Raw genomic sequence first — 288,358 nt, 5'->3', positions numbered from 1 at the left:
TTCCTATATTCTTTTTTTTTTTTTTTTTGCGGTATGCGGGCCTCTCACTGTTGTGGCCTCTCCTGTTGCGGAGCACAGGCTCCGGACACGCGGGCCCAGCGGCCATGGCTCACGGGCCCAGCCGCTCCGCGGCACATGGGATCCTCCCAGACCGGGGCACGAACCCGTATCCCCTGCATCGGCAGGCGGACTCTCAACCACTGCGCCACCAGGGAGGCCCCCCTTCCTATATTCTTCATCCTATATCCCAGAGGCATCCTTTGTTTACATGTCAGTGTGTATGCCTCTAGAAATTTTTTATGCATATATATACAAAAATGAGTAACATTATTTGGAAACATCTAACAACTTTGATTTTAAAAACATTAATTTTTAAAATTGAGCTTTAATTTGTAAACAAACACTAATTTAGGCATAAGATTAAATCCTTAGGCAGTCTGGTCAATTGGGAATTTAATAAAATCACCGCTAAACTTTGAGATGTTTTCCTGACAAAATCCTATATTTAGTATCTGCCCTGAGATTCTTTCTTTTTTAATTTATTTCAATTTAAATTTTTTATATATATACATTCTTTTTAAAATTTATTTTTATTTTTATTGAAGTATAGTTGAATTACGTTGTGTTAATTACTGCTGTACAGCAAAGTGACTCAGTTATGCATCTATATACATTCTTTTTCATATTTTTTCCATATGGTTTATCACAGGATATTGAATATGGTTCCCTGTGCTATACAGTAGGAACTTGTTTATCCATTTTATATATAATAGTTTGCGTCTGCTAATCCCAAACTCCCAGTCCATCCCTCCCCCTCCCCCCTCCCCCTTGGCAACCACAAGTCTGTTCTCTACATCCGTGAGTCTGTTTCTGTTTCCTAGATAGGTTCCTTTCTGTCATATTTTAGATTCCACATATAAGTGATATCATGTGGTATTTGTCTTTCTCTTTCTGACTTATTTCACTTAGTATGATAATCTCTAGTTGCATCCATGTTGCTACAGATGACATTATTTCGTTCCTTTTTATGGCTGAGTACTACTCCATTGTATATATGTACCACATCTTCTTTATTCATTCATCTGTCGATGGGCATTTAGGTTGCTTCCATGACCTGGCTATTGTAAATAGTGCTGCAATGAACATAAGGGTGCACGTATCTTTTTAAATTATCTTTCTGCCTTTGAGAATCTTTTGCTCAGACTGGAATAAGAAACATTGTTATTCTTAAGCTCTGATAATCCTTGCTCCTTTATAGTTTTTAAATTTTTTCTTGAAAATTTTTTTGCCCTCTCTCTGTATCCTATCATTTACGACCACGTAAAAATACTTGGCCCTTTAAATATTTTGCCCAGATAACTCCTTAGGCAAATCCATCAGTTTATGAGATGTATTTTCTGTTTCCTATATCACCACAGGGTATAGGTGTGCCAAACTTCATATCATGAAGTTACATAAAAAGGGTTGCAGCGGGCTTCCCTGGTGGTGCAGTGATTGGGAGTCTGCCTGCCAATGCAGGGGACACAGGTTTATGCCCCAGTCCGGGAAGATCCCACGTGCCGCGGAGCGGCTGGGCCCGTGAGCCATGGCTGCTGAGCCTGCACGTCCAGAGCCTGTGCTCCACAACGGGAGAGGCCACAACAGTGAGAGGCCCGCGTACCACAAAAAAAAAAAAAAAAAAAGAAGGATTGCAGCATAGCAACATAAAAAGTGTTGCTTTTTTAATCCTCCACTAATAATGTCCTCCCTAGTCTCCCACCTACAGCAGTATCTCCTCAAGGGACTTCAACTTTATACTAATGGTCTCCTCATGGGCCTTTCCAGCTTCTGCCCAGTGCTGGTCCTAAGGCCCATGCTGGCTGTTTTAGGTTTTTTGTTATGGGTAGCACCCCAATTCCAGACCCTACATTTCTGTCCCAGTTACTATTGCTGCCTAACAAATGAGCCCAAAACTTAGCAGCTTAAAACAACACTCTTGTTATGCTAATAGATTTTGTGGGCCAGAAATTCAGATGGGGCACAGTAACCATGGCTGTGTCTTCCTCATGATGTCTGAGGCCTCTGCTGGTAAGATGTTAAGGCTAGAGGGATTCAGCGACTAAGAGCTGGAGTCATCTGAAGACCCACTCACTTATAAATCTGGTAAAGCTCAGAAGACTAGGACTCCTGACCAGAACATCTGCATGTTGTCTTTCCCCTTGGCTTGATGTCCCCATGGCACAGTGGCCTGGGACGCAGCCCTTCTTCAGTAGCAGCTCAGGGCTCTTAGCACGAGTGTGCCAGCAAACAAGTCAGAAACTGAACCACCACTTATGGCCTAGCCTTGGAAGTCATACAGTTAAATTTTTCCCATACTCTATTGCTGAAGTCATCCCAAACCCACTAGATTCAAAGGGAGTGATAGACCTCATCTCTGGATGGGAAGAGTAGCCAGGATATATTGTTGAATACCTTGTGGGATGGAAGATATTTTTGTAGCTATCTTTGGAAAATACAATGTGTGACATAAATAAGAAATTAGTAACAATATAAATGATATGAGCAAAGCAAATGATGCAAATATATATACAGTGATCTACATAAGTTAATTACATCAGTTTATTTGCATGATTTGTATATACATACATATTCATATACACGTGTGTGTGTGTGTGTGTGTGTGTGTATATATCTATATATATGTGTATATAACACTAAGTATAAAATATCCATTCTTCTGAAGTGTTCACAATATCTTTACCAAAAATGACAATATGCTGAGCATAAAGCAAAGCTCAACAAATTTCAAAGGATAGTAATTATAAAGAGAATGTGCCCTGGCCCTAGTGAAATTTACCTAGACATCAGTAACAAAAAGGTAAACAGAGCATCCCCATATGTTGGAAATTAAGCAACACATTTCTAAAAAATAGATCAAAAAAGAAATTCCAAGGGAAATTAGAAAATCTTATAAACAGAATGATTTTTAAAATTTTTATTTATTTATTTATTTTTGGCTGCGTGAGTCTTTGTTGCTGCACACGGGCTTTCTCTAGTTGCAGCAAACAGGGGCTACTCTTCGTTGCAGTGCACGGGCTTCTCATTGCAGTGGCTTCTTGTTGGGGAGCGCTGGCCCTAGGCGCACGGGCTTCAGTAGTTGTGGCATGCAGGCTCAGTAGTTGTGGCACATGGGCTTAGTTGCTCTGTGGCATGTGGGATCTTCCCAGACCAGGGCTCAAACCCACGTCCTCTGCATTGGCAGGTGGATTCTTAACCACTGCACCACAAGGGAAGTCCCTGAATGATTATTTAGATCATGCTTCTTATTTTATTATTATTATTATTTTTTAATTGAAGTATAGTTGATTTATAAAATATTATTTTCCAGTTTACAACATAGTGATTCAAAATTTTACAGATTATACTCTATTTAAAGTTATTGTAGGGAATTCCCTGGGGGTCTAGTGGTTAGGACTTGGCACGTTCACTGCTGAGGGCCCCAGGTTCAATCCCTGATCAGGGAACTAAGATCCCACAAGCTGGGTGGCGTAGCCAAAAAATAAAAATAAAATAAAAATTATTATAAAATATTGGATTTATCCCCTGTGCTGTATAAATTACGATTTTTTAAAATGGTATATCAAAATCTATAAGACTTCTGCTTTCTGCCATGATGGAGTAAATGGTGCCAGTTTAGCTTTCCCATTCCCCCATAAATGACTAGAAAACTTTAAAACATATATAAACCAAATGCCGTCAGATATCGCAGAACAGACAGTGCAGAATTGTGAGCCCTTGGAGAAAGAAGACAAACTTGTTCTGAGCTGTGGTGCAGAGAAGGGGGGAAGGCAAGTTAGGATAGCCTTGCTGAGTTGAAGGAAACAGATTATAGTCCAGGAAGGCTGAAGCCAGGAAAGAGTTCTGGAAAGGAAGGCACTGTGCAGAGAAAGAACTCCTGCAACCTGTGTGGAGGTGCCACTGAGTCTTTGCTGAGTACTCGACTGTGCGTGGGGAGAGTGAATCCCCATGAAGCTCCACAAAGAGTGACCAGAGAATTGTAATCTAAGTAACACCCAGAGCACACACAGAGCAGGAAGACATTTCCATCTGTCCAGCCAGAGTAGAAATATGGGCAACATTCAGTGGAGACCCAAGAGGAGTAACGGTCAGTGTAGGGTCTGAAGGAGTCCTGGAATGAGGCTACTCTTAGTGGGTCAAGCAAAATTTAAAGACAGGCCTTGAAGGTATCGAACTGATAGCCTCAAGTAAACTAACTGCCAGCTGAAACAGTCTTTAAAAGATGAAAACTCAATCCAGACACTCTGCTTTGTAACACACACAATGTCCACCATTCAACTGAAAAATGCTAGATATGCAAGGGAGGTGTGACTATAACCGGGAGAAAAATCAGGCAGTGGGAGGCACTCAGTAATGACGGATATGAAGGAACTAGTAGACAAGGACATTAAAACAAGTAATATAACTATATTTAAGAATTTAGGGCTTCCCTGGTGGCACAGTGGTTGAGAGTCTGCCTGACGATGCAGGGGACACAGGTTCGTGCCCCGGTCGGGGAAGATCCCTCATGCCACAGAGCGGCTGGGCCTGTGAGCCATGGCCGCTGAGCCTGTGCGTCCGGAGCCTGTGCTCTACAACGGGAGAGGCCACAACAGTGAGAGGCCCGCGTACTGCAAAAAAAAAAAAAAAAAAAAAAAAAAAAGAATTTAATGAATAAATGTGTATAATGAAGTGAGAAATAAAAAAGAAACAAATGAAACTTCTAGAGATGGAAATGGAATATATGAAATTAACTTTTCACTGGCTTGGACTAACACAAAATTAAACACTGCATAAGAAAATATCAGAGAACTTGAAGGCATAGAAATAGAATCCCTCTAAAATAAAATACATAGAGAGAAAGGTGGGGAAAATAAAGAGGTTTTATAATCTACAGGAAATATAGACTGATTTAACACACATTTAATTGGAGACCCAAAAAACAAGGAATGTGTAGGAAGCAGAAAATACATTTGAAAAGATAATGGCTGAAAATTTTTCCAAATTTGAAAACTATAAACACATAGACCCCAAAAGTTCAATGACCTCCAAACAGAATTCACTTACACACACACGCACACACCCACACACACACAAACCAATTCAAATGTATCAAAATCTAATCACTAAAAATAAATGATAGAGGGAATATCTTTTTTTTAAATTGAAGTATAGTTGATTTACAATGTTTTGTTAGTTTCAGGTGTACAGCAAAGTGATTCAGATATACATATATCTGAATATATATATTCTTTTGCAGATTCTTTTCCTATATAGGTTTTAAAAAATATTAAGTATAGTTCCCTGTGCTATACAGTAGGTCCTTGTTGTTTATCTATTTTATATATAGTAGTGTGTATATGTTACTCCCAACTTCCTAATTTATCCCTTCACCCCACCTTTCCTCTTTGATAACCATAAGTTTGTTTTCTGTGTCTGTGTGTCTGTTCTGTAAATAAGTTCATCTGTATCATTTTTTTTACATTCCACTTATAAGTGATATCATATGATATTTGTTTTTTTTCTGTCTGATTTACTTCAATTAATAATGATCATCTCTAGGTCCATCCATGTTGCTGCAAATGGCATTATTTCATACTTTTTTATGGCTGAGTAGTATTCCATTGTGTGTGTGTGTGTGTGTTTGTACATATCTTCTTTATTCATGTATCTGTTGATGGATACTTAGATTACTTCCATATCTTGGCTCATAGAGGGAATATCTTAAATGTAGCCAGAGGAAAAAAGAAAAAGTCAGAAGATAATACTACAGTAGACTTCTTGTCAGAAACTAGAAAAGCCAGAGGCAATTGGAAGACATCTTTAAATATAAAAAGAAACTGTCAACTTAGAATTTTACATCCAGCAAAAATGCACACACACCCCCATGAGGGTGAAATAAAACTTTTTCAGATAAATAAAAGCCGACCAAATTCGTCACCAGCAGACCTGCACTAAAATATCGAAGAAAGAAAGTTCTTCAGGCTGAAGGTAAATGATACCAGATGGAAACTTGGGTCCACACAAAAGAATAAAAAGCACTGGAAATGGTAAATATGAGTTTATGAGTTAAATATGATTTTCCTCTATAATTAAATTTTCATTAAAATATAATTGACTGCCGAGAGCAGTGATTCTCAAGGTTTTCATTATAACCCTCTTAAGTAACATTTTTACGCATTTTTATCTAATTACCCCACATGACAAGAATGTATGCTCTAGCACAATAATGATAACAATGTAGTGTGGAATTAAAAATATATGTAGGGACTTCCCTGGTGGCACAGTGGTTAAGAATCCGCCTGCCCGTGCAGGGGACACGGGTTCGAGCCCTGGTCCGGGAAGATCACACATGCCGTGGAGCAACTTAAGCCCATGCACCGCCAACTACTGAAGGCTTCGTGCCCTAGAGCCCACGCTCTGCAACAAGAGAAGCCACCACAGTGAGAAGCCCGTGCATCGCAGTGAAGAGTAGCCCCTGCTCACGGCAACTAGAGAAAGCCCTCTCACAGCAACGAAGACCCAGCGCAACCAAAAAATAAAAATTAAAAAAAAATTAAAAAAAAAAGAAACAAACTAGTCTGGACTTCGGATGAGAAATGTCCAGACATTAAAAAAATATATATATAGAGAGAGAGAGAAGGGTGGAGGAAGTGGCAGTTTACCATACTACATTCCTGAGGCAAAGTAGTCATTGTGGTCCTGAATTCTATTTGGTGGTAGTTTCAGATTTTTCATCTATATGTGTACATGATACATATCCACACTTTTTTTCTGACTGTTCATTAAGTTTTGAAATTAAATATAAGCAACAGATAAGTAACATCTAACATCACGATAAGAAATCCCATATAACCATGAGATATTAGACTAGCATTTTCCAAACTTTTCTGCTTTAGAGACCAGTAAAATACACACTGACCAAATTGTGTGGATTGGTATATGGCTATTGAGTTTTTACTTTGCCTATCACTTATGTATGCAATCTAAACTATGACACAAATGAACCTATCTAGGAAGCAGAAACAGACTCACGGACATAGAGAACAGACTTGCGATTGCCAAGGGGGAGGGGCTTGAGGGAAGGATGGAGTGGGAGGTTGGGATTAGCAGATGGAAGCTATTGTATGTGGAAGGGATAAACAACAAGGTCCTACTGTATAGCACAGAGAGCTATATTCAGTATCCTATGATAAACCATAAAGGAAAAGAATATTAAAAAAAGAATGTATATATGTATAACTGAATCACTTTGCTGTACAGCAGAATTTTTTTTTTTTTTTTTTTTTTGGCGGTACGCGGGCCTCTCACTGTTGTGGCCTCTCCCGCTGCGGAGCACAGGCTCTGGGAGCACAGGCTCTGGAAGCGCAGGCTCAGCGGCCATGGCTCACGGGCCCAGCCGCTCCGCAGCATGTGGGATCTTCGCGGACCGGGGCACGAACCCGTGTCCCCCGCATCAGCAGAAAGACTCTCAACCACTGCGCCACCATGGAAGCCCTGTACAGCAGAAATTTACACAACATTGTAAATCAACTATAGTTCAATAAAAAAATTTTTTTTGCTTTGCCAAGTATGACTTTAAAAGACAAAAAAAAAAAAAAAGACAAATAAAAATCAACGGCCCCGCCTCTTCCGGTGTCTGCCTGGACTCGGCGCAGGGGCGGTGCAAATTCCAAGCACAGAGGCAGGCAAACAGCAGGACCTTGGCGGTGGGGGAACTGAGCGTAAGGAAGGGTGGTCGCGTTGTCGCACCCAAGAAGGCCCACATCATGCAGCAGCAAACGCTCAAGAAGGTGAGTGTGGGCGTGCGAGGGGAAAGAGATGGAGCGTGGAGGCTGGCGAGGGGCTGGGGACGGAGAACTCAGCGCTGTGAGCCTGTTTTCCTCCTTCGCGCGGTGGGTACGGAAACATTTCCTACCAATCAACGGGCCTCCCAAAGTGAGGAATGGCGCGCACAAAGTGTTCAACCCAAGTGAGCTGCTTTCTCTATTACTGTCCTCCTTAATAGACCTCGAGAGGGAAGGCAGCCTGGGAGAGGAGTCACAAACCCCAGCTTTGCAAGAAGGCAGCACTGGGTGCAAAGCGCCGCTCCATCGACAGCTACTGTTTATTCGCCCTGAGGCTCTTACCTGTGAAATGGTCGTACTGATATAGCACTTTTCTCCTAGTGGTTCACAGGGCAGTGTGTGTTGCCTCTGGTTTTGATTGTCTTCTCTTCCCCCTAATAAGCTGGTTTATTAGCCAGAGGAGGCCCAAGTCTCATTGAAATGCAGACCACCCTTCATATACGTGGGTTCCACATTCACGAATTCAACCAACCCGAGGATCATAAGCTTAGTGCAGGGTCTCTGATTGGTTGAATCCTCAAATTTGGAAACTGAGGATATGGAGGGCCCACTAAAGGGATGTGAACATCCTTGGATTTTGGTATCTGCAGGGGAGTCCTGGAACCAATCTCCCGCAGATACCAAGATACAACTGTAGGCTATAGTGGGTTTGGAAATAGAGCATACATTTAAAGTCAATTGATTTTTGAGAAAAGTGCCAAGACAATTTCATGAGAAAAGAATAGTCTTTTCAACAAATAGTGCTGGGACTCTAGGTAGTCACGTGCAAAAGAATGAAGTTAGAGACCTACCTCACACCACAGACAAAAATTAACTCAAAATGGATCAAAGACCTGAATGTAAGAGCTAAATTATAAAACATTTAGAAGTAACCATAGGAGTAAATATTTATGATCTTAGATTTGACAATGGATTCTTAGATACCATACCAAAAGCATCAGCAGCAAAAGAAAAAATAGAGAAATTGGACTTCATCAAAATTAAAAACTTTTGTGCTTCCAAGAACATTATCAAGAAAGTCAAAAGACAGCCCACAGGATGGGAAGAAAATACCTGCAAATCATATATCCAATAAGGGACTTGTATATAGAACATGTAAAGAAATCTTACAACTCAATAATAAAAAATTAAATAATGCATTTTTTTAAATGAGAAAAGGACTTGAAAAGACATTCTCCAAAGAAGATATACAAATGGCCAGTAAACATATGAAAAGATGCATGACATCATTAATCACTAGGTAAATACAAATCAAAACCATAACCACAATGAAATACCACTTCACATCATTGGAATAGTTATTAAAAAAAAGGCAGGTAATGACAAGTGTTGGCAAGAGTCTGGAGAAATTGTAACCCTCATACTTTGCTCTTGGGAGTGTAAAATGCAGCAGTTGCTTTGTAAAACAGTCTGGCATTTCTTCAAAAAGTTAAACATAGAGTTGCCATATGACCTAGCAATTCCATTCCTAGGCAGGCAGCCAAGAGAAATGAAAACAATATGTCCACATAAAGACTTATACACAAATATTGATAGCAGCATTATGCATAATAGCTAAAAGTTGAAAACAATCCAAATGTCATCAACTGATGAGTAGATAAACAAAATGTGGTATATCCATACAGTGGAATATTAATTGGCCATAAAAAGGGATGAGTACTAATACAAGCTACAGCATGGATGAACCTTGAAAAAATTATGGTAAGTGAGAAAAGCTGGTCAGTCAAAAAGGCCATATTTGTATGATTCCATTTATATGAAATGTTCAGAATAGGCAAATCCACAGAAACAGAAAGCAACTTGTGGTTGCCAGGGGCTGGAAGGAGAACAGATTGGGGCTGACAGCTACTGGATGCAGAGTTTCCCTTTGGGGATGACAAAAATGTTCTGGAATTCGATAGTTGCAACATTTACACAACTTCATGAACATACACTAAATTTTATGTTATTTTGTTTTGTTTTATTTTTACTTTAAAGGGGTGCATTTTATGATATGTGAGTTATAAGTCAATACATTTTTTAAAAAAGAAAATATAGTCCTGGTAATTCTGTGTGCCTGACGGTGATCCTCACATATATGAGACAGGGGTTTGGAAAAGCAGGTGGTTTCTCTGACCTGTTTATGTAAATCAGATTCTACTTTGATAATTACATTCTTTTTTTTTTTAATGTTGAGCCTTCTTTTAATTTATTTATTTTTTTAATTTTTGGCTGTGTTGGGTCTTCATTTCTGTGCAAGTGCTTTCTCTAGTTATGGCAGGCAGGGGCCACTCTTCATCGCGGTGCGTGGGCCTCTCACTGTCATGGCCTCTCTTGTTGCGGAGCACAGGCTCCAGACGCACAGGCTCAGTAGTTGTGGCTCACGGGCCTAGTTGCTCCGCGGCATGTGGGATCTTCCCAGACCAGGGCTCGAACCCGTGTCCCCTGCATTAGCAGTCAGATTCTCAACCACTGTGCCACCAGGGAAGCCTGTGATAATTACATTCTTTTTTTTTTTTTTTTTTTTTTGCAGTACACGGGCCTCTCACTGTTGTGGCCTCTCCCATTGCGGGTGTGCTCCGGACACGCAGGCTCAGCGGCCATGGCTCACGGGCCCAGCCACTCCGCGGCATGTGGGATCTTCCTGGACCGGGGCACGAACCTGTGTCCCCTGAATCAGCAGGCGGACTCTCAACCACTGCACCACCAGGGAAGCCCGATAATTACATTCTTTTAATCAATGTCTCAAAAAGTTTTGGGAGGGTGGGAGGGACAAAAGGGCACAAGGATATTCATACAGTAGAATATAATAGCAGTTAAATGAACTAGAACACTACATCAGCATGGATAAAACCTAAAAACAATAATAGGAAAGAAAATAAGTTGCAGCATAATATAACATTTGTTTTAAATTCATGAACATGGAAATCAATGTTATATATTGCTATGGATCCATACATTTGTAGTAGTTACATGAAAACCTGCCATGGGGACAACAGTCACCAAATTCAGAATAGTTGTTGCTCCTGGGAAGGCAGAAGATGCACTGGACCTGAGAGGGGTACAAAGAGGTCTTTGATTCCAGCTACAGTATTTTAATTTAAAAAATAATCTAAAGTAGATACAGCAAAATGTTAGGATTTTTCAAATCCATGCAGTGACTACATGGATGTTTGTTATCACTAAATACTCTATGTCATTATTTGTTAATAAAGCGATGTTTTCCAAACTTCAGGTCACTTTGCATAAGTGGTTTGTGAAATCAGCTTTGTGGCTCATAACAACACCTTTTAAAAAAAAAGAGAGAGGGGCTTCCCTCGTGGCGCAGTGGTTGAGAGTCCGCCTGCTGATGCAGGGGACACGGGTTCGTGCCCCGGTCTGGAAAGATCCCACATGCCGCAGAGCGGCTAGGCCTGTGAGCCATGGCCACTGAGCCTGTGCGTCCGGAGCCTGTGCTCCGCAACGGGAGAGGCCACAACAGTGAGAGGCCCGCGTACTGCAAAAAAATAAAAATAAATAAAAATAAAAATTAAAAAGAGAGAGGACTTCCTTGGTGGTCTAGCCTGGTTGGGGAAGTTCCGCATGCCATGCGGTGCAGCCAAAACGAAACAAAACAGAGAGAGAACATAATAGAAAATATCAGAATATTTAGGGAAAAAGTTAAATATTGTTTTGGATAACTTTTAATTCAGGGTTTACTGTATTGCTAGGCAGGCAGCCAAGAGAAATGAAAACAATATGTCCACATAAAGACTTACACACAAATATTGATAGCAGCATTATGCATAATAGCTGAAAGGTGAAAACAATCCAAATGTATTTCTTTCTGAGGGTACTGGACAAAAATATTCAAAAGTCCTTTATATAATATACGAAGTTATAGTCCAAACATACTAAATAGGTTGAACAAAATTCTTCTTATGTCTGACCGTAAGCAATTTTACCGTGTTAGTCTTAAACAATTATATGATATGGTATGATACTTTATTTTATAGTGAGTCACATCTATAGAAGTACAATCCATAGAAGAAATTGCAGTGTGAAAGACCTTTGCATTTTTCTTTAAAATATTTTAAGTTAAATATTATTTTAAGGTCTGAAGTTTGGAACGTAATTAAAATTTAGCCTGGGTTGGGGATGTATTGATGTGAGGCCTCATCTATGTTTTTATTTCTTGTTAATAGCACCCTCACTGTGAAAGAATATGGCTCCATGGAAAACTGATGTCAACTATTAATTGGTTCATTGACTCAACCATATTATTAGCTTTATTTTTGTGGTATAAATATTTCATATTAACAAGGAGATTTTTAGGTGCTATCTTTGTGATTCTAAACCTTTAGTCTCATTCAATTCATGAACACCTGGAGATGCAATGAAGGCAGTCATCAAGCTCTTGAGTGTAGAAATGGGTTTCGTTGGGGGTTTTGTTTGTTTTCTTTCCTTTTTTTGATCCCAGTATGTTTTGATCAAACTGTCCTTGCAATGAACTTCTATTTCCATGAAGTAGAGTGGGTCTTCAGTGCTTGGAACCAAAGGAGCCATAACTAAGGCAGTAGGATGAATAGCTTTGAGTACATGTGTGTTACAAGAACAAAAGCCTACAGTAGAAAAACCAGTCAGGAGTGGAGTGTTGCAAAGTCCAATCAACGTAAACCTGAATGGATAGAAAGAGCAAATAAAGCTGATGGAGGAAAGGAGCAATGAAAAGAAATGGACATGGCAGTTGGGGCTCCTGGCCTCAGGCAGACACCCCAAAATGTGTCTACAGCATGAGAGCATCCATATAATCAGGACAGCAATGGGTCATACAAGGAACAGATGGTTCCCTTGGGTTTTCCTACAGAGAACTGACTTTGGCCACCTTGAAAATGGGTAGGGTTGGAGGTGAAATGGACAATCACAACTTAAACTTTAAATACTTCTCCGCAAATCCACACCCCTGGAAAAGACCACTCTTAACCATAGTGAATATGTAGAGAATGAAATCAGATGCTCTGGAATACTCAACAAGCATCCTCCACCTCCACCTCCTACTCACTGCTCTAAATAAGAAGGTATGCATAGATACAAGAAGCCTTTTGGAGCTATTGGAGAGCATCCAAGATGCTTTATTTTCTTGCACACATGCTTTCAACCTATTTGGAAAATATTCTACTTTGAGATAATGTTTCTTTTAAATCTACCAAATACTTTTTAATAAAATAGAAACCACTAAGTATATAGTGAAGTGTGTAGTTTTTTTAATATAAAAAAGCTATAGATCTTTGGATATTTTATCTTGGATTGCATCATCAGAGATGAATTGAACACAAACTCAAAGTTGCTATTTCCATTCAAGGGAAGGGTGGACACACACACCTGGTATGTTTTTATTCACACACTAGCTGAATAGTGCTTGAGACCCACTCCCATTAGGGGTGACTGCCTTTGGAGTGACACGTTTAGATCTCTAATTTAAAAAGCTTCTTCCTACTTTTGAATGTTGATAGTTTTGTGTTATTTCAGAGGTAATCCCCTGAAAAACTTCCCATTGGTGTTTTTAGAATTTCTTTTTATGGAAAATTTTAAACATATAGAAAAATAGACAGATTTGTACAATGAACCCCAGTCACCCAGATTCAACAATTATCAGCTCAAGGTCAACTTTGTTTCATCTATGCCCTCACCCACTTCCTGCCCTGTGGGATTGTTTAGAAGCAAATCCTGACATCATATCATTTCAAGCATCAATATTTCAATATATAACTCTAAAGACAAGGATGCTTTTTTAAATGAAACATATTCATAGTTCCATTTTTGCACCTAAAAATTAATTATTATTTCATAATTTCAAATACAGTCAGCATATTATATTATAGTCAGTAATTCAAACCAAATCAGTTTTTGAGGAAAGCTCTCACTTTGCACCATCAGGAAGACAATGTGGCCTGCCTTCCTGTCTGCAGAAGGAAGGGATGTGAGTTAAAACAAAGACAGGGATGGCCAAAGGGAAATATGATGGCACCTGGATTCGTGAGGACTCTGAATGCAGGGCAGAGCTGGATTAAAGAACCATAGAAGGACCCTTTATTCCAATAGTACTGGAGCATCTCCGGGGACTGAATGAAGCTCAGGAGGTCAGCTGGGCCCCAGAAGGGACTGAACTGGCAAATAAATGCAGTCACCCCAGGGGTGTCCTCTTCATCACACAACTCTCCTTTCTCCCTCCTAGATTTCTAGGCTGCTCCTTCCTCATGAGTAGAAAAAAGCAATGCTAAAGTTCTTGAGTTTCCCTCCTTCTCTGTATGAGAGACCAGCTCACACTGAGATGGGAATATCTTAGTTATAATTGCAAGTTTCCAGGAAAAGGGGCTCCGATTGGACCAGTTTGGGTAAAGTGTCCATTCTTGGTCCAACCACCAGTGACTGAGCCAGTGGGTCACATGTTACAAACATGGCTATCATGTTTGTAAACATGGCGTACCCATGTGGTCTGGTGGGTGGGCAGAATCTCCCAGAGATAGCCAAGGGCCACTATCCACAGGCTGGGTTGTTGCCAAGGAGAATGGAAAGCAGAAGCATCTCTAGAGCTAAGGAATCCACGTGGACCACTCTGTGCAGGCAGGAGGGCATTCCTCTCTCCCCACGTGGCAACAGGTGTCCCCACCAGGGAAAGGGTTCTGTTCCGGGCTGGGTCATCAAATCCAGCCGACTCTTGCTTCCTTCCCCCTCAGCAACATTTCAGAACAAAGAATCCCCTGCAGCTTCCTCTCCAGGGATCCCAAGGTGAAGACCACCCTACCGGTCAGTGAGCAAAGGCTTAATCTGCCTCTAGTTCAGTCTTGTCCCGTGGGGGTCGGTGGGGGACATGAAAGAGAAAATGCTTTAACTACTATTTGTCTCCAGTCCAACACAGGTGAGACTCCTTGACCTGAAAGCAGGGCTAAGAGACAGGTAAAGAGGGCACCGTGTAAGATGTGGAGATGAAACACAGCTGGTGGTTTAGAAGGACTTAAGACTAAACTCAGCGGAGGTACCTAGGCAGCAAGGCCTTTACCTTCTTCATCTTCATCTTCATCTTCACCTCCTTCATGGGGCACTCCTTATTCCCCTCCCTCCCTTCCTTCCTCCCTCCCTTTTCTCTTCCCTTCTCTTCTCCTTTCTTTTCTCTTCTCTTCTCTTCTTTTCTTTTTCTTTTCTTCTCTTTCTTCAGTGTCCCTTAACCTGTGTTTTGAGGACCATCAGCATAAAAATCACCTGGGGGCTCATTCAAGATTCAGACTCTGGCCTGCCTTCCCAGACACCCAGTTTGGCAGCCTTAGGCCCCAGCCCGGAAACCTGACTTTTTAACAAGTCAGGAGACTTTTGATGCACACCCAAGTATGAGAACCACTTGCGGTGGACAGAAACATCAGTCAAGTTGACCCCAGAATGTTCCATTCATCCTTTGCCCTTTGAACAGGATGAATTTTCCTGATATAATTGCCCCACATTTCTGTGGTGGTCGGGATGAGTGTAGCCAGCATACCACAGTTGTTAGTGAAGGCATTTAAGTCTACACCCTAAATACCTTTCCTCCTGCCCTGGGAGCTGCCCTAAACAGCTGCCTGGTTCAAGAAAAGCCCGTGAAGCTGGGCTCCCAGTCATACCACCGTTCCCCCCAATCAGGGAAGCTTTTTGTTTGTTTCCCTCAATTCAATGTACTAACATTCTTGAACATGGCATTGGTACTGTGAGTATACTAACATACTAAAAATTATGCTTAGAAATTGTACATTCTAATTTTGGAAACCTGATTTGATATAACAATATCTAGCTGTATATGTCAAAGCACCCCTTTTGGAGAGATCCTCTCACATTTGGAAAGTACAATGGCAGCCATGAATATTACAGGTGAGGCAACCTGTTTGTGCAACAGGCTGGCCCTGAAAGAATCATCTCTTAATTTCTCCTTTTTACAAAAACAGCTTTATTGAAGTATAATTTTAAACAGCACTCTTTTTTTGTTTGTTTGTTTTGTGTTTTTTTGTTTTTTCGGTACGCAGGCCTCTCACTGTTGTGGCCTCTCCCGTTGCAGAGCACAGGCTCCGGATGCGCAGGCTCAGCGGCCATGGCTCACGGGCCCAGCCGCTCTGCGGCATGTGGGATCTTCCCGGACCGGGGCACGAACCCGTGCCCCCTGCATCAGCAGGCGGACCCTCAACCACTGCGCCACCAGGGAAGCCCAAACATCACTCTTATAAGGGTATGGTTGGTGAGTTTTAGTGAATTTATACATTTATGAACCGTCACTGCAATCCAGTTTTTCTAACACTTCCATGCATCTGAAAAGCTACCTTTGCCTGTCTGCTCCCTGCGCCCACCCGTAGCCTCGGGCAACTGCCATTCTACACTGTCTCCATAATTTTGTGTTTGCTAGAAATTTCACATAAGTGGAATCTTTCAGTATGCAGTCTTTGTGTCTGACAACGTTCACTTAGTGAAAAGTTTCTGAGATCCATCCAGGCTGTTGTGTGGATCAGTAGTCTTTTTATTGCTGTTCCTTTTTATTGCTGAGTAGTATTCCACTGGGTCGATCCTTTCAATGTCTTGATTTGCTCTCAACTCTCTGAAACAGCATGTTTTCACATTGATATGGTGGGAATCTTCTCAGGACTAGAAACTCCAAACCTAGACAATTCCTACCTGTCTCTGTGTTGTCAGTTGAGGAAACGTGCACATCCTTTTGATTGTGTGAATTGGCAGAGAATATGAGAGGATGTTTTTCCTGGTGTGGGCCCAACACTTAGCTGTGTTCCCAGATTTCAACTAAAGATACCTAGTCTTCAGTGAAAAATCATTGTATGTCTTTTTTAAAAGATATAATTGTTTCTACAGGTTTTTTTCCTGAAACATGCTAGTGTCCTTTATCAGGTCTTATCACTTATAATATGCCTATGAGTTTGATCACAATTTTATACGTATTTTACTGTAAGAAGATCAAGGTAAAACTACATGCCTGAGTGCAAACACATGTTTTACAGTTACCTTAATTCTTGGGCTCACAGTAATGGGCTGTAGCTCCTAAACCTGGTAAAAACTTGGTATTCTGGGATTCCCTCGTGGCGCAGTGGTTGAGAGTCCACCTACAGATGCAGGGGACACGGGTTTGTGCCCCGGTCCGGGAAGATACCACATGCCGCAGAGCAGCTGGGCCCGTGAGCCATGGCCACTGAGCCTGCGCGTCCGGATCCTGTGCTCCGCAATGGGAGAGGCCGCAGCAGTGAGAGGCCCGTGTACCGCAAAAAAAAACCCCAAAAAAACCCACTTGGTATTCTATGGATGCGCTCCATGCATCTATTTTCGAGTGCATATTCTCTGGTTCAAATATCTTTGTGTGTATATCGCTTTGGAAATATTCTCTCAGCTTCCGAGGCATTCTCCAAACACTTTCTGACATAGCCAACATTCCGGGGTATTTGAGGAAGAGCTGCAGCTCCCTCACCACGATCCATTTCCGGCTGCACAGCTGAGCGGCCCAAAGAGGAAAGAGCATCTAGTGGTTTGGAGAATTTAGTTCAGTCGGCCCTGGAGGTCTTTATTTTTAACAGTATGATTAAACAATATTTCTGACAGCACAGGAAATTAGACACCTATTTACTAAGTGCTTCTTTTGAAAGGGGTACAATGCTAGGGCAACAAAGCAATGATTTATATACTTCATTCATTAAAAAGAAATTTCAGCACCAACCATGTGCTCAGTGGGGTAGGAGATACAAAGTTGAGTCATTCTCATCCACAAGGAATGAACAACTCACAAGAGGAGATATGACTTTAGTGTTATTCCTTAGCTGGCTTGTGTTGCTGATGCACTTTGGACATCAACACGTTCTTTCGTTGGTTTGGTTTGATTTGGTTTGGCAGGAAAATAGCTTTTGTATTATTCTGGAGACAGAAATCTTTTACTTCACCAGAATACAAGTTTCCTTCCAATCCAAAGAGCACAGGTTAAGTGGATCCAGTTGTTTGCTGAGGATACATCTAAACACATCTGCAGCTTAGGAGAAGGTCTTTCATCTTAACCTTGATGATATGAAACTTCTGTAACCATCACAGAGGACACATAGGATGTTGAGAACAACTTGGATGCTGATTCCAGCTTTGCTGCAAATTAGCAAGGTGACCTTTGGCATCTACTTTGATCTCGCTGGGGCCTTGGTTATTTCATCTGGAGGAAACTCATGTCATTAAGTCCTTAGGTTCCTTTCAGCCAGAAGATTCCATGAGGCCTTTTTCACTGAGGGCACAAATCCCTGTCAAGTCCTTGTCTAGTAATTATTATTAGACAACCTTCCTAAGGTTATTAGGTAACCTTCCTAAGGCTTTATGACTTTTCCATTCTTCAGGTGTTATACATCTTTTCTCTCCTTGAGTTTGTAATGGAGCAAAGTAAGAATCACATCATTGATACATATTGAAGTTTTAAATATTGATTTTGACTGGGCAGTAATGAGAAAATTAACTTTTATATTTCAGATATACACATATCGCTTTCTACCGTGAAAATGAGAAAGTCAGGTCATTAATGTAGGCAAATTAGAAGTGAGACTTTTGGGTTTGTGTCATTTCTTCCACCCTCTGCCCGCCTCCAGTTTCAAGACTGGTAGACCATGAAGAAGGTGACAGAGATTGCACAATGTCCCAGTGTCCTGCTGTTCTTAAATAAGGGAAGGATAAAATCCCTGTCTTCATAATCTAAGAAGTAGTATTTGTTCATCCTTTATTTTCTTTTATTTGGTTGGTTCTGTGGGTTTGTTTGTTTTTTGGCTGCACCGCACAGCTTGTGGGATCTCAGTTCCCCGATGAGAGACTGATCCGGGGCCACAGCAGTGAAAGCCTGGAATCCTAACCACTAGGCCACTAGGGAACTCCCATCCTTTATGTTTCAATGATTAACTTCTTAGATGCCTGCAAAAGCTGGGACGAAGTCTTTATGAAGAACAATGGATGACAAAACACCAAATCATAAAAATTAAAAACTTAGTATTTATCCTGCTGTATCCTTGCATATTCATATATCCTTCTGTGTACATGGTGCAAAGCAACTGGGCATAGGGAACACTGCTACATTTGATAAAATGTGGATAAAATTCAAATATTAGGTTTTAGAAAGGTTTATAAATCCTCAGTCTGATTAAGCAAATATCTGTTCTTCAATTTTTAAAAGGTGTATCAAGAAAATTGACCTGTAGGGCTTCCCTGGTGGCGCAGTGGTTGAGAGTCCGCCTGCCGATGCAGGGGACACGGGTTCGTGCCCCGATCCCGGAAGATCCCACATGCCGCGGAGCGGCTGGGCCCGCGAGCCATGGCCGCGGAGCCTGTGTGTCCGGAGCCTGTGCTCCGCAACGGGAGAGGCCACAGCAGTGAGAGGCCCGCGTACAGCAAAAAAAAAAAAAAAAAAAAAAAAAGAAAATTGACCTGTAAGTTTAAATATAAAGTTTAGGTGTTAGTCACCAATCAATTAGCCATGGAAAATATGAGTATATAATCAGAAAATATCCCTTTCCTGTCCTCATGCCTCAGCTGAAAATGGAAAGTGAAATGCCTGGATGTGATAAAGACTTGGGATAAAGGCCAGCGTCCTAGAGACGTAAGAGTTACCACAGAGAGGAAATGACTGGGGAGCATCTGACAGCCTGTGGGTGAATTGGATTAAAGATGGAATCCAGGGATTCCCTGGTGGCGCAGTGGTTGAGAATCTGCCTGCCAATGCAGGGGACACGGGTTTGAGCCCTGGTCTGGGAAGATCCCACATGCCGTGGAGCAACTGGGCCCATGAGCCACAATTACTGAGCTTGCGCGTCTGGAGCCTGTGCTCCGTGACAACAGAGGCCGCGATAGTGAGAGGCCTGCACACCGTGATGAAGAGTGGCCTCTGCTTGCCACAACTAGAGAAAGCCCATACACAGAAACGAAGACCCAACACAGCCATAAATAAATAAATAAATACATTAAAAAAAAAAAAAGAAAAATGGAATCCAGTGAGTGATGAGCAAAGAGTTTTGCAAACCTGGATGTAAGTGATATGAAAGTAAGTTTCAAGTAAATGTTGAAATTAGATCCTGCTGCAAATGACAGAAAATCTGAAGTAACACTGGCTTAAACATGATATAATGTTTTCTCTTAACAGCCGTATGAAGGGTGCCTCAGTCAACAGGAACCCAGGTTCCTTCCACCTTGTTGCTCACCATCCTCAACCTGAGGCTTTACCTTATGGGCTAAGACAGCTCCTGAAGCCCCATCTAGGCAGCAAGAAGAAAGAGAGGGGTGGAGAAATGGTCTCCATTTAAGGACACTTTTCAGAAGTGACAAATACCACCTCCACTTAGATCCCCTTGCCTAGAATTTAGTCACATCGTCACAACTAGACACACAGGAGGTTGGGATTCTGGTCGAGGTTGGGATTCTGGATTCTGGGTGCCTTGTGCTCAGTTAAGAATTGGGGTTCTGGGACTTCCCTGGCAGTCCAGTGTTGAAGGCTTCGCACTTCCACTGCAGGTACTAAGAACTCACGTGCCGCATGGCGCGGCTGAAAAAGAAAAGAAAGGAGAAGAATTGGGGTTCTATTATTGTAGAAGAGTGTATCTGTGTAGTAAAGAATTTAACCTTGCCCACAGAGAGGTCTGACCTTTGCCTTCCACTTCTGATAGGTCGCCATGCTCAATAGATGTGTCTTTGTTTAGGTTGGGGGCTGGCCATGGCAGAAAGTCTATGTAACTTAGGGTGATTTAGAGAGGGAGCTTTGGGTATTAGTTTAACTTCGAGAGGGGCTTGAGACTGAGATCAGCCATCTGATAAGTCAGCATTACTACATGATGGAGCCCCAATAAAAACCCTGGACTCAAAATTTGGGTGGGCTTTCCTGGGTGGTAGTGTTCCATATGTGTTGTCATACATTGATGCCCGGAGAGTAACACTATCCATGACTACACAGGGAGAGGACAGTGGAAACTCCATGTTGGGTGCTTTCCTGGACCCAGCCGTGTGCACTGCTTCCCTTGGCTGATCTTAAACTATATCCTTTTGCTGTAAAAAATGTAGCCATGGGTAGAACAGTTTTCAGCGAGTTCTGTGAGACTTTCCAATGAATTATTGAATCTGAGGGTACTTTTGAGACTCCCCCAAACTTGTAATTGGTCTCAGAAGTGAGAGTGGTTTTTTTTTGTTTTGTTTTGTTTTTACTTATTTATTTATTTATTTTTGGCTGCGTTGGGTCTCTGTTGCTGTGTGTGCGGGCTTTCTCTAGTTGCGGCGAGCGGGGGCCGCTCCTCGTTGCGGTGCACGGGCTTCTCATTGCAGTGGCTTCTGTTGTTGCGGAGCACAGGCTCTAGGCTCATGGGCTTCAGTAGTTGTGGCACACGGGCTCAGTAGCTGTGGCTCACCGGCTCTAGAGCGCAGGCTCAGTAGTTATGGTGCATGGGCTTAGCTGTTCCGCGGCATGTGGGATCTTCCCGGACCAGAGCTTGAACCCATGTCCCCCACATTGGCAGGCGGATTCTTAACCACTGCGCCACCAGGGAAGCCCGTGAGAGTGGTTTTATGTGGACTATGCTGTCTCTAATTTCATAGCATTCCAACCGTTTCCTGATGATGGCCCAGTGGAGCAAAAGGACAGGCTGTTTGTGGCCAGAGGCTGTATATGCTCCAGGACTTACTCATCTGCCCTGAAAGTGAGGGTACCAGTATCTGAATAAACTTGTAACTTAGTTGTGACATCCAGCATGCTGCAAAAAAAGATATTCTGCTCCAGAAGAAGGGGAAGATATTGGAAGAGGAAGGAAAGCTGCCACAAAAGCAAACTTGCCCTTGTGCCCATATATCTATACACTTCTTTCTTCCCACACGTATACAGATGTATACCTTTCCCAAGAGCAGCGATTCCAAAGTCCCTCCAGCTCAGAAACCTGCACTGTGGGCGGTCTACAGAGCTCTCCATTGATCCAAAGGGACTCTTTGTGGTCTGGAAACCCACAAACTAAAAGAAAACTTATCTGCTTCAAAATGAGCAACATAACAGTCGTGCAGTAGGAAAAGCTAGTTACAATAAAACCTTCCATTTGGAAAAGGGGTTCATGGGAAACACCTGGAAGTCCTTGGCCCATAGCAGTGATCAAATCCTGTGGGAACAGGAGTGGTGAGAACCCCTTCTCTGCCAGCAGAGTAGATTCCTTGGTCAGCCCATCTGAATACCCTCTGCTCTGGACCAAAGTCTCTTCTTGTTATCCTTCAGGCCCTGCCCGGCAGGAGGACTTCCCTGTCCCTTATCTTCAAAAACCACATCAGAAGTAAGCATTAGAGGGAATACGCTTCTCAGGAGCTGAACAGATATGGGGTCCTAGGAGTTGCTTTACGGATTGCTGAGTCACCTGCGTTTGCAAGACAGTTTCTGGTTTCCTTAACAATATAATGAATACCCTCACAAATTTAGTAGGCTTCTGATACGTTTGTTTCTGGTCTGTTCCATTTTAGGGTTGCCAGACTGAGCAAATTTAAAAAACAGAAAACACAGGATTCCCAGTTAAACCTAAATTTCAGATAAACAATGAAAAATACTCTAGGATTAAAATATTTGAGACATATTTTCCTTAAAAAATTATTCATGGTTTATCTGAAATTCAAATGTACCTGGGCACCCTGTGTTTTATTTGGCAACTCTATTCCGTGTTCAATTAACCAGAGCCCAAAAACTTGCCTGGACAGTTTTTGTCTGAAGACTTTGGTCTTTTAGCTACTGTGCACTATGCTTCTCTTCAGCTTAATACCTTGAGGACACATGAAATGATGGGCTCGGTTGGGAAAGTAAAACACCCTTACACTAAGGTTTACCTCTGGACTGGCTCTAACCCTCGGGCAGAAAAATTGAAATATGAAGCCATTTGTAAAACTTGGAAACCTCAGTAAAACCATCTTTCCGGGCTGCCTTTGCTTGGGGTATGGAAGCAGACCCCAGATTATCAGTTTATCAGTCAAATCAAATCGTAGACTCCAGGCAGAGAGGGCTTCCTTGGCACAATAGTATTCCTTGTTTACAGACTGGCTGACTTTCCCCCCAAGTTCACCTCTCTCTTGCACTTTGCAGAAAGTGGAAGGAAGCAGCCCAGTGTGCTCCAAATTCTGATTTTTTTCAATCATTTTTCCCAGTGAGCAGCCTTGGTCAGCAGGTAGTATGCTTTCTAAAGTAATACTGGGAACATGCCACCAAATGTCATTTTTCCTACTAATGGTTGTCATTTTTCCTCCCTGCAATATCTGAGCCCTCACCGTCCAATTGCTACCTCAGTGCTGCAGCTTAGGTTCTGCTGCGTGCATCTTCCCACTTCTGGATACCCAACTCTGCATTAGTTATGACCGGAGTCAGCTGCCAGTGTTAGAAAGCACAAAATAACAGGCACTTAAGCAAGTGTATTAGTTTCCTGTGGCTGCTATAACAAATTACCACATACTTAGTGGCTTAAAATAACACACGTTTATTCTGTTACAGTTTTAGAGCTCAGAAATCTGAGATGAGTCTTTTGCAACTAAAATCAAGGTTCATCAGAGCTAAGTTCCTTCTGGAGGCTCCAGGGAAGACTCGTGTTTCCTTGCCTTTTCCAGTTTCTAGAGGCATTCTAGAACCTGCATTCTTTGGCTTATGGCTTTTCTTTCCATTTTCAAGGTGCATCACTCCAACCTTTGCTGCTTCCATCACTGCATCCCCTTTTCCTGTCTCTGACATTCCTCTTCTAAGGACCCCTTTAATTAACTTGAGCCCAACTGGATAATCCAGGATAATTTCCCTCTTTCAAGATTCTTGAGTTAATCACAGCTGCAAAGTCTCTTTGTAAGGTAACGCATTCACAGTTTCCAGGGATTTGGATGTAGACATCTTTTTGGGGGGGGATGGAGATGGGGTATTATTCTGTCTACTACAGCAAGAAAGAAGTTTCCTTCTCTCACACATAAATGTAGGCAGTCAGGGCCAGGATGGAGGGTCCATGGTCATGAAGAGCTCAGACTCTTTCTAAACTGTCCCTCTTCCATTCTCAGCAAGAAGTCTCCACCTCAAGGTCCAAGAGGACTCCTCAAACTGTAACCAACACATCCCAAATTCTAACCAGCAGTGGGAGGAAGGGGGAAAAGAAGGATTTGCACCTTCTCTTTAAAGATACTTCCCAGGAGTAGCACACGTGGCTTCCACTAACATCCCTTTGGCCAGAACGTAGCCACGTGGCCACACCTAGTTACAAGGGTGTTGGAGACACCCTTGTACAAATTCTTCCGGGCAACCACATACACAGCTGAGAAAAAAAATGGAGTTTTTACTACTCCAGAGGAAGGGGAGGACATGTACTGGGGGCATCTAGCATTCCCTCCAGAGTTCCTGACTAAACCTCTAAGAATACATGGACATTTTCAGAGAGTGAATTTATTTCACATGCAGGTGTGCTCAGTTCCAGAAGGCAGACAGTTTTTGCCTTGTTGCTTCTAGTCTCATGCAGATATCTGGAGTAATGTAACAGGAATCCTTTGTGTAGCACCCAGACATCAATGTTCCCTTAAAAAAATAATCAGAGACAGTCATATAAATACCTTCTAGGGAAGAACATGAAATGGAAGTTTGATGGTTCCAGAAATAAACAGGAGTTTTCCCTTCAGCAACTTCCTGAATGATTTAATGATTATCAGTGAATGGATAATTTGAGCTCTTGCTGAATGGGGGCGTGGCTTCTCAGAGTGGAAGGGAAGCTCCAGGGCCTGGAGAACCAGGAAGTGGGCACTCTTCCCTGTGATGGCTACAAGTTTCACAAAGGCCACATGGTCATACCTGCTGGGAATGCGGGTGTGGGTGAGACATGGGACCCTGACCCCCTCATGCACAGGGAGAGCCCTTCTCACTCTCCCAGCTCATGTGTGAGCTTGCATTGGGACCAGCTCCTAACATGTCTCTCTTGGCCCACTTCTTTCCATCCTACATTATTACCATGATCGTTGTCCAGTTACTAATGTCTCTTGCTGAGATTACTACAAACATCTCCTGAGATGCTTTGTGTGATGTTCCTCCCCAGTGTATTCTGCATACATTGCGGTCAGAAGGATCTTTCTAAAATGCAAAGCTGATCACCTCATGTTATAGGTTGCATTGTGTCCGTCCGAAAAAGACATGTCCTAACCCTCAGTACTCAGAATGTGCCTTTATTTGGAAATAGGGTCTTGACAGAGCTAATTAGGTAAAACGAGGTCATTGGAGTGAGCCCTACAATAATTCTTCACATTCTACTGGAATTATTTGTTCAATCATCTCTCTTCCTTTCTAGGCTGTAAACTACATGAAGGGAAGACTATATCTGTCTTCAGGATTTAGCATAATTCATAACTGGCACCCAGTAAATACATGTGAGACAACTCACCAATAGGAAGAGTAATGTATGTTCCCTGTAAATTGTATCTCTACTTCCATTTTCATCCCAACTTTTATTTTAAAACTTTCAAACATAGAGAGGAACTGAAAAAATTGTACAGTGAACAGGTATTTACCACCTAGATTCTAGAATTAACACTTGGCTAGATTTGCTTTATCACATATCTACCTACCCATCAGTCTCTCTCATATGATTATGAATTCTGAATCATAAGTGCCTTCAGGGTGCCTGGCAAACATGCTTGTTCAGTTTAGTAGATAGCTCTAGGACAGCAGGCTACCAGTCTTCCTGAGAGTCATATCCTTGGCCCTTTGCACTAATGCTAGGATCATGTGGATTTATAATTTTAAAATTGGAATTTTAAAAGTGGAGCTCTGCAGAGTTATCTAGCATTTCTTTTATTCCAGATCCTTACCTATTTTCAGTTTTGGTGTGTATTTAGCACAGAGTATCTAACAAAACATTTTGTTCTCAGTTTAGGATTAGTATGGAAACTACCCAGGAAAACCAAGAAGAGCTCCATGATGATGGAGAAAATAAACCAATGGGGCAAGATATAACAATTGTAAATATATATGCACCCAACACAGGAGCACCTCAGTATACAAGGCAAATAATAACAGCCATAAAAGGGGAAGTCGACAGTAAGACAATAATAGTGGGGGACTTTAACACCCCACTTACACCAGTGGACAGATCATCCAGACAGAAAATTAATAAGGAAACACAAGCCTTAAATGACACATTAGACCAGATAGTAGACTTAATTGATATTTATAGGACATTCTATCCGAAAGCAACAGAATACACTTTCGTCTCAAGTGCACCCGGAACATTCTCCAGGATAGATCACATCTTGGGTCACAAATGAAGCCTAGGTAAACTTAAGAAAATTGAAATCATATTGAGCATCTTTTCTGATCACAATGCTATGAGATTAGAAATCAATTACAGGTAAAAAAAACTGTAAAAAATCATAAACAGATGGCACCATAACTGAGACAGAACAAAGGATACCTCATCTGGAGGATGAACCCCTTGGTGGGCAGCCATTGGCCTGCTCAGTTAGGGTCAGAGAGGGTGAACCAAAAGGTGGAACTTACCTACAGGGCTGTGGTAGCACCTGATATCTCCTTGCCACCTGGCCTGCCTGGATTTCCAGGAAAACCCAGTAGTCTGTGGAGGAGACCAGCACACCACACTCCTGTAGTGGATACAGGAGCTGGAGTGGGGACCTGGCCACTGCCATATTTAAACCTTGATAAGCTCCATCCCTGACAGGTCCTTAGGCATTCATGAGCAATGGCAGGAAATCAAGTTAACTTCAGTGATTTTCCTCATGAAAATCTTTTACAAGACATCATCTTGTTCTATTTTCTTCTTAGTGGGTCCACACTGTAGAATTTTGGATAACTCCAGTACACTAACTCTCAGGGCATGATGGTCCATTGTTGATACACTGTATGAAGTTTACAGTTGGTGCATCAGCAATATCTCCTTGGTAATTGACATGGTAAACAGACACTCTACTTCAGGTAGGTAAATGGAAAGAAAATAACAAACCAGGAAAGGAGAAGCTTGGCACCAAATGTTAACTTTACACAATTTGAATTATTGGAAGGCTGTGGGAATGAAATTAATGTAGGAGATAAAATATATGGTCTTAACAAGTTTTCCTTCCCTTACAGCTTTTTTAATACCAAAAGTGTTTATGGTGTAGTATTCATCAATTTGCCTATTTGAGAGATATTTTAGATGTCTCCCCCATAAATGGTAAGGATCTTCTCTAAGGAAGAATATCCAGAAATGAGTAAATTAATGTTGTGTATAACTCAACTCCATCTTGCATTTCAATTACAAAAGCCAACATACCTGTGTTTGGCTTAGGATCATTTAAGTCGGTTTCTGGCTCTTGCAGTAGAAAGAATGCTGACTCTGCCCTTATCAATTCCTTTTTCCGCTTCTCAAATTTAATGGTAACTATTTTTTTTAATTTAATAGTAAATACTTTAAATTTGATGGTAAATATTTTTTAAATAATGCATGTTTATGAAAAGAACTAAAGAAGAACAAAAGGTACTCATAGTCCTAATCACCCCAGTACAGACACTGTTAATATTTTGGGGGCATTTCTTTTTCTGCTAGGATTTCTGTGCTTTTTTTGTTTGTTTGTTTAACTTAGAGACTTATGTTGCATGTATTTTTTTGTTTGCCTGTTTTTCACAGCTGTAATCATATTATAGCTAAAACTCTGAATCCTTTTTTAATTTTTATTTTAGCACAACCATTTTCTATGTTAGAATATGATCTGCATAACTGTATGACTTTTGAAGTCAACTTATGCAAATATAATTTATATAAAATAAGCCACACCCACCGTACATATACACAGTTTGATGAGTTTTAACAAATGGATAACCTGTGTAACTAACTCGCACTCAAGATATAGATTATTTCCTTCATCTTAAGAAGTACCCTCCTGACTGTCTGTAGTCTGTCCCCCAACCTCCTCACAGGTATCCACTGGTCCATTTTATGTCACTATTGATTAGTTTTGCCTGCTTGGAACTTATATTATGTAGTCTTACGGCTGGCTTCTTCTGCTCAGCATGTCTTTAGATTCATCCATGCTGTTGTACGTATCAGTAGCTTGTTTTTTAGTTGTTGTTGTTATTTTGTCTTTTTCTTGTAATACTGTGTAGTGTTTTTCTGTTTTTTTGTTTTTTGTGTTTTAAATTTTTGGCTGCGTTGGGTCTTCGTTGCTGCACGGGCTTTCTCTAGTTGCAGCAAGTGGGGGCTGCTCTTCGTTGCAGTGCACAGGCTGCTTATTGTGGTGGCTTCTCTTGTTGTGGAGCATAGGCCCTAGAGCACACGGGCTTCAGTAGTTTTGGCATGTGGGCTCAGTAGTTGTGGCTCGCAGGCTCTAGAGCGCAGGCTCAGTAGTTGTGGTGCACAGGCTTGGTTGCTCCGCAGCCTGTGGGACCCTCCCAGGCCAGGGATCGAACCAATGTCCCTTGCATTGGCAGGTGGACTCCTAACGACTGCGCCACCAGGGAAGTCCCAATAGCTTGTTTTTTGTATTGATAAGTAGTGATCCACTGTGTGGGTATACTGCTATTTGTTTGTCCATTCACCACTTGATGAATATTCGGGTTGTTTCCAGTTTTTGTCTATTATCAGTAATGCTACAAGATGCAAACAAAATGAACATGCAACTACAAGTCTTTGGGTAGACATATGTTTTTATTTTCTGGGTAAACACCTAGGATTGATTGTGCTAAGCCATATCATAAGGGTATGTTTAACTTTATAAGAAACTGCCAAACTGTTTTACAAAATGATTGTTCCATTTTGCATTCCCATCAGCAAGTGAGGGTCCGAGTTCCTCCACAACCTCACCGATACCTGGTATAGTCAAACTCTTTCATTTTAGCCATGCTAGTGGTGTGTAATATATCTCAGCATAATTTTAATTTGCATTTCCATAATAGTTAATGATGCTGATCATCTTTAAGTGTGTTTATTGGCTATTCATATTTTTTTCTCTTGTGAAGTGCCTACTGAAGTCTCTTAACCATTTATTTATTTATTTTTTGCGGTACACGGGCCTCTCACTGTTGTGGCCTCTCCCGTTGTGGAGTACAGGCTCTGGACGCGCAGGCTCAGCGGCCATGGCTCACAAGCCCAGCCGCTCCGCAGCATGTGGGATCTTCCCGGACCGGGGCACGAACCCGTGTCCCCTAGCATCGGCAGGCGGACTCTCAACCACTGCGCCACCAGGGAAGCCCTCTTAACCATTTATTAATAAGGTTGTTTGTTAGACAATATAAATCCTCCAACTTTGTTCTTCTTTTTCAAAACTATGTTGGCTATTTTGAGTTCTTTGCATTATCGTGTAAATTTTTAAATTAGTTTGTCCCTTTTTACCAAAAAGGTTACTGAGGTTGCTAAATGGGATTGCACTGAGTGGAAGAATGGACATCTTAATAATATTGAGTCTTGTACTCAATAAACATAGAATATTTCTCCATCACTTTAGGTCTTCTTTTTTTTCTTTAAGCATAACCATGTTTTTAGTGGCTGATAATTTCTCACTGATTTGAAGGTATAGTTTACCAAACCATGACGGTTTTGTCAATTAGGTTTTTTCCAATTTTTCATTACTAATAATTTGCTGTGAATACTGTGATGTTTATGGTTTTTTTTTTTTCAAATTTAGGATTGTTTAGATAGATTTACAACAGTCAAATTACCGGGTCAAAGAATATTAACATTTAAGAAACTTTGGTATATATTGCCAAATCTTTTTCTACCTTTGTCATACCATTCACATTCCTATTATAAATGAATGAAGATGTTTGTTTCACCTCCTATCTGTCAATATTGAGTATTTTTTGCTAAATTAATCTCTGAAATGGAAGATTCTTACTAGCATTTCTTTGGGTTTTTTTTTTCTTTTAAGTTAAACATTTTTGCATATGTCTGCTTACTACTTACTTTTCTCTTTTGCAAGTGTTATTCATATCCTGTGTTTTAAAGTTCTTCCATAGATTTGACAGTCAAAATCTTTTTTTTTTTTTTTTTTTTTACGGTACGCGGGCCTCTCACTGTTGTGGCCTCTCCAGGCTCCGGACGTGCAGGCTCAGCAGCCATGGCTCACGGGCCCAGCCGCTCTGCGGCATGTGGGATCTTCCCGGACCGGGGCATGAACCCTTGTCCCCTGCATCAGCAGGCGGACTCTCAACCACTGCGCCACCAGGGAAGCCCAGCATTTTATTATTTGTCACAGTTCTGTGGGCTGACAGGCTCAGCTGAGTAGTTCTTCTGCTGGTCTTACTTTGTGTCATTCATGTGACTGTAGTCAGATGGCAGTGGGGGTGGAACATTGAAGATGGCTTCATCCACCTGCGGAGCCCTTGAGGGAATGGCAGGAAGACTGGTCTTAGAGCCTGGGGGCTCCTTGTAGCCCCTCAATGTGGTCTCTTCACCAGGGCCTTGGGACTCCTTATATGGTTCTCAGAGCTCCCAAAGTGCAAAAGCAGAGGTTGCCAGGCCTTTCAAGGCTCAGGCCTGGAATTCCCACCTCATGCTATTGGTTAAAGTGAGTCACATGTGCGAATATCTGTAAAATATAGCCTAGGCCTCTCCATCCCACTTGCTCATTCCTTATTGGGACTTTTTCTGGCTATTCTTGCTTATTTATTACTACAAATAAACTTTATAATCAATTAGCCTGGCTCCAGGAATAAAGAGAAGATGGTATTGTTATTGGCACGGCTAAAGTTATAAATTAAGTAGGGGAGAATTAACACTTTGATGACATTGAACCTTCCTATCCATGAACATGATATGCTCTTCCTTCCGTTCAAATCTGCTTTTAAGTCTTTTGCAAGACATTAATAGCTTTTCTCATACAGGTTTTTCACATTAAAAAAAAGTCCCTGGGACTTCCCTTGTGGTGTAGAGGTTGAGAATCCACCTGCTGATGCAGGGGACACAGGTTCAAGCCCTCGTCTGGGAAGATCCCACATGCCGTGGAGCAACTAAGCCCGTGCACCACAACTACTGAGCCTGTGCCCTAGAGCCTGTGAGCCACAACTACTGAGCCTGCTCGCCACAACTACTGAAGCCCGCACACCTAGATCCCGTGCTCCACAAGAGAAGCCACCACAATGAGAAGCCCGCACGCAGCAATGAAGACCCAACGCAGCCAAAAATAAAATAAAATAAACATTAAAAAAAACTGTATAAAAAAAGTCTATGCCTAACTTGTTTTATCATTTCCTTTTATTATTATTATTTTTTTTTGGCTGTACTGCATAGCTTGCAGGATCTTAGTTCCCTGACCAGGGATTGAACCTGGGCCCAGCAGTGAAAGGGCTGAGTCCTAACCACTGGACTGCCAGGGAATTCCCTGTTTTGTCATTTCCTGAACTCTTAATCCAACTAATTTTTGGTGGGAGGAGGGGATAGGAGAGCTTATGGTGAGATAGCAAAATCTAAATGAATTTTTCTTCTAACTATCAAGTCATTTAGTCTAATATCATTTGCCGAATAATCCTCTGTTTTCTACAGATTTGTGATAACTTGTTTATCATGTATTAAAATCTTATATACTAATATATTGGTGTCTGTTCTGAGCTATCCTGTCCAACTGATCTTATGCCAGAATGATGTGGTTTTAACTCTTATAGCTCTACTTTGTGCTAAGTAGGACTCTTTTCCCTGCAATTAACTTTTTAAAAAGATACATCATTTTTTAGCATTCATTATGTTTTCAGAAGAATTTTAACATAATTTCATTAAATTTCCTCATTAAAAATTATATTGAGGGGAATTAATGAATACTAAAAAATAATTTTATAAGGATGGGCCTTTTAAAGTATTTAGATATGCTATTCAGAAATACTATCCATAGGCTTCCCTGGTGGCGCAGTGGTTGAGAGTCCGCCTGCCGATGCAGGGGACACGGGTTCGTGCCCCGGTCCGGGAAGATCCCACGTGCCACGGAGCGGCTGAGCCCGTGAGCCATGGCTGCTGAGCCTGCACGTCTGGAGCCTGTGCTCTGCAACGGGAGAGGCCACAACAGTGAGAGGCCTGCGTACCACAAAAAAAAAAAAAAGAAATACTATCCATCTCTCCATTTTTCATAATTCATACATCTTAATTCAGCCTTATAGTTTTATTCATGTAACTCAAGCATATGTTACATTCAAATTACAAGTATTTTAGACTTTTATTGCTATTTAGGATACAATCCCCATTTTCATTTATTTTCTAACTGGTTATTGCTGTAAAATAGAAATGTGTATTGATTTTTGTATATGTAGCTGTTTTAAAATTTACAGACACAGCATATAAATGGCCAAAAAAGTAACAATCTTCATTTCTCTATAAATTAACCCAGTTTAGCTCTCCAGCAATCATTTCTGCTGAGGGTGGGGGAAAAAATCAATCTTACTGTTCAGTTGGAACTCAGCTGATAGCGTCTTACCTTCTCCTTTCATATCCCCATTCTCCTCCTTGGCTGGGATGGGAGAGTTGTGTGGTTCAAAAATGCCATGTACCACAAAAACAGAAATATAGATCAATGGAACAGGATAGAAAGTCAGAGATAAACCCCTGCACCTATGGTCACCTAATCTATGACAAAGGAGGCAAGAATATACAATGGAGAAAAGACAGTCTCTTCAATAAGTGGTGCTGGGAAAACTGGACAGCTACATGTAAAAGAATGAAATTAGAACACTCCCTAATGCCATATACAAAAATAAACTCAAAATGGACCTAAATGTAAGGCTGGATACTATAAAACTCTTAGAGGGAAACAGGGAGAACACTGTCTGACATAAATCACACCAAGATCTTTTTTGATCCACCTCCTAGAGTAATGAAAATAAAAACAAAAATAAACAAATGGGACCTGATTAACCTTAAAAGTTGTTGCACAGCAAAGAAAACCATAAACAAAATGAAAAGACAACCCTCAGAATGGGAGAAAATATTTACAAATGAAGCAGCTGACAAGGGATTAATCTCCAAAATATACAGAGAGCTCATGTAGCTCAGTATCAAAAACAACAAACAAACCAATCAAGAAATGGGTGGAATATCTAAATAGACATTTCTCCAAAGAAGATATACAGATGGCCAAAAAGCACATGAAAAGATGCTCAACATCACTAATTATTAGAGAAATGCAAATCAAAACTACAATTAGGTATCACCACACTGGTCAGAATGGCCATCATCAAAAAATCTACAAACAATAAATGCTGGAGAGGATGTGGAGAAAAGGGAACCCTCGCACTGGGAATGTAAACTGATACAGCCACTATGGAGAACAGTACAGAGGTTCTTTAAAAAACTAAAAATAGAACTACCATATGATCCAGCAATCCCACTCCTGGTTATATATACAGAGAAGACCATAATTTAAAAAGATAGATGCACCCCAATGTTCATTGCAGCACTATTTACAATAGCCAGGACATGGAAGCAACCTAAATATCCAACAACAGAGGAATGGATACAGAAGATGTGGTACATGTATACAATGGAATCTTACTCAGCCATAAAAATGAATAAAATAATGCCATTTGCAGCAACATGGTTGGACCTAGAGACTGTCATAGTGAGTGAAGTAAGTCAGAGAAAGACAAATATCATACGATATCACTTACATGTGGAATCTAAAAAAATGGTACAAATGGGAGACTGGACTTGACATGTACACACTACTGTATATAAAATAGATAACTAATAAGGACCTGCTGTATAGCACAGGAAACTCTTTTCATTACTGTTTAATGACCTATATGGGAAAAGAATCTTAAAAAGAGTGGATATATGTATACATATAGCTGATTCACTTTGCTGTACACCTGAAACTAACACAACATTGTAAATCAATTATATTCCAATAAAAATTTAAAAAACAAAAAAGAAAAGAAAATGCCATGTATCTTGGCCAGTGACCCAGCTGCAGTAATTTGCAGTCCATTTCAGCAAAGGCAACACCACGCTAGAGGGCTTCTAGAGAAGCTTGAGCTCTCTCCACCCAACTCACAACGCACTCTTATTTTTTTTATTTTTTTATTTTTTGCTGTACGCGGGCCTCTCACTGTTGTGGCCTCTCCCATTGCGGAGCACGGGCTCCGGATGCGCAGGCTCAGCGGCCATGGCTCACGGGCCCAGCCGCTCCGCGGCATGTGGGATCTTCCCGGACCGGGGCACGAACCCGTGTCCCCTGCATCAGCAGGCGGACTCCCAACCACTGCGCCACCAGGGAAGCCCTGACAACACACTCTTGCTGGATCTGCTCATCCTCTGCTCTGTCACGCTCACTCAGCCTGAGTTTCCCATCATTTTCTGCAGCCCTGTCCATCCCCATCTCCAGGTGGGCTGTTGACTTCAGAGGACAGATAGCCAGACCTCACCCCAGGATCTGTTTTGCTCCATTCTCTGTTCATACCCCTTCCTCTAGACCAGACACATTTCATATCTTTGGAAAAGTGCTCTTTATCACACATTTTTTGATTCAGGGTATAAATTTGATGTAAGGAATGTTGGGGGGCACCTACTAGGAATTACAGGGCATAAAAAATACTTCAGCTAATGGTTAAAAAATATTATCCTACTGCATATATTTATCTTGTCTTCTACTGTGGAATTCAAAGATACGTACAGAGAGATGGTATAATAAAGCTCCATGTTCCCATCAGCCAGCTTCAGTAATTATCAACATCTGTTTCAACAATCATCCTGCCCAGTCACAACTCCTCCCTTCTTCCTGCTGCTCCCCCTCGTCCTGGAGTTATTTTATAACAAATCCCTGATTTCATATCATTTTACTCTGGCCAAATTTTCAAACAATGTTTTTTTTGGGGGGGTGCTGCATTGGGTCTTCGTTGCTGCATCGAACAGTTGTTTTAATAAATTTTCAAATTCTTTTTCGAATAATTTTTCTTCCTTTGGCTGTATCCCATAAGTTTTGATAGGAAGCATTCTTACCTTGTTATTTTTAGCTGGTTATTGTATTTTTATTTACTCCTTGACCTAATGTATTTGGGAAAGAATGTCTTAATCTCCAAGTAGTCAAAGTTTTGGTGGTTAAAGTTTCTGTACTATACCTAGTTAATTGAATTTGAGAGGGTCTTTGTGGCCTAGTGTACAATCAATGCTTATAAATGCATCATGGACACTCAAAAAAGTGAATTCCCTGTAATTCCATCTTATTTTCTTATTTGCTAATTGCTCTTCTTAGTTATTTTGTTAAAGTCCTCTATGTCTTTGTTTTTTATCTGCTTGATCTCTGATACACTGTGTTGTGTTAAAATCTTTTACTTACTGTACCTATTTATCTTTATATGCCCGAATATTTTTGTTGTATATATTTTGTTACTATCTGTTACAGGTTGAATTGTGTCCCCACCAAATTCATATGTTGAAGATCTAACCCCCAGCACCTCAGAATGTGACAGAATTTGGAAATAGGGTCTTTACAGAGTTAATGGAGTTACAGTGAGGTCATTAATGTAGGCCCTAATACAATATGACTGGTGTCTCTACAAAAAGGAAGAATTTGGAGGCATATACACATACAAGGGAGAACGCCCTGTGAAAGTGAAGACACAGAAAAAGAAGACAATGTGAAGGGACACAGGGAGAAGACAGCGGTCTGCAAGCCAAGGAGAGAGGCCTGGAGCTGGTCCTTCCCTCGTGGCCCTAGGAAGGAGCTGATCCTGCCAACACCTTGTTTTAAGACTTCCAGCCTCCAGAACCTAACTTGAAAGCACAATTTCTGTTGTTTTAAGCCACCCAATTTGTAGTACTGTATTTCGTTACAGCTGCACTACTAAACTAATACACCATAAAATTCTGCCATAGTTTTTTTTGTGTGTGTGTGGTACACGGGCCTCTCACTGTTGTGGCCTCTCCCGTTGCGGAGCACAGGCTCCGGACGTGCAGGCCCAGCAGCCATGGCTCACGGGCCCAGCCGCTCCGTGGCATGTGGGATCTTCCCGGACCGGGGCACGAACCCGTGTCCCCTGCATCGGCAGGCGGACTCTCAACCACTGTGCCACCAGGGAAGCCCTGAGGGCAAGTTTTGAAGAGTGAGGTAACTGAGAACTGTTGAGAGCAATACTCTGAGTAGATCAGGGTACATGTCCTTCAGTCCTGAAAGAAGGTCTGAACAGAGAATCACAGCATCCACTAAAAGATGTTTAGTGGGGCCTCTCCTCTTGTCCCAGAACGAGCACTAAGCTCAAGGCTGAAAACAACATAGTACCCCATCTTCTAACAAAAGATGCCACAATTGGAGACAGACACTTTCCCCACGGATTAATAAAAGCTGCAGATCTAGCCCTGCTTCCACGGAATACTTTCTCAATCCTCTCCTTCTCGGTCTATTATCGGAAGGCAGGCGAAGGAATGAAAGGAGGTAGTTGGCCTTGGGGAGTGTTTCTGGTGGGAAGTGATGGAGTGGGGAGGCTGTACGATAATCTCTCCGCTATCAGTAGGGACTACTGGAAGGAGAGGCTGGTGTCCCATTTCCTACCTGCAAACCTGTCTAGTCAGCGTTCTTGCTGATTTACTTCTGTCTGTGTTTCAGGAGGGAGCAAGAAGATGGAAGAGAGGTGGCAGAGTGGAGAACAGAGGCCACGGGCAGCCTCCAGTCTGGCCCTTTTGTGTGGCAAGGGTGCATGTTTCTCAAGTCAGGTGGACTCTGTGGAAGATAAATCGTCTCCAGCTTTCTTGCTGGACCCTCACCCACAAGACTTGGTATACTGCTGGGTGCTGTCAGTGGGGTGATGGAAAAGATCGAGCTGAAGGTAGATCTTCCATGAAAACATACGGAGAGGACAAGGCCCATCAGGTCTTCCCATATGTACCCCCATGAAAGGGGTTTCAAACAAGAGCCAGTTATCCAGAGAAGCAGGGATCAACTAAGATAGAACTCTAGCAGTGGCCAGTTAAGAGAAACTTGCCTCAACACGGAAGCCAGGCCTTCAAGAGGATGTTGAGGAAGTGTCTGAGAGCCAGAACCATGACTTGTACCTTAGCACCCTAAGAATCTAGGATCCCACTCAAGCCACGAGATCAACACTCTGACAGGGTCTGATTTTTAGTAACTTAATTGACCAGAACAGTATCACCTAAGGTGTGGTTAAGGGATAGAAAATATTCAAAAGAGCAGCGATCGGAGAAAAAATGGACTGTTCTTCTGTTTGGAAGCCATCACACGGAGAGGGTCCAACAAACTGTTTACACTGATAACTGCCTGAACTGAAGCTCTCTGCAGTGCACCAGCATTCCAGAAAGACTGTGTACAACCTACATAGATGAGTGAAATACAGCACACTTGTCCTCAACGAACAAGAAATGTTCTGTTACAAAATAAGTATAAAGCAGGTTTGCTGAAGCAAACAAGTCTGGAATGTGGATCCTTTTAAGGTGTTTCTCTTCCTGTTTCCCTGCTTTGTCTACTGAGATTGACATTTTACCATTTGGAAATGATGGGTGAGTCTGGTGGAAAGGGATCCACGTCCTGAATTGCAAATAGACGTGACAGTGATTATTAAGTCCCTAATGAACTGTTTCAGAATTGCTGCGTCTGAGTTGTCAGAAAGGTATCCAAGACCGAGACGAAGCCCCGAGGGCACAGAGGAGCTGAAAACTGAATATTGGGAAACACCGATGTATCAACCTTCAAAAGCAATCGTAGCTACAGCACCATCACTGTTGTCCTGTAAAGCACCTTACATTCCCAAGAGAGAGGCACTCGTGATACTAATTCAGATACCGTTTTACGGAAAAATTCTCATGTAATCCTAAAAGTAACGCACTTAAAAAAACAAATAGCAGAATCAAAGAATTTTAAACAAACAAAAAGCACTGTATTAAGTCAGCTACCAAAACAATGAAAATTTACCTCTCTGCTTATTAGAAAAGTTGTTTAAAACATTGACAAGGGATTTTATTTCAATCAACGTAGTACTGTTGCCTAGCACCGTACTGCTGCCCTGTCTGGAGGCAATCCTCCCACAAAGCAATGTACTCCTTGTGTGTAGTCAGCTCTTGCTGGGAATAAAAAGATTAGGCAGGACCGTTTCTGCTTTGAGGTTTTCATTTCCATGCACTGCCGGGACCCATGGCCTGCGAGCCGCGCCTCCCCACATTCTGCGCACCAATATGAATATTCAACACCCCGTTCCAGGGCGCGCGCCGGGGGAGTACCCACAAGCCCCCGCGGCCCTGCGAGGCTGGGCGAGGTCACCCGCGCTCCCCGAGACCTGGCCGGGGGCGGGGCGGCCAAGCCGCCCGCCAATCCACGTTTTGCAGGCAGAGAGCGCGACGCCTCGGAACGGGCAGGGAGAACTGCCTAGCCGAGGGCGGACACAAGGCCTCCGTCTTCAGAGCCCCCGAAAGAAAGCGAGGGAGGACGATAGATGACGAGAGGAAGGGATTGGAAGGAAAAGCAGCCCCCAGTTATCACCGCCTTAAAGCCAACTCAACAGCGCAACGCCTCTTTGCACCGCACAGCCTGACGGGAGCCTCAGCCTGTACATACTGGCTGCGCCCGCAACGCATCCCTGGCACCGCCCCCTGCCGCGGGGCACGCCGGGAGAGCCGAGTTTCCCCCTTCCTCTAGTAAACGGGCGAGACGAAGGGTATTTCCGGTGTTAACGACTATCTTTACGGAAGAGGTGGGGTTAACCCTGTCCCGCCCCTCCTGGCCGGCGGGGCGAAGACTGACAGTCTTCGGCAAGCGCTAAGGCCCGCCCCTGCGCCGGAAGGAGGAAGGCGGGGGAGTCTAACAGGCGTCAGGCGCGGGGTCACGTGTCGCAACTGCTGGTGGAGAGAAGAAAAGGGCGGGACCCCGGACGGAGGGGTGGGGTGCCTTCTTTTCCCTTGGGTCACGCGCGGCAGGAAGTGGCTCCCGAAACGGAGTATTCGAGATGGGGACCGCCCTGGACATTAAGGTTAAAAGAGCGAACAAGGTTTATCACGCCGGGGTAAGTAGGAGTGGATGTGCCTGCAGGTTCTGTTGTCTCCCAGGTCCCGCATACTTTTGGGTTTTCCTGGGTGGGGCAAGGCGCACCTCCAGGTAAGTCCCGGTCAGGTGCGGACCAGCCAGGTGCATCCCTGCCAGGTACGTCTCGCTTGCGCGGCTGGCTGCTCTAAGAGCGGCCCCCGCCGGAGTCGCCGCCGTGGTTGGGGAGGCATGCAGGGCCGAGAGGCTGGCCCCAGGGCTGCAGCGCTAACCGTCGGGCCCCTTGAACATCCAGCTCGGCCTTGGGCCCCCCGGGCTTGAGCTGTCGCCGTGAGCACTGAGGGGGGAGGAGCTTGATGACCAAACGCCCCGTTCCTCACTTCTAAGTTGAGTGCAAAGGTCTAAGGACAGAAAGGCAGAATTAACCTTGGAAGCAGAAATACGCACTTTAGGCCGTGCTCAGCTTTAACACCATACAAAAGTTATTCATTTCTCTGGTTTTGTTGTTTTAATAACATACAAAACGAATAGCATATTAAAATGCAAGTCAGAAAAAATGTTAACTATGCCATTAACAAGTTTTGGGCCACTGGCTACTTAACCTCTTAGGGCGTCATTTTCCTTATTTACCAAATGAGGATGCAAGGTTCCTCTACCTCTAAGTCGCGGAATCTCAACCCTTGCTGTACATCAGAATCCATCACTCAGGGGAATTTAAAAATACGCTAACTGGGGTCTCACACCCAGAGACACCAGTGATTCTGATGTGCAGCCAGGGTTGAAATCACAGCCAGCTCTCACAGTCTGTGGAATAAAATTGAGAGTAGTGGTTGGTCACGTGAATGCAGGGAGGTCTCAAAAGGGACGCTAAAGCCTTTCGGTGCAAGATATTTGCGGAAACCTAATATTACAGATTCAATTGGTCATCTCCAGATTATTAATTACAGAGCGGAAGAGTTACCTTTATAGTGGAGGAATCTGCTAGTCACCATCCTAACCACGACCAACAATGAATACCACCTTTCCATCACTGTTACCACTAATGAGACTGACATGTTCTGGCATAACAATAGAGGGTTCTGGCATGGAAAACTGAGGATACAACTCACCTATGTAGCCTTCCTGCCATAAATGCTTAACTTCCCTCAGTTCATAAGGAAACAGGCATATTCATATTGAGAAACAGTCTGTACAGTAATTGGCCTGGATTCTTCAAATATGTTAGTGTCATTAAAAAGAATTTTTTTAGATTCAAGAGATGAAAGGGATTTGAAAACCAAATAGAGTACCTAATTTTTGATAAATTTGAATATGGGCTATATGTTAAATACAAGTTTTGTTTTGGTGTTAATTTTCCCCAGTATGATATTCATATTTTGGTTATGTGGGAGAATACTCCACGTGCTGAAGTGCTTAGGAGTGAAGTGTCACAATAACTAAATTTTAAATGGTCCAGCCATATTGTGTGTGTGCGCACATGTGAGGAGAAAGAAAGCAAATGTGCCAAAATGTTAACAACTGGTGACTCTAGTTGAAACTTATATGGGTCTACTTTGTATTCTTTATTGGGATCTAATACCATAAAATTCACCCTTTTCGAGTGTACAATTCAGTGGTTGTAATATATTCAGGGTTGTGCAACCATCACCACCATCTAATTTTAGAATATTTTTATCACCCCCAAAAGAAACCCTGTACCCATGAGTAGAGTAGTCATTCCTAATTCCCTCTCCTTCTTAGCCCCTGGCAGTCACAGATCTACTTTCTGTCTCAGTGGATTTGGCTAATTAGGACATTTCATGTATATGGGATCATACAGTGTGTGGCCTTTTGTGAGTGGCTTCTTCACTTAGCATAATGTGTTCAACGGTCATGCATGTTGGAGCATGTATCAGTTCCTCATTTGTTTTAATGGCTGAATAGTAATCTGTTGTATGGATATGTCACATTTTATGTATCCATTCATCTGTTGATGGACACTTGGGTTGTTTTCACTTTTTGACTATCATGAATAATGCTACTATGAACATTCTAGTACAAGTTTCTGTGTGAACATATGTTTGCGTTTCTCTTGGATATATACCTAGGAGTGGATTTGCTGGGTGATATGGTAAATTTATGTTTAGTTTTTTGAAGACCTACCAAACTGTTTTCCAAAGCACAACTTCACACTCCACTAGCAGTGTGTGAGAGTTCCAATTTTTCCTCTACTTTGTATTCTCATAACTTTTTTGTAGCTTGGAAAATATCAAAATAAGAATTGGGGGAGGCAGTGACAGGCGATATGTACACTTAACTTTAATACTTATTATTTTCATTCAGAAGTTAGCAGATTCCATTCAGAGATGTTATAGCAGCTGAGATGCTGAAACGTTTTCTGTGGTTTAAAATATGGTATCAGTAATGAAAAGTACATTTGAAAAAGTTGAAGAGATGGAATCATCCATTTGACCCAGCTGGAAGTCTTAACGCAGCCAGGACCACTCCTTGTGGGTGGCAGGGTGGAAGGGGGTATTAGCTCTGCTCATCCGATGCACATCCCTTCATGCCAGGATAAGGAACAGAATCTGCACCTGTTGGTTTATGACAGTATTTCCCAGTCTTCACTTTTACACTTAATGTATTTTACACTAAATGCATTTCAAAAGGAGACCTCATATGGCAACTGTGAAAGAAAACCCTGTGTAACTTCTCCTAAATAGAGGGTTGCTGTGTACAGTTGACCCTTGAACAATGCAAGGGTTTGAGGTGCCAACCCCACGTGCAGTCGAAAATCTGTGTTTCACTTTTGACTCCCCCCAAACTTGACTACCAATAGACTACTGCTGACCGGAAGCCTTACCAATAACACACACTGTTAACACATATTTTGTGTGTTGTATGTATCATATACTGTATGCTTACAATGAAGTAAGCTAGAGAAAAGGAAATGTTATTTAGAAAATTGTAAGGAAGAAAAAATACATTTATAGAGCATTGTACTGTATTTTTCAATGCCATAGCTTGTCTCTTTACAGGGTGACTCGTCTGTCAGTACCTACAAATCAATATTGTCTTATATGATACAAAACACTGTAGATACTATATGTATTACTAATACCAGACATCAAAAATCAAGAGATAATGTGAAAAATAAATTCACATTTATTTACAGATGTAACACTTCATGCCCTGATAATGAATAAGCAACAGTATGATTGCTTTGTGGTAGCCTAGCCTATACACCGATGTCACATTCGTGACATAACTAACTTTTTCTTAATTTTTTCCATGTTTCTAGGCTATATGGTTTTTCTTGTGAGTTTTTTCAAATCGTCACAAATCTCAAAAACTTTTTCCAATATATTTATTGAAAAAAATCCACCGTGGGCCCACACAGTTTAAACGCATGTTGTCCAAGGGTCCACTGTATATTTTTTAAAGCCAAAAAAAGTTGTTAAATGAATAAGTCTAATCACTGGACAAAAATATACACCTGGAAACGCGTGCTCTGACTCGTGTTGGATGGACTCCGTCATCTGTGGTTAAGGATGGGCAGAGGAGGCAACCAGCACTGTCAGGGCTGCTCTCAGAGCCCCAGGGAGAAGGACCCTCCGAGGTCTCAGTGCCCACAGACAGCGCGTGTCTCAAGCCCAGTTTGCACCATGGTTGTACAAGGGGGGTCCTGTCTGTCTCACCGTCTCGACTCTTAGCTGGCGGCAGGTGGGACTAATAAATACAAATTTTCAGTTTTCTCAGTACAGCTCAACAGTATTGGTAAAGGTTCGGTTGCTATAAATCGGACTCATCCATGCGCCTGCCAGAGCACAGCACCTGTAACTGTCCTGGTTTGCTCGAGGTGGCTGCCCCCTGTGTTCTCGGGTTTTAAGTGCTTGTCATTCAAGTGAAACGTGTTTGTCCATTTAACGACAGTCTTACGTTCCACCTGAGGGACTCGGGAAACCCTGGTGTAGGGTTTTGTGAGCCTGGCAGCATCGCTCCCATTTTACTAATGAGGAAACTGAGGCCTAGACAAGTTAAGGAATTTGCCCCACATCACCCAGCTAATGACAGCCTGGATTCCAGTGCAGGTCATCAGATTGCAGAGTGTGTCCAGCCAACACTCTTATTACACCTCCTCCCTAAGAGCGCCCATTTTTGTGCAAAATGGAGGAGCTTTTTACGTAGGAATAGTAGTTATTAGTTTCCTAGGAGTGCTGTGAATAACATTGTAATATTTCAGTTAAAAAGCTGCTGTGACGACTCCTCGGAGCACGTGCAGCCAAGTCTGTTCCTGTGATTTTCAGTATCTTAGTTGTTGTGGAAGCATTTGAAAATGGTTTTGATTCTGTGGACACCAGAGAACCTAAGTTATTCTTGGGTTTAAAATTGTCATTTGGGTTTTTCCTAGAAAAAGCCGCTCATTCAAAGTGGTGGTGTTTTTTAAAAAAATCACAGTTGACTAATTTTTAAAAATATAACAAAACATTTGACAGAAGGCTGGAAAGTGAAAAGTCAAGTTCTTCCTCTTTCAGACCACTTTTTCTGTCCCTGGACGTATCCGCTGACCGTTTATGTACTATTCCAGACATTTCCTATGAGTAATAGTTGCACATGTACGCAGACACGCACGCAGACATACACAAAACTTGTTCTTTTTGCTGAACGGTATATCCTTATCTTGGATAGCTTTCCGTATCACCACATCTTCATCAACTCATTCTTTTCAGACTGTTACTGAATCAAAACAGATTTATTTATTTATTTATTGGTCTTCGCTGGCGGCGCAGTGGTTGAGAGTCCGCCTGCCGACACAGGGGACGCGGGTTCGTGCCCTGGTCCGGGAGGATCCCACATGCCGCAGAGCGGCTGGGCCCGTGAGCCATGGCCGCTGAGCCTGCGCGTCCGGAGCCTGTGCTCCGCAACGGGAGAGGCCACAACAGTGCGAGGCCTGCGTACCGGTAAAAAAACAAAACAAAACGAAACAAAAACAACAGATTTATTCAACCAGTGTCTGAATCTCCTTACAGGTCTGGAGAGAAGCAGGTAAAGAGAAAACAAAAGGTGCTAACGTACTTGTGCTGGAATGGGTGCATCTCTGGTGTGTGAGGGAGCTCAGAGGAAGGTGTAGTCGTTTGGGGGTGGGGGGAGGGCCCTTCTGGAGCTTCACTGAGGCAGTGATGCTCCAGCCTACTTCTGAAAGCTGTGTGCGGGCCGGGGTCTCCCTCCCCACCTGGCACTGTGTGTGTGTTTCCATCAGAAGGAGCAGACAGTGTGAACACAGTGGGCAGGAGCTGGCAGACATTGGTGGGGCAGTGAGTCCAGTGAACGGCGTCGTTCACTCCATCTCCCCACCTTTCACTGCTGCTCATGCTCATCTCGTTTGACAGTCATCTGTTTTAATGGTTTTTTTTTTTACATCTTTATTGGAGTAGAATTGCTTTACAGTGTTGTGTTAGTTTCTGCTGTGTAACAAAGTGAATCAGCCATACGTATGCATATATCCCCATATCCCCTTCCTCTTGCGTCTCCTTCCCACCCTCCCTATCCCACCCCCCTCTAGGTGGTCACAAAGCACCGAGCTGATCTCCCTATGCTATGCAGCTGCTTCCCACTAGCTATCTATTTTACACTTGGTAGTATTTATAAGTCCATGCCACACTCTCACTTCGTCCCAGCTTACCCTTCCTGCTCCCCGTGTCCTCAAGTCCATTCTCTACGTCTGTGTCTTTATTCCTGTTCTGCCCCTATGTTCATCAGAACCATTTTCTTTTAGATTCCATATCTATGTGTTAGCATACGGTGTTTGTTTTTCTCTTTCTGACTTACTTTACTCTGTATGACAGTCTGTAGGTCCATCCACCTCACTACAAATAACTCAATTTCATTTCTTTTTATGGCTGAGGAGTATTCCATTGTATGTATGTGCCACATCTTCTTTGTCCATTCATCTGTCGATGGACACTTAGGTTGCTTCCATGTCCTGGCTATTGTAAATAGAGCTACAATGAACATTGTGGTATGACTCTTTTTTAATTATATATGTTTATTTATTTATTTATTTTCAGCTGCATTGGGTCGTCGTTGCTGCACGCGAGCTTTCTCTAGTTAAAGCGAGCGGAGGCTACTCTTCGTTGTGGTGCGCAGGCTTCTCATTGTGGTGGCTTCTCTTTTTACGGAGCACGGGCTCTAGGCGCGCAGGCTTCAGTAGTTGTGGCACACGGGCTCTAGAGCGCAGGCTTAGTAGTTGTGGCGCACGGGCTTAGTTGCTCCACGGCATGTGGGATCTTCCTGTACCTGGGCTCGAACCCGTCGCCCCTACATTAGCAGGCAGATTCTTAACCATTGTGCCACCAGGGAAGTCCTACATGACTCTTTTTGAATTATGGTTTTCTCAGGGTATATGCCCAGTAGTGGGATTGCTGGGTTGTGTGGTAGTTCTATTTTTAGTTTTTTTTTTTTTCCCATACGCGGGCCTCTCACTGTTGTGGCCTCTCCCGTTGTGGAGCACAGGCTCCGGACGCGCAGACTCAGCGGCCATGGCTCACGTCCCAGCCGCTCTGTGGCATGTGGGATCTTCCCAGACCAGGGCATGAACCCGTGTCGCCTGCATCGGCAGGCGGACTCTCAACCACTGCGCCACCTGGGAAGCCCCTATTTTTAGTTTTTTAAGAAACCTCCATACTGTTCTCCGTAGTGGCTGTATCAATTTACATTCCCACCAACAGTGCGAGAGGGTTCCCTTTTCTCCACACCCTCTCCAGCATTTATTGTTTGTAGATTTTTTGATGATGGCCATTCTGACTGTAGTGAGGTGATGATACCTCGTTGTAGTTTTGATTTGCATTTCTCTAATGGTTAGTGATGTTGAGCATCCTTTCATGTGTTTGTTGGCAATCTGTATATCTTCTTTGGAGAAATGTCTATTTACCTCTTCTGCCCATTTTTAGATTAGGTTGTTTGTTTTTTAGATATTAAGCTGCATGAGCTGCTTGTATATTTTGGAGCTTAATCCTTTGTCAGTTGCTTCATTTGCAAATATTTTCTCCTACTCTGAGGGTTGTTTTTTCATCTTTTTTATGGTTTCCTTTGCTATGCAAAAGCTTTTAAAGTTCATTAGGTCCCATTTGTTTATTTTTGTTTTTATTTGCATTTCTCTAGGAGGTGGGTCGAAAAGGATCTTGCTGTGATTTATGTCATAGAGTGTTCTGCCTATGTTTTTCTCTAAGTTTTAGAGTGTCTGGCTTTACCTTTAGGTCTTTAATCCATTTTCAGTTTATTTTTGTCTATGGTGTTAGGAAGTGTTCTAATTTCATTCTTTTACATGTAGCTGTCCAGTTTTCCCAGCACCGCTTATTGAAGAGGCTGTCTTTTCTCCATTGTATACTCTTGCCTCCTTTATCAAAGATAAGGTGACCATCTGTGCGTGGGTTTATCTCTGGGCTTTCTATCCTGTTCCATTGATCTATATTTCTGGTTTTGTGCCAGTACCATACTGTCTTTTTTGTTGCAGTGCTAAATGGGAGTGTTTCCTTAATTTCTTTTTCAGATTTTTCATCAGTATATAGGAATGCAGGAGATTTCTGTGCATTAATTTTGTATCCTGCTACTCTACCAGATTCATTGATTAGCTCTAGTAGTTTTCTGGTAGCATCTTTAGGATTCTCTATGTATAGTATCATGTCATCTGCAAATAGTGACAGTTTTACTTCTTCTTTTCTGATTTGGATTCCTTTTATTTCTTTTTCTTCTCTGATTGCTGTGGCTAAAACTTCCAAACCTGTGTTGAATAACAGTGGGGAGAGTGGGCAACCTTGTCTTGTTCCTGATCTTAGAGGGAGTGGTTTCAGTTTTTCACCATTGAGAATGATGTTAGCTGTGGGTTTGTCATATATGGCCTGTATTATGTTGAGATAGGTTCCCTCTATGCCTACTTTCTGGAGAGCTTTTATCATAAATGGGTGTTGAATTTTGTCAAAAGTCTTTCTGCATCTATTGAGATTATCCTGTGGTTTTTATGCTTCAACTTATTAATATGGTGTATCACATTGATTTGCATATATTGAAGAATCCTTGCATTCCTAGGATAAACTCCACTTGATCATGGTGTATGATCCTTTTAATGTGCTGTTGGATTCTGTTTGCTAGTATTTTGTTAAGGATTTTTGCATCTATTTTCATCAGAGATATTGGCCTGTAGTTTTCTTTTTTTGTGACATCTTTGTCTGGTTTTGGTATCAGGGTGATGGTCCCTCATAGAATGAGTTTGGGAGGGTTTCTCCCTCTGCTATATTTTGGAAGAGTTTGAGAAGGATAGGTGTTAGCTCTTCTCTAAATGTTTGATAGAATTCGCCTGTGAAGCCATCTGGTCCTGGGCTTTTGTTTGTTGGAAGATTTTTCATCACAGTTTCAATTTCATCGCTTGTGATTGGTCTGTTTATATTTTCTGTTTCTTCCTGGTTCAGTCTTGGAAGGTTCTGCTTTTCTAAGAATTTGTCCATTTCTTCCAGGTTGTCCATTTTATTGGTATATAGTTGCTTGTAGTAATCTCTCATGATCCTTTGTATTTCTGCAGCGTCAGTTGTTACTTCTCCTTTTTCATTTCTAAGTCTGTTGATTTGAGTCTTCTCCCTTTTTCTTGGTGAGTCTGGCTAATGGTTTATCAATTTTGTTTATCTTAAAGAACTAGCTGCAGTTTTATTGATCTTTGTTATTGTTTCTTTCATTTCTTTTTCATTTATTTCTGATCTTATCTTTATGGTTTCTTTCCTTCTGCTAACTTTGGGGGTTATTTATTCTTCTTTCTCTAATTGCTTTCGGTGTAAGGTTAGGTTGTTTATTTGAGATTTTTCTCGTTTCTTGAGGTAAGATTGTATTGCTATAAGCTTCCCTCTTAGAACTGCTTTTGCTGCGTCCCACAGGTTTTGGGTTGTAGTGTGTTCATTGTCATTTGTTTCTAGGTGTTTTTTGATTTCCTCTTTGATTTCTTCAGTGATCTCTTGGTTATTTAGTAGCATATTGTTTAGCCTCCATGTGTTCGTATTTTTTACAGACTTTTTCCTGTAATTGATATCTAGTCTCATTGTTGTGGTCGGAAAAGATACTTGATACAATTTCAATTTTCTTAAATTTACCAAGGCTTGATTTCTGACCCAAGATATGATCTATCTTGGAGAATGTTCCATGAGCACTTGAAAAGAAAGTGTATTCTGTTGTTTTTGAATGGAATGTCCTATAAATATCAATTAAGTCCATCTTGTTTATTGTATCATTTAAAGCTTGTGTTTCCTTAATTATTTTGATTTTGGATGATCTGTCCATTGTTGAAAGGGGGGTGTTAAAGTCTCCTACTATGATTGTGTTACTGTCGATTTACCCTTTTATGGCTGTTAGCATTTGCCTTATGTATTGAGGTGCTCCTATGTTGGGTGCATAAGTATTTACAATTGTTATATCTTCTTCTTGGATTGATCCCTTGATCATAATGTAGCGTCCTTCTTTGTCTCTTGTAATAGTCTTTATTTTAAAGTCTATTTTGTCTGATATAACAATTGCTACTCCAGCTTTCTTTTGATTTCCATTTGCATGGAATATCTTTTTCCATCCCCTCACATTCAGTCTGTACGTGTCACTAGGTCTGAAGTGGGTCTCTTGTAGACAGCATATGTACAGGTCTTGTTTTTGTATCCATTCAGCCAGTCTATGTCTTTTTGGTTGGAGCATTTAATCCATTTACATTTAAGGTAATTATCGATATGTATATTCCTATTCCCATTTTCTTAACTGTTTTGGGTTCGTTATTGTAGGCCTTTTCCTTCTCTTGTGTTTCTTGCCTAGAGAAGTTCCTTTAGCATTTGTTGTAAAGCTGGTTTGGTGGTGCTGAATTCTCTTAACTTTTGCTTATCTGTAAAGGTTTTAATTTCTCTATCGAATCTGAATGAGATCCTTGCTGGGTAGAGTAATCTTGGTTGTAGATTTTTCCCTTTCATCACTTTAAATATGTCCTGCCACTCCCGTCTTGCTTGCAGAGTTTCTGCTGAAAAATCAGCTGTTAACCTTATGGGGATTCCCTTGTATGTTATTTGTTGCTTTTCCCTGGCTGCTTTTAATATTTTTCTTTGTATTTAATTTTTGATAGTTTGATTAATTTGTGTCTCGGTGTGTTTCTCTTTGGGTTTATCCTGTATGGTACTCTCTTTGCCTTGGACTTGACTATTTCCTTTTCCATGTTAGGGAAGTTTTTGACTATAATCTCTTCAAATATTTTCTCAGACCCTTTTTTTTTCTTCTTCTTTTTCTGGGACCCCTATAATTCAAATGTTGGTTTGTTTAATTTTGTCCCAGAGGTTTCTGAGACTGTCGTCAATTCTTTTCATTCTTTTTTCTTTAGTCTGCTTCCTGGCAGTTATTTCCACCATTTTATCTTCCAGGTCACTTATCCATTCTTCTGCCTCAGTTATTCTGTTATTGATTCCTTCTAGAGTATTTTTAATTTCAATTGTTCATCACTGTTTGTTTGTGCTTTCTTTCTTCTAGATCCTTGTTAAATGTTTTTTGTATTTTCTCCATTCTGTTTCCAAGATTTTGGATCATCTTTACTATCATTACTCTGAGTTCTTTTTCAGGTAGGTTGCCTATTTTGTCTTCATTTATTTGGTCTTGAAGGTTTTTACCTTGCTCCTTCATCTTTAACGTACTTTTGTCTTTTTTTTTTTTTTTTTTTTTGATGGGTGGTGCTGTATTCTTGTCTTACTTGTTGTTTGGCCTGAGACGTCCAGCACTGGAGTTTGTGGGCAGTTAGATAGAGCTGGGTCTTGGTGCTGAGATGAGGACTTCCAGGAGGCCTTTTTCCAACTGATATTCTCTGGGGTCTAAGGTTCTCTGTTTGTCCAGTGGTTTGGACTCAGAGCTCCCACCACTGGACTCAGAGCTCAGGCCTGACCTCCGGCCTGGGAACCAAGATCTTGCAAGCTTCGTGGAGTGGTTAAAAAAAAAAAAAAAGGAAGAGAGAAAGGATGAAAGGAGCAGTATGATACCAAAGAATAAAGAACAAAATAAAATTAGAAAGATAAAAAGTGTATTAGGAAAAATAAAACTATAGTTGAATCAACTGCAACAAGGTAAAATAAAACCACAGCAGAAAAAAGAAAAAAAAGGGGGGGGGAGCAAGCTAAAAGGAGATAGATCACTAACAAAGTATAAAGAATAAAATAAAATTAGAAAAATAAAAGATCTATTAGAAAGAATAAAAATATAAAAGAATCAACAACAGTGAATTAACAAGGTAAAACAGAACCCTGATCTAAAAGAGGACAAAAGAAAAGAAAGGAAAAAAAAAAAGCCTTGGCTATGGGGGCAAAGTTTAGGCGCCGGGAGGTAGGGTGGTGTGGAGCTTAGGCAGGGGCAGGGTTCAAGTTGGGACGGGGCCTAGGCCGGGGTGGGGGGGTGCGTGACATTCCAGCGTGGGGCGGGGACTCTGCTTAGGGCCTGCTTAGGGAAGGGTAGAGGCAACCTGTGGGAAGCAAGGCCTCTGGGATGTGGGCTTCCAGAGTTTGAAGGTGGGGCCCTGGTGGGGGGGTGTGGGTGGGGTTTAGGCCCCGAGCATTGGAGGGGGTCTCAGAGGGGGTCTTCGCGTGTAGGGGTGCAGGGGCAGGGCTCAGGTTCTCCCCGACAGGAGGGAGGCTTCCAGGGCAGAGGCTTAGGCCGGGGAGCCCAAGAGGCTCCCTGGTGCCTAAGTGGACAGGGAAAGCACTGGCTGCGTTCCCTTCCGTTCCTTCATGCCCCTCCCCCACTTGACAGTGATTTTTTTTTTTTAAGTGACTTTGCTATATTCTCTTCCCAGAATATTTATTTTCTTTGCCTTGGGTTTATTCTGCTCTTCTCCTGTGTTTTTTGTTTGTTGTGTTTTTTTGTTTTGACCAAGCCTGGCAGCATGCAGGGTCTTAGTTCCCTGACTAGGGATCAAATGCATGCCCCTTGCAGTGGAAACACAGAGTCCTAACCACTGGACCACCAGGGAAGTCCCTGTTTTCGTTTTTTAATTTCATAAATTGGCTGTTTAGCTTACCAAATTGTAACCATCTTTTTAAAATGCAGACACTTTTCTCTAAGTACAACTTTAGTTGCATCCCATAAGTTTTTGTTTTTAATAGGTTGGTGAATTATTGTAAAGCAGACGCCCTTGAAACCCCACCCAGGTCCTACAGGAAAGGAGCAGGGGACCAGGAGAGAGGGAGAGATTGGAAGAAGTCGAATCACTGCCTAGATGCTGGCAGAAGGTGCTGTTCCAAAAGATGGTGTTGCGGCTTCATGGTTTAGCAGCCTGATGTTCTGTGGGGATGTGGGAAGACCCCCAAAAAAAGCTCCACTGCCCTGTCCCTCAAGATTTGATTGTCAACTTAAATTTCTTCTCATTTCCATTATGATCTTTTTCTTTGACATGTGAGTTGCTTAGAAGTGTGTGTTCTAATTTCTGTTATAAAAACTCTCACTAGAGGCTTATAGTAATTCCCAAATTTAATATTTAAATTTTAGAGAAGTCCTTATGAGAAGAGTAACTTTAACCAGAAAGTGAGGTTGTGATGAAAAAGAATGCCAGGAAATTCCAGTGGTCAGAGAAAAGAAAGACTAACACGGGATTGTTTTCTATAATTTAGTAGTAACCTGTAATGGGTTGCCAGCATACTTTATATATACCGCAGTCATCGCACTGATTAACTTCTGTTGTAATTAACTTGTTCTCTGAGTCGGCCTAACTAAAATAATTTGTTTATATTTGTATTCCTAGGCCTTTCAGTACCTGCCACTTGGTAAGTGCTCAGAAACTTTATTAAATGATAGTTGAAGCCTTAAAACATAGACTTTAAGCAAAATTCATAAGACTAATAGTTTTATGAATGCATTGATCAGAAAAGGAAAACTGTTGTCTTATAGGTATAGTACAGATTTTGCTTTGTAATTATAAATAATATTCTATACATAAATTTTAGACAGATGCTGTTAAGATTCTTATTTTGATGTATCCCCACAGCTACACATGACCCCCCCCATTACTTGTATTTGCTTTAGGGAGGTCATTCTTTTTTTTAAAATAAATTTATTTATTTATTTTTGGCTGTGTTGGGTCTTCATTGCTGCACGTGGCCTTTCCCTAGTTGCTGTGAGTGGTGGCTACTCTTCGTTGCAGTGCACGGGCGTCTCATTGCGGTGGCTTCTCTTGCTGTGGGGCATGGGCTTTAGGCGCGCAGGCTTCGGTAGTTGTGGCACACGGACTCAGTAGTTGTGGCACACGGGCTCAGTAGTTGTGCCTCATGGGCTCTAGAGCACAGGCTCAGCAGTTGTGGCACACGGGCTTAGTTGCTCCATGGCATGTGGGATCTTCCTGGGCCAGGGCTCGGACCCGTGTCCCCTGCATTGGCAGGCAGATTCTTAACCACTGTGCCACCAGGGAAGTCCCTAGGAAGGTCATTCATAAGAGAATGGTTCAAATAAATGTGGGAACAGGGACTTCAGAATTCCTGTATATATGGTTATGGTTATCTTCTAACTCAGAAATAGAAAATTGTCCAGAATTTGATTCCCCAGAGTCTTTGTCACAATTTGCACAGCTCAGAGACAGGAGACCTTCCTCAGAGCTTGAGCAATGCCAGCTTCTCCCTGAGATGACTCATTGAATCCAGAAAGTTAATTTGTGTTTTCAAAGCCCCATATATGATACAGAGCAATCAGGAATGTGAAAAAAATTCCCTACTTCTGTATTTCCAGGGAAAATTCCTGGAAATTTTGAGGAAGAGAACACTTAACTGAAACTGTTTTATGATAACATGGTACCAGTACAGCCCTTTCCAACACACAGACTGCTTTAATGCTCACAAATACTGAAGAGATGGCATTTCTCTCCCATTTTATGCGTGAGAAGACTGAGGCTCAGAGAATTCAGCGACACGTCAAGGGCATTGATGTAACAGTGAATGTTTGAAATCACGTCTTTTTATTACCAAGCCTGGAACTCTGTGTGCCTTCTCCAGGTCTTAATTCTCATCCGGAGGACGGGGCTGATACCTGGTCAGAGGCTTTGTTGTGAGAATTAAATGAGAGAAAGTTTTAAGACATTTACTATAGGTTTGACCTGAAGTAGGGGTCAAATGGTAGGTGGTGGTATCCTTATGCTTTTCCACGATCTCAGTTTGCACTTAGAATTGCTCTGTCTGCCTTGATGTTAATCATGTCGTTCATGCGCCTTACAAGTGGTGCACCTTACAAACAGTAAGGGCTTATCAGATGCCGTACAGATTGCTGGATGTCTCCCCATGGTGAACTTGGAGAATGGAGGCCAGGGACCCGGCAGAGCATATGGAGATTACAGCATTTTGGGCACTGCAAGCTGGGTGTGGCTTGGGCTTTGTTATGTACTTCTTTGCTTGGTGCAGTAGATGTGTTCTTGAACCAAAAGTTTGACTCAAATGCATTCTAAGTTGCATTATATTTTCAATGTACTAGAGCTTATTGGCTAAAAGAGACCTACAGTAAATCTTTTTGCAATGTAAATATAGTTCATTTGTTTTTATAAATTCAGAATGTTTTACCTTCTGAAATCCTGGCACATGTACTCATGAAAATGACACTGTTATATATTATGGTTGTGAAAAATATAAACGGGAGATCTACTGTCCAGCGTAGCCAGGTTACAGTGATAAAGGATTTATGTATGGTGGGCTGATTACTGTTACCACAAGAATTTCTAGGTTTGCGTTTTGTCTTGCTTGGCTTTCATGTAATTTCTTGTTTAAAAAAAGAAAAGTTTAAAGTGGAAAAATCCTTTATATGCCAGTTCATTATTATGAAGAAAAATTGCAAAGCTAGAATGGTATGAAAAAAAAAAGCCTAACTGTTCTGCTTTGTTCTGCTGGATTCTTGATACGTGAACGGTCAGTTATAGTTGAATGCTGGTGCAAATTCTTAGGGTAGATCTTTGAGCTAGGAGGGATCTCAAAATAACTTTGTGGGAGGTATGAACCCATTAAGGAACGCAGTCATCTGAACCTTAAGTGGGTGTTTTTTCTCACTAATTATCTAATACTCCTGAAAAGGCTTGTCCCCTCAGTCATAGCCCAACCCTTATATAATGCATGAGAAGTATTTTCAGAGTTGTCCAATGCCGTTTGAACCCTGGGATGCAGTCAGAGTGTTGGTTAGTTCTCCGTTTGGTGTTTGTTGCAACAGATTCTGTCCTGGCCTGAGCATTAGTGACGCCTGCCTGGCCCCTGTGGGCGTGTCCATGTCTAGACTCGGGACAAGTCTCAGCATGTCAGGGACACCCTTTACACTCCCCTCCCCCTGCCGGCTGCTCTGACTCTTGCAGGGTGGTTGGGTTTTCCTCCGCCTTCCTCTTGATGCCGAGACCACAGTCCAGACCTCCTGGCCTTGTGTGATCCTGGGTTCAGCCTGTGCAGCCAGCAGTGCCCTCTCCATGGCCCGAAACCTGCAGTCTTTGACACCAGCCACTCCTGCAGTGATTGGCCCCCAGTGCTGAACTCCTAGCTGTGCTGCTCGCAGGCTGGAGAGTCAGCAGCACCCGTCTTCTCCCATCATTCCCCCTCTCTGACCCCCTCCCCACTGCTGCCCCAGCCTGAGTTGGCAGAGCCCAGCTGCTCTCTTCTACAGGTGTCCAGTCTAGGTGACCCTCCTTAGAGAGGGTCCCCGCTCTCAGCCTGCCAGGAGCTTAATTGCTACTGTCCTGCTTACCTCCCCCTCCCTGGTCCTGCGACTCTAAAACCTGCGCCCTCTCCCTCCCCACCATCCTCCGGGCTCAGCCAACCAGACTCTCTGATATCCTCCCTGACGCCCATCCTTGGCCCCCTCTCACTCCCACCACTCTCCCTGCACCTCTGCCCCCGTGTGCTCTCCAGGCCTCTTGGCTTGTCATCTGCCCTCTTAGCACAGGCAGGTTCCAGAAAAGTTGCAAGTTGAAGCCAGTTTTCTATTTGCTTTCCTTTTTCATCTCAGCTCCACTTTGGGAATTTTTAACCCCCTAGCTCTGAATATGTCTTCATTTCATTCAAAGATTTTAATCGGCAGTTGTTATCTGTAAATGCACTTCATTTACCAGACAAATCTGTGACACCACCCCCTCCCCCAGGTAGGGTCCTAGGCTTCAACTTCTGTTGGGAGAACAGACTTACCCGTTAGCCATTGGCCAGGTGGGCTGACCTGCTTCCCCTCCCAGTGAGCACACGAAGCCCAGACTGTTGCAGAAGAGCATTATTAGCAAATCAACAACGGATGTTATTATGCCAACAAGAAAAGCACAACGTTCCAAAGCTCAGAAATAAACTTTGGCCTGTTTGGATGGAGGATTTAGGGAGAGGTCAGTTCATGCAGTGACTTGCTTCAGGCCTGTCTGAATCCCTGCGTGGGGCGGTAGACCCAGCTAGCTGTACACTGTTGCTCTCTGGCCTTGGGGTCCTGGCTCTTTTCAGATACTTTTCCATATAGGCAGAAGCAAGTAAAGGTATAATTTTTTTAAAATACTTTTGTGAAGTGAAGAATGCCTATCAATTTCAAGTATTGTCCTCTACTTGCACACAGGACTTTCTGAGCACATTTATATGGTGAACAGCTCTTTAAAAGATTGCTTTATTCATTACTTAGAAAGGTACAGTTTCCCAAGACTGAACCAGGAAGAAATAGAAAATATGAACAGACCAATTACAAGTACTGAAATTGAATCTGTGATTTAAAAACTCCCAAAACCAAAAGTCCAGGACCAGATGGCTTCACAGGAGAATTCTAGCAAACATGTAGAGAAGAGTTAACACTTATCCTTCTGAAACGATTCCAAAAAATTGCAGAGGAAGGAACACTTCCAAACTTATTCTGTGAGTCCACCATCACCCTGATACCAAAACCAGATAAAGGTACCATACAAAAAAGAAAATTACAGGCCAGTATCACTGATGAACATAGACGCAAAATCCTCAACAAAATACTAGCAAACCGAATCCAACAATGCATTAAAAGGATCAGACACCATGATCAATTGGGATTTATCCCAGGGATGCGAGGATTTTTCAGTATCCACAAACCAATCACTGTGATACACCACATTAACAAACTGAAGAATAAAAACCATATGATCATATCAATAGATGGAGAAAAAGCTTTTGATAAAATTCAAAAACTCCCCAGAAAACAGTCATAGAAGGAACCTACCTCAACGTAATAAAGGCCGTATATGATAAAGCACAGCAAACATCATACTTACTGGTGAAAAGCTGAAAATGTGTCCTCTAAGATCAGGAACAAGACAAGGATGTCCACTTTCTCCACTTTTATTCAAGATAGTTTTGGAAGTCCTAGCCACAGCAATCAGAAGGAAAAGAAATAAAAGGAATCCAAATAGGAAAAGAAGTAAAACTGTCACTGTTTGCAGATGACATGATACTATACACAGAAAATCATAAAGACACTACCAGAAAACTACTTGAGCTCATCAATGAATTCAGTAAAGTTGCAGGATGCAAAATTAACACACAGAAATCTGCTGTATTTCTATACATTAACAATGAAAGTTCAGAAAGAGAAATTAAGGAAACAATCCCATTTACCATTCCATCAAAAACAATAAAATACCTAGGAAAAAAACTACCTAAGGAAGCAAAAGACCTGTACTCCAAAAACTATAAGATGCTGAAGAAAGAAATTGAAGATGAAAGGAACAGATGGGAAGATATACCACGTTCTTGGATTGGAAGAATCAATATTGTCAAAATGACCATACTACCTAAAGCAATCTACAGATTCAGTGCAATTTCTGTCAAACTACCAATGGCATTTTTCACAGAAATAGAACAAAAATTTTTAAAGTTTGTATGGAAACGCAAAAGACCCTGAATAGCCAAAGCAATCTTGAGAAAGAAAAACAAGAGCTAGAGGAATCAGGCTCCCTGCCTTTGACTATGCTACAAAGCTACAGTAATCAAAACAGTATGGTACTGGCACAAAAACAGAAATATAGATCAATGGAACAGGATAGGAAGCCCAGAAATAAACCCACGCACCTATGGTCAATGAATCTACGACAGGGCTTCCCTGGTGGCGCAGTGGTTAAGAATCCACCTGCCAATGCAGGGGACATGGGTTTGAGCCCTGGACCAGGAAGATACCACATGCTACAGAGTAGCCAAGCCCATGCGCCACAACTACTGAGCCTGTGCTTTGGAGCCCACGAGCTACAACTACTGAGCCCATGTGCCACAGCTACTGAAGCCCGCGTGCCTAGAGCGCATGCTTCACAACAAGAGAAGCCACTGCATTGAGAAGCCCGCACACCACAACAAAGAGTAACCCCCACTCGCCGCAACTAGAGAAAGCCTGCATGCAGCAACGAAGACCCAACACAGCCAAAGATAAATAAAATAAATAAATTTATTTAAAAAATTACTCTATGACAAAGAAGGCAAGAACATACAATAGAGAAAGCACAGTCTCTTCATTAAGAGGTGTTGGGAAAACTGGAAAGCTACATGTAAGAGAATGAAACTAGAACATTCTCTAACACTATATACAAAAATAAACTCAAAATGGATTGAAGACCTAAATGTAAGACCGGCTACTATAAGACTCCTAGAGGAAAACATAGGCAGAACACTGACATAAATCGCAACAGTATCTTTTTGGATCCATCTCCTAGAGTAATGGAAATAAAAACAAAAATAAATGGGACCTAATTAAACTTAAAAGCTTTTGTACAGCAAAAGAAACCATAAATAAAAAGACAACCTACAGAATGGGAGAAAATATTTGCAAATGATGCAACTGACAAGGGATTAATCTCCAAAGTATACAAGCAGCTCATACAGCTCAATATCAGAAAAACAAACAACCCAATCAAAAAATGGGCAGGAGATCTAAAAAGACATTTCTCCAAAGAAGACCAGGTGGCCAAAAGGCACATGAAAAGATGCTCAACATCGCTAGTTATTAGAGAAATGCACATCAAAACTACAGTGAGGTACCACCTCACACCAGTCAGAATGGCCATCATGAAAAAGTCTACAAGTGCTGGAGGGAGTGTGGAGAAAAAGGAACCGTCCTACACTGTTGGTGGGAATGTAAACTGGTATAGCCACTATGGAGAACAGTACAGAGGTTCCTTAAAAAACTGAAAAAAGAGCTACCGTATGATCCTGCAATCCCAATCCTGGGTGTATATCCAGAGAAAAACATAATTCAGAAAGACACATGCACGCCATGTTCATTGTAGCATTATTTACAATTGCCAGGTCATGGAAGCAACCTAAGCATCCATCAACAGGTGAATGGATAAAGAAGATATGAGATACACACACACAATGGAATATTACTCAGCCATAAAAAAGAGTGAAGTAAGGCCATTTGCAGCAACATGGATGGACCTAGAGATTATCATACTAAGAAGTAAGCCAGACAAAGACAAATACCATATGATATTGCTTATATGTGGAATCTAAACATGATACAAAGGAACTTATTTCCAAAACAGAAATAGACTCATAGACATAGAAAACAAACTTATGGTTACCAAAGGGGAGGAGTGGAGGGATAAATTAGGAGTTTGGGATTAAAATATACACACTACTATATGTAAAATAGATAACCAACAAGGACCTATTGTGTAGCACAGGGAACCATACTCAATATCTTGTAATAACCTATAATGGAAGAGAATGTAAAAAAAAGAATATATATGTGTGTAAGTGAATCACTTTGCTGTACACCTGAAACTAACACGATATTGTAAATTAACTATATTTCAGTAAAAATTTTTTACAAGGATTTCCTTTGTCTTTTATTGTCTGTTTTGAAGCGACAGTCTACTCTCTCACTTGCAGGCAGGAGAAGATTCAGGCTCAGAGAAATGGAGCCTTTCTAAAGGTGATGGAAACTATATCTTACCCTTCATCTCACAAACTACAGTGAATGTTTCCTCATAAACAGCTCAAGAAAATGAACAACACTGTTTAGAATAACGATTGCACTCCTCCCTGCTGCAATTCTAAGCAATGAGACTCTTTTATTAAATGAAGTCTTATCAATTAGCATTCTGATATATTAATTTTAATAAATATAATATCCATTAAAATAGTTCATTTTATAAGCAGATAAAAGCAGAACTTTTTCATTTGAAGTGATCCCCCCACGCTGCCCTCCCTGACTCTTCCTCAAATCCCAAAGTGGCTGCTGAGGCATCTGCACACATCTGGAACTAACTGAAACTAACTACTAGTTGTAGGATGTAATGACTAGCCAGAGCCAACAAGGTTGAAGTTTTTTCATATCATCCCGTTTTATTTTGTTTTATGCCAAAACTTACAGGCTCTGTTAACTTTCTGATATAACAGTGCGTACAACCAGGCTTAAAACATTTTGCTTTTATTTACTGGAGGATTTAAGTCAAAAAAAGGTAGCCTTCTAACTCCATACAGGTCATAGACCCACCATCCACGAGTACCAAGGTTACCTGTGGACTGACCATCCTTGGTTAGGCTTCTGCCAGTTTCCTCCTTGAAACCTGCTCACCTGGGGTTCTTGGGCCAGTAGACCCAGCAGAAGCTGATGGAGTCTGTCCTGCACTGTTCATCCTGGTGTTTAAACTCATCCTGGGAAGGGTAGTGTGAGATTGTAGGTAGCCTTTAACTCTTGATGGGAGCCTGTACCTAATGAATCCATTCTGACCTTGGATTTCTGATGCCCAGACAGAGCTTGCCCCTGAGGAACTGGAAGGGTTCCACCAGCCGTCCTCCCAGCGGTTGGCAGGTTCTTGTGTTGTCTGACATTGGCACGCATGCTTTCCAATGACGACTGGCTTCCGTTAATCCTCACTACCCTGTCCCACCATGATGACAGTCTTACTTAGGCTTACAGTTTTCCTGTCACACACTAGGCATGACGTCAGCCAAAAACTGGCCCTTCCTTTGTTTCATCAGAAGAGGTTGTTTAAGACCATTACTGTAAAATGCAAATCATAACCTTTGGGAAAGGAGCACAAGTCCCGTCAGTGGAAAAGTAAGGGGCCGATGGGCCGAAATTCCCCTCTTCAGTAATAATCAGGAAAAAAACTTTTCTAAAATTAAAAAAAGGTATCATAGTGTCCATTTGTTTTGGGTATTTCAAAAGAGTTTATATTTGTTTTGTACATTTAAAAAGTTTTCTTTTAACTTGCTGAGAACATTCAGGTAATAGGAGGGAGTGTCGGATGAGGAGTAATATCCTCTGTCTCCCCTTCACTGCTCCGTGTGCGTTTCCCAGGACCAATGCTGCACATTCCCAGCCTTTGCTGTGGGCTGGAATGGTGGCCCCGGGCGGTGGCCCTGGGAGCTGCCGGGCCCGTCTGAAGCAGGGAGGCTGCACCTGTGCTGGGCAGCACGTGACTGCCCTGAGCTCTTCTGTGAGCTCCTGCTTTCAGCAGCCCTTGGCGTGGCCTAGTTTGCTGCAGGGCTCACCTCTCGCTCTCTGTTCCTGGAGTTTGCCTGTGCCTTGGATTTGGGTGATGCACTGTCGGTCTCACTCGTACTTGAGTTCCCTCTGACTGGTATTCAATTTGGTGGTGGTGGTTCGTTATGTAAGTGTTGGGCTGGCTACTCAGAGCATTTTCTTTGGCCATCTGCCTGTATTCCACGGTCATTACTTTGGCCTGTAATCAGGCCATCTCCCAGACGCCTCTGCGGTCAGAGCTCTCCTAAACTCTTGGGTTTATAGTCTGGAGTCTTTGCATTCACTTAGGCCAATAATGCCAAACGAGTATCAACACTATAAAGTTTCTGTGAGTTTTAATGTTATTGAAATCTGAAATCTAGTCATCTGTATTAACTCATAATTTTGCTAATGTGTAGTATCTAACCCCTGAAACCATGCAGCACGCCAAGATTCAATTTTAATATTCCTGCGCTAAAGACCTTATATTTACTTACTCTTATTAATTTTTACTTTCCTGACTAGTATTGGCAATCTCATTTTGCCCCTTTCATCTAAACTTTTATTCAGGGGCTCAGGTTTCCTTTCCAGACTCTCAAGAAAATTTCAGGACTAGAAATTTCAGAGATGGCTCCATCGGACAATAGCTGTGATTTTTGTCAGCCCATTTTACTGAGTATTTAGACCTGTACTTGTACTATACTGACCTAGAAGAAAGCTGCTTTGTTTTACCATATTAGTACACCATCAGAATGCAGTACTGAAATGTAAGCCCACTGAGAACAAGGGCTTTACCTCTTCTGTTCACTACCCTGTCCCTGGTGCCTGGAACAGTATCTGATGCATGGTGCGCATGCCAAAAATGTATGTTGACTGAATGATTATATTATTTCTACTGTTTTGGCAGGAAGTGTATATAAGCCACACAAATTAGTATCTCAGTATTTTGTTACAGTTTCATTGCTAATGAACTGCTTGATTTTTACTTAAATATTAATCACTTGAAGAATGTGACCCTGTTGTCAACAAGGTAGGATAACTGTGTTTCTTTCTATACTTGATTATCTTTGTGAGTTTCTTAATTGATGTATATCACATACAATAGATTGCTCTTTTCACTGCAAGTTTCTCTGAGACCTTAGCTGCCATCACAATCAAGATATGGAAGAGTTCCGGCACTCCCCCAAGTTCCCTCGTGTCCTCTGTACTCAGCCTCTTGCCCCACACGCGCCCCAGCCTCAGGCAATCACTGATGTGGTTTTAATCCCTATAGTTGGCCTTTTGCAGAAAGTCACATATGTGACATAAATACAGTTGTACAACAGGCAGCCTTTTGAATCTGGCCTTACCGCTTAGCATAATGCCTTTGAGGCTCATTCAAGTTGCCGTGTGTGTCAGTAGTTTGTTCCTTTTTATTGCTGAGTTGTCTTCTCTTTCATGGATGTACCACTGTTCCTCCATTGGCCCGCTGAAGGACACTTGGGTGATGATGAGTGAAGTTACAAGAAATATTTGCGTACAGGTTTTTGTGTGAACAAAATCTTCGATTTCATTTGAGTAAAATCTAGGAATGGGGTTGCTCAACAGCATTGTCTTGGTCTTAATGATAGATTGGAAATGATGCATCTCTTCAAAATTCTCCTTTCTAGAACCTTAGTAAACACCACACAGTATTGGCCCATTACTTAATATGTGGAGAAATATCTGGTGATTGTTTATTCTGTTTTAAAACACGATGGAAAACAGTTGTTTTACAGAAAAATGGAGATGGGGACACCTAAGAAGTTGAAATCTCTTCAATGGGTCTGATTTCCCTTTTGCAACCAAAACAGGTCTCTCAGTGCCACCAAGAAGGACGAGAGTCTTTCAACAAGCAAAAGTGCACTTGTGTTTTCCCACCCAGCGCAGTGATTCACCTTGTGATTTTTTTTATGTTAGTGAACTGCTTAACACATTTGGTTCACTGTCTGTAAGCGAAAGGGCAACTCACGCTTGGGGTACAGGATCTCTAGGCCGATGTGGTATAAGAGAATCCTAGGCGTTTCTAAGAGTATCGCTGAAATGTTAAGAAGGAAGGACTTGTTCAGAGACTCAGAGGACTCCTGGGGACAGCGATGGCTGTGGAGGCTCCTCATGCTGCTTGGGACCATCAGAAAGAAAATATTAGAGAGAGCGCGGCTGAGGCATTAACTCGGAGACTTTTACTTCCCTAGCAGTTTTGTTCAAGTCCAAAGTAAGAGGTGATCCGGAGAATGTGACTTTCTAGCGTACAGTCTTTAGACCTTTTCCTGAGGAAGACCACTGTGCCCTTGGGTCATCAGCATTTAAGGGGCTTAGAACTTTGTACATTTTTACACTTCGAGGTCACCCAGCCTGGGATTGATCTTACTTTAAACTTGATTTATTATGTTACCAGTTAACATCCGTGCAGGTGGTTTAAAATTCTTGAGTTCCAGAATGGATGCGCCTGCCCTCCTTTGTCCATCAAGGTCCTCTCCTATGGGGCAACTAAAAGCTCTCGATTTCTTGTCATTTCTGCCAAAGTTATTTCATGCATATACAAGTAAATATATATAAATGTTCTTTTTCTCCCCATTTTTCACAATGGTGCAACATGCAGCCTTTAAAAAAAGAACATATATGTACTAATATGAATATCTCCAAGATATTAAAGGGAAAACCACCATTTTCTTATCGTTGGAATTTAGGTTGTTTACATTCTTTTGTTATTACGAACAATGTTGCAGTGAGTAACTACTGTACATAATCATTTCAACGTGCAAATGTCTTTGAGGAAAATTCCTAAAAGTGGTATTGCTGGGCCCAGGTGTTTGTAAAATGTTTTCGGTTTTGCCAAATGGCCCGTACAAGACTGTGGTATTCTCAGCTACCCTCAGCAATGTATGAGAGTGCCTGTTGCCCCCTCCCCTACCATAATATGATCATATATTTTGGTCTTTGCTAATCTGATAGGTGGAAAATGGTACTTAGGATAGTTTTAATGATCATTTCTCATGTTATCACTGATATTGAGCATTTTTTCTTGGGCTTAGGAGCAATTTGCTTTTCCTTTTCTGTGACCTGTTTTCGTATCATTCAATTTTTCTATTAGGTTGTTAGGTGGTTTTTGTTTTGTTTATTTTTTAGGAGTTCTTAAAATATTAGTGAAATTAGCCTTTTACCTGTTTTATTAAGTTGCTTAAAATATTAGAGAAATTAGCCTTTTACCTGTTATATTAAGTTGCATTATTTCTCTAGTTTATCATTTATATAAGTGATGTTGCTTGTAATCACTTTTATGTAACAAACTATTTTTGGTTGTATTTGTAGTCATTTATTATTGAGTTTTGAGTCATTCTTAGAAAGGCCTTTGCCACTTTGATATGATAAAAATCATTCCCTGTGGTTCTAAAATTTTGGTTATTCAATTTTTACATTTAAGTCTTCGATGCATTTAGAACTTTTTACCTGCAAAGGTTTGCAGTATGGATCCAACTTAATTTTTTTTGCCAGTTTTCTGGACAGTTTTTCCCCCCAGATCTCTGGCTGGTTTTCCAGTATTCTTTAGTGAATATTCCAACTTTCCCTCTGGATTAAAATGCTTCCTTTATCATCTACTAAATTCCCGTATATCTGGGTTTATTTCTGGAGTTTCCGTCTTGTTCCATTGACCTTTCAGCCTGTACATGCCCTCCACCTCACTTTGTAAGTTTTTGAGGCGTTATAATATCTCGTAGGGCTAGTCCCCCTCATTTCTCCTCATAAATAAATAAAATTTATTTATTATTCCAGATGAGTTTTAAAATCAGCTTGTCTAGTCTGTCTCACCCCAGCCCACCTCTAAAAAAGAAAAAACAATTCTGATGTTGTTTTCTTTGGATTATGTTACCTTTATAGACTGAAAGTAGACATGTAAAGGGTGTAAAAACATGGTGTGGCTTTCCATTTGTTTCTTTTGTGCCCTTCAGCTGTGTTTTAAGTTTTCATCTTCTAAGGGTTTTAGACATTTCCTGTTAAATTGATTTATAATGTTTTAACTTTTTGTTGGTTTTAAAAAGAAAGTATTTTCTTCCAGTGTATCTTCTCATTGATAGTTGTTGTGTACATGTTGCCTTATTGATTTCTGTATATTAATTTTGTACCCAGCTATCTTCCTTCCTGAAATTCTCTTCATGTTGATAGTTTTCAGTAGATTCTCTTGGGTTCTTTCAGGCATGCAATCATGTCATCTACAAATAATGATAATTTTGCCTCCATTTCAGTTCATACTTCTTTCTCTAGTTTCATCGCATTAACTAGTACATATAGTACGTTAATAGTGATGATAGTGGTCATCCTTGTTTTATTCCTGACTTAAATGCAATGTATTTCATTTCCCATTAAGTCTGATGCTGGCTTCTGGGTAAGGAAATATCCTTCTATTCTTATTTTACTAATAAGAATTTTATCAAGAATGGATATTAATTTTAGCAAGTGACTTTTTAGCATCTGTGGAAATGACTATACGATTTTTCTCTAGAGAGCTATTACTTGTGAGTTGTATTAATAGTTTTCCTCAACAGTTGAGCTATCCATACATTCCTGGACTAAATCCCACATACTTATGGTGTAATATTCCTTTAAGTTGCTACTGGGTTGTATTGCTAATATCTTATATAGGGCTTTTGCACTGGTATTTATAAGTGAGAAAAATCTAGTTTTCTTTTTGTATGGGTGTGTTGTGTGTATAGATATTGTCTTACTGTGGTGTCACTGATATATTTGCTTTATTTTTTAAAAGAAATTCTTTACTTTTTTGTGTTTTGGAGTAGTTTAACATTGGAATTTTCTGTACTTTACACATTTGGAAATGATCTGTGAAAGTCTCTGGGCCTGGTGCTTTGGGGGGGCTTATATATAACTTTCTCTGATTTTTCTATGGTGATTTATTTGTTTAGCTTTCCTGTCTCTTTTGGAGTTAGTTTGGGTAAATTATATTTTCCTAGAAAAGTAATTCACTTTACCAACTTTTCAGATTTACTTATATGCAATTGAACAATGTGTTCTTTTATTCTTATTTTAATTACTGCTCTAGCTTTGATATTTTTTATTTCTCGATTAGATTAATAATTTGCTTTGCTATTTTTTTCCCTAAAGAAAGACCTGTTGGACTTACTGCATTCAGGGTGTGGAGGTCAGCATGTTGTGTATTGAGTTCAATTAGTTATACTTTACTGATGTGTAACTAAGGTGCTTATATCTTTTCTTCTTTTTGTCCTCTTTTCCATCCTGGCTAAGGGGGGTAAATTAACATTTCCCACAATGAATGTGTTTTACTCAGTTTTCTCCTGTATCCCCTGTGGTTTTTGCTCTGAGTGTTGATGCTGTGTTATTTGATCCACAGATAGTGATGCCGCATGTCTCTCCTGTGGGCTGTACCCTTTAAAAGCATACAGTGCCCTTCTTTGTTGGTTTAATCCTTCTTTCTCAGAACTCAGCCTTGTCTGATATTAAGATTACAGCCCGCGATTTATTTCTTCCATTTGCTTCATATACCTTTGCTTATCCTTTCTTCCTCAACCTTTCCAAATCCACCCTCACCCCTGCCGTTTTTAGGTGCTTCTTTGTCGTACAACATAAAATTGGGTTTTGCTTTGAGATAAAATCGGAACGTCTGTTTTTTAATAGGTATTAATTTAGCCTGTTTATTAATATGACATATGGGGCTTCCCTGGTGGCGCAGTGGTTGAGAGTCCGCCTGCCGAGGCAGGGGACACAGGTTCGTGCCCCAGTCCGGGAAGATCCCACATGCCGTGGAGCGGCTGGGCCTGTGCGCCATGGCCGCTGAGCCTGCGCGTCCGGAGCCTGTGCTCCGCAAAGGGAGAGGCCACAACAGTGAGAGGCCCGTGTACCGCAAAAAAAAAAAAAATATATATATATATATATATATATATGACATATGTTTGGCATTAATTCTGCCACTGGTACTATGTTATCATTTGAGGGATTGGGTTTTTTTTTAACATTTTTTAAAATATTTATTTTATTTATTTATTTGGCTGCACTGGGTCTTAATTGCGGCAGGCAGGCTCCTTAGTTGCAGCTCGCCAGCTCCTTAGTTGTGGCATGCGAACTCTTAGTTGCAGCATGCGTGTGGGATCTAGTTCCCTGACCAGGGATCGAACCTGGGCCCTCCGCATTGGGAGCGCGGAGTCTTAACCACTGTGCCACCAGGGAAGTCCTTGGGGGTATTGTTTTGTAAGTAGCTTTTAGAACATCTGCCTCTCTACAGTCTTATTTGCTTTATGTTGTTTGTATGATCTTCTAATAATTTGCAGTTTTATTATAACTCTTATCCTTACAGCTTTTTATTGTACCCCAGATCTTCTCTGTTTTAGATGTTATTTATTAATTCTCTACTATGAACAATGATGAAGTTAGTATGGCTCCTCTTCGTTCCTTCTCCCTTCTCTTCTACCAACTGATCTTAGTTATTTACAAACATTACCTTTATTGGTGTTTAACTTGTTGACTTTATTTGCACAACATTATTTGACTTATTAACTTTATTCTTTTGACGATAAATGGATAATTTGTTTTATTTATTTATTTATTTTTGATTTATTAACTTTAAATCAGCACTGTGCAGTAGGACTCTCTGTGACGATGTGAATGTGCTATTTATCTGCCCTGTCCGTTGTGATAGCCACTAGCCATAATGTGGCTTGCAAGCAGTTGAAATGTAGCTAGGGCAACGGAGGACCTGAACTTTAAATTTTCCTTAATATTAATTAATATAAATTTAAGTTTAAATAGCCACCTATGGCTAGTGGCTACCGTATTGGAGAGCATGGTTTCAGTGATACGTTTTTCAACCCCAGCTGTCAAGGACAAGGAAGCCGCGTACATTGTGCTGCCTCCCACTCTCTAGCCCCTTAGTTGCCCCGCTGGTGTTATTGAAGTAGTTTCTGTGCTGCCAGGACTTGCACTCTGCGCTCTCACCATAATCATCACATACCTCTTAGTCTTCTTCTTTCAGTTGAATGGATCCAGTCCTCACAATTGGTTCTTTTTTTTTTTTTTTTTTTTTTTTTTTTGTGGTACGCGGGCCTCTCACTGTTATGGCCTCTCCCGTTGCGGAGCACAGGCTCTGGACTCACAGGCTCAGCAGCCATGGCTCACGGGCCCAGCCGCTCCGCGGCATGCGGGATCCTCCCGGACCGGGGCACGAACCCGCGTCCCCTGCATCGGCAGGCGGACTCCCAACCACTGCGCCACCAGGGAAGCCCACAGTTGGTTTTTTTGATGCAGGGTTTCTCTTGAAGAGTTATAGTTCACTATCTAGTCAGTTCCTCAAGAAGGCTTTTTATGCAGTGCTCCTTGGGGTTTTGTTTGTTTGCTTTTGCACATTTAAAACTTCTTTTATATGTGAGCAACTGTTTAGGTAAATATAAAACCCTAGTATCATCACACTTTGTTTCCTTGAGCATTGCTGTACTTTCATTTTGGATTGTATTTTGCTGTAAAGAAGTCTGCTTTTCCCCCTCTTGTAAGGGACTTCTCTTTTGCCTGACTCCTAAAGGATTCTTCCTTTTTTTAAGTAGAATAGTTTTACTAGAGTCTGTCTTTTTCTTAACTGTTCCTAATCCATTTGCTTTTTCAGTATTTAAAAATTACATCAGTAAATATGTTGTGTTCCATTATTTCAGTTTTCTTATTTGGGAACTTCATTATGCATATGTTGGATGTTCCTCATGGTCTCTTGTATTTATCTTTTTCTCTGGTGATTCTTTTTAATTCTTTCTTAAATTTTCACACGATTTGTTTGAATTTTCCCATTTCTGTCCTGTATGTATTTTGAGCCCCTTTCAGTTTCACCTCCTTTTCTGTGATGGTTTTGTTTTATTTTTTCCTTCCACTTCTTTTCTGAGCTTTTCTTATATTTTTTATCTCTTTCTTTTGCCTCAACCATCTTATCCCTGAACTCTCATAGCTCTGTCTTGTGTTCATCCCTCATAGAAGCAATTGCATCATGTCATTTAAAAATTCACAGTGAAATGCATGTTCACAGTTTCCATGTGCTTGATGGTGCTGTCTTTTTCTGGTGGGTGGTCATTTATCCGTGCAGTAAACATCGAGTGCCTGCTCTTGCTGTCACCCTACCCTTGTGGAGTTTACATTCCAGGAGTACAGATGATAAGGAAAATAGATAAGCACCTATGGAGTATTTTAGAAGGCGACAAGTGCTGCAGAGCAAAGTTAGGGAGGGGGGATAAGTGAGTGTTGGAAGGGGGTAGTGCAGTTTTTTGTTTTTTTTTGTTTTTTTTTTTTGCGGTACATGGGCCTCTCACTGTTGTGGCCTCTCCCGTTGCGGAGCACAGGCTCCGGACGCGCAGGCTCAGCGGCCATGGCTCACGGGCCCAGCCGCTCCGCCGCATGTGGGATCTTCCTGGACCAGGGCACGAACTCGTGTCCCCTGCATCGGCAGGCGGACTCTCAACCACTGCACCACCAGGGAAGCCCATGGTGCAGTTTTAATAGTGGTCAGGGGAGTCCTCATGAGGATGCTGTTATTTGAGCACCAACTTGATGGAGAGGAGGGAGCGAGTGTGAGAGAAAAAATTATCCATGGCCCTTGTTGAAGATGGTAAAGCAGACTTTATTCAGAGGGGAACTGTGGCCATAGATGTAGGGACCACTAGTGGGGTCTTGCCGTGGGGAAAAGAGGCTCGACTCTGAGTGCAGTGTGGGCAGGTGGTAATTATCGCCAGGGAGCGGGGTGGGGGGTGGTCACTGGATGGAAAATAACTGAGAAGAAACATCAGGAGGGTAAAGGAATAAACCAGCTCACAGGGTTCTTGCTGAAGGCAGGCCAGGTCCATCAGACACCCCGCGGGGCCAGGAGAGGTGGAGAATGAGGAACCTGGTCAGGTGTTGAGGGTGATGGATATGGAGGATGGTTAAACTGACTTAGCAGAATTCTTGCGACAATCGGACGAGATGCAGAGAGGAACACGGAAATCAAAAGCCGAGGCCTGGCTGAAAAAGAGCTCAAGAGAGGCTGAGTGGAGTTTGGTCAAGGAGATAGTCTCTGTCACGAGCCACGTGGGTTCTGGAAGAAGAGCATCCAGGTGGGGGCAGGAGTGTGTGCGCACGTCCTGAGGCTGGATGAGGGGCCCGGACGGTGGAGAGGAGTGGCAGAGGGGGAGGGTTTAGAGATGGGGTCACACAGGTGGGGCGGGAGCCCCCCGTCTGTAGGGCCGTGGAAATGACTGGCCTTTATCCTGTGGAGTTCCTTTACGTAGAAGAGCCACGTGGTCTGTGCTTTGTGTGTCCAAGCACCTCTGCTGGCTCTCTCAATGTCTCCTCCTTGCAGGAGATGGTTTATTCCGGGACCGCGCGGGCTGAGGTTTGACCTGAGTCTCTCTAACCTTCACCCCCGCCCCCCGTATGTGAGAAGCAGCTGCGGGGCGGGTCACACAGCTCCTGCTTCCCGCGCGGGGCGTCGGGAGTCTCCGTCCCAGGTGCCCCTCACCTTCCAGAAGCGGCTTCCTGCAGCCGCGGGCCTCACTTCGGCTTTTGACTGCGCGACCCCTGCTCGTCTCTTGACCTATTTCACGGCACTTAGCCGTCTCCGTGCTTCACCGAGAAAGGCGTTTGTGGTTTTGGGTCTTGTTCTTCTGGGTGATTTCCAGGAGGCCGGGCGGGGGCGTTGCTGACTCGACGCTGCCCTCCTGCAGCCCAGAGCCCTAATTATGGGTTTGGCATTAGATTCCGGAGAACAAAGAAGAAAGGAGTCGTGGAGTCCGCTAGCGGCCTCTTCCGTTTAGAGAACACAGAGTTACAAGCCGCAGCCTCTCAGCCCCCTCGGGAAGCCTCGGCGGCGGCTTCTGCGGAGAAAGCCGGCGGCCGGTCTGCCGGGGAGACCCGGAGCCTTTGGGCGCCCCCGCTTCTGGTTTGGCTCTGGTGCCGGGGTTCCAGGTCTTCCTCTGGACTCGGCTCCTCCGGGCAGAGCCCGGAGCCCCCCCTGCTGCGGGCCGGCCGCGGGCGCCGCGCGGGACGCGCCCCCCAGCAGGGCCCGGCTTCTGCCGATGCTGGTGGGAGCGTGGCGGCTGCGGGTCCCCTCCGAGGGCCACACGGGCGGGCCAGAGCGCCGGGATCTGTCTCCTCGTGTCGGCTACACGCGCACGAGTGCGGGGCCTGCGTCTCTCTCCGTTTCTTAACCTTTCTCAGGGCAGGGGCCTCCTTGCTGATGTGACAGAAGCCTTGGCTCTTCTCACCCTGAAAATCACACACTGTACATTGTTTCCGGGGTTCATTTCATCCTTACGTCCAGAAGGGGCTCCTCTTTGAAATCATGGCCCTCAGTGAGGGACCCCCACTTATCACGTCACGGTACCAGCGAGGTACCCTCGCTGTCCACGGCCCTGATCTTCTTTTCTCCCTGTTGAGCCTTCTAGGTGGGAGTCTGAGCGGGAAGTTCTTGGTGAGGTCTTGGGTTCTCCTTAATTTCAGTTACACAACTTATTCTCTCCTCTCTCACCAGGGTTAACTAAGAATTGTGTGGTACACCTAAAACAAATACAGTGTTGTATGTCGATTATACCTCAATTTAAAAAGACAAAAAGAAGTGTCAGTCGTCTTCTTACCATGGGTCTTAACTCTTTGTTGAAATATATTTTAAAATTCTTGGCTCCATGGGCTGTACTTGGACTCATTCTTTATCCTTCTTATGTTGGTAGGAATTGAATGGACCTGTGTATTGTTAGAATGCCTAATTTATCTGCAAATTTTATATTAATTTTTTATACTCTCTACTGTATTTCTTAATTGAAATCAAGGAATGACAAAAGAATCATAAAATATTTACTCTGCTAATTTCCAGGGTACTTCACTGCTTTTTCCTTCTTATGCCATAGGGATTAAGGAAGGAAACAGTTCTATTGATGTCGTGATTATAATATGGTATTCAGTGGTCAACCCAGATCCTGTTCCCATGAGATTAACTGAATACGTTGCGATTAAATAGAAGCAGAACCAAGTACTATTGTGTTGTTTAATTGATAAAGTTCATGAAATTGTTTTCTCTGATTTTAATTCTGGGGCATGCTAGTAAAGCATATTTCTTAAAATATACTAGTGGATTTAAATTCTTAAAAATTACATTTTTAAATTTTATTTAGGTTGTACAAAAAATTAATAGAATTAATTTTAATTAAATTTAAAAGTAAAATTAGTATTTCAGAAGGGTTTTCACTTAAATTCTCTTACGAGCTTCTTATGTCAAGAACAAAATGAGTTCTGCCCCTTGAATTCTGCTTAAAAGGGAGCTGAGAGTGTTTGTTTAATTTAGACTTCAGCGCTTTGGGATGGGGAATGGGAAACAAAGCCAAAATACTTAGCATATTTAAGGGACGTTAGAATAGTCCCCGCTCCCAAAATTTCACATAATGTGAGAACTTGGTGAAAGTTTTTTCACCAGATGACTAGAGAAAATAAAAGGTAAGCAGATTTAAACGCCAGGAGGACAGATGTTTTTAATGCTTTGATCTGTGGGGCCATTTTTAGTTTTTGTTGTTTTTCTTTTTTTCGTCTTTTTGTCATCAGTTCTGCCATCACATTACCACTTGAGAACAGTTCACAAACCGTTTCTCGAGGTCATTTCAGAAACACGTTGTTTTGTGTCTATTGTGGATTTCCTTTGGTTGGTGCTAGTTAATCTTCTCAACTTCCTGTTCCACTCAAACCCCAGTGGCAACTTGAGACCATCAAGCCCACGGTGACAGGAAGGACTGTAGTTAATGTCCATAGTCTATGACTCAGTGATTATCGCCAGAGAAGTGAATGGATGCTCTGTTGTGAAGGCTTTCTTAAATGATTCATGAACCAGGGAAATCTGGGCTCAACTGTCCACCAGCGGGAAGCAGGACACAGAGGGGCTGGGGGCTTAGTGAAGGGCCGTGTGGCCGTCGGGTGGTATATCCACGACTGCCAGGCCCCCCACGAGGCTCTCTGGGCAGAGGAGACCCGACCAGCAGCCATGCTCAATTACTCATGCGTTTGACAGTGTGTAATCATCTTAGTCAGCATAATTGAGAAAGAACCTAAAGAAAAGGGTCTTATTGTGTCATATTCCTTCTGAGGAGATCGTCATACACGCTCCTGTGTAATGGTCTGTGAATCTGCCATTCCCCCAGGCCCTTCTCTTTGCCCTTTTGAAATCAGACATTTGTTTGGATTCTCCAGTGGGAACGAAGGTGTGTCTGGAAGGCGGTGATGGGATGAGATTCCTCGCCCCGCTCCCCCGGGACCCCCCAGGGCTGGCCCTTCCCCATCCTGCTATCCAGGCATCTGGTCTGAGATAAGCACTCAGTGAGTGTCTGCATCTTTGAACAAATTGATGGTTACGGAGGCTGACTTTGCCAGTAAACCAGGTGGATGAAAGAGCCGTGCTAACGTGTTGGGTGGCTGTCTTCCCTCCCCCAGGAAATGCTCTCCGGGGTGGTGGTCGTATCTGGGAAGGATTCAGTCCAGCACCAGGGAGTCTCCTTGACCGTGGAAGGAACCGTGAACCTCCAACTCAGTGCCAAGAGTGTGGGTGTGTTCGAAGCATTCTATAATTCTGTTAAGGTAAGAATGCTAGCGTTGCACGTGTTTAGTTCGTTTTTCAAACGTCTGTGGTGGTTTATACTTGCTGTCTGGCTTGTTATTTGTCGCTATTTTGCAAGGAATGGTGGTAGTTATGCTTTTACTATTTACTAATCAAACTGAAAAAACATTCAGATGTTTTGATTTTGAATATATTCTGTTATTGAAAGTCTGCTTGTTTTTATTCCCATTAGACAGGATTAGGGGAGCTTTAGGGGGACTGATTTCAGCCATTAAAGATCCTAGCGCTTGGAGAAGTCGCGCCTGGGACTCTGGCACTTACCTTCCTAAAACAGAGCTGTTATTTTAACTGTTACTTTAATCCAGCTGCTGTTGGATATGGCGTTCAGGTAAGATGCAGGTAGAGCCATTCTTTTCTGTCACTTAAAGTTCTGTGTTCTAGAAAGTGAAATCTTTTTTCTATACTTACAGTTTCCTTTTCCTGAAGGACATATTATTAACTCTTTAAGTTTTGAAGGGGAAAGAGTTGAGAGGAAAGAAAGGTTCATTAAGAGTATTCAGATTCAGGACCTTCCCGGGTTTTTCCACAGTTTTCTTATTTTCTTCCATCAACACTTAGAGACTCACTTCAGAAGCTGTGGATTTTCTCAAAGTGATTGTACATCAATGGCTTAGAGTACCTTAACTAAGGAAGGTGTAACACCTGCCTTTTAGGCAGGTTCCAAGTGTGAGTACTGTTTCCCTCCAAGGGCCCAGCCGAGGAGGCCTACACAGGTGCCCTGGGCTGCACGAGGGCCCCGCGCCTTGCCAAGTGCCGTGCACGCCTGAAGGGTGGAGGTGCCCGCTGGAAGGGTCGTTAGGACAGTCAACTGAGATACTTCGGGATAAGGGAAGGAAGTATATCAGTTCACTTCCTACTGTGCACCAAACACCTAGGCATCCAGTCCTGCAAATGAACCAGAGACCTTGGGCCGACTCACTGCTGACAGGGCACCAGGATGGTAGTGGCTGACGGCTGGGGTGTGGTGTCTCAGGAGATTATTTAATAGATGCAGTAACATGAAAGAAAGTGCATCAAGAAGTGCTTGTTGATGGACTGACTTGGGTTTTCTTTACAGCCCATCCAGATTATCAACAGTACCATCGAAATGGTGAAACCAGGAAAATTTCCCAGTGGCAAAACAGAAATTCCTTTTGAATTTCCTCTCCACGTGAAGGGTAACAGAGTTCTGTATGAGACTTACCACGGCGTGTTTGTCAACATTCAGGTGAGAGTTTCCTTATCCTGTGAAGCTGATTTCACAACTTTTCTTCTGCAAAACAGCTTGGTCTTTCTTTCACTGAAAGTTCATAGGTGGACCCAAGAATTTAATACTGTATTTATTGCTGAGCCCTCCCGTGTATATTCTGTATTTCTCATTTTGCCCTGCAGAACATATTTTATGTATGACCATTATCTTTGATGGGGATCTAGGAGGACCCAAGCTGTAGCTTCTTTGCAAAATTCCGTTGTTTCTTTGGGGCTCTGTTCAGGCCACACTGACACTGTAAGGGGGGTGCTTTTATTGTTGGTAGTAGACATGCCCTCACTTCTCTCTGGCACCCACACTAACTTTTCTATTTTATACGTATAAATATCTCTTTGTTTCATACCCAAAGGCTCCCGCTCTGACATAGGCTTGTATTCTTTATTGAACAAACCTTGTAAATGAGGGGGAAGTGGATTTATGACTTCCCGTCTACCTCCGCTGGTTCAGGGTTCTTTTCACAGTCCCTATTGTTGTCTCAGGCGCAGTTTGGAGTCATGACTCAGAGCGAGAGAAAGAGAGCCTTTCCTTTATTCAGCGGAAAGAAAGGTACTTTTGTGTTATCAGCCTTGCAGCGGTTCCCCTGCTGGATGAGACAAAAGTATTTTGTCTTACGTATGTGCAAGAGGGCTGGCAGTTAGGAAATTTTTTGATTTATTAATTTTTAGCTGATAATTTGGTCTTGGTAGAGACCATTCCCCTGCTTAAAATGTAGCACTTTTAAAATAGAAATCCTCCAAACAGTTGTGAGAGTTTAACCAAAGGTTTGTCTGTATGTGAGTTTTATGTATGGCCTAAGAGATCGGTCAAGAAGAAACTCATGTAGTATGATGTACTCTATCGCAATAAATACCTTTCTGTAAAGAAAAACTTTTCTAGTCCTTTGTTGTCAGTGCACCTGTTTCAGGCAATAAATATCCTGAAGGCTTTGGGCGGCTCATAAGAAGTGACAGTAAAGTGTCTAGGTTCAGAGGAGACTCCTTGTATAGACATACAGATCGCTGCTGTGGAGACCCGCATCCTCTGACCAGCTTTCTAGGTTGGGAATACTTTCACCATGAAAGAAAGTATTGCCTTTTTCCTTTTTAGCAAGACTGAAAATACCGCAAACGTTGCATTTTCAAAATTATTTTATTCTCTTGCCAGAATCAGCATCAACCTGCTTTACCCACACAGTAGTTCTTTGATGCTGCTTATTTAGCAATAGAAGCATATATTCATTAGAAACTGAATAGAATAACATCAGATTTTCTGTGGTCATACTTCTTACTTGTCACTTTCTTTTCCTGTGTTTATCATTCTTGTTAAAAGATAAATTTGTTTAAAATAAAATTGGAAATCTCACCCTTTTCCAAATATTGCCAAGAAACCAGACAGATATACATACAAAACTTGGGTTCCTGTGTAGCTGTGTGTAAGTTGGAAACTAGTTAAAATGCAGAAGAAGAGTTAACATGTGGTTAATTCTTTAGTAAGGTAAATAATCACCCCAACCCCCTTTATTTTGGTCAGCAGGTTTTACCACTTGGAGGGTTAACCTCAGAATGCTACAACTTGGAATTCTGCACCTCCCCAAATATCTCATAAATTTCTGAAAACGTAGAGATGTCTTCTCAACCTCAAATTTATAAGAGCTTGTCACCTTACACTTACCACTAGATTCAACGTTTATTAGAATTCTGCCACCTTTGTTTCATCTGTATTTTTCTTTTTCTGAATCATTTCAAAGTTAGTTACAGAATCTTGACAATTCATTTCAAAATACTTCAATATCTATCACCAAAAAATAGGGACATTCTTCTACATAATCCCAGTTAACTATTTTCACACCTGTCAGAATGAATAAATATTCCCCAATATCATCAAATTCTCAGCTCTTATTCAAATTGTCATTGCTTCTTTTGAGAAATATACTTCTTGAGAGAAGCTAGGATTATAGCTTCTTTTTTTTTTCTTTCTCCTGCGGTACGCGGGCCTCTCACTGTCGTGGCCTCTCCCGTTGCGGAGCACAGGCTCCGGACGCGCAGGCCCAGCGGCCATGGCTCACGGGCCCAGCCTCTCTGCGGCATGTGGGATCTTCCCGGACCAGGGCACGAACCTGCATCCCCCGCATTCGCAGGCAGACTCCCAACCACTGCGCTACCAGGGAAGCCCGGATTATAGCTTCTTGATCTCTTCTTCATTCATCCATTCACTCGGTCACTCTAGATGGGGCTTTTTCTACCCTCCTTGTTGGACAGTGGGGCAGGTGCCCCGCAGAGAGGTGCCCCACGGGGCGTCACCTTCTCAGTGCCATCGCTTATCGAGCTTCCCGTGAAGCGTCCCGGGTGCGTGACTTGGGATAGAAAGTGTTGTTGTTGAACCCTAGTAACATCTTTCTCAAATTATACGGGCGCAAAGACATCTTACATGTATCCTCTGAATTGTGTTGTAGTAACATAATGTAAAAACAGGAAAAATCATAAGAGAGAATAAAGGATTTAAAATGTAGCCAGTATTAAATTGCCAACTTGCAGGGGCTGGTTTCCCTGTAACTTCTTAGAGGGCTCGATCCTATTTGCTCTGGTTCTTCTTCTCAGCCACCTTGCATCCATTTCTCATCCTATTAGTAGATAGAGCGTACAGGAAGCTGTCCGTCTTTCTAGTCGTCCTCCGTGCAGCCACTTTTTCCTTTAAACGTTGTTTAAATCACAGGGAAGTCTTATTGTGGTGGTTTTACTCTTGCGGCCATACGAGCAAGGTTTTATACTGTAAGACACACAATACAGCAGCGCCAACAAGTCTGCTGCAACCGTGTATCAGAACTAAATGAGAGGTGCTAGTCCTCCTGTTCACAGACTCCTTTCTAGGAGTCTGCTTTAAATCTGTTGACACGCGTTTTCTTTGCTCGTTCCTGGCCTGTGTTTACTGACAGTCGAAAAAATCAAACCTTGAGAGTTCCCCGGCGGTCCAGTGGTTGAGACTCCGCGCTTCCACTGCAGGGGGCACGGGTTCCATCCCTGGTCGGGGGACTAAGATCCTGCATGCTGCGCATCCATAAAGAAGAAAAAAAAAAAAGATCGAATCTTGCACCTCCTCTTGGAGCCCTGCTCAAGTCTGACCCTCCTGACCCCCTCTGACCTCCTGTAGCTCACACCTGTAGATCACTCCTTAGTAACTGGGAAGGATCATGATAGAGCGAGAAGATCCAGGGCTTTGCAGCAGACAGATCAGACAGATCTGGGCTGGAGTTACAGTATTGCGTAAATATTCAGAGCCTGGGTTTCAGCAGCAGGCAGGCAGGTATAAATTCAGATCCCAACTCTGTGACCCCAGGCAGGCTTCATGACCCCTCTTCCTGGGGGGTTGATGAGCCCTTGGTGTGAAGTACTTAGCGTAGTGCCTGGTGCATAGAACATGCCAAGTAAATATTTTCTGAATGATTAAATAAATGAATTAATGGTGACTATCCTTATATTTTGTCAACAGTTCTTACATTTGTATTATCAGAATTAATTGAGAAAGTACATGTGAAAGAACTTAACGTGGGACTTCCCTGGCGGTCCAGTGGTCAGGACTCCACGCCTCCACTGCAGGGGCCACGGGTTCCATCCCTGGTCCGGGAGCTAAGATCCCACAAGCTGTGCTGTGTGGCCAAAAAAAAGAAAAAAATTTTAATAACTTAACACAATTCCTAAAACATAACCTCAGTGTTTTTCCTCTTTTCTCCATCTTTCTCCCCTTCCCCCCACTTACCACCAGCTGCCTTATATTTCTAATTATTGCTTTCACACTTAAAAACCTTCAGTGACCAAAAGTTGGTGCCCGTTACTCACACTCTCTCATCTGCAGGTTATAGAAATCCAGCTCAAACTGGCTTAGCCAAAAAAGGGATATTGGATCATGGAACTCTCAATTCCAGGGGACCGTCTAGGCCAGGGCGGACACCGTTCAGCCCCCAGCTCGGTGTTCTCGGGGGCGAAGCTGGTTGTTGGCCGGCGGCCGCAGGCTTACAATCTCCTGGCCTGGCAGCCCCAGCAGAAGGGACTGTTTCCCATAGCCCAGCAGCAGTCCTGCCTTTCTGGTCACTTCCACACCCCCGTGGGATGGGGGGAAATCAGCCCCGCTCAAAGCCCTGAGACTGAAAATGAGGAAGGGACGTTCCCATTGGGAAAACGATCAGGGAGACCAGGCAAAGCCCGAACAAAATGCTCCTATTGTCGGCAGCGTGTGGGCTGTACAGGAGAAAGACAATGGACACGCATACGTGCATGTATATATTGTATATTATACACACAAACATAGCATATACACATACGGTACAGCCCTCACTGAGCTTGTCTGGTTGGGGAGACCAGATTGAAATCTCGATAGAGAGTATCTATATGTATATCTATATCTCTGTTTATATATATATATATATATGAAGGCCCTTGCAGACAAAGGTTGATTCTTTTTTTCTTCAATGTTTTAATCTCCCAGGAGTACCTTAAGTACATAGCAGCTTCTTGTTTAACGTGGACAGATTGGTCATAATAGTTGTAGCTTCTTTTTTTTTTTTTTTTTTTTACGGTACGCGGGCCTCTCACTGTTGTGGCCTCTCCCGTTGCGGAGCACAGGCTCCGGACACGCAGGCTCAGCGGCCATGGCTCACGGGCCCAGCCGCTCCGCGGCATGTGGGATCTTCCCGGACCGGGGCACGAACCCGTGTCCCCTGCATCGGCAGGCGGACTCTCAACCGCTGCGCCACCAGGGAAGCCCTAGTTGTAGCTTCTTAACTCAACTGTGCATATAGTTCCAGTTCTACAAATTATTTGAATGTTTTTCTCGGATGATTAAAACAACAGCTCACTTTATCAAACATACATTCTGTGAGTTTTTGGTTAAGATTCACATTAAGACAGTGCTGGTGCTGTCGAGTGTTGTTACCGCGCAGTCTGTCGTGGACAGGGACGTGAAGGGACGGCCCCGGGTGGAGCCGAGCTTTCGGCTCGGGGCCCATTGCGGCAGGCGCACCGGCAGGGGCTAGTTCAGAAGGACAGCACAGGGACAGCACAGGAGTTGAATACGGCCACGTTCAAAGCAAGCGTGATGCTCCGTCCCTTTACTGTCCACGTTCTCTTGCTCGCAGGATACGTCTTTGCTGGCAGACGGGGGAGGGCCGAGGGGAAGAACAGGACCAGCCGCTGGGGAAGCTGGCTAACGGACTCTGGGGCTTCCGTATACGCTCCTCTTTTCGTGTGCATACGTTTGAATTTTCTAAAATAACAATTTTGCAAAGACTTTCCCCTCTTTTTTCCTCCTCACGTTAAGATATGAAGAGCTCATTTTGAGATGCCCTGGAGGCCTGAGCTCCAGGACTCTGAGCCCTGTCACTAGCATCGCTTCTCTTCCCCACGTGGGGCGCAGCTGTGCCCTTGCCCCGGCGCCCAGCGCGGTGCTGCCCGTGCAGAGGACCCAGCGAGCGAGAGCGAGTTGGGGGCCGACCCACATCTCCCAGGGTGGCCTGTGAAGTCTAGATGCCGTCCGGGGGCTTGCAGTCCTGCTGCCTGTGTTTTCTCATCCTCACTACAAAACAGCTGCCGTTTTACCCAGAGCTGCTGTGTGCCAGGCCTTGGCTTATCCCGCGTGACCTCGCTGGGTCCTCACTCAGGTCGTGTTAGCGAGCAGGAGGCTGAAGCCCAGAGCAGCTGTGCCCCTCGTCTGGGCCCGTCCAGTAAGGCAGGTGACCGGCTGGGAGCTGCTGCTGCTCCAGGCCTGCGTTCGCTGCTCTGCCGCTCCGGCCTCTCCTGTGTTCCAGGGGACACTCTGCACCTGTGTTCCAGGGGCTCCAGCTACAGAGTGGCCGTGGGAACGGGCTGAGCAATAACCTTCAAGTGTTGTTTTAATAGCACCGTTTTTGTTCTGAGCATTAACTCCCTCTACTATGTATATTAATTACATATAACACATTAATTGGACAAAGTTTCCCTAAAACATGTTGACTGACTTGCCTCTCTGTAAGTAATTCCAAGATGAAAGCAAACCATCTGAAAGGATGTATTCTCCTCTGCCTTTCCCTCCAGTACACCCTGCGCTGTGACATGCGGCGGTCCCTGCTGGCCAAGGACTTGACCAAGACCTGTGAATTCATCGTTCACTCTGCTGTAAGCTGCACGCGGGGGCTCTGGGTTCAGTAATAGGAATCTTCTGTGGGGTCTGGGACTGGACCCCACTTACAAGCAATATGTTAGCCTGGTAGTGTTTCGTGGATGCTGGGGAGAGACTCGGGACTCCTGGGTTAGAGACAGGGGACTAGATTTCTCCCGGTATGGCCGGTGTCAGCATGTGTGTCATTCCCCTGGACCAGAGCCCTGTGGGGTGATGCCACGGGCCCAAAGGGGCGCTGCACCTGAGGGGTTTTGTGCCTCAGCTGCGGAACCCCAAGCTGGGAAATCCGCCTTTGTTACAGCAGGCAGTGAGCAAGCCTGGTCTTTGTCCTGAAGGGAGACATCACCTCGTCCCTCAAGGCAGCTTCGGCGAACAGCTGGGAGAAATGGCCCAGCCCAGGGAAAGAAGGCCAGGGCCTTGCATTCTCGGCCTGTGCAGCAAGAACATGCAGGGGTGCTTGGGCCGGGGTGGGGAGCCTCTCCTGACACCTTCTGCTAGTACTTTGCAGTGACAAAGTGTCCTTAAAACACGTGCCAGTGCTGCAGGTGACACGTGGTGGTGAGTAGTCATGCCCACGGCCCTGGATTCCTTTGTGTCTCAGCCTCTCCAGATCCTTTGGGGCAGGGCCTTTTACACTACTATGAAATGTCCATGGGTATCTTTTAGTGATGATTAAGTGAAAATGTAAGACAGATTACTTGTGCATAAGATCGGCAAAATCACAGATGCCTTTGCATCATTTTTGTGACCTTTTAGGATTTCCAATATTTGTAGTTTCCCTGTTTATAAATTTTTAATAATCATAGTGTTAAGTATTTCTTTCAGCGATACAATATGTTATGTAAAATATAATGAAAATATTTTTCCTTTTTGGAAGTTAACTTGATTTAGATGGATATTTTCCCTTTCTCCATCAAGGGTTTTCAAAGTGAAGCAAAAAAACTTTTTCTCACATAGATTATCCCCTAAAAAAGTCACCTGCCATTTTATGTGCTAAATAAAAAGCGTCTCCAACTTCGTGAAGAAGAATGAGCCCAAGCCCAGGCCCCCGCCCAGAGCTGGGCCCGCAGACCCTGGCCCCCGGCCCGCGGGTGGCCGCAGAGCTCGGGCTTCCTCCCTGCTCCTGGGGTTCGCCCGCACTCGGCCTTCAAGGGTCTTCGTGACTGATTTCACTTGAAGCCAAACCATGCTGTGACCTGTAGTACATGAAGTTAAATATTCCTCTGTATATTGTGAGGAAGAATATATTATTCCCTAAAGAATATGTTCATGAAGCTATTAGTAAAAAGAATATATTCAAGAAGAATATTTCCTAGAATAAGCTTTTGGTGAGTGAGTGAACTTGGCACGTCGGTCGGTGCCCTTTTTCCTCCACGGCTCCCCGGCCATCTGGGCGTCAGTGGCCTTTTGGCGCCAGCCCACGAGTAAAAGACACTGGGCAGGCCCGGTGAAGCTTGGCTGTATTGATGGATTCTGCACCTGTATAATGCGGAGATGACCCTTGTTAACTCATCACGGCAACATCTAATGAATTACGTTAACATAGAACTACTTACATTATAGGTGTGATTCTTCCTGGTAGACAGTTGTGCAGCTGAGTGGCTAACAGCCGGCCTTGGAGCCAGGCTGCCTGGGTTTGGATCTCAGCTCTGCCCCGTGCTTGAGCCACTATTTGAGCCCTCTGTGCCTCACTGTCATCTGTGAAGTGGGACCAGGGCCAGTAACAGCACTGCACAGGGTCATGGTGCCGATTCAGTGGCTTTTATTCTCAGAGGTTCCACATAAATGTCTCCCAACGACACTGCTCTGTTTTTAAATTCTGGACCTGAAAGGGACCTTAGAGATGAAGAAGTCTGCCCCTCATCTTACAGATGAGGAAACTGAGTCACGGGGATGAGGACCTTGGACAGCACACAGCCTCCCTTGTTTCTTGGCAGAACCGTGTTGAGAATCCAGGCATCCTGCCTCTTAGCGCCAAGGTCTTCCTGGTTCACGACGCTACCTTGTGTGTCCTTAAGTGGGGAAAGGCAAGTCTGACCTGGGGACTCTCCGCTGATTTGGGTTCCTCCTCCTCTTGTAGCCTCAGAAGCGGAAACTGACTCCGAGTCCCGTGGCCTTCACTGTCACGCCTGAAACCTTACAGAACGTCAAAGAGGTAACGTGTTCCTTACACGCCAGTGCCAGGGATGCTTTCTTAGTAACCGGATCCCACTGACAGACTGTTGCCCACCTGTTCTTTACTTGGGTATCAAGTCATCAGCAAGAGGAAATTTTTGTCTCTACCCGAAATAGTCTGTATTTTCAATTTTACTTTCTTTTTAAATTCAGTAACTACTTAGCAGAAGGATGGTTTTTAAAAGAGAGGGTATATGTTTATAATTTTTTACTGTCTCCTCCCAGTTTTATTGCACTGTGGTCAGAGACCCCCTCCCCTGAGCCCCAGGGCCGCCACTGCCTGTCAGGGGGACCGCATACCCTGGTTTTTCAGCTGGGCCCCTGGTCACTTGTCTTTTGTGGACGTGGCTTTTCCTCCCTACCCTAACCCTGCATTCTGCTCCCTGGACCCTCCTGACTGGGGTCAGGTCAAAGGCCAATTTGAGGGGATTATTGGCTTCATCTCGGGGGAGGCACAGCTGAGGCGGGGGTGTGTCGTGGGGAGCCTTTCAGAAATCCATTGACAATCTCTCCCTTCTCTGGTCTCTGGAGCAGTGACCCCAGTAGGCCAGTGAGATTTTCTTCTCAGGAATTTGAACCTTGATTGGAAACATGCTGTTGCCTAAGAGAATTTCAATGGGAACTGCTACTGCTTTTCCTTTTTCTAAACAAATAGCCTCTTTTAGAATTCTGTCTTGAATCAAGACTCTTTTTAGAGTTCTTTGCCTTTGGGGGCTACCAGGTACAGAGCGCCCTCGCTCTTGACCTCCAGTACAGGGCACCAGCCACGCGTGACCACTGACCCTTGAGGTGGGGCTGGTTGGATCGAGATGAGCTTCAGGGTGAGATACTAACTGGATTTCAAAGACTCGGTATGAAAAAGAGAATGTAAAACATCATTCATAACTGTAAAATACTGATGATGTGTGGAATTGACAATATTTTGGATATATTGACTAATTTTACCTGTTTCCTTCTACTTTTTTAATGTGGCTACTAGAAAATTTTAAATTACACAGTTGCTTCACGTTTGTAGCTCCCGTTATGTTTCTGTTGGACAGTGGTGGTCTAAGCTCTGAATTATCTGCAGTAACTGGGACACAGCCGTAGGAAAGACTGCTAGGACAGATATCTCTAACTCTTTAGTTCTGTTTTTCCCGTGGCATCGTCACCCACCCATGACCATTTTCCTCTGTCTGCAGAGAAAAGGTCCATAGGTTTTTTAGTCAAGCACCAAAGAAAATTGTTCTCTTTAAATTTCCTTGAAATAAAGTTAATGTCTTGGTTTTTCAAAATTGCATAATTGGGAACATTTAAAAATTGATTATCTTTTTAAAACCTCTTTTTTTCCTTTTGGTGACTGGTTGTCCTTAAACACTGTCAGCAACTTCTTTAGACATTTTTATGTCGTGTCCTTGGTGAGAAGGAGTGTTCCAGACCTGATCTAGGCAATCAGGATGCTTCTGTGAGCGAGCTGGTCATTCTGTGCCAGCAACATCAGGTGCCTTACGTCTGTAGATAGAGCTGTTGACTAATTCAGCCTGTTACTTAAGTTGACAGAAAATGTAAGTACTGTTGTACCTTTTTTCCCATTTTGTAAACCAGGGCCCCAGTGGATTTTATAAAAATTACCTGACCCTGTTTTCAGTTTTTATTTGTACCAAAGCGACTTGAGTACCTTCTCCTGGCGCCTCCCACTCCTGACGTGTCTGTTTTTGTCTTGTTTCAGAGAGCCTTGCTCCCCAAATTTCTCATCAGAGGACATCTCAACTCGACCAACTGTGTTATCACGCAGCCGCTAACGGGAGAGCTGGTGGTGGAGAGCTCGGAGGCCGCCATCAAAAGCATCGAGCTGCAGCTGGTGCGCGTGGAGACGTGCGGTGAGGTCCCCACCCCGTCCCCATCGCCCGTTCTTCCCCTCCATCCTCCCCGCCCCCACTGCCGCCAGCCCTTAGCCACGAGCTCGCCTCTCGATTCCAAGAAACGTATGTTTGAGGAGCGTGGGATGTGGAGGGAGGGAGGACTGCAGAATCCTGCAGAGACGGGGAGAGCAGGTGAGTGGGCTGACGCAGGTTCTCCTAGACTCGCGCAGGGCCTGTGGCTCAGCCTGTTCGGATGTTTGCTGTGTTCTGACCACGTGATGCTTTCTCCCTGCTCCAGGCTGTGCAGAAGGATACGCCCGCGATGCCACAGAGATTCAGAACATTCAGATCGCCGACGGGGACGTGTGTCGGGGCCTCTCTGTCCCCATATACATGGTCTTCCCCCGGCTCTTCACCTGCCCGACACTGGAGACCACCAACTTCAAAGTGGGTACGTGTGCTGCCCTTGGGGTGCCCCCGGGAGGGACGCAGCCACCGGAGGGGACGGGCCTGCTGGTCTGCTGGGGTCAGATGCAGCCCAGAGCACCCAGTCCTTCGGTCACTCAGCAAAAACGCAGGCAGAGCAGCTGTGTGGCGCTGAGGGTCCCCGGTGAGCAGTCCTGGCTCCAAGGAACTTGTGTCACCCCCGCCCTGCACGCCAGGGAGACAGCGTGGGCCGGGTAGGTCACCACGAGCTCTGTGAAGGACACTAACTCAGCCAGGGACCAGCCGGCCGGGCGCATGAGGAGGTCAGGTCAGCTCCCTGATGGGCTGGCATTTGACCAAGACGCAAGACCTGAGACAGCCCGGTGTGAATGGTAATCTTCCCGAGGGCTTTAGCTCCAGCAGCTGAGGGTGTGTCGGTCGTTTTCCACGAATGCGTGGGTAGATATTTTGACCACAAGATCTGAATCATGTGACAGATGCAGTTTTCTATCCTGCTTTTCCCTTCACTTTATATTATGAGCCTTTTCATGGTTTTAAGTGTTCTTATAAAGTATTTTGATGGTGCATTCATCCTGATAAAATGTTCATGCTTACAAAGTTCAGTGGAGAGCTTACTCCCCACCACAGAGACACAGCAGGACGGACCCTCGGGCCTCTGCCCTGGCTGACACGACCTTCTGCAGACTGACCAAAAGACCACAGAAGTGTCCCCGGGCTCTGTGTCATGCACAGGCTCACTGGTGAATAGATAGAATAAGGAGCTTTTGGTAAATGATTGTTTTTATACCTGTTTCATTGAGAAATGGGGGCATAGTCCCTAAGGCCAATGTGTTTTCTTAATGTCATATTCCCCCTAAATCTTCTAACATACATTATTACTAGTCAAGAGACAATCTTTTTTTTTTTAATAAGACTTTGATTTTACTTTAAATAATTACAAATAATGTAATTTAAAATTGAAGAAAGTAGAGGGAATTCCCTGCCGGTCCAGTGGTTAGGACTTGGCGCTTTCACTGCCGTGGCCCAGGTTCAGTCCCTGGTCTGGGAACTAAGATGCTGCAAGCTGTATGGTACAGCCAAAAAACAAAAAAATTTGAAGTAAGTAGAGTTTTGTCACCGAAGTTGAGTGTATGCTCTTTGTTTTAAGAGAGGGAAAGGTGGTCGCACCTGGCATCACAGGGTGCTGCTTGGACCTTTCTGTGCCCTTGTGTGAGTGTGAGCCCCGGAACACTGCCAGCCCAGCAGGCTAGAAGCACAGTCTAATACCAGTGGAGCCCTCGAGTGCTTTATCTGAAACGTTATATTGTAGCGAGAACATAATGGGGGCAGGACACCCTTGTCAATAGAAATGAGGGCGACAGACCCAACTGTTCACCGAATACGGAAAAGCACAGCACGGTCAGCTGAAAGATGACATAGGGTCAAACTTGACCCGAGCTAACAAGGTACCGTGTTTTTTCTCAAAAACTCTGTATGGTTATTGAGTAGGTAGTATATGCCCACTGTGCACAATCCAGAGGCACCAGGGCCTCGAGTGCAGAGTCAGTGCCTGCAGCCACCAGGATCCTCCTGGCCACAGCCTCGTGCCAGCCCCGTGCGTCCCACCGGGAGTGCTCCCTGGCCGCCAGGGTGCTCCCTGCCACGCTGCACACCGTGTTCTGAAACGGGTGTTTTCTCGGGAGCATACACTGCAGTGCTACGCGAGCCGTGGTTGGTTGACTCTGCAGATGGAGAACCACAGCTGTGGAGGAACTGCTGAATAAGGGGCAGCCTGTAAACTCCATGCAGGTTGTCAGCTGTGGAGGGACGGCGTTGTTCAGAGGTCGGCTGTACTTTGATTTGAAGTTGACGAGGAGCTTGTCTGTTGATTTCTCAACTTGGTTTTCCTACACAAACGTCAAAAAGGATCCAAAAATTATCTTTTTCTGCTATGCTATATATTAGGCACCTCTATCTTCTGTGTGTTATATTTGTCAGACTTACTAAGTGTCCATATAAGATTTAATGAGGTGCCTGTGATTCTTCTGTAGAAATAACGCCCTCAGTCCATCAGCCAGGACATCACTGATGCTTTTGTCCTCGTGGCTCCTGTTTCATCTGTTCGGGGCTTGTGCAGTGGCCGCCCCGTCAGCTGGGGGGGGTCCCACAGGGAGGAGGTGGCCCATGGTCACTGAGCACCACAGCCTCTCGCAGCCCCTGGGTTGCTGTTGCGTGGCTGGTGAGGTCGGGCTCTGGGTCTCGGGTGCGGGCGGGGTGAGCCCCGCGTCCTGCGTTAGGCGCACATCTGGGTGTACCCCTTCACCTTGACCGCAGGGGGCTTCGTGTGCACGGCCAGGCCCGCGGCATACCCCAGCCCAGCTCATGGTGCCCCCCGCCAGGGAGGACTGCGAGGTGGTTAGAGGACCTGGGGAGGGATGGTGCCGGGCAGGGCCAGGGGCTGTTCCGGTGCGTGACCATCATCAGGGAACAGAAAGGAAAGGCATAGGGTGCATGCTGCTGGTGCACAACTCCTGTCCCGGCTGATGCTTGGCGAAGGTGACAGCCACACACGGGGATGTTGTCCTTGGGCCGCAGGCGGGGTCCTGGACGAGCTGACCCCCAGCCCCTTCCCCAGCTGAGCCCCGTGCTGCGGTGCTGCCCGCCTCGCTCTTCATGCTGGGGCGGGACCCAGGCTGGACTCTCTTTGGGGACTCCCTCGTCACACGCGCCCCTCTTTCTGTCAGTAAGCTTCCCCTTAGTGGCTGGAGAGCTGGGGAGAAGACTCCTGTTTGCTGAAAGGTAAAAGAGGAATGTTTGAACAGGTGTTGTAGGGAAACCAACCAGTATCCAAAGGAACTACAGTTAGACTGCTTGCTGTTTCTGAACATTGTTTCTTGCCTGGGCTGGGAGACGTGTTCCCAGACAGCGGTGGGCCAGTTTGGAGTCCACTCTTCCATTAAGAACTGTAGGAGGGGCTTCCCTGGTGGCGCAGTGGTTGAGAGTCCGCCTGCCGATGCCGAGGACACGGGTTCGTGCCCCGGTCTGGGAGGATCCCATATGCCGCGGAGCGGCTGGGCCCGTGAGCCATGGCCACTGAGCCTGCGTGTCCGGAGCCTGTGCTCCACAACGGGAGAGGCCACAACAGTGAGAACCCCACGTGCCGCAAAAAAAAAAAAAAAAAAAAGAACTGTAGGAAATGTAAAAATAAAGCCAAAGAGTACACGTGAATTGACAGGATTCTAGAAGATTCTCTGTAGTAAAGACGAAGGACCAGGAGAGTGTTTGGGGAAGCTGAGGCCTTACAGCACATTCCAAGGTGAGAAAACCAACTTACTTAGGCAGTCCCGCCAGTGTAGCCATCTACACTGATTCTCCTGGACGCTTGGGATGACGTACGTGCAAACCCACGCAGCGCCCGGCGCTCCCTCTCTGTCGAGAGCTCGCCGCGCCCGCGGCGGGGTTGGTGTCTGGTTCCCACTGCTCCGGGCCGGTGGGCATAAAGCCTGTCCTTTCTCTTCCCAGAGTTCGAGGTGAACATCGTTGTGCTGCTTCACCCTGAGCACCTCATCACGGAGAACTTCCCGCTGAAGCTCTGCAGGATGTAGGCGGGAACGGGGGGAGATGCGGCCGTGCCGACCTACGGGCGCCCAAGCCGGCAGCACCCACCTCGCTCTCCTGATGGTTCTGTATCAGAGATGAGTCTGACCCTTCTTCCTCATTCCCTCGAGGCCCCTCTAGTCAGCGCTTCCCTTTGAAGTTCATCAGGATTTCTTCATGGCGTTGGCAAGATTGTTTCCCGGAGAGTAGACTTCCTGTGACTCCTGACTAAGCTGCTCCTTCTTAGGTTCAGGGCACAGTTGTAGCAGAGTCTGAACTTTGCTGGAAAGTGAGGTCAGGGACAGAGGAAACCTCCTGTCTGGCCGACGGCTGTGGCCAGGCTCCCGACAGCTCCCCGACCCCACAGGGTGGCGACAGGCGTGCTGGTTGCTTGTGACATTGGTGGACACCCGCCAAGGAGGGTGCTGTGGCGCCCGCTGCAGATGCGCAGCGTGGTTCCCACTCTGTTCTCTTTTATAACGTTTGTCGTGATAACTTCAGAAGTTTTGGGGACCTGGGGAAACTGTGCTTTGCCCTCCCAGGAGTGAGGGGATCTGGTGACCACGGCTGGTGCTGGAGTATTTCTGACTCTCAGGACCTGGTGTGAAGTTGCCTGCTGCCGTCTTCTCAGAGTCCGTTTAAGTGCTAGGTTCTGTCGGGGATGAAAACATGTGTCCACGCCCGTCATTGTTGGCTGGGTTCTGAGTGGCAGGGGACCCGGGCCCAGGCCAGCAGTGAAGACCCCTCTGTGCTGGGTGGGACCTGGACCTGATGAACTTGGCCCACCTCCATCCCACCTGAGGGACCTGCGTTGGCAGGGTCGCGGGAGGTAGTTTGGCCTGAAGCCATTTTCTCCCTCGCCTCCTGTTGGGATTTGCAGTGTACGGAGGGTCCGTTACAACACATTTCTTCCTTCACATCCTGCTGTTGTTTCTCTGGGTCCACAGTTAACCTCAGAAGTAAGCCGCGCACTGTGCACGCTGCCTGGCCTTCCTCTCCTGAGGGAATAATTATCACCTGAAGAGCTGCCAGCAGCCCGGCCGCCTTTATCATTTTATTCAAACTCGAGGGGCCCAAGCGAGGGCCATTTCCTTGCGCTTCTTGGACGGGCACATCCACCATCAGTTATTAAGGAAAACTCGGACGTTTGGGTATCTTGGGCAACAGCAAGTCCCACTACTGCCCTGGCTGGAGCTGGGGGTGTCTGTTGTCAGGTTCTCCCATTACAGCAGGAGGAAGGGGAGGTGCAGGAAAGAGGCCGTGAACCTAAAACAGTACATTTTTTGGGAAATGCCCGGTTAGGCAGGAGCACCTTCTGGCTCTTGGAGCTCCAGCAGAAATGAGGCCTTGCTCTGGTTCTCAGCCACATCGTGAGCTCCACAGGAAAGGTGGAGACGTCAATCAGAAATAAAACGTTTAAAAAAGAAGCCAAAATACCGTGTCTGTCTTCACCCAGAGCTCATGTCCCGAGCCTACCTGCTCTGGTAGCTGGGGGGAGGTGGGTCCCTGGTGTCAGTTCTGCCTTCTTGAGGCTCATAATTCCTGAGCCTGAGTCTGAATTACCTTTAAGACCTTTGGGGTAAGATTACCCCCACATGCTGGTGGCACTTTGGGCCATGGCAGATCACCAGTGCTCTCCACAGCCCCCCTCTGATTCCCTTTCGAGTTCAGAAATAGCGTTGCATTTCCGTGAAGCCATGCCCACCTGACTGGGGACTGACTGCCAACTCCTTTGCAGCAGGGTGTGGTCATGTGACAGGGAGGACGTGGGCCCCTTCCCGTGGCTGGACGGGAACAGGCCTGCTCCCCACCTAGACCACGCCGAGCACAAGGAACGTGTGAGCAGAACAGCTAGCCTCCCACCTGTGACACGGTCACTGGAGAGAGAAAGGAATGGGTCATCTTCAGAGCACGGAGTTGCCGGGTGTCTGGGCTGCAGCAGCCCTGCCCTGTCCTGCCCTGGAGCTTGTGACGGAGGGTCCAGTCCCACCCATGCCTCTCGTACAGCCCGAGGTCCACGTGCATGTAGTATGAAGAAATACTCCTTTATCTTCGTGTCCACCCTCTGCATCAAGATTCTTAAGGGTCCAGAACCTTGCCCGGGCCCAGCTGGTCACACACCAGGGCGGGTGTAGACCAGCACTCCCCAGAGCTGTTGCTGATCTCATCCAGCCACCCCAGGACCCAGCTGACCCAGCCCTACCTGGTAAAACCTCCCTGACCAGAGTGGAAGGAAAACAGGCTGGTTTTCACTGTCACTAATGGTTCTAGAGATCTAAAAGATTTGGTTAGGTTTTCCTGGGAGAAGTGTCAATACCAAGGTAAATTCTGTGATGACAGCTGTGACGCAGCCCTTTCCTCCTGTGTTCTGGGAGGAGAGCTGCTGCAGGCTGGCGAGTATGGTGCTCCTCTTGTCTGGTGCTGGTTCCCACACATCCTTGAAACCTGCAGGAACTGCTTTCTCATGTGAGGGCGCCCTCCCCGAGGGCTGGGCCGCTCCCACTCAGGGGCCTCCACGCAGATGCTTTCAGATGCTGGAGTGTTGACAGATACCGGCTATGTCTGTGCATCTAATGAGAGCAGGAGCTCTGTGAGCATTCACTGTTATTCTGGATCAGACCCTGTGCTGAGTGCCATGCATGCGTTATCTTAGTTAATTGTGTAGCAGCACTGTGAGGAGGGAACTCTTATCCCCATTTGAAGTTGAGGGGATTGTGGCTGATGGAAAGACACAAGGACGTCATTGGTGCCTGCTGCTTCAGGACTCATCAGATTTGGGGGAGCATCTGCTTGTTGAAGACCAAGGGTTGAGATAACACTAGAATGTTTGGTTGCTTGTCATCTGGATCAGCTGTCCTTTCTCCAGGAGAGGCCTCTGTTTGGTTCCCTTGACAAAGTCCAGTAGTGGCAGGAGGCTCCGTGAAGGTCCGTGAAGAAGCAGCTCCAGAGAAAAGGATTTCTGAGAGATGGGGTTTGTTTAGCAAGGGTGCCACGACGGGATGTGATCACTGCCTCCCATCTCGATCAAGGATTAGAGTTTTAAGACCACAACCTCTGGGTCTTATGTGACAGAAGTGGGAGAAGCTTTTCTGCCTTCAGATGATCAGCCACCTGGGGGAGGCTGGGCCAGCAACCCAGACCTGCTGCTGCTGGATACACCAAGAAAGGGGTGTGCTCAGACTTAGCTGTGGAAAAGTGGTAGAAAAGAGCAGAAAAATAAAAATCTTAAATACTCATTTTTGTTTTCAAATAGCTTCAACATCAGTATATATTAAGAAAACTCAAACTCAAAACCCAGTACAGTAAAAGAGCAGACAAGTTTAAGAATTATTTACTTCCTAAAATGTTCACCACCATGTTCCTTTATATTTTACAGAAAACACATACTCTTCAATCCATGGAAAATTTGCAAAAATCAATGATATGTTCTTGCCACAAAGAAAAAAACTCAGTGAAATGTTAACATGTAGAAATTGCCCAAGCCACATACTCTACCATAATGCAATAAAATTAGAAATTGATACTAAAAGGAAAATCAAATTCAGTATAACCACTTGTAAATTTTATAACATTCTTCAAAGAGGAAACTAAAACTTCATTTATGGACCCTTTTAGATTTAATGAAAATGAGTATACTATTTAGCAAGAGCTTTGCACTATGGCCAGTGCTGCAGTCAGAGGAAAATTCATAGCCTTAAATGTTTTTATTATACCAGAGAGAATGAAAACTAATGAGTTAGGAATTCAAATTAAAACGCTAGATAAGCAAAATAAATAGGAAATAATCATGATAAAAGCAGGAACCAGTTGATACTGATATGAAATTTAAAACACTGGAAATTTATAAATAAGTCCACAAGTTTATACTTTGAAAAGCCTAATTCAACCGGCTCATGTTTAATAGAACAAAATGAAGTGAAGGGAGAAAAATATGTGACACTAGGAACAATTTCATATTAAAAGGAACCTGATTAGAATTATAATATTACAGTATGTGCATTTCCTGCTAATAAATTTGCAAATGTCGATAAAATGCGAAGTGACTCCAGAAAAGATGGGGTACCAGAATAAAATGATAGCCTATGGAAGAAATTGAAAAAACTGCCAAAGAAGTATCACTGAAAAGGTGCCAGGCCCCAGATGGTTTTACGGCAGGTTTCTAGATAGTTCCTCTGTTATTTAACCTTTTACAGGATATAGAGAAGGATGAAAAGCTTTCTAATTTATTTTATGAAACCAGCATAGCCCTAATATAAAAATATGACATTATCAGTTAGGATTAGGTTTAGCTGTGAGTAAGGGAGACCAAAGTGAAGAGTGGCTAAACAGGACTCGTATAAATGTCCACAGGTAGGTAGTCCAGAGCTGGCATAGCAGCTCAGAGCCAAGATGTTCTTAGAGATCCAGGCTACTTCCAGCTCACTGTGATGCCTTTTCTAGGGTGTGACCCTTGTCTTCATGTTCTAAGATAGTAGCAGCTAGCTCCAGCTGTCACATCTGCATTCCAGGCATCAGAATGGGAGAAAGGATGATGGTGGGAAAAGGTCAAAGGTCAAGTCCCAACTCTATTGAGGATCATCTTGATGGATGCCATAAGGTATATATTATTTTATTTTAACCTTTTATTTTGGAAATTTCAAATGTATAGAATAGCACAGAGTCATATAGATTATGTCATACCCAAAAGATGTCTATTTGTTAACATCTTTATTGAAATATAATTCATGGACCATAAAATTTACCCATGTAAAGTACGCAATTCGGTAGTTTTAGTATACTCACAGAGATGTGGAACCATCACCAAAATCTAAGTTTAGATTATTTTCTTCACTCTAAAAAGAAAGCCTGAAGCCACTAGCAGTCAGTCCCTTCCTCTTCAGCCCCAAGCAACCACTAATTTACTTTCTGTCTCCATAGGTTTGTGTATTCTGGGTATTTCATGTGAATGGAATCATACACGGTGTGGTCTTTTGTGACTGGCTTCTTTCACTTAGCATAATGTATTTAAGGTTCATTTGCATTGCAACGTTTGTCACTACCTCATAACTGCTTTATTTTTTTTGGGGGGGGTAGCATATTTTAAGATTTGTTCAGTCCCATAGTTACTTTCCGAAGTTGTCCAAGAAGACTAAAAAGAAGCAGTTGGGAAGGGAAATGATGAGACGTTTGAAGTGTGAGTCAGTCTAATCTCAGTCTATCCATCCCAGCTTAGTTCTAACTCATTTGAAGATAACTGTAGTTTTTCCCTGGATTAACATGGCAATTCACAAAGTAAGGATCAATCAAGCTGTTTCCCAGTGAATGACACTGAGCTTCACCAAAAAACTACCCTCAAGGAGCAAAAAGGCTACAAAGTAAGGAATCATTAAACTGACATTCCTGAAATGGGGAATTCCTTTTTAGGGTGAGCCGTCCATCACTCACTGCATTTGAGGCAGCTACTGACAAATCCTCAACAAACCTAGAAAGGAATTACTTCGTTCCCACAACCAACCAAAGGACAGGTGCACACTTTCTGCCTGTCTGTGCACCACATACAGATGCACTACCATGTGACAATGTGGGGTTTTACAGTTTTTTCCACAGCAGGACAGTAAGTCTTTCCACAAAGTCTAGAGCAGGGCTTTGGTTTGGGTTCTTTCTGGTACCCTAACATTGATACCTGTTGGGACATTGTGAATAAAAGGTTAGGATCAGTGCTTTGCCATGTCGCCAAGAACCTGGGTTCAGCCATAGTCGTTCTGGTTCTGAGCTGCGTGGAGCTGTCAGTCCAGGGTCTCCTAGAGTCCAGTCTCTTGCCCTCTTTGGCTCTCTGTCTCTCAGTCTCTCTCTCTCTCCCCCATCTACTTCTGCATCTTCTGACATCTCGGCACGCTGGTTGTCAAGTGCAGCGCCGCCTCTTAGCCTCCTCCTATCAGCCACCTTGTGCTCCTTCTGTCTTGGCCTTTCTTTCCCTCCCCCTCCCTCATAAGTTTTTTTGTTTTGTTTTTTTTTTACATTTTTAGATGTATTTTTAAAATTAATTTATTCTACCAGTCATTAATCCCACAATTATTTATTAAATAGATTTTTGTTTCTGTTTTGTTTTGTTTCGTACGCGGGCCTCTCACAGTTGTGGCCTCTCCTGTTGCGGAGCACAGGCTCCGGACGCGCAGGCCCAACGGCCGTGGCTCACAGGCCCAGCCACTCCGCGGCATGTGGGATCTTCCCAGACTGGGGCACAAACCCGTGTCCCCTGCATCAGCAGGCGGACTCTCAACCACTGCGCCACCAGGGAAGCCCCTATTAAATAGTTTTATATGTGGGGCATTGTACTAAGAACTAGGGCACTGGGATACTTATTTCTTGTGTAACCCTAATCAAGATAACTGAATTCCATAAGCCACAGTTTTCTCATTTGTAAAATGGGACCAGTGATACTTATTCGTAAGAACATCATGAGAATTAAATACAGTAATACATGTATATTACTGCATTTTATTTATATAGTGTTTGAATATATACATAGGAATACATAAAGTACTTGAATTAAAAAAACTGTAGAGTCTTAAGTTGTCACTCAATACGTTGTTAGTTTTAAAACAATTTTATTGAAGTATAGTTGATGTACCATATTATATAAGTTACAGATGTATAATGTAGTGATTCACAATTTTTAAAGATTATACTCCATTTATAATTATTATAAAATATTGGCTATATTCCCTGTGTTGTACAATATATCCTTGTAGCTTATTTTATACCTAATAGTTTAGATGTATTTTTAGTTAGTGGGTAAGGACCATCTTTTACGAGAGGATTCCAAATGGTTAGTTCACACATGCAGTTTCTGTATAGAGTAAAAAGCTGGAGATACGGGTTTGTGGTCTACAAATAGAACACTCTTAACTTAAAAAGAACTTCATGCAGTTTCTTTCAGATACCAGAGCCCGATGTTTTTGTTTGGACTATCAAATGGAAACGAACTGCCTGCACTCCTGGGTGTGCAGACCTAAATCCATTCTAGAATATGGATATAAATATGTTCCATGGCAGCTTTTATTTATATTGGAATAGACTACATGGAAGTTAGAAAAATCTTCTACCACAATACGTATAATAACTATATTGAGTACTTATTATGTGCCAGGTGTCTTATGCTATAAGCTTTACATAGCTTATTTCACGTTGTCATCAGAAGCTTGTAAAGTAGATATTATTTTTTCAGTAGTCATTTTATTTTTATATTATGTTGGCTGATTTTATTGAGGTATAGTTGATTTAAAATATTATATAGGTTTAAGGTATACAGACAACACATTGATTCACAATTTTTAAAGGTTATACTCCATTTATAGGTATTATAAAATATTGGCTATGTTCCCTGTGCCATATAATATATCAAGCTTTATATTGTAGCTTATTTATTTTATGTATAGTAGTTTGTACCTCTTAATCCCCTGCCCCTCTTTTGCCACTCCCCATTTCCCTCTCCTCACTGGAAACTTACTAGTTTGTTCTCTATATCTGTGAGTCTTTTTTCTTTTTTGTTATATTCACTAGTTTTACTTTTTAGATTGTACATATAAGTGATTAACATACAGTATTTGTATTTCTGAACTTATTTCACTAAGCATAATGCCCTCTAAGTCCATCCGTGTTGTTGCAGATGGTAACAATTCATTCTTTTTTATGGCTGAATAATATTCCATTGTTCGTATATATGTGTGTGTGTGTGTGTGTGTGTGTGTGTGTGTGTGTATACACACACACCACATCTTCTTTATCCATTCATGTATAGATGGGTACTTATTTGCTTCCATATCTTGGCTTTTGTAAATGCTGCAATGAATATAGGGGCATATATATCTTTTTGAATTCGTGTTTTTGTTTACTTCGGATAAACACCCAGGAGGGAAATTGCTGGATTGTATGGCAGTTCTATTTTTAATTTTTTGAGGAACCTCCATTCTGTTTTCCATAGTGGCTGCACCAATTTACATTCCCACCAACAGTGTACGAGGGTTACCTTTTCTCCACATCCCCTACAACTTTTGTTATTTGTAGACTTCTTGATGATAGCCATTCTGATGGGTATGAGGTGATACCTCATTGTTGTTTTCTCCACACCCTCACCAATACTTTACTGCTTATTTATTGTCTTTTTGATAACAACCATTCTGACAGGTGTGAGGTAATATCTCATTGTAGTTTTGATTTGCATTTCTCTGATGATTAATGACATTGAGCATCTTTTCATGTTCCTGTTGGCTGTCTGTATGTCTTATTTGGAAAAAATGTCTATTCAGGTCTTATGTCCATTTTTTTAATCAGGTCGTTTGTTTTTTTCATGTTGAGTTGTATGAGCCATTTATGTGTGTTGGATATTATCCCCTTATTAGTCATATCATTTGCAAATATATTCTCCCATTCAGGACATTGTATTTTCATTTTATTGGTTTTCTTGGCTGTGCAAAAGCTTTTAAGTTTAATTAGGCCCCATCGTTTATTTTTGCTGTTTTTTCTTTGCCTTAGGGGACAGATACAAAAAAATATTGCTATGACTTATGTCAAAGAGTGTTGGCCTATGTTTTCTGGGAGTTTTATGGTTTCAGATCTTACATTTAGGTCTTTAATCCATTTTGAGTTTATTTTTGTATGTAGTATTAGAAAATGTCCTCATTTTATTCTTTCACATGTAGCTGTCCAGTTTTCCCAGCACCACTTATTGAAGAGATTGTCTTTTCTCCATTGTATATTCTTGCCTCCTTTGTTGTAGATTAATTGACCATAAGTGGGTAGGTTTATTTCTGGGCTTTCTATTCCGTTCCATTGAGCTATGTGTCTGTTTTTGTGTCAGTACCATACTGTTTTTGAATACTGTAGCTTTGTAGTATAATCTTAAGTCAGGAAGCATGATTCTTCTGTTCTTCCTTCTCAAGATTGTTTTGGCTATTCAGGATCTTTTGTGTTTCCATAAAATTTTTAAATTTATTTGTTCTAGTTCAGTGAAACATGCCATTGGTATTTTGATAAGAGATTACATTGAATCTGTAGATTGCCTTGGGTAGTATGATCATTTTAACAATATTAATTCTTTGAATCCATGAGCATGGTGTATCTTTTTATCTGTGTCATCTTCAGTTTCTTTCATCAATGTCTTACAGTTTTCTGAGTACAGGTCTTTTACTTCCTTAGGTAGGCTCATTCCTAGGTATTTTATTCTTTTTAATATGATTGCAAATGGGATTGTTTCTTTAATTTCTCTTTCAGATAGTTTGTTAGTGTATAGAAATGCAACAGATTTCTTTATGTTAATTGTATATCCTGCAACTTTACTGAATTCATTGATGAGCTCTAGTAGTTTTTTGGAGGCATCTTTAGGATTTTTTAGGTATAATATCATGTTACCAGCAAAGAGTGACAGTTTTACTTCTTCCTTCACAATTTGGATTCCTTTTATTTCTTTTTCTTTTCTGACCACTGCTGTGGCCTATGTTGGGTGGGTGGGTGTGTGTTTGTGTGTATTTATTAACAATTGTTAATAAACAATTGTTAACAATTGTAGTGTCTACTTCTTGGATTGATCCCTTGATCATTATGTAATGTCCTTCTTTGTCTCTATCAGTCTGTTTTGACTGATATAAGTATTGGGACTTCCCTGGTGGCACAGTGGTTAAGAATCCGCCTGCTAATGCAGGGGACGTGGGTTTGATCCCTGGTCCAGGAAGATCCCACACGCCACGGAGCAACTAAGTCCATGCACCACAACTACTGAGCCCGTGTTCTAGAGCCCACGAGCCACAACTACTGAGCCCATGTGCCTAGAGCCCATGCTCCACAACAAGAGAAGCCAAAAATAAAATAAATAAATAAATAAATGTATTTTTTTAAAAAAAGTATTGCTACCCCAACTTTCTTTTGATTTCCATTTGCATGGAATACCTTTTTCCATCCCCTTACTTTCAGTCTGTGTGTGTCTTTAGATCTGAAATGAATCTCTTGTAGGCAGCATATATATGGGACTTATTTTTGTATCCATTCAGCCACTATATGTCTTTTGATTGAAGAATTTAGTCCATTTACATTTAATTATTGATATGTACTTATTGCAGTTTTTTAAAGTTGTCTTGGAGTTGTTTTGTAGGTCTTTTTTGTTCCTTCTTTTGTTTTCTTCTCTTGTGATTTGATGACTATCTCTAGTGTTATGCTTGGATTCTTTTTTTTTTTTTCTTTTGAGTTACGCGGGCCTCTCACTGTTGCGGCCTCTCCCGTTGCGGAGCACAGGCTCCAGACGCGCAGGCTCAGCGGCCATGGCTCACGGGCCTAGCCGCTCTGCGGCATGTGGGATCTTCCCGGACCGGGGCACGAACCTGTGTCCCCTGCATCGGCAGGCGGACTCTCAACCACTGCGCCACCAGGGAAGCCCCTCTTTTCTCTTGTGCATATCTATTATTTTTGGTTTGTGGTTACCATGATGTTTATATATAGCAATCTATATGTGTATGTGATTGTTCTAAGTTGCTGATCTCTGAATTGCAATGCATTTTAACCCTGTATTTATACTCTCCTCCCCTCACAATTACTGTTTTTGACATCATATTTTACATATAATTATTTTGTATATCCCTTAACTGCCTATTGTGGATATAGATGATTTTATTACATTTGTCTTTTAACCTTCCCTACTAGCTTTGTGCATGGATGATTTACTACCTTTACTGCATATTTGCCTTTACCAATGAGATTTTTCCTTTTGTAATGTTCACATTTCTAGTTGTGACCTTTTCTTTTTTGCTTAGAGAAGTCGCTCTAACATTTTTGTTAGGTGGTGGTGAACTCTTTTAGCTTTTGCTTGTCTGTAAAATTTTGATATCTCCATCAAATCTGAATGAAAGCCTTGCTGGGTAGAGTATTCTTGGTTGTAGGTTTTTCCCTTTTATCATTTTACATATATCATGCCACTCCACTCTGGTCTGCAGAGTTTCCTTTGAAAAGTCTGCTGATTGATAGCCTTATGGGAGTTCCCTTCTATGTAACTTGTTGCTTTTCCCTTGCTGCTTTTAACATTCTCTCTTTATCTTTAATTTTTGCCATTTTAATTACAGTATGTTACAGTGTGTTCCTCTTTGGATTAATCTTTTTGGGGCTGCTCTGCACTTGCTTGATTGGATGACTATTTCCTTTTCCAGATTAGGGAAGTTTTCAGCTATTATGTCTTTAAATATGTACTCAGTCCCTTTCTCTGTCTCTTCTTCTGGGAACCCTATAATGCAAGTAGTAGTATGCTGATGTTGTCCCAATGGTCTCTTAAACTGTCCTCATTTCTTTTCACTCTTTTATTTTTTTTCTGTTCAGCGCATTGATTTGCACTACTTTGTGTTCCAGTTCACTGATCTGTTCCTCTATAATTTAGTCTACTGTTGATGCCTTCTACTATATTATTGATTTACGTTATTGTATTCATCTCTGTTTGTTCGTTTTTTATATTTTCCAACTCTGTTAAAAACTTCTAACTTCTCACCTTGTGTATCCATTCTTCTCCAACGTTCTTTAATCATCTTTCTGATCATTACCCTGACCTCTTTCTTGGGTAGATTACCTGTTTCCGCTTCACTTAGTTCTTCTGGGATTTTATCTTGCTTCTTTGCTTGGAATATGTTCCTCTGTCTCCTAATTTTGCCTAGCTTGCTGTCTTTATTTTTATGTATCTGGTGAGTTGGTTATGTTTCCCAACCTGTAGAAGTGGCCTTTTGTAGGTGACGTCTTGTGTGTCCCAGCAGGGCACTCCCCTCTGGTCACCTGAGCTATATGCTCTAGGAGTGCCCCCTCTGTGGGCTGTGTGGGGCCTGTTGTGGCAGATTGATGACTGTGGGTCATCTGGTAGTCTTGCTTGGCCCTCGGTCTGGTTGGCTGCAGGCCCTGTCTTGTGCAGAGGCTGCTGACCACTGGTTGGCAGGGCAGTGTAATAAATCAGCTGGCTGCGGAACCCCGGGGGGCCTTGGGGCTAGTACTGGCTCACTGGTGGGCAAAGTTGGGGTCCAGGAGACCCCAGGGCTGGTGTTTGCCCACTGGTGGGTGAAGCCAGGTTCTGGGGCTAGTGCTAGTCCACTGGCAGGCAGAGCTGGTCCTAGAGTCTGGCTGCAGGGTCCAGGGGTTCCAGAGCTGATGTCGGACTGCTGGTATGTGGGGCCAGTCCCTGATACATCTGGCTGCAGGATCTGGAGTGTCCTGAAGCTCGTGTTAGCCTGCCAGTGGTGGGTCCAGGGCCCAGCCAGCCCCAGGGCTGGTGCCAGCCTGCTGGTGGGTGGGCTGGGTCTGCAGTCTGTGGGGCTGTGTTTGTCCTGGGCTGTTGTCCGCCTGCTGGTGGGTAAGGCTCATCCCAAGGCTAGAGCAGGATTGCTGGCGGACAGGCCAGAGATTACGGGGCTGGTGCCTTGGTAGGTGGAGCTGTGTCCTGGGGGTCCCAAGTCTAGTGCCTGCACACTGGATTATGGGGCCAGGTTCTGCACCCCCTGGTAAGCAGGGCTTTATGTCCAGGGGTGGCTGTGGGGTCAGGGGGACTTAGGGCAGCCTGTCTGCTGGTGGGTGGGGCTGTGTCCCCACCCAGTTAGTTGCTTGGCCTGAGGCCTCCCAGTACTGGTGCCTTCAGGCTATTGGGTGGGGGCGGGGCTGGGTCCTGAAACTAGAGGGAGGATTCCAAAATGATGCTTGCCAGCAGCAGTATCCATGTGGCAGAAAGAGCTCCCCAAAACTACTGCTGCCTGTGTCGGTGTCCACAGGGTGAGCTCCAGTTGCCTCCCGCCTCTCTGGGAGACTCTCTGAGATCAGCAGGTGGGTCTGACCCAGGCTTCTTTCAAATTACTGCTTCTTTCCTGGATCCTGGAGTGTGAGCTTTTGTGTGTGCCCTTTAAGAGAGGAGTCTCCATTTCCCCCAGCCCTCTGGGACTCCCGAAAGCAAGCCCCACTGGCCTTCAAAGCCAAACGTTCTGGGGGCTCATTTTCCCAGCATAGGCGCTGCAGAGCCCACTGTGGGGCTCAGACCCCTCCCTCCCTTAGGAGGACCTCTGCAATTGTAATTATTCTCACGTTTGTGGGTCACCCACCCCAGGGTATGGGACCTGACTGTATTGCAACTCTGCCCCTCCCACCCATCTTGTTGTGGTTCCTTCTTAATGTCTTTAGTTGCAGAAGATCTTTTCTGGTAGGTTCAGGTCTTTTTCGTCAATAACTGTTCTGTAAATAGTTGTAATTTTGGTGTGCCCATGAGAGGAGGTGAGCTCAGGGTGTTTCTACTGTACCATCTTGGCTGATCTCCTTAGTACCTTATTACTGTTTATTGCTAAATAACATTCCATTGTATAGACATAGCACATTGTGTTTATTCATTCATCAGTTAACAGACATTTGAACTGTTTTAACTTTTTGGCTATTAAGAAAAAATTCTGCTGTGAACATTCATGTACAAGGTTTTGTATGGACATACGTTTTTATTTCTCTTAGATATACATCTAGAAATAGAATTGCAGGATCATATGATGGCTCTGTGTTTAACCTTTAGGGGAACTGTAAAATGTTTTCTAAAGCATTTGCACCATTTTACATTCCCACCAGTAATGCACAAGGTTCCAACTTCTCCACATCCTTGTCACCACCTGTAATTGTCCACCTTTTTTATTATAGTCATCCTAGTGGGTGTGAAGTGGTATCTTGTGATTTTGATTCTAATTTTCCTAGTAACTAATGGTATTGAGCATCTTATTATGTGTTTATTGGCCATTTGTATTGATATATCATCTTTGGAGAAATATCTGTGCTGATCTTTTGCCAATTATTTAATTTGATTATTTGTCTTTTTACTGTTGAGCTGTGAGAGTTCTTTGTATATTTGGCATATAAGTCTCTTTTCAGATATATGATTTGCAAGTATTTTCCCCCATTCTGTGTGGGTTGTCTTTTCACCATCTTGATGGTATAATTTGCAGTACAAAAAGTTTTAAGTTTTGATGTAGACCAGTTTATTTTTTTCTTCTGTCGCTTGAGCTTTGTTTGCTTGTTTGTTTGTTTTTGGCCACACCATGCAGCATGCAGGATCTTAGTTCCCAGACCAGGGATCGAACCCGTGCCCCCTGCATTGGGAGCACAGAGTCTTAACCACTGGACAGCCAGGGAAGTCCCTGTTGCTTGAGCTTTTGGTGTCCTATCTAAGGGATCACTACCTAATCCAAAGGTCATGAATATTTACTCCTATGGTTTTTTTGGTTTGGTTTTTTTGGGGTTTTTTTTTTTTTTTGGTATGCAGGCCTCACTGTTTTGGCCTCTCCCGTTGCGGAGCACAGGCTCCAGACGTGCAGGCTCAGCGGCCATGGCTCACAGGCCCAGCCGCTCTGTGGCATGTGGGATTCTCCTGGACCAGGCCACGAACGTGCGTCCCTTGCATTGGCAGGCGGACTCTCAACCACTGCGCCACCAGGGAAGACCTATGGGTTTTTTTAAAAAAAGTTTTAGCTATTAGATTTATGTCTATAATCAATTTTGAGTTAATTTTTTATATGGTATGAAGTAGGGAATCTAACTTCATTCTGTTATATGTAGATATCCAGTTGTCCCAGCACCATTTGTCAAAAAATCTATTTTTTTCCCCACTGAATTGTCTTGGCACCCTTGTCACAAATTGACCATAGGGACTTCCCTGGTGGCTCAGTGGTTATGAATCCACCTGTCAGTGCAGGGGACTCAGGTTCGATCCCTGGTCCAGGAAGATCCCAAATGCTGCAAAGCAGCTAAGCCCGTGCACCACAACCTCTGAGCCTATGTGCCACAACTACTGAAGCCCGCGCACCTACAGCCCATGCTCCACAACGAGAAGCCATTGCAATGAGAAGCCTGTGCGCCTCAACAAAGAGTAGCCCCCACTCGCCGCAACTAGAGAAAGCCCACATGCAGCAGCAAAGACCCAACGTAGCCACCTCTTTCCTTTAAAAAAAAAAAAATTGACCATAGATGTGTGGGTTTCTGAACTCTCAAGTCTATTCTTATGTCAGTACCTCACTGTTTTGATTACTGTAGCTTTATAGTAAGTTTTGAAATTGTCAAGTGTGAGTCCTATAACTTTTATCTTCATTTTCAAAATTCTTTTGGCTACTCTAGGTCCTTTGCATTTCCATATGAATTTTAGGACCAGCTTGTCAATTTCTGCCAAAAAAGGTAGCTTGTATTTCGATAGGGATTACAAAGAATCAATTTTGGGAGTATTATCGTCTTTACAATATTATGTCTTCCAGTTCATGAACATGAGAAGTCTTTTGATTTATTTACACCCTGTTTAACTTCTTTCAACAATGTTTTATTGTTTTCAATGTACAATTCTAATAGTTCTTTTGTTAAATTTATAAGTATCTTATTCTTTTTGATGCTGTTGTAAATGGAATTGTTTTCTTAACCTAATTTCAGGTTCTTCTTTGCTAGTGTGTAGAAATACAATTGATTTTTACGTATTGTTTTGTATCTAGCAGTCTTGCTGATATTTATTACCTTTAAGAGGTTTTGGTGGTTTTGGGGTTTTTTTTGTTTTGGTAGATTCCTCAGGATTTTCTATATACAAGATCATGTTATCTGCAAATATAGTTTTATGTTTCCCTTTCCAATCTGGATGTCTCTTATTTCTTTTCTTACCCAAGTGCCCAGGTTAGATCCTCTGGTTTTGAGTAGAAGTGCCAAGGGCAGTCATCCTTATCTTGTTCCTGATCGTGGCGGAAACCTTTCAGTGCTTCACCGTTAAGTACGATGTTTGTTAGACGTGGGTTTTTCATAAATGCTCTTATCAGGTTGAGGAAGTTCCCTGCTATCCTCAGTTTGCTGAGTGTCTTTACCAGGAAAGGGTGTTGTATTTTGTGAGGTGCTTTCTCTGTATCTATTGAGATAATCATGTGGTTGTTTTGACCTTTATTCTGTTAATATGGTATGGTATATTACATTAATTGATTTTCAGATATTAACATTGCATTCCTGGGATAAACTGGCAATGTGTACACTTGGCCCTCTAAATCCACAGGTTCTACATCCCATGGATTCAGCCACCTGCAGGTCAAATTTGCCATTTTATATAAGGGATTTAAGCATCTGTGGATTTGGGTATCCACGGGGCTGGTGGGGTGGGGGCATTTTCCTGGAACCAGTGTCCTACAGATACTGAGAAACAACGGTATAATTCTTTCTTTTTATATGTTGCTGGTGTTGCTTCGCTAGAATTTGGTTCAGGAATGTTTGCATCTGTATTCACATATTCAAAGAAGCAGTTGATCATGGCATCTATTCTTGATTTTCAAAAACTCTTATTAGAGAAATACAGAATTTAAAATATATAAGAAAATGGATTTACAAAAATTAATAGCAAATAAGCTATATACCAAAGTGTTAGAGATATCTTGTTAATTTTGAGAGCAAGAGGGTATCTGCTGTCCTAGTAAGTATTCAAATTTGCTGTTTGGCCAATGCAGTAAGATCAGAAAAGAGAGGGATTTACTAGATGCACTAGGAAGCCTCGTAGTGATGGTTATGTGTGCTTATAAAGAAACAATGTTCACTGCAGCACTATTTACGATAGCAGGTCATGGACGCAACCTAAATGATCATCGACGGACGAATGGATAAAGAAGATGTGGTACATATATACAATGGAATATTACTCACCCATAAAAAGGAACGAAATTCAGTCATTTGTAGAGACGTGGATGAATCTAGAGACTGTCATAGTGAAGAAAGTCAGAAAGAGAAAAACAAATATCGTATATTAACACATATATGTGGAACCTAGAAAAATGGTACAGATGAACCAGTTTGCAGGACAGAAATTGAGACACAGATGTAGAGAACAAACGTATAGACACCAAGGGGGGAAAGCAGCGGGGCTGGTGGTGGTGGTAGTGTGATGAATTGGGAGATTGGGATTGACATGTATACACTAATACGTATAAAATGGATAACTAATAAGAACCTGCTGTCTAAAAAAATAAAATAAAATTCAAAAATAAAAGAAACCCTTCTAATCTGGATTTAACTGATTAGATCAGGTACTTCAACTATGATAACCCAGGAGGGTAGTTCCATCTGACATAGTGATAATCCAATCCAGGACCCTTCCATGGGTTCATGCTAAGGGAAAAGGATATAGACCCGTTTGCACGGCATGCAGAGATCATGGGGACTGTGAGTAGGTGAGGAAAATAAAAATCCCTAGACTTCCCTTGGATCCCAAACAGCTTTTGTCTTCTTGTCTAGATGCATCCTAACAAGTTTTCCACTGAAACTAATCTGAGTGAGTTTCTGTTCCCTATATTAGGTATAAACACTGCAAAAGGAGGCATAAAATTATCATTAGCAGATAATATGATTGAAAACTTTGAAACCCAAGAAAATCAACTGAATAAAAAAAACGATTGAAACCCAAGAAAATCAACTGAATAAGAAAACTATTATAACTATAAAGGCACTTCAATAAAATAGCCTGTTACATTTATAGATGTGTAAAAATAGCTTTCTAAACAATAGATTTAATTTTATCAATGTTTCCATTCACAATAGAAATAAAACTATAAACTACAATAAATAATTTTAATAAAACTTGTTAATAAAACATCTGTAAGACTTATTTAAGGAAATCTATAAAACATTTAGAAATACTTTTTAAAGTTGAGGAGAATGCCATGTTATTATATATAGACTCAAGTGTAACGATAGATACCAGTTCTCAGATTAATTTTTAAATTTTCACATTTACCTTTGTTCCATGCACAGCTTAACGTAATATTTTCTTTAGCTCTAAGGTTCATATGGAAGAATAAATAGGTTACGATATTCAATAACATTTTGAAAAACAAAAAGAGTAATGCAAACCAGATGTGAGATAGTAGTATATGAAAACTAAAAGTGTGGTAGTTGTGCCGGAAGAGACGGGTCAATTAAATAAACACAAAATCCATAATTGGACACGCGCATATGTAAGAACCAAGCAAGGGATACTAAGTAAAACTGGCATTTCAAATCAGTTGCAGGAGAATTGACATTATAAATTGTGTTAAAAATTATATTACCAGGGGCTTCCCTGGTGGTGCAGCGGTTAAGAATCCGCCTGCCGATGCAGGGGACACGGGTTCAAGCCCTGGTCCGGGAAGATCCTGCATGCCGCGGAGCAACTAAGCCCGCGCGCCACAACTACTGAAGCCCATGTGCCTAGAGCCTGTGCTCTGCAACAAGAGAAGCCACCGCGATGAGAAGCCCGCGCACCGCAACAAAGAGTAGCCCCCGCTCGCCACAGCTAGAGGAATCCTGCGTGCAGCAACGAAGACCCAACACAGCCAGAGATAAATTAATTAATTTTAAAAAATTATATTACCAATAAGCACCTCAAAAGGAAGTAAATACCAAAGGTCTAAAGATATGAAAGTAAATAATGACATCGTAATACCGCAAGAAGATATAGATAATATGTAACTCTTGGATGGTGAAACTTTTAAAACATGACACTGACAAAAATCATGAAGAAAAATATTGATGGAAAAATTAAGAACCTTCAATACCTTACATTTTTCTATAAGTTAAAAAGAGAAAAAAGACCAGTTAGGAAAAATATCACATAAAAATATCACATATATGTACACATGAAGTGTACATATAAGAGCACTCACACAGGTCAGTAAGAAAAATACCATTTCAGAAGAAAAATAGGTCAAAATATGAGTAGACAATTCAGAAAAGAAAAATCAGGGACTTCCCTGGTGACACAGTGGTTAAGAATCCGCCTGCCAATGCAGAGGACACAGGTTCAATCCCTGCTCCGGGAAAATCCCACATGCCGCGAAGCAACTAAGCCTGTGCACCACATCTACTGAGCCTGCGCTCTAGAGCCCACAAGCCACAACTGCTGAGCCCATGTGCCACAACTACTGAAGCCCACACAGCTAGGGCCTGTGCTCCACAACAAGAGAAGCCAATGCAATGAGAAGCCCACGCACCGCAACAAAGAGTAGCCGCCGCTCGCCGCACCTAGAGAAAGCCAGCGTGCAGCAACAAAGATCCAGTGCAGCCACAGATAAATGAATAAATTTACTAAAAGAAAGAAAGAAAAAATCATGTGGCCAATAAACTCAGGAAAAAAAGGTTAGCCTCATTAATTTCATCATGTATGCAAACATTTATTAAACAATACTATTTATCAGCCACTGTTCTGGAATACCTAGTGATAGGGGTAAAAAGCATGATTTCTGTGGGAATATAAAATTATGTAAGTTCTTTCCTTGATTCAGAAATGTATGAAATCAGAAATGTGGGAATCTTTTTTTTAAAAAAGAATAACTGTAATGCCAGTCACATGACCTATAATCCTTTTCCCATTTGAGCTCTATGTTACACATTTCTGTTCTTTCCTCCCAACAGAAACTAAGAATACAAAGTATTTATTACTCAGGGAGATAAACAAAGAACTTATTGCCAATGAATCAGATTGAAACAAGCAAGGAACACTAAGTAAAACTTAAAACATGGTTCTGCTCCATGATCAAATTCTCTGTGGTGTTACTCTTTGCTAATAACTATTACACATCAGTCAATTAATTTATAGATTAATTAATTAGACAAAAGATAAGTACTGTCTTCCTGCCAAACTTAATCTGAACAATCTTTAAACACCTTCCAACGTATTCTTTAACTTCTAGGTTTAAACAAATTGCTTGATAAAATGAGATATGCTGTCTTTTTCAAATTTTAAATTAAAAAAGTTAAATAAAAGTGTTCATTAACTATGTGCTTTTTATTTTTACCTAAATTATAAATAAAACCACATCTTTTCTCTTGCTTTCTTTGTTAAAATGGCAATACTACCCAAAGCAATCTACAGATAAAATACTATCCCTATGAAAATACTCATATTTTTCACAGAACTGGAACAAATAATCCAAAAATTTATATGGAACCATCAAAGACCCAGAATTGCCAAAGCAATTCTGAGGGGAAAAAAGCAGGAGGCATAACTCTCCCAGACTTCAGACAATACTGCAAAGCTACAGTAATCAAAACTGTGGTATTGGTTAAAAAAAAAAAAGGCATATGGATCAATGGAACAGAATAGATAGCCCAGAAATTAACCCACACGCCTATGGTCAATCTTCGACAAAGGAGGCAAGAATATAAAATGGGAAAAAGTCTCTTTAGCAAGTGGTGCTGGGAAGGTTGGACAGCTGCATGTAAATCAATGAAATTAGAACACACCCTCATACCATGCAAAAAAATAAACTCAAAATGGCTTAAAGACTTAAACATAAGACATGACACCATAAAACTCCTAGAAGAGAGCATAGGCAAAACATTCTCTGACATAAATCATGCCAGTGTTTTCTTAGGTCAATCTCCCAAGGCAATAGAAATAAAAATTTACAAGCTTTTGCACAGCAAAGGAAGCCATAAAAAAAATGAAAAGACAACCTATAGAATGGGAGAATATATTTGCAAATGATGCTGCAGACAAGGGCTTAATCTCCAAAATATACAAACAGCTTATACAACTAAACAACAAAAAACCAAACAACCTAATTGAAAAATGGACAGAAGACCTTAATAGACATTTCTCCAAAGAAGACATACAGATGGCCAGTAGGTACATGAAAAGATGCTCAACCTCACTAATTATTAGAGGAATGGAAATCAAACTACAATGAGATACCAACTCACACCAGTCAGAATGGCCATTATTAAAAAGTTTACAAACAAGTGCTGGAGAGGGTGTGGAGAAAAGGAAACCCTCCTACCCTGCTGGTGGGGATGTAAGTTGGTGCAGCCACTATGGAAAACAGTGTGGAGGTTCCTCAGAAAACTAAAAATATAGCTACCATATGATCCAGCAATCCCACTCCTGGATATATACCCAGACAAAACTATAATTCAAAAAGATACATGCACCCCTATGTTCATAGCAACAATATTCACAATAGCCAAAACATGGAAACAACCTAAATGTCCATTGACAGATAAATGGATAAAGAAGATGTGGTACATATATACAATGGAATACTACTCAGCTGTAGAAAAAGAACAAAATAATGCCATTTTCAGGAACATGGATGCAACTAGAGATTATCATACTAAGTGAAGCAAGTCAGAGAAAGACAAATACCATATGGTATCACTTACATGGCACTAATGAACCTACCTACAAAACAGAAACAGACTCACAGACATAGAGAACAGACTTGTGATTGCCAAGGAGGAGGGGGTCAGGGAAGGAAGGACTGGGAGTTTGGGATCAGCAGATGTAAACTATTATATATAGGGTGAATAAACAACAAGGTCCTACTGTATAGCACAGGGAACTGTATTCAATATCCTGTGATAAACCATAATGGAAAAGAATATTTTAAAAAATATATGTGTATAACTGAGTCACTTTGCTGTACAGGAGATTGGCATAACATTTTAAATCAATTATACTTCGATAAAAAATTAAATTAAAAAAAAGAAATGAGAGAAAATAACAGCTGATACCACAGAGATACAAAAATATCCTAAGAGAATACTATGAACAGTTATATGCCAAGTAATTTGACAACCTAGAAGAAATGGATACATTTCTAGAAACATACAGCCTGGCAAGATTGAGTCAAGAAGAAACAGACAATTTGAACAGATTGATAACTAGAAGTGAAATGGAATCTGTAATTTAAAAACTCCCAGCAAACAAAAATCCAGGACTGGATGGCTTCATGGGGGAATTCTACCAAACATATAAAGAAGACGGTATACTTCTCAAACTATTTTTAAAAATTGAAGAGGAGGGAATACTCCCATATTCATTCTACAAGCCACCATTACCTTGATACCAAAAACCAGACAAAGACACTACCAAAACAAAAAAAATTACAGGTCAATATGTTTAATGAATATAGATGGAAAAATCAACAAAATATTAGCAAGCTGAATCCAACAATACATAAAAAGGATCATACACCATGATCAAGTTGGATGTATTCCAGGATCACAAGGATGGTTCAACATACACAAGTCAATCAATGTGACACACCACATTAACAAAAGACAAAAGCCACATGATCATCTCAATAGATGTGGGAAAAGCATTTGACAAAATTCAATACCCATTCATTATAAAAACATCAAAGTGAGTATAGAGGGAACATGTCTCAACATAATAAAGAACATTTATGACAAACCCATTGAGCCAATGTAAGACACAATGGTGAAAAGCTGTAAGACTTCCTGCTAAATTCAGGAATAAGACAAGGATGCCCACTCTCACCACTTCTATTTAAGATAGTATTGGAAGTCCTAGCCACAGCAATCAGACAAGAAAAAGAAATAAAAGGTATCCAAATTGGAAGGGAAGAGGTAAAACTATCACTGCTTACAGATGACATGACACTTTACATAGAGAACCCTAAAGTCTCCACCCCAAAACTATTAGTACTAATAAATCAAGTTTGCAGGATACAAGATTAATATACAGAAATCTGTTTCATTTCTATACACTAATGTTGAAATATCAGAAAGAAAAAGTAAAAACAAAAATCCCATTTAAAATCACATAAAAAAATACCTAGGAATAAACTTAACCAAGGAGGTGAAATACCTATACTCTGAAAACTATAAAATACTGATGAAGAAAACTGAAGATGATTCAAAGAAATGGAAAGATATCCCAGGCTCTTGGATTGGAAGAATTAATATTATTAAAATGGCCATACTACCCAAAGCAATCTACAGATTTCATGCAATCCCTATCAAAATACCCAGGACATTTTTCACAGAACTAGAACAAATAATCCTAAAATTTATATGGAACCACAAAAGACCCCAAATTACCAAAGCAATCCTGAGGAAAAAGAACAAAGCTGGAGGTATAACCCTCCCAGACTTCAGACTATACTACAAAGGTATAGCAATGAAAACAGCATGGTATTGACACAAAAACAGACACGTGGATCAACGGAACAGAATAGAGAGCCCAGAAATAAACCCATTCACCTATGGTCAATTAATCTATGATAAAGGAGGCAAGAATATATTATGGAGAAAAGACAGTCTCTTTAACAAGGGGTGCTGGGAAAACTGCACAGTTACATGTAAAACAGATTAGAACATTCCCCCACACCATATACAAAAATCAAAATGGTTTAAAGATCTAAATGTAAGACATGAAACCATAAAATTCCTAGAAGAGAATATAGGTAAAACACTCTGACATAAATTGTAGTAACATTTTCTTGGATCAGTCTCCCAAGGCAAAAGAAATAAAAGCAGAAATAAACAAATGGGACCTAATTAAACTTAAAAGCTTTTGCACAGCAAAGGAAACCATCAAGAAAACAAAAAGGCAGCCTATGGAATGGGAGAAAATATTTGCAAATGGTGCTACTGACGAGTTAATATCCAAAATATACAAACAGCTCATACAATCCAATATCAAAACTAAACAATCCAATCAAAAAATGGGCAGCACCAACAAGGATCTACTGTATAGCACAGGGCGCACGGCTCAGTACTCTATAATAACCTAAATGGGAAAAGAATTTGAAAAAGAATAGATACGTGTTAAAAAAAAAAGGGGGCAAGGATTTCCCTGGTGGCACAGTGGTTAAGAATCCGCCTGCCAATGCAGAGGACACGGGTTCGAGCCCTGGTCCGGGAAGATCCCACGTGCCATGGAGCAACTAAGCCTGTGCGCCACAACTGCTGAGCCTGCGCTCTAGAGCCCATGAGCCACAACTCCTGAGCCTGCGTGCCACAACTATGGAAGCCCATGCACCTAGAGCCTGTGATCCGCAACGAGAAGCCACCACAATAAGAAGCCCACGCACCGCAACAAAGAGTACCCACCCCCCAGCCGCAACTAGAGAAAGCCTGCACGCAGCAACGAAGACCCAACGCAGCCAAAGATTAATTAATTAATATTTAAAGAATGGGCAGAAGACCTGGATTGACATTTTCCCAAAGAAGACGTACAGGTGGTTAACAGGCACATAAATGGTGCTTAACATTGCGAGTTATTAGAGAAATGCAAATGAAAAGTGCAATGAGGTATCACCTCACACCTATCAGAATGGCCATCATCATAAGGTCTACAAATAACCAATGCTGGAGAGGGTGTGGAGCAAAGGGGCTCCTTGTGCACTGTTGCTGGGAATGTAAATGGGTACAGCCACTATGGAGGTTCCTTAAAAAAGTAAAAATAGAGCAATGACCCAGCTCTCTTTGACCATATGACCCAGCAATCCCACTCCTGGATATATACCTGGAAAAAATGAAACCATTAATTCAAAAAGATACATGCACCCCAGTGTTCATAGGAGCACTATTTACAATAGCCAAATGCCCATCAACAGATGATTGGATTAAGAAGTGTAATACACACACACACACACACTCATACACACACAGTGGAATATTACTCAGCCATAAAAAAAGAATGAAATACTGCCATTTGCAACAACATGGATGGGCCTAGAGAATATTATGCTTAGTCAAATTTAAGTCAGACAGAGAAAGACAAATACTATATGATATCACTTATATGTGGAATCTAAAAAATAATACAAATGAAAGTATGTACAAAACAGAAACAGACTCACAGATACAGAAAATAACCTTGTGTTTACCAAATGGGAGAGAGAAGTGGGAGGGACAAATTGGGGGTATGGGATTAACAAACTACTATATGTAAAATAGATAAGCTACAAGGATATACCATAGGGCACAGGGAATTATACCCAGTATATTGTAATAACCTATAATGGAAAATAATCTGCAAAAATACTCATGGGAATTCCCTGGCAGTCCAGCAGTTAGGACTTAGTGCTTACACTACAAGGGCCTGGGCTTGATCCCTTGTTGGGGAACTAAGATCCCACAAGCTGCGTGGTGTAACCAAAAAAACAAAAAATACTGAATCACTCACTATGCTGTACACTTGAAACTAACACAATATTGTAAATCAACGATACTTCAAAAAAATTTTTTTTAAATTAAAAACCATTTTGGAAGTTCCCTGGTGGCCTAGTGGTTAGGATTCGGGGCTTTCACTGCCATGGCCTAGGTTCAATCCCTGGTTGGGGAACTGAGATCCTGCAAGTAACGTGGTGTGGCAAAATAAAAAATTTATGGGTTCTAATGCATTGCGGATGGGACTGTAAGTTGGCATATATCTGGATGTATGTACACACACATATACAAATATATTTATGGTTCAGATTAAGGGAAAAATAAAAAATATCTACAAAAATATTTTTTAAAGGTAAAGTATGCTATGATAATTTTCGTATTACGTGTGACGTTAAACCTTTGTCAACATATACAGTTCATCCTGGGATTTAGATAAACCTGAAACAAGCCAACAAAATGGAGTAAAGGCTTAGAGAGTGCTTAAAAAACAGAGAGCTAGAAAAAGGCATGAGACTGGGGAAGAAGAGATTGTGTAACTCAGAGCATCCTCAGGACTCAAGGATGGTCCTCACCTAGGTGTTGGCCAGCACACCTAAGTCCATGACCATGGGTCCCACCCACCCTGGGCAGTAATAATCTGTGTACAGACAAAGCCTCTCAGGCTAGAAGAGAGGAGTAAGGAAGGCTGCTGTTTCCGTCTTTGTTTTGCTTGAGTCTCTAAAGGTAGGAGAGACAGAGTCTCTCATGTCTGACATGTAGCTAGTAAGAACAGCTAACACTTATCTAGTGCTTACCATGCACCAGGCAGTGTTCTAGATGCCTTATGTGTATTAACTGTTAATTCTTACAGCAAGGCCGTAAAGAGAGTATTCTTATGTCCCCATCTTACAGATGAGGAAACTGAGGCATTGAGAGGTCAGTGTAACTTGCCCAAGGTCACCTAGTGGTGAGTGCTGGAGCTGGCACTCCCAGTCACTGCTAGTCCCAAATACGCCCCTGCCTATGGGGAGGGAGGTGACCAGGCCACTTCTCAAGAAAGCCCTTCCAGGCCTGATATGCATGTGATTGATTCACTTGTCCAAGTGGCCAACATCTGCAGGTACCCTGGTCCTCAACCTTGGTTGCATGTTGGAAGTATCTAGGGCAGGGCTTTTAAAAGCCTACAGGCCACAGTTGGACTGATAAAGCACTGAGGAGAGAGCCCAGGCTGGCAGCTGTTGATTCTCATTCGAAGCCAGAGGCCCACAGCCTGTGCTGGGGATTCGCTCATTGAAGACAGTGATTTCTGGCAGTTCTAAAACTTCTCCCTCGGATATGGAGCAGTAATATGGGGGCACAAGGTTTTCCAACCCCACCCCTGGGCCCAGCTCACATCACACAGCATGAGAGGCTTTGATAAGTCTCCCAGGCCCTGCATGGGGCGGGTGCTCAACAAAAGTTTGTTGAACAAGGGCCTGGAGAAGAGCTGATGAGATCACCCACCTGTGGTTAGTACTGCTGAATTGGCCATTGTTCTGAAGAACAGATGAGCTTAAAACCTAAATTAGCTCAACCATATTTAGTTAGTGACGGCATATAATCCCCAGAGCTGCCTCTGGAGCACGTAGAAAGATAAATCAGATCTTTCCTCATCTATGAAATAGGGACAATAACTTCCACCTTGAAGGATTCAAACAGCTGGCACAAGACCCGGCCCCTAAAAACTGCTGGGTAAATGTGGCCATTATCATTCCCTCAAAAGTGTGCAACAAAGACGCAGGGACAAACAGAGCAACTTAACAAGTATCTATTGGCCACTCACCGCGGGGCAGGCGTTATGCTGGGGACGGGCCCTGTGGTCAAACGGATGATCCCTGTTTTCACTGGCCTCTCACTTTAGGGTAAGACAGACTAGAAAATAGAGTTACAGGGTCTGAGAAATTCTGAATTTATATTTGTAATATCCTAAAAATAAAATTTCATTTTCTCCTATTAGTTACTACATCTATACTAAGGAGTCATGTTCTTTTCTTTTTATTGCCGTTGAGAAAAATGTAAAAGCATAAAACATATTTTCTTCTGCAGCATAATGAGACTAAGTGACTTCATAGTATGCTACTCTGGATCTTCAGATGAACCATTAATTCTCCACCCAGCTTTAAGAGGGAAATTCTCAGAGGAGGAAACTCATAAGATGCTGGTGGATGTAATCAGATTAAGACCAGGAAATTGGTTCCAAGATGAGAGGATGAAAGGTGGTCCTGATATTGTAAAGTAAATATTTGGCTTAGTAAGAAAAAATGGCATTTAAAAAAGTTATTTTACATGGTAGGAGATATTTTCTGGGAAGGCCTTTACCTTGGAAAACAATCTGAGGGCATCACCGAGTTTTCTACAGTTAGGGAACTTTTGGTGCGGCTTTCACATAAAAAAGTGAATAAAGCAAATTATCTGTCCCTTTTCTCTGTCCCAACATTCGAGACCAGCTCTGGTTTCTATCCTGCTTCCAGACAGAGAGGGACTTAAAACCTAAATCAGGGCCCTTCCTCTGCTGCACGGCCTCCAGGGCCTTTCCCTGCCTCCAGCACAGGGGAAAGGATATTCCTTTTAATAACTACTTACAACCAATATCTACATGATTTGCAATAGTTTAATATTAGCTGAATATACTTAAATATCTCCTACAGTAACCTGATAAGAAATGAACACATAAGCCACCTATGCACATAATTTTTAAAAATCAATATAATGTTCAACTATAATACAGAGAAGAAATAAAAGTAATGTGGTATAGAGACTTCCCTGGTGGCACAGTGGTTAAGAATCCACCTGCCAATGCAGGGGACACGGGTTCGAGCCCTGGTCCAGGAAGATCCCACATGCTGCAGAGCAACTAAGCCCATGCACCACAACTACTGAGCCTGCGCTCTAGAGCCTGCATGTCACAACTACTGAGCCCATGTGCCACAACTACTGAAGCCTGCATGTCTAGAGCCCATGCTCCACAACAAGAGAAGCCACCACAATGAGAAGCCCGCGCACCACAATGAAGAGTAGCCCCCACTCGCCACAACTAGAGAAAGCCCGCACGCAGCAATGAAGACCCAGTGCAGCCAAATTAATTAAATAGAAAAAAAGTGATGTTATAAAATAATATATATATTTCAATAAGTAGATGCTTAGACATAGATAAACTAGAAGACATCCAGACAGAATATTGAAGTAGTGCCTATATGCACAGGTAGGATCACCATGAATGCGACAGCTACAAATGTAGCTGATTCAGGTGTGCTGTGCTGATGGATGATACCACTTTCCAAAATGAACAACTCTTGGTAATGTTCAGAGAAAAAAGAGTCAAACCTCAAACCTCGGGAGTTCCTTGGTGGCCTAGTGGTTAGGATTCCAGGCTTTCACTGCTGTGGGCCCAGTTCAATCGCTGGTCAGGGAGCTGAGATCATGTAAGTTGTAAGGTACGGCCAAAAAAAAACCCCAAAACCAAAAACCCTCAAACCTCTATTTGCATGGTAACACGTTCCTGGAAAATTTAAGTACATTAAAATTCAAAAGGTACTTGATATTTATATACATAAAATGAAGTTTTAGGGTCTCAGCTCGTACTGTCCAATTCGTAAGCCACTAGCCACATGTGACTGTTGAGCATTTGAAGTGTGGCTACTCTGAATGTTGTAGGCTAGATTTAGAATTTTTAAAAAAAGGACGTGATATATCTCAATGGTAACATATATAATGTTTATATCGGTTGAAATATTATTTTGGATATACTGGGTTAAATAAAATATATTGCCAAAATTAATTTTAATAGTTTCTTTTTACTTTTTTTAATGTAGCTACTAGAAAATTTAAAATGTGGTATGTGACTTGCATTATCAGACAGCAGCACTGATGTGTGGACTGAGCTTGGTGGGACTTTGGAAAGTCGCTGGGCAATGGGCCAGTCCTCACTCTATGGGATTACCCAACTCATTGCACAATATCCCACATCCCTGGTCTTCCCCACCTGACTCCCAATCATTGTAACAACCATGAACATCCTCACATATCTCCAAAACACCCACCCTGGGGCAGGGGGCGGGGCACCACCCTGCCCTACAGGATGAAGCTCCCAGGGCCTGCCCACCGCCCAGCCCCCTCCCACTCTCAGCTGCACACTCCATGCTTCCACGTCCCTGAACTCCTCAGACACCACTCACACCCCAGTTTTGCCCCTGGATTCATCTTTGATGTTTCAAATCTCCCTCTGGCAGCACAGACTCAGGTCACTTAGTATATTTACCAACATGGTTCAAAAGCTGGGCCATAAAACAAATCTCAGTACATTTAAAAGGACTCAAATCATACAAAGTATGCTCTCCGATCACAACCGAATTATATTAGATCACAGTAGTTCAATATAATTGAATATCACAATAAGATATTCAGAAAAACTTTAAATATTGGAGACTAAATACACTTCTAAATAACCCATGGATCAAAGAAGATATAAGGGAATTTAGAACATATTTTGAACTGAATAAAAAGGAAAACACAACACATCAAAATTTGTAAGATGCAGCTAGAGCATGATTTAGAGGGAAATTTACCATTTAAATGCATGTGATAAGAAAGACAATAAGTTTAAAACGATCTAAGAAGCTAGAAAAAGAAGAGCTATAAACAATAGAAAAATTTAACAAAGCCAAAAGTTGGTTCTCTGAAAAGATGAGTAAAATTGATAAACTGGCAAAACTAATGAAAAAAAATACAAACAACCAATAGTAAGAATGAAGAAATATCTACTCGTCCTTTACATATTAAAACGATAGTAAGGAAATATTTAAACAACTTTATCCCAACAAGTTTCACAATTCAGATTAATGAAAAATTCCTTGAAAGACACAAATTACCATAACTGATTCAAAAAGAAATGGAAAATGGGAATGGCCTTGCATTTTAAAAATATAATCACTATATAAAACTTTTCCACAGAGAAAAATCCAAATTATCAAACATTTAACAAAGAATAATACCAACATTATGCAAACTCAGAAAAGGGAACACTACAATTCATTTTACGAGGTCAACAAAACCCTAATACCACATCCTGACAAAGACATTCCAACAAAGAAATTTACAGACTGAGCTCCGTCATGAACACAGATGCAAAAGTCTTCAACAGAATTTTATCAAATATAATCCAGCTATACATCTTGAACAAATAGGGTTTCTTGGAGGTTCAACACTTGAAAATCAATGTGATTTACCACATTAACAGAATAAAAGAAAAATCATACCACTAAAAAAAAAACTGACAAAATTCAACATCTATTAATGATTAAAAAAAAACAACAAAACCCTCTCACCAAACTAGGAATATGAAGGAAACTTCCTTAACTGGATAAAGGGCATCTAATGGAAAACCTACAGCTAACATCATACTAATGGTGAAAGACTAAATTATCTTCCCCTAAAACTGGGAACGAGGTGAGAACGTCTTGTACCAGAGGTCCTAGCCAGTGTATTAAGAAAAAAGTAAAAGGCATAAGATTAGAAGGGAAAAAGTAAAATTGTCTCTATTTGCAGACATGGTTGTCTACATAGAAGATTCTAAGGAATAAAAAATACTACTAGAATTAATAACATTTATCAAAGTTGCAGGATACAAAGTCAATATACAAAAATTATTTGTGTGCCAGCAAAAACTTATTTTTTTAGAAAATAAAGTTTAAAAATAGCATTTCCAGTAGTATCAACTACATAGAATACTTAGGGATACATTTAATGAAAGATAGGAAACACCAGACTGAAAACTGGTATCTCATCAATGAGAAAAATTTAAAATGATAAAAATTGATAAGAAAAATTAAAAATGATATAAATTAATGGAGAGATATATTGTGTTTAGAAATTGGAAGAATCCATATTGTTCAGGTGTTTAGTCTTTCAAAATTGATTCACAGATTCAATGCAATCCCAAAACCCCCAGCAGGCTTTAGACAGTCTGCTTCTAAATTGTATTTGGCAATGCAAAAAACCTAGAAGAGCCAAAGTTATTTTGAAAAACGAAAAATGCTGAGGCTGGATTGTGTTCATCTGCAAGGGCCGCCATAGCGAAGTATCACAAATGGGCTGAGTTAAACGAGAAATCTAATCTCTCACTCACAGTGCGGGAGATGGAAGTCCCAGATCCTGGATCAAGACGGCTGTGGGTTGGTTACTCCTGAGGCCTCTTCTTTGGCTTGCAAACAGCCTTCTCACTGTGCCCTCACAGGATCCCTTCTCTGGGCACGTGCATCTCTGGTGTCTCTTCCTTTTCTTACAAGGACACCATCCTATTGGACTACGGTTCTGACCTGATGGTCTCTTCTAACCTTATTTACCCCCTTAAACACTGCTCCCAAAGACGGTCACACGGGGGGTCATGGCTTCAGAACTTAGGGGGACACAAAATCAGTCTATAACATGGCTATCACCCCTAAAGAGTCAGATTTAGCTGGTGTGGGAACCCTGGTCACGGGATGCTTCAAGGCTTCCAGGGATTCTAATGAGTAGAACACAGTGGAGAACCACTGGGTGAAGACTAAGGTCTCAACCTGTGGATGAGCCAAGTCCGCAGCCTCTCCCGGGCCCTGCAAACTCCAACGGAGTGACGAGAGCAGCTGGACACCCTGAAGGATACTCAGTGAACAAGTCCGTGACGGGAAAGGGTTCTATTTCAGGCACTTCCTCCGCCTTGCATGGTCCTGGGATCAGCTGTGTAATATACTCACGGCCCAGAGCGAGGCTCACTAAATAGGAGCCGTTAGCCAGGCATTAAATGCCCATCCGCTCCACTCCAAGATTCTCTTTCCACTAAACCCCAGTGAGCCTCAGGCTGTGAGGGAAGCACGGCAGTAAAAGAGGAGGAGGGAGCCGCCTGTATTATTTAGCCCCACGGTTTGGATGTTGGTGGGGTTTATTCATTGTGGGGGGGCACCGGCCTCGCCACCTCTTGCTTCCCCTCCTCCACAAGCACACCCCCTGGTCGGGGGCTTTGACAGCCAGTCCATCTAACAGACACGGAAGGGTTAAAAACCAACCAGCCAATTTCTCCTCTAGTTGCTTCCTCAGGATTAAAGAGACTATTTTTAGGATTGATGTGGTGACAACTGGCAAGACTTTTCCAGTATTCGCATCTCCTTTGTCTGAGCTCCGGGCTCATCTCACCCCTTGGACTGCCCCCCCCCTTTTTTTCAACATCTTTATTGGAGTATAATTGCTTCACAATGGTGTGTTAGTTTCTGCTTTATAACAAAGTGAATCAGTTGTACATATACATATGTTCCCATATCTCCTCCCTCTTGCGTCTCCCTCCCACCCTCCCTATCCCACCCCTCTAGGGGGTCACAAAGCGCCGAGCTGGTCTCCCTGTGCTATGCGGCTGCTTCCCACTAGCCGTCCAGTTTACATTTGGTAGCGCACACACATCCAGGCCACTCTTTATATTTCCTCTCGGTGGCGACAGGGGTCTGCAGGGTCCTCCCGCCCCTCCCCCGAGTCCCGTCCCAGCAGAAAGCGCCTCTGCCTCCTCAGACTGACAATCTAGGGCGGCTCCGCAGGCCCTACTGCTGCCCACAGAACAGCTCCCAGCCTGATGGGCCAGCGAGGGAGGCAGAAGTTGCTGAGAAAGCAGTGGAGGGTCAGCGAGAAGACAGGAAACCAGGGCCGCCACAAAGCCCCAAAGCCAGCGCCCCAGGCCCCCCCTGAGATGGGAAGGCCATATGAGGGCTCTTTGGGCTCCACAGTCACAGGCTTGGTCCCCAGGCTGGCAGAGCCTCAGGGCTTTGGTCAGAGCAGCAGGCATGTGGAGACAAGCTGTAGAGTCCATTCTGCACAGTCACTTTCCTTTCTTCTCCTCGCTGTCCCCCGAGGCCCTTTTCCACCAGCTGCCGTGTCAAGGGAGCGCAGGCCCTGCCAGGGGCGCCGCTCCAGACGCCTAACGACCTGTCTCTGGGGCGGTCGGGCTGCCCTGACATGCAGAAGCTTTTTTAGAAATAAATTTATTTATTTATTTTTGGCCGTGTTGGGTCTTCGTTGCTGCGTGCGGGCTTTTCTCTAGCTGTGGCGAGTGGGGGCTACTCTTGGTTGCAGTGCGCGGGCTTCTCATTGTGGTGGCTTCTCTTGTTGCGGGGCACGGGCTCTGGTGCACGGGCTTCAGTACTTGTGGTGTGAGGGCTCAGTAGTTGCAGCACGCGGGCTCAGTAGTTATGGCTCACGGGCTCTAGAGCACAGGCTCAGTAGTTGTGGCGCACGGGCTTAGTTGCTCTGTGGCATGCGGGATCTTCCCAGACCAGGGATCAAACCCGTGTCCCCTGCATTGTCAGGTGGATTCTTAACCACTGCGCCACCAGGGAAGCCCACGCAGAAGCTTCTTGAGACAGAAAAAGCCAACCTCTTTTAAAGTGTGGCACAGGGGAAAAGCATTAGGATATAAGAGAGTTTGCTATTGGAACTTAAATCTAAAATCCTTTGACCACTCGAGAAAACAAATTACAGAAATATATAGGAAAGAATTCTCTTTTGCCTTTGAAGTGAGACCATAAACTCATCCGTTTATTTATTGTGTTTCTATGATAACTTCTTTCCATTTTCTAAGCGGAAGCCCCTGTTAGGTGCTATGGGGAATATAAAGGTAACTAAGGTGTCAGCAGGATTTCTTGGATTTCTGAGTCAGGCAAGGTTAAGTTGAATCCATTCCGTTTTTTGCCCGGCCTCGTCAAAATCCAAATTTCCCCTCAATATACTGGCAAGTTCCATGGGGGTTTCTGTCCTCAGAGTGGCTCTTGCTCCGGGTTTCTGCTGCTCTGACACCTCAACTGAGTCATGAAACTCTTCCTCAATCTGTTCCTTCCACAAAACCATGCCCTACACAGATATATAATTGCGATATATGTCATGAAGAAGTGGGAGGGTTGGGAAGTAGGAGTCTGTATTACAGAAATGCAAACAACTTCAAATGATGAGTGAGACATGCTGTTTTTTAAATGCCCTCCAGGACTTTCAGGTCTCGTCAGAACTGAAGAACAGGTACAGGACCTGTTCCCTCACAATAAAAGAATATAAAGCTGGACAAATAGGAAGCAATTGCTTTTGGACTTCGGATAAAAACCATCATAGGACCATGATGAAACTGGAGGAGAGTGAAACCTGAGGTGAGTGCAGACTCACCATGGCTTTCTGCCTGGGGACACTTCCCAACCCGGGGCACAGGGAAGGGGCCCGACAACAGCTGGGCTCTCCACTGGGGACAAGCAAGAGAGACTGGAGTTCAGGCCGCTGAGGTGGCTGGAATCCGCAGGGCAGGGTACAAGAGAGGAGAAAACCTGCACAGAGAAGGAGCTTCAGAAACTGCCATTGAAGCTCCCTTGAACCTCAGCCAAATGCTAAGCTGTGTGTGTGCGGGACAAGACTCCACAGGCCTTGCAGAGAATAGCTACTGGGGGGCTGTGCGACGAGGGGAGCTTTGGGAAATCACACAGTGCTGGAGTTCTGACCAGCCAGAGCGGAGACACCTAGCCTAACAACCCGGTCGTTTAGTTGCGACTCCTCCAGCCCCAGGGCAAGGGCCATCTGTCCCTCACAAAGCCTACTAACAAGACTGGGAAGGTTAAGCTCTATCAGCAAATTAACTGCCTTTCAGCATAAAACTACACATTATTTAAGGGAAGACAATGAACTAAGACAATGAACTAGAGACTCTCACCAGTGGAGCATCCACAGTATCAAGTATATAATCCAAGGGCGTTAGTGGTTAATGGAGACATGGGGACAGAGTTCCAGTTTGAGAAGATGAAAAGTTCTAGAAATGGACGGTGGTGATGGTTGTACAAAAATATGAATGTACAGTTGGCCCCTGAACAAAATGGGTTTGAACTGCATGAGTCCAGGAAGATGTGGATTGTTTTTCAATAAGTACTAGAGCACTATACAATCCACGATTGGCTGAATCCATGGATGTGGACCCTCACATACAGAGGGCAACTGTAAAATCACACATGGATTTTCAGCTGAGGGGGATGATGCTAATCAGTTATTCACGGGTCAATCGTACTCAATGCCACTGAACTGTACACTTAAAAATAGTTAAGGGACTTCCCTGGTGGCGCAGTGGTTAAGAATCCACCTGCCAACACAGGGGACATGGGTTTGATCCCTGGTCAGGGAAGATCCCACATGCCGCGGATCAACTAAGCCCGTGCACCACAACTATGGAGGCTGTGCTCTAGAGCCCGTGAGCCACAACTACTGAAGGCCACACACTCTACAGCCCGCGTGCCACAACTACTGAGACCACGTGCTGCAACTACTGAAGCCTGTGCGCCTAGAGCCCTGCAACAAGAGAAGCCACTGCAATGAGGAGCCAGCGCACTGCAACAAAGAGTAGCCCCCACTCGCCGCAAGTAGAGAAAGCCTGCGTGCAGCAACAAAGACCCAATGCAGCCAAAAAAAAAAAAAAAAAAAAACAGTTAAAATGGTTTATGTTACGTACATTTTACCACAATTTTTAAAAATGCCTTCGAAGACTACTGCTTCCAGGAATAACAAGGATAAGAGGTGCTCTCCTGCTCAAAACACTGAAACACCAGAAAAAAAAAAAAAAAAGAAACCATGATACGCAGACACTGGGCATCAGGCAGCACAAGACTAATCCTCCAGAAAGGGGAAAAAATGAGGTGAGCCATATAATGTCCCCAACTTACCATATGGACAGAGTTTCCAGACTACAGCATAGGGAGGGGAAACCCCAATGGAGGCCCGTGGGCTCCCTGAATTGAGGAAATGGAGCTGAGAGTCGAAAGAGGCCAAGGCGGCCAGAGTTGAGAAGGCAGAGTACCCAGAGAAAAGGAGATCATACAGAGAGTCCCAGAGATTTGCAGAGGGTCCCCCTTGAGTCTTCAGCTGAGTACTGACCAACACATGGAAATAAAGAAACTAACAGACTGGAGAAAGAATCACTCAAAAGGACTGGAGGGAATAACCCCTATGCTTCGCTCAGGACCAGGAATTGTTCCAAACAGCTAGAAGACAAAGGTTTGTAATTTACAAGGCATCAGATAGAATACTCAGAAGGTATTGCTACAGCAGTAAAGAAACAATTAGCCCCAGATTAAGATCTAGTCTGAACCAACAAAGTTTACAGCAAATGAGAAACGTATCCAACTACTGCCAAGTAACTGAACTACACTGCAGAACAAAGCTCAAGAATAGTTATAGGTATAGAAAACTATCCGCCATACAATAAGATAAAAGCTATACTGTCAAGCATTCAATAAAAAATTACCAGACATGCAAAGGAGCAGGGAAACATGACCCATGATGAGAAAATTAATCAATAGAAACAGACCAAAAAAGGGTATAGATGATAGAATTAGACAAGGACATTAAAACAGTTATTATAACCATATTCAAGAAGGTAGAGGAAATGCTAAGCATGTTAAGCAGAGACACAGAAATACTGAAAAGACCTAAAGTGAACTTCTAGACTTGAAAATTACAATGAGATGAAAAATACATTTGGTGGGATTACAAACAGATCAAACACTGTAGTAAAAAAAATATTAGTAAGCTTAAAGACATACGAATACTACCCAAAATGAAACAGAAAAAAAAAAGACTGAAAAAAATGAACATAATATCATTGAGCTGTAAGATAACTTCAAGTAGCCTAATATTCCTGTAACTGGACACCACAGGAAAAAAGGGAGAAGAACAAGAAAAAGATTTGACTAAATAATGGCTGAGAGGGACTTCCCTTGTGGTCCAGGGGATAAGACTCCACACTCCCAATGCAGGGGGCCCGGGTTTGATCCCTGCTTGGGGAACTAGATCCCACATGCATGCCACAACTAAGAAGTCTGCATGCTGCAACAAAGACCCAGCGCAGCCAAAATAAATAAATAAATATTTCCAAATTAAAAAAATAATAATGGCTGAGAATTTTCTAAATTTGATGAAAATCATAAACCCACAAATCCAAGAAATTCAATGAACCATAAACATAGGAATCATGAAGAAAACTAAATCAAAGGCACATCATAATTAAAATGCTTAATACCATTGATAAAGAGAAATCTTAGAAAGCAGCCAGAGAAAAAACGTACGTTACATACGGAGAACCAAAGATAAGAATGACATGAGACGTCACATTGGGAACAAAGTGAGCCCAAAGACAATGAAGCAAATATATTTAGAGAACTGAAAATGAAAAGCTATCAACACAGACCTGTATATTCACCAAAGATATACTTCACAAAAACGTGAAATAAAGGGTTTTTCAGATATTTAAAAGCTGAATGAATTCATCACTAGAGGACCTGATTCACAAAAAATGTTAAAGGAAGTCCTCCAGGCAGAAGTAATACCAGAATGAAATCTGTATCTACATAAAGGAAGAAAAAATACTAGAAATACTACATACATAAATATAAAAGAGGGTTTTCCCCCTATTTAAAAAATCTCCTTCTTAAGAGACCGTTGCTAGAACTTTGAAGTTCTTACCCCCTCCCAACACACACATGTAACTATGTGAGGTGATGGATGTACTGACTAACCTTATTATGGTAATCACTTTGCAGTATAAAGCTGGGAGGGGGAAAGAAGTCATTGAGATGCATAGCCTTAGCTATTAGAAAAGTACAAATCGAAACTACATGAGATGGCATTTCAAACCCATTAGGATGGCTATAATCAAAAAGATGAGAAATAGCAAGTGCCAATGAGAATGTGAAGAAGTTGGAACACTCATATATTGCTGGTGGGGATGTAAAATGGTGCAGCCAGCCACTCTGGAAAACAGTCTGGCGGTTTCTCAAAAAGTTAAATGTAGAGTTCCCATGTGACCCAGCATTTCCACTGCCAGGTACATACCCAAGAGAAATAAAAACATATGTCCATATAAAACCTTGAATGTGAATGTTCATTCCAGCATTATTCATAAAAGTCAAAAAGTGGAAGCAGACAAAATGTCCATCAACTGAAGAATGGATAATAAAATGTGGCGTATTCATACAATGGAATAGTATTCAGCAATTAAAAAGAAACGAAGTACTGATACATGCTATAAAACAGATGAACTCTGAAAACATTATGCTAAGTGAAAGAAGGCAATCACAAAAGGCCATATATTCTATGATTCCATTTATATCAAATGTCCAGAATAGACAAATCTATAGAGACAAAAGTAAATTAGCAGTCATCTAGAATTTAGGAGGATGGAGGAAATGCGAGCGACTGTTAAAAGATATAAAGTTTCACTTTGGGGTGATGAAGATATTCTAAAATTGATTGTGGCGACTGTTGCACAACTCTGCATATACTGAAAACGATGTAATTATACACTTTAAATGCGTGAACTGTATAGTATGTGAATTATATCTTAATAAAGTTGTTAGAAAAGGAGCAGTTGACTGTTTATAACAAAAGCAATTGCAATGTATTATAGAGTTTATAATTTAACTTAAAGGGTTTAAAATGTACAGCAACAATAACACAAAGGCCAGGAGGGGGAAATGGAAGAATACCGTAGTAAGGTATTCATAAGAAAACTGGCACGATGTTACCAGTATTTGAGGAAAGTTAAAAATGCATATTGTAAATCATAAAACAACTAAAATCAAATAGATAATAAACCAAAAAATTTAATACACAATTACTCAAAAATACGGCAAAAAGAGGGAAGTGGGAATGAAAAGATACCACAAATAGGAAAATAGCAAGATGGTGGATTTAAACCCAACAATACCAACAATTACATCAAATGTAAATGTCCAGACACCCTAATTAAAAGGCATAAATTATCAGGTTGGCTAAAAATGTAACACCTAACTATATGCTGCTTACAAAATACCTAGTTTAAACATAAAGACAATGAGGTTAAAAGTAAAGGAATGGGAAAAGATACACTGTTCCAACACTAACCAAAAGAAAACTGGAGTAACTATGTTAATATCAGACAAAGTAGATCTCAGACCAAAGAATATTACTGGAAATAAAAAAAAAACAGCCATTTCATAATGATAAGGAGTCAATTCATCAAGAGGACATATACTAAATATTTACGTACCTAATAGCACAGCTTCAAAACACACAAAGTAAAATCTGTTAGAACTCCAAGAAGAAATCCACAATTATAGTCAGAAGTTTCACACTCTAATGGGGAGAACAAATTGACAGAAAATCAGAAAGTATACAGAAGGCTTGAACAACACTATCAACTAATGTCACTGGTTGGTTGACATTTAGAGAACACTTGACCTACCAGAATACACATTCTTTTTAAGTGCACATGGAATGTTTGCCAAGTTGTGGCCCTACATCGTGGGCCATAAACCAACTCAATAATTTTAAAAGGATTCAAATCATATGAAGTATGCTCTCTGACTCGTGGAAATAACAAAATTAATAAATTAGAAATAACAAAAAGATATATGAAAAACCCAAAATATTTGGAAACTAAATAACATACTTTTAAAACAACCCAATGGGTCAAAGAGAAAATCAAAATTAAAAAGTATTTTGAAGTGAATCAAAATGAAAACACAACAATCCAGGTCCAGATGGGTTTAATGACAAATTCTACCAAACATTTATGAAAGACACCACCAATTCTACCCAAACTCTTTTAGAAAATCAGAAAGGAGGAATACTTCTAAACTCACCATATGAGGCCAAAAATAACGCTGTTATCAAAACCAGAGGAAAGATATTACAAGAAAAGATAATATAGACTAATATTCCTCACGCACATAGATGCAAAAATTCTAAAACAAATTAGAAAATCAAATTCAACAATACGAAAAAGGATGGTTAAATGGGATTTATCCCAGGAAAGTAAGATTGCCTTAATATTTGAAAGTCAATCAGTATAATTTACCATATGAACAAACTGAAAAAGGAAAACTGCATGACCACCCAAATGGACACAGAAGAGGCATTTGACAAATCCAACATTAATTTCTGACTTAAAAAAACTCTCAGCCGATTAGGAATATAAAAGAACTTGCTCGATCTGATCAAGGGCATCTATGGAAAACCTACATTTTGAGTGGTAAAACATTGAAGGCTTTCAGAATATGTGGTTGGAGAAGTTTCTGTTGCGGCCTGGGAACCTGAGCTCTTTTGGCTGCAGGGGAAGTGGCCAGCAGATAAATAGCTAGAGATGCAAGTCAGCCCAGCAGGGGCAAATCCTGACTCGACACTTTCCAGCTACGTGAACTTGGGGAAGTTATGTAAACTTTTGGGTTTGTTTTCTCACCTGTAAAACGGGTAAGAGTTAGCTCTGCTCTGCAGGGTACTTGGGAGAAAGTAAGTGCTGCGATGTGCATAATCACTCCGTGCAGTAGCCACAACATTCTACTACGCTTGAGGAAGTCATTCATGAAAAGCATGTTGGGAGACCGTGAGGGTAAGAGGCTGTGTCTCGGGGATGTGAGGAAGGTTGGATGGGGGCTGGAGGTACCAGATTCGGAGGCCGCCAAGGCCAGTTTGCAGTGGTGGCTCTGACCCTGAACTGGGGTGTTTTTCTAAGTGTGTATTGAGCAGCTAACTCTGTACGAGTACACTCATTAATCCTCATTATACGCATGTGGAAACTGAAGCTCCAAGAGGTGAAATAATTTGCCAGCCACACCACTGAAGGGATGCAGGCAGTGTGGCAGGAAGAGAGGGGAGGTTCTGGTGCCAGCCCGCGGTGGGAGCACTGGAAGGGGGCCAGCTGCTGCAGGCCAGGGACTACGTTAGGTCCCGATGTGCGAAGTCAAGCGGGGAAGAGGCTGATGACCGGGTGGTGGAGGGTGGCAGTGAATGAAGGGGCTCAGGCCTGGATACGTGGACCCACCGGTGTCCCCAGAGCCCTATGAGGCAGATCCGCTGAAGGCAGCTCCTAGGGGCCTGACTGGGGCCAGAATTTCCAGTGACTGGAGGGGGATGGGAAAGGGGCTGGGGCGCCCAGGTTGGAAGCAAAGGTTCAGTTAGGAGGCTGACGGAATGCAGCTGAAGAGGTATCAGAAATGCCCCCTGCCTGGCCTGGAGCCGGTCCTCTGTGACGCTACGTCCACATGTAGAACTAAACAAGGGGTCACCTGCAGGCCGCACTGCCCGCCAGATGCTGAAATGCCTCCACATCGGCTGGTCTAAGGCCCAAGACCCAACCCCTGCCCAGGGAACCTCCCACCTCTGCACAGTCCACCAGAGCCAGGGGGACACTGGCCTGCGGCACTCCTTAGACGCCAGCAGGTCGCCCCCTGCAGGCCCTGCTCCCGCCTTCTGTCTGCCTGGACGCCCTCCCTTCTCCGTCCTCCGAGCTCCTTGCCAACTCCTTCAGGGCTGATGTTACCCCCGGCCACTGTTTAGAATCGTGACCCTCCCCCTCCCATACACACTGCTTTCTGGCTGCATTTTCCTCCAGATTACCAGAGACATAACCAAACACCTACCTACCAGCGCACAGCACACACAGTTGACGCCGGCCTCCCCTACGGGAACGTCAAGGGCCTGAGGCTGGGCCTCTCATCGCTTCTGCTCCCTGTCGCATCTCCAGCACCTAGAACGGTGCCTGCACGAGCTAGACAGAGATTTGACGCGTGAATGAACGGACAGCGCACCGAAATGTCAGGGCCACGTGACTCACCCCCAGAGAGCACAGCGGGGATGAACGGAGGCTCCCCGGGAGAAGGGAAGGGGCGACAAGGCCCCTGTCCCCCAGGAGAGGTCCACAGTGGGGACAAGCAGACGCAGGCTCAGTCGTCTCATACGGGCCCAGGAAACGTTTGATGGCCACGTCCCTACAGGGAAGGGGTGTAGCAAGTGCTAAGCCTCAGCTGTCAAAGGTCTGGCCAACTTAGAGGCTGTGGTAGTTTTGAAACTGGAAGCAAAAGCAATGTGGCCTCCAATGAGGCCCCAGTAAAAGCCCAAGCCCCGCTGGCACCGGGGCAGCAGAGAGCGTCAGGAAGCGTAACGTCGATCTGTTCAATTGCTTTCTTTTTCAGGAGGCTGTTGGCCCACCCCGCTAGAACGGGGTGGCACTTCAGGACACGAAGCTTGGAGCTGGTGGCAGGTTTCTTGGAACTGACAGCAGGGAGATCTAAATTAAGACCTTTCTATCACACCGAATCAATAGTAGCTGAAATAGAGCGCTCAAGGAATTAGGCAAAGTGCCTTTATACATAACTTCTGAAAAGTGGAGAGAAAAAAGTTACGAAAACAGAATGGTATTTATTCACTCGAATCCCAAGGTATTTGCTGAAAACAATGACACCTCTGTTGGACACAAAAATACATGTTAGAAAGAGCAAGGCTTTCTCTTTGAAGTGTCCTGCCACAGAGGCCCGGGTACTAAATACTAACTGCTGTGTTGTGAAGGCTCCTGTGGCATGCCGAGGGCTGGCCCAATTTCAAGGGGGGGGGGGCAGATGAGTCGGTTGCCTCTGGCTTGGAGGTGTCCTCGTGGTTGTTTCTTGTTTGACCCTCCTGAAGCACACCTGCTCTGGATTTACCTGCAAGCTCTCAAGGCAGGGCGTCGCCAGAGGCAAGAAGAGGGCCTGCCTTGGTTTTCAGCACAGGAGGACCTGCAGCAGGGCCAGGCGAGGTGGGGGAGCAAAGCTGCTGTGGGAGAGGCTGACTCGGCAATGGACTTTGGGCCTCTGACTCTGGTCCAGCACGTCCTGGGCACTGCAGTGAGCAGCGTCTTCTTCCCAGGATGACAGACCCAGGATGGGGCCAGGGCCGGGGGAGGCAGGAAGCAGCCATGGCAGTGAGAGTGGAGACCCCCACCAAATGGAGCCGTGGGGAGGGACTCATTCAGCCTGAATCGCCTCAGAGGGCTTACGTGTTAAAGTCCCCTAATCACCAGGTCAAGTGTGAAATGAGAAAGACACAAAGGGCATCTTCAGTGCCATCAGACAGGCTTTTTCTCGTACAGACAAGACTCCTGCTTTCACAAATTCTTTGCGGTGGGCGGGGGCCTTATATGTAGCATTTGCCAATTTCTGTGGTGTAAATACTCCCACCATAGCCAATTTCAAGCCATCTATGTGACACCTATGTAATTTCTAAGGTAGCTATGTGACACCATTGAACAGAGTTGGGAAGAGATGCATAGAATCCCATTACGTAGTATTTTCACCCTACAGACACTATATACGTCAGTAACCAGCAAAAGCATGAATGATAAACTGTAGTAATTAGGAAGTAATTGCTTTTGTTTTCTATATAATTAATTATAAGTTTATGTAATTCAACTCTTAAGAGTAGTTTGTGTTTAACAGCCAGATCACAAAAGTTCTGAAAACCTAACAACTCGCTCTTGTTACTGGGGCCAGTTCGAGCAGACTCCAGCACCCCAGACCTCACCCACGCCAAGGATGCCAGCACCGGTTCTTGCAAAGGGGACGGTCCTCCATGCTAGTACCAGGCAACTGCAAGATGACTGGCACCACCTTCCTAGCAAGGTGTGGTCTGGCTTTTTTCCTCTCAACTCGGCAGCAATAACGAATTTGGCATCGGGCTCACTTCCTCACCACCCTACGGAGCAACTTCCCGAAGGCCCGCTGGCGGGCTGAGGTCCCTGCTGGGAGGCTGCAGGAGCCGGCAACCCAAGGAGGGGGCACCTGTTCCACGGCGGGGCGTTCAGGTCACTCCGGGCCTCTGGTGGGAATGTAATCTAACAGCTGTGAGGGCCGTGCACACAGGCGCAGGACCAACTTCCCAAGAGCTTCGCCAGGGACCACATACTCACTATGCCTCTGGGGCCCAGGTGTATCAGCTTTGTCTTGTTTTTTACACTTGCTGTTCAGTTTTACTGAAAACAAAAGTGCACACATTTTTAATGTACAGCTCCATGAATTTTCTGAATGACTCCGGTCAGCACTGCTCAGCTGAAGACTGCAGACCATTTCCAATGCCCTTTCCCCGTTAGCAGCATCACCTCACAGGTAAGGATGCTGACCTCTCTGACCAGTTTCCAGTTCTCGAAACTCACATCAAGGGAATTCTATTTTGTTTCACTACTTTGGCTCAGTACTGTTTGTGAGAATCGTCTGTGTGGTTTTGTGTAGTAGTCGTTCCTTCATTTCATTGCCGAGTATCCCATCACGTGAATAGGCCATGATTTGTCCATTCTATGTTGAGGGACATCTGGATGGTTTCTAGTTTGAGGCTATTATGAATGAAGCGAGTATTAAAATACTTGTACTACGGCATGCGATTCTGCTAAGTGCATGCCTTGGGATGGCACTCTGTCATAGGGTACTACAGTATTAGCTGTCAAGTCTTTTTTTATTTTAGTCATCCTGGTGGGCATCTATGTCACTGGTTTTAATTTGTATTTCTCTGATGATGGATATTGAAGAAATCTGGCTATCAAGATGCCTATTAACCATCTGGATATCTGTGAAGAGCCTATTCAAGTCTCTAGCTCATTTCTAAATATATCACCTTTTTCTTAACATCATTTTCTTTTCTTCTTCTTAACATTTTTAAATATATTCCGAAGCCTTTGTTGGAAATATTAAAAATTTCCTCCACTTCATAGCTTGACTTGATAGAGTTCTTAATTGTAATGATACAATTTATCAGATTTTTATCTTCATGGTGCTTTTCATGTCCTAATAAATCTTTGCCAAGGCCAAGAAGACTGTGTTTTCTGCAGAAGCCTTATTATTTTACTTTTCATATTTAGGGCCACTGGAATCCATCCATTTGGAATTGATGTTTATATATGGTTTGAGGTCAAGCTTCATTATTTCCCATATGTATGCCCCAAATTAGTGTTCTTAATGTGGCTAAAAACTTTTTTCTGATTATTGATGGTTGTCGCATTAGGATTTTGTTGTTTACTAATGCTGTTTAATTTCTGGATTTTGGCTGAATATTTTGTCTTTTTTTCTTTCACCTTTAAAGGGTAGATAGGAAGAGACAATATAAACTGGAGGTGATGGTAACAGCAGTTCTCCCCCCAAACCGGGGAGCTGGGATCACATGCCTCCTCTACTGGGATGAGCCTCCCCAGGCCTCTCCCATGCTCCAGTACAAACCCCCAGCCGAGCCAGGCATAGAACTCTGGTCCTAAAACCAAACTGAACGGAAAACCTACCTCAAAACTGCTCATCCAGGTGATTTGGGAAAGCCACAGGTGAAATTATCCTTTGCTACAGAATCACAATGTCACCAAAGTCAACTCAGGGAGAGTTCAGGAACAAAGCTGTTATTTTTCAAAACGACTTTGAGGTGATTTGATCTCTTCTCTCTCTGTTCTCTACTTGACTACGTTCCACAGTCTAGGCTACACTGAGGAAATCTCCTTATCTAACAAAGCTTTTCTTACACAGGACCACCAAGCTCTCTCCCTGTGCAATTTCCAGGCCCTGACCTTGGTGACAATCACTGGCTCCCCTTTATCACAGGCTTATGTGCTAGGCACTATGCTAAGCACTTTACAGGAATTTTATTATTAATCTACACACCTTCCTTGATACTTTTTTAAAGCCCTTCTCAGCACCTGAAATTACATTCTAAATTTGTTTACTGTCTGTAACTGGAAGATAAATTTCACAGTCCTTGTCTCTCCTTCACTGCCGTATCAGGATGTCGAGCCCAGGGCCTAGCGCACAGTAGATACTCAGTACACATTTGTTTTCATTGTTGTCCAGGGTTGCCCACCCTTCTCAGCAAAGCACTGAAGGTATATGGCTACTTGAAGGTGGACGTGTCCTCTAAGTAGATCATATCAGGGTGAAGAGGAGAAAAAGGGATCAGATACAACCGATGATCCATTCTTCTTACAATTATTTTTTTAATAAAGTTTGATGATTAACGTTTATTAATCAAGTTTGAGTAAAGTTAAATGTATTTCCTATTTCTTTCACGAAGGGTCATACTGGAGATGGTTTTGGTCCTCATTCAGACAAGCCTTCCCATCTACTTCACTGTCTTCCCTTTTTATCAGCCTCATCAGCAAGTACCTCATATGTTGACGAAAGAAATTTCCACTTTGCTATTATCTCTTTTACTTGTTTCCTTTAATCCATTTTTCCAGAGAGTGACATCTGATTGAAAAACTACCTAAAATAATTTCGTTGCTTCAGTTTTGTGGTGTGATCACTTTTCCCACCTGTTTCCACTCTACGGTCTTTGAAATTACCTTAAAAGTGTTGTAACATTTTGCAATGCTGGGGTACCATTTCAATTTTATATTGGATTATGCATTATTTATAGCATAGATTAAACTTTTCAGCAGGGAAAATAATCCAAACTCTTAGGAACAGTCATTGTTTTAAGTTATACACTATTTTCAATTAAATGCTACCGGATTAAAGACACAGACTGATTAATATTGGCTTTTTTTCAATCATCTCTTAGTGCTCAGCATACCAGAAGGTCCTCTAAAACGGAAACCCTTCTAATGAATCCACAAGGACCAAAAGGTCCTTGAAATCTGGCTCAATCTAAAACATCCATAAGCATATTTGGTCCGTGCCAAATGGTTTTGGACAGGACCAAGTATCAAGGACATTTTGGTGTGGACCAAAAGTCTGCTAACCATCCACAAGTACCTCAAAAAAGTCAATACTGAGAAATGCAATTTGATTAACTCTAACATTTTCACGTGTATTCACATGAAAAACCTCTTATTCTAGCCTAAACAGTAAACTCTACCATCTCTGTATAATCTTTCCATTCACAAATTTCAACAGCCCATCTTGTGAACCTGAGTGTAGCAACCTCTATCTAGGCAGAGAGGATGATTTTGATCCAGGCTCTAAGATGTCCTAAGACCTCTTGGTTAGACTCCTCGGACGTACCATGGCTCCTTTCCAAATGAAGTCACCTTTCAAAATGTCAGCGTAATATACGTCTTGAATTTTCAAGGAGAATACTTTAAATTACTTGACGAAGAACAGGTAACACGACAGTAAACTGATGTTATTTTAGAATGCTTTTTATTTCGACACTTACAGGACACGTGTAAGGCGTGTTCACAAGTATTTGCTTGAAGTTATGTACAAACCACGTTCTCTTTCTCTCCAGGTGCTCTTCTTTCCCTTTGTTCCTGCTGCTACAAACTGGGCCCTGTGTACCTTCATACCTACAAGTCCTCAGTTACTCTGAACATGCAGACAATGCTTTAGGGACCTGCTTCAAAATACAGAGGAAGCTTCTATGCACTAAGTCACTAAGACATCAAAACTCACAGGGAACCAAGGCAGAGGGAAGCGACCAAATCAGCTCCTGAACTTGGGGCTGTGAGCTTCTAGGGGGTAACAAAGAACACACGGAAAAACATTTTTGGACCCTTCCTGTTTGAGAGAAATGGAATGTGTCCAGAATTCATGTTTCTGTATTTACTACCACTGCCTATGAAGTCACTAAAGAGAACTAATTTTTTAACAGTTTCTAATGCAGTTACAGTTTTGTTCTCAGGCCACAGTACAAGACAGCATGCATTACTTTACACAAATGTCAAACACCGAACAATTGTAACAGGGACACCTCAGGACTGTCTAATTACACAAGTGTCTCTTTTTGGTGGTAGAATAAGGAAAGTGCCCACTGTGTGCTAGAGAGAGACACCCAAACACTTGTTGTCTAACTCATAGAGAGGGACAACATCACTAATGAGAATAGAAAAGTGTTCAGAGTAAGTTCCCAATGTGGGGCTGGGATAATGGATAAGGAGCCTCAATTTTAGGGGTTAAAAAAAGTCTTGGCTGATGTTAATACGTTTTTTGTGTGATTTTCAAAAATCATTATGTCTTTAACATATGAAAAACAAGCACTTATAAATCTACTGGGGAGAAATAAAATAATGAAATGAAAAATCAAAATCACATGAAGAGGAGATCTGAATGAACGAATCTTTTGGTCTGAATCAGCCAATATTTTAACATCAACTACAACCTATTCAAATGTGGTTTGCTTAAGCCCATTTTTTAAAATGCAGAATCTTTAAGGAAAAATGTAGGCATTTGTTTAGGAATACTGATCTCAGAAAACTTTAACGTGGGGCACTTTAAAAGGTCAAGGATACTTATAATTTAAGTCCTGCTTTGAGGCACTCACCATATTTTCCTTCCATCTCAGAGAGCACCTCTGCAGCAGCCCCAGCAATATAAGGATGTGGTTACACGTAACTTTTATCAGCCACCATTTGGCGATTATTAAGTGGCTAGTCAGAGTTGGGAGATGACTTCCTGTCAACTGTATTAAAGATTTCTATTTATTAGACACACGGTGCAAAGAATCTTCACGTGTTGCTTTTTATATCAAAGGTAGTATATTGTTATTCTTCCAAGTCAACAAACAGTATCTACCCTTTAGTGAACTGTAACTACCTAGAATAGTGGGGGGGCCTCTTCCGGAAGGGCAGGCTACTCCTCGGACAGGAGATCACGAGCCAGGCAGGCTGGGCAAGCGTTCTGCTCCTTAAGCCATTGCTTGAAGCACTGAAATGAGAAAAGACAATTAGCCAGTGCCTTTAGGAGCACCTGGAACCTCAGCCCTCCTGTACCACTTGCCTCAGCACACACGGCTAACCTCACTGTGACATTTGGTAGGGCCTGGAGCCACCCAACACGCAGGGACGCCAGAGCCTGCTCAGGGGAGGTGTCTGGACCAAGCTCCAGGAACAAAGAAACCCACCTCAGAATCTGACCTTGAGCACTCGGGGGCCTGACCTTGGGGCATGGCCTTGCCCTCCCATCCCCCCACACCCTGCTCCAGTCTCGTGCTTCAGCCGCCCTGACTTCTAGAGGCTGGCCCTTGGACTCACCCTGTCTGCCTGGTCTTGTTCCTTGCCCATCCCACACACCTGCACGCCACACAGCCTCACTGGAGCCTGTCTACCCAGCGTGCTCCCGGCTGGCCCGCTGCTGCTACACAGCCGAGTGTGTGTGTAAGTTCGAGAGCCCAGGCAGGACGCCCCTACCCGGGAAGGAGGAAGGCGGCAGGCCACGCGGGAGACTGCAAGCTGTCTGGACTCTTCCTAGTGAGTGTACTGTGTGTACCCCTTTTCTCAGGGATTCCTACACTGACAGGGCAGAGACCTGATCTGCTCTAACCCAGCAGCAGGGGTGCAGGACAAATGCTCACAGCACCCAAAACACCAAAACAGTTACCACAAATCCTGGAAGGGCACAGGCCAGAATCTCCCAGGATCAGGCACACTGGACCCAGTTAGGTTTAGTTTTTCTCCTCCAAAATGTCAAACTTCCTTCACCTACTGCAGTAAACTGACAACCTGCTGCACTGTGTACCTGTTTGACCATGCATATAAGAAACTGATGCGTACAGAAAACTGACTTCTAAGGAACTAGTGTTGCTTTGACTTTCAGCAACTATGGAGGCAACTGCTCTTCGGCACTCGTGACACAGAGGAGAGGACAGTGTGCACGGTGCCCGCTGCAGGCCCAGGAACCCGCCCCCCTTCCTGCAGCATCAACCTCTGGGAGGGAGACGATCATCGCAGACATGAGGAGGTTTAGAAAGTGCTTTGAAAACGCAAGTAGTGAAGCCTAGAAAACAAAGTCCCTTCTTATTTTCAAAATACTCCACAGTCAAAATGCATGACATGAGGATGGCCAAGGAGAATTCTTACCCCTTTGTGAAACTTGTGCCCACATTTCAGCACACGTACATTTTTGGATTTGAACACTTCTAGGCATATTTCACAGGAATTTGCACCGGACACCTGTGGAAACAAATGCATCTCAATAGTAAAGAATAACTCAATTTCTTCTGACTACATGAGCTCTTCTTATAAGTGGCCTTCCAGAACTTTCACAGCTAAGGTGGCAAATTATTCTCAATTATAGTTAAGGAGACTGAGGGAACAACTTATTTTCTAATAACATTTCTTAGGAAAAAATAAAGTGTTAATTTTCTCAGAGAAAAAAATGTTGTATGTGGTTAACTCATTCCCAGCTAAAATACTACAAATACCTACTTACCCCAACCCATACCTAAAGTGTGGTACTAGCTGAATATTACAAATTAATTGTTCCTCTAATTGTCTAACAGTTGGAGACAGTAATAAATTATGACATCTCTACACTATGGATTATCATGGGGCTGATTAAAATCATGACGGAATTCCATAATACCTGACGTGGAAAGTTAGTCACAAAAACTCTCTGAATAAAAGTAGGCTACAGAACAGTATGTATCATATGATTATATAATTCAATATTTTAAAAATAGAGAGAATGTGTATATATAGAGATGCCTAGAAAAGAGTCTAGAAAGATATAAAATGTTAACAGTGGTTACTGGCTACTTGTGGTTGAGAGATTTAACTTTTTTCTTTGCTATTTTTCTAAAGTTTCCATGAATGTGGATTACTTGTATAAATCAAAACAAAACGAACTGATGGCTCATTCAGCAAACATCCACGGTCAGGGACTGTGCGGGGCACAGCGGCACAGAGGTGAATGGAAGGGCTTCCGGCCCTCACCGCTCCCAGTCTGCTGAGCACAGACAGCGTGCTCTGTGTGAAAGCAGAGCGCCAGCCTAGAACGCCAGGCGTGAAGCTCTCCCTACGGCTCACAGCACTCACCTCACACCGCATCATTAACTTCGACTCTCACTCCCCATCTTAACTCTGAGCACCCTGAACGCAGGAAACGGCCTTGCTTATCTGTGTTCTTAGCAGCTGGCAAGGAACCTGGCCCCAAACTGAGACTCCATAAACTGTCAAGAAAGGGAATGAACGCAGCCCTGGCAGTGGCTTAAGGTCAGGGAGTACAGCTGGGGGCAGTGCCTGAAGGCTATGAAACCCTGCACTGCTGCACGGGGTTTTCTGTCTTTCCCACGGCACTGTTGCCGCTGCAGCAATGGGACAGATGTGCTCTCACTCCTCTCTGCGGCCCCCCAGGGAAGGGTCTGGGAGGAAATGGAGGTGTCAGCCCTGGGGAAAGGGCAGGTTAAGGCCTCTGCAAAGTTCAGAAAAATCCACGGTTAACTTGACTATTTCCTAGTATGGAAAAGTGGGCACAACATATTTCTCATTGAAAACAAAAACACAAATATATGCACAGCTGACTCAATTCAGTATACACACAGATACAAAAGAGTTTAGAAAAATATATACTGATGTGATGGTACTGGTTACCCTTAGAGGGTGGGTTTTGGGGTTCTTTATATGCTCTTTGTGTGTGTGTGTGGTATGCAGGCCCCTCACTGTTGTGGCCTCTCCTGTTGCAGAGCACAGGCTCTGGACGCACAGGCTCAGCGGCCATGGCTCACAGGCCCAGCCGCTCCACGGCATGTGGGATCTTCCCGGACCAGGACACGAACCCGCGTCCCCTGCGTCAGCAGGCGGACTTTCAACCACTGCGCCACCAGGGAAGCCCCTTTATATGCTCTTTTTATTTGGATTTTCTATTATGAACCACAAAACTTTTGTAATTTAAAAATACAAAGCAGGGACTTCCCTGATGGCTCGGTGGTTAAGTATCTGCCTGCCAATGCAGGAGGCATGGGTTCAAGCCCTGGTCCAGGAAGATCCCACATGCCGTGGAGCAACTAAGTCTGTGCACCACAACTACTAAGCCTGTGCTCTAGAGCCCGTGAGCCACAACTACTGAAGCCCACACACTCTAGGGCCCGCGAGCCACAACTACTGACCCCACGTGCCACAACTACTGAAGCCCACATGCCTAGAGCCCATGCTCCGCAACAAGAGAAGCCACCGCAATGAGAAGTCCGTGCACCACAAGAAAGAGTAGCCCCTGCTCGCCGCAACTAGAGAAAGCCCGCACACAGCAAAGAAGACCCAACACAGCCAAAAGTAAAATTTTACATTAATTAAAAAAAAAAAAAACCAAAGCAAATTACTTTTAATTTTTAAAAAACGACCTATGATTAGCAAATTAAGTCCCAGTTTCAATACATATTATTCTTATAAGTCAGCTTTTACACCTTTATTACTATCAACATCAACCATGAAGTAGAAAGCAATCTCTTCCCAAAAGGTGATTATGGTCTATCTTGGGATGGCCAACAAGCACACAGACACACGCGTGCACACACACACACACACGCACACAAAGGAGTTCACACGCACACTAACACATCAGTGAGAATGCCAAGAAGTTGACCTGGTTGTTCGACCACAGAGCACGTGACCAGCAGGAACACCCCTGAGAGAGGGAGGGGACTCCAGCCAGGCCTTGCAGGAATGCTCTGCATGATCATAAGCTTTCCCTTTGGGGTGGGACCCTCTGGGACCTGAGTGTATGTGATGTAGAAAGTCTCCAGAGGGTAGTAGAAAGTGCAAATGTATGGGAGGCATAAAAACGAGTTCACGGGCCTCCCTGGTGGCGCAGTGGTTGAGAGTCCGCCTGCCGATGCAGGGGATGCGGGTTCGTGCCCCGGTCTGGGAGGATCCCATGTGCCGCGGAGCGGCTGGGCCCGTGAGCCATGGCCGCTGGGCCTGTGCGTCCGGAGCCTGTGCTCCGCAACGGGAGAGGCCACAACAGTGAGAGGCCCGCGTACAGCAAAAAAAAAAAAAAAAAAAAAAAAAACGAGTTCACAAAAAAGATTCACCGCTTAGCTCAAGTCAGCAAACCAGTGCTCTCTGTGCAGTCTTGCACTGCTGACTACGCTTTGGGGCCTGCAACTCTTCTAATTTCAATTCCACCTGAACGGTGATACTGTAGCTGGACAAAAAAGGGAAATGTGGGGGCTTCCCTGGTGGTGCACTGGTTAAGAATCTGCCTGCCAATGTAGGGGACACGGGTTCGAGCCCTGGTCTGGGAGGATCCCACATGCCACGGAGCAACTAGGCCTGTGAGCCACAACGACTGAGCCTGCGCGTCCGGAGCCTGTGCTCCGCAACAAGAGAGGCCGCGACAGCGAGAGGCCCGCGCACCGCGACAAAGAGTGGCCCCCGCTCGCCGCAACTGGAGAAAGCCCACACACAGAAATGAAGACCTGACACAGCCAAAAATAAATAAATAAATAAATATATAAAAAAGGGAAATGTGCTCTGAACCAGAGTTCAATCTGGAGCCCACGGCTGTGAGCCGCCAGGCGGCCATCTCTCTTCCAGCCACACGTTCAGCCGGTCCCTAACGCACAGTCCCCAGCACGAGCTGGTCAGTGTGCTGAGGACGCTGTGCTCAAATCGAAGGAAGGAACACTGGCGAGATGCGCGAGCCACCGGTGCCTCGGATTCCTCGTTCGTCAAGACAGTCATACTGCCCTGTCAACTGACACCACAGACGTAACAGTATTTGATAAAAAGTTCTGTGTAACCGTAACGTTCTCATTGTCTGAAAGGACAACAAACACTCTAAATCAGTGTATCGCATTAAAGGCAAGTTAACTTAATGGGCTCCTTCCTGTGTGCCCCCCGCGCCCCCTGAGGGGAGAGAGCAGGGAAGCAACCAGCCTTTCCTGAGCGCAGCACTTGACTCCACCTCTTCTACTGCAGCACTTCATCCCCACAACGACCCGAACAAGCAGGTATGATTCGAGCTCACAGTGTTTATTAAGTGACGGAACCAAGTCTGTGTTATTCAAAAGCCCATGGTCACACGTAGAAGAAAATTATCCAAAAATCCATTTTTCCAACCATTCACACTTGATACAAAAAGTGAATTTATCTGACCATCCACAGGCCCAGCTCCCACAATGTGGTCACAGCTCTTCTTGTCACTACATGCAGGGGCCCCGAGCTACCCGTGAAAGTGGAGAGACAACCTTGCCATTCACTGGCTCTCCTAAGGAAACACTCAAGTACATCTAAACTTGGTTTCCAATTTCAAGACCAAATAAATTCAATCTAGAAAAATGGGGCTAAATCATGGATTAATAGTTGTTTCCTTCTTGTTCTTCATCAGAAGAACACAACTGACTCTGTGGTCATACATGCAGCACTCACAGAGACGTCGTCTGTCTTCTGCTCCTTGCTTGTGGGTGATGATCCAACCACCATGGAGGGCGGGCCCTGGGTGGCCCTGGTCACAGAAGCAGTAGAGCTGGGCTCAGACGGCCTCCTGTCCTTTCCTGGATTTGGCTGCAGCAAGAACATGGGAGCAGGGAAGCAAGTTCAGTTACCCAAAAACTTGACCCTCTTCTGTCTACTAAACGGCTCTCCAGTTTTGGGTTGGAAGCATTTTTTCCCACAATTCTCTTATTTTATAAATAAAGTGGAACATTTTATTGCATCTAAATGAAATACTTACCTTTTTCTTTTTCTCTTCATCTAGAATGTGTTCTGTCACTCTTTGGACAATTTCGTCAATACTCAATCCAGAGAGTGAGTTCTTGTTTTTGTTTCTCACTTTTTTAATAAAACCAGCAAGCTCGGTGCTGAAAGGGAAAGTGGGAATAATGTCAAGAGAAAGTTAAAGTTTTCTGCTGCAAAGAAATATTATGGGCCAATGTTAACCCAACAGCAAAAAGAAACAAAATCAAATACACACAAATAATTCATCTGTAAACAACAACAGTAACTGTATATAGAGAGCAGCAAAATCACTCTTTCAAACCACTATGAGAGTTCCAATATTATTTCTAAATATTTGTTTTAATAGACTTTCAAAGTAACAGTGTATCTGATAGATCCATCTGAGATCTCCATCTCTACTTAGAAACCTGACTTCTTACAGCCTGGACATACTGTAGCTTTAAGCAAAATCAATGAATGATCAGACGCCACTGGATCTGACTTGAAATCAATAAAATCTCTTTCTATCTAAGAACAAACTAGTTTTGTTGACTTCTTCCATTTAAAACTCTAACCAACAACAAAGTTTGCAAAGCCTGAATTTTTCATAGGTAGCAGTGGATGTGATTTATATTGTTGATCAGTAGGAACTCGGTATCTGCAGCACTAATACCTCAAATGCTTTAACATGCAGAAAATTAGGATGCATATCTATTTGGTGGTTTATATTCTGCCAGATTTAGTCAGGACTGCAAACAATTTTATTTGTAATGTACTTTTGGTAATTACAACTTGACTATTTTTACTAATTTGCATGGTAATTGCTATTGAGAGAACTTACAATGTTTATCAAACTTGGGCAGGGCTAAACATGCCCATGTGCAGACAAGATACACTTATTTCCAAATGGGCAGGGCTCCACTGACAAACGCAAAACATCAAATTTGGCCAATCATAATTAACTACTGGGTTTCAAAAGTCTAATCTCAAAGACTGTGACTAATAGTGTGTCAAAGACAGACATAACATGGGAGGTACAGAGGGTCATTCCTGGATGTGGATCCCTCTCTTCTGAGCTGCATCCCAGAGACGTTCCCTCCACTTCACCTTCTCTCCAGGCTGAGACCAGGAGTACTTCTGTCCCCTTGCACCCATCTGGAGTGAGGTCAGAGGTTGATGCAGAAGCACCGCTGAAGTGCCTGAATGACAACTCTGGCTGACTTAGTTAAAAGCAGCTCCCCCCATGTGCAGCAACATGGATGGACCTAGAGACTGTCATACTGAGTGCAGGAAGTCAGACAGAGAAAGACAAATACATGATATTGCTTATACGTGGAATCTAAAAAAATGGTACAAATGAGCTTATTTACCAAACAGAAATAGTCACAGACATAAAAAACAACTATGGTTTCTGGAGGGGGGGCGGGGGATGAATGGGGAGACTGGGAGTGACACATACACACTACTATATATAAAATAGGTAACTAGGGACTTCCCTGGTGGTGCAGTGGTTAAGACTTTGTGCTCCCAACGCAGGGGGCCCGGGTTTGCTCCCTGGTCAGGGAACTAGACCCCACATGCATGCCGCAACTAAGAATTTGCATGCCACAACTAAGGACCCTGCCTGCCGCAACCAACACCTGGTGCAACCAAATAAATATTAAAAAGAAAAATAGATAACTAATAAGGACCTACTGTATAGCACAGGGAACTCTACTCGATACTCTGTAATGACCTACATGGGAAAAGAATCTAAAAAAGAGTGGATATACATAAATGTACAACTGATTCACTTTGCTGTACACCTGAAACTAATACAACACTGTAAATCAACTATACTCCCCGCACCCCGCCCGCCAAAAAAGCAGCTCTCCTCACCCTCATAAGGATCCCTTTGTCACATGCTCACACACCTGACTCACTTGCAGATTACAACTAGCCTCGTCAGCCTCACACCTCTAACAAATCGGAGGTGCTGTCCAACGAGGTGTAAGTTGCTGTTGCCTTCTTTGCTACATGTGGGATTTTTTTCCCTGAAATAATGTAAAACGAATGTTTTGCAGTTCATTTAGTGATTCCATAACTAGTGTTGGAGAGTTACTGAGTTCATCAAAATCTTAGCAAACTGCCATGGGTTCTGATGAGGACTGATTCACCAGTGTTCAATGTTTTCAATCTACTGGCTGGAAACTGCTCACTTCTGTGTTTACAAAAGGAAAAAGTGCAGTGCTTGTCTTTCTGAGTAAAACAATTCTGCAGTCCTTTCCACTTCAGCCCCTAATTGGCTGTAATGTTATCTAATCAGGAAACCTCAGTTCAATAAAGCGCTTAACAGAGTCGCAGACGTTTTAGATTCGTACCTGCTGTAACAGGGGAACACCACTGACAGGTGCTCAATAATACTATTGAACGGCTTCTTTGGAGACGGGCTTGAACGGGTGGCACGTCCTGGAGCACCAGGTAACTTCTGATCCGCTGCCGGGCTTGGCTCTGACCGAGCTGCCCGGCCGGCGCTCTCACGCTCTGGCAGCCGGCCGGCTTCTGGCTCACAGGAGGGCGACTCCACTGGGCCATCAGTAGCAGAGACCAGACTAGATTCCTCGGGAACTGCTGTTCGGTCTCCAGTCCTGTGACTTGTAGAAGTGGAGGGGCCTTGATCATCATGGTCTGAAGACTCAGGAAGTAACTTGGGATGAATCTACAAGGAACACACCACAGGGGCTGGATCACTAAGAGTTACCTCTGTGAACAAAGACTAACAATTAAGCACAACTATAATAAAACCTGGCCGCTCAAGTGCACAGTATTTGAATTACAACAAATTAAGTGTTTTGTTCTTAAAAATTGCTGGCCACCTTCTCTTTCTCAAAATGATCTCTTCATGGCTCCACGCTGCCGGCTTCCGTCCCATCCGCTGGGCCCCGGCTCAGCTCTCCCCGCGGCCCGGCCGCCGTCACGCCTGCAGTGCTGCTGACCCTCACGCTGTCAGAGGTGCGGCCTCCACCCCACCCGTGCTACGCCCTCTCGTGCCTCCGTGCTTTTTTTTTTTTTTTTTTTGCCGCGCAGTGCAGCGCGTAGTATCTCAGTTCCCCGACCAGGGATCGAACCCATGCCCCCTGCAGTGGAAGCGCAGAGTCCTAACCACTGGACCGCCAGGGAAATCCATAAGGCCCACTTTGAAGAAGATTCCAGTCTAGAGTATCTTCCTGAGATCCAAATCTGCACATCCAAACTTCCTAATGGGCAGATCCACGTGGGTGACTGAGTCCAAGGCCACTCAAGCCCTGCGTCTTCAACACCGGCATCAGGGCGGCCTCCTCACCCCGCTCTTCCTCCGATGCCACTGCACTGACAGAAACCCAGAGTCATCCTCGAGACTGTCGTCCTTGCAGTCTCACAAGCAGCACCGCTCTTTCGTCTGACCTCCTGCGCACCCCTCACACCGGTTCTCTTCCCTGCAGTCCCGCTGCCTCTCTGAGCCGGGACACGGCTGGGGACAGTGAGCTGCAGCTGGCTGACTGGAAATCGCACACTCAGCTCCCTCTCCCACCACATCTCCACACCGCAGTCAAGCTGGTCGTCAGGTACACTGCTGATGTCGTCCCCTAACTGGAAACTTATACTGGCTTCTCAGTGACCCGAGGAAAAGTCCACACCGCTGAACACACCTTACACCTTAATAAGGCTCCCTTTGTTCCGGCCCGTGGGCACGAGATTATAATCTTTCTCCCTATAGGCCCCTTTGTCACCGTGGACTCCTTTTATAGCTATGAAAGGAGTGTATTCTCTTTTTTTCTAGCCTCCAAATATGCTGCTTCTTCCACTGGGAACACTTCGACCCTGCAAACACCCCACCACACACCCCTCCTCACACACACACCCCCTTACTCCTTTTGCCTGGTTAATTCCTATTCCAGATCTCTGACTCACTGAGACTTCCAACAGCGGAGCTTCTGCCGAGGCCTAGGCCTCTGGGTTACATTCGTTCCTCCTAATTTATGCTGCCATAGCATTCTATGTTCCTGTGAAAAATCTTGGCACACTTGGCTTATAATTATAGGTTTAAAGTCTCTCTTTCCCAAACCCATATGCACTTTGAGGGCACAGACCACATCTAATCTTGATCACCACTAAATACCCAATGAATGAACAGCAGAGAAATGACACAGTAGGTAAATCGTTTTTAGGGGTACTTATTACTCAAACTCCTGGCACACTGAGAGTTCCCAAGGAATTTTAAATTTTAAAATTACATAAACTAGAGTTAAAAATTAATAGTAAAATAGTCTATTGATATCTAATGCTTTTCCCCCTTCCATATCTGCTATAAGAACTTGGAAACACTATAAATAAGTGATCTTTAATTCTAAATAAAACTCTGTTTCTTACTCAGTTCAATGGAGAGAAAAAACTTTTTCTATGGAGAGAAAAAAACTGGTGCTCAATAGAAAATTTAATCAGTCCAAGGTGGCTAACCTTTTTAACGTTTTAAACCATTTTTTTTTGCAGATGAATCCACAATAAGTATGAATGCTTAGGGAGGATATTGGGGAGAAAAAGACACTCAAGATGAGGCCTCTGACTGCAGCTCCAGAGCCTACAATCCAAGACGCTGAATGCATTAACGGAAGGGTCACAGGGTGAGGGGTAAATACGGGCAGCCCTCACAGGGCTTAACCTAGCACTTAATGAAAACATTAAGGCAACTGTTAATCCATCTCATGCCCACTCCCAAAACAATAACAACAAACTACTTTTGGCCAGTTAAGAAATTGTGTTTCACTCCTTTTCTGTTCTCTTTCTTTCAAAAAAAAAAAAAAAAAAAGATGTAATAGACTTACTGTGTTACAGGCAGGAAACGAAAGCTCAGAAATCTGCACTTTAGAAAGTTCACTGAGCCGAGAACCATTTTTAATTGCTTGAATTTGTTCTTCAAACTGAGACTGTAGGTAGAAGGAAAAATGTTAAGTTTTTCTAACAAATTCCAACAGAAAACCACAACTGTCAATTAATACTTTTTTTCCCCTTACTATACATACATAACAAACGCTCAACCGTTTTCCAAGAAATATAACTGAGTTGCAAGGAAAGAAGTTCAAAATAAGTCCTTATTAATCGGAATGCTCTACAGCCTTATCAAACATAACTTTTCTAATCTTAACAATCAAGGGCTGAGTTTAAAGAGAGTTAAGAAGATAGCATTTCTTTCATGAAAATTTCTTAATTACAACAAAAAATAAATATTGTCTTTAACAGCTCAAAAAAGAAATAGTTTCAATATGACATGACCTCCTTAGAATTATAACCATCACATAGATTTTGACAGAATTATAAAATACTTTATAACTTACCTTTGCTTTCTCAATTTCTTCTCTAACATTAGAAAGAAATGATTCCCATGAATGTATGTCAGATTCCATGACAGGATATGCTGCAGAATCACTGAGAAAGTAGAAAAATTTATAAAACTGCTAATGTCCACTTAAAAATTTTTTTAAATTGAAAGCACTGAAGTACAAATGAAAATAAACATTTAAACACAAGAGAAACATGATCACACACACAAAAACAACTATTTTTAAAGAACTGTATATCTTACAGTCACTACACTTTAGGAAACTTTAACTGTTGATCTAATCCAAATCCCAAAACTGGTAGGCATAGAGCAAATATTCTCCTGAATTTGAAGATCAGACACTCTTCAGTTGACATCTTCATATTTAACATCAAAGGCTATCTTTGTATTGAAAAACAAACAAAAAACAAAGGCAGCCTGGAAACATCCCAATAAAACCCTCAACCCCATCTTATTGTAAAATAAAGGGTGGGTGTCTAACAGGCTATGTTAAACTTCTCAGCGCCTCATGAATCTGCTCCACTGAAAGTGACAGATAAGTTTTCTACTCCTGATTGAGAAGATCAGGAACACTACCAATCCGCAATGGTGTCAGTTCTCAGTATACGTCTTAAAGAAAAACCACAACACTGCTTTTATGGCTTTCCTCTTTTGCTATCCTTGGTGGAATGAGCAGAATTAGCACAGAATCCCTAAGAAAAAACGCCGTGTACTGTGAGGCTTAATAAGGAGTCAATACCATTAGATAAAATGAGGCCTGAGATATCTTTGTTTCCCAGATGCACCACAACGCATAGCCTACAGCTGTGCTGCATACTGGCAACTGAACACCACGTGGTCTCAACCTCAGCTGTACTAGTCCTGTAATCTGAATCAGCATATTAATTTACCTTTTTTTTTTTTTTTTTTGCGGTATGCGGGCCTCTCACTGTTGTGGCCTCTCCATTGCGGAGCACAGGCTCCAGACGTGCAGGCTCAGTGGCCATGGCTCACGGGCCTAGCGGCTCCACGGCATGTGGGATCTTCCCGGACCGGGGCACGAACCCGTGTCCCCTGCATCGGCAGGTGGACTCTCAACCACTGCGCCACCAGGGAAGCCCCCTCAATTTACCTTTAATCAGAAAGGTTTTCTCACCTTTCTGAAAAAAAACTTAATCTTGAAACATGAAGAAATAAAGAACTATACAATAAAACTGTTTTTCCATAACCCACAGAATCTCTGGTTCAACACTGAGGGTTTGAAATTTAAATCAAAAAGCACTAGGAGTTAAGAATTCAAAATCTGTGTGTGGTACCATTTGTTTATTTTTGTCTTATTTCCATTTCTCTAGGAGGTGTGCCTAAAAGGATCTTGCTGTGATTTATGTCACAGAGTGTTCTGCCTATGTTTTCCTCTAAGAGTTTTATAGTGTCTGGCCTTACATTTAGGTCTTTAATCCATTTTGAACTTATTTTCGTGTATGGTGTTAGGAAGTGTTTTGCACAGCAAAGGAAACCATAAACACTATGAAAAGACAACCCTCAGAATGGGAGAAAATATTCGCAAAGGAAGCAATGACAACGGATTAATCTGCAAAATACACAAGCAGCTCATGCAGCTCAATATCAGAAAAACAAACAAACCGGGCTTTCCCTGGTGGTGCAGCGGTTAAGAATCTGCCGGCCAATGAAGTGGACACAGGTTCGATCCCTGGTCCGGGAAGATCCCACATGCCACAGAGCAACAAAGCCCGTGCACCACAACTTCTGAGCCTGCGCTCTAGAGCCCACGAGCCACAACTACTGAGCCCGCATGCCACAATGCCCACATGCCTAGAGCCCGTGCTCCACAACAAGAGAAGCCACGACAATGAGAAGCCCGTGCACCACAACGAAGAGTAGCCCCCGCTCACCGCAACTAGAGAGAGCCCGCACAGCAACAAAGACCTAACACAGCCAAAAATAAAAACAAATAAATTTATAAAAACAAAATAAAAACCAAACCCAATCCAAAAGTGGGCGGAAGACCTAAATAGATATTTCTCCAAAGAAGATATACAAATTGCCAACAAACACATGAAAGGACGCTCAACATCACTAATCATTAGAGAAATGCAAAACAAAACTTTAGTGAGGTATCACCTCACACTGGTCAGAATGGCCATCATCAAAAAATCTACAAACAATAAATGCTGGAGAGGGTGTGGAGAAAAGGGAACCGTTGGTGGGAATGTAAATTGATACAGCCACTATGGAGAACAGTATGGATGTGCCTTAAAAAACTAAAAATAGAACTACCATATGACCCAGCAATCCCACTACTGGGCATATACCCTGAGAAAACCATAATTCAAAAAGAGACATGTACCAAAATGTTCATTGCAGCTCTATTTACAACAGCTAGGACATGGAAGCAACCTAAGTGTCCATCAACAGATGAATGGATAAAGAAGATGTGGCACGTATACACAATGGAATATTAGCCATAAAAAGGAACAAAATTGAGTTATTTGTAGTGAGGTGGATGTACCTAGAGTCTGTCATACAGAGTGAAGTAAGTCAGAAAGAGAAAAACAAATACCGTATGCTAACACATATACACGGAATCTTAAAAAAATGGTTCTATTGAACCTAGGGGCAGGACAGGAATAAAGATGCAGACATAGAGAATGGATTTGAGGACATGGGGATGGGGAGGGTAAGCTGGGACGAAGTGAGAGAGTGGCATGGACTTATATACACTACCAAATGTAAAATAGATAGCTAGGGGGAAGCAGCCGCATAGCACAGGGAGATCAGCTCGGTGCTTTGTGACCACCTAGAGGGGTGCGATAGGGAGGTGGGAGGGAGGGAGATGCAAGAAGGAGGGGATATGGGGATATATGTATATGTATAGCTGATTCACTTTGTTATACAGCAGAAACTAACACAACATTGTAAAACAATTATACTCCAATAAAGATGTTTAAAAAAAAAAAACCTGTGTGTGGAATATGATAAAAGGACCAGATGAAAAGTAATCCCATGTGCAAAAATCTATACAGAAAAGTGCTAAATGCTAGACTGAAGGAGACCCTCTAGGATTCCCAGGTAAACCTTACTCCAAAAACAAAGCAAAAGAAAGAAAAACAGGTAAAGATTACAGAGGGTTGAAAAAAAATGACCAGATATAAATATCTTTTGAAGTGACATGCCCATACTCTCCCATTAAGACTGTTAAGTAACTATTCTTACGGAAGGCAAATGTTTAAAAAGCCTTAAAAATGTGATCTTCATTCCAGAAATTTATTTCTTGCATGGAAATGACTAATAATTTAGCTATAAGGATAAAACTTTAGCTATAAGGATACTTGCTACAGTGCAGCTTTTATTAACAAAATGTGCAAACAACCCAACTCTCCCACTATAGTGGTGTTTAATAAATCATGACATGTTTGTACACTGGAATACTATTTAACCTTTTAAAATTAGGTTGGAGAAACATAATTATTGATATGAAAGGAAGCTTCCTGTATACTACTTAGTGAAGACTATAAATTTTTTTTCAAATACTTAATGGATGTGCTGCAAAATATTAATTAGTTATAGCTTAATTAAGAATTAGGATAATTTTTATTATTTTTGTTTACATGTTTTGATTTTTCTATAATTGAATATGTATTAACTATATTAACTATTAAAAATAAAGTAGTCCTGGGCTTCCCTGGTGGCGCAGTGGTTGAGAGTCCGCCTGCCGATGCAGGGGACACGGGTTCATGCCCCGGTCCGGGAAGATCCCACATACTGTGGAGCGGCTGGGCCCATGAGCCATGGCCACTGAGCCTGCCTGTCCAGAGCCTGTGCTCCACAACGGGAGAGGCCACAACAGTGAGAGGCCCGCGTACGGCAAAAAATAAAAATAAAAAAATAAAGTAGTCCTAATGTAATTTTTTTCTTAAATCAGCCCTAACCTTTTTTTACTCAATGACACTTCTGGAAAGACACCTGTGACATCACAATACCTGCTCATTAGCTTCAGGTTCTTAAGAAACCCTTCGGCTTGTGACTCCATGGTCTGTAACTTATATACTTCTGTCTCCTTCCAGTTTTCGAGCACAGATACCTACCATTAGATTAAAGAATGTAAGTATTTTAAAACTAAAACTATTTTAAAGTTGTTAAAACAAACATCCTAAACCACTTTCAAGTTTCTCCTTAAATGACATATGATCAGAATCACCAGAACTTAATTACGTTATAATTTCTCTAAGGTGAACATGAATTAAAACTTTTGGATTTGAAAATAGAATAACAAGATGACAGTAAAATTATATACCTCAAATTATACTTTTCTCAGATATGAAACTTTCCACATGGCTTACTGCTTAAGCCATATACAAGCACAGAGCTAGGTTACCTACATGTATATACCTGGTGTGCATAATCTATGGCCCTGTTCATGGTGAGCAGAGGGCCAGGACCCTGCAGAACAACCCCAAGGTTGAACCCTACCGAATTTAAAGGCCTCGGAAACAGACTTGTGGTTGCCAAGAGAGAGGGGGGTGGGGGATGTGGTGGGAGTTTGGGATTAGCAGATGCAAACTATTATATATAGAATGGATAAACAACAAGGTCTTACTGTATAGCACAGGGAACTATATTCAATATCCTGTGATAAACCATAATGGAAAAGAATATAAAGAAAAGAATGTGTGTGTGTGTGTGTGTGTATATATATATATATATATATATACACACACACACACATATGTATAACTGAATCACTTTGTTGTACAGCAGAAATTAACACAACATGGTAAATCAACTATACTTCAATAATAAATAAATAAGTAAATAATTACAGAATAGCTGCATTAAAATAAAATAAAAGCCTCAGAGAAGTTGTTATCAGCAAGGGCATCAAAAGGCTCTAGGGCATGTTTTTAAAACTTTAGACTCTCTGGCTCCCCGCACAAGCCAACTGGCCATTTTTGTAAAAGTCACTGCAGGAAATATAGACCTGCCTTGTTTTAATCCAGGTGTCAGTAACCTTGACAGGGCCCACCAGGCAAACCTGCTTGCCAAATGGTGGTAAATGGGAACTGAATGACTTGGGAACAGAGATGCAGGCATAGTATCCGCAAAGTAGAAGTATTTGGACTTTTTTTCCTTCCTTTCTTTACAAAAGCAGCTGCATAGCTGATATTTCACTGGAAGACTCATGTTTACAGACTCCATAAACTAAGCTTTTCCTTACTTTCCTAGAATAATCATAGACACATACACAAATAAATAACATTTACTTCTCAATTAGAAAAACAAAGACAACCATATTTCAGGAACTAAATAAAATAGAGCCAGAAGTCATTATTATTATTTTTGTCTCAGTAGTTTCTCAAATAGTATACTGACATTGGTATATATTCTTCTGCAGGGAGGAGAGTATATTCTTAATAAATGGATTATTTTCAAGTTCCTTTTCTAGCTTGGCAAATAGATTTTATGGTTGGCTACTTCATGGTGCATCACTTGATTAAATATGATGAAGTCATTAACAGGGTAGAGCATGGAAAATGATCGAATTATGTTAAATAAGCAGGTTATAAAATGTGGTGTACACTATGAGTACAGCTATGTAATAAATAAGCACAAAGGTAAAAAATTTTAAAGCTACAGGCAAGGAGAGAGTGCTTGTTCCAGGGAGGTAGGATTATGGGTGAAAGGATATCCCTCAGCCTCCACACTTCCCAGCAATGCTGTCGTGCCTCATGTGTAATTAAACCCAAAGTAAACAAATGATATCCTGCCATATCTGTCAGTCACCAAGTGTCCTGGACTCACCTCTGCATCCACAGCCCTTTGAAGACTCTCTTCATAATGCTCTTTCTCTTTCTTTATACACTCTTCTATTTTCATTTTCTCATTCATAAACGTATTACTGCAAATATTAAAGAAAAAAAACTTATTGAAAAAAACTTCATCAGTGAGATCACAAAGGCTGAAGCCAGGTTAGCTTTTAAGTCATGCCACGAAAAGACTTACACATCTTCCAGAGAAACTTCTTGCCTAATATTTGACTATATAATGCAAGACTCACATGTGCTCTTTGCACTTTACAAATGATCGAAGGAAGATGTGAAATTAAAAGTGAGTATTGGTGGGACTGCTGAGAAACTGGTTCACCATTTTTATGAGGCTAGGTTAAGTCTAAACTGGCTACTGAGTCAGAAATTCTATTTTGACCCATATTACAAGGTAATAACCCAAAGGAAAAAAGTGATATGCACAAAGCTGTTCATGGCATTACGTTTATAACAGCTTAAAAACAAAAACAAAAACCCGGCATGGACTATGATCTAAATGGAAATATGTGTATGAAACAATATTAAATAAGAAAAGCAGAATCCAACTGCTTACTACTGAATACACTGGTTACCAGTATGTACAAACATTTCTATTAATAAAGGTTAAAAGGAAACTTTTTATAGGTTCATAACAAAAATTCTTAAATAAATCTTTAATTGTAGAGCAAGAAACTACCATAATACAGTCGAGACTGTTATTTCAAGTAACATAAAAGTTTTTAAAACACATTTTTAGTTTCAGGTTAATTCAAGGGAAAAGAAGAGTAATCAACAATGATAACTTCAGGACATTTTTTACACCGACAATGTGAAACAAAAGGAGAAACATCATAAAATAAAAATATTTAAAGAATAAATTTATTTAAATATTAATTTAAATAATAAAATAGAGAAAAATTTAAAGAGAGAAACATAATTAATTAAAAGAAACAGACAAGTAAAAATATATTTGGGGGCTTCCCTGGTGGCGCAGTGGTTGAGAGTCTGCCTGCCGATGCAGGGGACATGGGTTCGTGCCCCGGTCCGGGAAGATCCCACATGCCGCGGAGCGGCTGGGCCCGTGAGCCATGGCCGCTGAGCCTGCGCGTCCGGAGCCTGTGCTCCGCAATGGGAGAGGCCACAACAGTGAGAGGCCTGCGTACCGCCAAAAAAAAAAAAAAACACATATATATATATATATATTTGGATGTCTAAATATGTGCAGACTGTGCCTCTGGTGTTAAAAGTATAGTAAGATGTTAAAATAAATTTAAGCTTAATTTGCCTGATTTCAAACGACTGGTCCAGAAGTAATTCACGTTCCTTTTCCTTTCCTGCATTTTCCTGGGTATACCTACAAGTAAGTATAAATCACCAAATTTTAATTAATTTTCAAAGGTTTTTAAAAACACGATCTGACACAGTAAATTCCTATATCCATGCAAACATTTCTTGAATTCTTTACATTTATTTTTGTTTCATTTCTAATATCTTCTAAATAGGCAAAGAATTTGGACGATTTTCCTTTTGGGAAAATTTCCTTCTACACCTGCAGGGCAGATCACCTTTTCCTTCACTCTAAGTCGCGTGTCTGCAGCAAAGATCCCCTGTCTCAGTCCTCTGTCAGGAGCACCTCCAGGGGCTTCAACACGAGACAGAGGAGTAAGGGGTCAGATCATCATCAGTTTAACGGTGGTTCTCACTCAAAATGAAAACAGCCTTCTATTCTTTAAAACAGAACCTCAAGTCCAATTGAACACACACACACACGCACTCGCATGCACACAGTGGGACAATTCTTCTAAACAAAGTGTGTAAATCTTTGATACTTAAGCAATGTCCTGTAGCAGGTGGGTTTTGCCTCTTTCACGCTCACCTATACACCTGTTTAATCATCTCTACTTGCTAAAAAACCCACGTTTCCACTGAGAACCAGGCTAAATGCCATTTCACTTCTTTTACAAAATAGTTCCTCTAAGTTCTCAATGCTAGGTGGCTTTTCATGGAATTTCTGCCTTCTTTCATAATTATCTCTGGCTTCTGCCACTGCACCTGCAACTTGCTCAGAACAAGAAAATGTGGCAGAAGTGATGCTCTGGGCTCCCCTGCTGGCGCAGCGGTTGAGAGTCCGCCTGCCGATGCAGGGGACACGGGTTCGTGCCCCAGTCCGGGAAGATCCCACATGCCGTGGAGCGGCTGGGCCCGTAAGCCATGGCTGCTGAGCCTGCGCATCCGGAGCCTGTGCTCCACCATGGGAGAGGCCACAACAGTGAGAGGCCCGTGTACCGCAAAAAAAAAAAAAAAAAAAAAAAAAAAAGAAGTGATGCTCTGACAGTTCTGGGTCTGAACCTTCAGAAGGTGGGCAGCTTCCACTTCTGCACTCTTGGAAGCTCTTAGCCACCACATAAGAGGTCTGGCTACCATGATGGAGACCACATGGAGAGATCAAATAGATAGAAGAAGCCACATGGAGAGAGAGAAGGCCTGAAACTGCATAGGAAGAAAGAGGCCAAGTCACCCCAGCATCGCAGCTGAGCCCAGCCACAAGAGGAACCACTGACAAGACCAGCAGAAGAATGGTCCAGCCAAACAGCCCAGACTGCAAGAGCAGGATCAAATAAAAATTAATTTAAGCCACTGAGTTTCTGGTGTTTTGTTCAACAGTAGATAACAATTAAGCTGAGGAATCATATGACATATCACTGTTTAGGGAAAGAGGGGTTAGGAATGGATCACAGAGAATCTTGAAACAAACCTGGCCCATCTAACAATTGCCTGAATGTATTACCAAATCCTTCATATTACAGAACCAAATTTTAATAATTTAAAGATTCAGGATGGAAGTAATAAATAAAATGATCATCACAGAATCTTAGTGCTGGAAAGAACCTTAGATCTAGACAAGCCCCCTCATTTTACAATAAGGAAAAGGGGTTTAAGGTAATGTTCACAGTAAGAGGTGGTGTTCAGACTGGAAGTCGGTTCTTTGTTGATTTGCAGTCTTACCTTTATGTAATTTATCTGCAAACATGGTAGGTTTATAAAAAGTTTTCGGTGCAATAATTCCCCAACGGATGTTCTTTAAGAAGAAATGAAAATACCTAAAATTTTCACTTTACTTGACATAGCTTGAAATTGAATATCAAAAACGAAAAATAACCCAAAATATACCCAAATAATAAATAAATAAATAAAAATCATTGACTTTCAAGTGTTACTTACATTTCACTGGCATTTAAAACCTTTTTCATCTTCTTCTTCAGTGCCTTTAGTCTCTCTTGGATTTCTTTTTTCTCCTGTTCCCATTTTTTAATTTCCTTTTCCAAATCTTCGAGGAACCAATCTAATTCTGTCTTTGAGATCTAAAAACATTTTAGAAAGTACCTAAATAAATGGGAAGATATACTTAAAAAAAAAAAAAAGAGCCTGAAAGACTAGAATTGTGGTGGTGTGCTAGCTTGACCAATGACTCCAGTTCCACAGAACACACACTCAGGAGCTGGCTGTATGTGCTACCCTGGCCGAGGCTGGGACATAAAGTCGCACAACACACAGCCTCAGCCCTTAAACAAGGACGGAGAGAGACATGACAGACTATCTGGTACTTGGGAAGGGCTTCTCAAAATCAGTGATATCTGATCTCTGTCTTCAAAAATGGGTCTGTCACATGGAGAATGGATTCCAAGTAGTGGCAACTGGTGAGGCAGAAGGTTAAAAGAGTAAGGCCGGGGCTTCCCTGGTGGCGCAGTGGTTGAGAGTCGGCCTGCCGATGCAGGGGACAGGGGTTCGTGCCCCGGTCCGGGAAGATCCCACGTGCCGTGGAGTGGCTGGGCCCGTAAGCCATGGCTGCTGAGCCTGCGCGTCCGGAGCCTGTGCTCCGCAACGAGAGAGGCCATAACAGTGAGAGGCCCGCAAACGGCCAAAAAAAAAAAAAAAAAAAAAGGGTAAGGCCTGTCTGTGCAAAAAAGCAAGAGGTGCTACATGGTTGGAGGATGAGGTGGGTGTTCAGAAGTCAGGGCACGGAGAATGGCATCTGAGGCACCTTGGGTTAAAATGATCAAGGGCCTTGTAAGCCATGCTAAGGAGTGTGGACTTTATCCTGCAGAAAACAGGAAGCCAGTGAAGGCTCTTAAGCAGGGTTGTGAGATGATCAGATTCTTATTTTAGAAAAATAACTGAAAGACAAAGAGGTAGACTAGGGGTAAGAGGGTACATGAAAGATGAGAACAGTGGCTTTCACATTTTCTTGACTTTCTCTGACACTTTCTTATTGTGACCCACAATAGCAAATACATTTTAATAATGATCTACAGCATATGTATATACATATGTATGTATGCATGTATATACACATAAAACTGAAAAAAAAATTGCCCTCCCTTTCTGAGATGTTTTCCGATATTTCTATTCTATTCTACTATTAAAAACAATTCTAGTCACCATCATTAAACTGACTTCATAGCCCATTATGAATTATAACCTTTATTGTTAACGACTATATTAGAAGAAGGTAAAAAAAAAAAAAAAAAACAAACTCACTGCAGGGACTTCCCCGGTGGCGCAGTGGTTAAGAATCCATCTGCCAATGCAGGGGACACGGGTTCGATCCCTGGTCCGGGAAGATCCCACATGCCCGGGAGCAACTAAGCCCACGTGCCACAACTGCTGAAGCCCGCGCGCCTAGAGCCCATGCTCCACAACAAGAGAAGCCACCGCAATGAGAAGCCCACGCACTGCAATGAAGAGTAGCCCCTGCTCGCCACAACTAGAGAAAGCCTGTGCACAGCAATGAAGACCCAACGCAGCCAAAAAATAAAAATTAAGTTAAATTAAAAAAAAAATCTCACTGCAATAGCCCAGGTGAGAGACAAAAAATAAAAATTAAGTTAAATTAAAAAAAAAAATCTCACTGCAATAGCCCAGGTGAGAGACAATGAGGATGACAGTGGTAGCTGTAGGGACGATAAAAAAAAATAAAGGAAACTTTAGAAGACTAGAATGGATAAGACCACGTGTCCGACTGGATATATGGTAAAGCAGAAGGTGACAGAGTTAAAGATAAGTTTCTACCTTGGATGAATAACTAAACAAAATTCCATTAACAAAAAAGGAGAATATGGAAGATGTACAGGAAAGAGGGAAATTAACCTAGATATGTATGTTTAAATAAATTTATGAGTAAACAATAAAATATATATAAGAACTTAATAATTTTGACCCCGCAATCATTTTCATGGGACAGAGTAGACATTTGTAAGTGTTTGACGAAGACTACAAATCAAAGGAATAAAATTCTGAATTCAAACAGTCTTCCAACATAGCCACACAGAAAGGAATGACGTATTTCCAAGTTTTGCTGATTTACACGTCTTCTAACAGGCTCTTCTGGAGTGGGTCAGCACCCCATCAAGTCAGGCACGTTCTGCTCCCCAAAGAACCTTTCCCAATATGGCAAACTCCAACCCCATTAATATACTACCGTCCAAAAGTCCATTCACCAATTAATTAGTTGTAAGTTGGAATGCATTTCCCCATAAAAAGCCATGTTAGAAACATCAGTTAAATAGCCAACACTTCTCTTCCAAGAAGCTCACAGTTACGGTGGTAAGTTGAATAAAACGAGGTCTACAGTGTTAAAGAAGGCAAGTTTCCAGACCATGAAGAGTCTATTTGACTGGAGAAGTAGTAGCCTCAACCGGGGTTCTGGGAGCAGAGACCTGCGGTGCTGGAAAGACGAGGAGGAAAGCTAAGACTCCCCTCTGAGACGGTTTTGAAAAAGACTGTCGTCTGTCTTCAGCAGCCTCCCGTCTTCCTTCTGGCAGCGGGTTCCGCCCTCTGGGGGCCCTTCCTCCCTCAACACCCTCGAGTTTCCCTGGACCCCTGACGTAAGCCCACCCCCAGCTGAGGGCCTGCCAACTCCCAGGCATCCTTCCAGAACGGCCTTCCTCCCCTCCCCTTGCCACCCCTCACCCCGAGGGCGCCTGACCGCAGCACAGTGCTCAGACGAACCACTTCAACCGGCCTGGAAGTATCCACACTTCATCCTTCAGCCTAAATGATCCTCTAAGCTACAGGGAGTCTGCACACATGTTTTATTTGGCAAGCCCAGTACTTTTCGTTTGCTTTTCAAAATATAAATGTGTTCTCTCTGTCTGGTCACAAAGGCCTTTGGTTTGCAATACCTGCCAGAATTTCAGGCAATATGACAAAGAGAAATGAAAAGCTGTTATCTTGATGCTCTGGACGGTTAGGTACAACACCCGTTGAGACAGCCTTCTTGGTCAGCTTTCTTACGCAGGTGTTGCCTTTTGAAACTTCTTCTGAACCTACGAATTCTCTAAAAGTGTTATGTCATTTTTCGAGGTGTCATCTCTTCAATGCCAGCAGATATACAGGTGGTGCATATGCTTGTAAGATGCCAGCCACTTATAAGTAAACACGCTCTAGACTAATATTTCTAACAATTACTATGTGAATCAGAATGGAGCAACATTTACAAGAGACTAAAAGAAGCACGTTTCAACTTTACTCTTTTCCAGTTTGAAATTCTACTAGTAACGACGGCTGCTTAATGAAGTCCCAGCTTCATTTCTGCTTAGGGAGCCTTTCATTTTCCACCTCTGACCAGGTTCCCTGTAGCCTGAACTTCCCGCTTAGGCTTAGAATGTGACCAGGTCACTGAGACATGGGTTCAGCTACAGAAACTTGGAGCCTCCTCCTTCAGAAAAGACGGTGTACCCTGAAGCCAAGTTACACAGACTCCCTGTGAAATACGGCTCTCTAGTCAAAGAGGCATCAACTTACAAAGACATTTCTCCCTCAACAGCTTTCGACACCAAGGTTTCGGATGTTCCTGGGAAGCAGATTTGCTAACCAGTCCAGATTCTTAATGACTTTAAAGTCCTGCCGCAGGAGTAGGGTTGGCCTCAGTGGCCTTGAGATGTGCAGGCCAACTGTTCTAAGGCAGCAGAGGCTCAACAGCTCAGTGACATTCCCTCCATCTTGGGGACGGTTCAACTCACATTTTCCTTGCTTCAATCCTGCTGATGCTGAATGTGCTGAGTCATTACTGCGACAGAGGTGACCACCATGCCTACTAGGCTTACAAGATCCTGTATTCTACTACCATGACCAATGTCCATACGCACGCCTTGCTGCTGACGGCCAAGCCAAACTTGTTTCTTGCCTCTATTCTAAGCCAATGATTTCACCTAGGATTCAGCCCTTTGGCTGGGAGATGATGTACAACCTCAAGGTTATACTGGGACATAAAAACCTACTTGGCAACAAGTACCTAAAGCAGTTCAGGTATCAAAAGGCACAAAGTATTACACACACACACACACACACACACACACACACACACACACACACACACACACACACACACACACACACACACACACACACACACACACACACACACACACACACACACACACACACACACACACACACACACACACACACACACACACACACCCCTACCTACAGCCCAGCCATGAAAAATGCTACATGAGCTCATCTGCCATTTGTACTCACCACGCTTTAATGACATGGCTGGCCTAAGGCAGCTATCATGAGCTTGTCTCTGACTACACGAAAAAGAATAATCTGAATGCCTTTCTTTGAAACATTAGAATAGGAGAAACAACAGGCTATATACAACTGCATCCTGTATTTGCACAGTTCACTGACATAATTATAAACACCTCTGAAAGTCTTTTTCTCAATTAGAGAACATTTGGTTTTTATACCTCTTTTTTTAAACCTCAACTATGTTTTAAAATAAATATTTGAAGTGCCTTCAATAATATATATAATTTAAAAAATACAAAATAAAAAAGAATGCTAAGTAAAGAAAACAGAATAAAAAGACAAGAATGATAATATAAAAACAGAGCCAGAGTAATATAAAAACAAATGGCATGAGGTCCTAACCATTCTTCAGAAACAGTATTAAAACTTTCTGGCAGTTGAAGTCAAATAAAAACAAGCCCACTGCACAAAGAAACACAGATAGTAAAAGCAGAGAGGAATGACTTCTCAGGGCCTCATAAAGAGGATGCTACATAAAAGTCCTGGAAGATCAGCACAGAGCCTGGCACTTAAGAAGCATCCAATAAATATTTGTCAAATGAAAGAATGGGTAATATCCTCAACTACATACTAGCAGTAAATAAAGCAACAATCTTCACAGAACATCCAGGCCTGATGGCCTTTCACGTAGGCTGACAGAATATGAAGACACAATTCACTAAACCCAGTTCTTCAAGGGCCCAAGTACAACTGTTTGATAACATCGGCAGAGCTCCTAGTCTGTACGCTGAGATCCAAAGATGGCTAAGAAACAGTCCTCACTTTCAGGGAGATCACAGTTTGGTGGGGGAAATATGCATAAAAGATAATTACTACACCATACACAAAAATTAACTCAAAATGGATCATAGGCCTAAGTGGAGAGAGCTAAAACTTAAAACTCTAGAATACAGGAGTAAATCTTGGTGCTTGGTGATCTTGGATTTGACAGTGGTTTCTCAGCTATGACATCAAAAGCATAAGCAACAAAAGAAAAAATAGAGAAAGCGGACTACACTGAAATTTAAAACTTGTGTGCTGCAAATGATACCATCAAGAAAGTGAAAAGACAACCCACGGAACAGGAGATAGAAGAAATAAAGTTGTAAATATGGAAGATGGGAGAAAATATTTCTAAATCATATATTTGATAAGCAACTTGTACCTAGAATACATATATATGAAAACTCTTAATTCAATAATTAAAAAACAAATAATGAAATTAATAAATGGGCAAAGGATTAAAACAGACACTTCTCCAAATTTTCCAAAGATATAAAAATGGACATTAAGCACATATAAGATGCTCGACACCATTAACCTTTAGGGAAATGCAAATCAAAACCACAATGAGAAACCACTTTACACCCATCAGAATAGCTAAAATCAAAAAGAGAGATGATAATAAGCATTAGTGAGACCATGGAGAGACTGGATCCCTCATACACTGCTGGTGGGAATGTAAGATGGTGCAGCTGTTCTGGAACAGTATGGAACTTTCTCAGACTCTTAAATATGGAGTTAGCATATGACCCAGCAATTCCACTCCTAGGTATATACCCAAAAGAAACAAAAACATATGTCCACAGAAAAACTTGTACTCAGATGTTCATAGCAGTATTATTCATAACAGCCAAAAGCTGGAAAGAATCCAAATGTCCATCAACTGATGAATGGGTAAATAAAATGTGATACAGCATACAAAGGAATATTATTCAGTAGTAAAAAGGAATGAAGTGCTGATACATGTTACTTGGACGAATGTACACGGATGGACCTTGAAAACATTAAGCTAGGTGAAAGAAGGCACTCACAAAAGACCACATATAATATGACTCCATTTATATCAAATGCCCAGAACAGGCAAATCCATAGAGTAAATTAGTGCTTGCCTACAGCCGGGGGAGGGAGGGAGGAAAACAGGAAGTGACCGGTAGTGGTTACGAGATTTCGTTTTGGGGCGATAAAAATGTTCTAAACTTAAGATTGTGGTGATGGCTACAACAGCGTGCACATACTAAAAACACTGACTATATACTTTAAATGGGTGAATTTTATGCTATGTGAATTATATCTCAATAATGATGTTAACAAAATGATAATTACTGGATAATATAGTGTGAGGCACTCATTATCACCACTGCATTAATAAGGGCGTTTAACCAAGCCTGAGCTGTCGTCAGTGACTGCTTCCTCAACAAAGTGATGCCTGAGTTGGACCCAAACAGCGAGGAAGAGTGAGCCAGGCTTGGGGAGGAAGAAGGCTACTTGAAGCAGAAGGAACAGTGCTGGGAAAACGTCCAGAAGTGAGCAAATCCCATGACAAGCACTATCCATTACGTAAGGAAGAAGGCAGAAGATGGAGTTAGATACCAATCACAGAAGGTCTCTTAAGCTCTTGGTAATTACTGAGCATTAGTGAATTACTGGTGCTAACCTACTGTGGCAGAGGGATGGCATTCACAGCCCCATCCTTCACCCCTCCCCATATCTACACCCTTTCTCATGGGACCTTGGCGTTCCCTTCACTAAAGAGGCAGTCTCTTTTCCCCACCCCTTGAATATGGGCTGGCTATGTGCCTTGCTTTGCCTGATGTGATATTAGCAGTGACTGTCCTCGCTTGCCCTTGTGCTTATTGGAAGATAAAAGACACATGGAGCAGATCTAGTTGCCCGTTGTCCCTGCTGAGGCCATTCTAGCACAGCCAAAAACAGCAGAGCCCTAGCTGACCCAAAGGTGAAACAGTCTAGCCAAGCCCAGTCGGGATCAGCTAACCCACAGACTCACACATTTAATATTTATTGTTATACATCACTGAGGGTTTTTGTGGGTGGTTGTTACTCGGCATTATTATGGCGTCGATTAATTGACAGGCTGCTCATGAAATGCTGAGAAATGTTTTTCATCTGGTTGCGGAACTGACATTCTCTTAAGGGAGGACAAAAGCAAGGTATTTGGAGCCTGACACTCACCACCTGCTCTCCTGCTTAGTACTGGTGTGACTTGGAGCAAGAAGCATTAGCAAGTCCGGCCTCCTTTTTCCTTATCAGTAAAATGGAGAGAATATTATATACTATACTGTAACACTAGTACACTAGGATTGTTCTGAGATTAAATAAAATAATACATGTAAAATATTTACAACTCAGTATGGCACATAACATGAGCTCCATAAATGTTAGATTAAAAAAAATGCTGGTGCAACTAAGGAGCCCGCCTGCCACAACTAAGACCCAGCACAACCGAATAAACAAATAACTAAATAAATAAATGTTAAAAAAAAAAAAAAAAGGCTGGGGACGTCCCTGGTGGTCCAGTGGTTAAGACTTCGCCTTCCAATGCAGGGGTTGCAGGTTTGATCCCTGGTTGGGGAGCTAAGATCCCACATGCCTCGTGGCCAAAAAAACATAAAACAGAAGCAATATTGTAACAAATTCAGTGAAGACTTTAAAAATGGCCCACATTAAAAAAAATATCTTAAGAAAAAAATTTAAAAAGGCTGAACTTGGCAAAGGCAATAACTGAACAGGAGAACCCCACCTCTATGCAGACGTGAGCTGAGGAAGTTTTGGCAGGCAGGGGCCCAAGATTCTGTTGAAACAGGACAAAGTTCCAAATTCTACTCCATAAATTATTCTGGGCCAAAATTATTTTGACTGTGTTTTAAGAGTCAATGTCAACTAAATCCCCATCTTAGCTATAAGCAAATCTCATTAAAGCACCTTAAGAACATATGACCTAGGAGAGATGGGGAGTGACTGCTTAATGGGTACAGAGCTTCTTTTTGGAGTGTTGAAAACGGTTCTGGATTAGACGGTGGTAATGATTATACAACATGATGAATATACTGAAAACCACTGAACTGTATACTTTATAGTGGTTAAAGGTGAATTTTACCTTAATAAAACAAGAAAGAACATATACCCTTGAGCAATATGGCAACCAGTTATAACCTGCTGGTTGCAGGTGAGATGTACATTAAAAACAATAGGAGACTCTGGCTTTAGAATTGCTATTTTCCTCTGGCAGGGAATAGAGAATTGGCCCATCCCTATCTCATGATAATCAAACTCCATCAGCTATATGCAATAGCTGGCCCAGATTTTTACTGATGCTTTGTAAACGCTCAGCACTTTTCAAGTGCTTTGTAAATAAGTGATTTTTCTCAAAGAGGGCGTGACAGCATTCTGGGTGGGACAATTCTTCCTCCTTCTATACGTACCTCTGGCCATTCCCCACCCCTTTCCAACCACCTCTGTGAGTCCTCACAAAACTATGAAGTAGAGATTACATTATTAATGAGGAAACTGAGGGTCGAAGAGATTGAGTAAATTATTTTAGGTCACAAAGCTATTAAGTGGTGGTGCTGGGGTCACGAGTCAGGCAGTCTGACTCTTACTGCCCAAGTGTTTTTTGGGTTTTTTTTGCACTGGGTCTTCGTTGCTGTGCATGGGCTTTCTCTAATTGTAGCGAGCAGGGGCTACTCTTAGCTGCCGTGCACGGGCTTCTCATTGCGGGGGCTTCTCGTTGCGGAGCACGGGCTCTAGGCATGTGGGCTTCAGTAGTTGTGGCACGTGGGCTCAGTAGCTGTGGCTCGTGGGCTCTAGAGTGCAGGCTCAGCAGTTGTGGCTCGTGGGCTCTCGAGCACAGGCTCAGTAGTTGTGGCGCACGGCTTAGTTGCTCTGCTTGCCTGAGTTCTTAAACGTGATTTGCTACTGCTTGCTTTTCTATTCTCTATAAGGGGGAAGGGCTGTTGTATCTAATATATCCAAATGTGGGATCGAGAAACTTTAAGTAAGTATTAGCTCATAACCTCAGTGATCTAAGAGAGTCAAAGGCCAAGGGAAAGATCAACAAAAGTGGAAATTTCTTTTTACGTTTGTAAAAGATTTTCTACAAGTGAATTCTGAGTATAGTCATGATTAGTAAAGTGGCCACAACTAAACCTCATTTGCTCTTGTGCAGACAACAACCTAAGGATCTCAGACAAGCAATTTATCCTGCTAGGAAACGGGTATACATTTTACATGGAAAGTCTAATAACCCAACTGGCCTGTAATTTGAGGGACTAAATAATGGCTCTTTTTAAAAAATGGACTGACTACTCTTAAGTACAACCACATGGAACCAGACCCAGAGCCTTAGCAAAGTTAAAAAGCAGGTCAAGAGCCCAAGCCCACCAGCCCAAGCTGCTGCCCTCTCACAGCCCTCCTCCCTGGGTGCTAATTTACTGGACATTTCTTGGTCAAGTGTACAAAGAAGCCTTGATGAGCTGTACAAATACAGGACCCAGTCAGACCAGCAGTTTATAAAGCTGGACAAGCCTCTGCCAGAAAGAAAGAAACCTCACTCACCAGATGCCCACCTAAAATTAAGTGGCTGAGTCTGCAAATCTGCCCTCAGCACTTAATCGGGTGAACACAGGCATTCCCGCACGGATTTATTAAAACTGAAAACTGAATTTTCCTGAGGCAATACAAAGTTTACAAAACTATTTTATTTTGTAAAGCCCCCCAAGTAGCTTATCCAAATTAGCGTTCTGTGAGCCACTGTGCAGGGCTTTACTTTTGCTCATGTTTCCCTCTTCACGATCAAGAAGACTTCATTCAACTGGGCAACTGAGCAGAAAGGCTGGTTCCTTCCAATTCTTCTCATTCTTCAAATCTCCCCAGTCTCATCCCAAGTAAAAACATGTCCTAAGGAATGTTATAACAGTAACCTTTACATACCAACCCTTTTCTTCTGGGCATACTTAAATCTCAATAAATGAGTTTATTGATTAAGGTCCCACAGCTCATTTTCTTCTACTTAATATGTGACGTCAGCTATTGACTCAGACATCTGGAACAAATTCTTCCTTTCTTAAATGGACAAACAGCCCTTTGTTACCTCTGTACAAAAGACCTCAGTTTTTATGAGATGATTATAAAATGGGCAGAAGACCTGAAAAGATATTTTTCCAAAGAAAACATTAAGATGGCCAACAGGTACATGAAAAGATGCTCAACATCACTCATCATGAGAGAAATACAAATCAAAACTACAATGAGATATCACCTCACACCTGTCAGAATGGCTGTCATCAAAAAGAACACAATAGGACTTCCCTGGTGGCACAGTGATTAAGAATCCGCCTGCCAATTCAGGGGACACAGGTTTGATCCCTGGTCTGGGAAGATCTCACATGCCGTGGAGCAACTAAGCCTGTGCACCACAACTACTGAAGCCCGCGCACCCCAGAGCCTGCACGCTGCAACTACTGAAGCCCGCACTCTCTAGGACCTGCGTGCCAAAACTACTGAAGCCCGCGCGCCTAGAGCCCATGGTCTGCAACAAGAGAAGCCACCGCAATGAGAAGCCCACGCACCGCAACAGAGTAGCCCCCGCTCGGCACAACTAGAGAAAGCCCACTTGCAGCAACCAAGACCCAATGCAGCCCAAAAAAATTTTTAAAGAGCACAATAAATGCTGGCAAGGATGTGGAGAAAAGGGAACCCTTGTACACTATTGGTGGGAATGTAAATTGGTGCAGCCACTATCGAAAACAGAATGGAGGTTCTTCAGAAAACTAAAAATAGAGCTACCACATGATCCAGCAATTCTACTCCTGGGTATATATTCAAAGAACATAAAAACACTAATTCAAAAAGATATATGCACCCCAATATTCACAGCAGCACCATTTACAATAGCTAAGATACGGAAGCAACCTAAGTGTCCATCAACAGATGAATGGATAAAGAGATGTGGTATATATACACAATGGAATATTACTCAGCCATAAAAAAGAATGAAGTTCTGTCATTTGGAAGAACATGGATGGACCCAGAGGGTATTCTGCTAAGTGAAACAGAGAAAGACAAGTCTCTATTTTATTGCTTATTTGTAGAATCTAAAGTATAAAACAAACGAATGAATATAACAAACCAGACTCACAGATAGAGAGGACAAGTGAGTGGCTACCAGTGGGGAGAGGGAAGGGGGGAAGGGCCTGATAGGGGTAGGGGGTTAGGAGACACAAACTACTATGTATAAAATAAATAAGCAGCAAGCATATATTGTACAGCACAGGGAAATATAGGCATTATTTTGTAATAACTTTAAATGGCGTATAATCTTAAATGGCATATAATTTTTTTAAAAAATTGAAATATAGCTGATTTACAATATTAGTTTCAGGTATACAAAATAGTGACTTGATATTTTTATTAGATTATATGCCATTTTTAAAATGTCATGAAGAACTTAGGGGTAAAACAGGAATAGAGACACAGACCTACTGGGGGTGGGCTTGGGGATATGGGGGGGGTGGGCTGTGACGGGGCGGGGGAGAGGCATGGACGTGTATACACTGCCGGGCGTGGGGTGGATGGATGGTGGGGGGTGGCCGCGTGGTGCGGGGGGATCGGCTCGGTGCTTTGTGGCCGCCTGGAGGGGTGGGATGGGGAGGGTGGGAGGGAGGGAGATGCAGGAGGGAGGGGATGTGGGAACAGATGTATATGTTTGACTGATTCACTTTGTTGTAAAGCAGAGACTAAAAAAAAAAAAAAAAAAAAAGACCTTAGTTTAAAAAACAAACGTACCATGATTTCCTCACACCTATAATTCCATTTTCCCACTAATTCAACTGGGCCTTGCCATGAATCAGTATTACTCCAAGAACCAGTCACACGTAACTGAAGGTCAATCTTAACGAATGGAATTCAAGATCAGTAGACTCAACCAAGATACTCTGGGTGACTTTAGGGTGACTTTACAGTTCTAGCATGCCAGCGCTCCATGCGTTTTTATATTTCCTGGGTAGTAAGATGAGGATGATGACGATAGTAGTAGTAGTAATGACATGGCAGGCCACACTCAGAGAGCTCTTGCTATGCACCAGGCAACGTTAAGGCCAGTTGGCCCTCTGCGTCCTCAGACGTGGAACTCTCAGATACAGAGGGCCAACCATATTACACCATCGTATACAAGGGACCTGAGAATCTGTGGATTTGGGTATTTCTGAAGGGGTCCTGGAACCAATCCCCTGCAGATACTGAGGGATAACTGCACTTTACAAGTATTCATCTAACCCGGCAAATGGGAGCTACTGGTACCCATTTTTTCCAGATAAGAAACTAAAGCACAGAGATGTTAAATAACTTGACCAAGATCAGAACTAGTATACAACTAAGCCTGGATCTGAATCCAGTCAGTCTGACTCCAGGCCTCACACTCTGAACCACTACTGCTACACAACCTCTCTCACTATAAACAAGAATTTAGGGACTTGCCTGGTGGCACAGTGGTTAAGAATCCGCCGCCCAATGCTGGGGACGCAGGTTCGATCCCTGGTCTGGGAAGATCCCACATGCTGCAGAGCAACTAAGCCTGTGTGCCACAACTACTGAGCCTGCGCTCTAGAGACTGCAAGTCATAGCTACTGAAGTCCGCGCGCCTATAGCCCACGCTCCGCAGCAAGAGAAGCCACCACAATGAGAAGCCTGTGCACCTCAATGAAGAGTAGCCTCCACTCGCTGCAACTAGAGAAAGCCCAAGTGCAGCAACGAAGACCCAACGCAGCCAAAAAAAAAAAAAAAAAAAGCCATGAATTCAGAACACAATGATTAAAAAATTTAAACAATAATAATAATAATAATTTAACCTGGAGCTTAGTCTCCAGAAAATAGTTTTGGGTTTCTTTTGGTATTTATTTATTTATTTTAACATCTTTATTGGAGTATAATTGCTTTACAATAGTGTGTTAGTTTCTGCTTTATAACAAAGTGAATCAGCTATATGTATACATATATCCCCATACCTCCTCCCTCTTGAGTCTCCCTCCCACCCTCCCTCTCCCACCCGTCTAGGTGGTCACAAAGCACTGAGCTGATCTCCCTGTGCTATGCGGCTGCTTCCCACTAGCTATCTGTTTTACATTTGGTAGTGTATATATGTCCATGCCACTCTCTCACTTCGTCCCAGCTTACCCTTCCCCCTCCCCATGTCCTCAAGTCCATTCTCTATTCCTGTCCTGCCCCTACGTTCTTCAGAACCATTTTTTTTATTCCATATATATGTGTTAGCATACGATATTTGTTTTTCTCTTTCTGACTTACTTCACTCTGTATGACAGACTCTAGGTCCATCCACCTCACTACAAATAACTCAATTTCATTTCCTTCTATGGCTGAGTAACATTCCACTGTATATATGTGACACATCTTCTTTGTCCATTCATCTGTCTATGGACACTTAGGTTGCTTCCATGTCCTGCCTATTGTAAATAGAGCTGCAATGAACATTGTGGTACATGACTCTTTTTGAATTACGGTTTTCTCAGGGTATATGCCCAATAGTGGGATTGCTGGGTCACATGGTAGTTCTATTTTTAGCTTTTTAAGGCACCTCCATACCATTCTCCATAGTGGCTGTATCAATTTACATTCCCACCAACAGTGCAAGAGGGTTCCCTCAGAAAATAGTTTTAGTTAAGCAAGCAAACTGAATTACGATATATGAAAATTCAGATTCACAGCCCTTTTCTTAGACTGCAACTTGTAGAGCTTCTAAAACACTGCAAAATAAACACTGTTACTTTAATATGTCATAAGGAAATTTGAAAGAGGCAACGAGAAAGAATCCTTTTGTTTAGCCAACAATGCAGTAGCTCAGCTAATTGAGGCTACACAAGCACAATTCTCCTAATGATACCACATGCTATTAAAGAGGGTTTCAGATAGGATTACCTTGTTTTCTTCTAGGTGCCTTTTCAACTTTTCTTCCAAATCCTTGGTTTCTTCTGAGCCCTTGATATTTCTCTGCTCATAACTTTCACATGCTTCCTTAAGCTGCTCTTGTAAAACTTGGTACTCCTTTTCAATCTGTGAAATACTCCCCTAAAAGTATAATACAAAATTATCTATTAAAAGTAGTTTTAAAAGCCTATTTCTGATCTTGTTCTGAACTGTCTCTTAAAATAAACAAAGGAGAATATATGGCAGGTGAAAATTTACAAGGGAAATGTCACAATAATTCAAGAATTAAAAACCCGTTACACTGTTTATCAAAGCCAGCTCTTTCTTTCTTTCTTTCTTTGGCTGCACTGGGTCTTAGTTGTGACACGTGGGATCTTTGTTGCGGCATGTGGTATCTTTTTTTGTTGTGGCGCACGGGCTCAGTAGTTGCAGCGTGTGGGCCTAGCTGCCCCGTGGCCATGTGGGACCCCAGTTCCCCAACCAGGGATCAAACCTGTGTTCCCCCACAATGGAAGACAGACTCCCAACCACTGGACCATCAGAGAAGTACCAAGCCAGCTCTTTTTTAAAAAAAAAAATTATTCATATTACTGGAACTCATAAGGAAACTTCTCACTATGTACCGTAATTAGCTCTGAATACTTGTTTTAGAAGAGTCCGATATTAAATTAACAGTTTGATGTGAATGTCATTCTCCACAATGAATATCAAGAACTACTTACCGGCTTTAAAAACTGCAAATATTGTGCATATTTTAGATATGAACAGGACATATTAATTTTGGCCCTACTTTTATAGTGTTTCAAATGGATAGTTGCTGATATTTTTAAAAGACGAGTTAAAATATTATCAATAAATTATTTACAGTTATGTAACTGCCTCCCAGACAGCTTAAAACAAAAAGCAAACAGAAGTCATACTGCAGTGTGAAATGTTGGCAAACAAAAAGCAGCATTTATGTATTTTTTTAAAGCCTTTCATACTGCTAAGACTGGCAGCAATCACACATTTGTGTCTGAAAGAAGCACCTGTTTGATGCTGGCAACTCCTCCCAGCTGCAGGTAACTGCTCTACCAAGATACGAGGGGCCTTGGCAGCCAGGCTTTGGAAATCTAACCCAGTGGCACAAACTTGGTCCATCTTCCCCATCTCCCGTACCTCTCCCAGCATCTTAGCATCTTCCAAGTGTAAAAAGGCAGGGAATCAAGGTTTTGAAATTCTGTAAATTATCTGAGAACCGTGAACTATGGCCAGGGTGACCATACGTGCCAATTTGCTGTGGAGAGTCTCAGTTTTTGTCATCCAGACTGAAAGTTCAGCTCTACGAATACAGCCCATATTTAAATAATCAACTAAATGGTGAACCTTACTATGACCCACAAGCAAGCCTTTACGGTTTCAGATCTTAGTTATTTCTGTTTTCAGTCTCAATTCAGCAAAAGGATCACAATGCAACTCAGTATTATGAATTAATTCATATGCCCCAAATTGCTAACAGAGACAGGCAGCAAGTTATATGCCATTTCTATGTTATTATACTTAAATTTCACCACAATTGTGTAAGAGGTATGTTATTTTCAGTTTTTACAGATCAGGAAACCAAGGTTTAGAGAAGGCAGGCAACTTCTCAAAGTCCCAGAAGAAAAGCAGCCGTGCTAGGGATAATTTTAAGTCTCACTGGTTGAGAAACCAGCAATCAACTATGCTAATGTCAAGGTCTTGAAACTAAGAGCTAATTTAAGAAAGTATTCGTGAATTATCCCAACACTGATGAGAATATTTATATGAGGGTAAAAACACTGGCTCAAACACAGCCTACCTGGTTAAAGCTAAGTAGTGTATAAGAACTCAATACCACTCATTCTACTTGGTATACACTCATATTCAGCCAACAATGTTCACCACAGCACTGTAAGCATGAAAAGCTAACATAATCTAAATGTTCAACAAAAGAATCTAGTCAAATAAACTATGAATTCATATAATGGAATACCAAGCATGCATTAAAAATGTTGGTGAAAATTGGTATTTACTGACATGGAAAAAAGTCCACAATATATTAAGACTGAAAATTTCAAGTGTAACATATATGGTATGATCCCATCTTTTAAAAAGCATTGCTTAAATAAACAAACAAACAAATAAATAAATAAATAAAATAAAAAGCATTGCTAACTTGAATGCCAATGTTGAAGTAAAACCTGAAGGCTGCATGCACATCAAATTCTAACATGGGTGATGGGAATGTAGATAATTTTCAATTTCTCTTTCATAATTTTCAGTATTGTTCATTAAAAAAATTTAAGGGCTCTATATTATATTTTATAATTGGCTAAAACTGTAAAGCTATTTGTAAAAATAGTAGCAGGCAACACAAAGTTCTAACCTTACTTATTCCTAATTAATTACACATCTGATATTATAAATCACTCTTAATCAGTGATCATAGAATCGCTTCATTTTTAAATGACAGAGTAATATTCATTATATGGATGTACCATAATTCACTTAACTAGTGAATATAGATGCATATTCACATTGTATTCAATTTTCTGTTGACATAAATACAGATAATATACAAATATCCTGTTCACTGGTCTCTGTACACATATATGAACGCAGATAAATTCCAAACTGCCTTCCCCCAAAATTTGCATTTTTATATTCTTTCAATAATGTATAAATGATTGTTTTTCTTACTTCCATTGGGGTTGGGCATCATTTTCTATGTTTAAAAATTATCCTTATTTCTTTTATTGCAGATTGTCTATTCCCATCCATTCCCATTTTTGTGTCAGATTATTAATTTTTTCCTTATTGATTTACAGCAACTTCATATGCTAAGCAAGGAAATTAGTTCTCTGTCCTATGCTGCAAATAATTTTCCTAGTTGGTCATTTGTGTTTTGATGCTGTATATATTTGTTCATACATATATATATGTTATGTGCATGTATAGACACATTACATATGTGTGTGTAAACACATATACGCAAATACTTTTCTGTCCTGCTGTTCATTAATCTTATTTAAAAAATTTTCCTTTTCTTCTAGGTACTCTTCTAGGTCCATCTTTAATTTTTTTATTTATTTTTTATTTATTTTTTATTTATTTATTTTTTTGCGGTACACAGGCCTCTCACTGTTGTGGCCTCTCCCGTTGCGGAGCACAGGCTCCAGATGCCCAGGCTCAGCGGCCGTGGCTCACAGGCCCAGCCGCTCCGCGGCATGTGGGATCCTCCTGGACCGGGGCACAAACCCGTGTCCCCTGCATCGGCAGGCAGACTCTCAACCACTGCGCCACCAGGGAAGCCCTAGGTCCATTTTTTAATATTTAAATATTTTATCTGCCTGGAATTTATTCTGGTATATGGAATGAGGTAGGGATCCAAACTTATTTTTTCTAGATGGCAACCCACTTCTACGAACACCACGTATTTAACAATCTACTTTTTGCTCACCAACAGCTAGCATTTTTATTAGACCTTAAATTTCTATATTTTGTTCTATTGGATTCTTCGTCTAATGATCTATTTATGTGCTAATATAGATTTATATTATGTTTTGATACCTACCTGCACAACTCCCCTTCCTATAGTTTCTTTTCCATGGGCATTCTTGATGTTTGTTTTTCCATATGAAGTTTAGAATCAATTTGTCCAGTTTCAAATAAATTCTGTGCAGTAGCCAGCCACCAAGGTGGCCCCCAAGATCCTTGCCTCTTGGTATTCATGCCATTGTATAATCCTCGCCTACAATGTATCAGGGTTGGTGGGTTGGTCTATGTGACCAAGACAAATACAGGAGAAGCGATACACTGTGACTTCCTAAAGTAGGTCATGAAAGCCACTGCTACTTCTGTCTTGGATCACCCACTCTGGGGAAAGCCAGGCCTCAGGAAGACACTCAAGCAGCCCTAGGTGGAGGTCCACAGGCAAGGAACTCATGCTTCCTGCCAACAGCCAGCACCAACTTGCTAGGCATGTGAATGAGCCATCCTGGAGGTAGCACCTCCGGTCCCAGTTACTCCTGCAGATGCTTGAGCCAAGGTCAACACTTTGACTGCAACTCATAAGAAATATCTGGAATGACCCAGCTAAATTGCTCCTCCATTCCTGACTCATAGAAATTGTGAGGTAGCTTGTTATGAAGCAATAGATAACTAATACACTCTGTTCATGTTTGTTTTGAGACTGTGTTAAATTAAAATCTTTAGAGAGAAACAATCTCTTTAATAATAGGTCTTCCTATTCAAGTACACTTAACATTTTCCCATTAAGTCTTCTGTGTGTCTCAGTAGCATTTTAAAGTCTTCTTTCACAGGTTTACATATTTTATCTTTTTGATGCTATTGAAAACATAATCTTTAATATAATTTGCAATGGGTTGTTTATAACTGGAAAGGAATTTTATCCAATCAACCTTCTGAATTATCTTACATTTTGGTATTGGGTTTTCGGTTGATCACTTTGGATGTTCCAGGGACAGAGTCTTAGCCTCTGTAAATAATGATACTCATACCTCCACCTTTAAAATCTTATTTTTTTCTCGTATCTGATTTTGTCAGCTAATATCTCCAGGATAATAATAAATATTAATGACGATATATAACCTTTAAGCAAGATGACGCATTTGGCTTAAGAAAGATACAAGCATGTTGAAAAGTATTCACCTATTCCCATTTGATTATGAGTTGTAGTCAAGAAAAAAACTTGAATTTTTTCCAATACCCTATCAGCAACTATGGAGTTGATCAAATGACTTTTCTCTTAAGATATGTTAACACAGTAATTATATTAATAGATTTTCTAATTGAATCATTCTTAAAGCGGTGAAGGTTTTTATAATAATTTCTGTGTTACTCATGTGAATAAGCTTTTATTTATAAATTAACACAGGCTCATTATACCAGTTAAAACAATAAAGCCGTTAGACTTCACAATCAGTAAAGCTGGAAAAAACTTACCTTTTCCTCTGCCTCTCCTTCCCAAATTCGAACAATAACAACCAAACAATAATTTTTTGTTATGTTCTAAAGCTTATTCTATAATGTTTTGTATGGAATAACTGGCTTCAAAATAGTTCTAAGTTCGTCATTCCCATCTAGTTAAAAGTAAAGAAAATTAAACCTTTAAACAGTTTAATAGGATTTTGACTCACCTGTTGTGCCTCAAAAGGATCATACGGCTCAGTATTGACTTCTTGATGCATTATATTCCAAGACACCTTTGGGGCAAAACAAACACATTCAGTCTATCTCAATCGTTCTAGTAAAATAAATCCATCATGTTATAACATTTTGAAACATGCCCATAACTTTTTCAAGGTTTTTTTTTTGGCCAATTTAGATAATGTTCTATGCTTTCTACAAATATTTGTTAACAGGAAAAAGTGATCACTTATAATTAGTAAAAGTGAAAATGATTTTGGTTCATTACTGTTAACATAATTCTTCAAAGTTTTCTAGAAAGCAAAAAACTTAATGAGTAGGAGGATAACCAATAAGGATTTAATGAATTCATGCCTTATGAAGTTAACTACAGAGAAACCTTAGCTTATTCTCGTGCTTGTTAGGAAGGAACTTTTATTCACATCTCTCTTGTTTCTCTCCATCTGGTTGTGTCTTTTAACTCCCTCACTCCTCCCCTGGTTTGGTAGGAGAATTGGGCATGTGCAGCCCAGACTCTTCCTTTTTTCTTTTTCTTGGGAGCTGCCCATGCAGAAAGCACGTTTTCCCCTTCCTTCTCCATGCAGTAAGTCTTAGCGGCAGGCACCCAAGTTAGGAGGCCTTCTAGTCCAGCACTGCTTTAACTAGGTGGGGAAGCTGGTATGTCATGGGCTTCACTCTTAGGACATGCACTCTACAGAAACAGCCACATCTTCCTGCCATACTTTTATTAATTATCAAGGTGATGTTTTGGCTCCATCTGCTGGCTCCACTATCTTATTTCTCAACTGGTGCAAAACTTGGATAGGAAGAAGGATGTTATTTACTAAACCCAAAAATTCCTTCTGGCATTACCTGTCACGCCCTACAAAAGGGTTCATAAAGTCCATCATTTTAAAGAATTTTAGTAAATATGATGGCAATGAAAAATGAAGAGGAAAATTTAACTTTAGTATGAAGAAGACTTTCTATTTTCAGTCTTACCTGTACAGCAACCATTTGTGTATGTGGAATATCTGTTACTTCATTGGTGCTTTCTGGTTTTACTTCCTGCTTGGCAGAATTTCCACAGTGGTCATCAGTTCTGTTAGACTCACTTTGGGCTGTATCAGCACCATCCGTGATGCACTGTGACTTTACTGGTATTTCCAAAGATTCCTGAAGGATCTGTGTTTCAGAGGCAATCTGGTTACCAGGGGCATTCTCAGTCCTGAAATCATGGCCCTCAAAATGCACTTCTGTTATGTCACTGGCTACAAAAGACGGCACCACTGGTATTGATCTTTGCAGCTGATATTCAGAAGAAATTCTGGCCAGAGGTGCGTAAATGCTATACTGGGGCAAAGTCGGTAACACATTTATAAACGCTGGTGGTGTCTGGGTAATGTCAAATCCCCGAAAGGGAAGATATGTACAGTATCCTGTGACCAATTGGGGTTGAGTCCAATAGGTTGGTTTCACATCCTCCGTAACTGGTTTGGGAGAATTAGAGGAGACATGCTTGTGACTTGTCCCCTCGGAGACTGGTTTGGGAGAATCAGAAGACACCCCTTTGGGCTTCTCATCCTCAGAAACTGATTTGGAAGAACTATCGGAAATTAGTTTCGGCTTCACAGCTTCACAAGGTGACTGGGGAGAATTAGCAGATGTAAGGTGGGGCTTCACATCCTCAGAAGCTGGTGCTGAAGATAAGTCAGACACTGGTTTGGATTTCACATCTGGTTTAAATTCCCTAGCAGTTGGATTCAGCGGTAGTTTAACTCGTAAATACTCTCCTGTTTTCGAAATTTCTTCTACTTTTGTCTTAATGTTTTTCTTCTTTCTCTTTTTCTTAAGCCGTAACGCAACTTTCTTCAATGCAATACAGTTGTCAATCACAACAAAACGAGGACATCCCAGGAGAAAAGATTTCAAACCTCCTGCTTTTTCTAGTATCTGTCGAGTTTCTTCTGGGAAAAACTCATATTCTTCAGAAAACATCTTGTTACTCATGTCCAAGGGACCATGTTCCTCTAACAACTGAGAGAAATAACTAGGAAAAAATTTACGTAAGTTATTATAAGGAAGTACTTGTACATGTTTATCTGAAAAAAATATTTCCCAAAATTTCTCCCAAAGCAAAATACTACTTCACTTCTAACTGATCTTGACACCTCCCCAACAAATATATTATACTCATATTAAATCTGAGAAAGGCTAACTGTAATCAATGATACTATAAATAAAATTTTGTTTACCCCTCAGAAAATAATCCTTTAAAAAATCTTGGGGAAAAAAACAAAAGGAGATTAAAAAGTTATTTTTATAAGTTTCAGTTAAATAATTATTCAATATATTTTTAAAAACAATGAAAAGCAAAGAAACTTATTCCGGAAAAATAACAAGGCTATCAATAACAAGAACATCAAATGAAAAAAGGAAATCAAATTTCAAAAAAAATCCTATTAGAATTTACATATAGTGAATCTATTAACATTTCTCTGTTTAGGAATACACAATGATTCGGAATTATTGAAATCAATCAGGTCTGATCAATAAACCACCACAGTGCAGGATCAGATCCACAGTAATGGGGCCAATCCCTTAACCTGCCTCCATCTGGGGACTGGGTTTGTTCACTCCAGTTCTGGGGCCATGCTCTTTTGCCATTCTTGTGCCAGGCTCAAAGAGGCTTCCTCTCCCATTTGAATTTGGTATTCAGTCTGTAACAGTGGCACAACTCGCAGGAAAGACACATACCATGTACACGAAGAAGGCTTTTTCAAGAGCAAAAACCTCCAAAGGAATATTCTTAGTAAATTAAAGCCAACCAGGAAGATAACTTAATCGGGAAGAAGGTAAAAACAATACTTCTTTGAAGCAAAAGAAAACCACTTTATGTGCAGATGCTGCTGCACATAAATGCATAGGACAATTCCAAGTGATTAACCCCTATTCAAAGCAACTGCTATACTGAAACATAAAGACCAAAAGCCACTTCTCTTTGTCTGCACTGCTGATCTAAATACTTAAAAGCCGTCAGTCTCTTTTAAAGTGTTTTTTGACACATTTTCCCCTTAGAATAAGCTCTGCAGTAGAAACTCCCCTACATACATGTTGTTTTGCAAGGTAACAGGTTAAATATGCGTTTGCCTTAAGATTCTAATCAAACTTCATTTTTAATGAGAAATCTCTAAAAGCAGAAACTGCTGAGGGAGGGTAATAAGGTAAAAAGAAGCAAATCACTGTAGCCTCAGGAACAATAACCCTTTCTGAGGGTTCTGGCCGATTGGTATAAATAACACCGACCCCACAATCTGTCCCAAGAGAGACCTTTCCAGTTGGTGTTTAGCTGCCACAAGCAACAGCAGATAATTCATCAGTGGTGTATGTGTATTTACTTTTTGCTCTCCGTGATGAATACTAAAGAGAATCATTAAAAAATAAAGCTTTTCTACCGTCATTAAAATACTTAAATCCAAAATGGGATCACTAAAGAACAGAGACCACAGGAAAGAAATCCATTACCAGTAATTTAGCAAAGAGCTTTTCAAGAGTTTGCAACATGAATGATGATATAGATATGGTGATGATTATTGAGTAACTAATAAGAGTCAGATTCCTGAAGAATACTTAAGGATACAAAAAAATGCTCACCATGCATTTTTAGGTGAAAAGGGCAAATGACAAAGCTGAGTGTATAGTTAAATAACAGCTTATAAAGTCCAAAACATATATTTCATACATATAAACATTTTAAAAGTCTGAGGACTTCCCTGGTCCAGTGGTTGAGACTCCACACTTCCACTGCAAGGGGCATGGGTTTGAGCCCTGGTCGGGGAACTAAGATCCTGCATGCCGCACGGCGCGGCCAAAAAAATAAAATAAAAAGTCTGAAAGGATACGCACCTTTCTTTCGAAGAAATAGAGCCTCCATGTTTTTTCCACTGGCTAAAGAGCAATGAATTTTTCATACATTCAAACAGAACAAAATTTAATTCAACAAGGGTCCCTAGCCCAAAGAAAAACAGTATTATAACCACATTGTGAATAAAATTTTTATAGTGATTGTTATTTGAAATGCAACACAAAATGAACTTTAACTCTATTTATATGCTTTTCTAGCCTTGAAAAATAGTCTCTGTAGATAAACATGGGGCCCAAGATAGCACAAATATGATTTCTTCATAATCCAGACTCTAATAGGGACAGTGTTCTTGCACTTCAGAACCTGAGGCAAAGACTGGCCATGCTGTGCTTGACGGAAGTGATAAAAATAATAATAAAGTTAATTTTACCACAGATAACAATAGTTGCTATATTATATACATGTACATGTTTTCATTTTTTAAGGAACCTCCATACTGTTTTCCATAGTGACTATACCAATTTACCTTCCCACCAACAGTGAACAAGGGTTCCCTTTTCTCCACATCCTTGCCAACACTTGTTATTTCTAGTCTTTTTTATAAAAGCTATTCTAACAGGTATGAGATGGAGACGATAGCTTATTGTGTGTTTATTTTTAAACTGAAGAATAGTTGATTTATAATATTGTGTTAGTTTCAGGTTTTACAGCAAAGTGATTCAGTTATATATATATTTTTTCAGGTTACTTTCCATTGTAGGTTATTACATTATTGTGTTTTTGATTTGCATTTCCCTAATGATTAATGATGCAGAACACCTTTTCATGTACCTGTTGGCCATCTGTATGTCTTCTTTGGGAAAATGGCTATTCAGGTCTTCTGCCCATTTTTTAATTGGACTGTTTGGTTTTCTTGGTATCGAGTTGTATCAGTTCTTCATACATTTTGGATATTAGCCCCTTATCAGATATGTGATTTGCAAATATTTTCCCTTTTGCAAATATGTGTATGTATATTTTCATAACTCAGTGATGATCATTAGTGTCTTAAATGGTCCTTAATGGACTGTCACAGTGCTAGTGCATGTCACTGTCAGAACAGGGGCAAGGGATAGGAATGGGAAAAATATTTCCAAAAGCATTCCCATCCTACTATTCTGGTTGTGCCCCTTTGAAAAATCACTGTTTTCTACATGCTCATGATTCCTTTTTTTTTTTTTTTTTTTAAGAAATAGACTAAAGATGAGGACCCAGTTCCCTCTTTCTTGGAAGAGAGCATGACAAGTAAGCAAGAACCACATTTTCTTTTTGGTAGGCAGGGAGAAAAAAAACGATTCTTATTGCACAAAGTCATTTTTATTTGCAATACACTGTGATTCAACCAATGATCAATTTTGCACTCCTGCTTCTTGTAAGCTGCGTGATAGAACTACATTTTCTACTTTTTCTGAAATCTTCCCCAGTGCTTAAGTGGTTATTAATAAATCTGGACTAATTAACACTACTAAAGAGGTGTTAGGAAAAACTGAATGCAGAATGCCACCTATTTAAATTTATTTTGCTTCAACTATGTGTATCGTAAAATGTTAGAACAAGGTGGAGGTCACTGAAAACAAAAATCAGTCCAACCCCTTACTTTAAACTGAAATACTTACATCAAGAAAAAGTTAACAGCAGTTACCGTAGTATTCTTTTTTTTTTTTTTTTTTTTTTTTGCGGTACGCGGGCCTCTCATTGTTGTGGCCTCTCCCGTTGCGGAGCACAGGCTCCGGATACGCAGGCTCAGCGGCCATGGCTCACAGGCCCAGCTGCTCCGTGGCACGTGGGATTCTCCCGGACCGGGGCACGAACCCATGTCCCCTGCATCGGCAGGTGGACTCTCAACCACTGCGCCACCAGGGAAGCCCAATCGTAGTATTCTTGACTTCTTGTCTAACATGTTTCTATTCTACACTCTTTTCATATGCAATAATTTTATTTTTCTTTCTCTTACCCATTGGCCACTAAAAAAATCATTCTTAAGCCAATCATTACATGTTTACTTTTGAAAATTCAAGGAAAGAATTGTTTTGAGGTATGACTTCCTGTAACTTCTTGACTTTCTCCTATTATAAGATATAAATTCTATCTCAAAATACACAAACAAATCAGGCTATTGGTTTCTCATAAACTTATTAAATTTCTTCCCACTTATAGTGGTAATAAATTCTTTAAGAAGCAAGCTCCTGAAAACTACAGTTTAGCTTCAGTTTTGGATGCCTGAAGCAAAGTCCAGCATGTTTTAAGAAATACTAGTATAGTTTTATAGCTGATTCCAGGTTGTCATGCAGTTCTCTGAGAATATGATTTGCACACCACTTCAACTCTGAAGAACCATGAAAAGGGATCCAAGAGGATATAACAAGACTGAATAGGAACAATGCAACTGAGAAAAATAGAAGAAGTAACAATAACCAAATTATAGATGAGTGACGGGTTTTCCAGGAGTTCACTTTTTTAAATTAATTTTTATTGGAGTATAGCTGCTTTACAATGTTGTGTTAGTTTCTACTGTACAACAAAGTGAATCAGCTATACGTATACATATATCCCCTCTTTTCTGAGACAGGAGTTTGCTTTCAAATTAATTTTCTGTTGCAGATCTTTGCCCCTCACCTTCTTTTCCTAAGGAAGGCATCATGCACAACTTATTAATGCCAAGCTAAAACAAAAAACAAAAAAAAGGCAAACGTTTCCTAGATTTTCCTGAACTCTTTACTCCACTACTGTATCCACCCCACAAAGACTTGACTTTAGTGTTAATTTCTCTTTTCTTTTTTTTTGGCCATGCCATGTGGCATACAGGATCTTAGTTCCCTGACCAGGGATCGAACCCGTGCCCCCTGCAGTAGAAGTGCTGAATCATGGACCACCAGGGAAGTCCCCTAGTGTTAATTTCACATTCATATTTTCAATCCAAAAGTAATTCAGCCCAAAGTTTCTTTAAAGGAAAAGTCTGTTTCTCTTTTCTTAGATAAATGTTGGGAAGTCCAGTTTTCAATACAATAAAGAGATACAGGGTTCTATATGTGTTCTATACCATCACAGCTGGACAACTATCTCATCAGAAGTAATAACGAGATCCTGGTATCCCTTCCCCAATAAAAGGGTAGTACTTCACCAAGCTACATTAATTGTCACTGGACTTAGGAGATGCCAAACAACTGCATCATCAACATTAAGGACAATGAGATCAAATAGTTATACTATTCCTTGTCAAATGTATATACTTTGGAATTCATGATAAAAGATTATGGCTGGAAACTGTTTATCAGTCCTATCAGGACATAACCAGGACAGTTTTGGAAATAGACAGAATCTACATTAGCAGCTCAAACTGACAAAACTAATAATCATTAGGATTCTAAATGTAATAGTTAAAAATCCTCAATTAACTTTGTGTAATACATGACAAAAGCCATAAAAACACTTTTCTTCCCCAGAGTCTGTGAGCCAATCAGTGATTCCTTTAATAAACATAAAGGGACAAAAATAAACAACTTAAGATCTTTAACTGGCAGCCTCAGTATACTAGTTCTAGGAATATTAAACTACTTACTCATATAGAGTTGAACATTTTTGTTTTGGGTTAATGTCCCACAGCTTCTTATTACGGACAACATATTCATTACTGTGCTGTTCATACAGAGCTTCAAATTCTTCTACATCGTGACGAAGATGGTCAGGCACTACAAATGGGCCCACAGAATTTGAATTGCGTTTGCTGATAAAAAAAAACACACACACAATTTTGTGAATAATTAACTTTCAGGTGGCCCAGAGTAACATTTAAATTGAAATAAAGATAGTGATATATTACTCAACTTCAGGATGCAAAAAAACACTACCAGAGAATTTAATGCAGAACAGTTACCTTTCCACAATTACAGTCAAGAGATACCTGACTACTGAGTAAGGTATGAGATACGTGACTACTGAATAAGGTACAAGATACCTGACTACTAAGTAAGGTACAAGATACCTAAGTACTTTTAACTACTTACTCTTGCTACCAAGAGCAAATTTTTTTTTAAATTCTGGTTTTAAAAAAAATCAATGTTGCATTAATTGTAACCTGTTAAAGAGAAAAATGAAATAGTTTATTATAACTGCTATCAATTTAAGTTAAGATGAGACTGAGACTGGTAAAAGGTACTTAAATAAAAAGATTTTTAAAAAAACAGTATAAGATTCTAGCACTCTAAAAAGATGTAATAGTTTGAGTGTGGGCTCTAAACCAGACTGCTGATTTAAATTCTGGCTCCGCTATGTACAAGCTTTGTGTCCTTGGACACTCAACTACACTGTGCCTGAGTTTCCTTATCTGTAAAATGAATATAATAATACTACTTATCTCCTAGAAAGAGGAGTGGATTAAATGAGTTATACATAAAAAGCTCTTAAAATAGTGCCTGGTACATAAGTGCTATCAAAATATAGGCTACTATTATTTTAACTTAAAACAATTCCTCCATTCAAAGAATCCATGGAAATGTGCAAAGCCAACTGTCATTACAACTCATTTAAGAAACGTGGGGGAAGAGAGAGATTGGTTCAAGATGGTGGAGTAGAAGGATGTGCGCTCACTCCCTCCTGCAAGAGCACCGGAATCACAACTAACTGCTGAACAATCATTGACAGGAAGACACTGGAGATCTCCAAAAAAGGTACCCCACATCCAAAGACAAAGGAGAAGCCACAGTGAGGTGGTAGGAGGGGTGCAATCACAATACAATCAAATCCCGTAACTGCTGGGTGGGTGACTCACAAACTGGAGAACACTTACACCACAGAAATCCACCCACTGGAGTGAAGGTTCTGAGCCCCATGTCAGGCTTCCCAACCTGGGGGTCTGGCAACAGGAGGAGGAATTCCTAGAGAATCAGACTTTGAGGCTGGCAGGATGTGATTACAGGACTTTGACAGGACTCGGGGAAACAGAAACTCCACTCTTGGAGGGCACACACAAAGTAGTGTGTGCATAGGAACCCAGAGGAAGGAGCAGTGACCCCATGGGAGACTGAACTAGACCTACCTGCTAGTGTTAGAGGGTCTCCTGCAGAGGTGGGGGGTGGCTGTGGCTCACCAAGAGGACAAGGACAGTGGCAGCAGAAGTTCTGGGAAGTACTCCCTGGCGTGAGCCCTCCCAGAGTCCACCATTAGCCCCACCAAAGAGCCCAGGTAGGCTCCAGTGTTGGGTTGCCTCTGGCCATACAACCAAAAAGAAGGGAAGCCAGCCCCACCCATCACCAGACAAGCAGATTAAAGTTTTGCCGAGCTCTGCCCACCAGAGCAACAGTCAGCTCTACCCATCACCAGTCCCTCCCATTAGGAAGCTTGCACAAGCCTCTGAGACAGCCTCATCCACCAGAGACCAGAGGGCAGAGAGCAGAAGCAAGAAGAACTACAGTCCTGCAGCCTGTGGAACAAAAACCACATTCACAGAAAGATAGACAAGATGAAAAGGCAGAGGGCTATATGCCAGATGAAGGAACAAGATAAAATCCCAGAAAACAGCTAAATGAAGTGGAGACAGGCAACCTTCCAGAAAAAGAATTCAGAATAACGATAGTGAAGATGATCCAGGACCTCGGAAAAAGAATGGAGGCAAGGATCGAGGAGATGCAAGAAATGTTTACAAAGACCTAGAAGAATGAAAGAACAAACAAACAGAGATGAACAATACAATAACTGAAATGAAAAATACACTAGAAGGAATCAACAGCAGAATAACTGAGGCAGAAGAACGGATAAGTGACCTGGAAGACAGAATGGTGGAATCACTGCTGTAGAACAGAATAAAGAAAAATGAATGAAAAGACATGAAGACAGCCTAAGAGGCCTCTGGGACAACATTAAACACAACAACATTCACATTATAGGGGTCCCAGAAGAAGAAGAGAGAGAGAAAGGACACAAGAAAGTATTTGAAGAGATTATAGTTGAAAACATCCCTAATGTGGGAAAGGAAATAGCCACCCAAGTCCAGGAAGTGCAGAGAGTCCCAGGCAGGATAAACCCAAGAAGAAACACGCCAAGACACATAGTAATCAAATTGACAAAAATTAAAGACAACGAAAAATTCTTGAGAGCAGCAAGGGAAAAACAACAAATAACATACAAGGGAACTCCCAATAAGGTTAACAGCTGATTTCTCAGCAGAAACTCTACAAGCCAGAAGGGAGTGGCATGATATATTTAAAAGGATGAAAGGGAAGATCCTACAACCAAGATTACTCTACCCGGCAAGGATCTCATTCAGATTCGATGGAGAAATCAAAAGCTTTACGGAGAAGCAAAATCCAAGAGAATCCACAAAACCAGCTCTACAACAAATGCTAAAGGAACTTCTCTAAGTGGGAAACACAAGAGAATAAAAGGACCTACAAAAACAAACCCATAACAATTAAGAAAATGGTAATAGGAACATATATATCGAGAACTACCTTAAACGTGAATGGATTAAATGCTCCAACCAAAAGACACAGGATGGCTGAATGGATACAAAAACAAGACCCATATTACATGCTGTCTATAAGAGACCCACTTCAGACCTAGGGACACATACAGACTGAAAGTGGGGATGGAAAAAGATATTCCATGCAAATGGAAATCAAAAGAAAGATGGAGTAACAATACTCATCAGATAAAATAGACTTTAAAATAAAGAATGTTACAAGAGACAAGGAAGGACACTACATAATGATCAAGGGATCAATCCAAGAAGAAGATATAACAATTATAAATACATACGCACCCAACATAGGAGCACCTCAATACATGAGGCAACTGCTAACAACTATAAAAGAGAAAATCGACTGTAACACAATAATAGTGGGGGTCTTTAACACCTCACTTACACCAATGGACAGATCATCCAAACAGAAAATTAAAAAGGAAACACAAGCTTTAAATGACACAACAGACCAGATAGATTTAACTGATAATTGATATTTACAGGACATTTCATCCAAAAACAGATCACACTTTCTACTCAAGTGCACACGGAACATTCTCCAGGATAGATCACATCTTGGGTCACAAGTCAAGCCTCAGTAAATTTAAAACTGAAATCACATCAAGCATCTTTTCTGACCACAATGCTATGAGATTAGAAATCAATTACATGGAAAAAATGTAAAAAACACAAACACATGGAGGCTAAACAATATGTTACTAAGTAACCAAGAGATCACTGGAGAAATCAAAGAGGAAATCAAAAAATACCTAGAGACAAATGACAACAAAACCACGATGATCCAAAACCAATGGGATTGCAGCAAAAGCAGTTCTAAGAGGGAAGTCTATAGCAATACAATCCTAACTCAAGAAACAACAAATATCTGAAATAAACAATCTAACCTTACACCTAAAAGAACGAGAGACCGAAGAACAAACAAAACCCAGAGTTAGTAGAAGGAAAGAAATCATAAAGATCAGAGCAGAAATAAATGAAAGAAACAAAGAAAACAATAGCAAAGATCAGTAAAACTAAAAGCTAGTTCTTTGAGAAGATAAACAGAATTGATAAACCATTAGCCAGACTCATCAAGAAAAAGAGGGAGAGGACTCAAATCAATAAAATTAGAAATGAAAAAGGAGAAGTTACAAGAGACACTTCAGAAATACAAAGCATCCTAAGAGACTACTACAAGCAACTCTATGCCAATAAAATGGACAACCTGAAAGAAATGGACAACTTCTTAGAAAGGCATAACCTTCCAAGACTGAACCAGGAAGAAATAGAAAATATGGATGGACCAATCGCAAGTAATGAAATTGAAACTGTGATTAAAAATCTTCCAACAAACAAAAGTCCAGGACCAGATGGCTTCACAGGTGAATTCTATCAAACATTTAGAGAAGAGCTAACACCCATCCTTCTCAAACTCTTGCAAAAAATTGCAGAGGAAGGAACACTCCCAAACTCATTTCATGAGGCCACCATCACCCTGATACAAAAACCAGACAAAGATACTACAAAAAAGGACAATTACAAACCAATATCACTCATGAATATAAATGCAAAAATCCTCAACAAAATACTAGCAAACAGAATCCAACAACATATTCAAAGGATCATACACACCATGATCAAGTGGGATTATCCCAGGGATGCAAGGATTCTTCAATATATGCAAATCAATCAATGTGATACACCATATTAACAAACTGAAGAAGAAACACCATATGATCAACTCAATAGACGCATAAAAAACTTCTGACAAAATTCAACACCCATTTATGATAAAAACTCTCCAGAAAGCAGGCATAGAGGGAACCTACCTCAACATAATAAAGGCCATATACAACAAACCCACAGCAAACACCATTCTCCATGGTGAAAAACTGAAAGCATTTCTTCTAAGATCAGGAACAAGACAAGGATGTCCACTCTCGCCACTATTATTCAACATAGTTTTGGAAGTCCTAGCCACGGCAATCAGAGAAGGAAAAGAAATAAAAGGAATACAAATTGGAAAAGAAGAAGTAAAACTATCACTGTTTACAGATGGCATGATACTATACATAGAGAATCCTAAAGATGCCACCAGAAAACTACTAGAGCTAATCAATGAATCTGGTAAAGGTGCAGGATACAAAATTAATGCACAGAAATCTCTTGCATTCCTATACACTAATGATGAAAAATCTGAAAGAGAAATTAAGGAAACACTCCGATTTACCATTGCAACAAAAAGAATAAAATACCTAGGAATAAACCTACCTAGGGAGACAAAAGACCTGTATGCAGAAAACTATAAGGCACTGATGAAAGAAATTAAAGATGATACAAACAGATGGAGAGATATACCATGTTCTTGGACTGGAAGAATCAATACTGTGAAAATGACTATACTACCCAAAGAAATCTACAGATTCAATGCAATCCCTATCAAATTACCAATGGCATTTTCTACAGAACTAGAACAAAAAATCTTAAAATCTGTATGGAGACACAAAAGACCCCGAATAGCCAAAGCAGTCTTGAGGGAAAAAAATGGAACTGGAGGAATCAGACTCCCTGAATTCAGACTACACTACAAAGCTACACCAATCAAGACAATATGGTACTGGCACAAAAACAGAAATATAGATCAATGGAACAGGATAGAAAGCCCAGAGATAAACCCATGCACCTATGGTCAACTAATCTATGACAAAGGAGGCAAGGATATACAATGCAGAAAAGACAGTCTCTTCAATAAGTGGTGCTGGGAAAACTGGCCAGCTACATGTAAAAGAATGAAATTAGAACACCCCCTAATACCATACACAAAAATAAACTCAAAATGGATTTGAGACCTAAATATAAGACTGGACACTATAAAACTCTTAGAGGAAAACATAGGAAGAACACTCTGATGTAAATCACAGCAAGATCTTTTTTGACCCACCTCCTAGAGTAATGGAAATAAACAAATGGGACCCAATGAAACTTAAAAGCCTTTGCAAAGCAAAGGAAACTACAAATAAGATGAAAAGAGAATCCTCAGAATGGAAGAAAGTACTGGCAAACGAATCAATGGACAAAGGATTAATCTCCAAAGTACATAAACAGCTCATACAGCTCAATATTAAAAAAACAAACAACCCAATCCAAAAATTGGTAGAAGACCTAAAAAGCCATTTCTCCAAAGAAAACATACAGACGGCCAAGAAGCAAATGAAAAGCTGCTCAACATCACTAATTACTAGAGAAATGCAAATCAAAAGTACAATGAGGTTATCACCTCACACCAGTTAGAATGGGCATCATCAGAAAATCTACAAACAACAAATGCTGGAGAGGGTGTGGAGAAAAGGGAACCCTCTTGCACTGTTGGTGGGAATGTAAATTGATACAGCCACTATGGAGAACAGTATGGAGGTTCCTTAAAAAACTAAAAATAGAACTACCATACAACCCAGCAATCCCACTACTGAAGCATATGCCCAGAGAAAGCCATAATTCAAAAAGACACATGCACCCCAATGTTCACTGCAGCACTATTTACAACAGCCAGGTCATGGAAGCAACCTAAATGCCCATCGACAGATAAATGGATTAAGAAGATGTTGCACATATATACAATGGAATATTACTCAGCCATAAAAACGAGCAAACTTGGGTCATTTGTAGAGACGTGGATGGATCGAGAGACTGTCATACAGAGTGAAGTAAGTCGGAAAGAGAAAAACAAATATCATATATTAATGCATATATGTGGAACCGAGAAAAATGGTACAGATGAACCGGTTTGCAGGGCAGAAACTGAGACACAGATGTAGAGAACAAACGTATGGACACCAAGGGGGTAAAGTGGCAGGGGGGTTGTGGTGTGATGAATTGGGAGATTGGGATTGACATGTATACACTAATATGTATAAAATGGGTAACTAAAAAGAAACTGCTGTATAAAAAAATAAGTAAAATAAAATTCAAAAAAAGTGGATAGTAATAACTTAAAAAATAAATTAATTTAATTTAAAAAAAAGAAATGGGGGAAAAATTTTTGTTGGTTTTTGATCCATATCGGAATATGATATAAGAAGGTCACTGCTTCTCACTAGTTTTATTTCTTATGTCTATTTGTCTCTTGAAAACTCTGTTTCAACAACCAGCTACCACTGGAAATCACTAACATCTAAGGTTAAACCACAACATCATTTATAGCCTCCAAAACATCTTCCCAGTAATTATCAACAGGACATTCTCTTCACTGAACATTTTAAAGAATATTTTCTAGGATCTTCCCACAGTATCTTGCACCTAGTAGGTTCTCAAACTTATGAAATGAAGGTCATCAGCCCTGTGATTTTAATGCAGTTTATATGAATTCTTAACACTGACAGGCCACACTGTAAATTCAACCAGAGGGGTCACATCAGGTTGTCATTAATAGATGCACATCTTTAGAGAAGTTAGGAAAATAAAACACAAGTTTAAAGTACATTAAATTAATACCACTTTTAAGTTCAAATAAAGCAAAAAATTTCAGACTGTACTTACTTATGGTCTTCACCTGAAGTGACAGTCTCATTATTTGGTGTGACTGACGTGGTTCCAGACCCAACTAACATAGGCTGGTTTAAAAGACAGAAAAATAACAAGGATTTTCCACCTGAAAATTACCACTAAAACTGATGAATGCTTACATAAATAAATATGCATACAAACTGCCAATATATATGACTGATCTAAATCTTCTTGTGAACAGGAACATACAGTAATAAAACTTTCAACAGCCAAAAATAGGCACAAATTAACATTTAGGTAGCTTCTAATACTCTAAAAATTTTTTAATTATCACTGTTTAAACTCTCATTTTAGATAAACTAAAGACATATAGTCAAAGATAAAAAGTTTTATTGGAACTTATAAGCTGCTCTCATCCTCCCCTAATATTTGTTCACTTTTTCAACCCCTGCCCCTATTTGATCCCCCAAATACATGAGAGCCATGAAGAACCCACCATAAGACTTAAAAATAATGCCCTAGTTACCTCATGTGCCTGAAGCAGAGCTTTAGGTGAGAGGAAGGAAGGGAGCCTTTCAGTTCTGAGACTGTCATGATGATTAGTATTCAGTATCTTTATTTTGGATATTTTAGATAATACTTCTACTAGTTATTAATAATAGGTATCACGTCTTGTCATACAGATAATGACACTAAGGCACACGGAAGTCAAATAACTTGCCCAAGGTCGCACAGATAATAAAAATAATAACAACTGGTAGAACCAAGATAAGAACCCAGGTCTGCCTGATCCCAAAGCAGCCTTGGTCACATTGCTCTATGACCAGCCATACAAAGTCCTACATTATGACAATGATTTCATTAGGAAATATCTAGAAAATAAAAAGAACAATAAAGATAAAGAGTGTCTTTCAAGAATTACTTATATATGACACGAACCTTAAACTTCTTCAAAATGTAGAAGACTACCAAAACATCTTTAGACGAAAGCCTAGAAATTCTTTCTCTACAAAATGCTTCAAAATATCCCAAGAATTGGTTAATTCTTATTTATTTTTATTTATATATTCAATTAATTATTTTGGACAAGAATCAATACAGAAAATACTCCATACCTTTGAATCTTTTGGCTTCTTTTTCTTGCCTTTGTTTTTTATCTTGGTAGAATTAAACTGAAACATAAAAAAAAATTATTGAACACTCATATAACAGCATTATGAAGCTGCCATATATTATAAAGACACCATACTGATTTTCATAGACTAGTCCTAAGCTGAAGTACATGAAATGTTTAACAAAAATTAACACTATAGTGTGTTAAGCCCTAGTGTTTTGATTTATAATAGAAAATAAGAAAAACTTAAATGATGCCTAATGCTATAACTAAAATTAAATTGTTCCAACCTAACATGTTGTACTCATTTTCAACAAGGTTTATGTCATTTCAAGTAATTAATCAGACTTATTAAGTAATTCCAGTTATATGCTGATCATTTTTACTAAACCAAACTCAACATTCTACAGCTGGCCAGACACCAGGGCACAAACAGTGAATTCAGAAGAAGCATTTAACTTCCCATGGGGTATGTCAGCTGTGTTTCTATAGTTAGCCAGACAGTGTCTAATAGAGTGGACTAAGACAAAATTTCAAGTATAGATGATCTGATCCTAAAAATCAGTAAACAAGTATCTTTCTGATTGAAAACTGCCACGAACTACTAAGGAAGACAACTCTGGAATTATTTTAACTTAAGCTCAATTGTAAGCCACTCAAAACAAAGTCCATTTGTTTTCCTTACAGAACAAAACATTGCCATTTTAATCATTACAGATAACCTTTCATTTTTATGCCAGCAGATGACTGAAGAACTCCTTTCCTATATCTATGATTAACATTTATTAGTTGTGAAAACTTATGGACATTGTCTAATTTAAACTTCAGAGTGTGCTGACTTGTTGTTCCAATTCCAAGAAGAAGATTGGGATTAACTTTCTAAGTAAGGAAATCGTACACGCTATCCAGAAGTCCTCAAGATTTGGTTCTGGAGCGCCTCTTGTGATGTAAACAAACACTGGCCTGGGTCCCCCTCTCTTCCTTTGGCTGACACGAGTTAGAACATAACATTGAAAGTGATCGAATAACTTACTGGCACATCACCACTGTCCTGTTTCCTTAATACAGTGCAGCGGCTGTCTGTAGGAAGATACAGATGGTTTTGTGAGGAAACAAAATGTTTATATTGCCATAGGATACACTAAAGCCTTAAAGAAAACCACCCCAGATACTACTAACAACCACTATGTTCTACTCCTTATTTGGCTTTGACATAAGTTTAGCTTAGAAACCAAGAGCAAAATGGCTAACTCATCGGAAAACCAACTACAAAGAACCACAAAATTTCAATCCAATTCAGCATAATTTGACTGCTTTCTAGGCACCGAACTCTATGCTAGGTGCAGGGAATACAGACATGTATAGAGAAGTCCCTGTCATCGATAACCTCATGTCCTGCAAGCTACACAAAGAGGCAAACACCCATAGCTCAGTGTGCTAAATGCCACAGCAAATACAGTGGAAACAAAGCTGATAGAACAATAAAGTCTTCAAGGGGAGTGGCCTGAGTCAGGGGTCAGGGAGGGATGTGGGGAGGAGGAGACTTGAACAAGTTAGACTTGAAATGAACAAGCAAAGGGGTGGGATGTGAGCAAGGAAAGCACAATGCAGGTTTGGACACAGTAGGAAGTGGGGTGTATATTCAGAGGGCAGATGGGGAGAGTGCTGATGAACCCAGACAGACAATGTGAATCCAATCTGTAGGCAAAATGAAGCAAGTGCTTCCCAAACAAAATACTTATAGGATCAGAGAGATGTTCTAGAAGAGTCACTAACAGCAACATAAGAGAAAGATTTGGAGTAGGAGGGTCAGAAGCATGGAGAACAGTTTGGAGGCTACTGCAATCATGGAAAGATTATTAAGATCCTGGCCTAGGGAAGCGGAGGTAGACAGGGAAGGGCAGATCAAAAATAAAGCTTATTTGAATTGGCAACAAACGAGACATGGGGTAACAGGCAAGAGGAAGGGTGGAGACCAATTTCAGAGTTTCCTGCTTAAAAACAATATTAAAACGTTATTATCTGAGATAACCAGGAAAAACAGATCTCTAGAGATACAAGTGGCTTAAGCCATATTGCTCTTAATGGGTCTCTTGGCCATCTACACAGAAATTCCAACAGGGAAATACGCATGCAGGATCCAGGAGAGTTTGGGTCTCCCAATTATCACGGCATTGGTGATATTATTGACTACCCTTATTTACAGGATCAGTGGATTTTGAAGTTTTAAGAAATACAGTCATTCCTTTAAATGAAAGGAGACAAAACTGAAAGTGTCTGGGATGAGGGTGAGAGGCACAAGAAGTGAACTTGAAAATCTGTTGGCTGGTGGCTTCCAACCCTATGACTAAAAGCAGAGAAACAGTCACAACTGGATGGACTGTATATTTTAGGTATAGAACATAAGAATCAGGGAAAACACATAATGAGAGGGTTGTGTCCTTTTTAGTTATCTTGTGTGATCCAAACATGCACTGAGTTTTGCAAGCTCAGTCCCAGAACATCATTTTATTACCAGCAGCAGCAAACTGATGGCAATAAATTCAGGCTATCAAGAAGCATGTCACCTCCAGTCATGAAGCCGTGTCCTAGGAAAATAAAGCCACCTGTATTTGAGAACCACAACAAAAGTAAGCCTTTCAGTTCCTTATACTGCATTTGAACTTCATAATGCATAACATTTTTGTACAAGGCCAGACCTCTTCATGTACCCTTTAAACCAAATGGCACAAAATTTGAAAGTCTAACTCCTGACAATATATAAGCAGACTTCTGATGCTAAGGGAAAAGGTGGGGGGCAGGGGTGAGGCATTATCCTAAGAGATACATGCAGTACCAAAGACAAGAAATTTAAATTAATCTAGAATCTAAGAATATTAAAATTTTGAACAAAACAGAATCACACGGATCACTGGCTCCAATTCCTCATTTTAATGATGAAGAAACTAACATTCAAGAGAAGCTAAAGAATTAACTACTAGTTAACCTATTATAAAGAATTATGAAGAATTAACTACTATAATTCTATAAAGAATTAACTACTAGTTAACCTATTCTACCTGGACTCCATGCCATTATCCAAGCAGCCCCCTCAAGTCCCCTCCACCCTGTCTCTAACTCTGGATGTCAACCTGTCAAATTCCACCTCCATGTTCAAAGCTGGACTTGGACTCCACGCCTGCACCAAGGCTTTCCTGCTCCCCGAGGAGGACCCCTCAGCACTTTTTCTGGTCCTCTCTTCTCCCATATTACAGTTATCTGTATATTCATTTTACTGTCTTTCCTGAAACATAAGGTCCTTGAGGGCAGAGACTGGCGTAAGCATTTCTGAATTCCTTGTTAACACCTAGCACAGGGCCTTGAAGCCGTAGTAAAAGAAAGTTTCTAATTAACTGAGTTAGGGAAGTAGCTGGGCCACAGCCTACTTTTCTTGACTCCCAGCTCTAGGCTCTTCCCACTACAATACATATTCTATCTGTTCTAGATTCTGCAAGCATCGCCTACTTCTGCAGGCCAATGTTTTCTTGAATGCTACAAATCAAGCCATTTCCTAAGAAATTCCATCCCTCTGATATACAATCTCTGCCATGACACCGTCAAAATACCTACGATGAGAATAGTATGGTGTATAGTCCATGTAATGTATCCATCTGAATATCTCTACAACACTTAACTCCACAGAGTAAGAAGGTTTTATGACATTTAAAAAAAAAATCACTATTCTTAACACTCATTTCCCCGAATAAGCCAGTTGTACCATAATAATTTTCATTATTTTCTTTGTTAAGTATTTAAGTAAGCTAGATCCTTTGGAGATTTTTTCTAAGATTAGATATAAACTGAAACTCAGTCCACATACCCATTATATCAAAGAATTCATCCAAAGCATTATGCAGTGCTGGGAACTTGTCTCTGTGTTCTTCCAGCAGCCATATTAAACATCGTGCTTCCTTCAATGACGCTGGCTCACAGAAATAATCAAGCTGCTTTCCTTCTATAGAGCCTAGTTTATGACCATATTTCTCATTCCAGAGAAAAGTCATGATGCTAAAATCAAGCTCCTTAAGAGCGGCCCCATAACGAGAAAAAAAAGGTCCTGTGGCATCTAAGCCTATAATAAAAGCAAAACCCAAGTCAGAAGAAGGGGGAAATTATTTGCTGTAAAATCACACTCAGTTTCACATCTCTGAAAGCAGTTCTACTATAGTTTGCTTACATTTTCAGTGAAAACGTTCAAATAACTGAGAACAAACTTGTTCAAGCTATTATGCATTTTAGAAACACAATTTCACATTAATGTTAACTATAATAATTCTTATCTATTAGTTGAACAAGGTAGGCCCAAGGTTTCTATTAATATAGTTATTTTTATCAGACTTAGGAGATAAAATGAATTAAATGCCTTTAAAAGGCATTTTTAAAGGCATTAAATTCCTTTAAAAATATTACAATAACTTTTTCACTACTTCGTAATGATTTGCAATCCAATTAGTATAAGCTGGCAAGATTTTACAATGCTTTTCTACATATACTCCATAATAACAAAATATCAATAATATACAGAACTTCCCAAGTGCCTATAAAACAGAAAATGGGCGAACTCTTCACCCCAACACCTCCAAGAACTACACCTTATCCCCCAAAATATCATGGCTCCTTACCCTCCTCACAAGATGCGAGGTGGTCACTATTCCCGCTTTATCCCTCCCTTCTCCAACTCAGAGAAAGGGGTGGCTGCAAGCTCACACGCCACTACTGAAAGGTGAACACCTGCTACCTACTAAGACAGCCGACAAAAAGCAAGGATTGGCTCTGTTCTCTCCCCCGACACGCCTCTAACACAGGACGGACCACAGGTTCTCAGTCCGCAAATGAAGCAGAGATTGCCAAGTTAAAATTACCCTGGACAGCTGTTTCTTCCAGATGAAATAGTTAGCTTTGCAGGAGCCATGTTACATGAAAAATTAGTGTATTTAAACACCAGAATCAGGGATCACATAAAATACTCATACAAGGTTCAAGGGAATCAGCAATGAGGAAATACCACATTCACATCTCCATCTATGGCTCACATCAAAGCATGTGCTCGTTAAGGAGAAGGGAGCATATCACACCTAGTACTGAAACGTTAACCCCCGCTCCCACTGCATTTAAACTCAGCTCTTTGTTAAATATAGCAGGTTAAAGTAAGATATAACTTCATAATTTACTCGTCTGATTGTCAGTAGACACTAATAGCAATCACCACTTAGGTGAAATTGTCCGGGGCCAGAAACCCATGGAGGTGTACGCTCAACGCAGCACCATTTAGTTACCAACTACACCGAGTGTGCTGCCATCTTACCTTGTCTCTACTGACAGAAACGTATCAATATATTCTCTGAAACCCTGGAATGCTATCAGCTCCATGCCTCTAAGGCAGGTCAGGCAGGCTCTCTCTATAGACCGCTGCTGAAAGGGCCTGCCCTGCTGTGGCTCCCACTAGCCTTTTTACCCAGCAGGTGCCAAGTGAATCACCCACGGCACTAGGCAGCAACCAATCTGGTCACCAGGACAAACAAGGCCCTGGTACCAGAAGAGATCACCATCTAGTTTAGTCAACAACTCTCTCTGCAGCTGCCTTCTGCAGTCCTTAGCTGGCTTTGGTCAAAGAGCCTGCTTGGGGGGTTCTTCCTCAACCGAATTAGGAAAATCAGGGCAGAGTACCAGAATTTTATGACCCTGTGATTCACAATACTGAAGGTCAACCCCAGGGTATTTCTCTCTTAATCCTTAGATACAGATTTGCCTCAGGTGATCCTAAGCAATTAGTTCCATCCACTCTTTCCTGGAAATTCTTCACTAAGGAATGTGATTACTAAACTACACAATCCCAGAGGGCACTCCCCAGCAGCTGACTCCAGGGGGTGCTATTTACCCATGGTTGTACCCAGTATTCACGTACTTTACACAAGGACAAATCGTTCTGCATAACATAGGACTGGATTTTCTTACTGACTGAACTTTCCTGTGTTTATACCTTATACAAAAGGATATTGTAACCCATCCATAAAGTAACCTAAAAATTGTGAGTTGGGGGAAAAAGCATTTTTAACCATACAAATTTGTGGTTCTACATTTTAAAAAATCATAAATGATGATAGGAAAATGAAAAAGGATTCAGAGACCTACGTTTATCCTTCCTATGAAACTGCATCTCTAGAATTAAGTGACGTACCAAAGCTATTGAGTTTTTGGATCCAGGTGGCTAATTTTGGTTCCACTTCTTTAAGTTCACTCAAAACATGCAGAAACACCCTTGTCTTTACTCTATTCTTTTCTTGAACCAAATGACAAATGACATAGTCCACTGCTTCATTCAGAAAATTTCTACTAGAAAAACAGGTTGTGTAGTCTTCTGTGGTTAAAACCTTCCAAGAAAGCAACTCTTTGAGAAGCTTGGAAGTATTCAGTATCCCGGACTTAATCTTGTCAGCATACTGCTTTATGCACTGCAGAATTCTGTCATCAAGGAACTGGCAACTCTGAACACTGTCTACAGTTTCTACGGATAAATAACAGTGGTCAGTAAAAAGGAGAAAGAGGACCAATTTGCAAAAATATAAACTCAGAAAAAATTAACATAACATTACATAGCAATATAAAACATGACTCAGATGTATTCTTTATGTTGTTTTAAATAGCCTAAGAAATTTTAAATTAGGAATATAAATAAAATATTTAACATCTTTAAAAAGTATGAAAGTTCACATTAAATCGAACATATCAAGTACCTTATTTCCTTCACTTGTACCACTCATCTAAAAATCCTAACTGAGCCTCATCAACTACCCAAACTTTATATTCAGTAAATATGTTTCATGCATGAATGCAAAGGGTTTTTTCCTAGAGTTGAAGGGATCATTTCTTCAGGTATAAATACAATTAGCATTTGGTAGTTACTGTATGTTATTCATCTTATTGTTGAATCCTACATCATAGACCTGTGGAGTCACTGATTCCAAGCTGGAAAATATCTCAGAAGTTCATCTTCACACCCAGGCATTACCCCCTAAAAATGGCCATTTAGCCTCTTGAAGCTAAGACAATAAATTAAATACAAATATATATATATATAAAATAAGTAGGGCCTCCCTGGTGGCGCAGTGGTTGAGAGTCCGCCTGCCGATGCAGGGGATACGGGTTCGTGCCCCGGTCTGGGAGGATCCCATGTGCCGCGGAGCGGCTGGGCCCGTGAGCCATGGCCGCTGGGCCTGCGCATCCGGAGCCTGTGCTCCGCAACGGGAGAGGCCACAACAGTGAGAGGCCCGCATACCGCAAAAAAAAAAAAAAAAAAAAAAAAAAAAAAAAAAAGTAAATAATGTTCACTAAAAATTTTTTCGGTAGGAAAGATAATTGTGATTGATTTGTGAAACATTAATGGAATACTAGATGAAAAATAAAGACAGCAAGAGGAAATATTTCATTTTGGGAACAGCCATCATAGTAGAAAATGAGAACAACGTACTTCAACTCAAAACTGAAAGCATACCTGGGGCTGTAACGTACAGTACGGTGACTATAGTTAATAATACTGTTTTGCGTATTTGCATGTAGATCTTGAAAGTTCTCATGAAAAAAAAAATTCTGTAACTATGTATGGTGATGGATGTTAACTGGACTTACTGTGGTAATCATTTTGCAATATATACAAATTTCAAATCATTATGTTGTACACCTGAAACTATACCTCAATTAAAATAAAAAAAAACCTCAACCCCCCCCCGCAAAACCTGAAAGTAAATATGTCCACAGAAACAGTAAATTACTGAGACCGCTCCCATGTTGATCAGGGAATGCCGACAAGACGGGTGTAAAACAGAAGGCTGGACTAGGTAATCTCTCTGGCACCTAGTATGAACTGCTTCTGTATTTGAACTCAGTATATTTCAGATAATCAGTGGCTAATTTACAGTTCAACGTTTCAGAACTTAAATCTGTGTAGCAGGGTTTACAAAGCACTGTTAAACATACGATAGGAATTTCAGGTATTATTCTCACATGCACTTTGGAGATAAGCAAACGGACAGAGGGTCCGTTTGCCCTGAGTTAGTGGCAGGTAGCATTTTCGGTCCCTTTATGTTGCTTCTAAATTCAATGTTCCTCACACCAACGCCCTCCCCACCTCAGTGTCAATCAGAAGATGGTGATGAAATCAAAATGCCAACGGAAATCTAAATTTCAATTCAATAACAATTAACACAAGGCCCAACAAGATGAATATTTATATTTATACTTTTCAGCAAGAATATATCCTTCTTATCATGGCGTGGACTCCCAGCATACCTCTCTGCTCTTCAGGTTTCGGTGGATTACTTTCCCTTAAGTCCTCTTCCAATCTTTCTTGCGCTAATTTTTTTGCTTCCTTTTTTTGCATCTTCCGCTTCACTTTTTTGTCTTCTTTCAGCCTTAACTTCTCTAGGCTGATAAGTATTTACAATTAGTCATAACTCACCTTTGTTATAAACTCAATTAACTATTTTCCTTTGCCTAGTGTAAGTTAGAAGTTTCCTTTTTTAGTTAAAACTTGGCCTATATCTTCTGTTCAATATCAAAAACTTCTGAGACGTGGTCAGTTCAGTCAAAACAAGTGTACTTGTTTCATGAAAACAAGAACCTCAATGACTGAGTGACTTCTAATTAAGGATGCCATGTACAGATCATGCAGATGTTATTTCCATGTATATGAGTTACTGCTTAGGGTAAACAGGACTAGTAAAAATGACTCTGCAAGGTAATACATGTAAATACTCATTTCCACAGTAAAATATTATTTTCACAACCCAATAATGGCCCACAGCGCCAGAATTTGGTCAATATGGTTACAACAAGTTCTCCTCAACAAATAATTCTGTTCATCTTTTCTTCTGCTCTTTCCTGGTCACCAATGATGAAAAAAATCACTTCTTAAAATGGAAAGCAAGAAGCAGGACCAAAGAAAAGAAAAAAGGATTGGAATTATTTGATCTGAACAAGAAGAGAGAGAAGTGAATAATTTGGACAGTTCACTGAGTATTTCAGGGTGAGAAACAGTCACTGGTTCAAAATGTTTGCTGAAGAGAGTAAAAGGAAAGATGCTTTTGGAATTGAAGTTTCAACAACTGAGAGCTAAGTATATAATTTTTATCCAAATGCCAAATCTATTGAACATGTCATTTCATAGTTCAATTTCATAATTTTACTCATAAATTCAACCATTAAATAATGCGTCTTATTCAAGTTTTTAGCATTTAACCATTCTAGGCTAGTTCCCTTGAAAGTTATAAATATCCATAAAATTCACTTAAGAACCACTTATCTGGATATATGTGCAGAGCCAATTTTAAAAACAGCATAATTTAGAAATCTGCATTTAACAGAATTATATTCTAATAGACATTATTAAGCTACTGATTATTAAAAATCTTACCTAGAACATTTCTGTTTCAGAATAGGTCTTGAAGGAACCTTTTCTTTAATGACTTTGTGTTCAAACTTTAAATAAAACAGACACATCCAACATTTGTCTCATGCTCCCATGACATAAAGCACAAAACCACAAGTAACAAGCATTTCAGAAGCACACACAGTCAATGTTCAATTTGATAGGGAACAGTGATGATGTTCTGACCCAAACAAAAGCCCAGAAAACTTTAGCAAAACAATTTGCTGAAAAGAGGAACAAGAGAGTAGACACAATTTAGGAAGCTTAAAAAAAAAATTAAGAGTAAGCAGAAGATCAAATAAACTACAGGCGTCATTACAACAACCCACTCCTGCCAACTCCCATACAGTGAGGCTAAAGGTAATCCCTCAAGACCCTCTCCTCCCTCCCTAAGATCCCCCACATCGCCAACACCCAAACGTTTACTGGGAATTAACAAAATAAGGTTATCAAAAGGAGTAAAAACAGTAAAACTAAAATGTAAAAGACCTCCTCCTCCTTTTAGGAGATAAAAGAATATGAGAATCCTTCAATGCACAGAAGCATTCTCACATCCTGTTACTTCCTATGATTTCTTATATTAAGTAACTGCTTCTTTCCTGGAAAACACAAGATCCAAATAGTACAATTTCCACAAATTTAAATCATATTTTAAAAGGTATCAGCATTTTTTTAAATTAATTTAAGGAGACTTCCCCTTTATTAAATACTTACCTCACATTTAACTTGACCACCACTGCTGAAGATGATAATCTTTGAAATGATTCCTTCACAGTCAGGAGTAAGACAAATTCCTTGCAGAAAATCCTATTTGATTAGAAAAAAAAAAAAGTGCTCCATCTCAGCATAAATCTATACATGTATACCATTTTAACCATCAGGAACAGTCAAAATGTGATCTAAAACCTCCTTCAGGGACATGCCATAAAGTCCCTGCTCGCTGCCATCTGACTTCCGGAGCCCCCAGCTGTAGGGGTGACCACGGGACTTGCTTTGTTTGCGTAAGGTGAGCTGACATGATGTACACTACATCCAGGCAAAAGCTTTAAGAAACACTGAATGGACTGGCCATTGCTCTTTTCCCTCGGCCATAAGAACAGGTTCCAGTCACTCCTCAGCCTCATTTCAGAAACAAAGAACACAGCCCCACAGACTGGAGCTGCCACAGCCCAACCCTGGACAACGAATGCAAAACTTCAGGACAAGTGATGCAAGCAAGGAACGAGCCTGTCTTACTGTAAGTCATAAGATATTTGAGTTACTTCAATACATCCTAGTGAAAGCGAATTTACAGAGGGTATTTCAACCCATGGGAATGGTAAGACCACGAAGGGCGAGGGCACAGCTAGAGAAGCTCAATTAAGGTAAGGCAAAGACACAGCAGAGGGCTTCCCTGGTGGCGCAGTGGTTGAGAGTCCGCCTGCCGATGCAGGGGACACGGGTTCGTGCCCCGGTCCGGGAAGATCCCACATAATGTGGAGAGGCTGGGCCCATGAGCCATGGCCGCTGAGCCTGCGCGTCCGGAGCCTGTGCCCCGCAACGGGAGAGGCCACAACAGTGAGAGGCCCGCGTACCAAAAAAAAAAAAAGATTAAAAAAAAAAAAAAGACACAGCAGAAGTGACTCAATGGCAGCAGTTATTTGGTCACATCATTACACCCCTAGTTAACTACATGAAAATGTGTAAAATGTGAGAATTTATTTCTACTAAACTTCAATAATTCTATTGCTAACATTCACCTAGCACAACCACCTTATTTTTTTTCCTCAGTAAGGACAGGGGTTTACATGAGGCTAAGCAGCAGTAGAAAAAGGTTTTCTTTTTTTAAGTCCATCGCTTATATGGATCAGAAACAAAGTCTATCAATGCAAACAAGATTATTAAACTGTGACTGCTCTCAAAGTATATCTGGCTAATGGTAATTAACACCATTATCTTGTTAATTAAGAGAAAACCCCAATTAGATGGGGCAGTACAAAATTTAAGTTGATTTTTTTTTTTTTTTTTTTTGCAGTACGCGGGCCTCTCACTCCTGTGGCCTCTCCCGTTGCAGAGCACAGGCTCCGGACGCACAGGCTCAGCGGCCATGGCTCACGGGCCCAGCCACTCCGCAGCACGTGGGATCCTCCCGGACCGGGGCACGAACTCGTGTCCCCTGCATCGGCAGGCAGACTCCCAACCACTGCGCCACCAGGGAAGCCCCAAAATTTTTTAGAAAATATAAAATTTGAAGCCCCAATTCTACATCATAACATTAAAATCAGACATTTAAACTTTTATTTTTGATCATAATATTTCCAATGTAAAAGGGGTTCAACAATTTATTACAAGCCTCTATGGTTACTGCCTTTACACTTGTATAAAATAAAAACAAAAACTGGGCTTCCCTGGTGGCGCAGTGGTTAAGAATCCACCTGCCAATGCAGGGGACATGGGTTTGAGCCCTGGTCTGGGAAGATCCCATATGCTGCAGAGCAACTAAGCCCGTGCGCCACAACTACTGAGCTTGCGCTCTAGAGCCCAAGAGCCACAACTACTGAAGCCCGCACGCCTAGAGCCTGTGCTCTGCAACAAGAGAAGCCACCACAATGAGAAGCCTGCACACCACAACGAAGAGTAGCCTCCACTCGCCGCAACTAGAGAAAAGCCCGTGTGCAGCAACGAAGACCCGATGCAGCCAAAAATAAAATAAATAAAAAATAAATACGTTAAAAAACAAAAACTGATTTTCTAACTTTATCATTAAATTTTTAATTTAATACTTTCTAATTATATCTCATGCACAGGGAGGAATTCATATCCTCTTAAGACTTTTCCTAAAGACTCTTAGGGGAAAAAAATCAACATACAATAAGCATACTGAAAAATCCAGACAATCTTGTTAGCCTTACCTTGTCAATTTTATCATTAAAGGTTGTTGTTTTTAACTTCTTCCAACAGTTTATGTGGAATTCTATTTTACAGTACTGGCAACAGCTGATTCGTATAAAACCCTAGGGTTTAAAACAATTTTTAACTCACTTTTGAAAGATGTCTACACACACTCTCTCTCTCTCACTCACAGCACATATTAAGATAGAGAGCTGTCTGCACTTACCTGGCAGACATAACTAGATGTCACATTTCCTCCTGGGGGAGTATACGACTTCCGTACCCCAGACTGCCTAGTGCTGGAAACACTGAGCTTAACTGACATGTTCAGTTCCACAATTTACAGCTGCGTTATCCTTTACAATATCAAATATTTTATAAACTTTATTTCATCTGATCTACGAACCAGGGACAGTGAGCAGCTTCTATCTTCTTGAATAACCTAAAGCCCAGGGTCTTACTCACTCAACTCATTGCCAGACTTGGTCTCAGACTTAGGTCTCTAGGAGTTAATTCAATGATCAGAATGGCCTTCAGATTCTTGGACTCAAATTTTACAAGAAATTGGAATTGCAACAAATCAGGGGTACTAACCTCCCTTTGTTCCCTGGGCTCCTAAAAATAGGCTAGAAAGGGGAAATGGAATCAGCAACCTGCCTTCTCAGGTCACCATCCCTGCTCTCGGTGTTTATTTCAGTGGCTCTGGGCCCCCATGTGAGATGATGTAGACTTAAGTCCAGGGGATGGAGAGGACAAGAGGGCATAAAACTGCTGACAAGTCACAGCACTCAAGTGTCTCCAATTACAGAATTTGTTCTGAATCCATTTTAAGGCACAATTCAGCAAGTTAATGACCTAGTACACACCCATTAGTACCTTAAAGTCTGGATCAGTTATGTATATCTGGATTTTGGAATATCCACGGCACTTCTGATAGCAACAGATGGCATCCGGCACTGGAGGAAACCTGCATTCTTCAATAAATTTCTCTAACAGCATCTAAAACAAAAATAAACAAAAATGATACTGCTACAACACTTCTTCAACAATAACATGTTTGTGATTTCAATAACCTCTTGCCATCAAAATATTTTCAGCACAGAAAGGACCAAACGCCTTTTAGCCAAGAACTACATACAACTTTTAAAGTTTTTCCTTCTAGAGAGAGGTTGATACAGAGACATGCCAAGAGACAAAGATGGGGAAAAAGGGCTAAGCAAAAAATTTCCAGAATTTCAGACTCTGAATCAAAATCTTATCCTGTGTTATAATCATCCGACCTCATTTTACACTACACACCTTTTAGAAATCTCCTTTAAGCATTCACAGGGAGTCAAATGAGGCAGAATAACCCTTAGGGCTCTACTGTTCTCCTCCTTCCCAGTGTCATTTCACCTAGGACCCCACCACTGCCATCCATCTACCTCCCTGAACCCCCGCCACCTGTGCCTGTTCATCACCTGGAGAATTACACCACCGCCACTGAAGCCCCCAAGACTCATGCCACGCTTCCATTGCTGGCTGTTTGTTATCAGTAGTTCCTGTGCCTCCACTCCAATCCAGTATAAGAGAGGAAAATCCAACAATCCCTATGTTTAGTTTTATTTTTTATACCAGCTTTGTTGAGATATAATTCATATACCATACAATTTACACATTTAAAGTATATAGTTCAGTGGTTTTTTAGTATATTTGGAGTTGTATAACCATCACGATAACTTAAAATTAGAACATTTCACCATGCAACAAGAAACCCCATACCCACTGGCAATCCCTCCCCGACCTTCCTCAATCCCCTAGCCCACTAATCTACTATCTGTCTTCACATATAGATTTTCCTGTTCTGGAGATTTCAGATAAACAGAATCATACAGTATGTGGCCTTTTGTGTCTGGTTTCTGTCACTGATATTCAATTATATGGATTTACCACATTTTATTTAACCATTCATCAGTTGACGGACACTTTGAGCTGTTTCCACTTTCTGACTATTGTGAATAATACTGCTATGAACATTCATGTACAAGTTTTTGTGAGAACATATGTTTTCCTGTCTCTGTACATACCTAGAAGTGAAACTGCTAGGTCATATGGTAACTCTATCTTTAACCTATGAGGAACTGCCAGACTGTTTTCCAAAGCAGCTTCATCATTTTACACTTTACGGCAATGTATGGATGTTCTGGTTTCTCCAGATCCTTGCTAACACTTGTTATTGTCTGCCTTCTTGATTACAGCCACCCTAGTAAGTATGAAGCAGTATCTCATTTTAATTTGCATTTCTCTGATGGCTAACTGTTGAACACATTTTACATGCTTCTTGTCTATTTATACAACTTGTTAGCAGACACACCTATCCAGATCTTTTGGCTACTTCTAATTAGAGTGTCTTTTTATTACTGAGTTGTAAGAGCTGATTCCTCTGCTTTCAAAAGCTTCAGCCAAAAGCAAGTTCTGAGTAAATACCCGGGTTCATCACAAGTAAAGGCCTATCCTAGTCAATTCACATACTTTAGTCTTTCTCGAACTGGCAAAGATTCCTATGCTTCTGGATATGAGACTAAATTTATATTTTCAGAGTCTTCAAGTACCATTAATAACCATGATGAAAAAACAATGCTATACCTTTCTCTAAGTACAACCAGTAGGCCATGCTGATTAACAGTGCACATTCTGGTCAGAATGCCTGGATTCAAGTCCCAGCTCTACCACTTCCTAGCTGTTTAACCTTGAGCTCAACACTTAGCCTCTCTAAATGTAATCTTCCTCATCTGTAACATGGGAATAATCATAGTGCTCATCACATAGGGTTGCTGTAAGGGTTAAAGGTAATGATAAATGGAAGGTGTATGACTGGCACACAGGAAACATTCAATAAACGTTGGTGATTCTCACCAGTCTTTCAAGGGGAAACGTATGTGGAGGAGCTGAGGAGAGAGTACTCCTACCTGTCTTCTGATACCTGAGTCAGAGCACAGAAGCACAGATGAGCTTTTATGGTTAGTAAGATGCTCTCTAGAGAACTAAACGGTTACCTTTATTTTCCCGGGCTGAGTCTCTTCAATAACCACATTACTTGTGGGCCAAGTTAACACTCCAGGAAGACGACAGATCAAGGTTCTTGCTTTCTCGAAATGATTAAGAGCTTCTAGAAATCTAAAGTCATAATTATGAAGAAGGTATTAAAGATGTGACATGAATTTTCATTCCCCACAGGCACAGAGATTTCAAGCTTACTAGGTAAGAGTACATTTGACAAATCACTACACAGAAATATTCAATGTAACCCATATGTTCTTTAAAAAACCAAGACATTATCACTGTTTGCTACAAAGATAATATAAATTAAACACTAATCTACCTGGACACTGGCTTTATTATGGTAGGTGCACACTAGTCCTTTTAACGGTGTAATTTTTTTTAAGTTTTCAACAATTAAAACAGAAAACTGAATAAATTATGGTTGTTCCATTTTTATTTCATTTACTAATCTAATTAAAGTAGATTCTTGTAGAGCAACAGCAAAGCTCCACTTCAACTAATTAATCATAAATAGGGAAATTTTTTTTTTTTTTTTTTTTTGGCGGTACGCAGGCCTCTCACTGTTGTGGCCTCTCCCGTTGCGGAGCACAGGCTCTGGACACGCAGGCTCAGTGGCCGTGGCTCACGGGCCCAGCCGCTCCGCGGCATGTGGGATCTTCCTGGACTGGGGCACGAACCCGTGTCCCCTGCATCGGCAGGCGGACTCTCAACCACTGCGCCACCAGGGAAGCCCAGGGAAATTTTTTTAACTCGACTCATTTAAGAACATCTATAGTAAAACCGCTTTGCTGAAAAATTTTTAAAGAAATCGTATATTCTGGACATCTTCAACTATAAAGCAGTGAATTATTTTAACAGAACAAATGTGTATGTAAACTATTTTAACTATAAATATGAAATCTTTCAGCTCCAATTTATGGTTTAAAAATTAATCTCGGGCTTCCCTGGTGGCGCAGTGGTTGAGAGTCCGCCTGCCGATGCAGGGGACACGGGTTCGTGCCCCGATCCCGGAAGATCCCACATGCCGCGGAGCGGCTGGGCCCGCGAGCCATGGCCGCGGAGCCTGTGTGTCCGGAGCCTGTGCTCCGCAACGGGAGAGGCCACAGCAGTGAGAGGCCCGCGTACAGCAAAAAAAAAAAAAAAAAAAAAAAAATTAATCTCAATAGATTCCCACAGTCCATTCAACAAAAGAATACTAGAATACTGGATCATAAGGTTATCCCAGTCTTTATTCTTCTCTTCAGACTACAGAATAGAGGGTTCTCTGATTTCCCAATTGAAGAAGTCATTTTTGCCTTTGGGTACAGAAAACTTCACCTGCAGAAAAGCTAGACCAGCATCCACCATAAGACAGTTATAAACAGCAGGACTTTTAACCAGACACTGCATATGGCAACAGCAAAAAACCAGCTCACGGGACACTGAACCGCAAACCGTATTATTGTGAAATTAAAATTTAAATGGCTTTCCACAACATTGTAAATCAACTATACTTCAATAAAATAAATTTTTAAAAAATTTAAATGCCTTTCAAAATGGCAAACACATCTTCATGTACTACAACCTCCATGATGCTCCACATGTTTGTTACATTCCCAGATCTTGTGAATATCTGCATATGGCCACTGCGTTAAACAGGTATGTCCCAAACAACTTATGCTAAGTTGGAATTAATTTCATTTATTACCATAGAGGTGACTGCTAAATCCTCACTACCCCTGATTCTTAAAGAGTTGAACTGGTCAGACAGTAGCTTCAGCAAGTAAAAGAACTTTCTTTAATCTTTAAAGATCTTTAAAGAAGGTTCTAGGCACCCCCTAAGATTGGGTTCCCAAGAATACCAATGGTCTGATAAAACTTCCTCTAAACAGTTAGATGAAAATTTAAGGATAATTAAAAGTTATGAACGATATTCAATCAGTCAACAATTATTTCTTTATAAAAGTAATCTAACATCCCTACCACTATATTGGCTGTACTTCAACTATAGGTTCAGAGGAGAGATTTTTGTTTCTAACTCATAATGTCCTTGAACATACATATATTTCATATTAGGGACTTCCCTGGTGGTGCAGTGGTTAAGAACCCGCCTGCCAACGCAGGGGACACAGGTTTGAGCCCTGGTCCCTGAGGATCCCACATGCCGCGGAGCAACTAAGCCCGTGCGCCACAACTACTGAGACTGTGTTCTGAGAAGCCCGCGCACCGAACTACTGAGACTGCGCTCTGAGAAGCCCGCGCACCGCAACTACTGAGACTGTGCTCTGAGAAGCCCATGCACCACAACGAAGAGTAGCACCTGCTCCCCACAACTAGAGAAAGCCCACACGCAGCAGTGAAGACTCGACACAGCCAATAAATAAATAAATATTTTTTTAAAAAAAATCCTCATACAAGTTTTTTGGGGGAAATGGGTATTTAACCAAAAAATTATATAATCACACTTGTAAAGCATTAATTTATAGCAATTCAGTCGCCATTTATAAATGACATATACTAAAAGATAAAACATAAAATCTTTTGTGTCAAATTACTCTATCATTTTTTTAAATTTATTTTTTACTTATTTATTTTTGGCTGTGTTGTGTCTTTGTTGCTATGAGCGGGCTTTCTCTAGCTGCGGTGAGCAGGGGCTACTCCTCGTTGCAGCGCGCGGGCTTCTCACTGCGGTGGTTTCTCTTGTTGCAGAGCACGGGCTCTAGGTGCACAGGCTTCAGTAGTTGTTGCACACGTGCTTAGCTGCTCCACAGCATGTGGGATCTTCCTGGACCAGGGATCAAACCCATGTCCCCTGCACTGGCAGGTGGATTCTTAACCACTGTGCCACCAGGGAAGTCCAAATTACTCTATTATTGATTTTCCTATTACATTCAAAATTAGAAAGCACTGGGCACTGAAGTGATTGACCTTACTTTAATAATTAATATTCAAATGCCAGTCCTCAAAGTAAACACAATTATCATAGTGTGCCACAGAGAAGATACTAAAATAACTCCAGAAAAAGGATCATCATCACATTAGATTTGAAATGAGTAACCAGCCCAGAGCATAAAGTAGTGTGGTTTCTACTAACCTGTTTTTTTTCAAATACACTTTTCCAATTCCACAGTAGGCCAAGCAATCAAGTCCCTCATTGGGGTAGTGTTCAATCATCCTCTTAAACTGGTTTTCAGCTTCAGATAATTCCTTCAGTAGCAATGAGAACAGTGATACTTACACAAAAAGAGAAAGACTGGAACCGATTTTACCTGAAAGTTGATTCCTTTTGTGTAATATTAAAAACAACCTATACCCTAAAATTTCTATGGCAAAATTATACATTCTGCACTTCATTTTCTTAACAATTACATAAATTTTGACCATGTGGATACTCAAGAGACACAACCAAAATGATCCAGCTCCAGAATGAAAAGTTGGCACTGAAATCAGACAACCAACCAAATGAGCATTTACTAACACACAGAGGTCCCAGTGTGTGCTGGCTAACCCTAAAAGGTGTGAATTCAGGGTAAAAGAGACTGATTTGGATGCAAACACGCCATAACATATATCCTAGTAAGTGCTGCCCCCTTGGGATCACAAGAATGCCAATGATGTTGTCGCAATGTTTTGTGACAAAAGACAAATGCTCTGTCTTAAAAACAGCTTCTCAGTAAACTTTACAGAGCTTAGAGTACATCCTTTTGAATATTCTCAACAGTGGAAGCCTCTGGGCTTTGAATGAATATTGTTTTGGAAAAAATCCAAAAGACACTTAGCTCAAAGCAATACTGGCCACTCCACTGTGGGTGAAAAAGGAAATGTCACTACAAAATGGAGTTTATAAGAAGCTTTGAGGCCAGCTCCAAAGGAGGCATGCCAAAAATGTTTCAGCAAGGGCTGTTCTGGAGTGAATATAACTTCCTTCTGGGGACACTCTGAATGATGAAATTCTCTTAAATGTCCAAGTCCTATCGTACCTATTTAGTTTTTTTTTAAATCAAAAGTAAATCAAAGTAAATAAAAAATGTAATAAACTATTTCTTCAGTTCTGGTAAGGCAAAACATGATAAGAAGCTTATTGTTACTCTGCCAAGAATAGAAGAATGGAGATCATACAGTCCTGTCTCCAACAATCTACTAGAAAATAGAGTTAGAGATTCCCTAATGAAAGACACTCATCTGTCACATCAAGAACAAGAAAGGGGCTTCCCTGGTGGTCAGTGGTTAAGAATCCGCCTGCCAACGCAGGGGACACGGGTTCGAACCCTGGTCCGGGAAGATCCCACATGCCACAGAGCAACTAAGCCCATACACCACAACTACTGAGCCCACGTGCCACAACTACGGAAGCCCGTGCGCCTAGAGCCCGTGCTCCGCAACAAGAGAAGCCACGACAATGAGAAGCCCGCGCACCACAACGAAGAGTAGCCCCTGCTCGCCACAGCTAGAGAAAGCCCACGCACGGCAACGAAGACCCAATACAGCCAAAAATAAGAACAAATAAAAAAAAAAAAAAAAAAAAAAGACCAACAGCATGTCACAAGGAAAATGAACCTCAGGCTCTGTGGACCACTCAGAGGGCTGAACATAAAGCAACCTGATCCTTATTAGGGAGCAATTAGGGTTAAGCCTCATCTAGCCTAGGAAGCTTGGGGCCCAAGTTGGTAGAAAGGATATATTATTCCTGAGGTAATTCTAGAGCCATTTCAACCTTTATCAAAAACTCGAAGCCATGGAAAGCAAAGTATAATGCTGAGCAGTGCAGGTAAGTGAGCTTTCCAGGAGAGCACTGAAGGACCATGAGTAATGGAAACCATGTGTGCTGACACCCATACACTGATTGCATGTGGTTATGGGAAGCCTGAACTCTAGAAGATGAAACACCCAGGTACTTACTATCCAGAACTAAGAGCTATTAACATTAGCATTCTTTTTATGATTTAAAAAGTAAAAAGGCATGACACAAAGTTGAACTCTCCTTTTTTGACCTTCCACGTCCCGTCCCTTTCTTCTATCACTAAATGCAACCGTTATATTAAGTTTGATGCAGGGCTAGTCCGTGTTTATTTTACTTTTGCCAGATTCACAGATAGCCATAAACGACATGCACTATTGTCCTGTAGGTTTTCCAAATTGCACAGAAGTGGTGTCACGAAGTTTCCTACATTCTCCAACTTGCCTTTTTGCCTCAACATGTTTCCAAAACTGTTCATGACATATCAGGTCCTTTACTTTTTATACAAATAAAACATAGACTCCCACTGGTGGTCTGGCACAACTCTTTTCTAACGGAAGCACAAACTAAATTTTCTTTTCACAAAAAGCACAAACTAAAGTAAACCTAGGTATTTCAGAAAAAATTCCCAAGAAAGCACACAGACAGTGCTCACTAAACTCCTGTGATAATCATTTAATGATATACTAAGTCACATCATTATGCTGCACCCCTAAACTTATACTGTGCTGTGCGCCCATTATATCTCAATAAAACTGGAAAAGCGAAAAAAAAGTACCCAGAAGGAAATAAGCCAAAATGCAAAAACTATGTTAACATACCTTCTAAAATTAATGACATAGTTTAATTGTGTATTATCTCTGTTACAAATCTTACCTCAGGCTGTCCTATTCCCAGGAGTGAAATGGCAAGTCCATAGACGACTAAGACGTAGTTAATCATGGCCAGGTTCAGTTGCTGTCAATAAAAATGCTCCAGTGAAACATCTGAACATAATTCTGCCCAATTTGCATCATACTAACTTGTTAGCCACAACCGTAAAGTAAGTATAAAAATATCTTACTAATCACTGTGGGACAAAGACCAAACAGAATTAGAAAATACATTTTGCAAAGATATGCAGTTATCTTGCTATCAAGTATCTAAAACACAGAAGCACTGTCTCAGAGTTCCTTGAAGGCATGGTTCATAACAGATAGAATAACTGATGTCATATTCTTTTGCATATCAATGGGATGAGTAACAGACTAAGGTATTTGCTCTCTTACAACCTTGCATATTTACCCAGCTAATACTTTGTTTGTGGATCAAAAGATGTGACTAAAGTGAGTCCAAATCCTTGACTTAGTGCTCTAATAAGATAAAACGCCAAGAGTTCTAATGAACACCAACTACAGTGCAAGGACAGAGTCTAAACCTGGCTTCTCTACCGACTGCAACCATAAAGGCTGAATCAGAGCATTATCTGCTTCTCACAACCTGGAGTAAATTCAGCGGTTCTCAGCAAGACGATACATGAGTACAATGAAGTCAAAGTGTTGGTTCCCTTCTACATTCCTCTGAAACGCATTAGCATCGGTAAACAAGTTCCCAGGAGGCAATCTCACCTTTATTTTTTGAGGATCTAAACCATTGAGCAACTCCGTGAAGGCCTGAGCAGCACTGCGGCAACGCTGCTCCAGCAAAGCCGTGTAACCATCCTGGGTTAAGCTTCTCAGCATTTTCATTATATTAGCAAAATCCTGCAAAAAAGAAATTCTTTTTCAGTAAACCAGAGCTACACCTGCTTAGTCTAAAACTTAAGATGCCAATGTTCATGATTGGGCAGTTATCCTTTATAACTGATCACCCAACAAAGCTACCCTTTATGCATTATACTCCTTCCTCAGCACAGCACCACTGAGGTGGAAATTACAAGGCACTGCTTCACCATCTTAATCCCAACATTGCTAGTACTGCGCAGGACAAAGAAGCGTGGTTCACTTTACGCTACGTGGTGCTAAGCTGTACTCACGTTTCCAGGCTAACCAGACAGTATCTGGACGTTTTAACAGCTCAAATGGAGAACATCAGCCATCATTTAAATAAGTAAATTGTTTGGCCGAGACTAGAACAATTAGACAAATAAGAACAAGCAATCAATTTCCTGGTCGCTACCAGATTTTAACAACTGCCCTCATGCCCTGGAACAAACCTAAATTCTCAGCAAGATATGGAGCTCTAGTTCTACTCCTGCCTAACGTGTACCTGAATATAACTAGATAATATTATCGGGAGAGATATTACTAGGTTAAATGCAAAGAGAAGAGAATAAGAAAAAAACTGCTATAATGTACCCTGGAACAAAGCAAGAAAAAAACTTTGTAATTTGAATATACGTGAGCACATACATAATAATTTGTATTCAGATTTTAGTTACATGGCAATAGCTATAGGCCACAAAAGTTCCATAAAGACTGGAGAGGCAAGCCTGGAGGCGCTAAGCTAGATCTCCCACACCTTGCCATACATGTGTACACCGTTCAAGGGAGCAGAAAATGCAAATATGTGCATGACATTCCCCACTGTTCCTAATGATAAGGATCCAAAAGGAGACCCCACTGTACAAAACACAGAGGGAAAAGCAGTCTGGTCACATATAAACAAAAGCTGCCTAGTGCTTTTCGTCCAATGCATCAAAGTTTAGGAGAACTTTCCCCCCAGAAAACACATGGAAAAGAGCAGCTCTCAAGTAAACTTGGTATTTGCTATACAGTATTTAAAAAGCTCAACGATCGCCATATTAATGTTAAGATAAGAATTTTAACAGTTATAGAAGATGACGTGCTATCCCCACACACACTAGTATATTATTTATTATTCAGCCTTGGATGAACTGATTCCATTCTCTTTCATTCTAGAAAACAAATCCATTTGCCTCACGTTTCCATTGGAAATTATTTCTCTCAAAACAGTACAAATAAATGGTCTGTACTGAAAGCTCCATGAGAGCGGGCTGAATGGCAATGCCAGTCTTCAGCATAAGCAGGGGCCTAAAGAAAAGTGTGTTAAATGAACAAATCAAGGCTCAAAAATAACCATCATTTTTATTTAAATACTCTTTTGTCTTTACAGGCTGTCATTACAATTTAAGTCCATCACAGTTTTTAGAATCAGTAAAATCAGTATAAAATGACAATTTAAAAATCATCAACTGTTAGAAATTCTAAAAATTCTCTGATGCAACTAATTAGAAAACTGTTGAAACCAATTAGGAAGCTGATTAAAAATGCTTAACATGCTTCATTCCAATAGTCCTTAAAAAGCTATCTGTCATATATACCTAACATAGTTAACAGAATTTTAAAATGACCCAGATATTAAAATGTGTTGTGTTCCATGTTAATATACATTTTGGGGGGCTGAAATTTAAATCCAACATTTTATTTTAGAAGAAATAGAACTGTATTTACACAAAGCATTGAAGTGTCAAAGCAGACTCACATGAATCACATTTAACCAAAAGAAACAATCTTTCACTGATAATACATAGTCTACAGGTATTCAATGACTGGAATAGTGATTAGCCATGGTTCTATAAATTCTGGACTCTGTACAGGTTTCTATTTCTTCTTGAGTTAGTTCGTATAAGCTGGATTGTTCTAGGAATTTGTTCATTTCACCTACGTACATTTTCAAATTTCCTGGTATAATGTTGTTCATAATAGTATTTTGATATAGTATTTGTAATACTGAAGGGTCTGTAGTAATGTATCCTTTTTCATTCTTTTTAAAAAAATATTTATTTATTTGGCTGCACTGGGTCTTAGTTGCGGCATGCAGGAACTTTAGTTGTGGTATGTGGGATCTAGTTCCCTGACCAGGGACTGAACCTGGGCCCCCGGCGTTGGGAGCCCAGAGACTTAGTGACTGGACCACCAGGGAAGTCTCCTTTTTCATTCTTGAAATTGTCTTATTGTGTCTTCTTTTCTTCCTTTCTTAATCAGTTTCCATACGGATATGTAAATTTTATGTATATTGTAAAGAATCAACTTATAGCTTTGTGGATCCTTCTTTACAAGTTCTTCCATTTTCATTCTTTTCTCTTTTTTTTGGAATTTTATTTTATTTTTTTATACATCAGGTTCTAATTAGTTATCCATTTTACACATATTAGCGTATATATGTCAATCCCAATCTCCCAATTCATCACACCACCCCCCTTCCCGCCACTTTCCCCCTTGGTATACATACGTTTGTTCTCTACATCTGTGTCTCAGTTTCTGCCCTGCAAACCGGTTCATCTGTAGCATTTTTCTAGGTTCTACAAATATGCATTAATATACGATATTTGTTTTTCTCTTTCTGACTTACTTCACTCTGTATGACAGTCTCTAGATCCATCCACGTCTCTACAAATGACCCAATTTCGTTCCTTTTCATGGCTGAGTAATATTCCACTGTATGTATGTACAACATCTTCTTTATCCATTCATCTGAAGATGGGCATTTAGGTTGCTTCCATGTCCTGGCTATTGTAAATAGAGCTGCAATGAACACTGGGATGCATGTGTCTTTTTGAATTATGGTTTTCTCTGGGTATATGCCCAGTAGTGGGATTGCTGGGTCATATGTAATTCTATTTTTAGTTTTTTAACGAACCACCATACTGTTCTCCATAGTGGCTGTACCAATTTTCATTCCCACCAATGGTGCAAGAGGGTTCCCTTTTCTCCACACCCTCTCCAGCATTTGTTGTTTTTAGATGTTTGTAGGTGTTGTTTGTAGATTTTTCTGATGATGTCCATTCTAACTGGTGTGAGGTGATACCTCATGGTAGTTCTGATTTGCATTTCTCTAATAATTAGTGATGTTGAGCAGTTTTTCATGTGCTTCTTGACCATCTGTATGTCTTCTCTGGAGAAATGTCTATTCAGGTCTTCTGCTCATTTTTGGATTGGGTTGTTTGTTTTTTTAATATTGAGCTGCATGAGCTGTTTATATATTTTGGAGAATAATCCTTTGCTGTTGATTCGTTTGTAAATGTTTTCTCCCATTCTGAGGGTTGTCTTTTTGTCTTATTTGTACTTTGCTTTGCTGCGCAAAAACTTTTAAGTTTCATTAAGTCCCATTAGTTTATTTTTGTTTTTATTTCCATTACTCTAGGAGGTGGATCAAAAAAGATCTTGCTGTGATTTATGTCATAGAGTGTTCTTCCTATGTTTTCCTCTAAGACTTCTATAGTATCCGGTCTTACACGTAGGTCTCTAATCCATTTTGAGTTTGTATTTCTGTATGGTTAGGGAGTGTTCTAATTTCATTCTTTTATATGTAGCTGGCCAGTTCTCCAGCAACACTTACTGAAGAGACAGTCTTTTCTACATTGTATATCCTTGCCTCCTTTGTCACAGATTAGTTGAGCATAGGTGCATGGATTTATCTCTGGGATTTCTATCCTGTTCCATTGATCTGTATTTCTGTTTTTGTGCCAGTACAATATTGTCTTGATTACTGTAGCTTTGTAGTTTGGTCTAAAGTCAGGGAGGCTGGTTCCTCCGGCTCCAATTTTTGCCCTCAAGACTGCTTTGGCTATTCGGGGTCTTTTGCATCTCCATACAAATTTTAAGATTTTTTGTTCTAGTTCTGTAAAAAATGCCATTCGTAATTTGATAGGGATTGCACTGAATCTGCAGATTGCTTTGGGTAGTGCAGTCATTTTCACAATATTGATTCTTCCAATCCAAGAACATGGTATATCTCTCCATCTGTTTGTATATTTAATTTCTTTCATCAGCGCCTTATAGCTTTCTGCATACATGTCATTTGCCTCCCCAGGTAGATTTATTCCTAGGTATTTTATTCTTTTTGTTGCAATGGTAAATCGGAGTGTTTCCTTAATTTCTCTTTCAGATTTTTCATCATTAGTGTATAGGAATGCAAGAGATTTCTGTGCATTAATTTTGTATCCTGCACCCACCTTTACCAAATTCATTGATTAGCTCTAGTAGTTTTCTGGTGGCATCTTTAGGATTCTCTAAGTAGGGTATCATGCCAGCTGCAAACAGTAACAGTTTTACTTCTTCTTTTCCAATTTGTATTCCTTTTATTTCTTTTTCTTCCCTGATTGCAATGGCTAGGACTTCCAAAACTATGTTGAATAACAGTGGCAAGAGAGGACATCCTTATCTTGCTCCTGATCTTAGAGGAAAGGCTTTCAGTTTTTCGCCATTGAGAATGGTGTTTGCTGTGGGTTTGTCGTCTATGGCCTTTATTATGTTGAGGTAGGTTCCCTCTATGCCCACTTTCTAAAGAGGTTTTATCATAAAAGTATGTTGAATTTTGTCAAAAGCTTTCTCTGCATATGCTGAGATGATCATATGGTTTTTCTTCTTCAACTTGTTAATATGGTGTATCACATTGATTGATTTGCATATACTGAAGAATCCTTGCATCCCTGAGATAAATCCCTGAGATAAATCCCACTTGATCATGGTGTGTGATCCTTTTAATGTGTTGTTGGATTCTGTTTGCTAGTATTTTGTTGAGGATTTTTGCATCTATATTCATCAGTGATATTGGTCTGTAATTTTCTTTTTTTGTAGTATCTTTGTCTGGTTTTCATATCAGAGTGATGGTGGCCTCATAGATGAGTTTGGGAGTGTTCCTTCCTCTGCAATTTCTTGGAAGAGTTTGAGAAGGATGGGTGTTAGCTCGTCTCTAAATGTCTGATAGAATTCACCTGTGAAGCCATCTGGTCCTGGACTATTGTTTGTTGAAAAATTTTTAATCACAGTTTCAATTTCATTACTTGTGATTGGTCTGTCCATATTTTCTATTTCTTTCTGGTTCAGTGCTGGAAGGAGATACCTTTCTAAATATTGGTCCATTTCTTCCAGGTTGTCCATTTTATTGGCATAGAGTTGCTTGTAGTAATCTCTCATGATCCTTTGTATTTCTGCAGTGTCAGTTGTTACTTCTCCTTTTTCATTTCTAATTCTATTGATTTGAGGCTTCTCCCTTTTTTTCTTGATGAGTCTGGCTAATGGTTTAACAATTTTGTTTATCTTCTCAAAGAACCAGCTTTTAGTTTTACTGATCTTTGCTACTGCTTCCTTCATTTCTTTTTCATTTATTTCTGATCTGATCTTTATGATTTCTTTCCTTCTGCTAACTTTGGGGTTTTTTTGTTCTTCTTTCTCTAATTGCTTTAGGTGCAAGGTTAGGTTGTTTATTTGAGATGCTTCCTGTTTCTTAAGGTAGGATTGTATTGTTATAAACTTCCCTCTTAGAACTGCTTTTGCTGCATCCCATAGGTTTTGGATCATCATGTTTTCATTGTCATTTATCTCTAGGTATTTTTTGATTTCCTCTTTGGTTTCTTCAGTGATGTCTTGGTTATTCAGTAACATAGTGTTTAGCCTCCATGTGTTTGTGTTTTTTACATTTTTTTCCCTGTAATTGATTTCTAATCTCATAGTGTTGTGGTCAGAAAAGATGCTTGATATGATTTCAGTTTTCTTAAATTTAATGAGGCTTGATTTGTGACCCAAGATCTATCCTGAAGAATGTTCCATGCACACTTGAGAAGAAAGTGTAATCTGTTGTTTTTGGATGGAATGTACTATAAATATCAATTAAGTCTCTCTGGTCTATTGTGTCAGTTAAAGCTTTTGTTTCCTTATTAATTTTCTGTTTGGATGATCTGTCCATTGGTGTATGTGAGGTGTTAAAGTCCCCCATTATTATTGTTTGACTGTCGATTTCCTCTTTTATAGCTGCTAGCAGTTGCCTCATGTATTGAGGGGCTCCTATGTTGGGTGCATATATATTTATAATTGTTATATCTTCTTCTTGGATCAATCCCTTGATCATTATGTAGTGCCCTTCCTTGTCTCTTGTAACATTCTTTATTTTAAAGTTTATTTTATCTGATATGAGTATTGCTACTCTAGCTTTCTTTTGATTTCCATATGCATGGAATATCTTTTTCCATCCCCTCACTTTCAGTCTGTATGTGTCCCTAGGTCTGAAGTGGGTCTCCTGTAGACAGCATATATATGGGTCTTGTTTTTGTATCCATTCAGAAAGCCTCTGTCTTTTGGTTGGAGTATTTAATCCATTCAGATTTAAGGTAATTCTCGATATGTATGTTCCTATTACCATTTTCTTAATTGCTTTGGGTTTGTTTTTGTAGGTCCTTTTCTTCTCTTGTGTTTCCCACTTAGAGAAATTCATTTAGCATTTGTTGTAGAGCTGGTTTGGTGGTGCTGAATTCTCTCAGCTTTTGCTTGTCTGTAAAGCTTTTGATTTCTCTATCGAATCTGAATGAGAACCTTGCAGGGTAGAGTAATCTTGGTTGTAGGTTCTTCCCTTTCATCACTTTAAATGTGTCATGCCACTCCCTTCTGGCTTGTAGAATTTCTACTGAGAAATCAGCTGTTAACCTTATGGGAGTTCCCTTGTATGTTATTTGTCATTTTCCCCTTGCTGCTTTCAATAATTTTTGTCTAATTTTTGTCAATTTGATTACTATGTGTCTCGGCGTGTTTCTCCTTCGCTTTAACCTGTATGGGACTCTCTGCACTTCCTGGACTTGGGTGGCTATTTCCTTTCCCATGTTAGGGAAGTTCCACTATAATCTCTTCAAATATTTTCTCGGGTCCTTTCTCTCTCTTCTTCTTCTTCTGGGACCCCTATAATGCGAATGTTGTTGCGCTTAATGTTGTCCCAGAGGTCTCTTAGGCTGTCTTCATTTTTTTTCATTCATTTTTCTTCATTCTTTTCCACAGCAGTGAATTCCACCATTCTGTCTTCCAGGTCACTTATCCATTCTTCTGCCTCAGTTATTCTGCTGTTGATTCCTTCTCGTGTAGTTTTCCTTTCAGTTATTGTATTGTTCATCTCTGTTTGTTTGTTCTTTCATTCTTCTAGGTCTTTGTTAAACATTTCTTGCATCTTCTCAATCTTTGCCTCCATTCTTTTTCCAAGGTCCTGGATCATCCTCACTATCATTATTCTGAATTCTTTTTCTGGAAGGTTGCCTATCTCCACTTCAATTACTTGTTTTTCTGAGGTTTTATCTTGTTCCTTCATCTGGTACATAGCCCTCTGCCTTTTCATCTTGTCTGTCTTTCTGTGAATGTGGCTTTTGTTCCACAGGCTGCAGGATTGTAGTTCTTGCTTCTGCTGTCTGCCCTCTCTTGGATGAGGCTATCTAAGAGGCTTGTGCAAGTTTCCTGATGGGAGGGACTGGTGGTGGGTAGAGCTGGGTTTTGCTCTGGTAGGCAGAGCTCAGTAAAACTTTAATCCGCTTGTCTGCTGATGGGTGGGGCTGGGTTCCCTCCCTGTTGGTTGTTTGGCCTGAGGTGACCCAACACTGGAGCCTACCTGGGCTCTTTGGTGGGACTAATGGAGGATTCTGGGAGGGCTCACCCCAAGGAGTACTTCCCAGAACTTCTGCTGCCAGTGTCCTTGTCCCCACGGTGAGCCACATCCACCCCCCACCTCTGCAGGAGACCCTCCAACACCAGCAGGTAGGTCTGGTTCAGTCTCCTATGGGGTCACTGCCCCTTGCCCTGTGTCCCTATGCACACAATACTTTGTGTTGCCCTCCAAGAGTGGAGTTTCTGTTTCCCCGAGTCCTGTCAAAGTCCTGTAATCAAATCCTGCCAGCCTCAAAGTCTGATTCTCTAGGAATTCCTCCTCCCGTTGCCAGACCCCAGGTTGGAAAGCCTGACGTGGGGCTCAGAACCTTCACTCCAGTGGATGGACTTCTGTGGTATAAGTGTTCTCCAGTCTGTGTGTCACCCACCCAGCAGTTATGGGATTTGATTTTATTGTGATTGCACCCCTCCTACCACCTCACTGTGGCTTCTCCTTTGTCTTTGGATGTGGGGTATCTTTCTTGGTGAGTTTCAGTGTTTTCCCATCGATGATTGTTCAGCAGCCAGTTGTGATTCCAGTGTTCTCACAAGAGGGAGTGAATGCACGTCCTTCTACTCCGCTATCTTGAACCAATCTCCTTCACTATTTTCTACATTGTTATTTCCGTCTACTTTCTTTGGGTTTTTTTCCTTGCTCTTGGAATGAATGCATCACTAATCTAAAACTTTATACATACATTTAGCTTGATTCAAAGTAATATTACTTGCTTCAAAGTAATATCAAAGTCATACCCCTTGCACTTTTTTATTGAGAGGGAAGTACAGAGATTTCCATATACCCCTTTGCCCCGTACATGAATAGCTTCCCCCATCGTCAAAATCACTCCTCAGAATGGTATATTGGGTTGGCAGAAAATTTCCTTCAGTTTTTAAGTAAAAATAAAAGACATTTTTCATTTTCACCACGAACTTTATTGAACAACATATTCACCATTTTGCTCCACTACCTTCTGCCATTTTTCAGGCAACTTCATAATTCCATCTTCCCAAAACTTTTTATCTTTTTGAGCAAAGAACTATTCCAGGTGCCTTTTACAGTCTTCCAGGGAATTGAAATTTTTTCCATTAAGAGAATTTTGTAAAGACCAAAGTAAATGGAAATCCAAAAGTGCAATGTCTGGTGAATATGGCAGATGAATCAAAACTTCCCAGCCAAGCTCTAACAGTTTTTGCCTGGTCATCAAAGAAACATGCAGTCTTGAGTTATCTTGATGGAAGATTACGCATTTTCTGTTGACTAATTCTGGACACTTTTCATCGAGTGCTGCCTTCAGTTGGTCTAACTGGGAGCAGTACTTGTTGGAATTAATCATGTGGTTTTCCAGAAGGAGCTCATAACGGAGGACTACCTTCCAATTCCACCATATGCAGAACATCAAGTTCTTTGGAGGAAGACCAGCCTTTGGTGTGGTTGGTGGTGGTTCATTTTACTTGCCCCACGATCTCTTCCATTCCACATTGCTATACAGCATCCACATTTCATTGCCAATCACGATTTGTTTTAAAAACAATGTTTTCATTACATTTTAGTAGAAAATCATATGTGTAAATATGGTCAAGAAGGTGTTTTTGCTTAACTTATGTGGAACCCAAACATCAAAGAGACGAAAATAACCAAGCCGGTGCAAATGAATTTCAACGCTTGATCTGGATATTTTCAGTATGTCGGCTATCTCCCATGTGGTATAATGTTGACTGTTCTCAATTAATGTCTCAATTCGATCGTTATCAACTTCAACTGGTCTACCCAACCATGGAGCATCATCCAACGAGAAACGTCCAGCACAAAACTTCACAAACCACTTTTGACATGTTCAATCAGTCACAGCACCTTCGCCATAAACTACACAAATCTTCTTTGCATTTCAGTTGCATTTTTACCTTTCTTGAAATAATAAAGCATAGTACGCTGAAAATATTGCTTTTTTCTTCCACCTTCAATATTAAAATGGTTACAAAAAAATCCACCGATTTTGAAACGTTTTTTTAAATGCACACTGATATGATAGCTGTCACATACAATCAAAACTGTTTCGAATGAAGTTAAAGACAACTAAGTGCTACTAGAGCCATCTTACGTAAAAAACCAAATGAGGGACTTCCCTGGTGGTGCAATGGCTAAGAAGCCGCCTGCCAATGCAGGGGACCTGGGTTCAAGCCCTGGTCCAGGAAGATCCCACATGCCGCGGAACTAAGCCCATGCACCACAACTACTGAGCCTGCGCTCTAGAGCCCGTGAGCCACAACTGCTGAGCTCATGAGCCTCAACTACTGAAGCCTGCAAACCTAGAGCCCGTGCTCCCTAGCAACAGAAGCCACTGCAATGAGAAGCCTGCGCACCACAACAAAGAGCAGCCCTCGCTGGCCGCAACTAGAGAAAGCCCACGCGCAGCAACGAAAACCCAATGCAGCCAAAAGAATAAATTAAAAAAAAAAACAAAAAAAACGAACGTTTTGGCCAACCCAATATACATACAAGGGGTGAGGGTGTAGGGGGGGGGCGTGCTTTTTTTTTTTTTTTTTTTTTTAACCAAGGATTAACCCACACTGACACATCATAATCACCCAAAGTCCATAGTTTACCTATGAACCCTATGGTTCACTCTTCGTGTTGTACATTCCACAGGTTTGGACAAATGTATAATGACTGTATCTATCATTTATACTATCATACAGAGGATTTTCACAGCCCTAAAAATCCTCTCTGCTGTGCCTATTCACCTCTTCCCCCTTGATGTACATTTTTCATTATTTACCAAATACTACAGAATTTTATATACAAAGTTATATGATAAATCATTCAAAGAATAAACTTTGCTCTTTAATGGTTCTATAGTAGGTGTAGTAAAACCGCAGGTACTTAAACCTTTTAAAATGATTTAAACCTTCTTAAAATATTTAACTTAAAAGTTAACACTTTGGGAAGACTTGCTTCTTCCTTTTAAATCTATGGGAAACAAACAATTTTGTATTCAGTATTAACCATTAGTTAAATCTCTGGTTCACACACTTACCAAATTAAAACATAAATTAGTGACGATTTGGTTTCTTAGCAATCATCTATTAAATTATATGCTCATAACTAAAATTATTTTAAAAAAACTTTAGAGATGTACACGATTAGACTTAATTCATGTGAAAAATGTTATGTTCAAAGAGTTTGCTTTTCCATTAGGAAAGCCTTTGCCTTTACCTGGTGTGCAGCTCTGGAGGATTTAGAAAACTGTTTCTCCAAGATGTTTTTCAAATCTACTGGTAAACTCCCTTGTGAACCAGAACTAAAAGAGAAAAGCACTGTTTTGAATTATTTTAAAATAAAACAATCCTGCTTATTATATAAAGAAAAAAATATTTACTGAAGGTCATTTTAAACACTTAGTAAATGGAGAGTCACAAGTTCCTAAGTAGAAATATTACCAAGATGCCAATTCTCTCCAAATTAATTTCTAAATCCAATAAAAATCTCTGTAAATTTACTGGGGAAAGGGGACCAGATGAACTGATTATTCAGATGTTATAAAAGAACAGCTTTAAAAAAAAAGGAAAGAAAGAAATTGGTGGATTTACACTGATTACCTAAAGTTATTATAAATCTAAAGTCATCAATAACAACAAAGTCATGAAACAAGAAATGTGCCCCAAAACACTGCAAAGATGATCCATCTCATATGAAAATCTGTTAATAAGATATAATCTTTCCAGAAAGTCTGAACCCCAATGCTGGTGAGGGTAAGGAAGATTCAGGTACTCCTGGTGGTGTTTTCTGACACCACATGTGTGGGTTTCTCACACCACATACCTGTCATTTTTCCACACCAACTGAGTGTCCAACAATTCAATTCTGACACCAACTCTGGAGTTAAGAACTCATGCCCCACAGGTTAAAGGCTCAGTCCCACAAGACTGCCCTCACTTCAGCCACAATGGGATATCCAGGCTACCCATACTTCTGCCCTGCCGACTACAAATTCAGGGGTTCCCGTGACTACCCCTTGGGTTCAACTATTCCCTAGGACAACTCACAGAACTCAGGAGAGCACTTTACTTACCATTACCAGTTTATTGTAAAGGATGTAAGTCAGGAGCAGCTGAATGGAAAAGATGCATGGGAAGGTGTAAGGGAAGGGGGTGCCTCAGAGCTTTCACACAGTCCCAGAGTGCACCAGCTCCCCCAGCATCTCGATGTATCCACCAACCAGAAGCTCCCTGAGCCCCTACGTTTAGAGGTTCTTACTGACGTTTCATTACACAGGCATCAATGATTTAATTACTGGACACTGGTGACTAAACTCAATTTCTTGCTCCCTTCTTCTCCCCAAAGATCGGGGGTGGGGCTGAAAAGTTCCAACCAATCACACACTTTATCTTTCTGGTGACCAGCCTCAATCCTGAAGGTAGGGACCCAGCCTTGGGTCACTTTATTAGTACAAACTCAAGTAGAGAGGAAGGGGCTCGTTATAAATAACAAAAGACTCTCTCATCACTCAGGAAATTCCAAGGGTCCTAGGAGCCCTGTGCCAGGAACTGGGGACACAGACCGAATATATAAATATCTTTATTATACCACACCCTCTCATAGCTTAGGAGCAGTGTGAGCGCTGCTCATTTTTTGAGAGGAGAATTTGGCAGTATCTATCAAAGTTAAAATTACACATCCCCTGTTACAGAAATTTCTCCTTCACACACATCTATACTAGGAAATATCCTGCAGTCACGAAAATGAGGGATGTAGATCTATCTCCATGGTCTGATATGGAAAGGTAGTCAAGGCATTTTGAAAGAGATAAAAGCAAGCTGCAGGCCAGAATAGTTCCAACAACAATGAAAACTATAGTGTTAACAATAACGATAGTTCAAGTGTATTGAGCATTTACCATGTTCCACGGCTCTAAGTATTTTATGTGGTTGTCCCATTTAATTGTTAAATAACCTCATGAAGTAGACATAATCAAGAAGAGCATTCACTTTGAAAACAGAAACAAAATATCAGGAAAATAAATTTATCTTTAACACAACAGGTTAAAGTTATAACTGTGCATTCAAAGAATGAGTATGTATTGGGTTTTGGTTTCCTTTTATGATGAGGGAAGGGGGGCAAGAAGGAAGACTCAGGACTTTTCTAACAAATAACAGAACAACAAAGGGCACTATGGCCTTGCTCTGTATTTAACTTTTGAGGCACCATCAAAAATCGGTCATTTTTTAAAAATAGGGCTTTACTAATTTATCTTAGTGCTTTGATATTCAAATCATTCTCCTTTAAGCACCTATCAAGGAGTCAGCCTTAAGAAATGAAGAGAAAACTGGAAACTAGTGGAACTGTGGCAAAAATGGCTTTGCAGTTTCTCCAGCACCACTTTAATTGATTTCATGAATTTCTATATCTGTTACAAGATTTACAATTTCACTTTGCAATCAATTTATATCTTTGTAGCTAATGGGGGATTAACTCTAAAGATTGGTGACAAGAATTCCTACTGCTAATTTGGGGGGGATGTTTGGTAGAACGAATTTTGTAAGTGGTCGGTTCATTAGTAAATCCTTGCCTATGAATATACAGATAGCCATGCCAGTGTATGCAAAGTTAAGTTTGCAGATGGCCAAGAAATTGCTAACAGCAAGTTTCTAAAGCAAGGCACTAGAGAACGGAGTCAGAGAGAGGGGAAATAAAGCAAACAGGGAAGGAGACTAAGTTTTCACTTTATACTTATCTGAATCATTTTTCCTGTTATGAGCCTGTATTTTGGAATTTTAAAAAATTAATACTGATATATCTCGTATTATATGATTTTCAGAAATCAGTATTAACATCCAGGATTAATACTCCTTTAGTCAAAAATGACCCTCTCCTAATAAAGACATGCCATGCTATTTGAAAGGGATTTTTAGTACTTATCATAGTACACATATGTAAAGGTAGCTACTACTAGAAAGAGATTTAATTTTCTTTTTTCTTTTTTCTTGGGAGGAGGTCATTACAGAAACGAAACAAAGCAAACAAACAAAAAAAAAACCCTTACATTAAAAAACATACCTGAACTTCTCCAATTCATTGTTTCGGGATTTTTGTTTTCCTTTATATTTTGGAGGCTGACCTGTGAATACAAAAGTATTTGTTCCTGAAATCTGTACATAAGAATCTACAAGCTTGAAAGTAAAACATTTTTAAAAAATGTAAATTGGAATAAGAAAGCAAAGGAGGCAACACTGCATGTGAGTCTAACTATAAACAGGTAATCCAAAATAAAGAAGCTACTGATGTTTCTCTATGTATGCTATAAAATTATTATAAAGATAAATTATAATAATGATCATCATTTAGTCCTATAGTAGATATAGAAGAGATACAGGCTGTAGTTCCTGTTCTCAGGTAGTTTACAATCAGATGGGAAGAAAAGACAGTCACTTCACCAATTAAGTAACAATCCCCATTAAGAAGAAAAGAAGATGCATTGTTACTGAAATATTAATTCCATAGTAACTGCTCTTATAACTCCTAGAAGGGAAAAATCACTTAAGCTGGAGTGGCTGGGAAACACCTTAGTGGGGATGCAGCATTTGTATTTAGTTTTAAGGAACAAGTAGGATTTGCAAAGAATGGGCCAAATGAAGTTTTATTTTAAGTAACACTAAGTAAACCTGTGTGACTGGGCGAGTTAAGTAAGGACAGGTTGAAAGGGGCTGCAAGCCAGGCAGGTTGGTATGAGTGTTTCCAGGCCCAGGGCTTCTGACTCCCCAGCTCTGCGAGCTCAGTCTTTATCCCACTGAAAGGAGGAGAGAGCCACTGTACACTTTGGGGCAGGGGAGTCACACGTGCAAAGTTGTGTAGAAGAGAGCACAGCAATAGGGACTGGGTGTCTCTGATGGAAGCTTTGGGAGAGATGGCAGAGGCAAGTCAGAGCCGATGTATTAGGGAGGGGATGAGAGCCTGAGCTCTGATGGCCTCAGAAAACAAAAGAGGCTTCTAGAAAGAAAGAAGAGTTCTAGTTTGATTTCTACTGTGTGACCTAGGGCAAAACTATTTAATCTAACCCTGGGACCTCAATTTCTCTGACTGAATATAGATGCGGAAGCATGGATGGTATTTAAATTATTTAAATGTGCTATCTGATAATAATGGTCTAAGAAATACAAATAAATTAAAAGCTGTTTTCAAATAAACAGTTTCATTCTCAAAGATTTTTCACGTGCTATAAAGTCACATCAGGTAAGACAAACACCTGCGTTTCCCCCTCTTTGTAACTGTGCTGAAGTGCTAACCAGTAGTTAAGTGGCTGGATACGCAGCACTGGAGCCTAAGAGGAGATAGAGCTGCAGGAAGTAAAAGACAGAAATGGCTGCCAGAAGTAAAAACACTGAAAAAAATAAACAAATGAACCAAAAAACAAGTGGAAGGAAAAGAGAGCAACAGGATCACTAACTAGAAGGTCAACAATCTCACCACAATAACTCTGAAAGGAGCACATGAAAGCTTGAGATAAGTAACTTGTGCGTAACAACAACTTTGAGTTGCTGAATTCTCTCAAACTGTTTTAAAAGGCAGAGAAGAATAACCCACTTAGAACGATTTCTCTCAAAAGCTGGGAGTATACACGGAGACTGAGAAATAAACGAGGCATGAATATCCACTTCTCTGGAACCCTTCCTTCATTTCCCAAAGATGCCAAGTAGACAAGGTCTGGCTGTGTGTCTGCATATTTTCTAGATGCATAAATAAACATATGCACTAAGCTCATACAATTTAAATAAACTAGTATTAGGCTAATGCATCCATTCTCAACAGGGGTGACATCACCCACAAGAAAGTCGTAACTGGTTATTGGAAGATGAAAAAAATCCATTTTTATATATAAAGCACACATGTACATACAGTACATAAACAGAAAAACAGAAGCTGTGATATTAAAGTTTCACAAGGGGAGGGTAATTAGGGGAAAAAAGTGTCTAAAAAGGCTCTGGGAGCAGGGGGTAGATAATGAAATAAAAGTTGAGAAACACTGGCCTAGTAGAAATTAGGTAGCAGACCAAGAAGAGCGCCATTTTTCTTCTCCATTCCTTTATTTGGTTTTCCAAAATTAAATTTATTAAACAATATGAAAAGACTGAGCATTGATTTCAAATAAACATTCAATGTTTTCTCGACACAGAAGCATTGTAAAGTAAAAGGAGAATAATAGCAAATATAAGTGAGGCTTCTGAGAATTTTAGGGCATGGAAGTTGAGGCAACACTACGCTAATTCGGCAACAATTTACATATGGGAAAAAGACTCACTTGATGGTGGCAGAAATTCAGGATGACAGTCACAATCATCTACCTTCAAAGCTTCATCTGCCACCTACCATGAAAATAAAATTAGTGACACTTCCAAAAAAATACAGCCATGAAAAATTCAATAGCTAAATAATAAAACTGAGTAGCAAAGCATTTATCCAAGTGCCTAAAATACTCAGCTTTACCAAATGAATAAACAAACTGATAACTACCGAACAATAAATACTGAATTAATACTATCACATCTTTCCTTATTCTCCTCTCCCTAACTGAATACAGCTTCTTTGAGACTTTCATTATTAACAACAGAAGGACTTTACAGCGGGTTGGGAAAGTTCCCTTCAATGCGTACTACATATCTAACCTGAAAACACCAATTCCCTTTTTTCCCCTCAAACCCTGGAAAGAAATATAAATGTGAAGTTGATGATACCTGCTGAGCTTTGAGTACACTACAGTTCAGGAAAACTCAGATACAGGTCATCTGGGACACTGATCACAGAGCCAGGCTATAGGCTTAGAGGTGCGTATTGGTTTCGATTATCACAAAAATATTATTGTAAAAATATAAGACTACCTATACTTGAAATAATTCTAATTTTAGTTTTTAACTGAGCTTACCTTTGGATTCTGATTACCACCGTTTGCCATTTCGTGGTTAGTTTTTCTGGAATTTTTTTCTGTCTCCACAAAGTTAAGTGAAGTACTAAATGCAGGTGCTGATAAATTAGGTATGTAGGCCCTGAGTGGTAATAAAAGAAATAATCATATTTTTTAAATTATTTTAAAAAAATTATCCTTTAAACAAAGAGGTTTCAGCAAGTATAGCCTTTTTACCTTGAAAGCAAGGTAATATTGTTTCAAAAAGAATCTCTACCTGTGAGATTGGGTATCATACATAAATATTACTTTAAATTTGGTATTAAAAACTCCAAATAGATTAAGAACAGTTCAAGAAATGTATTCTGGTTTCTAATTTTAAAATAAGTTAAGTCTCCCTGTTATAAATTTAACAGCTTCAATATCTTAGGCATTTAAGCATGTGGGAAAAGCTTCATCTATTTTAACTGCCAAGTGAAAAACGTAGAATCCTGGCTGCTATTTGTTTTCTTATGAGCACACTCAAGTCTATCTGCTGCCTGTTTCTAACAGAAGTGTCTTAGCCTTTGAAAGGTTATCAGGAGGCTGGAAGCAGATGTTTCCAGGACAGAGGTGAGGGAGAGAAGGCACAGACTGAGCCCCGCTCTCTGCTGCCAGGAATCTCGTGGCTAAACTGGTGCCATTCAAGCGCAGTAACATCCAATTAACATTTCACGCCTCTTCTCCCATAGGCTTAGGCTATGGATCTCCGATATATACATATGCAAAGAGTTCAGCCAAACAGTAAGCAAAACCAATCAGACAAATCACAGGTCGCCTGATCTTACAAACACTTTAAAAACCTCTTCTCATCCTTCCATCTCTAACTTTACTGTGGTTGCTATTATCTACTAAAGCATCAAACAGCAATTCTTAAACTCACAGAGCAAAACCATTCCAAATAACAGCTACTGATCTGATATTAACTCACCTGCTTTCATAGAAGGCTTTAATTGGATTCCTAGTTGGTGTTCGACCTACAAAAATGAATCACACACACACATAGTAATCAGTGGACTGGCAACACATACTTTAAAAGATTTTCACATTTCTTTTAAGCTGACAGTAATAATATCAAATTTAGGGAACTGAAAAATAAACCTAAACAATTTTACGCTTCTAGACGTTTTTAGTTTTAGAATGATGTCTACAAAATGTTACACAAACCTTATTTGACATCTCATTATATGTGATCACTGACTAGATGCAGCAATATATAAATCTCAATCAGAGACAGTACCTGTCTTCAAGGAGCTCACAATCTTATAATCATGTTCTGTTGGATGACAACATCTGCTAGTGAAATAGGACTGCTCAGCTCAGCTTCATAAGACACTAACTACCAAAAGAAGAAATAACAGGAAAGATCTATATGCTGAAAGCATAGAGTGAAAGCATTCAGGTACTGGGAAAGCAAAACGACTTAGGAGAGAAAACAAGGGTAAAATGAAAATCTGGAATTCCTAGCCTGCACACTAATTTATGATGTACCTATGTATATACATACATTCAGCATGCTACAGAATTAGCCACAAACTTGGTGCAAAAACATCAAACAACTCTATTGAAGGGCCTTTTCTTTAGGAAATAAGTATAATAATGGAGAAAAAAATCTTAAACTTTGTTTCAAAAGGCTTTACTTCATTCAAAATTTCAAGAAAGTATATTTTTCTACAGAAGAATAAATAATAATTTGTTGCTGTTTCAAATAAAAAGTACAAATCATTTATTATTACCTATTGGAATACAATACTAACAAAATTCTACATGAATAGAAATGAAAAACTTAACTGAGTTAACGGAAATAACATAAAGGAAGTACAAATCATCTGAGAATTGATTTATGGTCCTCCATTAATCCAAGAAACCCACCTTCAAAAGTTTTAAAGGGAATTCGACTGTAACCAAAAGAATCTTAGGTGAAATACCTTGCAGGTCTTCTATTTGTTTTTGTAACTTTACATGCTGCTGAATTAGATCCTTGATTCCCTCAGGGTCATTTTTACAGAGTTTTTGAGCTTTTATGTTTGCTTGCAGGGCCCAGTCATATTCCCCCAGCATAGAAAGAGCAGCACAATAACGATAATGACCCTGTTCCAAAAAGATAAATTCAATTTTTTCTCAAAAATATGCTTAAGTTCAAGAAAATAGATAAGGAAAAAATACTTTGCTTGAAAAATGATTAGTTACTTAAAATGTTACATTAGGATCCTATCAATAAAAAAAAAAATGTTAATACCTCTCAGGAAATAAAGTTCCCTAAATGAGTTAAATGAAAAGCTACAAATAGTATTCATAATAATTTTTAACAGCTGACTAGAGATCAGTGTTTCTGCTTAAGAGATCTTTGTACCCCCACAAAGAAAATAATTCAAGCTTTATTGTACATAAGAAAGAAATACATTATTTTTACGCCAAATTAAGTATAACAATGATGCATTATAAATAACTTAATTTTTTTCAAAATACTTTTAGGCAGTAATAGTCTCTAAGTCATTACAGTCCGTACCCTTCTGAAGTCAAACGAGTTTTAGAGCTGGGAGGAACAATCAGCCTGTGCAGTAGTTTTCCAACCCTGCTGAAGAGCATGGGCACAGATAAGGGGTGCATCTATTAATTCCATCTTTCTTAATCAGCTTTTAATTATTTTACCTCTAAGTATAGAGTTCTTGGCTTTAAGAAAAGATCCAAAAACCACTGATTTACCCTTAATTCCAATGATCAGGTTGTTTGTTTTATTGCTACGGAACCACAGTCCTGGCTGGTCCCATTTATGCATTTTGGGAAATCTTCTATATCAAGCATGAACATTTTAATCTAGAAAGCTAATATTACCAAACCTGGGGCTAACTCAGCCAACCCCTCTTGTAGCTACTCCCAAACCAAACTCCCATTTTAGGCACAGTATCACCATTTAACAAGTGATTTACAAGTGAGAGAGGCTAGAAACTGGCCTAATGCCACATTTATTTAGAGACAAACCAAAGAACTTGTATCTTAGGACTCCAGGTCCAGAGCTCTTTCCTCTTTACTACACATTTTACAAAGAACATTCTGATTTACGAGAAAATATGAAATCAGAAATGTGATCCTTTTAAGAAAGATGCGACTTTCACTAAAAGAAGCCAGAAACAACCAAAGGACCTCTGTTTATGCAGGTTCAGAGCATATATAATCCTACTCTGGTGCACCAACCCAACCTGTTCCAGGGCATTTCTTAGCCAGGCTCTTCAGGCTCAGATCAAAGATCCCAATTCAGATTGCATTTGGTTAAACTCTGCTTTTCCTCCAAAGGCATAAGATAAAGGGTTCTCACAGATACGCTACAAGACCAAAATTCTATCCACTAAGCATATATCAACTTCAAAGTTTAAATAACCGCATTAAAAAAAAATCACAGCATAGGAAATTATGAGAGATTATAAACCTTACCTGCTAAATGTGTAGAAAACGCTTCATTTCTTTCTCTTTTCCACTCACCTTTCTCATCTTTTACTGGGTCCTTTTCCCTAAACTCTGTAAAACCCAGCGTAACTTCTATCAGTTGAGAAAGGAGTTTATTCAGATCTCTCTGCTGAAGGTGTCTGAATGAAGCTTAAATTAAAGGTATCTCAGAAAGTTTCTTGAACCCAATTACACAGAAAGTTTTGCTCTTCTCTGACATTATCTCATTCTCTATCACATATACAGTTCATCTGACCAGCATCCCCTCATCTGTGTGCCATTATGTCCCTACTCCACACAGTAATGCCCCCACTAGTGCCCCCGGCTCAACAATGGCTGGCAGGGTAGAAGCATAGCTGTGACCCAGGAGACTGGTCAATCCAAATGCACCACTTCCCAGGTCACAGTAATTGATCCACAGGTGGGCACATGGCTCAACCAGGACCAGTCTGAGGCACTCCACAGTCATACAACATAAACACTAACAGAGGCTCTCTCTCCACTAGAATAAACAGTTACTAGGATATCAGTTATTAGGATATCACTTTTACAAAATGAAGCCAAGAGAGCCTATGCTCTAATTACCACTTGTGGTCAAGACGGAGTAACAGGGATTGGATATTCCTTCTTGCTTAAAACAAATGAGGACAAAATACATGAAACGAAGGTTTGCAAGACACTGGATATCAGGCAACGAACGAGAGTGATCCCTGAGAGATGAGAAACACAGAAAGCCCTATGATTGCTCCAGCTTACTTAAGGAGAGATTCTAAGCCATAGCACAGGGAGAAGGAACCCAGGGAGAGACCACAGTCTCAGTGAAGACAGAGCCAGGAGTCCAGGAAAGCCAAGGCAGCTCAAGTTCACAGGGCAGAGGACCAGAGAGGAGAGAGCTGGACAGAGAACTCCAGAGATCTTCAGAGGGTCTCCCTTGAGTCTTCAGCTGAGTCTCAATCAGTACATGCATGTGGGGCAATTACCCAAGCCAGGGAAAGAACCACTTGAAAGACTAAAAGGGAACAGTAGTCAGCACTGACACAGGGCAAGGAATAATTCCTGTTCCCACTGACCAATGCGGAAAACATCGTAATTCATGGAGTATTAAGTAGAGTACTCAAAAGAGTTTTGCCTCAGTTGTGCAGAAAAAATTAGCCCTAGACCAAATACCACTATGATATCACCCAACAAAGCTTAAAACAACACTCCAAAGAATCTGTTTCCAAGTAACTTTAATGCATCCCCAAACAAAACTCCAAAGTATTTACAGAAATACAAAAATATTAGTACCAAACAAGGTAAAATTCACAATCTCTGGCATCCAGTCAAAAACTACTAGGTACACAGAGACGGAAAATGTGATCTATAATGAAGAGCAAAAAATCAATCAATTGAAAACAATCCAGAAATGACACAGATGATAGAATTAGTAGAGAAGGACATTAAAACAGTTATAAATATATTTCATATGTTCGAGAAGCTAAGAGAAAAACTGAACATGTTAAGAAATCACATGAAATGTATAAGAAATACTCAAACTGAAATTCTAGAGGTGACTGCTATAGCATTTAGACGAAAAATAAATTAGATGGAAATAAAGGCAGATTAGACATAGCAGAAGAAAAAGACCAGTCAACGTGAGGACAGAGCAACAGAATCTAGGTGAAATGAAACAGAGCAAAAAGAGAAAAAAGATTAAAAACGATGGTAACAAGGAAGCACCACTGAGAAACAGAAAGAAAAATGTGTACGGATCTGACCATGCCTGAAGCTGACCCCCTAGACTTTTCAATTGCATGAACCAATAAATTCCCTCTTCTACTTATGAGTTAGGTTTTGTCACTCCCAAACAAAAGAATTCTAATATAGTCCTCAATATTAAAAATTTCTTGAGGACATTTGTGAGGCTACTGGTTTGTATCCTGTATAACATCAAAAGCTAATGCACTTGGAAATGTCAACAAATATCTGTGGACTATACTGTAAAAATTCTCACTCATTGGGGTACAATGACTCACCCTCTCTTAAGCCTAAAAGTACGTGTAGGACTTATATAATATTGTAAATCAGTATACCTCAATAATAAAAATAGTGAAAATAAAAAATAAATCATTTAAAAAATTAAAGTGTGTCTATGACAGCTGACATTGTACCAGTCTTCTCTACCTGGAAAGAAGGAAGAAAAAATGGTCCACCCTCACACAGAAATCTACAGAGTACCTTCCTATACAGGCGTATATCCTAGAGGAATGACTCAACAGACTCAGATTCATAAAAGAACTCATAAAAGAATGGGGACTTCCCTGGTGGTCCAGTGGTTAAGACTCTGCACTCCCAATGCAGGGGGCCCAGGTTAGATCCCTGGTCAGGGAACTAGATCCCGCATGCCACAACTAAAGATCCCATGTGCCAAAACTAAGACCCAACGCAGGCAAATTAATTAATTAATTTATTTATTTATTTTAAAATGTCTATTTAAAAATTAAAAAATAAAAAATAAATAAAAGTAAAGAATGCATCTTGGGGCTTCCCTGGTGGCGCAGTGGTTGAGAGTCCGCCTGCCGATGCAGGGGACACGGGTTCGTGCCCCGGTCCGGGAGGATCCCACATGCTGCGGAGCGGCTGGGCCCGTGAGCCATGGCCGCTGAGCCTGCGCGTCCGGAGCCTGTGCTCCACAGCGGGAGAGGCCACAACAGTGAGAGGCCCACGTACCACAAAAAAAAAAAAAAAAAGAAGAATGCATCCTGCACAGTCTACTTTTGTTTTTGAAGTTTAAAATATCCTTCAATGAGCATTCCTTTCTGGTAAAATAAAATGATAAATGACCTCAATATATAGTTACCAAATTTTCTGAATACTTACTAAGAGTTGTGTTTTTCATCTACACAAATACTTTTGCAACCGTCAAAAAAATCCCAATTTAAAAAAATGAGTGAACCCGCATAAATATAGTCAATTGATCTTTGACAAAGGACAAAGGCCATACAATGGAGCAAAGACAGTCTTTTCAACAAATGATACTGGAACTAGACATCTACATGCAAAAAAAAGAATCCAGGGACTTACTTGGTGGTCCAGTGGTAAGGAATCCGCCTTCCAATGCAGCGGACAAGGGTTTGATCCCTGGTTGAGGAACTAAGACCCCACATGCCACGGGGCAACTAAGCCTGCATGCCGCAACTACTGAGCTTGTGCGCCTCAACTAGAGAGAGAAAACCCACACGCCACAACTAGAGAGAAGCCCACACGCCACAACGAAGAGCCCGCATGCCACAACGAAGACCCAAAGCAGCCAAAAATAAAAATTAATTAATTAACTAATTTAAAAAATGAATCCAGACCTAAAGCCCTCGACAAAAATTAACTCAGAAGAGATCACAGACCTAAAACTCCTAGAGGATAGCATAGAGGAAAACCTAGATGTGATCTTGGGTATGGTGATGACTTTTTTTTTTTTTTTTTCCCGGTACACGGGCCTCTCACTGTTGTGCCCTCTCCCGCTGCGGAGCACAGGCTCCGGACGCGCAGGCTCAGCGGCCATGGCTCAAGGGCCCAGCCGCTCCGCGGCATGTGGGATCCTCCTGGACCAGGGCATGAACCTGCGTCTCCTGCATCAGCTGGAGGACTCCCAACCACTGCGCCACCAGGGAAGCCCAGTGATGACTTTTTAAATACACCAAAGGCATGATCCATGAAAGAAATCATTGATAAGCGGGACTTAATTAAAATTAAAACTTATGCTCTGTGAAAGAAATGTCAAGAAAATGAGAAAGCAAGCCCCAGTCCAGGAGAAAATATTTGCAAAATATACACCTAATAAAGGACTGTTATCCAAAATATACAAAGAACTCTTAAAACTCAACACTAAGAAAACAACCAATTAAAAAATAAACCAAAGACCTTAACAGACACCTCATCAAAGAAGATACACAGAACTTCCCTGGTGGCGCAGTGGATAAGAATCTACCTGCCAATGCAGGGGACACAGGTTTGATCCCTGGTCCAGGAAGATCCCACATGCCTCGCGTGCCAAAACCACTGAGCCTGCGCGCCAGGCACTGCAACAAGAGAAGCCACCGTAAGGAGAAGCCCATGCACCACAACGAAGTGCAGCCCCCACTTGCCACAACTAGAGAAAGCCCGCACGCAGCAACGACGACCCAATGCGGCCAAAAAAATTTTTTTTAATTTAAAAAGAAAGAAAAAAAAGATACACAGTGGCAAATAAGCATATGAAAAGATGCTTCACATCATATGTCATCTGGGAAATGCAAATTAAAACAATAAGATATCACTACACATCTATTAGAACAGCCAAGGGCTTCCCTGGTGGTGCAGTGGTTAAGAATCCGCCTGCCAATGCAGGGGACACGGGTTCGAGCCCTGGTCCGGGAAGATCCCATATGCCGCGGAGCAACTAAGCCCGCGCACCACAACTACTGAGCCTGTGAGCCACAACTACTGAGCCCGCGTGCCACAACTACTGAAGCCCATGCGCCTAGGGCCCGTGCTCTGCAACAAGAGAAGTCACCGCAATGAGAAGCCCACGCACTGCAACGAAGAGTAGCCCCCGCTCGCCATCAACTAGAGAAAAGCCCTCGCATAGCAATGAAGACCCAACGCAGCCAAAAATAAATAAATAAATAAAATTAAAAAAAAAAAAAAGAACAGCCAAAATTCAGGACACTGACAATGCCAAATGTTGGCAGGATGTGGAGCAACAGGAACTCTCACTCATTGCTGGTGGAAGTGCAAATGGTATAGCCACTTTGGAAGGTTTGGCGGTTTCCTAAAAAACTAAACATATTATCATATGATCCAGCAACCGCACTCCTTGGTATTTACCCAAAGGAGTTGAAAATGTATGTCCACACAAAAACCTGCACATAGCTGTTTATAGCAGTTTTATTCATAATTGCCAAACCTTGGAAACAACCAAGATGTCCTTCAGTAGGTGAATGTATAAGTAAACTGTAGTATATCCAGACAATGTAATATTTTTCAGGGCTAAAAAGAAATAGCTATCAAGCCATGAAAAGACATGCGGGAACCTTAACTGCATATTACTAAGTGAAAGAAGCCAATCTGAGAAGGCTATATACATTGTATGATTCCAACTATAGGACATTCTGGAAAAGGTAAAACTATGGAGACAGTAAAAAGACCAACGGAGTTTGGGGGGAAGGATGGATCAGAGGATGTCAGGGCAGTGAAAATACTCTGTATGAACCATAATGGTGGAATACATGTCATTATACATTTATCCAAACCTATAAAACATGGAACACTTAGGGAGTGAACCCTAAGACAAACTATGGACTTTGGGTGATTATGATGCATCCACGTAGGTTCATCAGTTTTCACAAATGTATAGCCCTGTTAGGGGATGCTGATAATGGGGGAGACTATGCAAGCATGGGGGCAGGGAATTTACAGGAAATCTCTGGACCTTCCTCTTAATTTTGCTGTGAACCTAAAACTGCTCTAAAGAAAATAAAGTCTTAAAAAAAAAGAGTGAATATTTTATGTTTGCCAGTTAAGCCAGGAATAGACATTTTACATAAAGTCCTCAATGTAATTAAGAAAGTTTTGAATTTAAGATATATGAAAGATAGCATATGTATTGTGTATATCTAATGGACGTTTCGAAAGAATAAACTGGGAAGGAGGCAATATTCAAATGATTAAGGGTGAAAATTTTCCAGAAATGCTGAAAGACATGAATCCTCGGATTTTAGAAGCCAAGCTGTCCCAATTACGATTAATTTAAAGAAAATTCCTCAGACACATTGCAATGAAATTGCCAAACGTTAAAGACAGCAAGAAGATCTTTAAAACACCCAGGAAAAGAAAAGATTACTTACAAAGGAAAAATAGCAGACTTGTCAACAGTGGCAAAAAAAGTCAAAAGAACGTAGACTCAAACATCTGCAAAGAATATTATACCCTGCTGAATTATTATTTAATAACTGGGATAAAATAAAGCCATTTTAAAAAAACAAAAAAAGAAAGTTTTAGTATACTTTTTCTAAGTTGATAACAGATTCAAATAGCAAAAATTATCCCTGGAAAACCAGTATCATGGTCTAGGTTTCAGTATTATGAACTCTATCGTCCATTCATTCCGTAAATTAACTTATACAGCACCTGCCAAATGATCAGCAGAGATTATGTTTCAAGTACAACAGCAACTCACAATGAAAATGGCAACAAGCTCACCACCTTCAAAGAGAAGCATATCCAGTGCTGGATTCTCCATTCAAGTTTGTCTTTTACTTGCAACGACACGTTGTAAAAGTCACTTTACCCTTCTGGGACTCAATTTCTTCTTCATCTATAACTGAGGCATTTAAAAGTGACTCCAATATTTGGAGGCAGAAGTCCACCTGGAGAATTTTATAATCCCCAGACTCTAATACACTCCTAGGCCATCTGAATCACAATTTGGGGGCTCTGAAATTCTATGATTCTATTCACTCTGGCTTATAAACAAATATGTAAACACTTTTTAAAATCTATAAATATTGGTAACCCAGTTAACTCATTTCAACCCATTCATTCAACTCATTTATTAAATCAACAAATACTGACTATGAGTGCTTGCTATGTGCCAGGCAGCTCGTCAGGCAGTCCAGATTCAGAAGTGAACCAACCAACCAAAAAAACCTGTCCTCAGGGAGCTCACAATGTACCGGAGCACACACAAAAAGCAACACAACTTAAATAACATATATCGTATGTCCAATAATGATAAATGCTAAGAGGAAAAAAAAGTAAAGCAAAGAAAAACAGCAAATGTCTAGGAAGGGGCAGTTTTGCATTTTAGTAATGTGCTCAGGGAAGGTTTCACTGAGATGAGAACTTCCAGTGAACAATGAAAGGAAATAGGAGAGCTAGCTCAGGCTCTGGGGAAAGGCACTCTAATTCCAGGCAGAGGGAAGAGCAAGTACAAACTGGGGGTGGACCTGGCATGTGTAAGGACAGTGAGGAGGCCGACGGGCCAACAGAGTGGACAAGGGAGAGAGCAGCAGGAGTGAGGTGGGAGAAATAACGGGTGTTAAAGACAGGGGGCTGGTCAGAGAGATCCTAGTAATAACTTTGATCAAGCGAAAGAACCATACTCATCCACTGCTTTATTAATGTATACTTAGGTTATTTGCAGTTCTGTGCCAGTAAAACAATACCACAGTGACCAATCTTGTACATCTCACCAGGTGCACATATGCAAGAATGCCTGTGGGGTACACACCCTTGGAATCAATTACGGCATACGCACATCGTAGTACTCTCCAAGTTGGCTGTGACAAATTCACACCCCACTGGTTTACTGAGAATTCCTGTTAGTAAACACACTACTGACACTCAGGACCATTGATCTCTAACTTTTGCTCATCTGAAGGACTCAACATCACATTGTTTTTCACTTGTGGGTGTACATGTGGGTCTCCTTGGAGGCTGTCTATTAGGCTCTATTAGGTTTCTATCTCTTTAGTTTTAATTACTAGGAAACAGAATATACCTTCTTCTATCGCCCATTCAGGTTTCCTCATCTCTGAAATGCTTGTTTATTTCATTGGCCTGTTTTCTACTGGGTTTCTTATTTATCTTCGTTCTTTGCATATTCTGAATATAAATCCTATCAGTTTTATATGTTCTATATATGACAAACTATCTCCTCCCAAATTATTTCCTTCATGGTGTCCTGACATACAGAAATTTTTAAGTCTGAGATCGTCGAATTCATCAGAGTTTTTTCCTTCACTGACCTGTGCATGTATGTTATTTAAGAAATCCTTTCCCAGCTCAAGGCTACAAAGCTAGTCTCCTACAGCTCCTTCTGGGTTTTTAGGCTCATTTTCCACAGCCAGGTCCTGAATCCATCCAGAACTTGTGGATGCCGTCACCTCAACCATTAAGGGATGCTCACGATCCCTAGGGGCCGCTTGTCCTCCTCAGACACATGTGGCCCTTACTCCTGGGCTGCATCTCCTCTCTGATCATGGAAATGAAGATGCCCCTGCCACATTCCTGAGCTCTGCATAATTTTATCCAGCATTTTTACATACCGATTTACATTCTGTAAACAGATTTTTCACGAAGTTGTACGGCACTATTTGTCCAATGTAAATAAGAAAGAAACCTACCTTTGTCCAATTGTTCTTCAGAATAATAGCTCTCTTTCCATCACCAAGTGCATTTCTAAAAAAAAAAAAAAAAGAAGAAATATTCAAACTAAAGGCATTACATATTGTATATCTATTTAGACTATAATTTTCCATATATAATCTAGTTTTTAATTTTTTTAATCCACGTAATGTATGTCCATTATAGGAAATTTGGAAAATACAGAAAAGTAAAACAAAGGGAAAAAGTCACCCAGAGTCACAATCACAATTACCCAGGAACAGCTACTTTTAATATTCCAGAGTACTTCCTGCACACAACTATTTACATCTTACCTATGCCTAACTTCTTGTTACTCTTTGTACGGTTTTTTCTGGGTACTGTTTTTGCAAGTCAGCAAGACTTCTGATCTCGGAAAATAAAACTTCCAGATCTTTCACACAACACATCAGCTAAGCTATAGTGGACAGAGCATGAAAGTTGGGATATGAGATGGGGATTAAGTCCAACTCCATCACTAATTCTCACTGGGGCTGTTAAGAAGTTATTAACCTCTCTGGGGCCATTTTCTCCTCTGTAAAATGAGGCTAATAACTGTGTTCTTCCTGTTTTCAGATACTACGCTAAAGCACAGTGCTTTGTAAACTGTCAGGTACTAAGGTCTAACACCCAGTCTCAGTTTCCTGGCTTCCTTACATTCAATGACCTCCTCCTCTACCCCAGCTCAGCCGCCCACCACCGCCCTCCCAGGGAACTTTCTCGCCACTCAAAACTGTTCAAAGCCCCAAATCACTAATTCAGGCATCCCACGCTTTCCCCCATAACCTAGCTCCTTCTGTCTTACTTGTTCAACTATTCCTACTATCTCCTCAGGGTGCCCGACTCACTGACTTACCCACTTTCTCTCTTTTTAACTTCCTTATTTATCTAGCTTAAGATTCGTTGGTTCATCATTGCATCTCCCCATGCATACAACTTCTTTATACTTCTTTGTCCCTATGGTTACATCTTGCTCTATGGCAAAACCCAACACTGGATCAACCCTGCTTCCTGCTTTCTCCATGACTACATCCAGGGAGCCAAGTACTGCTGGAGAAAGTTACACAGCAGAGCACAGAGGTAGCACTACTGCTCAGGACCCCAACAACCCAAAGGGGCCTTCAACATTGTTAACCAATTATTTCAGACCAAATCATCCTCTAACTTTGTAAAATGATCCTTTCAAATCTTACGTCCCTTCCTCAGACTTCCAACTCCCCCTTCTCTCAGCAGATGGGTTCTGCTTCTATTTCAACGAGTCAAAACTGGAGACATCAAAGAGAACTCTCTCTCAATTTCCTACAACCAAACTTAAAGACAAACCCACACCTGGCCCTGCCTTTTCTCTTTCACAATAAAAGTGTCTTCTTCTGGGCTTCCCTGGTGGCTCAGTGGTTGAGAGTCCGCCTGCCGATGCAGGGGACACAGGTTCGTGCCCCGGTCCGGGAAGATCCCACATGCCACGGAGCGGCTGGGCCCGTGAGCCATGGCTGCTGAGCCTGCGCGTCCGGAGCCTGTGCTCCGCAACGGGAGAGGCCACAACAGTGAGAGGCCCACATACCGCAAAGAAAAAAAAAAAAAGTGTCTTCTTCTTCCTTATATGGCCAATTTCTCCACTTGTGCCATATAACTATCCACCCTTACAATATCAATTATCCCTTCTCTCACCTGTAAAATTACCCATTCCTTCTCAAGAATCTACCCCATCAATTTTTTTATTGTGGTGAAATGTACATAACATACAATTTACCATTTGAACCATTTCAAATGTAAAGTTCAGTGGCATTAAGTACATTCACATTGTTGTGCAACTTCCTATCAACTTTTAATATGCTCAGATCTCTCTCATCTTTAAAAAGCAAATAAAAAAATAAATCTTAAACCCTAAGCAAACACTGTTGGTCATCGACCCAGCAGCCATCCCCTCCTCTACCTGATTACTAGACTTCCATCGTGAGGCTCTATCTCACTAGTACAAGATTTAGAGATGATTCCTTATTAGTTTAAACCAATCATGGCAATCCTACTCTCCTTTCTATTGACAGGTTTAGGGGTAGTCATGTGACCCAGACCTGAAGGGACTTATCACTCTTAAAAAGAGATGACAGGGCTTCCCTGGTAGCTCAGTGGATGAGAGTCCGCCTGCCAATGCAGGGGACACGGGTTCGTGCCCCGGTCCGGGAAGATCCCACATGCCACGGAGTGGCTGGGCCCATGAGCCATGGCTGCTGAGCCTGCCCGTCCGGAGCCTGTGCTCCGCAACGGGAGAGGCCACAGCAGTGAGAGGTCCGTGTACCGAACAAAAAAAAAAAAAAAAGAGATTACAAAAAAATAAATAAAAAGATTACAAAGAAGAACAAAACTAGGTAACTTACCCTACCAGATAGCAATACCTACTAAAAGGCCAAATATTCATTTCTTTTAATAAAAAACAAAAAGCTATCTAAAGATAGATGATCTAACAAACAGAATAGGGTATGGAAATCAGAAACAGAGCCTTACACAGAGTCACCTGATCTATATGACAAAGATGACACTGCAGTGCATGGAAAAAACATACTCTTAAAAAATGGGGCTGGGTCGGCTGAAGGGGGTCTCTTCCGTACCCCTACAACTAGTGCAGAGCCTGCTACGTAGAGATGCTCACTGGTTATACGTTCAAATGAGTGAATGGATGAATGAATAAATGCGTCCTCCACATCTGCATGCCAGAGGCAGAAGCACAAAGAGGGTGGGGGGCTGCAAGCAAGTGGAGAAGCTAAAAAGGCCTCCCCCTCCCCCCTCCTCCCCCTCCCCCTCTTCCATCCATCCACCCACTTCTTGTGCATCTACTACACGCCCGGCACTGTGTTATGGACACAGTGTGGACAAACTGGACACGGCCCTGCCCTCTTGGGGCTGACATTCTAATGGGGAGACAAGACAATATGGGAACAAATAACTAAGTGATTTCTAAGCCAGGTGAAGACCACAGAGGTGGAGAGAGTGAATTTTCAGGAAGTTGGGTCAGGGCAGGCTTCTAGAAGGAGGTGATATTTGTGCAGAAACTCAAATAAAGGGAGGGAGGGAGCCCTGTGATGCCAGGGAAGAGCATCCCAGGTAGAGGGGACAGACAGTGCACAGGGTCTGGGGCCGAAAGGGGGGCAAGCAAGCAGAGGGGAGGGGGTGACAGCGGAGGCCACAGAGGTCAAGAGAGGAGGGGGCAGGGATGGGAAGGGTTCCTGGGTTGGGGGCCTGAGGATCTGAGAGGGCTGGAGGCGAGGGCAGAGGCCTGTCGGTCTCCAAGGGCAATGCTGACGGATTCGGGGCAGGAAAGAGAAATAAGGCTGTCTCATCAGAGCTGGCTTTGGAAGCCTCAGGGCCAGAGGCAGTACTCGGGTAGAGGACCAGACCCAGGGGAGGGGGCTCCAGAAAAGCAGCCCAAGAAGCAACGGACGGGCAGGTTTGAGGAGGTGGGTTCACTGTGGTGGAAGCTCAGAGTAGGGGATTCTGGAAAGCAGAATTAGCTGCAGGTAACACCAGGATTGCAGAGAGGTGAGAAGTGGACTGATCCCCACTCACAGGCTCTCCGAGGAGCCTGGTGTGGGAGTCGGGGTGTGGGGAGGGCCCTATTCTGGCCTGGTCCCTCAGAGGCAGGGCTGCAGTGGGAGCCCCGCTCGCTTGCCCTAGGATAGCAGCCCCACCAAGGCTGGCCCTGGTGTGGGGGGCGGTCTTGGGCCCAAGAAAAAAGAAAAAGAAGGAAAAAAAACGGGGCTGGGTCAACCGGACATTCATATGAACCTTGAACCCTATCTCATACAAAATACAAAAACCAACTCCAAATGAATAACAGATTTAAATACCAAAGTTAAAAAATCAAGCTTTTAGCAGAACGAAGAACATTTTGTAGAGTAGGCAAAGATTATCATCAGAACACAGAAAGTGCTTACCACAAAGGAAGAAATTGATAAATTGTACTATATTAAAATTACTACCTCCGCTTGCAAAAAGAAAACATAAAGAGCAAAAAGGCAAGCCACAGAGTGTGAGAAGGTATTTGTAATACATATATTTGCCCCATGACTCATATCCAGAATTTTTTTAAAAAAACCTCCTACTAATGAATAAGACATTCAACTCAAAAGAAAAAAAAATAGCAAAAGACTGAAGATCCAAACAGGCACTTCACAAAAGAGAGTATCTGAGCGGTCAATAAGCATGTGGAAAATGTGCAACTTAAATCTCCTAAATCAACTTAAGGAAATGCAAATTAAAATCACAGCACTGTATCAGTACACACCCAGCAGAATGTCTAAATGAAATGACACAGAATAAGAAGTGTTAGTGAGGATGTGGAACTAAAACTCTCATATGCTGCTGGCAGGAGTGTAAGACGATACAACCACGGGTGTGCTTCTGTTCAGTGTGCTACAGCTGAACATAAGCACACCCTCCTGTCCCAGCAGCACCACTCCTTCATTATATACTTAACAGAAATGAAGACGTGTTCACAATGACACTACCTAAGTCAAGTACTAGAAACTACCCAAATGCCCAGCAACAAGAGAATGGATAACATGTGGTATATTCATGCAATAGATGGACACTGTACAGCTACATGCAACAATATGGATCTCAAACACAATGCTGAAAACCAGACGTAAAAGAGCACATACCACATGATTCTGTTCATATTGCACAAAAGCAGGCAAAACTAACCTATGTCCTGTCAGAAGCCAGGACAGGAGTTACCCTGGGGGGAGGAAGTGGGTAGCGACAGGAGGAATAAGGGTGACTTCTGGGCTACTGGGGTGGTGATCTGGGTGCTAGTTATGGTTGTTTGGTTTCTGAAAATTCAACCTATACACTTACGAACTGTACACTTCTCAGTGTATGTGCTAAGGTTTTAGTTTTGAAGATTACAACAGTCATCCTTCTGCTGGAGGCTGTAATGTCCAGTGTGGTATCTGAATTACAGTGGCCATCCTGCCATCCTGAGGAGGCAGCTTGAGGTCCAAGTCATACAGTGGGGCTGGAAAAAAAAAACAAACCTAGGTCTTTGATGACATAAACGCACAACCTTAGAATCACCTTCTTCTGGAACTCGTGAATAAGGTAAGTTTTCTTCACCATTTAAACCAGCTGAGGAAGAGACTTCTGCTATTTGCAGCCGAAGAACATCTTAATGCAATGGCAAACCTCTTCTGTTCCTCACTGCCTCTCTCCCAGAGCACCTTTAACGGCTGCCTATGCTAGCTGGCTCCGTTTCCTCATCCTCATTTCTCAATCCACTCCAGCCCAGCGTCTGTTCCAAGCTTCCCACTGATGGCTCTCCCTATGGTAGCTAAACGAGATCCATAGAACTAAATCCAAATTCCAAATGGCTTCTCGGCAACAGGCAGTGCTGGCTACTCTTTCACTTGCTTCCATGATCCCACACTTACTTTCCTCCTACCTCTCTGGCCACCTCGTAGAAGTCTCCCGTGCAGGTTCATCCTTCTCTAATTGGCCACTGTTTGTGTCCCTCAAAGCCCGGTCCTACTTCCTCTTCTTATCTCGACCCTGCCCTCTCTAGACCAGTGGGTCTCAAACCTGGCTGCCCATTAGTACTACCTGGGGGGCTTCTAAAAGCCCAATGCCCAATTAATTCAATCAGAACTTGGACTGCAGCCTACAAAACACTCCTTGGCCTAGCCCCTGACCACCTCTCCCCCTCCTTCTCTGTATTCAGACACACTAGTAATTCCATGAACGCCACATGCCATGCTCGCTTCGGCGGAACATAAACTAAACCTGGAATGCAACGTGCTCCTTCCCACACTGCTGGTCCGCTGTCTAGAACACAGGGACTATGTCTGGTTTTGCTCATTTCTAACATACCAGTGGTTAATTTTATTATAATAAACAATACTATAATACCTCTAATACATAATATTATATTGCTATTATCATTATAATCACGTTTTAAGTATATTTATTAATATATAAATGTATATTAACATTTTCGTATTTACTAGCATTTGACCACATTCATCTACGAAAGCAAAGTGGGTGGAGTAAATTACGTCGTGTTACTGCTCATCCAAGTCACTGTAGCCCAGGGTCCAAACACTCTGGAGGGTAGGCCTGACTTTAGCAGCAGCAATACCCTGCACAATACATCTATGAAAACAGGAAAACCCAAGAATGCAACTCAGTAAGAAGTGTACTGAACAGAGGGTAAGAAACAGAGCTCTAGCACAGATGCCCCAATTTATTACACGTTACATGGGAAAGTGCATTTCTCCAGTCCCTACCCCTATCTAGTTTCTCACATACAATATGTTACATTTTGCCCTAAATTATGTTATGAAAAAACACTTACTTCCCCCTCCTCTAGCTTCCATGTGGATTTGCTAGATTAATCACTAGTGAGCTCTCTCCTCTCCCTAAACCTCACTAACTTTTCCCCGAGGGAATAACAACTTATCTAATGGTGGGGGAGAGGCATCAATCATACGGGGCTTAGCCTCTTCTTTTTCTTCCTTTGGGACCTTATCTTAAACAGCAACGTAACACCAGATTCCCTTCTCCTCCAAGCTTAAAGTTCACAAGGGCCCCTGCTGCCTGGTTCTGTCTGTGACATGGGTGAACTAATAGTAAGTCTCTTGGCTATCAGACTTAAGGCCCGGTTCTCCAACAACTGTATTAGTAATGGAGGCAAGACTGCATCATCAACTGTCTTCTGCTTCCATCGCTTAGGTAATTCTGGACTCGGGAGGGGAAGGAGATGCCATTAACTGACTCTCTTAAAGCACAACATGTAAGTATGTAAGAACTTTGAATACCACAAAAGAATTATTTCTCCCCCTATTGTAAATCATCACTTTCAGGGCCTGACCAGACCACAAAGAAGTAACAATATGACTCCCCAAGGTTCTCCATCTTACAATGAAACAGCAAAAGCAGGATTCAGATGTAATATCAGTTACTGTCAAATATGCAGCGACTATTAACCATTGACTGAATAAACACATACATTTTAAATCAAAAGTTAGTGTCTGGAATTAAAATTACATATGCTCTTTCATCCAAGTAAAATAAATTTTTATCAGGAATTTACCCTACATATATATATATACTTGCATCTGAGTGTAGAATGTAAGTAAAAGGATACTGCTGTATATAATTTTTAAAGCTGGAAATAAGCTATATGCTAATACAAACTAATTTACTGAGTAAAATACTATGCAGCCATGAGTAAAAACTAGGGTAGGTCTCTATATTCACTGATATGCAACAACTCCAAGATTTAAACATTAAAAGAAGCAAGACATACAACAGGGTGTATAATATGCTCTTACCCATGTTAAAAAAAAAAAAAGGACATATACATCACACTGAACCAAACAAAACTGCCTTATTCTGATTTATAAAAGCAACTTCATTTGGTTCAATGTAATAAGTGGTAGTATAGTCATGGAATATCAGTATCATGGAAATACACAAGGATGTAAAAGGAATCAGGGCAGGGGTCTCAGCTGGGCAAGAGTTTGCAGCTTATCCTTTAGCACACAACTTTTTATGATGTGCATTTGTTACTGCTTTTCAAAAAGGGGCTGTGCCCCAAAGAAGACTGCAAAAATAACTCTTTCCTTCAAAAGCAAATTCAGCAGCTTTTAAGCAAAATAAAGAGACGGCACAAGTAAGAGAAAAGAGTGAGGAATAATTCACCAACCAACACGTACACTAAAGCTCCCCACGTACACGAAGATTTTTGAAATTCTCACAGAAACATACAACTGACTTGATGTACACCTCGGGCCTCAGAGAAATTCAGAAACATACACACACACACACATCATTTAAAGTCTATCCACCTGCTATTAATCACAAGTTGGGAGCTAACAGAAGGGAATATCATATAACGGGTAGATAGTTAAATACTAAAAGGTCAAAGTAAATATCAAGTTTTAAAATTCCATCGTTTGGGGCTTCCCTGGTGGCGCAGTGGTTGAGAGTCTGCCTGCTGACTCAGGGGACACAGGTTCCAGCCCTGGTCCGGGAGGATCCCACATGCTGCATAGCAACTAAACCCGTGCGCCATAGCTCCTGAGCCTGAGTGCCACAACTGCTGGGGCCTGCACGCCTGGAGGCCGTGCTCTGCGGCGGGAGAGGCCACCGCAATGGGAGGCCCGCGCGCCGCAACGAGGAGTAGCCCCCGCTTGTCGCAACTAGGGAGGGCCCGCGTGCAGCAATGAAGACCCAACGCAGCCAAAAATAAATAAATAAATAAATAAATAATAAAATTCCATCGTTTTCCAAAGTAAATTTTTAAAAAAAATCCAAGGCTTTCCCCTTTTCCAATTACATTTCCCATTACACAATTTATCCCATCCCACCAAAGAATTCAAATTTTCACGAGTCCCACAAGAATGAATTAAACAGTAAGCCTAATCATATACCTTGCAAAATCATTGTAACTATAGATGCTACAGATGCCTGATTGCTTCTTCTAGATTCCCCTCTAATCTGAAAACTTCTAATTACTTCAATTAAAATGATCACTCTAAAATGCCCTCTAACTCTCAAATTATACTTAAAAAGTGAACTTACAGAAGATCAGAATAAAAAGGACATGTCACCCCAGCCAGGCATGCTGGGATACACTGCACGCATTCCTCAGCTTGCAGGATTCAGCAGGGAGAAGCAGTGGCAGGAGGGAGTGTATTTCCACCCGCCCTCCCTAAGCCCAACCCCACTCCATTTGCTTCCCCAGGGCAACATCTGCTGACCTGGAGGTGCACACCTCTGGAGAGCGGTAAGGGTTCTTTCTGACTGACTCTGGGCCTCCCCTATACCCACCCAAGGGTGGCCCGACTTACAAGTATAGGCCATTATAAGTGGGGCTATTCGGCATGAAAACCTCCAGCACTCTCTGACCACTTCTGAGTGAAGCATTTTCCCCACACATACTTCACCTCAGGCTCCCAACCACTGGTCTTAAAATACTTCTATTTCTCTCCTTTCAAGATGACTTTCCACTTATTTTATCCTTAATGTTTGGTGTTTTTTCTTTTTTTCATCTTATGTGCATTTTAAATTACACTGTGTTACTTTTTTATCAAATATACATAAAAGTACAGAGAATACCATTAACATAATCAACACCCATGTACCGGCTTAGCAAGACCTTAACATTTTGCCATATTTACTTCAGATCTTCTTGCAGAGGTCTGTTACAGCTGACACCCACTGTGAACCATCTTTCCCAGCTGCAATCCTTTTCCCTCCCTCCCTCCCTCCCCAGAGATAGCCACTCCCCTGGTGTTTAACATGCCCATGCACTTTAAAAACATTGTTAATACATACTATGTATTAATTATGGATATGCATATCATTTTGCACATTTTATAACATCATATAAATGGCATCATACCGTACAAATCATTCTGCAACTTGCTTTTTCACTCAACACTGCATTCATTTTAACTGCTGCACAGAATTCCATTGTATGAATATACCATAATTCATTTTATCCATTCCCCTACTGATGGACTTTTAGGTTGTTTCCATTTCTTTACTCTTAAAAACAACGCTCTAATGAAGGCTCGTATACATCTTCTTGGGTAGCCCAGAAGCGGGCGGCAGAGTACGCACATCTTCACCTTGCCAAATGGCTCTCCACAGTGATTGCACCAATTTACACTTTTCTCCAGCCGAGTATGAAAGTTTCCTTTGTTCCACATCCTCTCAAACACTTGGTGTTATGAGGTTTTTAAATTTTTGCCAATCTGATGGGTACGAAAGAGAGACTCACAGTTTTTAATCTGCACATCCTGTAAGGACAATCATGTTTATTGACTATTTAGACCATTATTTTAATTTTTTTCAACTTTCACATTGCCGTTTGATTGTATCATCACCTTATGGTGATTAATAGTAGAGATTCTGCATCCAGGCTGCCTGGGTTCAAATTTTGGCTCCATCACACCCACCTAGTGCCTGAGGACACTGCTTGACCTCCCCCAGGTCTCAGGTTCCTCGTCTATAACGACAGAGCAGCACCTACCTCACGGGGTTGTGAGGGTTTTATGAGTTAATACACGCAGAATGCTCAGAACAGTTCCAGGGAGGTCGGATGCTTTACCCTCAGCTGTTCCTGCAGCTGCTCAGCCAGATTCCCATAATGGACCTACCAACCCTCAGATGTGAGAGCTTCAAAACATCTCAATCTTGGTAACCCAGCTAAATGGCATGGGTCCTCCTGAGTCAACGGCATGTCTGAATCACTGAAAACATGTTCTTTTCTGAAGTCATATCAACCACTCAATTGGTCAGGAGTTATGTGTATTGCAGGTTCAGAAAACATTATCCCTACATTACTGAGCAAGTCATATAACACAATGAATGAGGTGGGAAACAACAGTAAAACCAATGTGTGGTATAATGCTTCTCACATTAAATAAGCATCCAGCACATATTGGTGATTGCCTAATAAGGAAATGCTGCTGACCTGCCTCTAAAGAAAACTTCATTGGTGTTGAATCACAAACCTAGACCGGCAGGAGGGAGGTACAAGGATGGATGCACAACCCTGCTCTTGACCTTGACCTCACCAGGCTACCTGGCTTCTGTACTTCTACTTTGATGCACCTCCTTTACAGCAGAGTTTTAGCAGGATCCTGCTTGAGTGTCTAGCATTCAACACTCACGAAAGACGGCAGAAACCCCTGGTTTGCCTCTCAGCTCCCGGCGATCCCCTATGCAGAGGGGATGGCCTTCCACCCAATCAAGGTTTCAGATAGGTGCCTCGATTTTCACAAGAGGCTGGCCAAGTTGCCCAACCTATTCATCTTGAAAGCATACAGATTGACCTTCAAACAGCACAGGATATCTGCAATTCTGGACCTAGCCAGAGGCAATAAGCTAAAGACATTTGCAGCTCATTTCTTGTCAGAACCAGTTGAGGACAGTGGTATTGACGGAAGACTGTGTCAAGCCCATCCATTCCTCTAGACTAGATAGCCTCGGTTTATCCACGGCTTAAGCCATCTAAAAGCTGCATAACGTTAATACAGCGGTATTCTCCGAGGTGGTGATTTTATTTTCTTCTTTTTAAACTCTTGTATTTTCCAAATTTTCTACCATGAGTAAGTGTTCTGTTTATAATAAAAGAAAAACATACAGGTTATTTTTAAAAGCTTCATACTTGGAATATACTATAGTCCCCACTCCCACCTCCCAACGTAAGTGCTTTCCCTGAGCAACAACTGATATCATATTCTCTGCTTTCATCATGAGAAAACTTAATGAAAAAAACTATTTATGAAACCCAACACTGCACTCTCAGGGAGTGTTTTCCTTTGAACAGGAATGTTGCTGAGGTTCTTCTCTACTCTACCACTCAGTTCGTATTACTTGTAAGCCATATAAGAAACTTCTTCCAGAACTAAACACCAGGAAAAGTTTCACCTGAGCAACTGGTGTCCTCCTTCTTCATGGTCAGTGAGAATTATGTAACTTATCGGGTATTCTCTTTTTATTTTGGGCAACAGAAAGGTCAGACGCAAATATGAATTATAACCAATCACTAAGCAGGACCTTATGCCTATGCAGCTTTATTCTAAGGATCCCAGGCTCTAACTTGGTTTTTTGGTTTGTTTTGTTTGTTTTTAATATTTTTCTACTGAGTGGGTGTATTCTTGAAGCAACCCGAAACCCTTCTTACAATAAGGTAGGACACAGTGAAATATAACTGTCATCTACACTGCTCAACATTAATGCTTAATATTTAAGTCCCAAAAATTTTAAACTGAGACAATAAAATCATGGTGCAGTGTCAACAATCTTTCTCAACTAATACATAAAAGCTTAGTGGACCATGAGGAACTAAGAATTAATTATGATTTCACTCCCAGAGTTAAACCATTAAATTTCTTTTCCTTCACTTATGAAGGATATTTACTTAATTTTTTCATACCAAGATAGAGGAAACAAATACAGCAAAAATTCTTCCAGAACTATACAGAATAGTTAATAGAGCAAAAGAAGGTAATATATTATAGGTGTTATGAACACAGACTTTGACATCATCAGATAAGGTCTGTGTTCAAATCTTGGCATCACTGCATCATAGCTTGAAAAACAATGGGGCAGGGTAGAACCCAATTCACAATTCCTAATGACTAATGGTATGGGTTTGCCCAAATGTAAAATGCGGAGAATAATTATCTACTAAATGTCTTGTGAGAATTAAATAACCTATATGAAGTGCTTAAAATAATGCATAGCATGTTATCCACTCAATCAGAAGAGCTGTCGCTGTCACTGTTGTCTTTATACATAAAGCCTAAAGAGCTCTCTTCTAAGCATTTAACTATTTCTGCCGAAGAACTACTGAAGACTTTTCTTGCGTAACTGCAAAACAGAAATACTTCTCAAAGATAGGTATGTAGCCTAACAATTCAGTGATTAGGCACTCTAACCAACTTACCTAAATTGTCCAGTGCGAAGAAAACAAAGAGCTCGGTTACCATAAAGAAGGTGATTTTCAGGTCTTTAAAAGAAAGAATGTTTCGTCAGTAAAGAACATTACGTACAAAACAAACGTAACACAGAAATCATAAGGCGTGAAGTAATTTTCAAAAACTTGACATCCGTGTGGCAGAGCAGAAAGAATATAGTTCTTGTTCCTTCACTGCCTGAGTAACTTGTTCAAACCAACTTAAACTTCCCTGTATTCAAAATGAAGATTAGAAAGTTCTACTTTTTCTGCCTAGCTCATAGGGCTGCTGCAAGGATCAAATGAGACATATTAAAAAACTAGCAAACTACAAGTATGCTGTAACTGTAGAGAACAGAATATTTATGTCAGTCAGAACTGTACCACCTTCACAAAGAACTCAAATACAGGAAGCCTGTAAATTACAACAGTAACTTAAACAGCTTCGTTTCGAGTTTTGTCCTTTTTGCTTTTCTCTTACTGTTTCTCTACCTCTTCCTAGAAGAACAGAGCAGCAGGCTTTCAGAGGTGGTGTGCTATCTGGATTCACTCATTCCCTGTGGAGACGGGTAAGACAGCAAAGAGAGTAGCTGACTACAGCGCACCCTCCTAAGGCTGCTACAGTATTAGGTGGGCCAGCTAAGATGTCAGTAGGAGCCAGGTGAGGCACACTTGCAGGAATGCTACAAAATTCTAGCAGCTGAGCAAACAGAAGACGAGGGAGAGAGCACACATGCATTCTCTCAACAATTCCAGCTGTTACCCTTTAAAAATTCCCTCATAGAAAGCACAAATCCCTGAATGGGTGACATCTTAAGTACTAGTAACTAACCCTTTGTTATCAGTTAATAATTTGGAAGGAATTAGTTGAAGGGAAAGCAAGACCGAGAAAGAACAGATGACACTGTACTGGAAAGCCTGGGACCAAAGTGGGGCAGGGTACAAGCAAATTCACAATTTCGTCTGACTCGCTTGAGTTATACAACTTGATTAGTAAGTTCATCTACTCAGGTCATCTCATGCTTCTAATATCTACGGGTGAGAAGATATATTCTGCATAGCGAATTGATGATATTCTCCAATTCCTCATCTTGTGTGTCTTTCTAATGACTAGCATTCTAACTTGATCTGCCACATAAAAAGGGTCTCATTGTTCTATTTTGCTCTTACCTACATTCAATGGCTCTGGTGTAATAGATAATAGCTATATCAAATCTTTCTTTGGAAAACTCTTCATTTCCTTTCATTTTCATTAGTTCTCCTTGCTGAGAAATCAAGGTAAAAGAAGACCCATCAATTAAATGCAGAGAATCAGGAACCCCAATATTTAGGAAAAATGGTTCTGGGTTTCTATCTCAGATATCAGAAATAACGTGGGGGATTACTTAGGCAGAAAATGAGAATTCAATACCCAACATTTTGGAATATACATTTAAAGAAACCTGTCTGTCTCTAATGACTCGACGCTAACTTTGATAAAGGGATATTAAAAAGTAAACAAAGCCACCACATTATGAATAACACTAACAATTTACCCCTTGTGTACCGTATTTGGCAGGCCCACTTTTAAACAGACCTTGACATGCCTGCATATGCAGAAAAGAAATACGATCCAAGTAGAATTTTAATTTTAGGTTAGAAAATGTGATGTTATTCAACAAACCTGAGTGCTTAAAAAATAATATATAAATCAATAACATATAGGCACTGTTGATTAGACTAACTGCCCCCCCCAAAATGAGGTGACCTATAGCAAGGATGAAATAAAAACAAAAAAAAAACAACCAACAACAACAAAAAATGAAATCAAAGATGCTACAGATATAACTAAAACTTTTCACCTCAAACCTTCAAATTTTCAAAATAAACAAATTAACTATTATTTACTGGATTATATCAATGGCTTTAGCTAGAGAATTAAGTAGAATATTATTTTCCTAAGTCCCTTTTTAAAAATTTAGTTAAAATCATATTTCCTATCAGTGAATTGTATGGCATGTGAATTACATGTCAATAAAGCTGGTGGCGAAGAAAAATCATATTCCTTCAACTAATTAAAAGCCTTTTAATTTAAAAAAATCAAATTTCGATTTTCAATTAACTCTTAAAATCTATAACATTAGAAAATTCTGATCAAGATGGCTTCCTCTTCCAAAAAACTATTCCAATCAAAATTTATTAAAAATTTCCCTCAAACATGTTATCAAATTTTATAGTAGTTCCTTGTGGATTGACAGCGGTTTTACTGAACTTTCCTCTGAGTGTTAATAGAAGTTCTAACAAGCAAATCTTAAAATATACTTACAAGTAAATATTTATTCTCACCTCTAGACACTCCGCACAACTTTGAGTTTTAAATTCTTCAAGCAAATTGCAGTTTTCTGTTACAACTTTAGTTATGTGATACTTGTCTAAATTTTATTTTTAGGAGAGAGTGAGAGAACATTTGTTTAAAAAAAAACAAATTGGTATTGTTAATGTTCTAATTCTCAGGCTACGTAGGTTGAGTCTGTAAAGTTCAAGATATTATACTTTCTAAATAATGTTTCTTATAATCTTTTACATGTATGAACAATATATTTGTAATAAACAGCTGATAAAATGTTTCAGAAAACATCAGATTCATTGCGTGCTAAGAATCTAATCTGTTTTATTTCTAGCCTTGTTTATTACTACTCTAGTTCTAAGTGTAGTTAACAGTGCTCTGTCATAACACATTCCAAATAGGCCTCATAATCACTCAAGTCCATTCAACAAACATTATTGAGCTGTGGTGTACCTGGCACGAAGTTTAACTAAAATTTCTGAAAACAAAAACCTGAGAAACTACTTTCTAAGATGTGTTGAATATTAAAAAAATGAAGAATTTAAAATGTCTTAATTCAACATTTTGACTCTCATGAACGTTAAAATTTGACATTTTTTGAAACATTATTCTCATAAAAATTTAATAACCTAATTAAAATGCAGTAGGTAATAACCAAAATTTATGTTAAAAATTGATCAGACATCATTTTCTGTATTTTAAGCTGTTCTATAAAAAAGATTTTAAGTGGTAAATAATAATTTTATTGCAACAAAACTATAGTTATGCTTCTAGCCAAACATATTCATTTCCAAGGCAGAAGCAGTACCTAAAATTTAAGATTGAAGAAAGAATTTTGGAAAGTGACCAAATAAAGTAAACTAATACTAAAGGGACAGAATAAGATTATAGAACAAAAACCCGAACTTTGAGATCAGAGAGACCTGACTTCTCATCTAGGTTCTACTACTTAATAGACTAAAGAAATATCACTTAACCTCTCAAAGTTTGCTCATTTCTAAAATAGGATCACAGCATCTACCTGGCAGAACTATTATAAAAATAGAGAACAGAGAGAGAGTCAGAAACGAGCCCAAATGGGTGCCCAGTACATGATACTGGTCCTTTACTTCCACCATAAAATCTAGGCTATAATTAAAGGCTTCCAAAACAAGGAAGAGAACAATCTCTATCAACGTAATACAGCCCACCGTCCAATAAACATCAGGAAAACCTGTCTTGGGGCTTCCCTGGAGGCACAGTGCTTAAGAATCCACCTGCCAATGCAGGGGACACAGGTTCAAGCCCTGGTCCAAGAAGATCCCACACGCTACGGAGCAACTAAGCCCATGCACCACAACTACTGAGCCCATGTGCCACAACACTGAAGCCTGCAAGCCTAGAGCCCATGCTCTGCAACAAGAGAAGCCACCATAATGAAAAGCCTGCACACCACAACAAAGAGTAGCCCCTCTCCCCACAACTAACCAACGCAGCCAAAAATAAGTAAATAAATTTATTTTTAAAAAAAAGAAAAACCTGTCTTCATATTTAAGCTTAATTTCTCTCTAACACTCAGGTCAAGAGTACAAAATGTGCCCTCTACTCAAAATGGCAAATGGAAATGGCAAATTATCAGTCATTGTCAACTAAAGAGCCAAATAGTTCGTTTCAAGATCCCTATAAAAACACTACTAACACTCAAATATTTTAGAGAAAAATATTTCACAAGGTAAAAAATATATAAGGCAGTCGGGCTTCCCTGGTGGCACAGTGGTTGAGAGTCCGCCTGCCGATGCAGGGGACACGGGTTCGTGCCCCGGTCCGGGAAGATCCCACGTGCCGCGGAGCGGCTGGGCCCGTGAATCAAGGCCGCTGAGCCTGCACGTCCAGAGCCTGTGCTCTGCAACGGGAGAGGCCACAACAGTGAGAGGCCGGCGTACCGCAAAAAAAAAAAAAAAATATATATATATATATATAAGGCAGCTTCATCATATATAAGAATGACAAATTCATCAGAGAAATGAAAATTATAATTTTAGCTCGGTTACTTCTCTTATGAATGAGAATACATGAGCCCCAATGTGGTCTCTTTAGGTATTATATATTAATAATTTATGGCATACATTTGCTAGGATGTTTCAAAAGTATTAACATCACAGATATCATCAAGACAGGAAATACAGAATAAAATTAACTACAGGGTTAAAGTTCTCTTATTCAGGCTTTTACTCATAAGAGAAAAACGTTTTTTAAAATCCTAAGATAAACAAATCATAGCTACATATCCTATTTTCCAAAATAATACCTTTATAAAACTGAGTCAAGTAACAATTTAAAGCATTTATACTTACATTCAGTAAAGAAAATACTTAACATAGGCCAACAATTGTCAACTGCTCCTAACCTAGGTAAAATTGTTACATCGCCTGTATATTTCACCCAATTCAAAGCTTCTTCCATTGCCAAGATTTTCTGTTTCAAAAAGAGGGATGAAAAATGTGATTTGTGTATTAATTATAAGTTTACATGTGGCATTATAAATTTATCTTATATAGTATTTCAGACTCTTATTACAAAACTTGTACAACCTCATGTTTTCATTACTATAGCATGCAACCTAGAATAGCTAGACCCCAACACACAAGTTAACAGAGACCACAGACTCATATATGTTATATCTTCAGGTAACCTCAGGCCACCCTCAGAGCCCAGGATGCTGCTGCAATGATTAAAGACCTGGAAGTTGAGGTCTACAACCTGGCCAGAGGCTGCCCTAGGTAGCAGGAGAGTACAGTAACACAAGGTGAATAGGGGGTCTCAGATCTCATCTAAACTGGGACTTCTATCCTTACCTTAAGATTAACGGTATCTATTAAGGTTCACGAAAGGGACTATGTACTTTAAATGGTCTGTGGCAAAGAGAAGAATAAGCATATAGGCAACAAGAGGAGGGCAGGGTTGGGCAAATGAGCACTCAGCGCAATGACCTTCACAAAGGGTCGAGAGTTCACAGAAGTATAATTCATACTTCTCATGTCGGAAAAGATTTCAGAAATTAAATAATGAAGTCATCAACGCTGGTGTCAGGCTTAAGGGAAACATGTACATGTTTATGTCACCAGTAGCATTAAAAATTGGTTTATTGGGAATTTCCTGGCAGTCCAGTGGTTAGGACTCTGCGCTCTTACTGCTGAGGGCCCGGGTTCAATCCCTGGTCGGGGAGCTAAGATTCTACAATGTATCTGGAGATCATCTAGTAATTGTGTATCAAAAAATGTTCATACCAGGGGCCTAGTAATTTCATTTGGGAGAGAACATATGCCAGGTAAATAATCTAAACGAGAAAATACAATCAACTTGTAAAAGAGGCTCAAAATTACACTACATATATGGGGAAAAAAATGATAATAATGCAAACCCCCCAAACAAGGAGATTGCTTAGGAAAAATACAGAAATCAGTACTACTAAATGCTACCTATAAAATGTTGACTCTGTGGGCCTAGTATTGATACAGGGGGCAATGAGAAGTGAGAAAACTGCCACTTATTCAAAGTGGTTGTATCGTATTCCCATGTTAACACTTACATTTTCTATTTTATAACCAATTCTCAGTAAGCCTCCAATAAAGAATGAATCATTCTGCAAAACAGAAAAGACAAAACATTTTTTTCCTTATTCGGCCAATCATACTTTAATTTTCTAGTGGAAAAAAAATTTCTACATTTTAGGAATATTACTGTATGTACATAGTAGTCCACTTTCTACGGCACTTTCATCCCCAATTTACCTCTTAAGGACCCTAAAACAAGTCAGAAATAGTCTTACACAGGGTTCTAATAATAAAATGATTTAGTTTAACTTTTAGATGTACGGATTTTAACCTTTCAGATGTATGGTTCATTACACCTAAATTTTTTTATAAAATTACATTGGCTGGGCTTCCCTGGTGGCGCAGTGGTTGGGAGTCCACCTGCCAATGCGGGGGACACAGGTTCAAACCCTGGTCAGGGAGGATCCCACATGCCGCGGAGCTGCTGAGCCCGTGCGCCACAACAGCTGAGCCTGCGCTCTGGAGCCCGCGAGCCACAACTGCTGAAGCCCGTGCGCCACAACCACTGAGCCCGTGCTCCGCAACAAGAGAAGCCACTGCAATGAGAAGCCCGCGCGCTGCAACGAAGAGTAGCCCCCGCTCTCCACAACGAGAGAAAGCCCGCGTGCAGCAAGGAAGACCCAACACAGCCAAAAATAAATAAATAAAATAAATAATTTTTTTTAAAAAAATTACACTGGCTGATATAAGTTGCTCCAAAGGATTAATCTGCAGGAAATAAATATCAGAATGCCCTTTCTAAATTTAAGTTTGCAATCAGAATTATCAAGAAAAACACTTGGCTCCATAACCAACTGAAATGAGAAAAATTATTAAATGGCTTTCAAGGGAAAAAAACCCTCAGTGTAGTACAGGGACACCTCCTCAAACCTGACATGATAAAGTTTTTACCCCAAAGAAAAAGTATTCGTTGTGGTGATGCTAACAGTGGCATGCTTTTACGTTACAAGAGAGAACCCATCACTCTCGGAACCCGCGGCAAAGGTTTCTGTGAACCAGGTGCACACTGCCATTTGTGACAAATTCTAATGTCTATTTGTTAACGGTAAGGAGCAGGCCGGGTTTTCATCGTGTCATGTCAGAACCAGGAAAATAGCCATCTACCCGATCTCTCAAATACACAGCACAAACTCATGGATAGCAGAATAAGCTCAGGTTAACCATTACCCGTTAGCCACTATAAAGTAGTAACATGGGCCTAATACCATATAACTATCTATATTCTTGAAATGCGGGAGGGGAACACAGTCTATCACTTACCGCAGCTTTCTTTGCCAAATCCACAATATCTTCCATCAACTCAAGATGTTGTAATTTCTTCAAACTTATCTCAGAAGCATGAGAACTGCTTAAAGACAAATTTATTTTTTAAAAGATTAGGGTCTCATATATAAAATTCATTGAATCTTACACTTAACTATATGTTATACCTCAATTTAAACTATTTGAATAAAATTAAGTTCTCTTACTTCACTCTAGGTAATAATAAGTTGTTTATTAGGTAGACAAAATACTACACTTTTTTCTTTCTTCTGTACTATAATACTGGTATTTATAAACAAGCATATTAATTTTTCCTTTTTCAGCTTCAAATCTACCATCTAACGCTCTTCAGAGTTTCATTCATTATAATGTTACCATGCTTATTCATTTATATCCAAATCCCAAGTATTAACTTTTTCCACTCTATTAAACAAAAGTAGAGCTGAACAGTATACAAGAATGAGACATAAGCCTTCCACTGCACTTGGCATTCCTCAGGACTGGGCAACACACTCACCACTGTTCATACAAAATGCGTTAACAAGCAGTAACTTACTTTGCCTCCACACAGGGGTGCAACCGTGATATTACAGAACTGTGTTGACGTTGAAACAGAAGTGGCCAGAAGACGTGTGTTTTAATGGCATCACAGTAATCTTGCAGGATAGAAAGAGGTTTACTACACCACATAGTGCAGATGTCAAACTCTTAATTAAAAAGAAAAAGTTTTAAATTAATATTTTGTGCCTCATTTTGGAATGAATCAACACTGTTAAGGGAAAAGACAAAAATGGATATGGAAAGGTAAGAAATGAATGGATGAAATATTTTAACCTCTCAGATGTTAAGAATATCTAAGTGTTAGCTAAAATTCTATTTTAACAAAGAAAAGTTTTTAAATTTCTAGTGAAAAAGGATAATAAAGAATAAACTTTGTAAAGATGTATAAGTCTGTTATGTTGATGTGAATGCATGAACCTCCCTTGATAGCTGTTTCAACAAATTAAAATACCAAAGTACTCACCTAAGTTTCCCTCACTTTGGGTATAATCTTTATACTGTCTACCCTGAAAAAGAAAAAAAATTCTTTTGACTTGTATCTGGTAAATGCAAAAGTAGCAGTTCTTGATTTTTAATGTAAGGGTTATCAAGACTAAACTAAAAACTGACAGTACGTTTACTTTTACACTTTGAATACAACATCTTCAACCAATGAGCCTTTTGGCCTTTTTCAGTGTTTTCCCAAGTCTGTTTCTATGGCTCTCCCTGAGAGCCTTTAGTCTCATCTCCAGTCAGAAAACAAGCTTTCACCAGCACTGCACATTCTCCTTGTTGAGGCACTGCTTGCTTCTCCGTCTGAAATGACCTCTTCAAAAGCCGTACATATCTCCCTATCAAATCTCGTGTAGCACAAAAATATCTTTACTCAGATAGCTCTATACCACAAAACCTTCACGAAGTAAATCTTAAAGGTTCTCATAAGAAGGGAAAAAAATGTATAACTATGTATGGTGACGGACGTTAACTAAACTTACTGTGCTGATCTCATGATATATACATATATTGAATCCTTATGTTGTACATCTGAAACTAATGTCATATATCAATTATACCTCAATTTTTTAAAAAGAGAAACCTTTAAGAATACATAACGTTAAAAACAAAAAGTTAAGGGGACTTCCCTGGCGGTCCAGTAGTTAAGACTGCACTTCCACTGCAGAGGGCACGGGTTTGATCCCCTGGTCAGGAAACTAAGATCCCACATGCCACGCAGTGTGGTCAAAAAAAAAGAAAGTTAAGAAATCTACTTACCACCCCGTCACAGTAAAGTTGAGTCACACGAACATAATCATTGGACATAAATTCAGAAGCAAAGACACAATCATCCACATAAGGGCACTCTTCTAACAAGGCATAATCTGCTACAGTGAAATTTCCCAGGGCAAAATCGTCCATGGTGCACCATCCTAAGGACACAACGAAACCCAAATCAATAATTAAATCATTTGAGATGATATGAGAAGCAGTTTTCCTAGCTTCTATAGTATATCTGAAAAATACCTGGAACTTACGCCCCAAGGAAATAACTCCAGTGAGAACATTGAGCTCTGGAAGATTCCCATCCTCATTTGCTAGTCTTTCCCCTTGACTCTCCTCGAGTATCAGTTTAATCTATTTCTTCTTTTGGTCAGGTTCAAAGAAGCACCATCTCTACCCTGAATTTAACTGTTTACATGTCTCCTTTAGATGGAAGATAAGTAAGGGCATCTTATTCAGCTGTGTATGTGCCTAGAGGAATGAACAAAAGACATCCTTCCACTGCTGCCCTTTTACCCCAACTGCTTTTCCTGCCTCTGTGAAATATGCTGTTTCATCATACAGAAACTCTGCCACATTCTCAACCTCCTGGCTGGAACTAAACCCTGACTGCACTGAGAAAACGGTTTCCTCTCGGCTGTTCATATTCTCCTATCCATGCCTCAGTGTGTGTGTGTGTGTGTCTCGGGCAAAGGGGCAGGGCTGAAGCGGTACAGGGAGAGTACGCAGCCTGCTAACCCCTCACAGCCGCATCCAGACCTGCCATCCTCCCCGCAATCGCTGCTCCTAACGCTCTCACAACAGCCACAGCAGCGCGGCAACGCCCCTTACATTATCAGCGACCATGCTCCTAAAACAAGTACTTGGGTGGGGGGACGGGGAATTAGGGCTAGAGTTTCAGAGTAAAGTGTGGTCCCCTGAAGAAAGTTCAATAACACAAATGTATAGCTATCAGTGAACAGCTACAAAACCTAAATATCACTGGAAAATGCAGCATTTTCTCACTTGTAACTCTTGCCCAAGTGGTGGCTTTCTTTTCCTATCATCACCAGCACCACGGTCAGCAGCAGTTTTTATACCCATTCCCTTCATCACTATTATCCCACTACTGTTATGATAAACCAAGTTTCTTGTTTCCTAAGCAAGACCACCATCAGTCCTTGGAATACACATCTGTTTCTTTAAGTAATCCTTCTTCTTATGCCCCATTTGCTGTACAACAACCTCACAATATCAGAAGTGAAGACCAATGACCACCTTCCCAGCAAACTGCCGGTACCATTTGTCCTACGTTGTACCAGGCGTTTTACACATACCATCTCACTGATCCTCACGGCAATTCTTCGCAGGCCCAATTATTATCACGGTCACTGTACAGATGGAAAACATGCAGAGCAAAACTAAGTAATCTGCTCAAGGTCACCAAGCTAGGCAGGATTCAAACCTAGGTCTTCTCATTCCACAGTTTCCTCTCAAACACTGTATTTCACTAGATCTACGTTGCGCTGTCACTGCCGTCTAGCTGCCTCCTGGCTGTTGTCATGTTTAAGAACACAGGCAACTAGGTCACAGTGTTTGCCTCTTTCCTCCAGTCATCATTCCGGCCACACCAACGTCCGCGTGGACAACCCTTCGGGACTCTAGCCTTGCAGTGCGACCACCTTCTCAACTGAAATGAAATTCGCGGCCCACCTCACCTAGGCTCTTCCTTCACAAGGCCACACCTTGGACCACTGCCCAGGTCTAAACCAGTTTTTTAAATCTTTAACTCTGATTAGTTCCTCTCCAACCACACCCAGGAATCATTACGACTTAACGTTTCCCCTATCTCCGACCACATTCTTCAACCTCATCAAGAATTCTTCCACCTCATCAAGAATTCTTCCTTTTCTGCCATTCAAATCCTCCATTCTCCTTTATTTTCACTTTTCTAATACTGCGTTTCCACTTCCACCATTTAAGGGAAGCTGCTTCAATAAAGTCGTTAGCGACCTTTTCCACTAGCCTGGATATCTACAATGTCCAGAACCTGACCCGTCCTGGATGAACAATACTTCCAGAGTTTAGAGAATTTAACTCCAAAAGTAAACAATGACTGGAAAAAATGAAAAGACATTTTAGCACCCAAAGTATGGCACATAATATGGGACATATGCTATTCTGGGAAATATATACACTTTTAAACTCATTTGTCTCGCAAATGTTTTCCGTATGTGAATACAGAAAGAGCCAAGAACGGTCGGTCCCAGCCCACACATCACCATCGTGGCATCAGTTACAATACAATTAACGTGCTCATACCTGGCAGACTGAGCCACTGTGACACCGTGCTGGTCAGTCACAGCCTGGCATATCTCACTGATACCATGCCCTACGCCCACTGTACCATAATTACGACCTTGGTGTTATTTTTATTTTCTGTTTTGTTTTAACCAGAGAGGCGATGCGGCATAGTGGTTAAGAGCATAAGACTCTGGAACCAGACTGCCTGGGCTTGAATCCTGGCTCTCCTATTTCCTGAGTGTGTGATCTTGGACAAGTTACTTAACCTCTGTAGGCTTCAGTTTCCTCACTTAATCAAATGAGGACAGCAATCCTACCTATCTGATTAATCCATTAACACATTTAAAGTGCTTTTAATAGCACACAGTGTATAGGAAACGCTACAAATATCAGCTATCGTTAACATATGAGATGAATGGTTTTTTAATCCGCTATTTGGATGCCTCTAACTAAATGGCCTCCCTTCATTGCTAATTCCAAAGAGCACTTGTCAGCTTACAACTTACTTGACGCTGTCGACCACTTCCTCCTTCTCAGAACTCTTCATCTGGACTCCAAAGACCATCTTCTCCTGGTTCTCCTCCTATTCTTCTGGCTGCTCTTCCTCAGTCTCCAGGGGCTCTTCTTCTCCGTTCCCCGCCACCCAAATGTCAACTCTCTTTTCTTCTCACGCTTACTCTCTCCTTGGGTGACCTTATCCACCATACCCATGGCTTAAAACAGCACTTTCTGAACTTCCATCATTTGCATAGCTTCGCCACAGTTTTTGCCATTTCCACAGATCCCTTGTATTTTATTTACTTAATATTCTCTTCTTTTGGGGCTCACTTGGCCTAAGTGATAATATCCATGATATTATAGGTTTGAGTACAGCTTACGTTTTTCAGACACATTAAATTCCTAACTATTAAAATTTGTTTATCTGTGTACTACTTTAAATTACCTCATACTTACTGTAGCGAACCACGGCTGACATGTCCAAATGCTGAAGACTCTCAAATCTCTCCAGGCTGGGTTGCATCTCATGACTTCTAGACCCTCCCTGTCGACTGCTACTGGGTCTTAACCAAGATGTCCCGCAAGCCTCTCAGATTCAGTAAGTTCAAAAACAAACTTATCTTTTTCCTCAAGAACAAATGAAACCAAGTTCTTTCCTCTTTCTGTATGTTACCAGTTAATTGCTCTACATGCCACCTGGTTACCCAAACCAGAAATCTGGAGGTCAATCTAGACTCCCCCAGTCTCCTTCAACATTCCTAACCAACCTGACCGTGAAGTCCTGTCCTTTCGACTCCTCTAAGGAATCCAAAATTAGCACACGTACAGCTCTTCATGCCCACTGCCAATACCTTGGTTGCAGCTCCATCTTTTCTCCTCTGAACTACTTAAACAAGCAGTCTCCTAACTGGTGACTTGCCTTCAATCTCGACATCCCCTAAAACTCTGATCATAACACTTCACTGCTTAAACTAATTCAGCAGCTTCTCATCATCTTCAGGATAAAGTTGAAACTCCTTACTATAGCACAGAAGGCCTTTTGTGATCCTGCTCCTGCATTTCTCTAGTCACTCCATGACATGCAACATAGAAGCCAGTCATACTCAGCTGCCTGTCACTTCTCAAGAAACCTTATTCTGCAACCAGAATGCCTACCAGTCCTTAATACTCCATTCCAGGAAGCATTTCCTGAACTTCTCACTACCACCAAGTTTATTTTTGCACCGCTTCTCTGTAAGCCCCAAGCACCCTGCTCATATCTTTTTGACAGCAATTTTCATACCGTCATACAGGTCATTACAGGTTTCTCTCTGTAGGTTCACTATGTCCAGAGGGCACACTGTGGCCTACTCATCTTGATTCCCTACCTCAATGCTGCCCAAATTTTTAATTTGCATACCCCAAAGTAGAAAACTTTGCCAAATCCACTTGTCAACTGTACTGTCACCTATTTAATATTTTTATTTAGACTAACTCAACTTTTAACTTAGATGTAAACTTGTTTTAATAGAAAGTTTGTTACCACCAAGAAATCTTAAGTTTGGTAGGACAGAATTTTTTTCCTAACACATACTAAAATGAACATACTACAAAAATTAAATACTAATGTAAAGGACTTCTGAGCCCATCAATTATGATGAACTAATGGGGCATTCCATGACTGCAAAACAAAGTGGATGCTAGATTTTTTAAATTTTGCTGAGCTCATAGAAATAGCCAACATTTAAAACCACCCTTTCCCCCCAAAGCAACAAACCTCTAGCTAGAAATTAAACCTGACAGTCAACAATGATAAATCATAATGCCAAGAGCAATAGTGGGATCATGGGCCAGAAGCAAAGTGAGAAAACTGAAAGGTTGATCCCACGTAAAGCTCCCAGCCAAAGCTAATGCAAATCCTATCAGAAGGAAAGTACCCCCAAATCAGACTCTCAAAATTCCCACAGAGAAAGATCAATCAATCAAGAGTTCATAATTGAAAATCTCTAAGCACCGGAGGTGACAATCCACCATAAGGAAGGCAACAGAAAAAACAAGCAATAAATTTAGACCCCTGAGGACATTAAACATTGGGATTGCCAGTCTACAGAATATAGATTCAAAAAAATGAGCAAGCAACATGAGATTATAAAAAATGACTGGGTATAGCTAAAGAAGAACCAAGTGATACTTTAAGAAACTAAAAATATAATTGTTAAAAGTAAAGGAAAATAAAACACATGGGTCAAACAGATGATCAGGCACAGGTGAAGAGAAAACTGATAAACAAGAACATGTGCCTGATGAAATTACCCAGCAATTTAAGCTCTGGCAAAGATACAAGGAAATGAAAAATATGAAAGATGAAAAGTAAGTGATCTAGACAGTCTAATACATATATATCCAGTTAAACTTCCGGAAGGAGAAAATAGATAAAATCAGAGAGAAAGTATTTAAAGAACACAAGGCTCAGAATCTTCTAGACCTCATGACGACAAAATTCTGAATCAAGAAACACATGTATCCAAAATAGGACAAATAAAAAGTAATAATCGGGCTTCCCTGGTGGCGCAGTGGTTGAGAGTTTGCCTGCCGATGCAGGGGACACGGGTTTGTGCCCCGGTCCGGGAGGATCCCACATGCCGTGGAGTGGCTAGGCCCCGTGGGCCATGGCCACTGGGCCTGCGTGTCCGGAGCCTGTGTTCCGCGGCGGGAGGGGCCACAAAAGTGAGAGGCCCGCGTACCGCAAAAAAAAAAAAAAAAAAAAAAGTAATACTCATGTAGACTTATAAGTGAAGATGTAAACCGAAGACAGAAAATCCAATGCAGCCAGAAGAAAAATAATATTTTCTTCAAATTACCATAAATAAAACTGGCAGCAGACAACTTTGCATGTAGAATAATATATTTACCATATAAACAGAAAATAAAGCATCAACCTAGAATTGTATACCCATCAAAATTATCCTCAAGAACAAGGGTAAAATAAAAATAATTTTAGATTAAAAAAATGAGTTGACCACCAAGAGACCTGAACTAACTTCTAAAAGTACCAATTAAAAAGCATAAATTACCTGACTGGATTAAAAAAAATCTAGTAATATATTCTTCGTAAGAGATACCTAAAATCTAAGGACATAAGAAAAGTGACATGAAAATGAAGAAAAAGTTTATTCCAGGTAAATTACCAGCAAAAGAAAGGTGGGATAGACCAAACAGACCCTAAGACAAAAAACAAAATTAAGCATGGAGAGAACCACAACATAACAGAAAAGGTTCAACCCACTAGGAAAACAATGTTTAGCTTGCATGTATCTAATCAAATAGTCTCAAAATACATAAAAAGAAAAACTGTTAGAACTACAGGAAGTCTGTTAGAAGGTAACAGTGGAAGACTACATCTCTCTCATGATAGGTCAAACAACTGAAAATTAATATAGACAGTCTGAACAACACAATTTACAAGCCTGATCTAACACATACATAACACCTAGAGAATACATACTCTTCACAAGTACACACACAGAATAGTTATCACAATTCCCTATGTACAAGGCCATAAAGCAAGGGCAAACAAATGTTTTTAGAAAGATAAAATATACAATGCATTCTGACAACACAATTAAGAAATGAACGAAAAGGAAAAATGTTAATGAAGAAACATTTGGAAATTTTAAAGCATATTTTAAAGAAAACTTTAAAACACATAAGTCAGAGAAGAAATCAAAATAGGAATTTTAATAATATGTAAATTTAAAAGTTAATGAAAATACCATAAATTAAACCATGTTACATAAAGCAAAAATGAACTGTGAGGAAGCATATAGCTTTACATGCTTATAGTAGGAAACAGGAATGCCTGAAAATTAGTAAGTTAATCATGCAATTTAAGTTAGAAAAATAATAAACAATAAACTCAAAGAAGGAAAAGGAAGGAAATCATAAAGGAGAAAAAAATCGATGAACTAAAAAACAAAAATATAATAGAGAGAACAAATTAGGCCAAAAATTCATCCTCTGGCAAGATTAATAAAATAGACAAACTTTTGGCAAAATTAATGAAAAAAAAGTCACACACAAATAATATTCAAAATGAGAAAAGGGAACATAACTACAAATAAAAGAGATTAAAGAGAATTAAGACAATATCATGAACCTGATGCCAATAAACTTTAAAAAATAAATAAATAAAAATTACCAAAACTGACTAAAAGAAATGGAAAACCTGAAGTCCTATTACTATTCAATTGCTAATTATCAACAACTTACAGTCCTCTACACACAAAAAATTAGATCCAAATGATCTCACAGATAAATGCCACCAAACTTTTAAGAAACAAATCACTCCAATCCAAACTGTCCCAGGGAACAGAAAAAAAGGAACTACTCTGCAAATGGCATAAAGCCACTGTAACCTGAAAACCAAAATCAGACAAGATAGTCAATAAAGAAAAACAACAGGTGATTTCATTCATAAACAAATACAAAAACATAAATAAAATACTAGCAAACTCCATCCAGTTCACAAAAAGACAGTCCATCAAGGTCAATTTGCGTTTATCTTAGGAACAAATGTAAGAGAATTAAGAATTTTTAAATGTATAAATTGGAATCTATTACACTTAACAGATTAAAGGAGAAAAACCACAAGATATTGTCAACAGATGCAGAAAAGCATGTGACAAAACTGCAAACAAAGATTCCCCTAACTTAATAAAGAGTATCTATAGAAGCTCATAACAAACATGTTTAAGGGGGAAACATTTCTTTAAAATCAGGAATAAGACATGTAGTCTCACTATAATCACATGTATGCTCTCTATAATCACTTCTAATGAATAACCATAATCACATCCACTGAACATAGATCTAAAAGTGTGCCAACAAATTAAGGCAAGAAAAAAAATTAAGGGACAATAATTGGAAAGGAGAACCAAAAGTGTCACTATTTGCAAGTGATATAACTGTCCACATACGAAACCCAAAAGAATTACAGAAAATATACCAGAATAAGAGTTTATCAAGTGGATGACTGAAGATCAATGTAAAAAATCCACTGAATTTCTATTAACTAACAATGAACAGTCAGAAAATAGAATCTAAAAATTATCATTTGTACCAGCAACAAAACTACTAGAAACCTTGGAATCAACATTTAAAAAGTGTCAGATCTGTAAGAAAAAAATTACAAAACTATATCAAAAAATATTAAAAACCTAAATAAATGGAAATACATACCTCAAAATCTTAAAGATTTCAAGTCTCCCCCAAACTGATTTCAATCATTCCAATTTATTCCCAAAGAGTTTTTCATGTCACATGACAAGCTGTTACAAGAACAGCTAAGACTCGAGTGCCCCCCAGATATCAAGATTTCAGGTAAAGCTGCAGCATTAATAATCACGACAGTGTGGTATCAACACAGAGACAGACAAGTGGCACAGAAAGGCGAACCAGAAACAGACCCATGCATACAGAAACTAAACATGTAAGAGAGGTGGTTCAGCAGATCACTAGTGAACAGAGGGCCAATTCAATACACGGAGTGAGGTCAATTGTAGCCACATGGGGGAAAAAAATGAATGTGGATCATTACCTCACACCATATACAAAAATCAGTACCAGATGGATTATGAACTTAAATGTGAAAGGCGTCATTTAAAAACTTCTAAAGAGAAACACAGGAGAACGACTTTGTAATCCCAGGGCAGGGAAAGTTTCCAATTAGATTACATTAAAATTAAGAACTTCTGTTCAGCAAAGTACACCATGAAGTGCAAAAAGACAGACCACGAACTAGAAGAAGATATTTACAACGTGTATACTCAATAAAGGATCGACGTTACCAGTTTGTTTTAAAAGACAACCCAACAGAAAAATGGATAAAAAATATGACGAGGTATTTTTTTCTGAACAAAAAGGACAGATGGTTCACAGACAAATGAAAAGATGCTCAAACTCATTAACAATCAAGAAATACAAATTAAAACCACAATGCACATAATTTCATATCCATCTCATTGATAAATACTGAGAAGTCTAAAAGTAATGTGTTGCAGAAAATATAGATCAACTATAACTCTCACACACTGCTAATCAAAGTATATAAATTGACAAAACTGCTTGCCAAAGTATAAGCTGGTACAACCACTTCAGAAAACAATTTGGTATCATTTTGTAAAGTTGAACATTCATACCCCATAACCCAGCAATTCCACTTCTAGCAAATAGCTTACCACAGTGGTATTCCAACTTTTTTTTACTCACAAACCACAATGCTTTAAAAATTACATATTCTTCACACTTTAAAACGACATCTAAAAAATTTCAGCCCCAAGTTTAAATAATTGCAAAGGATGAATTTCTAGAGTATCACAGTGACATTTTAAAACTGACATATCATTGGTTTAAAATGTCATAATTATTACAGCATAGAGTTGATCAAAAAATAACTAGTATATATGCTGATAATTAAACATAAAAGTTACATTTTTATTGGAAATGCAGCTCTTGAGGAGATGGGAAGTGTCTGGATTAAAAGAGGTTTTTCCTAACACTATAGCTGCATGTATTTTAGATTAGCCTTTTGTTTTCCATGGAGAGTTTTTCAACTGGGACACTACCCTGGTAAGATTCCATATGGGTGAGCGCTATGCATTCCTAATTTAAGGCAGAAGTGCTACTGTGAGAGGGAAGGTGGGAAAGTAGAACCAGGAGGAAGTTTCTGTCACAGGCTTCAGGCATTACCAGTTTTACGAAAGGGTACACATGGAATTTAATGATCACAATTGATTCATTAATATTACCTGTGCCCAAGTACTCCTCAGAAAATCTTTATTACTTCCCCAGAGGTCATATACCCCAGTGTGAAAAGTAGAGAAATTCTTGCAACTATGTACCAGAAGATATGTACAAGAATCTTCAAAATAGCAAAACCTAGAAACAACCAAAATGTTCATCAACAGAAGAACGCATACACTGTGTTATATTCACCCATAGAATATTACACAGCTGTGAAAATTAATGACTTATATCTATACTGAATATCAGTGACTCTTAGAAACATAACATTGAGTGAAATAAGCAAGACCCAGAAAGCTGTATCCAGTATTCCTTTTTTTAAATTCAAAAACAATAGAAACCACACAATACATTGTTGAGGGATGTATACATATCTGATAAAATTATTTTTTAAAAAAACAAGGAATGACACACAATTTAGGATAGCAGTCACTCTGGAGGTGAGCACATTCATTATCGGTCATTTTGATTCCTGGATTGAGTGGTGGGTTGATAGGTGTTAATTTTATTGTTTTGTTTCACAATTTGCATATATGTTACATATTTTGAAAGTATCAAATATTACATTAGAGGAAAGAAGATTTTTAAAAAACCGTTCATCATATGCAAAAAAGTATTTAATTAAATCACCTCACCTGCTATTAGAAAGGTACATCTAACATACCATGGAATTATATTACATCAACCATTGGAACTGATACATTAGGTACAAAATAAATGTTTACTGGAATTAATCTTATGAGAACCAAATGAGATAAAGACTGAGCCAGTTAACTGTGAGAGATGAACCCATAGGCTGACACAGGGCTAGAGCAGAAGCCAAGGTGGCTGCAAGCAAATTTAGCCGCAAGCTAAAGTTATAAGGAAGCTGGTCAGTAAAGAGAAGGCAAAAATGTAAAAGTCAGGTAACATACAGTGTTAGCAAGGGTGTGACAAATGGGTGGGTGTCTTCACTCAATACCAGTGAGAGTGAAAATTAGTGCAACCACTTTGAGAGCTTCTGTGATATTTAGTTACGTTGAAGATGCATATTTCCTAGTATAGAGCAAATCCACTACTAGGTGTATTTTCTCGAGAAACTTCCAAACGTGTGCACAAAGCAGACAAGTACAAAGATGTTTATTGCAGGATTGTTTTTAGAGTCAAAAACCAGAAACAAAGCCCATCAACAGGAAAACGGATAAGTAAATTATGGTATATTCATACAATGGAATTCTATACCAGCAATTAAAATGAATGAACCAAACACAATTATCCAATTTATTCATATGTAAATCTGAAAATGTGATGCTGATCGAAAAAAGCAAGTTGCAAAAAGACACATTGTTTAATACCATTAAAGTTTAAAACACACAACACTATATATTGTTTATGGATCCACCGTGATCAAAGTATAAAATATGCAAGGGAATGATATACACAAACCTAAACACGGTGACAACCTCTACGGAAGGAGGGGCAGGAACTGAGAGCACCTCCATATTTTGCAATTTTAGTTCTTTTAAATTAAAAAGAGGATCTGAAGTAAATTCGGCAAAGTAATTACATCTGTAAATCTTAATCATGGATTGGTTAGATACCCCTCTGTATTTTATGTGTGAAATCTTCCAGAAATTAAAAAAAAAAGAAAAAAACGGAAAATTAGGCAAGAGTAAGAAAATTGAGCAAATGAACGAGAAACAGACACCGAAACGCAGCCCTTGAGCGCAGAGCACGAACCTTTGAGCAAGAGGAGTAGTTGGGTCTCTAATGGGTAATGGGTCTCTAATAGGATAAAAGGCAAATTTCCTGCAATACAAAATGTCCTAACTAGAGCTGTAATTATGAGGAAACTGCTCCCAAGGGGGGAGTAAAACCTGTAAGATGTCTACCTTGTTTCCCTCGCCACGACTCCGGGCAGAATCAAGAGAGTTAATTTACGTGAACGCCATAAAACACTATATGAACCGTTAAGTATTATCAAGAACGCCCAGGATCGGCTAAAAGGTATTTGCCCAGGTGTCGTGTACATATTATTTTGGAAGGAGTCTGCAATCGAAGGTCTTTGGGCGTGTAGGGCGCCTCTGAAAATAGTACGCCACACTGGTATCAACCAACATTTACCTATGCCTTGACTCCATTTTTGGCCCTTGGCCCCTTATTCCGTCCCCAAAACAGGCTGGCTCGACCGGCCACACCTGACATCGTAAATATTACGGCGCAGCTGGCCAGATCCGCTGCTGTCCCCCCTTCCCATTAGCGCTGGGGGAGGAAGGATGCTCCGAAGAGGCGCAGGGGACGGGGGAGCACTAGACTGATTTCTCCCTCCCCGTCCCCTCCCCGCGCTCGGCAGCCATTCTCACGAAAACAGGTGGCACAGATGTAGGGAACACAAGACAGAGGAGGGGCGTGCAAGAACGTTCACGAACACTCGCGAACGACGACCTGATCACGCACTCGACAGGACCCAGGCGCGGCGCGCGCGCGGGGACACGCGAGGACGCACCCCCGGGCGGACGATGCTGCAAGCGGGGGTCACGACTACAGGAGGCGCGGCCACGCGCGCGGAGAACGCGCACCCTCGGAGAGAGGTAGTGACACAAACGGGGGCTCCCACACCGCCGGGGCGCCCACGCCGTCGCCGGGAAGAACCAGCGGACACAAAGGAGCCGGGAGGGGACACACGGGCCTGTGCCCACCCGCGCTCAGGCCGGCGGACCCTCCGCCTACCGAAGGTGTCACCCGCGCACCGACTGGGGCGAGGGTGCGCGTGCGGCCGGGGGATGCGCACACAAAGGGGCTTCTCCCACCCTCGAGCAGAAGCCCGGAGGGGGCCACACTTAAAAAGGGATGACACCAGACAAAGAAAACACACCCACTGAGGCCGACAAAAGCGGCCACACACTCCCCCTCTGCACCGGCACCCAAACCGCGCACACACACCGCGGGCGCCACGGCCAACGACGCGGGGCGACGCGCACACACCCACACTCACCACACACCCACGGAGGGGGTGTGGAGGAACCCTCTCCCCGGGCATCTCGGCTAGAGCGCGACAAGGTGACACATCCGGGAGCCCTGCCGCGCGCCAGGTGTGCACTCACCGGGGCCCGCAGCCCGCGAGCCTCGGACGCGGGCCGCCGCCGCCGCCGCCTCAGGCCCTCCACGTCAGCCAGCGGGCGGGCAGGAGCGGCCGGCGGCGCAGGCGGCAGACGCGTCACGTGGGCCGCAATGCACATGCGCCGTCGTGCCGCCCCCGCCCCCAGCGGCGGAGAGCTGACCGATCCCTCCCGCCCCCGCGCTCGCGCGTTCCTGCCGGACGAGGGTCGCGGTGCGCCTGCGCCCGGGCAGGGGTTGCCTTGGCGACTCGGCCTTTCTCCGTTTTCCTTCTCTCGCCCCCCTGCGGCTCCCTGGTCCGCGCCTGCGCAGAGGACTCGGCACGGAGGTGGCAGAACTGTGGGGAGGGACCGGAGTGGGCGCATGGAAGATCCAAGGTCGAGGGCCAATCCCAGTCCCCGGGCTCGAATGAGAAACAGACCCCACGAGAGGGCAGGTCCGGGTCCCGGGCGCCGAGGCCCAGGCCTGAGGAGGCCGCGCGGGCCTCCTGTCCCTGCTTGCCCTTCCCTTTTCGCACGGAGGCGAAACCTGCAGAGCTGGAGTGGCGTCAGTCCCTCCCCTGCTCCCCCCTTGCCTCCCCCCCCCCACCTTACACTGCGGGAGGTGCGCGCTGTGGCGCGTGTGCATGTGTGCGCGTGCACGTGAGGTTTGGGGGCTGCTTGCGCCTACAGGCGAGGTATGGGTGCTTGTGTGCACGTGTGCAAGCAGGTGTGTGTTGGAGGTCTGTGCGCAGGTTGCCCGTTGGCAGTGGTTTAGGCTGGGAAAAAAACTGCGGAGGGGCTGTGCCCATAGCAAAGCGATGAGGTTATAATAGGCCAATGGTGTGAATCACTGACAGCTGATTGTGTTTCTTTCCCACAGATTATCTAAAGACACAGGGAAAATGGTGGAAAATTCACCGTCGCCATTGCCAGAAAGAGCGATTTATGGCTTTGTCCTTTTCTTAAGCTCCCAATTTGGCTTCTGTAAGTACCTTCCTGATGGATGGCCAGGGCCTTTCTCTGGTGTTCAAGGACAGGAAATTATTGCATTTGTTTGTAGAATGTGCACACAGGAACTGTGATCCTTTCTACCTTGGTCTCTTTTCGAGAAAACCTGGAGGGAACTCTTGTCTGTTAAGAGTGTTCTATATGCCAGACATGAGCCTGAAAGATTTCATCTCAACAGATCTTTAAAATGCAGCACCAGGCAAGATTGCAAAGTGAATGCAACTTGGTCCCTGCCTTTAAGGAGGTCATGGTTTTGTGGACAAGACAGAGGAGTAAATCTACAATTCTCTCTCAGTGTGATAAGTGCCATGGGCAGCCAGTGTCGAGACAAGAAATCAAAATGGAAAGTCAGGGAATTCCCTGGGGGTTCAGTGGTTCGGACTCTGTGCTCTCACTGCCAGAGCTCCATCCCTGGTCAGGGAACTAAGATCCTACTAGCCATGCAGCAGCGTGGCCAAAAAACCCCACAAAACCCTTGGAGTCAGAGTGCGCTTTCTCCCAGGGACTTTGTCTTCACCAATAAGAAGGAAGAAGTGGGAAGGCATTGTGGGGTTTGGAAACGAGTAACCTGTTGTGGCCCTGGTGCAGCCTGTGGGAGGGACAGCAATCAGGTTATAGAAGTCAGCTGCACTTTACATTCTGGGTCTCAATCAGTCCCCATAAGGTCCCATTTTACAGATAAGGAAACTGATGTTCACTGAGACACAATATTCCCAGAGTCACACAGTGGGCCCCATGTCTCTCCCCAAAAGGATTTGAGAATTAGGGAGAAAAGTGGGTGCCCACAACTTTTAAGAATTTTGTGGAAACCAGAAAGATGGAGTGGTAATGCTTCTGAACCCTAACTGCATCAGTATAGCCAACCAAGCTGTTGGCCAGGGGAGTCTGTGGAGTGAAGAAGTTATGACTTGAGTTCAAATCCTGACTCCTCCACAGATTAGCTTTGTGGAGGACCGTTTAGTTAACTTCTTTGGTTCTTGAGATTCTTCATCTGTGAAAGGGTGGTGATGTTCATCAAATGCTTATGAAGCATAAGACAGTCCTGTGAGATAGATGTTGTCCTTAACTGTCCTCATTTTGCAGATGAGAATAGGGAGGCACACGGGGCTTAAGTAATGTGCTCAAGGTCACACAGTCAGTAAATGATAAAAGCTAGAATTTGAACCCAGACACGCTGGGTTGACTTCACTATGCTGCCTCTTATGTCTGTTGTGAAGATTACTTGCCGTAATTTATGCAAAGCACTTAAAAGAATGCATAGGAACAATAAGTACGGGTTTCTCCCACAGTCCAAATGTAGAGACCATGCCTATGCAACCTTTCGTAAGCAGAAATGGCGTAAAGCGAAGAAACGACTACCTTAGGGCACATCTTGCTAAGCAACGCACAAGGTAAATTGAGATAATGCACTCAATTTGATAAAGATACTCAGCTGAGATCAAGATGCTCACCGACACAGTTCAGAGCTACAGCAGTTTGATGCCGAGATGCTGAGTGTAGCTCTGGGGAAGGAGCCCAGATGTGCCACTCTCCCTGCTCTGGGTGGGCACCGCCTGTATCACGGTTCCCTGCAAAACAAACACTGAACGCTTTTTAAGTAAAAGCAAAAATCCTCTCCAGCTTTCCTTTGGTTACCGAAGACAGTTACTAGCGTAGGTCTTTCATAAAAGCGAAATGGCTTAAAGCGAGCTTTCGGAAAGTGGGGATACCTGTATTTATTCAGTGTTAGCTGCTGCTGTTATCGTCATCATTTTTGTAAGTCCCTGTTCTATAGAGTTATTTGAAGGGTTAGAAACTATGTATATAAATAAAAGCAATGACTTTAAGACTTAAATCCAATAGTACCCACGACCAGAAATTAATTCTGCACATTTTTCTTGCGTACTTACCACGTGCCAGCCACTGTTACAGGCAAGGGAGGAGCAAAACAGCCCCCACCTTCCTGCTTTCACAGTTTTCATTCTGCTGGGGGGAGATTGCCAGTGGACAAATTAAATAATTAAACATGCAGAGTGTCAGATGAGAATGTGTGCCATGGGGAGAAATTAAGCCAGAAAGGAGGGTAAGAAGTGGGAGGAGTTTGCCATCATAAATACAGCAGTCAGGTGGTGCCTCACTGAGGGATGAGTTGTAAGCACAGACACGAAAAGCGAGAGTTAGCCATGTGGCAATCCAGGGAAAGAGCCTCCCAGAGAAGAGCCAGTGCAAAAGCCCGAGGAGGCCAGTGGTTTCAAGGAACAGATGGAGGTCAGTACGGTTGAAACCTGAGACAGTGAGGCAGAAAGTAACAGGATAGAGGAGCTCAGAGGCCAGTACCCAGCAGTCATAATGAAACTAGGTGGTGGGTATGCAGGGGTTACATGAGTCTCTCTGTACGTTGAAATATTTACTGACTTGAAAAGCTAATTGTCTTAATCTGTTCAGGCTGCTATAACAAAGTACTGTAGACTGGGTAGCTTAACCAATCGACATTTATTTCTCACAGCTCTGGAGACAGGGAAATGCGAGATCAGGATGCCAGCATGGCTGGGTTCTTGGTAAGGGCCCTCCTACGGTTTGCAGACAACCACCCCCTTGCCGTATCCTCACGTAGTAGAGAAAGAAAGGACACTCATCCCATGATGGAGACCGCTCCCTCATGACCTCATCTATACCTAACTGCCTTTCAAAGGCCCCATCTCCAAATCCATCACATTGTGGATTAGTGTTTCCAAATATTAATTTGGGGGGGAACACAAATATCCCATCCATCACAGTAGTTATAGATTGTGGTAATAGCTTTGAGGGCAATAAAGGGAAATGACAGGGAGTAATGAAGGTGTGGTAGGTGGGACACAGCTGGGAGAGCAAGTGATTGGGGAAAACCTCTCTTAAGGTGACATTTGAGCTAAGACATAAAGCAGGCTAAGGAACCATCTGCATTGGAAGAGCCAAAGGAAGATCGTTCCAGGCAGACAGCACTCGCTGTAAATGCAGTGACCCTGCGTCCGCAAGGTTGTTTGAAGCACAGAAATGAGACACTGTCCAGAGCCGGAGCGTAGTGCGTGAGGGCTGGACATTGGAGAGGCGGGCCGAGCCAGGTCGTTCAAGTTCTTGCAAGCCCTAGGATTTTATTCTAAGGGCATGGAAGGATTTGAACTGGCAAGTGTTAGGGTCAGATTTGTGTTTTTGGAACATCTCTCGACGCTGTGTGGAGAGTGACTGCTCCAGTATCTCTTTCTTCGGGGTTGGGATGACTAGATCCCACTCTGAAAGCCTGGGAGTCGTCTTCACTTGTGCTTTTCCTTCTCCCCCAACTCATTCATCTGCTGCTGCCATTGAGCCTGCCGGGGTCTCACTTCTTCCACAGATTCATCCTACATGCAGCCATCACAGTGACGCACTTGAGATCCAGACGTGAACTCCCCTGATTAAAACCTCTGGTTGGAGCCTGGATGGTTATTTCTCTTGGTAGTCTGATGTAACTGTAAAGCTACCAACAAAATATCCAGTTGTTCCCCTTGCCCAGAGCATAAAGTCCATGTTCCTCACCCAAGGTCTTCCATGATCTGGGACCTGTTCACTTATCCGGCTGGTTTCTCCCTGCTCAGAGCCTCGTACTTTATGCCCGAGCCACTCCACGCTGCCTGGGGTTCCCGCAAATACGTCGCCTCCGCTTCATGTCGTTTCCAGTGCTCTGGCTGCTGCCTGTAAGCCCGGTGTGAAGACATTGCTCAGGTTCTCATTCCAGCTCTGTAACGTTTAGCTGTGAGACCTTGAGCAAGTTATTTACATTCCGTGAGCCTCAATTTTTTTCACCTGTGAGTAAGGACTACCAGCACACACCTCGGAGGGTTCTGGGGAGGGTCCAGTAAGACAGTGCCTGGGAAGTTCCTGCCACTACATTTGACTCGTTTCTCTCTCCCACACGACTTTGTGAGAATAGAGACCATGTCTCATTTATCTTTATAGCCTCGACCTTCTCATAGTGCCTGGCATATGGCAGATGTGCAGTAAATATTCATTCACTTAATTAAACTAAGCAAATCATTTCCATTTATGAATTTGCATTTGTTTCCCCACTGTTTGTATTTCTTTTTTTAAATAAATTTATTTGTTTGTTTGTTTATTTTTGGCTGCATTGGGCCTTTGTTGCTGCACGTGGGCTTTCTCTAGTTGCGGCCAGCGGGGGCTACTCTTCGGTGCGCGGGCTTTTCACTGCGGTGGCTTCTCTTGTTGCCGAGCATGGGCCCTAGGCATGTGGGCTCCAGTAGTTGTGACATACGGGCTCAGTAGTTGTGGCTCGCGGGCTCTAGAGCACCGGCTTGTGGCGCAGGAGCTTAGTTGCTCCGCAGCGTGTGGGATCTTCCCGGACCAGGGCTCGAACCCGTGTCCCCCGCATTGGCAGGCGGATTCTTAACCACTGCACCACCAGGGAAGTGCTGTTTGTATTTCATTAATCTTGAAAACTCAAGCTCCAAGCCAGCTCCTTGCCAGCTTTTCCCTCTGCCGTCTACCACACCAGCCCTCTCTTCAGGTCCCCAGCGCTCTCTCTGTGGTGGTTGCTGGGAACACCGTTTTCTCATATTTCCTTCCTTCCTCTCATCTGCAAGCCCAGCATTTTCATCTGGCTAACCCCCTATTCATCCTTTAGGCCCCAATTTAATGACTTCCTCCAGGAAATCTTTCCTAACCATTCACATCACCACCACTGTGGGCTGAGGGCCGCCTTATGTGTTCCGATATCCTCTTTTGTTACTCGCTCGTTAGCACTTATCAGAGTGTATTGAAAATACCCATTTATTCCTCTCTATTCCTTGCTCAATTTTAAGCTCAGAGAGGGCAGAGGCCATCTCTTTCGGGTTCACCATTGTATCGCACATTCCTGACATAGAGAATTCCGTAATACATATTTGTTGAGAAAAATGTTGATCCTTCATCATCACTGAGACAGGCTTGAAATTTCTCTCTGCCACTTACCTTGGACAGATGATGTAACATGTCTAAGACTCCAGTTCCTCATCTGTAAAAATGGCTTAATACCTACTAGGATTGTTTTGAGGATTAAATGAAATAATGCATGTAAAGTGCTCGGAAGTGTGCTTAGCCACAGTGAGTGCTCAGAGGTTGGCTGTTGTTATAATAGAGGGACAACAGTAAAGGGTGCCACAGAGACCTGGATTGAGGGAAATAAGATCGTGCTCTAGGAGATAAGGCATGTTGTGGATCAGAACAAGGGTAGATAAATTCACCTTTATGCCCCTAAATGTCTAGTTATTTCAACCCTGTGGGGATGAAGTGTTGAACACCTACTACGTATAAAGCAAATTGCTAGGTGCTATAAGGATTACGACAATTACTAAGGCATGATTTCCACCCTTAAATTGCTTAAAATACAGTGTGAGTAGTGGAAGTTAAGACATGTTTTTTAAAATAACTAGAGGAGTTGTTTAATGGGTATAGAGTTTCAGATTCACAGGATGAAATAGTTCTAGAAACCTGTTTCACAGCAAGACAAATAATACTTGACACTGCTGAACATTACACTTAAAATGGTTAAGATGGTAAATTCTATGGTTTGGGGTTTTTTTTCATTTATTTTTGGCTGTGTCGGGTCTTAGTTATGGCACGTGGTCTCTTTCGTTGCAGCGTGCCAGCTTCTCTCTAGTTGTTTTATCTGAACCTTGATAGATTGGATGCATGCCTTACTGACCTTTTTTCCTTTTTTTTTTTCCCTCTTCCGCAGTGCTATATCTTGTGTGGGCTTTTATTCCTGAATCTTGGCTAAACTCCTTAGGCTTAACCTATTGGCCTCAAAAGTAAGTTCAATGTATTTCTTAAATAAAGTAAGAGTATATCAGTGCTGTTTTGAAGGATCAGGTTTTTTCTTAAGACTTATGCAAATCTTGTATTTATTCTTTTAAGATCCATAGATAGCCATATAGAAATTTAAAGCTTTTTAAAGACGATTATTGATACGCTTCTACTTAAAGATGGTGGGCTAAATGCACATCTTTATCTCTCCTTCCTCCCAAAATCTTGTTAAAATAAGCCCATAGAAAAAAATAATTGTTAAGCTATAAACCCACAGGAGCAAATAATGGGATAGTGGAGGTGTATCAATAAAATCTTGGGAAGTGGATTGCAGATGGGTGAGAAGTAACTAACTGAATTTCCACTTTCCCACATTGCTAAAGCAGGGAAGCCAGCTAGAGCCTCTGTGCCCACAACACAGAGAGGCCCAGACATTGGAGGTGCGGGTACCTCTTTAACATGGTATTTCTGGGTTGGGCTGAAAACAGTGTTTAAAGAACATTTGACCCTCAAATCCCCCTCCTCAGCCCTTAAAGCTGGGAGACCAACCCTCCCCTGCAGAAGACAGGAGTTTTATGCTCTGGAAAGGCTGAATGAGAGTCTCTAGTCTGGGGGACACTAGGTCTAACTAGGAACGTCATTGAAAACAGGGATCAGTGAAAATCTGCATTGCTGAATAGTGAGATTCCTCCCAAGCACCGTTCCTCTCTAGGCTCTCAGGCTTGTGGTTGGCAGGCTTATACCACCCACCTCCTCCCAGCAAGATAGGAGGGTCCTCCCTGAAGAGGTTGACCAGCTCAAGAGAAAGGGTCTCTAATTTCTGATAATTAGAGGTCCTCCAGTGGAATGGCCAGGTCTCCCATAGTGTGGATCTCCAGCTGGCCGGCCCAGCCCACATATGCACAGAGCTTCCAATTAGCTTGTTAGTGTTCATCTTTATTTATTTATTTTTTATGTCTCCCCGGCCGCCTCCCTGCCTTCCCAGTACTTCATCTTTAAATATGAATGGGCAACTTATCAGACATTAAAAGAAAGCCTCTAAAATGAAATACAAGAGAAAAAAGCAAAAAAAAAAAAAAGAAAAGAAACTTGAAGAAAATGGAGATAATGCAAAGAGCAGAAGAAAACTTTAAAATAAAATCCTCAGAGATAAAGAACGATTATAACTATGAAACAACAGGATGCTATAAAATAGGGAATGTTCAGAGAATTACTGCATTTGCAAATTATAAATATGGTAGCCAAAATTAACATTTTAATTGAAGGTTTAGAAGAAACACCAAAAGTAATCTCCAGAAAGTAGGACAGAGTATAGCAAAATAGAAACTAGAGAAAAGATGAGGAAAGTGTAACAGCAAAAAATCTCTTAGAAGTTCCGGAAAGAGAAAACAGTAGGGAAGAAATTATTAAATAATGCACCCAATAAAACGTGAGGTCGAGCGTTTGATGTGTTTAAGTGTATTAGGAGGCATATACTAGAGTCTATCAGAGAATTTGAGGATTGAGGATCGATAGGTACATGGGAAACCAAGCAAAGAGACAAAAAGTAGTCGTTAATTTCCAGGAAAAACAAAAAATTGTACAAGAAGACATATAATAATAACACGGTGCTCAGTGGCAAACATTATTTATATATACATCTTTATCTCCATATTAGCATGTTCCCAGAAAATGCCTGAAGTTTAAAAAATCAAGAAATAATCATAGGGGTATGTTGTGTAGGAAGGTGGAGGTAAACACCGGAAGAAACAGCTTAGGTGCTGAGAGTGTTCCCTGCTGGGAAGTAAGACTCCAGGGCCCACGCAGGGGTACAGGATAGCAGCTTCACTGTAGGCCAGTAGAACTACTGGACTGCCTTTTAGGTACACGTATTATTTCAGTCAAAGCTAAAATTAAGTTTAAAAGTGTATTAACTTGGGGCCTCCCTGGTGGCGCAGTGGTTGAGAGTCCGCCTGCCGATGCAGGGGATGCGGGTTCGTGCCCCGGTCTGGGAGGATCCCATATGCCGCGGAGCGGCTGGGCCCGTGAGCCATGGCCGCTGGGCCTGCGCGTCCGGAGCCTGTGCTCCGCGGCGGGAGAGGCCACAACAGTGAGAGGCCCGCATATAGCAAAAAAAAAAAAAAAAAAAAAAAAAAAAAGTGTATTAACTTGGTGATGAACTCTAGAGAACTGCCACTCTTTAGGAAGTCTGTTACCTACTTTAATATTCTTTTCTGCAGATACTGGGCAATTGCACTGCCCGTGTACCTCCTCGTTACGGTAGTGATTGGTTACGTGCTCTTATTCGGGATGAACATGATGAGTACCTCTCCACTCAACTCCATTCACACGATCACAGGTAAAGTTATATCAAAGGAAAGTGCCGGGGGATGGAGGAGTCGGGTGTTAACACTTTTGTCAAGAAAAGCAGGGACTTCCCTGGTGGTCCCGTAGTTAAGACTCCGCGCTCCCGGGACTTCCCCGGTGGCGCAGTGGTTAAGAATCCTCCTGCCAATGCAGGGGACACAGGTTCGATCCCTGGTCCGGGAAGATCCCCCATGCCATGGAGCAACTAAGCCCGTGCGCCACAGCTACTGAGCCTGCACTCTAGAGCCCAAGGGCCACAACTACTGACCCCACGTGTAGCAACCACTGAAGCCCACGTGCTCTGGGGCCCATGTGCTGCAAGTACTGAGCCCACATGCTGCAACTACTGAAGCCCGTGCACCTAGAGCCCGTGCTCCACAACAAGAGAAGCCACCGCAATGAGAAGCCCGTGCACCACAACGAAGAGTAGCCCCTGCTCACCACAGCTAGAGAAAACCCGCACGCAGCAATGAAGACCCAACACAGCCCCAAAAATAATAATAATAATAAATAAACCTAGATAATTTAAAAAAAAAAAAAAAAAAGGCTCTGCGCTCCCAGTGCAGGGGGCCCAGGTTCAACCCTTAGTCAGGGAACTAGATCCCGCATGCCACAACTAAGAGCCTGTATGCTGCCACTAAAGGAGCCCACGTGCCACAACTAAAAAGATCCCACGTGCTGCAACTAAGACCCAGCACAGCGAAATAAATAAATAAATAAATATTTTTAAAAAAGAAAAGCAACAAAGAACAGGCTGCAGTAATTGACACATATCAGCATAGTAAAAAAACTGGGAGAAATAAATACAATTATACCAGAGGAAATGTTCACATGGCACAAATAAGCTGTCATGAATATGCTGTTTATTACACTAGTTAACAGGTATATTTTCCCATAAAAACCACAAGTATGTAATATGTTCCTTGGCAACTTTGCCTGAGAGAAACTTCTTTTATCCTCAACAAGCTGTGTTGATCAAGGGATGACAGAGAGGTCCGTACAGACCTTGTCTGGGAGGAGGAATCTGGGGGTGTGTATCCTCAGGATCACTGTGTAAACCTGACTGCAATTAAGTGGATAGAAGAGCCACAGCATGTTTTTTGTAGTTGTTGTTAAGTTCTTTTATTTCATATCTAAAGATTAAAGTAGATTCCTAGGAGTTCCCTGGTGGCCTGATGGTTAGGATTCCCGGCTTTCACTGCTATGGTCTGGGTTCAGTCTCCTGGTTGGGGAACTGAGATCCCACAAGCCGCATGGCATAGCGAAAATTTAAAAAAAAAAAAAAAAAATTAGATTCCTGAACTTGCTTGTATTCTAGGAAGCAAAGTATTCTTTAAGTTCTGGTATGATTTTTTTAACTTTTAGATATTGCTTTTCTGATAACCTACTGTGTTCCCTGCATACTTGGCTGGAATTACAGCAAATAGACAATTTGTACAAAGAGGGGAAATTGTTAAGTTTGCATGAATGATTGTACCAAATGATTGGGGTGTTGATATAATTCTGTTCCTATGAGAAATGTACAAATGGGGCTTGAATCATCATTGTACAGTTGAATGAAATATATTTTTTTGAATTTATTTTTGGCTGCATTGGGTCTTTGTTGCTGCATGTGGGCTTTCTCTACTTCTGGCGAGCGGGGGCTACTCTTTGTTGCAGTGCACAGGCTTCTCATTGCAGTGGCTTCTCTCGTTGCAGAGCACGGGCTCTAGGCTTGCGGGCTTCAGTAGTTGCAGCACACGGGCTCAGTAGTTGTGGCACGCAGGCCCTAGAGCATGTGGGCTCAGTAGTTGTGGTGCGTGGGCTTAGTTGCTCCGCGGCATGTGGGATCTTCCCGGACCAGGGCTCAAACCCGTGTCCCCTGCTTTTTTTTTTTTTTTTTTTTTTTTTTTTCTTTTTGCGGTATGCGGGCCTCTCACTGTTGTGGCCTCTCCCGTTGCGGAGCACAGGCTCCGGATGCGCAGGCCCAGCAGCCGTGGCTCACGGGCCCAGCCGCTCTGCGGCATATGGGATCCTCCCAGACCGGGGCACGAACCTGTATCCCCTGCATCGGCAGGCGGACTCTCAACCACTGCGCCACCAGGGAGGCCCCCGTGTCCCCTGCTTTGACAAGCGGATTCTTACCACAGCGCCACCAGAAAGAAATATTAATTTCTTACCCAAGTTAGAGGTTGCCAAAAGTACTTGGCTGATTTTTATTCTAATTGGGACATTTCTTCTAAAGAGAGAATTTAAGAGGCCTTTTAATTATGTTAAACATGGTATTTGTCATTATCCAAACATTAGCCTAGTAAACTATGTGGTGGGTCTCCACAGACCACAGAGATTGTTGAAGAAATTGCTTGAGTAAACAGAGCCTCTCGTCCCCTTCTTACAGATAACTATGCCAAAAACCAACAGCCGAAGAAATACCAAGAAGAGGCCATCCCAGCATTAAGAGATATTCCTATTAGTGAAGTAAACCAAATGTTTTTTCTTGCAGCCAAAGAACTTTACACCAAAAACTGAATTGTACATAGACTAATACCAAACATTTATTACAAATTTTTGATGGAAGAATTTCGACCATAGTAATTTTGACTGTCTTTCTGATTAATATCCAGTATTGAAATGTTAAAAAAAAAAAGGAAAGAAAAATGTAAGTTGAACTTCTCTCAGATTAAGTTCTATTAATATTATAAATGTTATCAAATAGTAGTTACTAATGGACAGAGTAAATAAAATACTGCATTACCGTATGGCAAGTGTCCCTCCAGAGAGGCATTCATGTTGTAATTTTCAAAGGGCAATTGTGTCCTTCCCACTGTTCTTAGAAGCCCAGAATTCAAACTCTTAGGTTTAGGAGAACCTAAATTTAATTTGTGTCTCTGCACATTGCACATTTAGTATGTGTCTCTGCCATCAGATTCGTGTCTCAGGGATGACTGCTTTAGATGGGACAGTCGATGAAAGCTGCTGTGAGGAGGCAGTTGGGGTTGAGGTTTGATTAGCAAAAACAGGAGCCGTCACATGTGGATGGACCTAGAGTCTGTCATACAGAGTGAAGTAGGTCAGAAAGAGAAAGACAAATGCCATATGCTGACACATATATATGGAATTTAA

At 41.4% G+C, this 288,358-nt stretch overlaps 3 protein-coding genes across 7 annotated transcripts; 2 read left to right on the top strand and 1 right to left on the bottom strand.

The window, feature by feature from the left end:
• The first annotated feature begins 38,133 nt into the window (after positions 1-38,133).
• VPS26C (VPS26 endosomal protein sorting factor C) lies at positions 38,134-91,507 on the top strand. Of its 2 annotated transcripts, none has more exons than XM_082626208.1 (8): positions 38,134-38,349; positions 72,678-72,821; positions 73,919-74,068; positions 80,152-80,232; positions 82,317-82,391; positions 84,120-84,270; positions 84,551-84,703; positions 88,201-91,507. In XM_082626208.1, the coding sequence occupies exons 2-8, from the start codon at positions 72,681-72,683 to the stop codon at positions 88,281-88,283; spliced, it is 834 nt and encodes a 277-aa protein (XP_082482334.1). In that variant the 5' UTR covers positions 38,134-38,349; positions 72,678-72,680; the 3' UTR covers positions 88,284-91,507. The 2 variants fall into 2 exon arrangements, with proteins under 2 accessions (XP_082482334.1, XP_082482333.1); XM_082626207.1 differs by having other exon boundaries at positions 38,134-38,802.
• A 43,625-nt stretch (positions 91,508-135,132) lies between these two features.
• Positions 135,133-276,108, bottom strand: TTC3 (tetratricopeptide repeat domain 3). Its single transcript, XM_082625061.1, has 46 exons — positions 276,007-276,108; positions 263,466-263,620; positions 262,678-262,720; positions 262,210-262,360; positions 261,651-261,738; positions 260,366-260,419; positions 259,131-259,251; positions 256,797-256,882; positions 255,642-255,736; positions 254,463-254,525; positions 241,990-242,044; positions 232,333-232,495; positions 231,336-231,381; positions 230,387-230,507; positions 229,766-229,829; positions 227,527-227,587; positions 224,686-224,770; positions 213,678-213,812; positions 212,947-213,027; positions 210,427-210,539; positions 207,347-207,467; positions 205,188-205,310; positions 204,332-204,433; positions 202,155-202,247; positions 201,426-201,490; positions 200,303-200,439; positions 198,195-198,521; positions 195,837-196,088; positions 193,011-193,057; positions 191,979-192,035; positions 190,897-190,970; positions 183,463-183,627; positions 177,002-178,049; positions 176,011-176,076; positions 170,843-170,992; positions 156,758-156,897; positions 154,821-154,889; positions 153,534-153,630; positions 151,715-151,815; positions 147,730-147,820; positions 147,220-147,321; positions 144,739-145,076; positions 142,395-142,521; positions 142,091-142,225; positions 137,804-137,896; positions 135,133-136,652 (listed from the first exon to the last, which is right to left on the bottom strand). Exons 2-46 carry the CDS (start codon positions 263,607-263,609, stop codon positions 136,578-136,580), a joined length of 5,964 nt encoding a protein of 1,987 aa, XP_082481187.1. The 5' UTR covers positions 263,610-263,620; positions 276,007-276,108; the 3' UTR covers positions 135,133-136,577.
• Positions 276,109-276,281: 173 nt separating this feature from the next.
• On the top strand, positions 276,282-287,994 carry PIGP (phosphatidylinositol glycan anchor biosynthesis class P). Of its 4 annotated transcripts, none has more exons than XM_082625063.1 (5): positions 276,282-276,456; positions 276,990-277,093; positions 282,843-282,915; positions 285,130-285,248; positions 287,634-287,994. In XM_082625063.1, exons 2-5 carry the CDS (start codon positions 277,012-277,014, stop codon positions 287,762-287,764), a joined length of 405 nt encoding a protein of 134 aa, XP_082481189.1. In that variant the 5' UTR covers positions 276,282-276,456; positions 276,990-277,011; the 3' UTR covers positions 287,765-287,994. The 4 variants fall into 4 exon arrangements, with proteins under 4 accessions (XP_082481189.1, XP_082481191.1, XP_082481190.1 ...); XM_082625065.1 differs by having other exon boundaries at positions 276,282-276,459; XM_082625064.1 differs by lacking the exon at positions 276,282-276,456 and adding an exon at positions 276,481-276,564.
• Positions 287,995-288,358: the final 364 nt, after the last annotated feature.

The sequence above is a fragment of the Mesoplodon mirus genome (genome assembly GCF_964341445.2).
Source record: "Mesoplodon mirus genome assembly, chromosome: 6".
Classification (NCBI taxonomy): Eukaryota; Metazoa; Chordata; class Mammalia; order Artiodactyla; family Ziphiidae; genus Mesoplodon; species Mesoplodon mirus.
This window is presented reverse-complemented; position numbering and strand designations above follow the sequence as displayed.

Bases quoted from the DNA above. Each gene is read 5' to 3' on its own strand.
- VPS26C (XM_082626207.1), top strand. From the start codon at position 38,746: ATGGGGACCGCCCTGGACATTAAGGTTAAAAGAGCGAACAAGGTTTAT. The intron at 74,069-80,151 runs GTGAGAGTTTCC...CTTTCCCTCCAG, and splicing joins GCGTGTTTGTCAACATTCAG to TACACCCTGCGCTGTGACAT. The intron at 80,233-82,316 runs GTAAGCTGCACG...CTCCTCTTGTAG, and splicing joins AATTCATCGTTCACTCTGCT to CCTCAGAAGCGGAAACTGAC.
- TTC3 (XM_082625061.1), bottom strand. From the start codon at position 263,609: ATGGACGATTTTGCCCTGGGAAATTTCACTGTAGCAGATTATGCCTTG. The intron at 260,420-261,650 runs GTAAGTGATAGA...TCTGTTTTGCAG, and splicing joins ATTTGGCAAAGAAAGCTGCG to AATGATTCATTCTTTATTGG. The intron at 147,821-151,714 runs GTATTGTGATGT...CTACTTTCTCAG, and splicing joins AACCTGAAGCTAATGAGCAG to TGATTCTGCAGCATATCCTG.
- PIGP (XM_082625062.1), top strand. The intron at 277,094-282,842 runs GTAAGTACCTTC...CCTCTTCCGCAG, and splicing joins AAGCTCCCAATTTGGCTTCT to TGCTATATCTTGTGTGGGCT. The intron at 282,916-285,129 runs GTAAGTTCAATG...TCTTTTCTGCAG, and splicing joins TTAACCTATTGGCCTCAAAA to ATACTGGGCAATTGCACTGC.